The sequence below is a fragment of the Gymnogyps californianus genome, chromosome 2, assembly GCF_018139145.2.
Source record: "Gymnogyps californianus isolate 813 chromosome 2, ASM1813914v2, whole genome shotgun sequence".
Taxonomy (NCBI): domain Eukaryota; kingdom Metazoa; phylum Chordata; class Aves; order Accipitriformes; family Cathartidae; genus Gymnogyps; species Gymnogyps californianus.
In genome coordinates this window covers 103,335,143-103,607,616 of record NC_059472.1, presented here as the reverse complement: position 1 = coordinate 103,607,616, position 272,474 = coordinate 103,335,143, and the positions used below count along the sequence as shown (strand labels likewise).

Below are 272,474 nucleotides of genomic sequence, written 5' to 3'. Positions count from 1 at the left end.
TAAAAAGACATTTATATGGTTTTCTGCGAGGAGCTCTCTTTACGCAGGAGTGTGGGTGCACCCTCATCAGTCTTTCAGTTTAAAAATTCCTGTTTCTAGTTGGACCTGGTCCTGCTCCAAATGAAGTCACCACCTGAAGTCCCAATTATGTCAAAGGGAGTAGGATTAAACGCTTTGCAGGTGTGTTTACCCATTTCTTCCTGATCCATCCCACTAGTGTTGCCATTGCTTCTGTTCCACAGATGGCAGCTACAATGGCAGCGACAGGGCAAACAGAAGCCAGGGCGCACCTCAGTTTAACTTGTTCAATTAGTTTAAATTTTCTTAAATATGTTTAAATTTTTTAAAAAAGTAATAAACTTAAAAGCACTTAAACTTTATATGCTTGGACTGCTCACTGAGAGCTACTTTCATAAAGCAAAAAAAGCAGCTTTAAGTGCAATACTTAAAGGTTTCTTATCTGAAAGCTGAGAAAAGCTGGACTGTTATCCCAGAGCTGTGAAGAGGAAAAGGTTACCTTTTCCTCTAGACTCACAATAGGATGACTCTTAGCATTGCTTTTTTGTTGATTTCTTTGGATTATTTTATCATCTCAGTTGTTACTATTGCCATGATGAATTTGGTTTAGGATTTGTATCATCTAATCCAGAAAGGATTTTACAGGTCAATAAGATGTTTCAGCTGAGTGTCGGAAAGCACTCTTCAAATATATTCAGCTTCTCGGGAGTCTTTTGGGATAAGTAGTATTAGGGATTAGGGTTTATGTATGTATTAGTACATGTATTTTACAGATGGAGAAACTGAGCCACCATCGTTAAATTACTTCACTGGTGGCCAAACAAACAGGACATGGCTGTAGGCAGTAAGAACCTGTACTAAAGCTGTAATTTTGTAGTTTCACCCTGGTGTCCCAGTCAGCCAAGTTGTTTTCACTGCAAACTGGTATAAAAAGTTGTCTCTATCCGTCTGGAAGGGACGGAGTGGTGAATTGGAAGCCTTTGCAGAGGACGTGCCTAGAAACAGTGGCATCAGGCAGAAGCTGAGGTTTATGTGTTATTCCCGTGTAAAAAGGTGAATCACGAAAAGGGAGGGAAGGTGATGGTGACCATGAATTTTGGGTACCTGGGGTGTGTGTAGACTGTGGAGATGGGTACAGAAACTTGCTCCTCAGAATCAGTGGGAGGGATAAAAGGAAGCCCCTGGAAGCCTGACTCCCACTCCTCAGCTCTCATAGCAGACAGAAATCCCAGAGATGGGTAAGTGAATGTGTCTGTGAAGACTGTGTTGAAAACTATTATTGTAATATATTTGATTGATTGTCACAAAGTATTGCTGAGTGTGCTTTTGAAGGGAGAGAGAGGCAGATAGCAAAATTTTGGTACCTGTCATGGAGATAATTATTTTTGTAGCTGTCAGGAGGGAGAAGGATGGGGGAAAAACAAGAAAGGGAAATGAAGCATCACTTGCTTCAGGTGAGAGTGATTTTTTTTTTCAAACAGGGAAATAATTAAGCCGAACTTCTATTTATGTGACTGCAACTGACTCCATTCAGGGCAGCTGATGTGAACAAAGTTCTCAGAGCTAAGAAATTATACTGCAGATAGCAATGCAGTGGGGAAAGATAATATAAATGTATCAGTGACAGCAGTGGAGAAAATACAGTAGTTTTCCCCTCAAGTTATTTGTGAGTAAGGTGGTCATGTGCATGTGCAAAATATTAATGATCTATTATAACACTAGCCATGTGCATATATTGCATAAATATAACATTTTCTGTGTATTTATGTTCTTTTGTGTAAGAAGGAGAGTTTAGAGTTATCTGTGAACTATATATAGAAATTATATAACCTGCTGCAAGCAGGATGTACTTTTTATATGAAAGCAAATTTTTCAAATTATTTCAGGGAAAATTACGCAGGTTGGGAAATCACAAGAGTTAAATAAACAAAGGAAATTAAGAAAGTCACAGAAGACATCATAGAGCTACTGTGGTGATGGCTTATAAACACTCCATATCCTTCTTGTGTGGAAATAATATTGCTGTGAGTTACAGCGCTGGTATTTCCTCTTTTATTAGACATCAGGTTATGTTACTGCAGCTTTGCTGAGAGTCACAGCAATGAATTCGGGTCTCTATAATCTCTTGCATCCAGTTGCAAGAGCACAGTCGTAACAAACAGCATACAAGCCACCTTCTAATCAAAGCTAAACTCAATTTTAAGGTAGTATATGCAAATCTACCCTGAAACAGAAACCTCATTAAGCTTGTTATGTACAAAGGTGTTTATTTTCTTCTCATTGTGTTTATCGCCAGAGTCATGGGGGTGGTGGAGGGGAGAGTAACTCTGCCAAGCAAGAAACTGTTAGCTACTTGGCTCTTCGATTTGAAAATGAGAGCCAGGTATACATATTAACAGTGTTTATCAAAACAGGAACCTTATGAGAACAACATGTACAGTTAGATTTCAGCTACTTTTTCCAGAGCAGATGCAAACGTACACTGTAAACTGTCCCCATGTAGAGATCTGACCAAGCTGCCAAACCCAGGTGGCTGGCAGTGTACCTCCCACCCACGCAGCAATACTGTCCTGATTGTAGACCACACCACATGTTCAGAAATTTCTTGTCTACAAAGGGTTTGGATGTGAGAATCAACATATGTCCGCCTCCGTGTTGGTATAACAAATCCCAGCAGCCGTGCTCAGGCTGAAAAGATATTTTGCTAGTGCTGGGATTTGCCCACTCAAAATACCAAGATAGAAAACATTCTATAAATGGGAAGAAATACAGAGCGTAAACTGCAAGCAATTTGGAAATTAGGTTTCATCTCTCAAACCAAACATAAGCACCCAAGGCTCCAAGATGAAACCATACTTACTGAATAAAGACATGGTCAGGCAGCCAAACAAATCGAAAAAGAATCCAACAGTGTTAAGCTTGATCCTGTCCTGCTTTGGGCAAAATATCAACCTCAAGGGTTAATGCTTCTTAAATACAATTCATTGTGTGAATTCAACATCACACCTAAAAGTATTATATTTGCTGCATTACGGGCTTTGCGGTCTGAAGGGTTCTCCTAAGCCATTTGGCTGAAAATCAAGGACAATGAGAGAAGAATAGTATCAGGATGATCTCTGTGGGGTTTAGCTACACTGTGGTTCTCAGAAAAAAATTAATCCAAATTGATTAGTTTCAGATTTTTAAAATGGATCATTAAACCAAGCTAAGCTCTTGTGTTCACGTTCTTATTCAGAACTAAGGTTTTCACAGTAAATTGTAGTTCATTTTGGAAAAAAAATGAAGTACATACCCTTTAATTCTGAATGTCAATACAGAGAAATTTAAAACAGTTCAACAAAACCACTCTGAAAGTTGATTCAGATTAACATTTAATCATCCAGCATTCCTGTTGTCTGGAGGCTTATGAGTATGGGAAACTTAATGTGCTGTAAAGTAGCTTTTAAATTTTCATTGAAGGAGAATACGCCATTTTCAGGGGAGAGTAAACTACCACTAGGAGTGGTCTACAGAGTTAGTGTACAGTAGGTTTACAGTCCCACTCACTAACTTCACAGTAACTTCCTCTATAGACATGCATCCAGATAGGTAGAATTTATGTATTATTCAGCTTGCTTTGCACACCTTGCAGCACTTTGGGTACAAAATGGATCAGAGCACAGACAGTGAATGATGGCTACGTCTACATTAGGAGCAAAATGGTGCTGAGGGCCCAACATCCGCACTCTGTGTGTTTCAGGAGTTTTTCCTTCAGAGTAGCTGTAGTGTGCTCCCAGGGACTCAATGCCCATTAGTAGCTGAAACACATCTTTCAGTTTAGCTCCTGCAGAAGGACCCCGGGTCAGGCAGTGTGAACCGAAGCACAGTAAGTGGAGAGAATCAAGAAAATATTTTCAAAAGCACAGTCCTAATCTGAACTGCAATGCTAGCGTAGACATAATCCAAGCAGAGCACGGCTTCCACAGAAGGGCTAGTCTGATGCCAGCCTGGGTGCACTGCCAGTCTGGGGTGACCAGTGTCCTGGACACCTACTACAGGATGGCTGGGGGACTCCGTGAGTTAGCAGAAAGGTTGGTATTTTCCATTTTATGGAAAAAAGGATGCAGAAAAGCACTCTTCATCTTGATGCCTGTGGCACTATTCAGACTGTCACAGCACTTGACGCAGAAGTAAGAGAGACTTTGTTCAGAACATGCACAGCACTCCGTTACGAAAACCACATTATAAAGACTGCATTGAGAACTGGCCCTGAAGCTTTTCTTCCCCCAGCCTGTTTGCCATGAGAAACAATAAATTCAATAGCATCGGAAACGCCGGACTCCTATATGTAATGAGCATGCAGCCCATAGAATTCACTAAGCAAGAGGTCAGTGGGCTTAATGAATTTGACTGGGTCTTTTTAAAGATTTCATATTATTAATAACATTTTCAGCTTCTTTGTGTGAGCTGAAGTTACTGCAGAGCTTTTGAAACAAATTTCAGGGTTCGGGAAGGGATGTGCTACTCTTGACTTCAGTGTTGCATTTGTTAGCTATGTATATTGCTGTGAGTATCATCTTCTGGCCTTGAATCCACTTACTACCAAACAGAAAAGAATCAAGTGAATGATTTGCTCATGTTGCGATTAATGTCATGTTGCTGGTATGTGTGGCATCTTTTTCAGAAGAAAACAACAAACAGACCTACTGTTCCAGCAGCTTGCAACATAAATTAGAGAAAACTGTGAGGTTCGGCAAGTGTGCTTTTGCTCTTTACATAGCAATTAAGACTGAGAGCAAAACAGATGGCCACAGGTGGGTCCCAAGTAGCTGTACGCAAACCTCAAATATCCACCTAAGGCACAGTCACCTTTTGGGATTCAGGTGGCTTCTGAACAACCAGTGGGCTGTTTGTAAATTATTCATGTGGATACTAGCCTATTCCTACAGGTGGCAATAGCACGAGAGAGGTGGGAATGGCTGCCGGAAAGGGAAGGTTAGGGCAGCAAGATGCACGTTGTGTCATCTGTGAACCCTGCCAGTTATGGATTTAAAAAAAAAGGGAGAGTTAGAATTTGCAGCTGACGGTGCGGATGCCGACATCCAGAGGAGGGTGGTTTTGAGGAGAGGGAGGGAATGCGGTTACCCCATTAATTGCAGCATGGCTCATATTAGCAGTCTGTTTTTAAAAACAAAATAGGATGCTGCTAAGACTTGTAAAGGAAGGTCTGATGTATGTTACATCAGTTGTTAAGTTGAATGATGTTTAAATTATTTTTTTTGCAAATGCCAGTGGCTGAGCTATAGCACAAAGCAGAACAAAGCCACTGCAGTGAAGAACATGAGTAATTTCAGTAATGGTACCTGCAGAATTATTTAAGCAGATTTGTGTGATAACTGGGGCTTTTCTCACAGTGTTTAGTCTTGATGAGAACAAGACTGATGTCCTATCTACACTGCTTATCACATTTACTGCTTAACAGCAACGGAGCTGCTGGAAAAAAACAAACAAAAAATTGTCAGGAAAGTCAAGTGATTGCATTACCATGTAATGAATGCCCAGAGTCGCCAGCGGTATTTTTGGCAAAAAAAAAAAGGATTTTCAGAATTTGCAGGACTGAGGTGATCGCTCAGAAGCACTGGTGGGGGCTGCGTCAGCGGGAGGTGTCACAAAAGAGCCGTTTGCCTTCGGCTCCTTCTCCCTCGTTGTGGTGAAGGAAACTTCTCCACTTCCACAGTGGGGGAACTGTCACAGAGCGGAAGGACAGACAAGAAGGAGAGGGAGGGAGGCAGTTTGTCAAGGAGCAGCAGCCATCTTGGGCGCCTTCGGCTCATTTTCTGAAGCGCAGCCAGTTTCAGAGGAAGGCAGCTCAGGAAAAAGTAGGTGCTAGGCTGCTTGGGAGCTGGCAGGCTGCCCCTCCTTGACCAGTAATTAACCTGAGCTAGAAGATGAGGCCGCTTCTTTGTGAAATGCTTATTGTCATATAATGGTCATGATGGAGGTGAAACTGCTGGGGAGTGCAAAACTGACTCGCTTATACAAGTTATAACCTGACTGACAGCATTGACAGCAGTCTGATCAAACCGTGCTTCATGCTGGGGCATTCTTGAGCTGAATCACTGCAGGCAAAAGATTTCACTTATTTTCCACTGCCCTCTTCCAGATGCTTTGGAGATGCAGTTTTATTAATTTAAACAGAACCCAACAATCCTTTTCATATTGTTTTTTGAGCCTTTTCTTTAGAAAGACGCATCCCATAAACCTTTTTGTTTGATGGTGCACATTGAGAAGGCTTCTTTGCTGAACTGCTCACAAAGATCTTGCCAGGTGTTTGGGTTTGTGGGTTTGTTTTGTTTTGTTTTAAATGGGGAAGTGGCAGATCGTTTAGAGCTCAAGAGCATGACTGAAACATTCAAATGAGTTCCAACTGAGATAGCTCTGGGTACAGTGTGAAAACAGGGAGTTTGCTTGGCTGAAGAAGGTCATCCTATAGCAGGACATCTTTCCTTCCCCTAGCTATCTGTCTTCATTAAAACCAAGGTGACAGATTAAATGTCACCAACAACTTTTGCACTTTTCCTTTTAATTAATGGCTCTTTGAGTGAATCAGCAGACATAAGACTCATCTTTATTATGAGTAATTTGCTATTAAATCCTATTTCACTATTTTAGTTCAATGGTGCTATTGCTTCCTTACAGCACACATTGCAAAACACCCTTTCAAAGCCCAAACAGAAATTAAAATTGATTAAACACCCAGTACATTGCCAAAAGCTACATGAAAATTGAGCATGAGTAGCTTCAGAAGCTAGAAACGTTATTCTAAAAAATTTTCTTCTGATGACTGGTTCTCTACCCCTAGGAGAGTCCAGAGGAGGATGTCCTTGTTTACAGAGATGCTGACTAGGAACTCTAAGCAGGCTTCACTCCCACATTACACATGAAGCTGGATGGTTAGATCGCTCAGGTCAAAGCCCTAGAGGGAATCAGTGCCTAGCTGGTGGGCTGTAGGCTCCATTGGGGTGGCAGTCCTGTCCCTGGTGATTTTCAGGTAGTCTTGTCCCAATGCAGAGTAGAAAGCCATCTAAAGTACTGGAAACTTTTTCTATGTTGCTAGGGAAGTCAGTACAGCGGGGCAAGGACAGTGTTTTTCTTTCTTCATCCGTCCTCCAAATAGTTGTAATTTCTGTGGCCACTCCCTGGGTGTATTCTTCATTAGCATTTTTGCAAAAAGTATTAATCTAACACTTTCTGGATAACAGTAACATTTCAAAAAAACCCTGAACAATAATTCTGTTCCTTTCTCAAGGCAGTACTAGTCGTCTTATCTTATTCTCCTTGAGGCTCCTAAGCAGTAAGCAAAGCCGGTTGTAGATTGATTAGATCCATCATCTTTTTTCCTCCCCAGTTTTCTTTTTTGCAGGCTTTTTTTTTATAGCAAACAATTGCATTTTAACCTCTTGGTACCCACTAACTTTGAAGCTGAAATACTGAGAAAACAAGGCATTTAAGCTTTACTATGAGAAAAAACTACCCCAATGCAGCACAGAAAAAAAGATGCTCTTTGCTCATCATATGCCCCACAGAGTCCTCGAGCTGCAGGGGAGGTGGAGGTGCTCAGGAAGGTACTACAAAGACCTGAGATTCAGACCTTGTTGCTTGAAAGGGCTGGAAGTAGCTACAATAGCTGGCCTTCAGTTGGCCATCAGGTGACAACCTCAACACAGTTGCCTTCCAGAGCTACAATTTTTTCTCCTACCTGTCTTCCCTAGGCTTATTCCAAGAAGAGCCACAGTTAATTATGATTTCTATTTAAGAGAAATATGTTTACTTTTTTTCATTTATGATATTACCAAAGATGCTGTTCCTCATTTAATTATCTATTTTTGAGAAAAATACCATGCTCTGCTATAATCCCATTGAAGTCAACAGGTTTTTCTGAGCTTACACCAAGGAATTATACCAATTCTGTGTGTGTTTCTCACTGTGCTGCTCCCCTTGCTGCTAAAACCTTCCTATTTCTCTGCACTCTGCATAGCTTTCAAACACTAAATTAATCAATTCCACATGACCAGCTTCCCACTCACCCCACCCCACCCCAAGTTAATTTACAGGTCATTCTGCCTAGGACACTATTGTGGGGGAAAAGACAATCTCCCACAGCTGGGGCTGAGGGTCCCAGTTGTCTGGCTGGGAATTCGTGCCACTGTCAGCCTGTCAGCTATTAATCTGCTCCCTGACCCAAACCTCTAGAGAGAAACCACCTTGGTAAATCAAAGGACCATCACGTACCAGAGCCCCATCACTGGACAGACTTAACCTTGCACTACTACAGCATCTAGCAACTAGCTTGTCAGTGGGAAAAAGAAACCATTCAGCTGGGATATCAATTAAAAAAACCCAGCATTTAAATAAAGCTCATGATTGTTATATGTTCTGCACATATAAGCAACATCCATCCAAATGCTTTTTTCATCCTACTACTTAATTCAATTTATAATAATATAGCAATTGCCCAGGAGCATGAACATGTTCATATGCAGGAAGCAAATTAACTGAGTAAATTACTGACAAAAACAAACAAACCAAATGTTTTTTTCCCAGAATAACATCCTCTCAACCATTATCAAACAAAAGATACCTGTGTGAAAAGCTTATACTTAAGGCACCCTCCCTGGCACTGCACTATCCATGATACAAACCCATGCACTTTATTACAGCATACAAGAAAATTATCTGCAAATATTTTGTAGTAGCTCTTTCTTGCATATGAATTATGGGTCATTAGCTACCAAATAAGAAATATCTCCTCACGTAGGTGGCATGTAGCCACTTAAAAGGGACAGTGGAAGCACGTGCCTAATGAGATCACCCTGGGAAATTCACATAGAGTCAGGCAAGTCTATTAACAAGTTTACAGAAACAAGGACTGCAAGAAGATATTTCTCCATCACTTCTCAGGCTAGGCTGTACAGATGGCACTTACTCCAAACTGTTCCACTTTGTGTTAGAAAGTGTTTAATATGCAAGTTCAACCTATTCTATTCCAGGCTGAACATATTCAAGAACCTGGATCAAACTAGTCTCAGGGAAAGTGTTAGAACAACACTTGCAGCTTAATTTTTCACCACAGACCCTGGAAGTTATCTTCAGACCTGCTCCTTGCAGGAAGAGTTTCAATAAGGGATGAGTTAAGGATTAAAGCTGATGGATTTCATGCCAGGATTTAGACACCTAAACATATAGGTGTCTTATTCTCTTCATCATAAATTATTTCCTTGTGGCGACACAAGATGCTTGTGCTCTAATAGGCGCTGAGTCAAGCTCCAGCGTAGCCTAAACTATATTCAGTCCATTGGATTAGCCATAATAAGACAGTAGCGAGCCACCAACACATTGTTTCAAATGGCTGGATGTGGAAAGAATCAGTGGTCTATGTCCAGAACCTAAAGGCAAGTACGAATATAATAAAAATCACCAAATCAAATGCCATTAAGTGGCCACTTGGCTTGACCCCTCAGCACAATGTAGAAGGAAGCTGGAGAGATGTAGGGGCAACAGTGGCTGGGAGAGCGCAAGAGAAGAGGAGCTTCATCCCGAGGAAAAATACTGTTGGCACATTCAAAGGTGCAGAATGAAACAAAGGAGTTAAGTAAGTGCCAAGCTTTCAGTGGAGTAAGGGAGAATGGGTTATTTCATCTCTGAAAATTGCAAACTTGACCATAAAATAGCGTTCTTCTGCAGAAGACTGAATACCAAGATAGTAGTTGAACAGGAAACTACAGTTACAGACAGAAAAATGAATGGTCTGAAAGAGTTAATCAAAAGAAAGAACAAAATGTGCGAAGAGCTGGATATTACAGAAAATCTTGGACTGCCAGTGAAAAATCAGGAAAATATTTTATTTCTAAAATGGAAGGTACCATCTTCCAAATGGAACCTAAACCACTTGCAGTTTCATTATGCATCACACATTACTCACATATTACTGGTCCATGAGTGGAGAGGACATTAGGTGACCCAGGTAAAGTCTGAAGAAGAGCCACCACAGACCCTTAAACAGTGGTGAACTGAAAAAAAAAAAAAAAAGATAAAATACATCTGCAATTAAATTGTAACTAACTCAGCTATAACCAAGTATGCACAAAGTAAAATGAGCTCTGGCTCAGTTTCTCAGTGAAAATTAGATAGTTCTGCTTTAAAAAAACTAAGTGGGAGAAAAATGTATCCTTTTGCAAATGCATTTTTCTACATTATGCTTTTAACTACCAGCTCTTAAATCGTGTCTGAAGAGGCATGGGAAAACACATTAGCACCTCTCCACATGCGCTGTGTTTGAACATGGTTGGCTTGGGGAGAGGGGAAAGAAAGATTTCCAGACTCAGTATAGACACAGCCCGAAGGCTGTTGGCATAAGCACAAAGCCAGAGCAGTGATTCAAGAAAATGGAAAGAAAATGCCTTTAAAGCAGAATTCACCAAAAAGACATTAAACAGCAAACAGGAGACAGGGCCTTCGAGAGCAGCGTTTAATAATTGGGTCACTGCTCAGTTGCAGAGCTCTTTTGTGGACGACGAAGGTGTTTTACAATAGGAGTCAGAAACCTGCTGAAAGCCCATTTGCCTGCCTGTTTCAGAAACCCTCCTGAATCCCCTGGTTCAGTTTTCACCGTTGTAATTATCGGACTGCCAAGGCAACTGATACAGCAAATTGACTGTTAACTTCCAAAGCTGCTCACTGCTGGTCTTAAAGAGTTAACGGAGGAGCTCTGGGAGGCAGCAGCTGCCGGCATGCCTCCGAGCAGCTCAACAAACAGCGTTTGGGGGAATGACAGGCTGACCAGCAATTTCTGTGTGTAGAGGGACACAGTGCAATGCAAAGTTACTGACTGCATTTAAAAAGTCTCGCTTTCTGTGATCATTACTCTCCTTTCCCTGCCTCCGGGTCAGCAGAGCACTTGCACATGCACTGTATTTTAAAGCACAAGCCAAGGTCCTACATGTGTTTCTGACTTGGCGTTTGTAGATGCTGGCAGCCAGCTCTGTCAGAAAATGCCATCCAAGTGAATATTAGCCAGTAGTTGCACCCTGCATCCAGAAGAGGATTTCACCTTTGAAAGAGAAAAGATGAGGCTGCTGCGTGCTACCAGAGAGCTACTGCAGTACAGGTAAGCAGAGAAATGTCATCTGCTGACGTACAAGACGAAGCATGCCAGCCCCTGGAGTTTTAGTGAATGTTTCCATTTCTTTTCTTTCTTCTAGCTTAAATGTTTTATTATTTTCAAAAAGGAGAGCATGTGAGCAATAAAAAAATTGTGTGTGAAGGAGAACACTTGTGTTCTCAAGGCAGCCTCTAGATGGAGGAGATGGCACCTCAGAGGCAGATGGATACAGATTTCCAATATCAAATCAGTCATTAAGCTGTGTGGAGCTGGGAGTGAAGCTCTGCACAGGTTTAGGCAGGTCTATGTGCAGTGTGGCTGGTTTTCCAGCTAGTGCTTCAACTTACAATGTCATTTTGTTTCCCGAGCAATGTTTCAGCAATCTGGGGGTATGGTGTGCTGGGCCGAGCAGACTTGGGCTGTTCATTGAGCCGCAGGCCGGACCCAGCACAGACAGAGGCCTCGGCGTGCAGGACTGCCCCGTGCCTGCTGCTCTTGGGCTTCGAAGAGGCTCCTGCCACCAGAGCAGGGAGTGGAGACGGGACTGGGGTGAGGATTTGGGGAGCCGCGGCGGGCTTGCAGGAAGGCAAGTGGGAGCTGGGAGCTGAGGGCAAGGTTCATCTGTCAGCCAGAGCAGGCGAGGGCTCAGCCAGGAGTCAGAGCAGCGCTAAGCACTGGAGTGCTTAGCAAAGCATCGACACATCAGGACGACTAGATTTGCAGCCAGAAGCTCAGGCAGCCCTTAAACAAGAGTTGGTCCAGCCAGAGCAGGGGCATGGCAAGGTTGTGGTCAGCTTTGGGTACCCCGAAGGCTGTGTCAGCCTCCTCAGGGGCGTCACCATAGCCCTTGCGATGGACTCAAAGCTCCATGGCTGCGAAGAAGCAGAGCACAGACCAAACTATTTGCAATCCCATCTGTACTACACGCTAACGTGCTTTGGTCAAAGTGACGTACAGGGAGTTGTTTTTTCAGTCCAGTGGGAACAACACTGTTCTCTGATGTTCCTTCTTTAGTGCAATTAAAATTTTGCTTCTGTTTTATGGTGAGGGAAATAGAAGAAAGTGTCAGTAAACCTCAGAAACTTTTCTTAGGAAAATGTATTATAGGTAGAGGTGCTTGTGATTTTATAGTACATATTTTTTTCCAGTTACAATGTGGAAACAATTTTAAGGGTTCTGTGTTATAAAATATAACTTATATAATTTAAAACCAATTTTCAAGGTGAAGATGAAGCTTTCTTTTACATTTTTGCACTAGTGCAGTATAATCATTACATTTAATTGTAGATTTAATTGATGGAGTAGTCTTCAGTTTGTGTTGTTTAGTCTAACCTTCCTGTGTAAGGTCTGCTTCAAACCATCTGAAATTACTGGATGTGGAGCTTACTAAACAACAAAATTCCGTAAACTGTCATTGGTCTCTGTACGATTAATGGAGATTAAGAAAGTGCTGGCGTATGTACTGCCATATGACATCATTGTTCCTAAAAGGAACCGTTACTCATCGGCTCAACATTTGGGATTAATTGGCTTTACTTATTACCAGGGGGAAACAAGCAAAATGTTCAAGTTCCACTAGCAAAATTATGCACTATCATTTAGTAATCTCTCTTCAGCAGGAAATATTCACTCAATTGAGTGAGAACAGTTTGGTGGTTTTTTTTTTTTTTGTCAGACCAATCCATCTAGTCTATGTAATTACAGGCTAAAACAAATGTATGTACACTGACAGCCACTCACTGCCTGTGGACCACTTCAGTTGTATACTGCCAGTCATGTGCGACTATAGTATTTTTTCAGTGTCATTGTTTATTTTAGATTAATTCAAGGCACTTCAGACACTGTGTTTTTGCTGTGAATTTGATTTTGCAGAAACAGATCAGGTCTGCTTTGGAAATATTTCATGCTGGTTTAGGGCCTACAAAGCTACCATTGGTACCACTATCTGTACAGGCAGGGATTACTCAGTTGAGACCTCTACATACTTTAAAGCATCTTTTTTACAGCATTTGTGTGAACAATTCTGCAATGCCATTTACAAATTATGACGGATCTGAAATTAATGATGAATGGAGAATGGCTGAGGTGCTGAATAGCTGCGTATAAAAATCTTCCATCACAAAGAAAAGCGGACAAAGGAAAGGTGTGGTATATGTATGCTGCTTACACAAAATGTAGGTGTGATCTCTAAATAAGCAAACTATGGTAATGTGAGATGTGTGGGCTATTTTAGGCTGTTTCTAAGTGAGTAGGGAGAAAAACATTATTAAAACAAATATTGATAAGGAATTGATTTGCAAAGACCTAGAGATTTTGTAGAAGTCCTTCAGTATTGGGGGAGGAGTATCTTAGGGGTCTGAGAGTGTCCTCCTTCTCCCACTAAACAGCGAGAGTCAATGAAACCCAGCTGGGCTCTAGTAGTATTGGCCAATAAACTCTCTGTATCACTGATGTAAACATTACAAATTTGGCATAGCCCAAGGCTTTCTAGAATGTTAAAGATCGGTAAAAGCCGTACAGGATTTTCAGAAGAAGAGGTCTGATTTCCTGCTCTAGCCAGGTTATGGTATGAACACCAAGAGAGGACAGCCACTCTCCGTGCAAGCATGCAGGTCTTGAAAGCCTTGGAGAGCATTTCTGATAGCGTGAAGGCTGGGATGTCGTAAGCAGGGCGTGCCACAAAAACACAAGGAGAGAAATTAGAGCGAGGTAAGAGTAACTGCTTATCCACCAGTTAGGAAAATACAAAGGTAAATGGGGAAACAGGGATAATTTGTTCCTCTTGAAGCACTTGGATTTAATGACCCTTTTTTGCAGTTCTGGGACAGTATGCTCACAGTGCATTGCAGAATTTTTTTTATTCTTGTACATAAGATTTGAAACAGGGAAAAATATAGAGGGAACCAGTCATTTTCCAAGAAGTTATTGGAAGAACTGAATTATGCTTCAAAAAACAGGACCCTGATTTATGCTGCAACACCCAGGATTTTACCTTTCATGAGGGTGATTTCCATACGCAGTCAGCATTGGGCCAGATTTTTGACTAATTTCACTGGAAACACAAATAATCATGAAAAGGCTTTGCTGAGCTTCTAAAGCCACAAAAAGTAATTTCTAGTTTCCAGTAGTCTGGTGTAGTTTTGTCACAGAAGGAAGACAATCTATTTTTTCCTTTGAAAGGTAATGTCCTTTCAGAGCCACAGAATTTAATTTAAAAAAAAAGAGTCAATAATGCAAAGCTCAGAAATGTCATGTCTTTCTGAGCACCCTTTTTTGTCAAGGTTAATAGATAACAGCAAAATTACAAAACAAACAGCTCTGGGAAAACAACATATGTAATACAGACTCTGCAGACAAAAGAGACTGCAATGGTCATTTCATATGACCTCCTCCTACTGTTACATTTGGAGTTCTTTGTAGAATATTTTATGAGAATGTCCATTGAATCTTCATCTCAGCATCATTTACTACGGTTAAGAGATGATCACATGTCTTTTAAAAATACAATTAAACAATATAAGCAAATGGTTGAAGTAATGACTTATAGGCCAGCAGGGACGCTAGCAGAGACATTTGTTAAATAATGTGCATCTGTTCTTTTATGTTTTACTAATTATCTAAAGTAGAGGATAAAGAACATATTAATGAAAGTCCCAGATATATTAAATTGACGGAAATTACTAACACAAAAAAGACGTGAAAAAAAATAGGAAAGAACTTGCCCAGATAAAAAATACAGGGAGAAAGTGAGAAAATGAGATACCGTTTATGGAATAAAACCCAATCAAAATGAAAAGCTATTCTAATTCACAAGGGGAAAGAACAATCTAAGACATGCACAATCAGATAAACCTGCAAAGAAATGACATGGAAAGAATCTTAGGGGACTGTATTTGCAATGCAGGATAGCAAGGTAAAATAGCCAGAGCAACATATAATGAGGCTGGAATATACAGATATAATCTTTTCACAGTCACACCTGGAATAGGCTGTTCATTTCTTTATCAGATGAAGAAGATCTGATAAATGAGAGAGAATTCAGATCAGCACAGCAAACGGATTCATCAAGGTCCAAAGTCTGATTTACGAGGAAGAATGAAAAGACTTCAAAACATATTAGATCAGTTAGATTAAGAGACAAGTACAGCCTGGGAACAAAGGAACAGTCTTGAAATTCATAAAACCTATAAATAATATAGATAAAGGGACTTAACTAGCAAATTCAAAGCAAACATAAATAAATAGGTGAAACTAAGAAAGGAGGAGTTCAGACTGGATGTCAACAGTCCCTTTCCTAACAGCACATCCTGTTAGCTTGCACAGTGATCTTACAGGAGATGTAATGAAAGAAACTTCACTTGACCCATTCAAAACCTGAGAAAAAACATGCAAGAGAAGACAGCCAGGAGTGGGCAAATTCGGCTGACCAGCTAGAAGTGACTGATGTTCCCCTGCCCTCCCTCAGCCCCTCAGTTCTCACCTGAGGGATGTCACAAGGCAGTACCAAGTCAGTTGGACGCGGAGACCCTGCTCGGTGCTACCCCTACGCTCCTGCCCTGCCCGCGGCTGGTTAACTGCTTCTTACTCTCCGTGAGACTCTTTCAGGTATGAAGTAACCTCCCTCCCACCAGAAGTCAATCTTTGCCTCCCTTGGTTCAAGTGTTTCTTGGTCGCGCAGTGAGTCTGTGCTGGAAGAATGGCACTGTTTGTTTTGCAAATCCAGCTGTGCCAAAGGCAGACTGTCCAGCAGATGCTCACAGGATTTCTCAGCTTGGCAAGTACAAGAGCATCAGTGGGAAAGGGTGTCAGCTGGGAACGAGAAGCCCTAACTGGGCAGCTGCAAGGCTGACCCTCTCTTTGGGAAGAAGTGCAGCTTTGTGTCCTGTTTCACAAAGCAGAGGAAAGCAGCAGGTAAGATTTGAATGACAAATTTAGGGAGGAAAGAGTGATGCTATGGCTCAGCAACCTGGCAGTGCTGAAACTGGAAAAATGCTTGTTAAATTTCTTGGCATTAATGTCCTGCTGAGCAGTTAAGCCGTACAGCATAGAAAGCAAGTTGCTGGGAGGTAATGTCTGCTCTGTCCACCTCTCTGATCCAAAGGGATATTTCCCTTAAACGCAGTTTTCTCTTCAGGCCGGCGTTTCAGCACCAGCCGTGCGATAAAGGAGTATTTGCTTATTAGTGCAGACAACCCTATTTCATGTACAATGTGCCCCAACACACAGTTCCTGTTTCCCTAAAACAACTTTCCTGTAGCTATTGGTAAGGATATCATGTTATTCATTAAACCTTTTATTAGCATGCTGCTGGCTTTCATTGTCTAACAGCACCCACTGTGTTAATGATCATAGAGTGTAATGTTGAATATGTACGGTGGGAAATAACGCACGTAATACAGGCAGGAGGGCAATTGATTGGACAGTTTAATCTACTGGTTTATTCCACTGCTGCTATTAGGAAGTCAATATCATGGAGTGAAAATGCCAAGACATCACCTTGTGAGAAAGCTTGCCTTCGGTGGGATTTATGGAAGTGATGAAAAGTAAAGAGAACATTAAAAGTAAAACAATACTTACATAAAACTCTTCCAGACCCACATTAGTCACACTGTGTTTGCAGGTAGATATTGGTTTCAGACAGTACATCCATACAGTAGCACTGAACAGCTTTCAGCTTCATTTGCTGGATGAAGTAAAATGCAGTGACCTTTCAATGTTTTCTCTAGATAAGCCTGAATCAGAATCCCAAACCCAGACACCCCCAAATGTTGGGGACATTTGGATCTGATAGACAGATTAGCTAGGTAGTTAGGGATAAGTTTAGATATTTGTGGAGGAGGGAAAAGAAATCTTCCAGTGCGTTACAGCCTGCATAATCGTAATATCTGCATGGAAAGAGTGTGCGTGTGAAAAGGGGAGCATGACTAACTGAGACAGAGGAGAATGAAGAGGAATACACAGGAGAGGGATAAAGTTTTCCAGGCACTGGGAAAGGCACTGTGATGGGCACAAGCCACCTGACCTACTGTTAGGTGCCTGCGCCCAGCTGAGGCGATGCCGCAGGAGGAAGCCACCGGGTGAGATGTGGCCCGACTGACTGCAGGGCCTGGATGTCAGCAGGGCCACCTGGGGGGCAGCTGCTGCAGCAGGTCTGCTGCCTAGTGAGATGCTAAAAAGCAACAGCCAAGGTTGGGCTGGGTGCTTGAAACGTCCACTTATTCAGCAAGGGAAAGAGAAGCATCGTCTCACTTAGTGATTTACATCAACCCCTTTCCAGATCTGCCTTGGCAAACGGGTGGCATGAGTGTGGGTGAGCCACGTGAACTGCTTGGAAGAGGAGTTATGGTAGGGGCGCTGCGTGAGCCCAGCAGTATCGCTTCTGGAGTCTGTCTTTCTCTTCTTGGCTTTATGCTACCAGGGGGAAGCTGGAAAGCTGGGAGCAAAACCCCAAAGGCAAGCGATTAAAGGTGATCACAGAGGTGCATCTCCTACCAAAGCCTGAGAGCTGAAGAGCCACAAAAGATTGAAGTGTTTGTGGCTGTGACATTCTTGGCATTTGAGGAGTGCAAGCAGCAAGGTTAGCAAAAGCTGGCAAAGCTGACCCTTCAAAACTACCGTTCAGATATTGGGAGGAAAAGTTTCCTGGACATCAGTTTGCTGGAGGCCACTCCAGCAAAACATTACTCTGAGGAAATGGTTAATGTTGTTATTTTGGAATTTTTCCACTAACTCAACAAACTATTAAGAAATTTTTTACAAGAGAATACTGAGCAGGAGAAGGAGTGGGTAAAAACTATTATGTGCCTTGTAGCAACTATGTTTTTATGAACGTTTCTACAACGATCCTGGCTTTTATGTGCTAAAGGACATGAACTCCACCTGCAACTGCAGATACACAATATGGTATGGAAAAACACCAGGGCAGGCATTTTTCTGTCTTGTGGCATTTGCAGGCAGCAGTGCAGGCAGGCTGCATGCACCCTGAGGCTGACGCCTGCAGCATGAGCTACTGACAGCTGAGGAGCAGCCGACTTTTCAAGGGAATGCCCTGCATTGCTGGGCAATGGAGGGTGACTTGTCTCCATCCCTGCTCTCTGTGATATATTTGGAAATAGGATGCCAGGTTGCTGGCAGGCCCAGAAGTTGGTGACTCTCAGGGGACTGGATTTTAGAGCTTTATGTTGGGCAGCATCACTCCTTTTCACCAAAACAATAGGAAGGACAAGAGCCTGAAGCCCTCAGTACCAACACCGCTTCTAGTGCTGTTGTTTTTTGGCACTAGAGTGGGAAGCAGTAACACAGCTGTATCCCTTTTCCTTTCCTTTCCTGCTTTGAGAGGGAACGATGGGACGCGATCACAGCAGTGCGCTGCCATGCATGAATATGAGAGCCAGGTGCACAGAGGATGTCTGCGTGCGTGGGGAGGTCTGTGAGCGCATGTCCGCCGGTGCAGGTAATCCCACAGCGCTGGCGTGGCTCTGGTGCAGCTCATGCTTGCTACCGCCGGGCTTTCACCACACGAGCAGTGCCCAGAGCTGCAGCGTGGATGCTGCCAGGACGAGGGCCAGGGCCGGGGCTGGGGCTGGGGGAGAAGCTCCTATGGGCAGCCGGGGAGGGTTGAAGCGCTGGCTGGGAAGGAGGGGGTGCTGCACCCGGGAGTCTGCGTTGTGAGCGGCACACGTGGGAGGTTTCCTGCGGCGGGTGCAAAGCTTGTCAGACTGCAGGTGCTGGCATTTAACTCTCCAAAGCCATGGCAGGGACATCCCAGCTTTGCTGAAATTAGTGGGATGGCAGCCTTGGGCTTGGTGGGAATTCAAAAGTCCCATCCACTGTGTGTAAAAGTTGTGACAGGTAATATTTACAAGCCTGAGTGACTCATGCTAGGAACCTACCTAGTACTAGGCAGGTCTGTCTTTGAGGTAACCACTGCCCGAATGTCCCAGACAAGCCCCTTCCCATAGCAGGAAGGGCACATGCTGAGCACCTCTGCAAACCTCTGCAGTCAGCTGAGAGGAGCTGAATGGCACTGGGAGCTCAGAGCTACCCAGGAGGATGGGCTGCAGCCATGCTGCTCGGCTAGTATTTTCATAATTATTCTACTTTATAATTAAAAACCCAAAGCTTTTCGTTCTCTAACAACTGGTGAAGATGCGTGACAAAAATCAAGAGCAGATGTTGTACACAGAAAAAGAAAGCTTTGGGAGTGAGCTGGGAAGCTTGTTTTGGGGATCCCTGGCGAGCACGTGCTGCTTCAGGGACCTGACAAGGCACCCGTGGGGCCCACAGCAGCGTCTGCAGGGCAATCCCTGCTCTGCACCTGTGTCCGGGAGACAGAGGGAATCAAAACCCGGTAAGAAATCATGGCAAAATGCAACGTTTCCTGCCCTGGGTACTGCAGCAACACAGCTAAATGCCTGGAAACGCTGTCGTGATGTTAGAGCCAAGCCTGCCGCAGAGCATCCCTGAAGCAGTCTCCACACAGGGACAACCAGGCAGGGAGCTCCCCGGGCATAGCAGCACCTGCGCCCCATGTCACAGCAGTGACATCGCTGTGCCAGAGAACAAAACCCTTCATGCAGCATGAGGTACCTCAGAGCCCCACAGGCTGCTGCCTTGGGTCAGTTGTCACCTTGGTCCCACCAGCTTGCAAGACACATAAGCACATGGCAGTATTTATCAGCAGACAAAAAAATAACTTGTTTCTTTTCAACTCTCTGGCCTTCCTCCCATCGTCAACACTACTATTTGCAATACTGGCACCACCCACTCCTTGGGGCTTTGTTAGAGCCCTCACTGCCCTGGGGGGAGAACTGATGAGCCTGAGGCAGAAGCAGGCAGCAAAGCCAGTGCTGTGAGGGGCAGTGCTCGGATGGGCACGGTGAGGGTGGTGCTGGAACAGGAGCCTTTGAAATGTTCACGTGAACGGGGCTGCTCCTTCTTGTGCCTGAGAGGTTCCTGCCTAATGGTCTGAGAGCCAGGACTTGCAGTTCTCATCGTAAAAAGGCAATTGCAGTCACACCACAGTCACCCTGGCCCTGGCTCTTCCTTCCTCTGCAGTTTGTTTTCTCCTTTACAAGCAACAATAAACCCAACCCTGCAGTGATGTTTGAGAAGCGAGTGGGTTCATGATTCCTCTGGTACCCAAAGCCCTGCAAGGGGTGGCAGAAGGAAGGGGCGTGAAGCCCAGCGGGGACCCCTCCCCAGAGGTGGGGTGCATGGAGTATGGGTGAAGGCACCCACTTAGCAAGGGGGAGCTTGCACTCATGAGGGCTTTGCCTGCAGAAGACCTGAGCCCATGCCTGGGCTCACAGGCCTTGCCACGTTGTGATTTTTAGTGAAAGAAGTGGCTGGAGAAAACAGAATAAAATTCAAATCAATTATGCTGTTCAAAGTCAGTCTCTAAATTAATCCAATTATGCTGCAGCAATCTTTGCTTAATGCCTAGAAGCTAGGAAATGATTGTTAAAGTAGTGGTTGGGGAAATTAGTTGATAATGATAATAACCAACAATGGAAGATGCTATTCTGAAAGTAAAGTGGCGGTGGGGAGGGGTGGAAAGAGAAAACACTCTATTATTCATCCTTCAAATGAAGTATATTGCTTAGCTATTAAAGGCTAATGCACCAGACCTAACCAAACACAGTGCTGCCTCCAGGTCTTGGTGAGGAAGAAGTTGAAACTTGCTTATCATTCTTTACTAAGGAAACCTCCCAGCACTGTTATTGTGGAAGTACAGCTCTTAATAACCATTGCACAGCCGTCTTTGGAACAGCTTGCCCACACAATGTCTCTGCCTGTGTCAGGCAGGCTGCTAAAAGCCTATTTTTATATTTTCAAAATTTAGGCTTCAAATCAACTTGGTGCAGCAGCTCAGCTTCAGGGCCTTGATGTTTTTCACAGAATCATAGAATAGTTTGGGTTGGAAGGGACCTTTAAAGGTCATCTAGTCCAACACCCCCTGCAATGAGCAGGGACATCTTCAACTAGATCAGGTTGCTCAGAGCCCCGTCCAACCTGACCTGGAATGTTTCCAGGGATGGGGCATCTGCCACCTCTCTGGGCAACCTGTTCCAGTGTTTCACCACCCTCATCATAAAAAATTTCTTCCTTATATCATCTAGTCTGAATCTACCCTCTTTTAGTTTAAAACCATTATTCCTTGTCCTATCACAACAGGCCCTATTAAAAAGTCTGTCCCCGTCTTTCTTACAGGCCCCCTTTAAGTACTGAAAGGCTGTAATAAGGTCTCCCCAGAGCCTTCTCTTCTCTGGGCTGAACAACCCCCAACTCTCTCAGCCTTTCTTCATAGGAGAGATGTTCCATCCCTCTGATCATTTTTGTGGCCCTCCTCTGGACCCGCTCCAACAGGCCCATGTCTTTCCTGTGCTGAGGACCCCAGAGCTGGATGCAGTGCTCCAGGTGGGGTCTCACCAGAGCAGAGTAGAGGGGCAGAATTACTTCCCTGGACCTGCTGGCCACACTTCTTTTGATGAAGCCCAGGATATGGTTGGCTTTCTGGGCTGCGAGCGCACATTGTCGGCTCATGTCCAGCTTTTCATCCACCAGTAGCCCCAAGTCCTTTTCAGCAGGGCTGCTCTCAATCCCTTCATCCCCCAGCCGTACTGATACTGGGGGTTGCCCCAAACCAGGTGCAGGACTTTGTACAATTTTTAACACAATTGGCCACATTGGACTTCCAGTCTGGGGCCTGAAAAGACCGAGGAGGAGCAGGTGCAAACAAGAATATACCGTTGCTTTAATTAGTTGGTTTGTGCGCCCACAGCTAGCCAGCTGAATTTGGACCTCTTGAAAGCACCAATGAAGAATTGCATATTGCCAATTTCAAGACAGGACATTAAAAATATTTTAAAACATTTGACCCAAAATGCCTGAGTAATGGATAGCAAATAGCAAGTGGAAACTCAGCTAATTGCGCTAGACGAATTTCACTGAGAGCCTGCATCTCAGGTAGTCTTTACGGGGCCAAAAACTGTCTGAAACATAAAGGATGCTCAAGAGTTTTGTGAGGGAATCATATTCATGCCAGTGCATTGAAGTCATTGGTATCTGGGGTGGTTTGCATGCCTCTCACCCCAAATATCTTTGAATCTTGGTCTAGCTTTCTTGTTTTGTAGGATACTTCATAGTGAGACTTTATTTTTGAGCTCTAACTCCTCTCTTCGAACTACATCGTTCAGATCCTCTCTGCTAGAAAACAGATGCATCCTCCAGTGCCCCATCTCACATATCAGAACATAAAGAATATATTTATAAGATACTCTGCTCTGAAAATGCTTGGATGTAATTTCTGAGGCAGGATGCTTGCTCGTTAACACTGGAAGAACCTGTTCCCAATATTGCAGCCCACATGCTGCTCAGAAAACGTTTCTTTGAGCTGTGTTGAAATTTCACAAAAGACTTGAAGGAGTCTCATTTCAACCCAGTGGGGAAATCTCACATTGTTTACACCTTTACACCTCATTGCCTCAAGACCACTATTATTATTCATAGCCCCTTACATTCAAAATTGCACATAAACTCTCACAAAGCCGTGAGCTTAGCTTAAAAATCACCAGGTATACTTGTTGGTGCTGTGCTTCTTCACAGTGCAGCCAAGACATGCTTTCAAACTTTGCTTCACAACCTGAAGGAGTATAGAAAAAAATTTACATTTCCTTAAAGTGCAAATTGAAATTCTTGTAGTTAGCAGACTCCAGAAACCACAGTTCTAAATGGAAAGAGGGTTGGTAACAGCCAGCTTTGTAGCAAAAGTGCGTCGCAAGAGTTGTGCAGCTATATTTACAGATAAAAATGTATTAAATTATACTGATTAGCTAAATATCTTCCAAGAAAGCCAAGTGAACATCATGACATGAGAGCTACAAGCACTGAGCCTTCAATATCACATCAGGAAACTCTGAGCAATGAAGGTATATTTTCCTTTGTGCTCTCCAGGTTTCCAAATACCGCATGCTTCCACAATGACCCAGACGAGGATGCTGAATTAGTTCTGGATTCTTACTTCTCATCCAGAAAGTGGTTCGTAACAGCTTCCAGAGATGCCAGAGAGCACCTCCTCAACCAGCGTGAACTCCTCGGAGGGCTTCAGGGTTCACGTCAAGGGAGCCATGGCAGTTTCCACCGGGCAGGAGCTGCCCCTTTGGGAGCCTTGTGGTGTCCTGCAGCCCTTTGCAGCACTAGGGGCGTGCACAATGACAACAAGCAATGGGGGGATCTAAAAAAGCAACACATTTTGTGCCCCTAGTACCAAGACCTGGATTCCAGATGAGGGCGCAGGGTGATGAAGCGTGTAGCTCATGCTGACAGCGAGGGCCTGCTTCACCCAAACCCCGACAGAGACCAGAGCACAGGGGCTGTTTGCACGTCCCTGCTCTGGGGTTGCTCCAGGGTAGTTGCAGCCTGAGGTAACCGAGGTGCAGCTCAGTTGCAATCTGGTCCTCCGCTGCATGGCCAGCATTTTTGGTGTTTGCTCTCTGAAAGCAGCAGTTGTTTCTGCATTGCCGCTTGTGTCACAGTGTGTGCTGCATCACAGCAAAGCGCTGTGGCCAGGGTTTGCTCTTTGAACATCTTAAATTTTCAGCGTGCAGCTGCTGCATCCCAGTTACAGAGCGCTTGGGTTGTCTTCGCGCTAACCCAGCGGCAGCGGACACCGGGGAAAGTTACTTGGTGTGCCTACGCAGAGAGTTGGTTTAGCTGAGAGAGGGACGTGGCACAGAAGCATGTGAAATCTATTAACTCTGAGTAAGCAAAGAGCAACCGAAGGCTGCAGGCAGTACCATAATGAGGTAAATGATATAAGCTGGGGATAAACCGGGAATTACTCATGGACTTATTCCTCAGCACTTCCGCTGCGGCTGTTAGTGCCTTAGCCTCGCAGGTGTTAAATGCAGGCAATTAAAATAAAAGTCATGTAAGGCAGCAGCTGAAATTAACCCCTGCTGTGCAGCAGTTTGTACCTGTTGGCAGGCGGAGGCCACGCAGATGGGCAGAGCCACCCTCCTGTAATGAAGCAAATGAAGCTCCTCTGCTCGATGGCCTGTGCACGGGCTTCGGTTCCAGTTACAAGGACAGTAATACGTGCTGGGCTGAACAGTCTCACTGAGCTGCAAGCAGCCCTGGGCACATGCTGTAGAGGACAATATCTAATCGGATGAACTGCTGTTTTGCCACCCTCCTTCCCCTTATAGACAAGATGACCCTCTCATGTAAGGAAGCAGTGTCCAGCCTTTGTTCACCGCACTAGATTTCTCCTCCTCCTGTCCTTAAAAGCATCCCAGGTCTGTAACACGCAGACATCCATGTTGTGGTGTCTTATAAATGTGGGTGGGTACGGCGTGGAGGAGTGGGGCATGTGTTCTGTATTTCCCCAGAAAAACACAGTTTGGGCAGACAGGCTCTTTCAGATCACAACCTTACAGTATAACACCAGCATTGCAAAATTGCAGTGCTAAATCCAGTGCACATCTTAGGGCCATCAGGAATAGTTGTAGATTGTACCATGAGCTTGAAAAATGCCTGACTGATACCTTTCCTTGCCTGATGGGTATGTTCAGATTAAATGCACGCCAAGCATAGCCTCTGTCACGAGAGATGAGTTCTTCTGGCAATGCACAACTTTTAGACTGTTGAGTTTCTTTTCTTTTCCGTCCCACAGCCCACCTGGGGCCTGCTTTCACCTCCTTAGCTGCCTTCTGAATTTTAAAAAGGAAGAGAGATTTAAACGCAATGCAAAAACAAAATGCCAAAAAGTGGCTTGAATTACTGACAGGAGGAGCCGGCTGCTGGGGAAGATGAGAGTGTTTCACGCAAGCAAGCCGAAATGCCATTTCCACCAGTGAGTGAAAGGCGATGGTCAGTGAAGCAGATGGATGCTGGAAGACACACAGCTGTCGCTCTGAGATGTGCTCAGAGGCGCCACCGCCTCCTCGGGCAGCCCCCGGAGGGAGAGCCACGGAGGATGCCGGCTGATGGCTGCGTCCTGTGGAGTCGGCACAGGGCTGCTGCGCATGTGGGTCCCACAGTGGGGCTCCCCTGTGGTCTCAGAGGCTGGCTGAGAACTTGGATCCAAGGACAGAAAGTAAAAAACAGAGAAATAAAATGGAGCATTCTTCATTTGGTATTCGGTGTCAAGGAAAAGAAAGCTTTTCTGTGGGTTGCAGCTATAAGATTAGGAGAGACAAAGTTGAATTATTAAAACATTTATTCACCCAAGTACATGTTGAGCTCTCCGAGGACCAAACGCATCCACTTAATTAAAACAGAGAACTTCTCAAGGACCATTTATATTGGCACTAAGTGACACATTTAATACTTATGTCCTGAAAGGGTCATACATATCCATAGCGGTAGATCTGAAAAGAGAAAAAGCTTTTCCAACTTCTTGCTGTACTCCCTGCCAAAAAGCACCGGCATTTGGTCTGAAGGCAGCATGATGAGGGGAGGCTGTTGCCTACAGGCTTTGCCACTGACAGTTGATCAATAACAACGGTAGGCTGTGCTTTAGTGAGAACAGCTTGCCTGTTGTGAAAGAGCAACAACATCCAAAATCTGACAGACAAGGCAGGCAAACATTCTTGGGGACTTAGAGACGTTGGTCTCCTGTAGAGAAGGGAAAGGGAGGAGGACGCAGCCCTTCTGAGGGTCCTTGGCCAGGGCTTCTCCTTTGCGGTTCCCGTGAGCAGAGACCCATCACTGTGATTTGCTTTTTCAAGACTTCCTGTGGCAGATGTGGAAGAGGCAGAGGAGAAACATCTGCATCGCTCATGTCCCACAGCAAACTTAGAGAAGGATGGATGTTCTGTCATCAAGTGTTAAACCTACATGGCTTTGCAATACAGTTACTGTGTGCCAGCTCTGGCGAGAGTTTGGCTCAGGAAGAGAGCAGTGGTGACTCAGGAGGAAGGCCTGGCTCCATTCCCCTTCCCAGTCTCCTGGCGAGACACACTGACTCACAGAGGACAGCTCAGTGGAAGAGGGCAGCACACAGCAAGCTGTGGACACAGCTGTCCATCCCACAGGTGTGGCAGCAAAATGCACTTTTCTTACCTCTGGTGTTACAGGTTAGCATCTGCTCGACCTTTAAAGTGCCTCTAAATCTACCCAATGGCTAAATCAGTCTAGCTTCTTCTTGGGACGGAGATATTTAGAAGTGCCATACATGCTTATATCTACCAGATGTGGCTCCATGTCTTGACAGGAAACAGAATTAAGATGGAGGGTGGAAAGAACAAAGAATTCATCACAGGGGAAACATCCTCTGCCAAGGGAGCTCTGTCTCACGTGGGTGGCTTGGCTTCATTAATGTGGCAGCACAGGCTCTGTGGGCACGAGACCTGCAGAGGTGAGAGAACTCCAGGGGGTTTAAAAAGTGCCAGTGCATGTCAGCAATGTAGAGTAATGCGAACACATCAAACCCGTCCTCTGCTCAGTGCACACTCTACAGAATCTGTGTCAAAATCAGCCCCCATCTTGCCAAGTAAATGATCTTAGTGCTCTGGGGTTGGGGTATATGAGCAACCCCATCATGCCCTGGGATCAGACCACAGGTCATCTCTGCTCCTCCAGCAAAACGAGAAAGTGACGAAGAACGAGAAGTGCGGAAGGGATAATTGGCTGTACCAAAAACAGAGGTAGTGCAAAACAGGGCCTTGGCTTTTAGCTCATCTCTGTTTCTCCACAGTTCTAGCAATCCTGCATTCCAAGTGCTTGTCATCCTTCTCAAACCTTATTTCCATATGAAAATCTCAAGTGGCTCAAAGAAACCATCACATATATATTAAAATCCACACTCTCCTTAACATGTGGTAGTGAATTCTCCAGTACAGTGGCTAGTATTGGACTTGGAAGACAACAGGCTTCTGGCAATCACTCATCCAAAAGTTTCAGCTCTTGGAGAAACCCAAGAGTGAGGACCACATCTGCCATATGCCTCCTCTGTCTTAGCCAGCATGGAATAGTTAAGGAGCTTGTATGACATACACAACAGCAATCATGCTCCTTGTGCTCATTCTTTTTCCCCTTGCACATCCTCTCAAAAAAAAAATCTTTTTACTGTGAGGGTGACCGAGCACAGGCTGGGGAGTCTCCATCCTTGGAGACATTCAAAAGCTGACTGCACGTGATCCTGGGCAACCAACTGTAGGTGGCCCTCCCTGCTTGAGTAGGGGGTTGGACCAGATGACCTCCAGAGGTCCCTTCCCACCTCAGCCATTCTGTGATTCTGTGCATTTCTCTGTTTAGATGCATATATTGATGACAATAGACTCAGTCTTTCTTTTTCCTTGGAGGAGAAAGATCACAGGGGTACATGTGGGCCCAGTGGAGATCCAGGAAAGCGGCTGGCTTAGCTCTCAGGGAAAATGACTTTACAGCTGCTGGGAATGATCCAGCTGAGAGATTTGCATGGGAGCCCAGACCAGAAGCAAAGGTGAGTTTCTCCATTTATGGTTATGAGCTGTAAGACACTGAGGAATAAAGTTTTCCTAGATGAAAGATGTTCCCCCCTCCACATGGAAGCACTCACACACAGCCTACAGAAAGGCAGTAGTTTCACTTATCTGTACTATTTGTTACTGCTCTGTTACTATAGTTCATATATATAAAATAAAGCCAGTTGATGACTCTTTATTAAAATAACTGTGGTAGCTACTTTCCCACCTGGAAGAAACTGAGACTTACCTAGATGGGTTTTGTGAAGCCTCCGGCACCTCAGGTAATGACTCTGTGTGCAACAGATCCTTCATCCTCCTCCTGCTTCTGAGCAGGACTACCTTTCAATACTTAAAGGGGGCCTATAAGAAAGATGGGGACAGACTTTTTAGCAGGGCCTGTTGCAATAGGACAAGGGGTAATGGTTTTAAACTAAAAGAGGGTAGATTCAGACTAGATATAAGGAAGAAATTTTTTACAATGAGGGTGGTGAAACACTGGAACAGGTTGCCCAGAGAGGTGGCAGATGCCCCATCCCTGGAAACATTCCAGGTCAGGTTGGAAGGGGCTCTGAGCAACCTGATCTAGTTGAAGATGTCCCTGCTCATTGCAGGGGGGGTTGGACTAGATGACCTTTAAAGGTCCCTTCCAACCTAAACTATTCTATGATTCTATGATTCTATACCTTACCTGTGTGGCCGTGTCTGAGATCTGCCTCTATATCTGCTGGGTTCACGGTTGGGGAACACAAGACTTTTGCTGGGCCAGCAGCTGGGAGAGCAGCAGCATGCGAGGATGAGGAGGATGCTGTTGATGGAGCTGTGCTGGGGGAGGAAACCTCACATCTAGTGCTGGTTTTGGAATTTTTATGGGGAGATCAGACAGGTGATGTGATTGCAAGAAGAGAGGCGCTGCATAAGCTCCATGTTCTTTTGGCATGCTTTAGATGGGGAGGGGGAAGGCTGGTATAATCAGAACAGTATGAAAAAATAACAACTATTAATGATGTGTGAGTAGGAAGGAAGATCTCATTAGAAAGAAAGTGCAGAAAAAACCAGCCAGGTCAACAGGAAGAGCCTAGGGTATGCAGCTGCAGCAAACCACCCTGCTGTAGGTGATGCTGCCTGGGGGATCAGATACTGCTGCCTCCTGTTCCTCAGAGAGGGAGGGGAGAGGAGGCTGTGCGGGGCACTGGGCTCCAAACACTTCTGAAATGACAATAGAAGGTGGTATTGGATAGGAAAAACAAATGCATAAAAAGCTTGTGTGCAGGTAGTGAGAACTGGGACCTACTGGATAAAGACAGTGATGGGAAAATGTTACTTCAGTGACGGAACTGGGCACACGATGGCTAGGGTTCACTGAAGAACACAAGGAAAGGAGACAAGCCAAGACGAGGTGTGGAGTGGCCCACACGGTGTACATAAACTTGAATTGGACAAGGAAAAGAGAGAGGATTTGGAGGCTCTGCTGAGGAGAGAAGCAAAATAAATAATGCACAGCCTTCCTATTTTAACTTTTGTATCATGTAAACACACCTATTTTTTTTGCGGTATCAATTTGACTTCAAGGCTTAGCTACCAGGGAACATATCTACTTTAAAAAAAAAAAATGTTTTTAAGAACTTGTATGTGCACTTTTGTTTTTTAATTAAAAATGATTTACGAATGTTTTCCTTTTGGCTAAGCCTGATTTAATAATTTATGGGAGACTTCTTATGCTGAATTTTCAGCTACATGAAGAGATCCACTTCCTTAACAGGACCACTATATATTCATTCTCTGACTTGTCATCTACTGCAATGTTCACTGTAGCAAAATTAGGCAGAGCTGAGAAATCTTTAGGTACAGCTCCAGGTTTGTGTGTGTGTATTTTCACGCTTGTAAGACAGTTACCTATTCTGCAAGCAGTAGTGCCAAGAAGGAAACTTGAGACTTTCCACCCTCCGCAGAGGATGTTACTATCTAACACTGAGAAGACTTGAGGGCCCACTCCACATATGTACAAAATCCGACAGTGAATGTATTTGCATGCTTGGAGTTTTTCACATCTCAGCGCGAAGCGACACTGTTCCCTCGTCTTCCCCCTCCCCAGCACATGCACAAAGAGAAAAGCTTGGCCACTACCCGATGCTTTTTGCTTTTATCACGGGTCCCACTACATCCCCTACACAGAGCTGTGATGTCTTCCCATTCTCTTAAGAACTGCTGAGGGCAAATCGAGACGGAAGAAGTAAAACCGCTGGTCTTTAAATTGCAATGACTGCTCTTACCTGTTCTTAAACAACCTTCAGACCTTAGGAGCCATCTTTCCTGGACAGCAGCGATAGCACACGCTCAGAAAGCTTAATGAAGCAAGGTGTGCTGTATGCCCCTTCTGTGCTCACTTCCACGCCTGGTACCCCTTCAGGAACCAGCACTGCTCAGTAAGTTCAACAGCCTCAGTGGGAGTCTGGTCTTTGCTTCTGCTCTGAGAGAGCCCTTCCTGGCAGCAGGTCCTTGCTAGCTACCTAACATACAGAAGTAGGTCAAGAAGATAGGATAAAACAATTAGTCAAGAGATGTGGGTCACTTAATAAAGAGTTAAAAGCCATTTCACAAAGCACATTTGTTGCCTTTCCCAGGATGCTCCTGCATCTTGAAAAAAGGATGTTAGTGGGAGTGAGTGACAACTTCATACATCAAGAGACTTCTTGCTGGCAGGTTAGCCAGGGCATTTAACTAATCATGTATTAAATTTCAGTTTCCATTTCTCTCCTGCCCGTGCAGAGAGAGAGGCTGGTGACCAGTTTACTAGATACACCTGCCTGAATGAGCAGGAGTCTACTTCTAGACAGAAAGCAGGCTCAATGCCTTCTGGGTTGCTCTGGCAGTGAGCAATGGGTTGGTGCCTCTCAACCCCCCCCGTACTAGGTCCCCCACCCCAAGGACCTGAGAGCAGGCGTTGTTAGAGCTACCTGAATAATTAATGTCAAAATAAGAATCGTCTGTGTCATAATGGTTGTTAGAGAACTGCTTGGCTTTAATTCTGGCAGCACACTGCCTGCTCCCGGGGCCTCTGTGTGCAGTACCAATTGCAGTTTTTTGCAGCTCCCACAGAGGCAGAGGAGTCTTCACTGGCACCAGACCCCTACATAGATGCAGCTCTCAGTCTGGTGGGGAGCCCTCACTCAGTGTTTACACAGAGGTCCAGATGATATTGGGTCTAGTGGAGTGCTGATCGCTTTTAGGACTCCTGCCCAGACACACATAGCACCAGTTAAACCGAAAGCGTCAGCCATAAAATAAAACTGGGAAGAGGATACAGCCTTTCGCACCAAAAAGCTTCTCAAACTTTACATGTATGGAATCACTCCACGAGCATTATGAGACAGCTGCCGTGCCGGGGACGCAGCATCCAACAAGCAGCTTGAACCAAGGCGGAACATTGCTGAGCTAACAGCAACCTACTCAGTTTTGCTCGCTGGCTGTGTTTACATTCAGAGCTTGAATGCTGCCACAGAGCTGCGTGACTGGCAGAGATCATCAGCCAGAACGAGCCTCTGCTGAAATTTGGGCTGTCAAGTCATTTGCAGCATCGCAGTGACCCGAAAAGTTGGTATTATTTCAAATTATTTCAACTGGGTTTAATTTAAGAAAACACAAAACGTACCCCACAAGCCCATACATTTTAATATTTAATTGCAAGGAGTCATCCTCTGATAGCTGGGGAGGCTGCATTTAAGTTGCTGAAAAAAAAGTATTCGACTTCCCGTTTTACAAGCATTAGTTGTCTTCTGTTATACAATGCAACTCACTTGGAGACATCCTGCTTGTTTTCATGGAGAGCTACAGCAGGCAGGTCACTGTAGACTTCAGCTATGCGGTACCTGTGTAAATGTCCAGGAAGTCTAACATTATCCCACAGAAAACACTATTTTTGTCTTGTGGATGCTGACCATGCATTCTGAAGTGGAAAAGCAGTATTAATCTGAAAAGATTCTCCTATTTTCTCAGTCTTCCTTTTATTGCCATTATGAAGCTTTGAAAACTAGGCTGTTATTTGTAAACCAGCTGAGATTCTATTGTAATACTCTGTTTTACTGCTAAGTGGCAAAATTAAGTATTTCTGCACCAGAAAGTACTTCCTTTTAACCATGACATCTGAATTAATGAGTCTTCTTTTGCAAACATGTTTTAAAAGCATTTGTCTCTCCAGTTGCTAACAATTGAGAATAAACCATGGTTTTAGCCTCAGAAATTCAATACCAGAGCAATAACTCTTACAGTATCTTCAGAGGCCAGTCAAAGAGACCTGAGAAAATGTCAGAATGTAAGAGTTCAAGTACCAAAGAAAGGGAATCTTCTGAGCCAGTGTTTCTCTTCTCTGCCTCAGTTACCTGCCTGAATCTACAAATTTGCACCTGCTTTCAATGATTTTCATTATTTTCATGCAGAGTAAAGGAAAGATAATACAGAAAGGTGCCTTGTATTTGATGGAGGCAAATGAACAGGAAAGGGAAACAAAGCGTACAAAATGAATTTTTATTAAATGAAAGAAAATCTGTTTTGTGGGTCAAATATGAAATAGAATATACAAAAACTTTACATCAGATCTCTTGTCAAAGAAATTAAATCCTATCTAGACTGAAGTAGCACTCGTTCTTTCCAAGACAACACGAATGGGTGAATATGCTTCTTATGGCAGTACAGGATCACACAGTATGCTGTGCTAAATTTCCGGTTACAGAGAAGAAAAGTTAAAAATCTAAACGATGTCCCTAAAGAACCCAGCTATTCCACAAAGTAACTTAAAAACATGAGTTTTGATCATTATGTATTCTCTTAGAAGCAAATGACAGGTGGGTCAAGTGCAGAGTTCACAAAGCTTGCATATCACATTCTCTTGTTTCTATACAAATATAAATCGTTCTTTTTTATTTTAAAAATCCTTTTATATTTGATAGCATTTATTTGTGGAAAAGGATGACCAGTTCATCAGGTTCCTGTTGTACTACCCAGACAACTCCATCTCCTTTATCTCCTCCTTTTTTTTGAAGACCGTTACCCATAAACCACAGACTGCAGTATTTTTAAAAAGTTGCTGTATGTTTAATCACAAATCTTTGTATCACTGTCCTGTATATGAAGGTTCTGCAGAGCTCCTCACATGTCTTTGGCATAGCACACCAAGTCCCATTTAATACTTTTTTTGTTTAAAAAAGTATATTTTCCTTTAGTAAAACACCTTAAAAACATCTATTTCCGATTTTGTAAAATAATGCGTCGCCTCTTGTGTTGCTTTGCAAAATATACACACACATTTTGGAAAAACATTGAGTACTGACATAAGGGACTCATCTGAAGTCCGATCTGTTTATGAGAAGTAAAATATAATTACAAATTCCATCTTCTGCATGAATGTCACATGAAGTCGTTCAATTCAGCTTCAAGCGCTGCTGCCATTTCATCCGCTTCAGAACTGCTTCCTTCCTCATCTTCATTGCTAGATTCTTTACTGGATTCACTGGCAGCATCATCTTCATCCAGTTTGCGCTTGTGACCCCTGGAAGGGTAGACAGAGAATGTCCATGAATTGAGGTATCTCATTGCTTATTAACACAGACCACTATTTAACATGAGAAAAAAATGGGGCTAAAGGACTCAACGTTTTTTCAGGTCTAGACAAAAAGTACAGCACTTGCTTTTAAATGAACGAACAGTAGTTAGTTCACACAATTTATTTTTTAATTGCTGTTATTTACTGTCAGCTGTAGGTGCAAATAACAAAGTACTGTTAATTTTGTTTCTCCCATTCTTCTGAACAAGGAATGAAAACAAAGTATAAGACTGTTTGAAAATAATGAGTTGACTTACTTTCCTCTCGCATCCCAAAAGAAAGAAGAAATCCATCATGTGAACGAGAGATTACCAAAATACATTCTATGTTGTTATATGATTTTGAAATATTAAAGTTTCTGGTTTTTTTATAAAAATAAAACCTTAACTGATTAACCAAATCTCACTGCACCAGCTTCTACACTTTCATGCTTCCAAACGTAGGGGTCTCATTCTTCTCTTTTATGTCTCTTTGGATTAGTACTGCCAGGCTGAACAACACATTTCTTAGCATCTCTGGAGAATTAACCAGTTTAAACAGGAAGCTGATGCGCACCATACCCTGCCAAAAGAATCATGTTCCTGGTTGTGAAAGATCCCCAAGGAAAATCTAACGCTTCAACTGGGACATAGCCATAAGCAAAAGAATTTGGATTTGTGGAATCCTAAAATCTCTTTTCCTTGCCAAAAGGGAATTTATATCAGACATGTACTTCTGAGACAAAAATAAAGTTGAGACTCTGCATTGCATAGAATTCATAACGAGCTGTAGAAACACCTTCAAAATCCTTCCTTGATCATTTGATCAAATTTCAAGCAGAAAAATATATGCAAAGGGAGTACCTCTTAAATAACTGTCCTTTTCATTGCTAGGTGGGGTTTCATTAAGAAAAGAATGCATCCACTTGTGATCATGAAAAATTAATAAAATGATCTTTTATCTTTTAGCAAAAAGCAGTAATTTAACAATGGTCCTTAAATTACTGCTTTTTGCTAAAAAAAAAACACCCAAAAACTAGAGAGAGTACAGAGAAGTGGCATATAGCAAGAAAGACCTTCAATAAATACTGACTTGAACAATGTATACCCAAAAGAAATAAATACAAAGATTAACAGTCAAACTTGTGAGCTTGTAAGCAACACTGAAATACAAAGCAATTTTTATTTATACAGACATTCTTATTGCCTATTTCCCAGAAACATTAATTCTCAAGAGCCCAGACTGCTTGATTCGTAGGCTGGTTGAGTGACACCTGACCTCCCCTGTCTCAGCTTTTCAGGGAGATGGACAAGATGGGGTGTGAAGTCAGGAGGGGAGTCTGAATCAAAATGGGAAGCGAGTAGTACTTTGTTACCCTGTTTTTCCCTTCTGCTGCACCAGTGGGACCAAAAGATACACTGCTGCTGCTTTACTGAGTGCTTCCTCACAGTGATGCTAGGTGGGTTCTTCTGTTCAGCATAGGGTGGCAGGAGTAATACTCCAGGGAGGTAAGGCTGAAGCCCTGGGATTCAGTCTGGGGTCTAAATCTCTAACAAGGAAAAATGGGATGAGGTGAAAGCATTTCCTGAATATTTTGCTATTGAAACTCAAATGTGGCCTGCTGAGGGAGTTACAGGGCACTAAATGCAGCCTCATACACAATAAAAAGCAGTTTCTCAGGCATAACACTGATTTCCATGCAGCCTACATTTGCACGCAGTTCGGATGAGGAAGCACTCAGACTAAAAATGCCCAGTTGGAAGAAATTTTAGCACATTTCCATTAAAAACTATACAAATGTATGGAGCTTGAGTTTCACTTGCTCACTTCATGATGATTTCAGCCATCAGAGATACAGCACTATTTTAGGCACTAATGATACTATTAGCTAGAGAAAAGCTAATTAGGAATTAAAGAAAGCTGAAAAAGTCTTACTCAGCAAAAGAAAAAAAAGTTATGCATATTTAACAAGTAGTGGATAAGAAGTATACACATAGTGCTAACCGAGAAATAAAGATAAATAAAGACATGGAGGGAATCTATAGCACAATGTTCACAGCTGAAAACATTCGTATTCATCTGTTTGTAACACTGCATCTATGGAATCTGATGGTATCTACCAATTGAAAAATAAAATTAACAGTCTGACAGCTATAATTTACACATATGAAACATGTACACACAACCGCAGATGATATATTAAAGAACGTGGCAGGACAAGCAGGGTTTTAGAGCCAGCCCAGATACTGTGAGTTTGCTGGCACCTAAATCAATAGCAAAGATCCTGTAGAAAAAAGGTCTATGAAGAAACAGTATCTCACTGCCAGTTGATTATTTCTCAAAAGTGAGGAACAGTTCATTTACTAAATAATTAAGGCAAAGACTAGCAAAATTACTAATTTATGCAACAAAGCCACATTTTTCTTTAAATCTACTCCATAGCAACTAGATTTTAGTGAGGACAATCAACAAAATACAGGGACCTGAAATACTTGGTGCAACTAGTTAATTAAAGAATGGAGTTCCAGTCTACAAAAAGACTTTCCAGAACACTTTAAAGGACAGTCCTGACATATTTTCATCCCTCATTCGGTTGTATTAAACAGTACCTTTGGAAATGCAAAAGACTGAATATGACCTATTTCGTCAGTTCTTGTTCTTTCAGCAAGGCTAGAATGACAGCTCTATTCAATCTAGATATGAAAACTTCCTCAGTCATGGGGAGGAAAAAAAAATCAAAAACAAAAAAGAAAAAACAGCTAAGTATTAGTCCTCTGCTAGAAGAAACAAAAAATCTCTCGAGAATATGAGTATTGTTCTTATTAAGATATAAACACCTTTCACTATTTGTGTACTGTAAGCTGCAGCTTCATAGCTATTCCAAAAACATTTAAATGAGTATTACGAAATCAAATGCAAAGCTAACTCTGATAGAAGTATGGAGGAAGAACATCAGTAACACAGTGCTGCAGTTTTTATTTGCAAATTCAGAAAAGAGAGATAACGTCCCATTAACAATTTCTGTCTTCAGAGAAAAGCAGTATAACCCCATGGCAGCATATCTATTAACATAACAAACAATTTAAAATTTATATTTTCCTCATTATTTTGTGCTCACTCTTTGTCATTTCCAGTTTCAGAGCCATACTGCATAACACTTGAGTGGAAATGTTAAGCACATACAGGATTCCTTCTTAATATTTAGAGAAAATGATTCAGCAGTATGTTGCAGGCTTCCATTAGCCTGATTTGCATTTTTAAAAGGAATTCTGCTTGACTGCTATTAAAAAACAAACACATGGATAATAACTGAATATCTTTATCCTCATAAATGAACAATTAAACTTTCCAAAAGACTGAATGTAGAACTTTAAATATCTGACAGCTCTGTGAAAAAACTTGTACAATTCATATTTTCTTTGCCTTTGCATTAAGTATTTTTCCTTTGTACCCAGTACTAGGAGGCCCACCAGTTCATGTGATGGAGAAATCTTTTTAAAAGAGAACTACATTTTAAAAAAACATGTATTTAAATGAATTATCAAGATATTTAAACTACAAGTGTAATTCATAATGATATTAAAATAAAAAAACTACTTGTAATTATACATGTATAAAAGTTATTTTTAGGAAAATTTTATCTCCAGAATGCTAATGAGAAATATACTTAGTTGTATTGCAAATGAAGAGACAGGAACAGAAGACATTACAAAGTTGCAATAGAGCATGGTGTATGCATGTGAAAAATAGCATAGGAAAAATTATTGAAAATAAAAATTTATTCAGTTCTTGATCTGTTAAAATGATCACTAAAATATGATTGCAAAGTACAACTATAGGTCAAATGAAAACTTCATTCTTATAATTTCACTTTAAATTTAGTTCTGTCCTGGTTTCAGCTGGGATAGAGTTAATTTTCTTCCTAATAGCTGGTACAGTGCTGTGTTTTGGATTTAGTGTGAGAATGATGTTGATAACACACTGATGTTTTAGTTGTTGCTAAGTAGTGCTTATCCTAAGTTAAGGATTTTTCACTTCCCCATGCCCTGCCAGCAAGCAGCTGTACAAGAAGCTGGGAGGGACCGTAGCCAGGGCAGCTGACCCCAACTAGCCAAAGGGCTATTCCATACCTTAGAATGTCATGCCCAGTATATAAACTGGGGGGAGCTGGCTGGGAGGGGTGGATCGCTGCTTGGGCATCGGTCAGCGGGTGGAGAGCAACTGCGTTGTGCATCACTTGTCTATTCTTGGGTCCGATTTTTATTTTTTTGTTATATTCCTTTTCATTACTATTATTACTATTATTATTATATTTTATTATTATTATATTTTATTTTAGTTATTAAACTGTTCTTATCTCAACCCATGAGTTTTCCTTTTTTTTTCCAATTCTCCTCCCCATCCCACTGGGAGTGGGGAGGACTGAGTGAGCGGCTGCCTGGTGCTCAGTTGCTGGCTGGGGTTAAACCATGACAAGGTCACTGAAAGAGCCATAGGGAACAAAGCAGTGACAAAAAGTCCAGTATTTGTTGCTTCTATCATCTTAAGGCCTTAATTTATAGTTAGCTGAAAACAAATAATGTTGGAAAAACCATTTTTTTCTATTAATTGAAAAGCAGATTGTTTCTGGTCTGTTTTGCATCCCAATGGCACACTTTTAAGAAATACAGTGCTACATTAAAATAGAAACACCTAATAAGCAAAGGAACTCAAAGGGCAACATAACCCTTGTTTTGAACAAAGCAAATCTAAACCTTTTCCAAACCTTGTTTTAACTTGCAAAAGAAAACTACAGCAAGTATTTAAATAAATGTTCACATGTACTTTAAACTCCAAATACCCATAATCCCCATCCCTACTCTGATAAGAAGTAAACTTCTAAATTATTGCAAATTGACCTGATTTTTTTCAATGGCTCCTAAAATTGGTACAGTAACAAAGTAGAGTCTGCAGACTAAATATGTTTAGTCTTTTACAAGCAATCAGCTTATAGCATTGACATCATAAATCAGGACTTAAATTTGGTACCAAATACAGTCAAGTTACTCTCTAATGAGAATACTCAGATGGCAGCCATAAGCAGTTTGGAAGGCAATGGTTTGAAAAGGGCATTTTGAAACAGTTTGCTGCCTTCCAACAGCATTACAACCCTGTAAGAATACCTACGCTGCCCCAGGCACACCTCTGAAGTCTGATGTGGAAGGTCTGTCCCAGTTTCCATACGCACCTAGCCCACAGCTTTCTGTAAACTCCTTCCATAATGGAGAGAAGGCGATGCTGAGTTTAGTAATGCAACAGGAATTTGACTCCCTTCCATAGGAATTTGACTATGAGAACAATTTATTTAGATCAACTAGTTCTGTGGCAATGTCCTTCAGTTATTATGAATTAGAGCTGGTAAACCAGGAAAACTGTTCTTCAACCAATTTTGAAGATGCCAGCCCAGTACTTGGCTAACAAGGTTAAAGGACGTGAGATCTGAGAACACATAGATTGAAAATCAATGTTGTAGGCATTAATACATTACATAGGACAGACAAGATGATTAAATTTTCAGGGAGATGTTCCAAGTTTTGCAGTTATATTTTCTTAACATGGGATACATGGCAACATCTTTTACGTACGCTTGATACAATAGTGAGCAATTGTCCATAGCAGGCCTGTAAAACTCGGGTGTCTACCCTCTGGCAATTTGTCTCATACATCTGTGCAGGAACATTGAATTTTCTGTACTGGTGCTCCTCTCTGGCCCTGGCATTGCATGCTGCCAAGCACACAGCCTTAAAAGCAACAAATAGCACCAGCCCCATATTGGCAAGCTGGAGTGTGTGTTTTTACTTTACACTCGTGCTATGACAAACAGGACAATATTTAGTGTCTCAGGAACAAATGCCAGACACCTCACATATTTCCTCATGAACTCATCCAACGTTGTCTGCGGGATTACAGGATGATCCAGAAATCTAATATGCAGAAAAATGCACAGAGAATGTTTATTGCACAGCCCCGGCGTGCAGAAAGAGATCCTGCAGTTGGATGAACAGCATGCTTTTAACGCTCTTCACAAAAACGTCTTTGCAGAAATCCACCAATTCCAACTGACAGCTCCAAAATGTATTTTAACTAACACAACGGTAAAGTGAGATCTAATTAAATTCTGTACAGCTTCAGTGCCTTTCTGCTTTAAAATTTAGCACACCTGCACACTATTCTAATGGTGAGAAACTATTCTGGAAACTTTTAAAACTACTTTAACAACAGCTTTATAGTTCTCTGAAGTAAACACTCAATGTATATCTAAATTAAAAGGAAGTTTTTAAAGTCAGGAAGTCATAGAAAATTTAAAATAAATTCAGAAATTACTACAATGTGTCAACAAGGATATTTTGTAAATTTTGCTAAAATCATCCATTTGGCGAGGCTGTGTTTTCCTGATACTTAGACCAACAGGAAAGTTTAATAACAAAAAAACCACCGCAACTCATTGAAAATGGTTATTTCTTAACAATTAAACATTTGCTTAGGATATTTCAAAAACAAACAGTGTAGCAATAAAGCTTTAAAATGAAAGACTGTGCACTGAACTAATTTTCTCTGCACTGAACTAATTAGATACAGATAATAATTAAATTGGATAATGCAAAACTGAAAAGTTGAATCTACAATTTTGCTTATATAATTAAATCACAGATAAATAAACTATGCCTCTAAAATATTATTTGTTATTTTATTAACTTCAAGTTGTTTAAAATAATCCACGTAGTTGTTATAAGAAGACATTTACAACATGCAACATTGACTATTTCTTCAAAAGGCAAATGTGACAGTGGCAGTTTTGTATCACATAACAAATACTCTTGTCATTGATTTGTAGAGGAAACAGAAAATTAAGTATCCTTTTCAATATGTGGAATGCCAGACTATTACCTGACACTTTCATAATGGAAAATGCACAGATGCATTCTGGCATATCATCTCTTAATCCTATTGTAAACAAACAGAAACATGATGATCTATTCACCTTGCCTAAACAACCTCACCCCCTTTCTAGATGACTGCATTTGAATAACCTCCCATCAGGGGAACAAGCCAATATTCAGACAAAAAATACATGTCCATCAACATATCAATATTTTTAAAGCTAAACCAGACCTCTGCTGTTTGAATCAAGTTCTCTCTCCAGCTTCTTCTAGTTTACAAATATTACCCATTCTGACAACAAATGTCAGATGGTAGATTTATAGCTCTGTAGAGATTCTCGGTAGCTCTGGGAGGCGGTAACAGGAGATACCAAGGATCAACAGTGAGCAAAGGAAGCTTCAAGCCTTCCTTTACCAGTGCCTAATGGGTACAGTACAGCAACTCTACCTGGATTTGGTTTGAAAAAAGTCCTTTGAAAATGGTGTCACTCAAATTAATTTCTGTTACAGGAAGCATTGCAGGAGATAGTCTCAGATAGCGATGAAGTATAACATTCTCACTAGAGATTTAAATATGAACTATTGTTTTAAAAAATGTAGCATGCAACAAAAAAACTAAGATGAAAAGTGGGCAAAAAATGTAAGACGTATGAGCAATTTAGAAAATTCAAAACCGTACATCAAAATAAGGAGCTGGAAAAGAAACAGCATCTGATTTTTCTCAGAAAAGTCAAACTATCTTCATTTTTCTCACACGAGCATCCTGTGTGTGTGGAGGTACCCCTGTGCCAATGCAGTGGAGTACAACTACAGTTTAAAGACCCAGTGCTGCAAAGTAATGCTTGGAATTCACCTGCCCTGTCATCCTGGTTGGATTTGCCAGCATCACCCAAACGCTGAGAACATTCTTCAAGATGCATCATTGGGCATCTTAACAAATAAAGGTATAATTTAGCTCATAACACACTGACTGTGCTAACCAAGGAGTCTGGAAGTAGGATTTGGTATTCTCTTACTTATGTGGTGGCTGTTTAAATTAGATATTCACAGATCATCTTAATATGTATGTTAATACATATGTTATGGGCTACACTAAGTTATATTGAAAGCTAAGATGACTTTGTCAAAGCTTTTAACTCTGATTTTTACTAACTCTTCTATTACTTTGTCATTGTTTTCAAGAAATGATTGAGATTAAATTGCAAAACCAATATCCTTCTAGGATGTTCACTCACTGAATAATGGCTTTGCTCATGAGAATATTAACTAAGAACATCTCTGTTTCATCATAAAATATCAAAAATAACACAAAACACATCACCGACTCTGTATGGATACTGGTAACACTGCCATCTCCACTGGAGCACAAAAAAGACCTAAAATTCCTTTAAAATGTTGCACTCCAAGGGGGTAAAATACATACCCTGTTTCCACGCAGCTATATTCTTTCATGAAATGTACTAGCTCACTCCTGCCAAAAAGGGGAAGTCCTTCATCCTCCTCACATTCCCAGATGATTTAACTGGATACTCCCTCAGTTTATGGGCTCTGCTGCCTGCCTAACGGTGTGGTAAGCCAGTTAAATCCTCTAGCATAGCAAGTTGTTCACTGTCTTTCTAGTTAGCTTTCAATGAGTATTACCTCATTGTGCAGGTGTTGGGGCATTAGAGCTGTTATCAGGGTGCAGGTGATACTGTGGTACTGCTAGGAATAAGGGAGTGAGATTGCCCCGTCTGGCAATCAGCTGCAAGATTTGCTCCTCTGTATCATACAACGTTTTGCTGGAATATTACGTTCCTCTGCTACTTCTGTTTCTTTATCAGAAAACTTCAGCGCTCCCAATGGCAAGACATGCTATCTTGGCACTCCCCATCCCCCCACCTCCTCCTTCCCCAAATTCCCAACTCTGCCAGCTTAGATTTTTCTTTATTTATTGGTAGAAATTTTATACAATAAGTCTTTTCCCCATGCATTAAAACAGGACTGGGAAGACTTTGTTTTGGAGATACAACAGCAGTGAAATACAAAGCTACGAAAAACCTAGAAAATAGTTTATCAGCATTAAGAAGTTGTATTTTAAGTCAACATTTTGCTTCAGCCATTCCAGTATGCTTCAGGATGTTTTAGAAGAGCCAGTAAGTTACAAAATGAAATGACATCAAGGCAGGAAGTCATCTCTTGGTAGAAGAAATGTTGAACCTAACTTTGTTAGAAATTTGGGCTAGAAATTGCTAGGTTTCCATGAGAAACAGAGGAAAGTGGTGTCAAGGCTTGATTTACAAATAAGAAAAATTTGAATTAAAGTTGTAAGAGTATCTGACAGAGGTACATGACTTTTGCGTCAGTTTTATAAGGTTTGCGTAAACGATATATACAGCATACCAATACATGCAATATGTTCAAAACAGAATGCTATCCATCTTTCTTTGACTGTGTAATACTAACAAACTCCCTAAAAAGTGGGTCTACATTCATTAAATTTGGATCTCTACAATACTGGGTCACTGAGCATCACAAATTCAATCTGGATCAAACTGGCATATGCCAGCCTATCTGCCAAATCAAATCACACCGCAGAGAATTCACCGTACCTGTTGTTTTCACACTAGCTAAGATATGACAAACTACCCAGCGCAGCAGATCGCAGCTCTGCTGCCTAACAGTACTTGATCCCATCTACAGTCTGCTCTACAATTTTTTCTGTCAATATTTCTGGTACAAATTTGAACTAGCACAGGCAGTTTATACTTGATCTTGTACTTTCTGTTGTGCAGTTGCATATTTTTTTGATGGTGCTGTCCAAAACCCAGATTCACTGTATTGTTCAGCTGCAGCCTTTCCTCTAATGAAGGAGAAGATGCTTCATATCTATGATCAATCCAGAGTAACAGGTTGCTACTGAGGCTGGTCTTATCGATGTAGTGGTACCAGCCATAGGCTCATATAAAGTATGATTATCAAGTTACCTGGATATATGGATGCACGCAAGAGGAATGTGTGAAAAGGTGTTTCTCTGGGCCCCAAATGACTACTGAGAGAGTCACAGTACTTCAAACATGTAACAAAAACTAAGACTGCAACAAGTTGTTCTCTTTCTAGTTGCTATCTGAGAACGAGATAGCCACACTGGTGCAGGGACAGGAGCAAGGTCTGACATGCCAGGCAGGGGCCTGATGGGAAGAAAGACCAGACACTTCCCTCTGCACGACTTCAGGAATAAAATCACTTTGCAGGCCCTCTCCCAACTGACTGAGCATGCTCCACAGCTGAACTGTCTGGAGCAAGGACTCACTCAGATATACCCCTGCTCCCTTCCAGCCTGCACAGCCAGGTTACCCTCGGGGGGGTAGTGCACGGGTGCAGCCGTGGCAGAGAGGAGAAGCCTGGCCACATACCAAGATTTTGCAGGCAGTTCTGGCCCCCCAGCGCAGGTGTGGCTTACCCACCCTTGTTAACACCTGGAACACTAAAAACCTTGTTGTCAAGACTTTCAGGTATTACCATTCCAGACACAGTGGTCTGAAGTGAACAGCAATGTCAGCTGAGAGCCGTGTCTTATATTTCTGTTGATTGCGTCTGCAAGCTCTACAGGTCCTCTGCCTAGTAGGAATATATTTTGTATGAGCATTTAACATGATCTGGTTTGTCCGATAGGTTAGTTCACTGTAACTGGCAAAACAAATACTGTCAGGTATTCAATTTAGTTTTCCAGTAAATCTTTCCTGGGATAGCTAAAGGCACACTCAAGCCACACTGGTAGTTTGAGAAATGGCAAAGCAAGGCTCTGAACAGGAGATGTTCCCTTCAGTGAACGGGGACCTCTTCTGTGCAATGTGGTGGCAATATGCTTGAGCCACATGGCAAAGGACACTTCTGCTGCTGTGATATCTATTGTGGGGTGGGTGTGGTGGGTTGACCCTGGCTGGATGCCAGGTGCCCACCAAAGCCGCTCTATCACTCCCCCTCCTTCACTGGACAGGGCAGAGAAAATAAAACGAAAGGCTCGTGCGTCGAGATAAGGACAGGGAGATCACTCACAGATTACCGTCACGGGCAAAACAGACTCGACTTGGGGAAAAATTAGTTTAATTTATTACTAGTCAAATCAGAGCAGGATAATGAGAAATAAAACCAAAGCTTAAGAACACCTTCCCCCCACCCCTCCCTTCTTCCCAGGCTTAACTTCACTCCTGATTCTCTATACCTCCTCCCCCCCAGCAGCACAGAGGGACAGGGAAAGGGGGTTTGGGTCAGTTCATCACACGTTGTTTCTGCTGCTCCTTCCTCCTCAGGGGGAGGACTCACACTCTTCCCCTGATCCAGCATAGGGTCCCTCCCATGGGAGACAGTCCTTCACGAACTTCTCCAACGTGAGTCGTTCCCATGGGCTGCAGTTCTTCACGAACTGCTCCAGCGTGGGTCCCTTCCACAGGGTGCAGTCCTTCAGGAACGGACTGCTCCAGCGTGGGTCCCCCACAGGGTCACTAGTCCTGCCAGCAAACCTGCTTCAGCGTGGGCTCCTCTCTCCACAGGGCCACGGGTCCGCAGGTCCTGCCATGAGCCTGCTCCAGCACGGGCTTCCCACAGGGTCACAGCGTCCTTCGGGCATCCACCTGCTCTGGCATGGGGTCCTCCACGGGCTGCAGGTGGATATCTGCTCCACCTGTGGACCTCCATGGGCTGCAGGGGGACAGCCTGCCTCACCATGGTCTTTACCACAGGCTGCCAGGGGAATCTCTCTGCTCCGGCGCCTGGAGCACCTCCTCCCCCTCCTTCTTCACTGACCTTGGTGTCTGCGGAGTTGTTTCTCTCACATCTTCTCACTCCGCTCTCTCTGGCTGCAACTGCTACTCCCCTGTAACTTCTTTTCCCTTTCTTAAATATGTTATCACAGAGGCGCTACCACTGTTGCTGATGGGCTGGGCCTTGGCCAGCGGCGGGTCCGTCTTGGAACCCGCTGGCATTAACTTTATCGGACACAGGGGAAGCTTCTAGCAACTTCTCACAGAAGCCACCCCTGTAGCCCCCCCGCTACCAAAACCTTGCCACGCAAACCCAATGCATTGGGGAATTAAAACATCCATATTCTGCTTTTCATGTGCTTGGCTGATAACAATGCAGGGACAATTCTCCACAATCAGCTTGATACAACAGACTTCTGAAATAAGTTCAGGTTTTCTACAAAATCTGACTTTGGTTTTCGCAATGGAAGAACCTACTAGGAGTTCAAATGATTAATAAACTACTCGCAAATGGGAAGATCTACCCATTTTAATTCCTGGGTTTTTTTTCACCCCTGCATTAAGAAGCATCACTGCTTCTCTTCTACCAACATTTTTAGCACATGCTTCAAGCAGGCATTTTAATTGTTGATATACACTGCTGTTTAGCAGCCGTTATAGACTTGCAGGGGTCAAGATTAATGCACATTAATTATTATGTAAAATTTAAAGTACTTTTAGAATTCATTAGGGAAACTAGACGGTTGTAATATATCAGCTTTTTTTTCTGATTAGAAAAATGTTGCCTTACAGCATTCCTGCTAATGTCCTAGGTCTCAATAGTGGCATAGAATGAAGGATTAAAAACCTTCGCTAACAGTTGCTAATGTACTTCTTGGTTTCCTTATTCTCAAGAGATATTTAAATATCCATACATCTTACTGAGGAAAAATCTAAATTGTTTAATAGCTTATAAATTGCACTGAAGCATTCAGCCTGACTAAAGGAAAAAATACTGCCTAAATTACCTGAGGGCCAACCCTAGGCTATACTTCAGAGTCTTCATGCCAGCTTTCTCACTGACACATGAACTGAAGCAGTATGTTACTAGTTTTCCTCACCCCGAACTTCTACTTTATGTCTTCCTTACCTCTCTCCATTCCTTCAAAGCCACAGATGCAAAACAACATTAATATCTATGGACTGCTGAAATAAGGTAGTGGTGGTGGTGGTAATAACAAGTCCTTAAATATTCACGCAGTGCTGGGGGAACTGTATCTCTTATGTGAGTGGGACCAGGATACTGGAGCCTGGTATTGTTAATTGCTCCTGTGGAGAAACAGAAATAACTCCAAAACAATCTGATGCTTAGAGTTTCTTATCTGACTTCAGATCCCATCAGAGGAAGGAACTGTCCCCTGCGTGTGGCACAAGTGCTCTGAAGTCGAAGACAGAGTGAAATGTTTTTCCTACTCCTCCCCTTGTGAGTGAACACTAAGAGCTCAGGTTTTTCAAACCCACCCAGGTTTCTAGTTCTCCCCCTCTCGCTCTGGCAATCACAGGAGCCAAGCTGGAGCTGCTGATTCTACAAGGTGGCAGAACAGGTAACAGACCCTTAAGCAGATCAAGTCAAGAACTCCCAACTCGCTTCCCATTATCCTAGTTTCTTGCAGTCTTCATGTCTTCAAACTTAAATTGTACTCTTAGCATTTTTTGGATCTAGGTAATACCTAAATAAAATGTTTCACACAATAGCACCTCTCCGAGCTAGGCTACAGAGCCAGCATCAGATAACTGCTCTTTGTGCATTGTTCTGAAAACTCTCCACTCCTATCTGTGAGATTATTTTGAACATTCCCACAGCCAACAATCTCAAGGGGTAACATTACATATCAAGAGTTCTCCCTATCTTGAAGCTCCTCAGATGGAGTCAACAGCCAGCTCCCATTTCCCTGGGTTGGGGTTAGGCTGGGATCTTGTCAGCCCAGGCTCTCCTCCTCTTTCACCTCATGCACCTCTGCTGTAGGCTCCGACGACTTGTGTTCTGACTCCCAGGTAGCTTATGCATACTCTTTCCTCCACCTCTGACCTCAGCAATGCTGATTTTACAGTTCACTTAACGGTGATATACTAATTAAAGCAAACAGAACACTTGTTCTTGATTCTGAGACAAACTCATCTTTACTGCAGAAGCACAAGAAAAACAGAGCTAGATAAAAGGACAAACATGTTCACCTAATTTCTTCCTCTCACTAGTCTAGATCACTCCTTGGGCTTAAGGTCGGGGTCCTCGAAGGGTGCCAGGATCCTCCCTGCTGCACATAGACTTTTCTCCAAACTGAAGTGTTTTTTTCCAATGCTTTGCGCTTTCTTCCTCATCTGGTCTCACAGCTAAACAAGAATCCTCTGCTAGAAAGCATGTCTCTTTTCTCTGTTCTTTCTCTCTGATTATATGAATGCCTCTCATCACTTTTCAACCCTCATTCTTTCTAAAAGGATAGTTACAAATACTTGCTTTCTATAGTCTGCTTCTACAAAATCCAGCTGTTGTAGACTGGTGCTTCTTGCAGATCTATTATAGAAAATTATTTTCCCTCAGGCTCTAGTCACTCCATTGTCCTGGGATGGAAACTATTAGTTAATGGCTCTGCAGTGATAAAAGGCAATGACTGCAGAAAGAGTTCTGCTTCAAATACATTGACGCATTAGTGAGAAATCAAATTCATTACTTCACCCAGAACTCAGATTCACTAAATCATTACAGACTGTAAGAGTTAGAAAAGAGAAATGTACGAATAACAGCAATTCCTGTATATACTTTAGCATTTATTAGCACATTTAAGGAGACAAGGAGAACAAGGTAAATACTCTTATGCCTGACGGCCTACATTACAGCTGCAAACTTTTGCTCCTGTATAAAATAGAAAAAAGTAGATTCTCAGTTCATTTTGCAGATACCAGCACACTTCTTATGGAAAGTGCAAGTAAAGCCTCCTTAGTGTTAAAGTAAATTGAGAAAATATATTTTAACAGCACTTTCCCAATTCTAGTAACATACAGACTTTTAATTGCCTGTCTATCCTTCCCCTGAAGTCTTAGAACTGTGTGCTGGTTTTGGCTGTGATAGAGTTAATTTTCTTCATAGTAGCTAGTATGGGGCTATGTTTTGGATTTGTGCTGGAAACAGTGTTGATAATACAGGGATGTTTTCATTACTGCTGAGCAGTGCTTACAGAGTCAAGGCCTTTGCTGCCTCTCACACCACCCCACCAGCGAGTAGGCTGGGGGTGCACAAGAAGTTGGGAGGGGACACAGCCGGGACAGCTGACCCCAGCTGACCAAAGGGATGACCATATGACATCATGCTCAGCATATAAAGCTGGGGGAAGGAGGATGAGGTGGGGGGATGTTCGGACTGGCATTTGCCTTCCCAAGTAACCGTTATGCGTGATGGAGCCCTGCTTTCCTGGAGATGGCTGAACACCTGCCTGCCGGTAGGAAGTGGTGAATGAATTCCTTGTGTTGCTTTGCTTGCATGCACGGCTTTTGCTTTACCTATTAAACTGTCTTTATCTCAACCCATGAGTTTTCTCACTTTTACTCTTCTGATTCTCCCCCCCATTCCACCAGGAGGGAGGGAGTGAGCAGCTGTGTGGTGCTTAGTTGCTGGCTGGGGTTAAACCATGACAAACTGTTAGAACTTAAGCGTCACGTAGACATGTACACAGTTAAGCCATATAGTATTGAAGCAGGAAAACCCATTAAGAAAAAATGGTATCGATGACTTTGTGTCTTAGTATATAGAGAATTCATTAAAAATGAACTCTTTCAAATCTGTTACTGAAAACACTTAGTATAAAAGAAGTTTATGCTATTTTTCACTTTTCCAAAGACACTTCTCTTCCTGATCTCAATTGCATAATCACTATGTCCATTAATAGGTATAACCTCAATATCATGTGCAATTCAAGTTATATTAACTGCACACACAGACACACCTGGACTGGATAATATTATATTATTGCATCTAAACAACTTTGAGGTATTTTCACAGCAGACAGTAAAAGAAGCTGAAGGCAGATGGTCACTCTAACCAGACTGTATTTCAAAGCATTTTCAAACTTCCCATCTGACGTGGTCTAACACAAACACAGGTATTATAAACCACCACTTTGTGAGAAAAGCAGTCTTGTGCAGTTTACATGCCTTTTAGCAATTTGCAATGATTTGAATCCTCCATGTTGTGGAGGGGAATGTGAAGATACCACAGAATCATGTTAAAATATCTCACACAAGTTCAAAGTACCACTGTTCAGCTATTTAGTGAACAATGAAAAAAAAATATTTATAGAACTATAACAACTTACATTATTCTTAATGTAAAATTTAATAGATTTAGGTGATAGTTAAAGTGGAGAATACCTCACTTCTATACCACCAAATGCTAAAGAAACTTGGCAAAAAAAGCAACATCATATCCATATGGAGAGACACTTTGGAAAAAATCTCTTAGAAAAAGGAAAGAAGGTTAAAAAAATTCAACTGCTCTTTATATTTGATAGGTTTGATTTGAAAAAACCTCATGTTTTGTGGATATGAATGTTAACTGAGAAACAATTTATTCAAGTTGTTTAGGAACACTGTACAAGAAAAGTAGTTCAGATATTATCTCCAGAAAGAACCATCCCAGGAGAAACCAGCAAAAACCAGTCAGTCCCCTTGAACTTCAGCTATGGCACCTGCCATGTAAGATTTATGAAAAAGCCTATGTATTAGTGATAATACTGATGTTTATAAGGACAAGATCACCATCGCTGACCATAATACAACAGTCAGCAGCATACTTGCACGCACTCCATTCTGCTGCTGCAGTTGTGAGCAGGCCACAAGCAGCCCTCAGAGAGCAAGTAAGCATTGACCCTGCATGCCAGAGAGCAGAGCCAGCTCTCTTAGGACAGGTACTATGGATATAATATGTGTAACTACAACCCTTGTCATTTTAGGACTGTGGAAATGGTCCAGCTACACCTTAAAGAGCTGCCTTGAGGTTAACCCAGGCTCTAGGGCAGTCCACAGTATAATGAAGCTAGTTGCTTTTTGCATTAGTTCTGCGCCAAGGTTTGCTTGGTTGGGCCAGTGAACTTTTAGATTGTACAGTACACTTTCTAAAAGCCTCTAGGAGGATGAGCATCTCCATTTCAGAGGAGAAAAAAAGCAGCTGCAATGGAAACTCAGCAGCTTGACACTTTCAACATACGTGCACAAGCTGTGCACTTGCTCCTTGTAGGAAACACAGAAATATAAGAAGATTTCAGTCTCATGATCTAAATGTGAACCAGCACCTTGGTTAATTTTAGCTCTAGTTAATAGTCTAAAATGTGTGAAAGTTTACACTCTCACTGTTATCTCCTGTGACTTTTTTTTTCTTATCCAGTTAATGATCTGAGGCTTTCCAAAATGCATGTTCCTCTTTAATTAACAGATATTGTATTAGGCCTTTGCAATAACTCATCAGTTAGCAGCTCAAAGTATTTCAGAATCTATAAGCAGCAGCTATGAAGTAAACGATGTCCTTCTGTGATTTCTCCTGAAGCAGACTTTGCATCTATCGCTTGTGCTACGTATATCAATGACATACATATGCCTGGATTCTTAGAACAAGGACTTTCCTCTTCAACAGTTGAATAAGCATACCTTCGTTTGCCTACTGATTTATGCATCTCTGAACATACAACAGACGTAGTTAGACCTGTTTTTTCTCAGTAATCTTTCAGTAATTTTGAGAGTTTTGATTTTGCTGTAAATGGGGATGGAACCAGTTTGAGTATCTCAACATCCTCCTGCACAGTGAAATCCCATTCTCCTTTCTTTGCACATTAGTAATTTCGACACAGGAAAACTATTTTATCAAGGAGAAAGAAAAAATTCAGGATACAACTCTGACAAATAGAAAGAAGAAAGAGACACCTGTAGAATTTAATGCAAGAATACAGCAAAAAGATATATTATATAAATATATATAAAAATAAAAATTATTTCTCCATTTTGACATGAATTCTAAGCCTATCGCAGTAACTAGAGAACCGGAATTTCAGAGAATTATGTAATATTTGAAAAGCTTTACTGAAGAATGTTCCATGTTTTTCTGATACAGAACTCCCATTCAAATGCATCTTTGTTGAACTTGAAGTTTCAAAAACCAAAGTTTGAGGGCCAGGTGTCAAAGATCAGCTCTGGAGTAATCTGTGTTTCCTGCAACCACTTTCATTATGGAGCAGTAACTTATGCCAGAAGAATAGGATGAAGATGTTACTTCCCCTAAATTTCTACCTATAACAACCCATTTGTCAGAATCCTTAGTCTCTTGCAAAACTGACTTTGTTACTGCAAACTCTGGATGGCAAAAGAAGCTGCTTTTCATCTGTTCATCATACTAAAGTACTTTCAAAGCTAGGCTAGTACTTTAAATACTGCGTGTTTTTCATGCCTTTATTCTGGAATTACTATTATACATGTTACCTAACAGCAAGGATAAAAAGTTGTTTTGGTTTTTTTTTTTAATACAAAAGTGGACTTGAGAAAAAAGTTACTATGTCATTCTAAGGTTTGTATTGCTCCGTGAAAACTAGTTTACTCTGTGCTTACATCCTTCCCATCGCAGCATGGACAGTGATACATTAGAGGGCTAATCATGCACACACATCATTTCCATTACTCCACTGGTACTGTACCTTCTGGGTAATAACAAATCTACACTTAAAGAGTTTCCTGCTTTCCACAAGATTAAGAGTGTGCTTTATGTGAAGGAGAAAAGAAATGTACAAATACGAGTAGCATCTAGATCTGCATGAGTTGTAGCTTTGCATCTGCAATGTTGTCTTCCTATTTTCATTTAAAAAACTTTATATTTCTTCCTTGAAAACTAGCTGGAAAAACCTGAGATACCTTAAGGGGAAAAAAATAAAGTAAATTTTGAAATGATGTGTGCTTCCTCATATTGGTTCCTCTCTAGTGACCAGTATTCTTTTTGCTACTTTGCTTTTGAAGATCAGTGAAATCTACACGTTTCTCCCATTTGTCAAATACATGCTAAGTACCTTCATCTGAAACATGATGTAATACTTCAGTAGGCACAAATGTGCAGTAGGAAAAGGTGAAGTAATCTCCCCTAAGTATTCTGTAAGGAATCCATGAAGGATTTCTCATAGTTTTTACTTCCCTTACAGAATCCTACCTTAAATTTATAATACAAGTTATAAAGAAACCTAAGGTTAATGGCTGACCACATTGTTGTTTAATCTCTTAATTTACCACATAAATAAGAAAAATATGTCACCATCAAGAATCATACTAGAAGAAAACTAAAGTAATGCATGCTTCCCAAAGGAACCTGCAAGCACAAAGCTTGCTTAATCATGCAACATACCTTTCTTAAATCCCCTGATTTTCATACTATTCATCAATTTCTTCTTAAGCATTAGATAGACACACAAAGAATATATAAGATTATATTCCAGACAGGCATATGAAATATATTTTAATAAGAATACACAGTCAGTCTCCTACAAAATTCACTGATGAGTCTGCAGGGCAAAACTGCCCAGGTCAAGAGCAGTTTATCCCTCAGAACCGATGCCTGGGTTTTGGGGAGAGTTCCCCAGTTCCTTCCCCTCTTTTTTTTTTTTTTAATAATTGGTTAAGATAAGGAGAAACTATGACTGTATATATTAAAAGCTGATCTCTTTGTATTAATATCTCACAGTTCCACTATAAAAACTATTCCCTTCAAAATGCTTTATTTTCACCACATATACAAGACAGCAATCACCTAAAATTTCTTCTTATAGAGATTGTTATTTAAGTTTTTTTGTGCGTGGAACATAGCTTTATGTTCACGATGCCCAGGAAATCATGGGTTTCAGTTTTCCCCTTCCCATATCTTATGATCCCCAGATGGGAAGGGCAATTGAGACATACATAAATATACACGTATGCAGTAAAGACTGTCATTTTTAAAAGGAAGCCGTTTTCAGGGCATAGAGTTGACAGTCTCCTTTTAAAATCAAAGTAGGGTTTTATCAATTGTCCTTTCAAAAATCTTAAAATTACCTCTCATATAATGGAAACAGCTGACAACTTTCTGAAGCCTAAGGAAATAAGGAAGATGACAGATGATATTGAAGGGAGAAAATAAGTGATCAGGAATACAGGGAGTATAAAAGCCTCAGCCAGCCCATGGTAATTATTCATTCACATTTTTATTTTTAGAAAGATGCTATGGCTTTTTCATCTGGAAGAGTGGCTTCAGATAATAGGAAGTCTGATCAATTACAGAGCTTTAAAATACTACCAGTGGGACTAACTGACAGAGAATATCTAAGACAGGCACTACTGTACTTGAACTCTTAAGACATTAAGAGTATGATTCAGAAACTTCTCTTCCTCCAGCTTGGGAGCCACTGAAAGACATATCTAATAGAAAATGCAATCATCCCATTATCCCTGAAAGGGTTGTACCACTCACAGAAAGGGTGTACCACAGCACGAAGAAACTCCAGCAATGACTCTGCCATGCAATGTATGTGGTGCTTTACAGCCGAAGTACACAATTGATTTACAAGAGCATATTTTCCTCTCCATTGTCTTCCGGATTTGATTTTGCTGTATTCTCTTCCCTATGCCCCCTCCAGAACTATCCAGTTCCCTACGTCAAGCTACCATCCCTGGCACTTCGCATCTTTTCTATTAGTTTCCCTAGAACTTGTACCTTCCTTTCTTCTTGTACCTTCTTTTCTTCTCTAATTCAAATTCTCCCTCATCCTCACAAGAGAAACCCGCCTTTCTGCCAAGACATCCAGCCATGTAAAAGTTGAAAAGTGATGAAACAGAGAAGGGATCCCAAGCTCAGAAAAATACATTTATTTTTCAATTCCTGCAAAGAAAAAGACATTCCTTGATAAGCAATATGGATGTCATAGGCATTATACCCTAATACTCATCTTACAAATTATACTTGTGCCCTCAGCTCCTGGAAACAAAGCATCAGCTTAAAGCTCATATATCTTCCTTTAAGAATAGTGAAGGAGGTTAAATCCATATGAGGAGCTGGAAGGAGAACTTAATGAACACAGGAGATGGTAAGGGTTTGAGGGGTTGTTTTTAGTATTAAAAATTTAGCAATGCTAAAACTCTGCAGAAGGTGACAGCAAATATCAAAGAAATTTTAATTGGTAGAGTGAAGGAAAACTTTAAAGGCTTGCAAGTGTTTGTGTCACTGTTGTCAACCTCTTTTGGAAGATGAGCCTTTCTACTGAGGAGAACATGCCATCTCCCCTCCTTTCTTCCATACTTTGATGCAATATGTCAATAGCATCTAGAGAAAGCTATTTTTAATTGGAACAGCTTTTAATAACTGGCTGCTATTGATCAAATATTTTTACAGAAAACCATCCTTCCAAAGAACATATTTGACTGTAATGCTCCTTAGTTTTACAGCTGTAAAAAACAGAGGCAGCCGGACTCTGTGCGCTGAGGGTCACTTCCCTCCCCTTCCTTCCAGCAAGATATACAAAGATCAGATCAGTATCACAGGATAAACTGGGTTATCCTTGACAGTAGAAAACTCAGATAATACAAGTATTATCAGGTGCAGTGCAAGAGACACCAAGCAAAATTCAGATCCACTGATAGAAGCTGGGGCACTGCAAGACCCCAGATTTCTGTACTGCAACTCCAGAGAATGTTCTCAGATGGGTGAAAAATCAGTGGAATAAAGGAAAAACACCCAAATCAAACCCTTCACAGAGATAGCACACTGGAAACATCCTCCTGAAAACATCTAACTTGTACTGTATGGAGCCACCTCAGTTCTGGTGTGTTTACAAGCTATCCAAAAGCAGCTGCCCTGCTGGAAGCTGTGCTGCTTGCAGGTGTTGGACCTGAATTTGTACTGTACTAGCTCAGCTTCAGCATTTCAGTGTCCATGATTATGTATCTAGCTCTTAGTTACGTTGCTCAAATATTTACCCCATGTTCCCTACTTCTTCATTGCATAGTATGGCCCCAGCCTTCCTTCTAATGTCTACACCAGTACTGCACAGCACTGAACCCAAGCAACAGAGGAGCCAATGAGGAGAGGTGCTCTGCTGGATCTCATATTCACAAATGACGAGAGGCTTGTTGAGAGTGTGAAGGTTGAAGGCAGCCTGGGCTGCAGTGACCACAAGATGCTGATGTCATCAAAGATGACAAGAAGGTCTTGTACCATAAGTGTCAAATGGAAGACTAGGGAAAATATGAGCCTACTGCTGAATGGGGCAGGGGACCCAGTGACACAGGACATGGAAAAGGCTGAGGTACTGGATGCCACCTTTGCCTCAGTCTTTCTTTACTAGCAAGACCTGCCTTCAGGAGTCCCAGGGGGAAAGGCTGGAGCAAGGAAGATGTACCCTTGATAAAAGAGGATCAGGTCAGGGAACATTTAAGCAAACCGGACATACATAAGTCCATGGGCCCTGATGGGATGCACCCACAAGTGCTGAGGGAGCTGGCAGATGACACTGTGAGGCCACTCTCAATCTTTAAGTGATCATGGTGATTGAGCCTGATGACCAGAGGAGTGCAAATTTGGCACCCATCTGAGGGCCAGCAGACTTTGAGGAGACAGTATTTACCTCTAGCGCTCCCTTGCCTGTTCTCCCTGTCCTCCACCCAAACACATTGCAAATCTTTAGGAAAAAACAGCAGCATGCTGGTCTTGCCTCCACCACAACAGCACTAGAGCACAGAGATAGGCAGACAGCTAGATGACTTGCTATAATGATATCTACTTTTCCCATCATTTTCATCCTCCATTGCCTCAAATACCACTCAAACCCATCCATTACATACTTCCCAGATGTGGATATGCCAGTCATAATCAATCATTGCATAGTCTCTAGTGTTTTACAGATAGCTGCATCAGCTCTCACAGAGAAGAAAAAAAAAAAAAAAAGGACCACAGCTAAACAAACCTGGGCTATACATTATAAAGACAAGATATTAACAGATCTATCTTTGCAAACCTACTGAAAATTTGAATCCCTTCTCCCCCAACAACTCATGATACCAGAAGACCATGGAGAAGACAGAAAACAGGAATGGCTTCCTGTGGCTGGAAGAGTTTCCAGAGTCTTATCTGTCCTCATTCTGAATTTGGGAGAGGGGTTCCTTCCAAAGTTCTGGAAAGGAGAAAATTTTCTCAGGGGCTACTCAAGGTTTCTGGAACAAAGTCCTACAGAATCCAAGGAGCTTGCTTCCCAAGTGAAACATTCCCTTTGTCCATCTGGACTTCTCTAGCAAATATCTAGTTTTGTGCCTACATTTCTGTATGTGGATAAAACACAATACCATTGAAAACACTGAGATTATGGTAACTCATGACTAAGACACTATAGAGAACAGAGTGAATAAGTGAATCAGCACACAACCAGCTTTCTGATTTTCTCAATGCAGCAGCAGCTCACATATCTAGAACTGAAGATAGTACAAACTGCCTATTAGGTTCTTCCCTGAGTGTATTAAGAAAATGTGTTTGTACACATTACAGATAATTAAGCTTTGCCCAAAAGTAAACTCCAAAATAAAAGCATAACTATAGAAACATGCCATGTTATAGTAGTCTCTCTTCTCATCTCAAGACACAGCCTGGCTGGTTTCTGATACAGAAGATGTCTGGTAACAGGAAGAGTGCAAGACATTTATTTGAATGAATGAGCAAAATACTGATTCTCTTCTTTGCCATCTCAGACTTAAGTCCGGTTTCATGCCTTACCCAAATTCTAGGAACTTTTACAACTTCAAAGTACAAAAAAATCACTTGTATGGCTACTTTTTGTGACAGATATTCCTCTTCTGGAGCAATGCTGTCATCTGCTTAGAAGCCCATCTATGTACAGACAACGTGAATTGATTTCTAGTTTCTGTTGGGTACATCAAAATTGTGGTTGGCTGCTTGCTTTCCTAGGTAAGCATCCTAAACAGGAACGTAGTTTATGGAGAACTGACTTGTAATTATTGCAGCTTTTCACCTTTAAGTCTTCCTGCAGGCTGCAAATATAATTCATACACATAGCCAAGAGAAGACTTTCTAATATAGATTATAATTTTTCAGTGTAATTGGATGACAGTATATTCTTGCAGACAACATATTATAGGACTAAAGCCAATTGTAAAATTGGAGAAAAAATTTCCCTTAAAAAACCCCAAAACCTGAGGCAAACTGCAACCACTTCTGTCCTCAACTTAGAGAATATTCAGATGCATTTTCTCAAGTATTTTTCTTACAGTTTTCTTGACATCCACATGCACACTGTGTACCAACAAGACTAACAGCAGCTGGAAACACAACTGTAATTTAATCTGCAACTTAACTGAAGTTGTAGTAGGTATATTTTTAGTAACAGCTTGAAAATTTAGGCCATTAAGTTCATTAACAAGCTTGAAGATATGAATGTCTCATCTACTTAACTGAGTGCTTTTATAAAAAACTAAGCCATGCATTCATTTGGTTATATAGCTGATTTTGCCATTCATCAGTGCTGCTTTTATAATTTAAGTAATTTACCACTTGAAATTTTAAAACAAAGCAGTGTAATGCAATGTCCCAACATTTAAATGATCAAGAAGAAATAACACAAAATTGTGGTCACTGTCTAGACGTTAAAGAGACTATCAAAAGTAATAAAAAAGGAATCCAACCCTGAAAGCATACAAAAGTTTAAACAGAATAATATTTCAGGTGACTTACTATTGCCCTGTTAACACTCTATGTACTGAGAAAATACATTTGGCATTCATGCACATGGGCCATATGGCTGATTAAAGACAGAAACAGAGTTTTACTTTGGACGAGCTCTAAGCTCATCCTGTGGATTGAAGGTGCATTAGTGGCTGGAGCACAGGAGGCAAGCTCCTGGAGTTATCCCAGCTTAGATTGACCTAAAGGAAAGGGTGAACTCCAAGACCCCTCTGGGAGGCACACCAAAGCATTGCTTCAAAGGCACACTCCTGACACAGGCTGGAACACTAATGTAGACACAACCTCTAAGTACCAGAGCGCACGCTTACTACCAGCATTTGCTTCTCTGCTGAGAGCTGGGTACCTACTACATACATAGAGACTGCTGCTTCATTTCTCACAACTTCTTTCAAACATTTACCACCATGTGTGCTATAGTTTCTTCTCTGATTTATTTCTGAAGAAATTTGAAAGAAATAATACATCCATTTATTTTATGCTTTTGCTAATTTTCTTCCTGAACAGCTAGACGAGTTCAAACTATGCTTTATGATTTATGAGTTTTTAGACTTGTCCACATGAATTTTTCCATGAGATCATAAAGCTTAATTCCTTTAAAATAGGAATAGAATAAAAAACTTCTTTACCACAGCAGCAGAAGAAAACTAAATGCAAAAGCTAAAAGTTAAGGACACACAGACCAGCTCTGAAGGTTTAAGATATTAACTGAAAGATAACTTCTCTTTAAAAACCAAGCAAATTGCTATAGCTTATATCTCAAAAATCCCCCTGGGGAACAGTTTCCTCAATCAGATAGCATATAATAGCAAATGAAGAGGAAAAATATTTTTCACTGAGATGATAATTTTGAGGTTTTTTACTTGTATCAGAGCACTCCATTCAGTCTTCCTAAAAGGAAGGCACTGAATGTTCAGTGCCAACCGCCCTTTCTAACACTGTTGTCCTCTTTTGTGGCAGATCTCTCAGATACCCTTTCATTTGTGGAAATTATTTTAGTTTTTTTTTTCTCCTTTCTTTTTTAAATAGAATGTAATATTCCTTAAGCAATCAATTTAGTCAGGCATGACTTTTTTTTTTTTAATACTATCAAATAAAATAGCATATCGAAAATAGCTCCACACATTTATGTTCCTTAGACCACATCTACCTACCAATAACTTTCAGCATCTTTCCATCCACCTGTGGGGTTTACAATGGTGTAGAAAACCCAGTCCTCTGCACCTTCACCTGCTACTGGCACACCAATGCCGCAACCCCCCCTAAAACTAACACATACCCATTTTGCAACCCAACATTTCCATATGGTTTAACATATGGTTTAACCCCAGGCATAACATACCATAGCTACACCTCATAGTTTTGGAGAAGGAGGAAAAAAAACCCACTCTAGTGTTACAGGGCACTCATAGCAGATTGAAGACGTAATTTAATTTAATATTGAAAAAAACTTGAAAATCAAATTTTTGGCACAGAAAGGCCTACAGAGGCCTTTCTGTTAGTAAAAACTTTTTAGGAAGATTATACAGAACACAGCAGAGCAAATTGGGTATAATCCTTTCACAGCAATGGAATTTTGAATCCTCTGTGAAAAGCAATCTGTGAAGCATTACAACTCCTCCTGTGCATCCAACAAAGAAAAGACAAGTCAACAAGTTAGCTAAAAGACAATTCAGGCACAGCAAACAAGTAAATATTGTTGCTATTTTGCAAATACTATTATTTCAAATATTGTGTATAAAAAAAGCTACATGATTCAATTTTAAAGTAAAAAAGATTTCTCTAAATCTTAAGAAAAGACAACAAAAGTAAAGTAGCTTTGAAATAGCATGTAGCATTAACACCTTAAACTTTTAACAAAAAACTATTTTCAAACTAAGTACTCTATGCATCTATTTTGGCCAAATTCAGAAAACTTCTGAATCTCTCAGCGTATATATTTTTCAAATAGAAAAATAATGTGAATGTAAAGCCGTAAGATCCTTCAGCTTTTTCATGGAGGGGTGTGTGTGTCTATAAACCAGGCATAGAAATACATATTTAACTCCCTAAGTCACCTGAAATGTAAACCTAAAGAGAGAATCCCTCACTGACTTTTACCAAATCTGTGTGTTCCTTGTATTCCTTTAAAAGAAAGCAATATTTCTGCCCAGATAAGAAAAAACCTCCAGAACAAAAGCAGACTTTAAACAGAAGTGAACAATACTCTAAAAATAGCCAAAGGCTGAATACTGTCTGACAAGGTGGGAGGGACCGCACAGGGACCTAAGGAGTTAGTGGGATCCTTCATGCCGTTAACCTTCTTCACTGGGCCCGACAAACCTTGTTGGAGAGCAAAAAGTTAAGTTCCAGATCAACTCTGTTTGGTAACTTTTTTAGAAGGTAGCTGTCTTCCCAGTGGAAAAACGTCAGAATATTATGCTGAAAAAGAAAATTGATTTCTGCAGTCCCTCCCCGCAGGAAGCACTCCTTTCCCCTCGCCTGACTAAGTGACTTGCCTGTAACAATACTTCTCTTGAACACAAGATAACTGTTAATTTTCTGATATGAGGAGACACTGAAGAACATCGAGCGGTCAGCGTAGTAACTTGTTTTCAAAGCCACGAGTAACAAACAAGTCTCACAGTTCTTCTGGTTGCTGCAGACGCAAAAAGTAGTTTTGCTCTAACAAAATGATCTCGCATGGTGGGGAAAAACACCCCTCTGCCCTGCCCTTCCCCTCTGAGAAAACATGCAGACAGGCACTGCCTGCAGCTGACAGCTTCCTCGGGGCAGAAGTCATGCTGGATCTTCCATTTTGCTCTATTAATCAGAAGGAAAAAAGCAAGCGGTTTCTCTGATAAGACAGCTTAAAAACTATATTCTGTAATAGCTTTAAATTAATTACAGAATAACTCAGTATTTTACAAGAAAAAATGATGATGCTTAACCTCATTAATGAGGAGACAGAACTCCCTGTCTTTCTGGTCACGCTGTTACAGTACTTGTACCATCAGACACAGACTGAAAGACTAGCAGTTATCTAACAGACAAATGACAAGTAAAACCAAGGAAAAGCTTTTAACAATATAAATAGAGTGGAAATTCTTCCTGATTTGTTAAGAAGCCCACAGGTTTGCTTCTACAATGATTCAAGTCTACTGAGCAACATATGGCAAAATTTAAACATGAAATTCTTTCAGGCAGTTAAGATGATTGCTTTTCTCTGTTTTACACAGGTACAGTATAACCTTCCATATCATCAAAATGAAATTTTAGAGGCAATATTTTGGTGAAAATATGCATGCAAACTTACAGACTTATATGACATTCGAATAGGTATTTTGTCTATTGTAGAAGTCTTCAAATAGTCCTTCAAAAGAAAGACTGACTTAGTAAACTGCAATGTTACTTACACTTGCAAATGAAGCACAACCTGTTATATATATTATTTGTGAAGCCATAGCACAAGAATGATTTTTAGAAGTATGTTTACAGTCAAATGATATGATTGGCATCTTTAAAAAGAAAAAAGAAATCTAGTTTAAAGATAATAAGTGGGGCGATAAACAGAAGCATGCTGGCAAGTAGATGCAATTTTAAGAGTAAGATTTCCATCTCTCTTGATTCCTCCTTCTGCATTTTTTAATTCTCCACTGATAATTATAAAATGCTTTCAATATGGTGTTGTAACAGTTGAGTTTGTCAGTGACTTCTCTAGACATTTGCAACTACATTCTAATACTGTTGAACTTTTCTGCTTAAAATCCACTTAATTTTCAAATTTTAGTTAAAGCTCCACAGATCAACAAGTAAAGACACACTTACAATAACTCATCAATATATACTGGAGTTTTATCATAAAGATTGCTATAGGGAAGGAGTCACTTAAGAGCTTGGACAGCATTTCACTTCAATCAAATCTACTTTTCATGAAACAAAGCTACTCAAATGAAACAAAGCATGGGCTATAACTACATTTTTCAAGTATAACTATCCTTTGCAGGTTTGCTCTCAAAAACAAATTTTTAAGATTTAAAACAGAGACAAAGTACCAAAGGGTGAGATTTACCTTACTAGGTGTAGACATTCAGAGTCGGCAAAATAAACTATCTCCCCAAACTAACTATTTTTCTCCGAGGAGAGGCGGGGATAGAATGACTGGTTCAGATATACATAAATTTGGAGAGGTCAATTTTACCAGAATGTGAGAGACACACAAAGATAAAAAGCTGAGAATCAACCTTAACAGTATATTTGAAACAGAAGTATCAACTATCAAAAGAAATAATGTTCTTACTACTGAAAGAATGCAGTTAAATGTTGATGGGATGCACTCCAGTTGCCTAAAGCAACCCCAATGAACCTTTGAAGGTGGTCACTAATCAGATCCTAACCTAATCAGACAAAGATTACAGCTGAAGGACTCCTGTTTTTTAGGATATGTCTTTACCTTTAGAATCCTAAGTATTCTGGATTACAGTACTTTTAGTTTCTCCAGCAGGAAATACTTGGCATAAAATACTTTGCTAATTGCATAAAATGTGAATAAGGATGGGCTAACACATGCCTAACGCTGTTGGGAGAAACACACATACTTGAACTTTGCCATATTTGGACAATTTTCAAGAGGGACTGAAAAAGGCACATCCTTGATGCGTATGGAACCTGTCACCTGAGATCCAGCACTCCAAAATCAAGGGTTACCAAGCTACAGGTTTTTCAATACTGGAAAGCTGGTGGGGTTTTTTGTTTGTTTGTTTGGTTTGTTTGTTTTTGTTTTTTTTTTCCTCCTTTTTTTTTTTAAACTTTCTCCCCCCAGCTTAAATGGCTGAATTTTGTTTACTTAATTTTTCCAAAAGCAACAAAGTGTGAAGCACAGAGCAAGTCTGAGAGTATTTTAGCTCTAGCAGTTTGTCTGGCAAAGTTACAAGCCAGTAAAATGGAGTTATGCAAGAAAGAAGTGTCAGGCAACTTAATGCTACTGATCCCACCTATTAACATGTTTACTTGAAGACCATTTCTGCAAACACAAATGCCTTCCATCATAACAACTTATCACCTGAAAAAGCCTCCATTCTGCCCAGTTTGCTTTTTAGCCTTTTTAAGCTAAGTAAGTCCAAAAGGACTTCAAATGTAACAGGCTCGTAGGCACTACAGCAGCGTGATTTCTAGTTGCTACAAGAGCAAAAAGTTTGGGTTAGGTAAGTATTTAGATATTTGCCCCACATGAAAAAAATCTTTACCAGGCTGCAGTTTAATAATTATGCAGTAACTCTTTGCTGCCTACCTCCTCACACCACTAGAATACATTTTTACAAGACAACTGCGTGCACATCAGCAGTTAAGTTTTATATCCAAAAGTATTTCATTACAACCCTAAAAAAAGGTAATTAGGAATATTCTGAGAATATATTCTGATTCTAACATATTAGTCAAACAGTGTGAATAAGTGGGGTGAAGAGTGGGACAGATACAGTATAGATACTTCAATATCAAGTTTTCTTTATGAGAAAATGTATATAAACAAAAAATATTTCTGTGCTAAGAAAAAACATAGTATCAATAATGAAACACTAGTTTCCTGTGTGTTTTTTATTTTATTGTTTAATTTAAGGATCTATCAATGCCTTCTGCTTTTTTTTTGGTTTCTATTTATTAAACCCTCTGGAACGAGGATCTACAATTTTCTAGCTAGCAAACAGTGAAAATGAGCTGTTGCTTCAACATAGCACAGGGAGTAGAGCATTTGGGACTGGAAACATTAAAAAAAAAAACCCAAGGAAAAAAGAAAAATCACCTTTGGAGGAAACAAATTTAATTAAAATGGCTTCAAAAAGCTGTTATTGCCCCAGTATCGATTTTGTTTTGTGGAAATTTTGGATAACACAAGAGCTTTCAAGTAAAAACATTCCCAAGCGGAAACTTATCTTTCATGTTTACAGTGGACACTCATTCAATAATGATATTTAAATACAGAAGCAAATTATGCTTTGCATGCCGGGAGCCCTCTTCCTTCTTAGAGTCTTCATCAAAATCACTTCCAAACAGAAGTGACATTAAAATTCCACAGAACAGCTGGCTCACGTGAAAACAGCAAAATGTGCTGCCAACATGAGTGCTTGTCTTTAGAAGCTGATCCTAGATTTCAGTCTAGAGTGTTTCACCATTGCTTCTGGAAAAAAACTAACTGAAGCTGCAGTAATTTTTTAATTGCTTATGTGTACTACATACAAAGAGTCTGTTTACTTCCAAACCATTAGAAATGCAAGGGAATTCAGTATTTAAACATACTCTTAGCTTGTGGTAACTACAAGAATTATCGTTATATCAGGAAAAATTTGTACTGCCAGGAAACAACAACAGAAATTTCCACTTTGGAAGTTGAATTCAACCAACACTTTTGGGGAAAAGGAAGTTGGTGGAAGTTTCAGTTCTTAATGCCGCAAAATACCCCTCTTGAATAGCCACTTAAACTCTTCACAAGAGTACTGTACAGACTTGAAACATGCTACCTAGTTCAGGTGTTTTATTACTCATATCAGTTAAGTTTTAAACCCAAGAAAAAAGTACTTGTGGTAACCTTGCAAAATTTTTAATGAGAATTTTCTGTTATATAAAAGAAATATTAATCACATTCTCTTATTACCTGAAGCATGTTTTCTTCTCCCAGATGTTGAATTTAGAATGTTGAATTAGACTGAATTTATAAGAAATTAGACTAACTGCAGTAATAATTACAGAGACAAATCTGTGAAACAAACTCAAACTTTTCCCAACAACTTGAAACTTCAGAAGTGTAACAATCTAGAAAACTGGAGCTATCACATCATCTATATTGAGCTTCCTTTACTTGCTCCACCTTAAGAACTGGAATTTCCAGGGAAGTACCTTCAAGCTGACAAATGCCACCTATCACTACAAACTCTTAAAGCAAATCAGCTTTTCCCACAACTGGGAGAGGAGGTGGTTGCCTGTCAAGAATCCTTAATTTTGTAGTTTCGGTCTGTTTTTTTCCCTACTTAATGATTATTCATTGTCTTCAAAGGCTGAATGGGTTTCCTCCTTTGGTGAGGAGACATACTGGATCTCACTAAAATGGAGTGAGAAGCTCATTAAAATGTAGTATTCAAGTAGGAAAACTACATTTATTACCAAATTACATCAAGGAACAATAATGAACTGCTGCTCCTATCAAACATATTTTTTTTGATTGAGGATTCATTATCTCATTGCCAATATCAATAAATGGGCTGTATTTACTTTCTGAAGTTTTCCAGCAATCTTAATTCCATGCAGAGATCTTAAACCACCCAAGCAAGCTGCAAGATTCAACCTAATTCACCAACGCTTAACTGAAATGCAGCTTCTGCAATACAAAGATAGACGTAATAAGTTTTGAGGGAACACAGTCTTTAAGATGAGACGTTTTCCTCTGTAATGTCACAGCCATTGACACGGCAGGCCCACAGCCAAAACCACAGTGCAGTTTTAGAAATGGTCTGATACTCCTGCTCGGGCCAATTCCAATAATTAACTCCAGTTCTTATAGAGGGAGATCTGAATGGGAAGCTTACAAAAGGACCTCAGTCTCGTGCATGACTAAACTCTACTGCTCCAGAAACTTAAGTTCAGAATAACCACACATCACAGAGATTCAGACTAAACATCTGAAGCTATTACTTGGGAAAAAGATATATCAATGAGAGCAAAATAAAGTTAAATTTTTCTTCAGACAAACAAAATTTTCCAATTACCTACAATGGTAAGTAATTGTTTACTTTAGGATTTGTTCACTCTGGAATTAAGCATAATGTTTTCTTGAACATCCAAGTGTTGACCATATACAGAAATATTGATCCCCTTTTCATTTTGCAGTTAGCCATCACTGAGTGTCCCTTTAAATAAAATCTACTTCAAGGGAAAGGAGCTAATGAAAGATTTAATTCTTAAAATTAACTTCACACAATGTGTTCTGTCTAGGGTGACCTTACAGAGAGGCTCTTTACCAGACAGACTGCTTGATGATTAAGTGAGCTATGCTAATGCAGCAAGTGATCCAGGAGGCAGGAAAGGATGACTTTAAATCACCAATATTTCTAAATTTAGATCTTCAGCTTTTCTATATTGTAAAGATCAAATCAACAGTATACTCGCATCATTTAGAGAGGAATTCTGGAAGACTATACAGTGTAATAACACCAAGACTTTACTCATGAAACAATGCAATGAGTTGCTTGGATAAGAAAACAGAGGACCACCATTCTTTGGCAAAATGCTTGAATTCTACAATTATTTTGTCAGCCATATTTGAGATGTGCTGTTGGCTATTAAGGGTACTTTCAACAAGACTTTGACCATATACCAGTTAGTTCCTTAATACATTTTGAATAGATTGTCACTGAAATTGTTTTTGAAAAAATTTCAGATGACTGAATAACAAATGCAAGGCTGACAGCCTGGGAACCATTGAGCTGTAAAAACTTAGGCCCCAAGATTCTCAAAGCTGAGCGTCTCAAGACTGGGAACTGGAACAAAGTTATAGTGACAGTGAATATACTGGTTCAATTAGGATAAAAGGTGTCATCAGCAAAATTTTGCGCAGGAGTTTGCAGCAGTCTTTTCTGGCAGCAAGAAAGCAAGCAAAACTAGTTTCTGTCTTCTAGCAGAGTGGGCTGTTGAAAGGAAGTGCTATTATATTTGAAAGGAAAACACTTAAAAGAATCGAAATATCACTGTTCCTTTTAAAAGTCTACTAAATGGGTACAGAAAAAAAATTTGAGGGATTTCTGAGACTCTGAGCTCAGTTTTCCTTGATTATGAACTAGCAAGCCCTTTCTATAGATAGCTGAAGTTTTACCTTACATCGTGAATCATGTAACACAGCTGTACTTTAAATAAAACCACTATTCTCATTTGTTAAGACAACAAAGAATAGACAGATTGACAAAACCTGTTTTGGAAGAACTCAAAGGACAGCTTTAATATGCAGACTCTTTCTGATCAGATAGCCAAAAATGGGTACAATAATTTGCTTTAGTTCAACCAGAGTTCAAAGATTTATTCTATGTAGAGTTTCAAAGACTGGAGGCTCCCTGAAAGACTTCAGATCAATACCATTCTGTAGCAAAGTACCTTAAAATGCTTCTTTCTTGAATTTAGTAAGAAATACATATCAGAAACTCACAATGTGAATGTACAAAAGTAGAAGGCATTTCAGATGTTTTGAAAATAAGCTGAAGTCCAAGTGTAAAGTACCATTTCATATATATCTTTTATAATTTACCCATTTGTTCTTAAAATTGTGATTTCTCCATCAGTCAAAAATATAACCTACTCAGGATTGATGCAGAAATTATCAGTAAGAAATTTTGCTAAAGAAAATATTTCACTGAGTTATACTTTTGTAAAGGAAGTTTAAATCCTACAAGCAAAATTTTGTTGCTAATAGATATCACTTCTAGCTATTAGACTTCTTCTCACTAGTTGTTCAGAGGAGAATACTTCCTTCTTAAGCTGAAAAACATGTCTTAACACAAGTACTGAAATTTCCATTCCAAAGTAAAGAAATTCTTAGCAGAGCAACCATTAGCCCTTACATCAGATTCACACAAGCTGAAATTACCAAGACTGGAACTAAACACTGTAAAAGCACTGGCCTTGGCACTGTGAATTGAGAGCATTCAGAAAGAAGTTTATTAAAAAAAAACCACAGCGCACTGGGAACCTGAACAAAACCTATGAAAATCAAATGAAAAATCCATACAGGTCTTCAGTGAATACATAATCAAACCTGTCTGATGTACGTGAAGTCTAAATAAAGTTAACTGCTTAACAATAGATACAGACAGAAGTGTGGTTTGTGAGCATACTTAAAATAACCACCATACTTTTATCTCTAACCTTTCATGACTAAAATAATCCACTCAAATACTTCATTGCATCACTACAATCCATTTCATGTTTGCAACCTTGCTTCTTCATTCCCACTCACCCTCAGGGAAAGCTCTCATGTTGGTGGCCAACCTGTACAAAAACCATAACAAAAAACCAACCCACCTCCCCACACCAGAAAACTGCCCTTTAGCAAATACCAAGCTGCAAAAGCCCATGGACATGCTGTGAACTGTGCTTCAAGAGCAGAGGGAAGCAAAACGAGCAAGCTGCCTCCAACCCCCTGTGCTTCAGGGAGGCCTCACACACAAGACCTGGAAGCTTTCAGTAGTCCCAACACCCAAAGAGTCTTTCCTGCGAAGGAGCAGCTGCCTCTCCTTTACTGCTCCACAACTTCCCACAGTATAACAAGCCCTTAAGCTTATTAGAAACTAGAGATCTCTGAGGAAGACTCTCCATATCATAGTGACTATTAACAGCAAATAGAATACTGCTACAACAGCTCAGTTTCCTACTTGAAAGTTATTAAAAATTACAACATATTCATTCTATGAAAACTACTATTACAGCATAGGTAAATGAACTGCATTATATTTTACTTCAGTGTCACTGCTGGGCTCATTTCCCATTGTTTAAAGTACTGTCTGCTTGAACCGTAATTCCTCAGGCACAAGTGAGACACGTAAAGAGGTACTGGATACCAGGGTGTTTGCAGCACGAGCTATCCTTCAAAAATCTGAATGTTCCCATCATGTCCTTTCCCTCAAGAATTAGAATCTGACTGCAAAGCCTGCACTAGAACATATGAACACAGAAATGGAAGGGTTCATCTGGACTATCAGTTCAGCATCTCACATGAACATAAGTACTCAGAAACTAAATTAGTATTACGTGATTTTTTTTTTCCCCCTACTAACTCCCACTCACCACTAAATACTTCCAATATCTTAAAAGAAATTTTAGGTCTATTATAGAAGACCACACGCCACAGCTATATGCCATGCCACTGGAAGACAGCAATAGAGACAGCACATCTCAAATTCCTGTTTTGTTGCACCAATTCCTTTAACATTTCAATTTATTAAATGAAGTGCACTCAATTTCCTAGCTTCAGTAATACAACTGAAGCATTTCATTAGCTATTTTCAAAGTCTGCTCTGCATCAGAAAATAGGCAAGTCAATAGACACATAGCACACTTATACAGGGCTTCACATCCCCACTAGGAATTTCCAGGATCTACAAACTGAAAGAGGCTAAGCCCCAGCCTTTGACATACTGCTCGGCTAATTTTCTCAACAGCATTATTTGTTTTATGTGCCTGTCCATCCTTCTACCAAATATATTCTTTTGAGACTGTCACAGCCTTTCACCTGATTTTTCCTCTTCCTACAAAGACCAGTATTAAAGCATACTAACATGGAATATATTTGTTCAATACATATTATTATGGCAACTACTTCACAATATGCAAGTTTACGATGATAAGGGGAAATATGAGAACTGCAAATGTGTTCACTGTCACTCAAGTCTCAGTGGAGACAGCAGAGCGAAATCAAAATGCACTTGAAAAATAAAGCAAACCGCACTGACAACTTAAAGCTTGAAATATCTCAACTAATTAGATACCTCTTGTTGCTAGGTATATACTGTGCTATGGAAGCTAAACATTCATTTTTCTCTTACGAACAAATTCTATTTGTACTAGTCTCAAAAGCTTTTTCATATTCTGTACCATTAATTGTTACTAACACTTATTAAAAACACCCATGCACTTTCATCATTTATAACTCCTTATTTATAACTTACAGCAATAAATTTAATGTGTGACATGTTTCAACTACATGAAGTGGAATTTCAGTCTAAGTAGAAAATTCTAGTAGAAATGTGAGGGGGCTCAAGTCCAGCTCCTGCTGAAGTCAGGCTCCTGTTTGCTTCAACAAAAGCTGGATCAGAGCTCTAAACAGTGATTCTTTTATTTTTAAAAATTAGATAAGAAGCATCTCAGAAAAATACTATCTACACAAAGATCAAGACTATTTAAGAATACAAACTTGTTTACTTCCTTTAGATTTTCTAAATAAAAGCAAGCTGCAAATGTATTTTATTGTTATGCAGGTCATAATCACAAGAGGCTGATCAAATGTGAAGAGTATAAACAACTTGGTTTTTTATTTTACTAATTTCTATTTCATCTTTTTTACACAGTATGAAACTCACATTCATTGTTTGGTCTATGCAGTACCCTTTTAACATGACATTTGTGAGATAAAGGCAAGCATTTTATTAAGTTGCATAAGAACCTAGGATTTTAAAACAACTCTAGGCTGTCAAATTGCAACCTAACTGCATGGTACCTACCAAAAGTCATAAAAGTAAACACATGTAGGAAAGATGCTGCATTTCCCCTCCCCTAGTAGCTATCAGATTTCTCAAAGATTATTTTTTTTCCTCCATCCATGAGAATTTTACAAGTGGCACCAATCAGAGGAATGATCAAGGTATTCTGTAGATTTCAAGACTGAAGACTAACATTAAACAGAAGTGCTAGATTTCTATCTTGTAAGTGCTATGGTTCCACTGTCAGTAACTACCGGAAAGGTGTAATGGAGCAATGGAGCATTGCTTACCAGAAACCTACAGTCTCTGCAGGCCTCATCTCTGCTAGGAATGAGCTGAGCCAGAACATGAGATTACTGGATCATATTTGGACTGCCTTTCTCTTGTTCATCTTTTGTTTTCCGGAAACATTAATAACTAAAACATGGACATCAGGGTGATCATAACAAGTTGCGAAATAATGATTTAAACAGCTGGTCCAGGGTGGATTTACATAATGAATAGTTGGGACTGGCCTTTAGAATACAAAGCCTCTGTTTTCTTAATGTGGCAAGAGGTGATGGTGTTCATGGTAACAAATAACTCGTGACTTCAGGCTATATGACAGAGCAGAAATAATTGAAAATTATTAAATACAATTGCAGCCTCATTATGCTCCTAACACCCCAAAGACTCCAATTTTCAGAACAGAAACTTCAGATTTTGTTGGGACGTATGTGCTTGTGTAGCACTTAGCTTTTAGAAATGTGGCCCCCAGAAACTGTTGCTAGTATTTGTGTTGGAGTGGACTAAGCTCCTTGGGATTTTAATCCTGCTGTTTAACAACTGTTCTTACATTACCCCTCTGGTACAGTATCTCTTTAGCACATACAACACTGACTGACCACGAAAACATCAATTTAAAACTTCAAACTTAAAATGGAATTAGGATCACAGGCAGAGGCTCCTTTCTATCAAGCAGAATCTCCCGCCTAGCAGACACTGGGTCAGCATCTGAACCAGCATTTTGTGAGTATGTTTTCCAGCACTCCATTCAGGTTCAATCCTGGACGCAATTTAACAAACTGACAGGGAAACTCTTAAGAGGTAGAAAGGTCAAAAATAGAAAAGTTACTTAAGAAGCCACTCAAAGACTTTATTCTAGCAACACTACTACCTCTACATGGCTTCTGAGTGCAGAAGTATGGCCAAGCTTACTTATGAACTTTCCTATATAGAGCAAAAGTTAATTACAAAGGTACTTGCTCTATCTTCGTAAACCATACATGGGAAATAGTATTTAGCAATAACCTTAAGCAATATTCCTTAATATGATTCTTTTTGCCTTTTGTTTTTCAGAATTTGGTGCATTTTCTACACAACAAAACATCACAGTATTAGGATGAATTACCAGTGACATGCCACCACCATACCTTGCTGCTTCAAATGGTATTCTAAAAGTATTCATCACTGGCTTGCCTTTCCTCTTCCAACTTCATTTAGGAGGGAATTTTTCTTCTAGCTATTTGAGACAGATTAAATTCTCATACCTTTTAGACTGACATTTTTCTGAAGATGCTCAATGATTAGAAATATCCACGATAAACTAAAAGGCCTGCGCAAGCTTCCCATGTAGCTCTTTCTCCAATAAACCCCTGACACACAGCAACCTTGCTACCCCAATCAAAATCTCCTCATGAATATTTATATATTGTATTCTGTGGTGGTTTTTGCAATCTCTCTCATACATTCTTTGTGCGCTAGAACAAAGCTCACAGAAGTTAAAATAATGTAAATAAGTCGCTTAAGTCCTACTACTTATATTATCCTCCATTAAGGAAAAACTATTAGAGATTAAGTTCTTATGACAGAGAACAGAGTCCAGTTATGAAAGCAGAAAGAAACTACAGTGCACATCTGAGTCATGTTTGAGATCTGAGTCATGTTTGCACTTTTAGCACTTTGTGGTACAGGATGATGACCCTAGCAATTCTAAATTAAAACTGCTATAATCTTCATCTTATATTGTTCTCTATATATTGTTAGGCTTAAAAACTATTAAGGGGCTGCAGATTGAGAACCATTACTTAACATATTTAAAATAAGCACTTATTTTATCAAGTTTAGTTTACTAGCAAATTGGTTGATGGTCATTAATCAACAGTCAATGCTGGGACACTAAAATAATTTTTGCAGAAGAGACTAGCAAGTTTAAATTTCTTTCTAAGCAGAAAACCATCTCAACAACCTCATTTTTATGCATGTCCCATATAAAAGTATCTCAAAAATTCAGGATGAAAAAACCATAGCTTTCCAAAACCATACTTTATTTTACTTAAAGTAACACTGCAGAGGACATTGTCCTATATCTGACTTGGGATCAAGACTACTTTAAAATAAGCACAGTTCAGTGGTCTCCAGTTCTTTCAAAACACGTGATATCCTGGTTCTGAACAGACATTTACTATGACTGTTTCCTTAAATCAATCCCAAAACATTGCAGAGGTAAGCATGACAATTTCACAGAGTTACAAAAAAAAAAGTTACCTACATACAGAGGTTAACAATGACATAAAGACTGCATTGTCAAAAAGCGTGCTGAATAGTGCACAAACACAATGAAACATCATTAACGTTTCTTTTTACATTTGAAAAACTCATACCTGGGTACACTGCCTGTTAAACTTCTTTCACTTGAGGATGATGATGACGATGATGACGATCCAGGTCTCTGATCTGTTTTCATTCCTAGAGTCTCTGTTGCACTAATCTGAGGTTTTTCACCTTCTTCTTCTGGCTTTTTTTTTTTCACTATCACTTTCATCACTGCCTTCTCCTAAGATGTCATCCACCTGCCGAAGAGTGGAGAGTCAGTGTATTCTCTAACAGATTATTCTATATCAATCCTTCATAATTATTGGATTGCTCTTAAATAATCATTAAGAATATGCCTCAACTTTCCTTGACCACCTCCTTGCAAATTCAAATTAAACTCCAATGTCTTCAACACAGTTTCTGTAACAGCTCTCGCAACATTCTATTCAAATTATATATATAGCCTATGTTCAACTTAAGAGATATACGTATACTCACATGATAGTCACATTTGAAGGTGTTTGCACTTTATTATAACAACATGAACAGCTGTAAACAAGAAACTGTATTATGAAAAAAGTGCTGTCTTATGAAATTAAAGGGATAGATGTTTTATACTATTGTAACATATAACAACATATACTTTACACTATACATATTTTATACTATTATATCGAATCACTTGGGCAAGGCATATTAAAATCTCTAGCTACTAAGTAGTCTTATATTTACAGGTATTCCTTGATACATATATTACTTTAAAGAAGTGTATTCCTAAATAATACAGTATGAATGGAATGGAACGTACAGAATCCCATTCTAACCAGATCGTCTGCTTATGCTAATTGATAAAGACAAATCTATCAAAACATTTACACATTTCATTAAATAATCGTTTGGCCTTTGCTTCTGAAAAGTTAGCATGGGATTTGATGCTCCTCTAAGAACATGCTAATTTGCTCTGACAGGTCTGGAACTGCTGAAACCATCATTAAAAGCAAATCATACTCATGAGCTACCCTGCTGAGCTTCGAAAGGTTATATTCTCTTTGAGTCGGCATTCAACCTTCAGAAAGAGATGAAAACAGGAGAAAACATAGGTGAAGGTCCCACAGTCTCTCTATTTTTGTGAATGGTAGAGGACATGGAAAGAAGCTATGTGTGAGTATTTCTCTACTGATATTTAAGATTTTTTCCTAAAAGCAGCTTATCTTAGCATAAGTTAAAATATGCTTCACAACTACTCTCTGTTCTCACTAATGCCACACCTGCTTTGTCAAGAAAAACCCTGTGTATGAACATGGACCAAAAGATTTTACACCGCTTATCCACTGCTTTTACACTGGTAATCCCAAAAGCTAGAAGAAAGCTGTAAGAAAGTCACTTATATCTGGTCCTTCATAAACACACCTCTAATTTCTTTGTTTACCTTGATATGCATGGAAGGAAAGTCAAAGCCGCCCTCTGTTTATCAAACTAAATGCAAAAGATCTACACCTTGCCAGTGCTCTACTGGAAATATGGTAGAGGTAAATGAAATACCTTTTCCAGAGAAAGGGAACTCAAGGGAGAGCTTGCAAGCAAGGAGGGAGAGGAAATAGAAAATATAGAAGTTTGGTAACAGTCAAAGACCTATTCCATTTTTTTTTTTTCTGATGTCCTAACAGGGAGAGAAAAGACGTATGACCCAAGATGATGAAGGTACTCCACAGGGCAATTTCACCAAGCACATAGGTGACTCCCATCACACTCCTGTTGACTTCAGAAAGATGGAGTATGTGGCATTTGTCTTCGGTCCTCTGCTAAACAGATGGATTTGGGGGATTTATTAACTTTCTACAAGCCTCACTCAGCTATTCCTGTTTGAGGGTACTAGCAAATCATTTTTCTTCCTTATCTTGTGCTACTTTCCACTGAGGATTCTGCCAATCTATATTGTTGCAAAAGACAAGTGATGTAGAAGGAATAATAATAATAATGGAAAAAAAAAGGTAAGAAGTACTTCAAAACATCCTAAAATAGTGATTTTGAGAAGACTTGCCAGCGTAAGGGAAAGCAAGGACATTTTGTTACAAAATATACATGTGAAAAACAATTTCTTCAAATATGTAATTGTTTCAGAGTTCTACAACTCAAGCTTTAAAACTGGATTTAAAAATCCAGGCTATACTATCCTTGGATGGAATGACTTCTATACAAAATGAAAAGTAACTTGCAAGCTTCTTAGATCTACAATTTAAGCTGTTTTTCCATTGGCCCTTGTCTTGGTACATTTTTACTACCTGAAACATTGCTGTCTAATGCCCAGCTCTTTCACTAGTGAAAGCTGTAAAGAAATTATAATAGAAAAGGAACCATATACCAGCTTAGATGGTATAGGTAGAAACTGTAACAATTGCTGTGTCAAATCAAATTACATTAGTCCAAAAATGCTTCTCCCATGACCAGAAGTTGTCATATGCATGGAAAATAAGAATCATGGAACGCAATCCAGGGTCAGGGAGACTGAAAAGACGGCTAGAGAGAAGCCAACAGTGAGCCTCGCAAAACTGCAGAAAGTACACAGGGTAGGGATTTTTCATTGTGTACAGAATACACAGAAAGTCTCAAGTGTTTAAGTATTAGTTTGGGATGGAATGGCAGGAACACCATGCCTGTATAGCTTTATTAGAAGATATTCACTGTAGCCAACATGGCCAGCAATTGACAGTCAAACGGCAGCACAGATCTACAGCTCTAACAACTCCTTTCCAGCAAGTCTTACATTTAAAATTACATTCCTTCATTCCAAAAGCAATGCTTTTCCAGAAAGTCGTATGTTTAAAACTACGTTCTCACTACAAAATATGTTAAGGTTTTCAAAGGACAAAGTTAGGTTGATAGACATTCAGTGTTACAGATGTCTCTCACAAACTGAACTTTTATAGTCTTTTAAAATCTACTTTGTGTGAACGGTTTTGACAGACTAGCAGCCTAGTTATTGCCATGTCTTTTTTTCTCTCATTCTGCACAAAGATGACATTATTCTTTTGAAGTCTGGAATGCCATTTAATATTAGAATTACTAAGTTAGTTGTACACATATATGCCCTATTTCTGTGGAAGGGCATTTAAAATGCAGGCATAAATCACAGAAAATCATTGCATATGAAAACAATTGATGTGGGATGGTCCTTACCAACCATTTTAACTAGAAAGGCACCCAAAATATGGATTCCTGCATAACTACTGACTAAATTGCAAATTGTGCTGAAAAATATAAAGATTACCATCTTCATCTTCCAGAATTCTCAAAAGAAATGGAAAACAAACTATATTTTCATTGAGGCAGCGAGATTTAACCCCTTCACTTGAACAAATTAATAGGTAAAAAAAGCACATTAACATTTAAGCAGCAACTATCTATCTAGACACATCACTAACTTGAATAAATAAAAAAGTTTAAAGAACAGAGGAAACTTTCAATCTGGTTCAGACCAAGACAGATACTGATGTACCAACTACAACTTCTGCTTATAACATTAGATTTTATATGATTAATACAAATGGAACACATAACACTTCAGAAGAAAATGCCAGCTAATACCAAATCCTACTGATAAGATACAGTGAGGGGATGTTTACTGCTTAAACACTACCATAGCAGCTATCTTGAAAATACTTAAAGACTTTTATAACACAAGAATGATTAACATTGAAAAAGAAAAATGATTCATCCCTTGAAGATGACAAATTGTTCCATTTAGCAAGAGAATGAAAATTCTGACAATTCTTTTAAACACTCGATTATAAAAGCCAGAAGTAGTCCTCAGGTGACAAAGCTATTTTATTTCTCATTTAGGAGGAACACAGCATACACTCATGCAGACAGAGTATAAAGACCAAAGAGCAATGAGATTTTCACTCTCATATTCTCTGATTATGAGCTGTAAAGTATCTAAAGCTTTGTTAAAAAGAAAGCCAAAAACCTTCTGTAGTATTAACAAACCAGGTCAGCTGGAAAATGTTCTCACTCCAGAAGTTGAGTTTACACATTCAAAATTAATCAAGACTCTGAGAAAACACCAAAAAAGAAACTGTCATGAGCAACCTCAATTTGTTAGAAAGATAATATAAATGTAATGTTTTGGGACAGCATTATGGATGTGAAAAAGACCTATAATGATGCTTTACATTTTTGGAAGAAGCAATTACATATGCAGTAATGTAAACTACATACTAAAAAAAAAAGGAGCTGTGAATAAACTTTAATTCTTGTTTTTAAACTAGCAAGTATTTAAAAATTCAAGTTTTAATAGAACTGAGAAACTACCTACCTTAGACAGCAACAGGACAACATGTGTAACTACTTAAATGATCTCTCCTAAAAGCAGTAGAATGCTCTGAATCAATTCTTTACTGGAATTAGAGAAAATTCTACAAAAAGAATAGGTTTGATGGACAGCTGTTCATTTTGTGCTCCAGTTTTGCATGGAAGATACACACATTTCCACCACCACCCCCAAACCCCCCCTCCAATCTTTCCCAAAAGACCAATTATACTTTTGCTCCAACTAATTGCGTTAAGTTAAGGGAAAAACAGAAAAAAACCCCAAGTATTTACAAAGAGTTCTTTAGGTTTGTTTCCACTGCCACAAAAAAGACTGTTCATTGTTAGCAATGGAAACAATTGAACCGGTATTGACAGTAAGGAGATAAAAAACCAACTGCATTTCAGCAGAAAGCCTGTGTCTCCTAAGCATGTATTTGAGATTGTGTTGAATACATTGCATCTTAGGAAGAACTTGCAGATACTAATATAATCTGCCATCTGAATGTGCCAAAAGGTTTCAATATGTACCTTATATTCCCCCCCATGGCATATAAATTCACAAAAATAACTCTGAAATGAAAATAAGATGATCACGTACACCAGTAATTGCAGGTATCTCCATGTAAAACATGGTATTACCTCAACATAGTCTTTACAAATACTTTAAAATGCCATCATGTTTGGTGCCAGGGACCATGATGCCCTCTTAGCAGTTATTAAACATAAAAGCTAGCAGATCACCAACTCTATCCAATTAGTGGGTAAATGGATGTGTTGCAAACAAATACCAGACTAAAAAAGGCAAATAGATGTTTCACATGTCAATTCAAATTTCACTAGCTTTATCTGCACTGCATTTCTTTTAGTGTTCTTTCAATTAGCTGAATAAGTCTGACTCTCAGTGTTTCTGGTCAGGATGATATACCTACATCGTAAATACGCTCAATACCGACTTCTTTTAATACATATCTCAGACTGTATGTGTACAATTACTTGAAACGTAATAGGCTGGTAGTCTTGAGAAAATTAATCATGAAATGCACACCACACCTTTTTTGAATATACTTAAATATGTTGCCGACATCCTGAAATCCCAGTGTGCTCAAAACTGTTCCTAAGAATCAAAACAGTTCAGTGTTTGGGGCTGTTTTTGCTTGACATTTTCTCTTTTTACCAAAACATATTTTGGGACTCATCTCCTACAGGCCTGCATGACTTATATGAAGATTTATTATTTGTTATTAAAAAAGTAAAAATCTAGTGTTTTGGTCTTACAGGTTACTTCTACACTACAGGACACAAACTGCTCAAGGCTGTAAATATACTGCATGTATTTTAAAAATTATCAAGTAAATGTGCATAAACAGGCAGAGAACATGAAAGACAGTGCTTTTTAATTCTGTCCTCAATTACTTCTAAAGTATCTTAAGCCACATCTGCATTAGAAAGCTGTCCCTGAAACATGGGCACCTTCCAAATGCTGCTAACATCCTAATTGCTTTGCAGTGCATCAGCAATACTGCCAGAAGATGCTCTTCCATGTAATTCATTGTTTCTCCAGCAGAACCGGTGGGCATGCTGTTTGTGGAATATGAAAAGTTTCCCTAGAGGACAGAGAGCTTGCTTTTATAAGCTCCCATAATTCTCCATTTGATCGTATAATATTTACCCCTGCCTCCACTTCCAACATTCCCCTTCTGTTTTGTCCCAAACTATTGCTTTTTAGTAGATCAGCGGAGTTTTTACATATATTTTATATTAAATGTTAGAGAAATCAGCAAACTATTTCAGGAACTTTAACAAGCAGTAAAATGAGAAGCCAAAGAAAGAGTAGATGGGAAAAGTGAAATTAAAAACTACAAATTAAAAAGCACTTCTGAGCCTGTGAAATTAACAGTGAACAATGGTATTAGATTGCAAATCAAATCAGAGAGATTGGTGGCTCCATCTTCCTGGAGTTGTGCACTGAACTTTCTAACCTTCCAGCACAGAGGTATGAGAACAAAACTGTTCTGTCAGTGGGAAAATAAATGGAAATCATATTGTAAAAAGTTTAGTAACTCAAGACATTATTAAGTAGTTAGTAGGAATTAACACAGTACTGATAACTCTAAAGAAGGTGCAGTTATCTTCCCACAACCCAGCTTACAAGAGGTCACCCAACAGTGCTCTACCACAGTTCTGCAGCCCTGGAAGATTTGATGCCAGCGAAAAGGTACATGCAATTCGGAAGCAATGCTTCTGAACATGCAAACAAGCCATACACTGTCCCATGGCAGCGTGGGTCACTGAGAATATTTCACTGGCAAAGTATCACAGTCAAAGAAGATAAGAATGAGAACTCTTTTTAAAAGAAATCATGTTCTTCAAAAGGTTCAAGCAAGGCTGCCTAGTTGCCGACACTGACATGGCATACAATTGCCTGAAAAATTATTATTATAGCACATTCACAAATGCTTGTCCTCTCTTTCCTCAAGCTCCTCAAATCATACTAGGCATTTGGTAAAGCAAGGAAAGGTTTATCAAGAGCGGGGCAGGAGACATGAGATTTGTGCAACTGACTTGGAAAGTTTAACCCCTTGACACACAAAAAAAGCACTTTTGTAAAGAAGAGTGAGAGGCCGTGATGATATTGATAAAGCACCTTCATGAGCACAAGGCAGAAAGTCAAGCACAGGGTCATTTAACTTTTGCAGGCAGCCATCTTTAATTTCAAATCCTGCTTGGTTCTATGCTAAACAGTATAATACAGATTTTACCCATATGTAAAGCTTAAGCAAGATCAGGTGTTAAAGCAACTTTATATGTCAGATTAAAGTTTCTACGATGGCTGCCTATTTGAATGTTGTCTTCTACCGAATACAGCATTAATCTAGTTTTCACACTTATTTTAAAAGGCAACTGATTTGTGTTACATTGTATCCGTGATAAACGGGGCTGAATTCAGCAATATGTCTACAAAATCTTTTTAATTTCTAGTGAAGCCAAAGAGCAAGAAAGAAGCAGCATCAACACCGAAGTGTAAAGAAAACGTAGTTGTACTTAAAGACAGAGTTTCACTGAAATTCCAAAAGCAAACAAACCTTTTATAGAAGGAGAAACACCTGAGTCAAGTGAATTTATCTTAATGATTACAGACAACCACAGTTATTCACACTGAAAAAATTCAAGTAGAATCTGTTTTTAAATGGTTTAAAAATGGTTTTATGACAAGCTTTCAGAACATCCAATTAGTTTCAAAATAAGAGAACTTATTTTTCTTCATAATTTTTACCATCTGTATTTAATTATTCTTTTTCTTAGCTCTTATATTAATAAACACACTTTTTTGTTTGTTTCTCTCTACCTTTCAGCAAAAAAGACCCCCACAAAAAAAAAAATAGATATCAGTAGTTTCTTCATTAGCAATTAAGGAATCATTAAAACATTTTACTGTGTTTTTGTAATACAACAGTATTAATGAAATAATCAAATGTCCATTATCCATGGATAGCTTTTTTTACTTTAGGCAGCGAACAGATTTCTGAGTTATATTAGAAGTCAGGCCTTTGGAATGAGAGCAAAACCAAACCTGTAACCTGTGCTTCCTGGCACTTGTGGTCTGGAATTCTGCTCATCTACTGTTACCGAATTGCACACAGAAATATTAGCAGCCTCTGGTAAAGACCTACCAGTTTTAGGATGAAAAGCAATTATGTGAGAAGGAAAAGCTTTAAGCCTTGGCTCTATGCTGAGCACAGCTGCTATGCTCAAATTTGAAAAACAGCAATTTAAAAATACCATGTGGAAGTTACTTACAGGAGCTCCCACTGACAGCCCCTGGAGGCTGCACTGGGACCCTGCTGGGGAATGAACAGTGGCAACAGCAGTCCCAATAACTGTAGTTCACAACACTGCTGCACAGCATTGGCTATAAAGCCTGCCCGTGTTTTAATTGCGGCCCTGGGCAATATAGCGTGCTCCTAAAAGGCAGATACTGCAGGGAAGAAAACCACACAATCCAAACAGGTTGCCTGTATTAATCTGACCACTTAATTTTTGCAAATGAAAAGGTAAGGTAACTGTGACTACAACTGTACAATTCACTACATTTGCGTTTTACTACTGCAGTTAATACTTAGACTAGAAATGAAATAAAGTGTCACTTAGAGATTACATACTGATGTTGTTATTAAAACGCAACACTAATAACAATCCTGTATCCTTGCTTACGAGACTGTTAATCCTTCAAAGAATGCCATTTAGAAGTTCTGAATATCTTTGAATTTCCTGTCTGGAAAGCAATGCCTAGATTTGGGTAGAAACTTCGTAAACATTCTTGAGATCTTTAGGACAAATACTTGAAACTGCTAAAAGAAACATGAGGTCAAGTCTTTCCTTGGTAATGAGGGTGCCTCGAGTGCTGACTTAAGGATTCTAGGCAGTGCCTCTAAAACATTAACATTATTATTAGTATAAGGAAAATTGCTTTCTTCAAATTAGTAACACTTCATGATGTTGGAAAGAGAAAAAAGCCCATTCCTAACCACCAATTTCTGAAATAAAAAATAAATTCACATGGACTAAAAGTTACTAATTGTAAAATTCACAATGATTTTTTAATTCAAAGTCTCTAAAGAGAAAAATGTCTCAAGGGAGATAATATGATGATCTCTCCAAAGCCTTCCCGAGTCAGTGACATCGCTGCAGCCTGGAAGCTATGGCTTTATCCGATTATAAAGCCATTCATACCTCTAATCTTCCTTTCCTTTATTCTGTTTTCAAAAGAAATCCTCTGCCAAAAGTTCATTAAATAGTAATAGGCCTGTAAATCTACATTGTAATTTTTTTTAAATGGTGAAGTCTGAGAATAAAAAAAAATCAAAATTACCACAATACCTATGGCCAGAATACAGCTGTTCACCTATCCAGCAGGATAGACTTGATGGGAATCACTGAAAAACAAGAACAGCATTTCAACTCTGCATAACACTATCAAGCACCAAGCAGAAACATGAGTGAGTACACCTTCAACAAATAGGTAGTAGGTTCAAATTTAACTACAGGGTTTCCTGGTCTTGCAAGATGAGCAGAAGCAAGAAGGAAGGAGGACTGCCACTTTCAACATCCTGCTGCTAGACTGGTCTACGTGCAACAAAACTATCTCACTGCTTGGTAAGCAACATCTCAGTGACAGTAACAGCTTAATTATCTGACTACCTTTTTAAGCTGGGTTATTGCTTAGCTACACCAGTTCCCTGTCCCACTTCATTTTACGTCTACACAAACATCCATGCCATAACAGTACATGACAGCAGCAACAAACCGCTGGGAACAGACTTTGGATAAGCACCTCTATTAAATGTGTAGCCACAACCTGAATAGTGGAAGTCTGCAACAGGAAACAGATTGACGACTTGGAAAAGTTATGTTAAAAGTATCATATGCTCTTTCATGGCCAACATAGAATTTCATAAACTGATGAACTGAACCATCCGCTACTATTGTGGCACTGTGAGCAGATTCTCTCATGCATAGTAAAATCTGTGTCACTGGGCAACCTTTCAAGTTTTTCCACACCTGCAAATCTTAAAAGACAAGACCAAAAAACCTGCAATGGAACAGAAACTTGAGCTGCATGCTCAAGCTTAAGTGCTGCACTTTACTAAGTGTCCTGATTTCACCTTAGGCAAACCTTCATCTTAAAGGAACGAGCTAGTGAGTGAATCCACAGATAATAGTCTGTTCTACTCAAATTCTGTTAGATAAGACTAAGATAGAGAGATACAGCACTATCTAAATATCCAGAAACTGGAAAACGTGGAGAGTCTGTTGATGCTATACAAATAGAATACTAACGTACACAAACTCATAGAGAGAAGGGAAAGGAGCAAGGAGAAAATTCTTATACAAATAGACCTTCAATGATCTTTAATCCATAGAAATTATCTTTCAGGTGTGAAAAATGAACAAAGACTAACATCAATATAATCTTTTCCTAGCCAACAGAAAGGCGTGGTAAAGACTAGAAGTATCCATACCTGTTAAACAAAAAAGGTAACACAGGTGGACACTTCAGGCATTTCAGCCTGCTGCAAACACTTATCAGTAGAGCTCCCACCTTGTAAATCTTTATAGCGGTAGGTTAAAAAGTTGTAACAGTTTACGGTAGTACTGCTCACCCTTGTTTTAGAACAAGACAATATCATGATACTTTTTGTTCTCAAAGCCATCCTTTCTACTTTAAAGAAAGCATATTTTGCTGATATGCAGCAAGAAGCAGCTTTGTTTTGCAATTTTGCAAGTCTCTCCTAAGAACTGTCAGTCTGGCTATTAAATGAGGCACAGTTTTGCCAGAAGTCATCAGAACTTTCTTCTTATTCCTAGAGATTTAGCAAGAGACATGCACAAACAGTCTAGTGATCAAGATTAATTTATGTTCCAAAAAAAAAAAAAAAATCTAATTTGCTAATGAAAGAACACTTGCAAAAGGTGTTTAAATACTATCATAAAATACTACTGACATATTAAGTTAGAAATCTGAACATACTATTAAAAATGACACATGGCAATTTGAGAGGGCACAGTACCTAGGCTCTGAGTGATCTTTTCTGACACATTTCACTACCAAGGGGAGACATCTGTAGCAAGATGCTAATGAAGTGCTGAGGGCAGCATGGTATCAGTACGTTAGTATCAGGGGATTGTACAATTTCTGAGCTCCTAATCTGGTTTTATATTATTTGTGTTATAAAAAATAATAGAAATTTGGGTACAAATCACTTAGCATACAAAAATATTTAGTCTACTTGTATTGCTTCCAATCATTCCCTCAGAGCAAGTTTTCTTTGGACATAAGCTTCATTTTACAACAATTTTTTGATCATCAAAATATGTTCAAGTGCCCTCTTGACAGCATCTGCTCTCATGAAGTTCCACACAAACACAAAACAAAAATGAAAAAATCCATAGACGCTGAACACATCTATTATGGTGTTTACCTTCATGAGCATTTTGTAGAGTATAGTATATTGATTGCCCAAGTCTAAAAACCAATGAACTGGTGGAAGAGGTTTAAAATAATCCTTTTTTTTTTTTTTTTTAATATGAAAAGTGATACAGGTTTTTGCAGCCTGCATTTCTAAACAGAAAATCTCAGCTTTTATGAAAAAAGTACCAGGATACTAATCTACATATTCCCTTTCAAGTCATCCCCAAAGGTATTAGTTAAAGCTGTAGCCAACCTGCAAGTACACTTAGCGCATTATCCTTGAACACTTCTGAGAAGCATTTAGGGCTTAACCCATTTGGTTATTCCATTAAAAAAAGAAATCCAAGAGTGGGAGGGAGCTTGATTTGAACTAATTTCCAATCCCTTCAACCTGAATTACAGATTATTTAGATTACATTTAAGGCTCTAATGTGCTTCAGCTCAGAGACAAACACCAAACTTCTGAAATGCTGCAACCAAAAATGCAGTCTGTTATTGAACAGTGTCATGATCAGAAAACATTGCCTTTGTAGAAGAGTAGTCACAACTATGGACTTTACTCCAATAGATATGAGAACCCAAATAATCCTCACCCTAAAAAGAAGATATATACAAGTATAAACGAAGAGTTTCTGGTATACACAATATGCACACAAAAAACATATTTTTTGCATCTCAACTGTTTCAAAGCTTTCTCACAATGAATTCTTGTTACCTGATGTTTTAACAACTCTATTAGCACAGTGCTAGGTTTTACCATTCCAACGTTAACGGAATGCATATCTTTCACTTAGAGAGACTGAATAAATATTCATTGCTACATACATATTTCAGAGAAAAAAAAGGTTTTTTCCATTTCAAAGGTTGAACTCCTGAACTTCTTGTTCAGCATCATATAAAGCTGTTCAGAAGTCATAGTCTAATAAGCGAATTTGAAAATACTAAGGTGAGAACAAAAGACAGGCAAAAAACTGCTTTCATTTATCTGCAAATGGAGGCTTTCTGCAGTATCATAGCTGCAAAGGAACTTCAACTACCGCTGTGTAGAGCAACTGGGATACAGTAGGGCTTACTAGCTCAAAAACACAGCTATATAAACACAGATATGCTGTGTTCGGTATAGATTTATTCACACATACTATGAACAAGCTAGTAGACCCACCCTGATCCAAGCTAGCTATAAGCAGAGCCAGCTTGGATCTGCCACAACTTACGAATTTTAACTTAAGTTTAGCATTAGCATTGCCAGACATCAGCTGGCTTCATGAAGCATTACTTGGTTGTCAATGAACCTCCCTCTTCAGTAAGCCTGATTAGCTTGGTCTTATTATCACAAGAGCCAAGAGACATTTATCAATGTGCTCAAGCTAACAAAGCCACCTCAAATAACGAGCATTGGAGAAAACTATTTCTGAATTGGCTTTACTAGAAACTTAAAGATGACAGTGAAGATAGGTCAGTTTTGAAATGGTTTCTGCTGAACTGGGCAATGGGACTGCAAACTCTACAATCAAGCATGTAGCTTTTAAGTGAAGTAGTGAAGAAATATGAGCACTGTGTATGTGGAAGTGTCCTGCATAGCTAGCCCACTCAATAGCCAGAATTAGGGACTGAATAAGTTAAGGAGGAAAAAAAAAAAAAAAAAAAAAAAAAAAAAAGAAAAAACCCAATCCAAAACACAGTGAAAGATAAGCCAAGCAGCTGAAGACTGGTCAGTTTCTACAACAAGCTCAATATTAAGGTGATGAATACTATGCAGGTTCTGATATGATCTCTGTGTCATGGTATGCCAGCTATATCCAGTCCTCAATACCTCTGTGATGAAGCAAGTTTGATGTTGGAGCACTAAAATATCCGAGATAGGCAGCTGTCTGTGTTCATCTCAGAGAAAGCAGTATCATCATATTTGCTACGAGAAGCGACAGAGAATATTGTCTACAGCTGACTGTGACCCCTGGCAAAGAGAAAGTGCAAGCTCATATACAAAAACTGTAACAACACAGAGTAACAATGACGTTCTCTCAAACTCTAAAATTAATACCACTACTGTAGACATGAAAACGTTATAGCAGTATGGCCATTCGGGTAATCATTCATTTTGTGACTGCATTGCAGCAGGGAATTTTTTACATCAGTAGGGGGCCCTAGTTCTGCAGCTTTTCAAAATCTCTGTTAAAGTTGTACATGGAATGGAAATATTCTTAGTGATGCTGACACAGGAGCTAGAACACTTGCAGCTGCAGGACTATCACACAGAGGCAGAGCTGAGTGGCTATATTCAGTGCTCTCTGAAGCTCGTGCCTGACAAGAATGAAGACTACCAAAGCAAAGGAAAGATACTTTATCTCAAAGATGTCTTAGAAGTGAGCAATTGCAATTATGCATAATTTAAATTTAAAAATAAGTCACCTTACAATAACTGATCAAGAACAGCTGATTAAAGAGTAATGGCACAAACTGTCATTCAATGCAGCATTTAGAAATAACCTGGCCTTTATGTCACTAAAATGGACTTGCATTTCTATAACCCCAGAATTCCAAACACAAATTAAGTCTGCTAGCAGACTAGCATTATGCAAGTGTCTGTAAAGATTCTCCATAGCACTTAACATATATTATGCTATAGTGCATAGCTATATTTATTGTTATGTTGAAATACAAGTATCAGGGCATCTCGATAAAACAAAAAAAAAAAAAATAGTTATGAAGAAACAGTTCAGACTTGGACCAGGACTTGAACAGACACTTTTAAATATCTCTCACGGAGAATATCAGCTCAAATTTAAATGTAAAAACATGTTAGACTTGTGAGGAGGCTCAATCAGGCCCTATATGCAGCTGCTCAGAATTATGTTAGGGATCAGCTTGCAAATTGTTTAACATGGCTCAGACAACTCATTTTTAACTGTGGCCAATTAGTGTCGACAGCCTAGCTGCATTTGATTCAGCATATGGAGGTAGACATATATGTTAAAGTGAGGTTATTGAACTCTATTTAAAGAAGTTTTGCCCCATTTTCAGTGAGCAAGCAAACAGTTGAAAAAGGCTTACAGCTTCTCTTCACTAAGGCCAAGCAGAGAAGGCTGCAGATACATAATGTACTATCAGCGTTGGTAGAAAAAAGAAACAATGTATGGAAAAGCCTTCTTGCCTATAGAATAACCAACCTTCACTTTTTTAACACCTTGTACATACATTCTAGAGGTGGAAGCTTTATAGACCTACTTTCTGTTTCATATAGAATAACATCAGAATAATGCATTTGCTATATAACCAGGCATTCTTTAAAAGCCAAAGTTGTTCATATCTGCAGAAACAAACACACAGAGCTTAGATTTAATCTTATTTGCATAATAATTTTTACTCTATACTTAGCAGAATGATAGCAACATGTAAAAAGAAGCTACTTTTCTAAAAACCCAAGAGTACTTACAATGTAACAATTTTGAGAACACCTTTGGAAGAATGGCAGAGGACCTGAATTGACTGTTGATTGCATCAGAAAAGTATGAAAATATGTAAGATGGCAGAAGCATCTTTGTTGACAAGTAAATCAAATCAATCTTTGACGGATTGTCAATAGAACAAACAGGGAAATCCAGACAAGACAAAACTCAGGCAGTCAATCTTATTACTATAAAGTTTATCAGATTTCTCAAAAAGAGGTCAGCTCTGAAGTAAGCACGGCTGCTTCTTTAGTTGATGTCCATTTGGTGCAGCTGATTAATAATATCTATTGTAGCACAACCATTTGTACTTATCTGATGATTAAATTACCTGTTAAAATATCTGGGCATAACAAAAGTGAATCAGTCTCAAATCATACATTTTCTTTTATTTTCTCCTAACGATAGCCTGACCAGCCAAGAATTTGACTGATCATGTTCATTTTGCACAAGATTCTATATAATAGCATCACCTTTTAATTAACAACTTGTCATGAGTGCCATCAAACTAATCCTTACATATATAGGTAGTTTCCATTTTTATCTACAAAATGCAGATATTTATACAGTGTGCCATCTGAATGCCAAAAGGTTCCAGTATGTTTCCCATATTCCCTCCTCATGGCATATAAATTCATAAAAATAAATCTAAAATGAAAATAAGATGTCCAAGTACACCAGAAACTGTGCTTAAATAATGTTTTCTAAGCAAGCTGTGTAGAAAAACAGAAGCGGTCCAAAATTGATTGCCTACTTGAGATGATATCAAGTTAGATAAAAATCCTTTTCCTATTTTGGTAATCCTTTGTCTCCTTGTAAAACGTGATATTACACAAAAAGCCTCTTTCCAAACACTTAATAAAGCTGCTAGGGCAAGCTTGGACCATGATGCCCTCCTAATAAACAATAACCAGCTCTATGCAATTAGTGCATAAACAAGTGGTCTGCAGATAAATACCAGACAAAAAAAAGAAAAATATGTTTCAGATGTTGATAATCCATTCCAATCTCACTAGCTTTATCTACACTGCATTTCTCTTAGTGTTCTTTCAATTAGCTGAATAATGGTCAAAGTGTCAATGTCAGGATGATTTACCTACAACTTAAACATGACCAAATTTTTTTTTTTAATATGTTTATATCTTCTGTAATTAAAAATAAATAGAAATGCATTGCTACTTTTTAGAATTGTTTCCATTTTTCAGTGGAAAATGAATTCTTCAAAGTAAAAAAATAAAGGCAGAAGCAAATGACCGATATCCAGCTTCCTTTAAGTGCTCGTCTTTCCTCTCTCCATCCCACTATTCCAGAGTGCTGATTCTCATTGCCAAACTATTAAAAATGGTACTGAACAACTTTACCCAGTTTCCTCTACTAATCAGATGAGATATGGGTGAAATAATTGCTTTAACATTATAATATTTTAATGTTCAATTACTTCTGTGTCATTTAACCATATTAGAGATGGGTGAATGTCAAAGTCTTAAACAGGGGAAAGCAGTAAAAATACTTCCTTGTTTTACAACAGCTTTAAGCTATGTTCATTACAAAACAAAGTAACATTTCTTGGTGCATCAGCCAGCCACCACACCACAGCAAGTGATCCATGAAGATAAATCAGCACCCTGATTCCTAGCACCACAGCCTCACCATTTCTCTCCAGAAAACTAACCTCTGGGTGAAAGAAAGCAAGCGACACATTTAGCCTTGCTGGGTTAAGCCATTCGGTAATAAGCACTCCACACTGAAAACAAAAAGCTGACGGGGCTGGTGAATTGGAGTTTTTCCAGCTTCCACGCTACCTGCTCTTCTGTGTGGGAGAAACCGTCCAGAGCACAGGGGCCAGAGGGGACACGGGAGCCGGTGTGTGAAGGAAGGTGACAAGAGGGCTGTAGGTGAGGAAACAGAGACAGCACCGGGAAGCACCGAGGCCCACAACAGACCTAGGCCAGCCAGTCCGAGTGTCCTCAGGTCTGCTTATGCCACAAGATGTTTCGGCAAGTTCTTTTCATACTGCCTCTTACTGTCTCGTAAGTTTTTGATGAAGAGTAGCGCATTTACCTTTGGTACTTCTCCATATGCATACTTTCACCAATAGTTACCTCACAAAATTTTTTAAACGTTCAGTTCGAGTGGAAGTGGTCTAATAACTGTAAAGCAGACCTCATAACTTCCAAGGGCCAACGTGCCTGGATGATGATCACCGACAACAGCAAGTGTACACACAGGCTCATTCTTTTAACTTCAAAAAAGGCTACAATTTATAAGAAAAGACTGCTAACCAAATTTAGCATGTGTACAATTTATGACATGCTGCATGTTAAGGTGTACAAAATTTCTTGTGTGACAAGAAATGTAGTTGTGGAAATTCAGTGTGCAACGCCATGTCCAAGTGAGCCCCAGGCAGCTATTATTTTGCACTAGAGACCACATCCTCTGCATTAAATTAGTATTTTTAAACTAATCAAGAGGCTAGACATTTACTGAGTTAATAGCTTTCACTAAATTGAAGGAGAAAAAACACTGCCTCTTAATTCACTGCATGGCATAGTCACTAACTTAAAATACAAAACAGAAATTAAGGGATAAGTCTGCTTAGATGAAAGCAAAATGCAGAGTGACAAAATGGCCTTATGTAAGAGCAGAATGTTGTAATTTCAGTCTTTATATATGGCACATAAATTCCAACTTAGTTAAAAGGAAAAGAATGTGCAGAATATGTACCAAATCAACAGAACCATTCTGATGCAAAAGTAGTTCATTAGGCAATTCCCACTCAAGAAAAATCTGTTAAATGCACTGATGCACAGAACATACCTTTGCAATGTGGTCACTTTGCAGCTGCTAAGTACATATCCAGCCAGATGGTAGGAATCTTTGCAGCTCCACTAACTGAAGTGAGAGATGGGAAAGCTGGAGGTCTGACTGGCATCAGATTCACTCCCTCTCTTCCCCTCTCCCAAGTCCCAAACTGAGAGGAATTTAAACCAGCAAAATATTTTACCTTAGGTGGCAGAGATGATGACACTTGACAAGATACAGATGCTGCTCTCAAACACCCTGACAAAACCACGGTAATAAACGCAAAAGCATAAGGATCATACAACTAGTAGACTACGTGTGTACAGCTGTTCCAGGACATTAGTAATCCCAGGCCATTTTGGATGAGAAGGCACTGCAAAACGTAATTAGAAATCTTTCTGCCTTACTGAACTTACTTAAATCTCACTGAAATCTTACTGCCTACTGGAAGTCCCTTTTTGAACTTCCCATCAGTGAAGCCCGTACTGGGTAGCTGCTTAAGACTGGTCCTGCAAAGTGTTGACAGTGACAGATATGAGTACCTATGGCTGTCCATCTTCTACTGTTACTTCCAGTCTACCATGGGTGTGGCAGCAGCTTATACATGAGCAAGAGAGAACAGGATCTTGAGCTCAGCACAGGCTCATAATTCGGGGGTGGGGTGTGAGATACAAGAGGGTAATTTCTTTTTCCTTTGTCACTGGCATTTTATAAGGGAGCATCTTGGAATCTTTCTATGTGTTTCTACAGTTTACATGGACTGGTGAATTAGAAAGCACCTGAAAAATAAAATAAAGGAACTGTACTGCAAGCCACAGCTCTTAAAGGAACAGACAAGACAAATTTGTAACCAAAAGGAAGAGGGGAATGAAAAGTCTTGACCTTGCTTATCTCATGGACAAGTGATTTCTCATACACAAAATGTCAACCTAATTATGAAAGGGACACTGATTACAAAAGGGAAAATCTTTAAGATTATATAAAGCTGATACAATTAAACATTTTTAAAAGAAGTTAGCACAACTCATGGGGCTAAAAAAAAAAAAATCACCTTTTGGGTCTGCAACAGATATCCACAAAGAAAGAGTAAATTTTACAGAGAAGCAAAGTCAAGGTCCACCAGGAAGCAATTAGTATGTAAAAACAAACACAGCTTATTTATAGCACATAGGACACGACGTTTAAGATTAGATCAACTTGACTAGGTAACTGTACATGATACCAGCCCAGTTGCGTAAGGTTCTCTCCAAATATCATTTAGGAATACAAATTCAGAAGAAAACCATCCTTAATAAAAGGAATTAACTACAGCTTAAATGAAATAAAAACACTTTCTAAATCAGCAAGACTAACAATTTATTAAATATTGATCATAGGTCATTTTTGCTGGCCTTTAAACGTATAAGTAATTGTACCAGTGCAGAAAGGAATGAATATGCTAGAAGTTCACAAGAGGCGTTCTCAATGAATTCTGAAGAAATATCCACACAAGATGATCCATGAGTAACCTCTGGGAAGGAGAACTGTATGTCACCCTGTACTGAGATAATCAATTATGAATGGAAAGACACATGTATGTCTTCACATAATTTGTATGCCATTACCTTCCTTTGCGCAACTTGCTTTAGCTAATAAATCTTATTTCTGGAAACGAATAGAGTCATTTGAAGCCTGGATTCCACTTTCTGGTTTTTGTCAGCAAACTACAGCAGATCTGCGCAACATTGTAGTGACTGGTAGGTCAGCAGCTTCCACCTAGCCCAGGGGAAAGATGATGATGCCACACAATCACACCAAAAGCATGCAATGAACAGTCCTGTACCTCTACGGTAGGCAGGTGAGCAAGTGGATCCCTGCTGTAATGGGGGATGGGAAGAGCTGCAGAGAGCCCAGCTCTCTCCCCCTACAGGACAGGCTTCTGCAACAGTTACTTTCCAACAGTCAGTGAAAGGAAAAGTGCATACCTTTCCTGTAAGTGAGATTATTGGTTTTGAGAAAACAAAAGTCATCCTGGAACAGGTATTATGGACAAGAGAGATTTCTAGTTAGTTATTATTGACTGCATTTAATTGTTTGGAAACCTTCTCTTTAAAGACGGTTTTCAATCCTTGCCCGTTGGTGAAACCAGCAACATACCATAAAGATTACAGCATACTAGATACAATCAGATATAAGCAGCATTTTTATGGAGTAGACTTTTGCAGGTTATATATCAGATAACCAGTTATTTAGAAATAAAAATTTATCCAGGCCTTTAAAAAATGACTACAAACAAGCTAATTTAACTGGCAGCATTTAATTCTGCTTCCCTTTACCATTCCACAGCAGAGACAAACAGCAGCAACCAGTTGCAAAGCATCTGTGTCCAGCTAGCACAGAAAAGAAAAGGGGAAAATATTCTCTCAACTGTGAGGCAGCAGCATTAGCAGGCTGTATACTTCCCAAGTAGGGATCCATTCCTTATGCACTTACTGATTTGGCAATTGCCCTTTGAACAACAATCCTGTTACATTGAATACTCTTGTTCTTGCACTTTCCTAAAGTTCAAGTAGTCCCTCATGTCAGAGCGAAAAGAAGCTACCCTTGGATCTGGTCTCCCAGATCTTTGGCACTGAAAAAGATACAAAAGGCTAAGTGACCTTAAACTGCAACCCAATAGCTGAGATGCTATTCATTTCCTTTGACTTATTTGGTATCCATAGCACAACTACAGCTAAAATAATAAGAGAAGATAAAAATCCATGTAACATCAAATTTTAGTAGAGATGCCTATCCATGGCAGTTCTTCCCCATGGAATATTAGAACAGGAAAAGCAACAAACAGATGTTTAAATAGGTTAAGGATGGAAAGGGATTTAATTTGGGAATAAATCATAATTAAATTCTCTTTATTGGCCTCCATCTTGATTCTTCTAACAAAACTCTCCCATGTATAAACTACATGCAAATTCTGTATTGCTTGGGGCTGTGTGGCCTTTTCAGAGATTTTTGCAGAGAAAAGCAAGATTTCCTTTCGATGTTAAGCACAAAGGAGTTATTTATTGCTTATGTCCACAGAAACAGTATATGTGAATACTTGCATTTCCTATCTCATTTCATTGAAAAAAATCCCAGTGCCTAAAGCTAAAAGACTCTTTTTGATCTAGTAAAAATCCTTATCTGCATTTGCCAGGGAATTCAGCAGAAATACTGAGGATGCAGTTTTAATGCTAGAGGGCTGCAGTTCTGCCTTCACTGCTCATTCCCAGCTCTTCACATCTTCTGCCTGCTCCTGGCACTAGCACTCATGCAGCAGCAATAATGAGTTATTTCAGGAAGTTGGTAATGATGAAGATTAACCTGGAAAGTGACCTTTTCTGACCAAACCAGCTCCCTGAACTGGCTTGCTGTATGGTCCCATAATTATCAACAGTGGCTCAGGGGCAGGAACACAGCAGTTGAGAGTTGGGTTGGCTTACACTGCAGCAAAGTCACACTGTAACTTGCTTTCACTCTTCTTGGACCACATACTCCTAATCCCAACAGTCTCAGCACTAGCACTTGTAGTTGTGGAGCAAGACATCACCTTTGTGACTGAAACACATTCCCTCGCTCCACCAAGGTAGTCTGCAATCAGTAGATCTTGTGGCTGGCATAGCCACTAGAACGGATACAAATGAAGCAAAAGCATTTTTGTGGCAGAAAGCAGAGATTTCACACCTCTTAGTGACATGATTGCAGAAAGGTTCTTACCCTTTAACACGTTTTGATTAGGAATGAGATGTGGGCAAACACCTTTCTGTGGAAGTTAAACTAGTCACAGTGTCACCAGAGTGAACTGAGCACCAACCAGCAATGCTTATCAAGCTTATTTTCACTTAATTTGATAATGTTCCTGACAGCAGAATCTCCTGTGTACGCTCCACTAAACTTTTATATTTTATGGACTACGTTACCACACGTCCTCCCCGTTTCATAAGTGTACTCCCACACAATGCCATAAAATCCTGTTTTATTACTTACATTACATTTCTTGTACATGAATACATTATCTTTACCAAGGTGATGCTAGCAGTCCCAAGGCTAGTCTCCCTTGACTGTCTCTATAGTCAGCTCCCAGGAGATGATGACCTGCTGGCACTACCATGTCCAGTTCAACCTCCCCAATATATGTCCTGTGTGCCCCCTTCTCCATGTCTCAATGCTGATGTTTGATCCTTGATCAAACCATGTTGGGGAGCTAAAGTACTAGAAACTCCCACCTCTCTTCCCCACCAAACAAACCCAAAACATACCCCTACACAAAAAACAAGTGAAGAGTTTCTACTCGTTCAGCTCCCTGAGGATCAGAGAAATGTAAATTTAATAAAGACAGGGGTGGGAACAGAGACTGGTGGAAGAGAAATCTTTTGGCAGCAATGATAACCTCAAATCATACTCCTGGAACCAAAGCTAAGTCAACTATGAAAGAAAATCCATTGGAATTTGGGCTTCATTTATTCTGAAGTTCATGTAGTCTAGTTTCCAAACATAATACGCAGCTTAAGTAGAAGCGTAATTTAAAAACAAATCATCGCAATTTAAGATGTTTATATTTGCAGGACAGGTAGAAAAACTTTAATTTCTTTGGTCTAACTGTAGCAGCAAAGAGAGCAATCAATCACAAAATGAACAGTGCCAGAAGATTCAGATTTTTAACAAGGTCCCTAAATAATATCTTTAAAAACAGAACAATAAATACTTAATGCAGTAATTCTGGAAAATATGCACACTTTCTTTTGGCTCAGTACACACATTGCAACAGCAATTCATTAATGTTCTCCAAAAGCCACACAATTAGAAAAATGTTAGTACACAAAAACATAAAAACAACCCATAATAACAATTTGCTTTAAGTACCACTGACAACACAGAAGGAAGAGACAGATGGATTCAGGGACTGGCATCATGACAAGAAGAAACAGTATTTCTTGTGAAAGTCTGAGATCAAATGGGCAAAATACTTTGGAACAAAAAGCAAAAGAAATCAAAAGTCATCAACTCCAAGAGTTACTGGGTAAAGTTAAAAGCTTGCACTCATCTGAATTTCAGATTAGATCATCACAGCGGTTGAAAGTTACTGGACCTTTTCCTAGAATACCAGCCCAAAGTTCCTCCACGACCTCTCTAGCAACAGCACATCTCAAAGTTACACTATTGTGTACACATAAACTCTTTCTTTCCTTGGTGAAATATGCAGTTTCCTTCTCACACTTTTATTATATTTTCTGAAGATAACTTGAGGCCTTTTATGGCTAGAACCTTGTAATCAACTTCCTGCCAGAAGCTAGCATGTTATATGCTCCTGTTCCCACCCCAGTGAATGATCTAAGTACAAAGATGAATTCAAGCTCCAGGGTCACTAGGTTTTATAGTAATGTCACACACAGTGTAACGAATTCATGAAAACATGGTGTGCAATGATAGGTACTTTTTCCTCTATGCATCATTTAATATTATGTAAGATGGTGGCTCATTTGAAAAAAGTGCACACAAGGGTAAGTGAAAGATAAGCAGCTGCTAGAGGTTCACAATGAATTTCAAATAATGTGTTTTTCTATGAAAAAAGTACAGTTCACTCTAACAGAAAGCTCCCTTCACCTGCAGAACCACGATAGCTATGATTTAACAGCACTGCAATTACATGTCTACAGATAATGAGGACCCACGCTCCCCTTTGGCGCTCTGACCTTCTCTACAGCCTGTGCCTTTTACATTCACAGACCTCTCTTCTCCCACCCCACCACTGACTTTGTCCAGATTATTTGAAGATTTACTCTAAAAAAAGAAGTTTAAAGTGACACCTGGCAAAGCTAAACACACAGCAAATGTGACATGTTTCGTGCGACAAAGCTATACTTAAATGAAGTTCTACTTTAAAGGCCTACTTACATACAAGAGTACTCCCATTCCTTAATTCAAGTTTGCTTTGCAGAACATAACTGCATTTTAGCCTGAACTGTACTTCTTGATCTGCTGTGGCTTCTATTTGAAGTTACTGCAGTGGCATACAAGGTCAGTTTACACACATGCATAATTTAACAGAAGTTAAACTGTTATGCATAACTAACAATCATTATGTTAGAAACCTGTCAGAATTAGTCAAGCTCACCTCTTTATCCATACTCTCTAAATCCTCTTTACATAGGGTGTACAGGGGCATTGTCTCAGACATACTTGGCTGGCGTTTCCGCTTAGATGGACCAGGCTGCTCTTCATTTTCACTTGCTGGTAGGTCATCTTCTTCGAACATCTGCTGCTGATGTGGCTGAACAACTCTGAAAAATTTCAGGGGTCCCACATAAGAAAGATTTACTTGATTTACAGCTTGTCTAGAAATAAAATCCTATGAACAATTTATGACTGTTGAATATCTACAACTTTGCTTAATAGGGCTCTCTGTTCATCAACAGAAGAAAGATCAAGTCTCCCAATAATTGCTTTTATTTTCAGTCTGACAGCTTAAGTTCTTATCCTACCTTTGACAAGGTACTCACTCTCCCGCCTTCCCACTGTTCTTATAAGTAACAATCAAACCTTTCTTGAAGCCAAGAGCTTCAGTAGCTGCAGATGTGTTGCCCTTAAAATACTTTAAGGTTTGTGCTCAAGTGGAGTTTGTCCATCACTTGACACATTTATCATTCAGGAAATAATTCTTACATTCTAATATATTTTTCCTGATCCATGTTATGCTTGTATTCTTGAGTCTCAAAGTATACCTTTCTATTTCTCAACTTTACAGACAAGAGGTTTGCAAGTAGAAAGCTCTTTTCTGCAGCCTCAATCTTCAGACACTTCCCAGACGCTAAACCTGGATGAGATCCACAACAGACCATATTTCTTTTTGGCTACTGTATTCAAATATGGTAGCATTTTCTCTTAGTCTGTATTTTATTACCTCGTTAGTTACTGTATTTAATCAGAACATGCAGGTACAAAAAGGAATGTCAAAATGTTCATAAAAATGGATAAAATTATCATAACTTCATGGGAATTGCTTTGTGGTAGTAATAAAAAGATAGACTACATCTAGAACAACAGCAGGAGACTTCTAGCTTTCTCGGGTAACTTTCTTCTGTGAATATTACTTAACTACTAAAGACTTGTAGAAGCTAAAACTGCTACACAATACAGTTTAACTACAAATATTGGACTGTCACACTAACCTCCTGGAACACATTACAGCAGCTCAGCACCACCTAGACTCCTATTCAAAGATCTCAGGTCATAAAGCTCATGGGTCACAAACGATTTATGTTAGCCATAAGATTGTGCGTGGGGAATGATTACCACAAGCAAGTATAAAAGTGACTGTATTTGGAATCACAAGCTGTTTCAAGTTGTGACTACCAGGTGAGACACCATCAAGCTGTTTCTGTGGGTGGTGGTGATTCAGAAAGGGTACAGTGTGGTCTCTGCTGACAAGAGCTTCAGTGCAGGATGGCTGCTTCTCGTCAAGCCTGGATTTTCAAGAAACAGCTTTAGATCAGCAGCCTCACCCAAAAAAGCCATTATTAAATTATGTAAATCCAGTCATAGGTAAGGTTCTACAAAATTGTTTCTCCTCTCATGAACCTGACAGCTTCTTAAGAAGGTTATCTAAATATCAACATTTTTTTCTACATCAGTACTTCAATCTCAGAATGTTTCCTAAGTACATATATTTAGGCTCATATTTCCTAAATACACATCTCTCCTCTCAGATCCCATGGATAGGTGCAGGAGATGTGAATTCATTTTTTGAATTGGGGGTGGTGGGGGAAGAGAGCCAAGCCATTGCTGTGCTACCCAGAACCATGCTATCTGCTGCAGAAGACCCCATCAGCTCAGTACTACTCAGCAACACAGCAGAAATGTGCCCCTTCGCAGTCTGTCATTTCTGTACAGTGGAATTTCCTGAAGCCAAAATATCGATTTGCATGTTGTGGAAATGAACCAACCAAACTGTTTTTCTGTTAGAGTTTTTATCACAGCTTAACAGTTTTTCGTTTTTTTTTTTCCCCTCTACTAAATGTTTTCTATTTTACAAGACCACACAGTTTTCTTTTGCTAGTAAACTGCTCTCAGACAATAATATTCATAGGTAAAAGAGGAAAAAAATACAGTATTCCACTATATTTTCCAAAAGGATCTTTTAAAATATGATTTCCATGCCTTTTTAATAGGTACCCTAGCCAAGAAAAAGTGGTGATGCTATTCACATTCTTAGTAAAACAGAGTGACAAAAAAAGGTACAAGCATCTTACACAACCGTATTAAAAACACAACAAGCTTGACCATGCCAAAAATTATACACAAATTATATGTAGCAGGCAGCCAAGCAGATTTTCTTAGACTAGAAATAAATCTAGTATATTTTTTTAAGAACACATTATCATACTGATGACAGCGAGAACTCCTCCTTTTGCAGAATAAAATGTGAGATCATCCTTGACCACATTATTATACAGTTATTTTACAGTTAATATTTGTGTATTAATAGCTTCTAAAGGCTTCTGTCAGATTTTTTTCCAGTATTTTCCAACTGCTACTAGATAAGAAACACTGGGACTTCTCAATAAAGCATTCCAAAAAGCAATATAAAACAAAGACTTCTTTAAGGTTTGTAAGAAACATTTTTATTTTATCAAAGACATTTTTCAGGCTTTACATTTTCAGCTGCTTGTTACGTTGATTAAAATTTAAAGACATACAAATGCAGGAATTTACACTTATTTCTAATCAGATGAGATTCATGAGTACCTTTTCAAAAGTAACACCATATTCAACCCTGCACAGGTTGGTTGGCACTTGCCAGTCTTATATGCACACGGACATGCACGTGCAGGGTGGGTTCAACACTTGTGGAAGTAACAAGCACCTTAACACTTTCATTGATACAGCATCAGGGCAAAAGCTAAAATAGCATTATCATCATGAAAATGTTAAAAATATTTAAATTCCATTCATTATTTCAATTTGGTACTTCATATTTTTGCTGTCATAACAAGACTGATAACATTAGATAGAAAAAATTGTAACAATGAGCATGTAACTTAAGACACAAAAGTTTTATGAGTGAAATTAATTTTATGAATCTTAAAGAATTGTTTCAGCCACCAACATCTGCTTGACACACCTTTTCAAACCAAACATTTGGCACATCTTAGCATTATTTAAAACCAGAGAGCCACTTTTAACTTCTCACATGTAAATTATATCCATATTTTAAGCCTTGCCTCATCTGTTAGTGTATTATTAGCATTTACTAGAATTTAACTCGTAATATTATTTTTTCTTTATTCTAGTCCAAGATGCCATTAGCATTTGCATTTTTTCGGACAACGTTACATTACACATCTCATGACCTGTTACAACTTTAGTGTTTACTGTAATGTTTGTACAATACTGTTTCCACATGAAAATGCAAATTGCTGAGATAAATACGGAGTGTCAAAGCTCTGACATGCAGGTTATTTTTAAAGAGGAATCCTTCCTGTTCTCAGACAGAGAAGAGCTCCTGCTGGCTGCCAGCAGCCACTGAGCAGCACTGCATTCCCTTCCCTTCCCCTCCCTTCTAGTATGGCCGCAAACTCTTTGCCACCTTTCCGCTCAGGCTGCAACAGCCATGACAAAAAGCAGGTGTTCAAGTCTCACAGAGCCGAGCACAATAGCAAGATCTATGCCTGTCACACAAAACGCTGACCAAATTAACTGAACCACCTGTAATTCACTGGTGACAGTTTCACCGTAAATTGCATGTAGATATTTAAACTAATCATATCCTATTTTAAATTATGTTTCAAGTTGAGTCCCAGAAAGAAACTAAACATGTTGAACCCAAAATAAAAAAGTGAGAACTGAAACAGTTCTTATGAAATGGTACTCAGATAACTTGAAGCCCTTTTTAGTAACCAGCCTTGCAAGAGGTTATCTTCTAAGCACAACAAGGTCTACTCTTACAGTAAGAGACCTAGTACCATTGCTATGCCACGTGCAGCTGCCATCTCCCCAAGGGTTTCCTCTCGCAGCAGTGCAGTTTTGTTGCCCACTGTCTGAAATTCAGAATCAGATGAATTTTTCAGAAACTATCAAAGGAGAACATTGGAGGTTTTGACTACATCCACCCACAACAGGAGCAGTTGTGAGTGTTAACAGCTTTATCTAACTTGCTTAAATTCAATAGCTTAGTTACAAATACTCTCATCTTTCTGTAGGAGGTGAAGATACCAGCACATGAAGTCTGTCAGGACACAAAATACATTGCCCTCTACCAAGAAATCACTGCACTAAGGTAATTTTCTCTAAAGTCAAGTGTCACATCAATTTTTAAATGGAATGTGAAGCTTTTTTTAAAAGCTATCATTGATGCATGCATTAAGACAAAGCAAGGCGACAATAACAGTACTTCTGCCTCAGCTCTTGCTCAGTCAAAACACAGCAAAGCTGTTCCTGTTTGGCTTTTTGTTACTTCTTTACAGCCTTTGTGCTCTGCCTGCACTGTACTTCCTATCCATTAAAAGTACTTAAAGTGGTATTTGATCACTGCACTACTTTTCTCTTAGTCTTTACCAAGACACTTCTCACCATCTTAATTGAAGCTAGCAGAACTGCTCTGAGGAACATAGACGTGCCCCAATTAAGATAGCAGTGTTTACAGGTCACTAATTTTACCACTAGAATCAAATCAACAGTAAATGATGATGAAAATACTATTTCCCAGTATATATCTCATGCTAATCTCTTTTCTTACAGCTGCTTAGTTATGGGGTGAAGTTGCAGCACTGAGTAGTTGCTTTACTCTAAGAAGGTGAATCCATCTCAACCCTGAGCATTGACAGTCAAAAAAATGCTTAAGGGAAATAAAATAAAGAAGTAGAACGGAGATACAGTCTTGCTCCACCCCCAAAACCTGTCTGGGGCTCTGAGAAACTCAACTAAGAGGACAGCTGAAGTGTATTTCTCTCCTTTTCCTCTGCATTAAAGAAAAATAGGCTTAGATGTGGACAAAACTCTTCATAAGTTGTTGACAAAGGTAGAACAAACATCAAAACCTATTCTTTTTAAAGCATTGAATGATGCATTAATATAAACATAAACCATCATATTGAAGCATCTTAGAAGTGTCATGACAATTATATACACGTACCACCTTCCCAGCTTTATTTCTAGACAAATTCCTTCCCACAATAACTAACAGAACCAAAAGCTTTTCAGCTCCTCTCTGGATACATGCTGTGTCTTGATTATTTAAAGTTTTCCCTGTTCATTTAACACGTCATAATAAAGTAAAATACAGACTTTAAAGACTGTGTTAAAAAGGAACTGAAAACAAGATGTCTTCACAAACAGACTCAAAAAACCTGTGTTGACAGAAACAAGGAAGCTGAAATAAGAAAAAGCCTATAAAAAGATGACAACTGAAAAAAACATAGGTTGAAATAATTTAGCAACAGGAAGATAGAGTGGAAACATAACAAGCTACACCAATATACAAAACCTTTACAAGTGATACACTGCAAAAGTGGCGGGGGAGGGAGAAGAAAGGTAGAAAACTGTGTGCATTTATAATTATGCTTTGTATTTTTGTAGGTGTTTGGAAAACTGAATTGCTTTATAACAACTGCTATACTCCGATCACGTTGTACAAAGGAATTTTGATCACATTTTACAAAGAGAAAAGCTCCACCTTCAACTGAATACTACTTTACCACTGGACTCAACAAGCCTTGCTAAACTTGTCAGCATTCCAGAAAGTTAGATCTTTTATGTAGATACTAAGGGATGAATTTTAGATATTTTATGCATCCTTAAGAGACAAGTGTTGTCGTAGCTAAACCAAATCCACAAATTTTGACAAAGTCCAGATGCTAGCCTTTGTACTTCAAAAAGCAGGCCACCTCCTCCTCCTGCTTTAGTGTCTTGATTTAGTGATCTAAGGATTATTAACTAGCACTCAGTCATATGGCCTTATTTAACAATACTCAGTTAGCTACACCCCTCTTCCACCACTTCTGATATTCCTCAAAACAAAACACAAAGCTAATGTCCCATCTGAAGGAACTAGGTGAAGAGGAAAATTTTATAAACAAAAGCCAAATGCTATCAGACATATTTTATAGACAAAAAACCAACCCACTATTCTAAGACTCGTTAAAAAACATTAGGCTGCCTCACTTCAGAGATGAGTTATTCTAACACTCTTTAGAGTGCACAAACTACACGCTGCATTTATTTGTTTTGAGGTTTGTAGTTGCACTTCAGTGAGGCGCAAAAAACATCTGGAATTCTAGCATCCTGATTTCACTTCAGCTGACTATTCACTTTCACTCATTTCCTTGGCTTTTTAGAAAGCAAACAAAGTAACTAAAGCCACGATGACAATTTGATCAAATGCAAAGATAGCAAGAATTAAATTTCCTACAGCATCTGAAAATATAGTTGAAGTGACTCTTAGCTATGCTTTAGGTACCTGAAGGACGAGTGTTCGCCGTGGACTGGTAAGGCGATGGGAGGAGCTGGAGACTGGATGTACATTGACTGGCCAGAGGTCTGAGCGCCTTTCCTGATTAGCTTTCCAGTGTTAGGATCATAAAGTCGAACTTCAGGACCAGGTTGAGACTTTGGATGGATGGGTGTTGGGTGAAACAGAGCTGTCTGAAATGTGCTGTGTGTATCAGGAAACGTGGCAGGGCTATTCTCTCTGTTGGAACAAGTTCAGAAAAAATTGCTTTAGAAATTTAAATGAGCTATCTAACCAGAACGTAAAAAATGACCATTCCTTTTTTCTAAAGGAGAAAGTGTGTGTGTGGGGGAATGGTTTGGAAGATTTCTGAAGAAACATTTCTTTTCCTCCACCCCCATTAAAGTCTCACTGAATTTAAAACAGAAAAATGCAAAGACACAGATAATGTCATATTTACCTTATTAAAAAATTATTAAATGTGCCTTAAAAATTGTCTTAACACATAAAGTTACTGAAATTGCTTCGAGGTAGTAACAACTGCACAACTACAGTAGCATGATAATCTGCATATATGCAACAAAGAGAAAAGCATGCTATTTTATCAGATCTTAGTATTTGCTCTCCAAATTGGCTCCGAGAGAAAATAAACACACAGTATGAATTTGCAAGTCATCCAAATTCATTTGTTAAAATACTAAGCTGCCTATGATCACCCTGCCGCATTTTAAAACATAATTTTAGAAGTGTCAGCAGAAACATTCAGAGATCAGTCTGCAGGAATCACCATTATGGCATACTATCCAATTATGATGAAGTGCCACAAAAAAAAGGAAGCAAATTGAATCATTAAAAAAAAAAACCAAATAAAACAGCATGTTATGCACCATGAAACCGATGCTACAGAAAAAAAACAATTAAACTATATTGTAACAAGTATTAGAAGTGCCACAAAACTAGACTTTTTACTATATGCTTTCATGGACGTTTCTGAAGTAGTCTTGTACCATCAATACTTAAGGTCAACCAATTCCAAGTTTACTTATTCTTTTTTGCTATTCTTAAGCTCATTTTATATGCAAATATTTTCTCAGAGCTCATCCCTCCCCTAGCTCATAAGTGCTTTGGACCAGTAATCACTATTTCAAGCAGCTTCATTAAGGAGAAAATCTTTTCCAAAGAAGTTGCACATGTTGGGTTAATACTGACTTAATACTGACAAGTCTTACTGACTGAAGTTTGGGGGAGGGGTGAGGGAAAGTATGAAGTTAAGGTATATTGTATTTGAAACACAGAAGTAGGAAAAATTATCATCATGTTTCAATAAAATGGAAGAGTAAATTAAGATAGGTAGAAAGACTAACATTCATCTAGACATCAAAAAATGATGCTTACTGTCCAGATTTCTACTGAGAACTTGGCAGTGTCAGGCCTCTGAGACAAATTAAACATCCCATTCAAATATTCCAAAGTTTGATTAAAAAAAATTGATAGCACTTTTTAAAAACAGAGTATTCTAGTCAAGCCATAAGTAGGCTACATCTCTTCCCTAAGTTTTAGGGATCCTGGGTCTCCACCTAGTCTCCCATTTGATAAGTGACCTCACTTCCAGATGTTTCTACTTTTGGTTTCTTTGGAGTGTATGAGGACTTAGACTGCACATTCTGCCGTCAAAGGGCTAGCATCTTCTAAGCAGAAAGCAAATCTCTAGCCTACTCAGTCAATCACACCATTATCAGTTTAATACAGAAAACCCAATATGCTATGCCCCTTCCTGTCTAAACACAGGAGGGAAGGTCCTCCGTTAGGCTTGCAAGATGCTATTAACGTGAGTCTATCCAAACAGATAACAAGTCAAGAAGCAGAAGCTGGCTCTGCAGTATCTTGTCATGAGTTATTTTAGCCATGGCACTTTCCTAAAGGGGACTGTTCTTAATAGCCCTCTGACTTCCTCTGTGTTAATGAAGTTTTTGGCTGTCCCTTCTATTTGCTGTCACCCTAATGCACTGATTATTTTTAACCCTTTCTCTTTCAACACTTTTTCTTATCATCCCAAAACCTCCTCTCACTACTTCCTTTCTTCCAGTTTTTGCTTCTATCTTCATGCCTTCTAACCCCCTCTTAGATTTTTCTCTTGTCTTTTTCTGTTTCTCCCTTCCTCCTCACTACTGAGTCTCAGAAAAAAAGTACCATACGTTACTCATTTTTCATGATGTGGGAGTGTGTACATTTTTTTCTTTATTTGGCAGCATGAATGATCCTGCGCCTTGGTGGCATTCCCTGCATTAGTCTGTGGATGAATTGACAAGGTCAACTGCTCTAGCTGAAAATGGCTAACAATGACAACTGCCAAAGAAACTATTAGTACCACAGGTTTCTCCCAATTCTGCTAGTTGTTGAACTGCCTCCCGATTCCTTAACAGTCTTCAGTTTAAGCAGCATAGAAATGGACAAAAATGGAGGGTTCTTTCATTAAATCTGTAAGCATTGCACACCATTCTGAATTTGTCAGAAACCGATTTTATAGCTGCATTAACAAATCAGCATCATTGTATGAATAACCTATTTTCATGGCCCCTACCCCCCCAAGTTCCCACTTACCTGTGTGTTTTGATGTAGTCATCCTTCAAGGGAAAGAGCTGTTCCTCAACCTTGTCCCAGCGCTCCAGGCAGCTCCATAGCCAATCGGGGTTTACAACATGGAGGTCTTTGCAGTCCTGAGCTTGCCGTACTTTTTCTGTGCCTATTGTGAAGTCAAACATAACATTACAGTGTTCCCAGAAACACAGAAGATAGTTTTGAGTACACACTGGTTTAAGAAGAACATTTTGTGATCAATCTTACAGAAAAACCAAAACACCCCTCCCCAATCCAACAACAACAACAACAACAAAAAATCGCAAATTGATAAAAGTGAGACTCTAAATAAGATGCGATAACCTCAGTCTCAAGCTGAAGGTATTTGTAACTTCCCGAACCGCTGGCACCATAGAAGTAGTCCACTAAACTACTTTCAGTATGGAATCCATATGGAAAACCTCTACATCTCCACGTTAACTAAACAAACAATACAAATGGACTTTCGTATTTCATCTCCTTCATTTCTATTTGTCAGAGTCTAAGCAGCAGCAACTCTTCAATGCTGTTAAAGACTAACATTAACTTACCATACTAACTTTCTTATGCACAGTACCCTGTACACACAGCCAGCCACCCACTCAACCTCCGTTTGCCAGAAACGAAGGGAAAGCAAACAAATGGATTATTTCATGCCAAAGCGGAACAACCAATCTGAAGTTAAATGTGGCAGGCTAGCACAAAGTCCACATGAAACCATCAACAATGCGGCGTGCAAGTAACAGGCGATCTCAAATTCCACCCTCTGGAGAAGCCAGAACAAGAGAGAAACTCAGTAAAGTTGCTATAAATCTTTGCCAAGAAGCATCAAAACCAGTAAGCAAGAAGCAGCGAATAAAATAAAGGCTGAAATTAACCTTGAAGTGTAGTCTGTTCCCAGAAACAGCTGACTGTCCAAATGTTTCAAGAATGTATTTCTTCTATTCGATTGGAAAAATCAATTTTACCAATCGTGGTACTTGTTTCAGCATTTATCAGAGAGATCTATGGAGGGACTGAACACTTGGAGACAACACAAAATTGCATAATCTGCCAATAAATCATTAAATATATATGCAATAGAGAAAAACCTCAAGGATTCTGACCTGATATATCTATGCTTGACACTTAACATATGATATTTTTACACTGCACAAATACTGGTGTAGCTGGAACGTAATAAAGGAACTCTCATCAATCTGACTGTCTGTCTCATAGCTGAAAGCCATCACTCTTCCCTTTTGTTACATCCCTATAAATTATAGCATTTCATCTTATTTACACATTATTTAAAATGCTTATCAAACCCAATCATTTGTCGACATTCTGTCTTGGTGCAAAGACATTTAAATACACTTAATATCGCACTACATTTTTTGTTTAGAAATGTGAAACAAAAGGAGACCATCAAGAACTAAAGCCAGGAGTTCAATTAACAACTTAGCCCTCTCCTCTAGGTTAAGAGCAGAGCTCTTAGAACTGAAGGTGAAGAATACATCACTTCAAACACTACCCACTCCTGTTGAAGCCTGTCAATTGCACAAAGACCCTGGGGTTTCTTCCTGCAGATGCTTATATAAAAACAGAATACTCCAGTCTAGTTTACCTTATTAACAAAAAAAAAAATTTCTAAGTGAAGTTCTTAATTTTTTAAAAATTTATTTAAAGTTAGAATATATGAGCCCTTGTCTATGTTCACACATGTGCCTTCAGGAATGAAGCTTCCAGAAAAAAAAAAAAAATTAAATTTCAGAACAATTCTGATAAGGAAGCAAGAACAGTAAATTAATTTGATGGTTTCTACATAGTTCCCTGGAGTTTTATCTGCATGACTGTCATTTAACAACATGACTTTACTTGTTTCAATTAAGGTGAAAGTCTTGAAGTACCCATACTTCTCCACATCATTTGAAGATGAGAGGAAACAGTTAATAGCAAATACCTAAAGGCCTGTGTACAACCTGAACTAGAATCTACTGGGGTAGACACATCAACTGAAATGCACTTGAGGATTGACCTAACTAGTTAGACAGTTCAGTTTCTAGACTTCTGTAAATTGAAAAGACTAAATAAACAGAAAGCGCAGGAGATCACTGTCCTTTACCAAAGTGCCGGAAGCTTCTGTTTCCCTACTTTTCTTCCCCCAAACCCAACAGAATACAGGAGTAGGGCTACCTTTTCCTATATCTTTAGATACAAATACATTTTTTCTTGGATTTAGATTAAGAAAAATATGTTCTGTGCACAAATACATTTCTTCTATTTTCAGCAGCAAATGCAAACAATTCCACAGTTCAGGATTTAAGAGCTGTACAGTAAATGTAAAGCTTTTCTCCACACTAGTATCTTTGCAATAAAAAAGCGTTAATTTAAGAATCCAAGATAAACACAAACACAAAAATCAGTATTTAAAAGATAAAGCCCTTGCCAAACCACAAATGATTTAGAAATGCCATATTTTAAATTTTGCCATGAAATAAAATAAAACCACTGTCCAACAAAGACTCAATGAAAACAATTTTAGAACTCCAACCATGTTAATCCCAGCACACCTTTGCAGTTGAAGAGGTTTTAACTGGCTAAAAAGCAAAACTTTTTAAGAAGGGAGGTCAGTGCACTCAGATCATTCATCCCCTGATACAAGAAATCTGTTTTCCAATTAATCATCAGTTACAAAAGTAATCAGCAACCCAGAGCACCTTCATGCAACAGTTGCTGGAAATGAGCCAGTTTACAGTGTCAGAGGGAGCTTCCACAGGAGGTATTATTATTATTATTTATATAACCTCAGTAGGAATTGTAGAAATACCTGCAGTTAGAAACAGGTAAGTATAAAGCTGTACTTAATTTATACACATAGCATGTTTCAGAGGAAAGAAAGCAGAGGTTCTGAAGAAGAATCAGATTAAGAGATCTGGAGGGAAAAGGATTAAAAAAGTGGAAGACTTGGCTTGGAAAATGCTTTCCTTTGAGAATAAAGGAGAAAAGCAACGACAACATAATAAGAACAAAGAGGTAAGAAACAGCTATTATAAAGAAGATGCTGAAATCAGGTTCATAAGCATAGGAGTTTCAGGGAAAAAAGCAACAAGAGCAAGAGGTTCAGTGGAAGTTTAGGTACTTGTGCCTGGTATTAGATACTGAATCAAATATCAGACATGACTAGCAATACCGTCCTGCACATAACAACTCTGGAGCTGATTGAATACAACATACAATAGCATGTGATTTCACCAGTAAGCATACAGAACAGTTAACCAGAGTTGGTGGTGCTATTGGATAGACGGACTGTGCTTATAATACCCTGAAGAAAAGCTTATCTGATACTGTAAGTACATCCATTCGCCCAACTAAAGATATTGCTGCTCCTTTTGGACTTCATCAGGGGGAACCTGAACAAAATCATAAAACTGCACCTTCACCTCATGTTAAGTCTGTGAAGTCATGTGAGAAGATGGCTTCCTCCAACTATTTTTAAAACCGATGTTTCTGCATTGCTGATTTGTCAGGTGCTTCATCTTGCTGCCCGTTCCACACACATACACATTCTGCGTTCACGCATATCTGATCATTTCATACCAGATGTATGCTGAGGAGCTAAGTAAATTCTTCTTCTCGTCAACAGGATTGCAATGGAAGCCTTAAACATGAAAGCCAAAACGGCACTATTTTCTATTAAACTGTTATGGTTCTGAAACAATAGCTCCGAAAGGTATAAGCCATTAACACAAAATTAAAGTTGGTGACATGAAGACCAAACCCACCTCCTGAGGGTCAAAAGCCTTACCTTTCTCACCTCTGCAACACCAAGGCTTTCTGTTTGCTCCCTGTTTCTAAAGCGCATCTGCCTATTGCACGCTCCAGCATACTGAAAATCACATGAGGTAATACAACTGTGTCATCTCAGAGGGTGCCTTCTATTTCTAGCTGACATCTTCACAAATCAAGATTTCACACGTATGATGTTCTTAGAGCAAGATTTGGTGGAACACCAAGTTTAACTGGGTAGGAGAAACAGCACTGCAATACTTGATATCCTTGCCTTCTCCTCTCCCTTTCCCCAGTGTAACTTCCCTTTTTGGTAGTATGCTTATTAAGAAGAAACAGCAGAAAGGATTTTAACCCATCTAAGCAACAGTACTTCTGATGCAGTTATGAACATCTGAGTCATCCAGCTGGGCTAAAAATCACTTAGAGAAAAACTGTTTTTCTGGACTACTTTTTTTTGCATTACTCTCCTCTAACCACCTTTCCCTACTTCAAATTCTAGTCTAAAATTGTTCCAAACAGTTAAAAAGGCACACAAACCTTTCCACATGAAGCATCTAGGGTCCAAATTCATCACATCTACTCTCTAATGGATACAGCCTGAAGCACATAATATTGGGAAAAGGCTATTTTCAAACCTGGGGAAGGGACTCACCAATTCTACTTTTGAACTTGCGAACAAAGGTTGAAAACACAAAGAAGTCTCCTATTAATCTTGACAATTCTTTACTGAAAAAGTGAGCAAAATCAATAATGCAACAATAAACTCCTACAGCTGTTCTCCAGGACATATAGTTTCACTACAGCAGTTTGTCTTATCCAAAGTATGGAGCACACTAGGCACTTAAGTAACATATGTAAATGAGACCTAAGCTGTATGTTTATGAAGACTAAGAAGGAAAGTTATACTGCGTATTTGGCTATGTTCACATTACCAAGTAGTGCAGCCCAACAGGGAGATCTACAGGGCAAAAGGGTGCTGGAGGAGCGATGCCCACCCCATATGCATTTCAGGGAGTTTTGCTTTGGATTAACTCTGCCTGGTCCTGTAGGCCAAATGCCCGTGAGCACTCAGCTGACTGCGCCCTCCCCAGGCATTCAGTCTCACCCATGAGGAACTCAGCGTGCGTGCTCAAAGCTGTGCCAGGACAAACCGAAGTACATGATGGGGAGCGACCACCAGAGCCACTCTCAAAACACTCTCCTGATTCCAACACGCCAAAGTCAACATATCCTTACAGCAGTTTGTAACCAGCTTGCCAGACATTGCTTATTTAATGATATTAAGCAAAACTTGACATAGGCTAAGTCACCAAAAGTAAGGAAATTATTCCCATATAGCTTTCAAAGTATAGGAAAAGAAACAAAATTAAATATATTTTGAAAAAGAAAAGAAAAATTCAGGGCCTAAACTGACATATTTCTGCTCCTACCCCACTAGAATAATTTTTAAGTGACCTGAACAGCTTTATCTGCTCCACCAGCAAAAATTCAATACAAAAATCAACTACAGTAACTTTCATCTGTTCAGGAAGGAACATAACAAGGTTTATGAAATAGTGTGGTAACTGCTTAACCAAGTGTGTACACAGCTATAACAACTCATCATCCAGTGCAGTTTACTGTTGCTTAAAGCAAACAGCAGATGTTTCAAAAACTGAAGATTTATGAAGCCCATAGGTAAGTGGAAAGGACTGTAGGGTACCTTTTCTCAGTCACTCAGATTTATGAAAGCTGATTAGATGATACAAAGATCCTTGTGTTTTACAGTAATTCAGATAGATAGTATTTTCCTCCTTATATAATGAAAAAAATCCTAATTTTCTCCAAGAACAAGGTTTTATTTATTTTCAGAATTCAGAGTATCTGTGCCTGCAGAGAAACAAACTGCCTATCTGCAGAGAAAGAGACAAATGTATACAAAGAATAAAAGAAATTTAAATTGTTTACTGCAATAGGCTGGCAAGTATGCTGTAAATACAATCTAAAATGGTATTCACTAGCTTGATGTATGGAAATAACAGCTATGATGTGGTCACTTTGCAGGGGGAAAACCCATCACTCCAAGACCTAGGGAGTACTCTGTTTCACACTGACTTCTTCCCTTTTTACTTCCTCTGACAAATTCTTCCTCTGTCTTCAAAACTCAGAAGCTAACAGTATTTACCCCCACCGCTACTGCAGATAAAGTATATGCCATTTACTACAGCTCAGCTAAGGCAAAGTAAACACTTAAGTCAACTTGCTTGTCTGAGTCCTAAGTCTGCCGTTGTTAGTAGGCTCATCCAGAAACACTGAACTGACAGGTACGTTTTAAAATCACCTTTTCACAAACACATTAAAAAAAAGAGGAAAAAGAAAAAAGAAGCAGAAAAACATTGTCTGGTCTCAGGTCATTGACTTCTGAATAAAACTCAAGAAAGGACATCCTTTTGTTTCCCCCTTTCACCAGCAATTAGACATCAAGCAGTGCTTCAGATGTTTGCCACAGGAGCCAGAGATGCAATATCCGTATGGCTTATCAGCAGTAATAGAGACTTGTAGAATTTGCTTTCTAACCACATGAGAATCAGTATGAAAATCATGTTGACAGCTGAACTGTCATAAATCCAGCTGTGACAGGACACAATTTACATCCTTAAAATCTCTGATTAAACTTCAGAGTTTCCCTCATGAAATTAGGATGATGCAGCATAACTACTCCCATCTAACCAGAGGTGAGAAAATAGTCTTCAGTTGAAAAAACAAAAACCCATCACAAAACCAGAACCACAAGCAATCCATGAGAATCTTACAAAAAAGGGTTATTGGAGAATATAGTTCTTTCACTCTAAATCCCCGTATTTCACTGCCGGTGTTACAGAAATAGTTACTAAGTGATGATGAAAGATGATAATAGTCTTGCTCATTAGGCAGAAAAGACTGCCAAGTTACCTCTTTTCAATTAGTGCAATTCTTTTCTTCCTAAAAGCAGGGGTCAGCTTCTACATACTGACAATAAAGGTTTCTCACCCCAGCAATTCAGGAATAGTATTCTTCTTGTGATTTCTTGTTCTGATTAGCAGGCAATATTGGAATATATTTTAAGTATCAAGTGCAACACCAACATTACATGACTATTTTGAAGGATAGTCTAGGTCTTGACAAAAAGTCTGAAAAATATGAACCACCCTGAAATTTATTTATTTTTCAAAAGAACACTGAAAATTAATTTAAAATGTGTTAATAAAACTAAATTCAAATAGTGTAAAAGCACATTAAGGTAATCAAAATCTAAAGTTAAAATAGTTTTTTGTATTAAGATCTACATTAGTGGATCATTCACTAAGAGTGTGCAGGTAGTGAAGAATTTGCTTATAAAAGTAGAACACAAGGATGTGTATATGTATCTATATAAACATACAACCCCACTCAAACTGTACATTCCAAAAAAAAGCCTCAACTGCCTCTCATTATCACATGCTGTGTACCTTAACATATGTTATTCAACATTTTTTCCTCTAGAGAAATGCATATGTTTGGGTCTCATTTACATTTATCCTATCAATTTTACCACATCACGCAATAGTCGCATCCGATGTACAACGACATTCAGAAGCCATCTAGTGCAAGTTAGACAAAGCAACTTTGACATGAAGCATTTTAAGATTTGAAATTGGAAAAAAATGAAAGTTATAGACAGCTATTATGTCTCCAATGAAGTATGAGAAACTTGTGTAATTCTTTGCTGATAAGAGTATTGCTATTCCTGCAGTTTTAAAAGAGCTGTTCAGCAACTGTAGTAAAACTATGGAGTCCCAAACTGATGCATCCTCCGATTTTAACACTTCCCATTCACCATTTCAACTATCACACCTTCGCAAATCAGAATCCCAGCTAATCTCAACGAAACTAATTCCAGCCTTTTCTGGTTTTTAGGTTGTTTTTACTACTTAAATGCATATCTACATCAGGACAATTAATACAAACTTGCTACTTCACTGCAGGTCCATTGGTACAGTTTTCATTCTGATGCTATTTGACTAGGTCAGTACTGCAGCCCTTCTTGCTACAGTTGGCCTTACCATCTTCTTAATAAAAGCCACCTGTGCTTTTTGTCACTAGAACTGTACATTGAGATAACTGGAAAGTGAGGTAAGTTTACACTAGCCTAGCAAATATACAGCCTTATTGTTATTTAGGCTAATAAATAAAAAAAAATTAGCTGATTAGCATATCACAATATACTGATAAATTGGCTGGTTTTAATCCATAGATTTTTAGCACTACTCATATTTAAAGGAGCAGAAATTAAGGAACGGCAACATTCTCCTTTTAGTCACTAAACATTGGAGGTTTTTTTATCACTGCGTCCTCAACAGGAAGAAATGATTCCTGGTCAGCTGTATAAGAAATATCTTGTTCCATTTCTTAAGTCCCACACACTTTCAGAATAGTATGCACATCTATATTACAGCCAGTGAAAATATACTCCATTCTTTTATAATACAACCGATGAAACAAAGCTGCTTCTGATGTAACAGCTGCTTCTGATGTACTGAAAGCTTACATAAACAGCAGTCAAGAGAAAAATAATCCAATAGGTGGCAGATGTGCATTTCTTTGCTTATAACATCTAAAGATGTCCTAAAACTACCCAGAAGTTTTAGATGATCTAAACCATACAGTCTTACTTTTGGATTTCATGGTTTTGATTATCAGATATTTAGATTCCATGCAACTTCAAAAGGCCAACAATGAGGGAACCAAGGGTCAGAGTGCACACAAAAAATTTGTACTAGAAGCTAGTGGTGGCCTGTTAGCTCCTCTATGGCAGCTACCCAATGGTACATTCCTATCCATTATAGCTATGTAAAAAACAGGTAGCTTTGTGAAAGACATATCAAAAGTTAGGCTAAGCTCTCTTACATCTCCCATGACAAAGATACACAAGCTATGCACAGAGCAGTGACAGAGTATCATCAGATTCCAGTCTCTTAAGATAATTCATTTGCATCCCATACAAAGTGAAACTGAACCATGAGAGGTGAAATCTGAGAAACCGAGAAAGCATTGCTATAACTTTATAGCAAGATCACTATAAACTTTTCTCTGACACAAATGTTAAAGTTTCTATTCAACATCTATAACAGTCAAAGACTCAGTATCACCAACTCTTAACCAAGAAGTGAGACATGACACATTACATCAGAGGTTATTTAGTGGGTCCTCCTTTTAACAATTAAAAGCCACACTTGATCAAAAAGCAGCAAAAAAGCCTTTAAAAGAGGCTTCTAAATTGTTTTAGGAAGAATCTTCCCTTTAATTTCAATTCTAATCTCAGTTACATTAAAGCCTGTAGGTTATACAAAAAACAGCTCAAGGCATGAATGAACTGTAACAGGAAAAAAACTGATGGAAAACTCGAGTCTCATATACCTACCTGTCCTTGCTGCAATGAGATGCGTTGCTTTGTCAGGATCATCAGCACTCAGTACTAGATTCTTCACAATTTTAGCTCCAAGCGCTGTAGCATGATAGTGTTCCCGTGTTTTCTCAATGGGGAAGTTTGTTGGGTAGAGTCCGCTAAATATTATGGTTACATCTGCCAACACTTTACTTTTCAGTTCTGGTACTATTTTTCTGATGTCTGGAATTTCCTCAATCTCTTTTTTCAGGTATTTGTCATACTTTGTGTAATAATCAGTGTGAACCCGCACAAGGATCTCTTCAAGGTATATTAAATGGTCGTCGTCATCTGTATCATCCTCCTCCTCTTCTTCCTCCATACTCTGGTCTAAGGACTCACCCATTGTAATTCCAGACTGTTCACTATTCTGAGACTCTGTTTCAGCTTCTTTCTTGTCTGCACACCCATTTCCTAAATCACAAAGGCTTTCCTGTTCACTTTCTTCTTGTGCTTCAAGATCAGTTTTGTCATGAATATTTTCACTAGGTAGAGATTGCGTGTCCCCAGAATGGTTCACCAGACCATCCTTTTTCTCACTCACATCAGTGCAACTCCCCTTCTGTAAATTTTCATCCTGCAGAGGTTGCTTGGATTTCTTCTTCCAGCTTCTCTTTTCCTCATTCTCACTATCTGATACAGAAGTGGATGACTTTCTGGTATCCAATCCACCGTCACTTTCACTGTCACTAGACAGTTCAAAGTCCAAGTCATTTGTTGTCTTGTCTTGGGTTTGCTGCTTCTCTATCACTGTTCTATCAACTTGTTCTGAAAAAATCTGAGATTCTTTTGTATTTGTCAAATCATTAGCAACCTCACTGTCCACTTTGTGATCAGTGCTATCATTTAAGGAGTCCTGGGCATTAACTTTATCGCGCGAGTTCATATCCCAGTCAGGTGTTTCACTGCTTACAGAAGTACTTCCATTTGCAGTGCAAGTGTCCTTTGTAGCTTTCTTGAGACCATTGCTTTGTTCTTCTACACACGTAACATTCTTTATTTCTTCAGCATCTTTTGCTGATGTCGCTGCTGAATCCAGTGCCTCTGGTTTTGTAGAGTGGTTTCCTAAGACACAGGAAAGAGAAATAAAACATATACATATTTTCTCAGGTTTTTTTTTTTAAAGCTTAATCAAAATTCAATTTTCTTTTTCCTGAAACACACAGTTTACATATGCGGTTAGACTTCTAAATATAGTGAAGTGTCAACTAGACTTTTCAAAGTTGGTAAGATACTTCAGGTGTCAATGATTACTAGAAAGAACTGGCAAACCTAACAAACTTTACTTTTGTAAAGAAGCTGTGCAAGCAGCTTTTTTTTTTTATTTTAAATCACACAGGTCATAAGTAATTATTTGTTAACTATGCAAACATTAAAGGATTTATCTTGTAGCATGAGTTTTACAATTACACCTCGGGGCAATGAAACTACTGCAGAGAAGAAAAAAAAAAAAATAGGGCAGAATTCACTTCAGAAGATCCCAATCCAGAACTACAAGAACCTCCTTTATAAACTTCCATGGCTTTCATATATTTCCTATTTTTCACAACCAAAATAACTGTATGTTAATAGTTGAAAAGATATACACGTTTTGGCAATACAAAGACGCTGTTTGAGGTTCATTTGAGACTCTGCTGGAATGCAAGTAAAAGGGTAATAGACTCAAAGGCAGAAAAATAGTTTTAGGATATGTCTTCAGATATCTGCAGAAAGAGAGACAATCAAAGAAACTGTAGACATCCAGAAATTTGCACACAGACATTCATCAGGAACACTGGATGAAGTCACCCTACTTTGTCTCTCTTTTGTGTGCATGTCCCTGCCCTGCAAGTAACAATATCAGTCAAGCGTAGAGGTCCTGCATCATAGTGGCCTGATTCAGTTTGAGTACATTATTATTGTTTCCATATTGGACATCTCTAGTTCCACAAGGGAAAAACATTGATGTCACATATATTAAATTAAAAAAAACAAACAAAAAACATGGCTAAACTGGAAAAGGCCCTGCAATTCTTTCTTAGACATTGTCTTTCAAATACATTTTGCCCCCAAATTAATACTAACATAGTGATGTATACCTTCTAAATCCACTATTTGTATTATGCTGCTGAGCCTGTTGAACATAAGGTTCTAGTGTCAAATGCCAGAACACCACATTCAGTAGATGCTAAAAATCCCACACTAATTTTATTAGCGTGATTTAGGCAGGGAGGTAAGCAGAGATCAAAACATTCATTTTCAGCAGTATACTGAGACCAGAGTTTATTAACTATTGCTCCAAAGTGGGGTAGGGAAGGGGACTGAAAAGGAGAAACCTACAGAGAAGAAAAAACTGCCTTGTTTTACATGGAGCGGGGAGGAGAGAAACTGTCCTCCTCTACATGTTCTTGAACAATTTGGTGCACTGTCAAATCAGCTCTCCAGCCATAACAGCCAAAATACTATTACTAGTACTCCACTTCTGCTGTGGTTGCCCACCAAAAGGAAAGCTATCAACATGAATAGTACAGTTTTACTAAGCTGCTTGCATTTGTGCTGCAGGAGCACTCTGTCAACTACAATAGTCTAGGATTGCTCATCTGAGTGCAACAGCAATACTAGTAGACCACCACAATGACTCACATCAATCACATTTGAAAAGTGGAAAAAAGCTGTAAAAGCAGTTTAAAAACTATGTAATTACCTTTCTTCTTCATTTGAATTTCTCTTGATCCAGGAGGTGCATTAATATCTCCTATCCCCTGAAAGTATACATATTTCTTCACAGTTATCAAATTGGGTGCAAACTTCCAAACATCCTCTCTATCATCAATGATGCAAACCATGGAATCCCCACATGGGAAGAGATCTCTAAGAGACAAAACAGTTGACAGCATTAATTTCTAAAACTAGATTAATTTTATCAATGAAAGTAGTTTCTGTTGATGTTCTGGTTTATTAAGAGCATGTCTACAGGACATGCTTATATATGAACTTACAAAAAAACCCCAACCCAGCAATATTAAAATTACAGAATTCAAAATACAATATTCAAACTAATTAAAGTTACTAAAAAAAGAAAACACCTATTTTTAAATCTCTATCCCAAAGGCTAGAAGCAGGAACCAACAAACCTCTGCAAGAACAAAACATTACAACACTTCAGTCTAGTTTTCACAGTTTATGTCGACAAACAGCCCAAAGCCAACTATCACATGGTCAATACACTATCTATATATAAATAGGAAAAAGACTTAAGAACAGTTTTTAAAGAGTAGACTCATTCAATCCAAGACAAAGGAAGCAAAAAGTACTAATACTTATATCACCTAGGAGGAGGAGGTAGACTACTTAAGATATACACATGCATATGAAAACAGAGCAAGAGAAGAAAAAAGCTTCTCATTTGCTATGGTCAGATGGGGAGGGGGCAATCATTTTTAATCTAGCTTTATGAAATACTAAACATATCTGTCTTTTAGAAAAAATCTTGGCTTTATACTCTGAAAAAGATCAGTATCTGAATTTAGACTAGAATATGAATTCAAGGCTCTAGATGACCTAATTTCAAGAAACACTAAAGAACAGAAGCTGCTAGATGTACAGCACATTTGAAAGCCAGAATACTAGATATTCAAATATGAATTAACCTCAAACTGAGAATTTTGGTTTAATTAAAAAAACACAACATACAAGTCATTATACAAGATCACAAGCCATAAAGTGGAAATATGGTAAAGTTATTACAAGAATAAAAAGTATAAGTGAAAACATGACGCCATTGCTTTACATTCTTACTGTTCTAGTATCACAGAACACATTAAGTAGATGAAATGCTGCAATGCCTAACATCTCAGTTTTATTGAGATGGTGTTGATATTTAAGAGGCAGATAAAGAAGGACTATAAACATGTTAAGTACAGAGGGAGTAATTTTTATTACATTTAGCATATTCTGTCTCTCTGTTGTCCTGTTTTGTTTAATGCACAAGACCCATATACATACCTAAGATTCCCAGTTTTAGAAAATGGATCGATACATTCATCCCTTGACAATATCCGATGGGAAAAAAGCTTCTTTTCAGGGTCCAAAAATCCTTTTGAAAGAAGAAATTAAAAAGTTAATGTTCAAGATGTTTGTTCCTTGTTTACGTTCTATAAAATTCAGCTATTTTAATCTGTGCAACAGCAGTTTAACTAACAGACAATTTCACGGTAAGAGATATTATATGGGGGAAAGGGTAAGCACAGTGGATCAAGTATTTGTAACTAATGCAGTGAGATTAATTTTTAAAATACCATCTCATTTTCTTTCAACATAGCAACAAAATTGAAATTAAAATAACTAAATTTGTGACAGCCAAATAAATCAGGCTGAAAGAGATACAGCAAGTGATAGATACACATGATTTTGCAACTTACATTTATCTCTCTACAGGTGGTTCTTTAAAGCTAAATGCTCTCCTTAGCTCATTATGCCTAGGGACTGCAGAGAAGTCTCACAAGAGTCGGCAATGTGCTGCAATGCTTAAGCACAATGGGCAAGTTAAGGGACAGTTTCAGCCGGAGCTCTTGCATTTGTAGGTTTTAAGTTGTACCTCTAACAACTACTTTAATACATTTACATATAATCAATATATCCAGGGACTCCTAGAAATATTTAGGCCCAGCTGCAGTAACTTTTCTGACTGCACTCTTTAAAAAAAAGACAAACCAAAAACAAAATAGGAGAAGCTGTGCTAGCTGATCTTAAAGCAAGATAAAATGCCATTATTTAGGGAAATGGTGACTTGGGTGTACAAACACACATGCACATGCTTCTGAACCTAGCCTCCAATAATGAAGTTCATCTTCATGAGCAGATCACAGTCACGTAATCGCTTAGAAAGAAACTGGCATTTTACACGCTAATCTGAATTTTTCATTTTACTGAATTTGCGTTGAAGTTAGCATCAACTTCTCATTATTCTTATGAATAATACAAGGCAGTCAATACTTATCTGGGAACAATTTTTTAAAGTTTTACTTTATTTTAAATAGTGGCCATCTTATAGCCAGAACCAGAGTTCAAAATGACTACAGACTCTGAGGACCAACTTTACTTTTCTTTCAAGGAGCTATGAGATTTGCATAGAACACATGTTCAGCTCCTTTTAGAAGTCCAGTTCCCAGGAGTACGTTAAGTTGGGTTTTCAAAAACAGAGGGTATAAATAAAAAAATAAAACAAAATAAAAAAAAAAATCAGTCATCACTTCTGAAAAGTTGATCCTGTATGTATTTAATATTAATGTGTAATTGGAATAACTTAAAACCCATAAAAGCAAGAAAATTCCGAGTTAAGGACAGAGGTTCAACCTTAACTCACCCGACTATGCTTAAGAATTGCTGCAAACTCGTAGAATCATCCCCTGTAGTGAGACCCTTGCAGTACCTAGGCATAATGAATTGAGAGAATTAGCTACAAAGATTTATTGCCGTACACATAGATATTTCGACAAACTACATAAGCTGTCATACAAGTTGCTGTTCTCCCCAAGAAATTATCTTCTTCTAATTATCTGAATACACAGGGACTCTCTACACTAAATTGGACAGGAGTGCACTGATTAAATGGTAAAACCACAATGAGGCATTGTCCTGGTTTCGGCTGGGACAGAGTTAACTTTCTTTTTAGTAGCTGGTACAGTGCTGTGTTTTGGATTTAGTGTGAGAATAATGTTGATAACACTCTGATGTTTTAGTTGTTGCTAAGTAGCGCTTATCTTAGGCCAAGGACTTTTCAGTTTCCCATGCTCTGCCAGCAAGCAGGTGTGCAAGGAGCTGGGAAGGAGCAGAGCCAGGGCAGCTGACCTGAACTAGCCAAAGGGGTATTCCATACCATGGAACGTCATGCCCAGTATATAAACAGGGGGGAGCTGGCCGGGAGGCGCGGATCGCGGTTCGGGAACTAACTGAGCATCAGTCAGCGGGTGGTGAGCAATTGCATTGTGCATCACTGGTTTTTTTTTCCTTCCCCCCCCTTCTTTTTTGTTGCATCCCTTTTCATTACTATTATTATTATATTTCATTATTACTATTGTTAGTATTATATTTTACTTTAGTTATTACACTGTTCTTATCTCAACCCACGAGTTTTACTTTTTTTTTTTCCTTTGCTTTCCTCCTCCTCACCCCACTGGGAGGGGGAGGGGGAAACGGCTGCGTGGTGCTGAGTTGCTGACTGGGGTTAAACCACGACAGGCATTCACTTGCAGTGCTGTCTAGTTAAAACTGTAAGAAAAGGGAAGTTGAACTAAGAAAGCCCAAACACAGAAACTCTGGCTGCCAGGGATTAGAGATGAGGTAGTGTTCTGGAACTTTTCAATAATGCCTTGGTAAAGACTTATTAATTTTAATACTTTCTTCCCCTTGATAATTCACTAAAAATACACTGAGGATACCGCTCACCAGAGATGCACCTGCAAAGATAAAAGCCCATCTTAAGAGAGTTGGGTCTTTCAAAGCTAAGCTACTTGAACAGCAATACGGGAAACAGTACTGGTCTTTAAAAGAAGTTCTTTACATGTCTTAAACTGGTTTCTTTTGGATGTTGCCTAGCCAATTGAATCAATATAACAGACATAATCCTGATGTTATCTGCCATTTCCCTGTGAAAATATTTCATTCATCATACATCATTTGTTTTCTTCAATAGTATGTTAATATCGTCTTTAAATCTTTGAAAAGGCTATATTGGCTATTCACCAACCTATTTCGTGATTCTACTCCATGCAAGAGCAAACAAGACAACTAGCCGCTAGATCACATACTGTTAGCTAAAACATTAACTTTCAATTGGTTTATGATTGCAAATAGAACATAAATCTGAAGAAGTAAAAACTTTACATTAAAAATAAGTAGATGCAGATACACCCTCCAAGACAAAACTAAGTAAAGGCTAAGATTTAATTTCTTTATTAAAAAAATAAAATCATTATTATACTGCTTTCAGTAACAAAAAGAACTGGGAAACCCTCATCACGAAAAACTCTACCACCTTCAAAATAAAAATCTTTTCACAACCTACATATTGAAAGATTTAGAATTTTATGATAGTACACTGTTTGGATATTAACTTTTAATAATGAAGCTGCAGGTTTCAAATTGGTGATACCTTCCAAAGTATTGGTGGCTTTTTCTTTAAGAAAAGTCAATACAGACCACCAAAAAAGCATCTGTTTAGACGATGTCACTTTTCTGTGGGGGCATTTTGTTGCAAGTTTTGTGACTTCACAGCAATGAAAAGGTCTATGTATAAACTCATTGAGTATACAGAAACAGTGAAAGTGTTCCTGAGATGTACTGTTAACTTTGTTTCATTTATTTATCTATGTATTCCTATCCATTTCCCACCACCATCTCCTGAAAAATGATTATGGTCACAGTTTGCTGCCTTAGTGTTGATAATGAATGTTTTTCTTAACAGATTTTTTTTTTATTGGAGAAGTATCAGTTTGCACAAATCACTCCAGCAGAAGGGTAGATGTTGATGAATTTCTCATTTTGTAAGCATGTTTAAAAAAATTAAAGCCTTTTGTAGAAGTCAAAATGATTGAAGACAAAGACTTGCTGTTTCAAATCAAAACTGACCTCCCATTTATTCTCATAAATTAGACAATGTGCTAAGTATGCCTCTAAGTAGTGTCTTGAACAAACTGAAGACACGATCATTATCCTTTGACTGCCATATTAAAAGGGACTATTCAGTAGACTTACCTAGCAGAGACTATTCCCCCCAGTTGTTTGTTTTCCAGTATGTCAGTCTGGGTCTTTGCATATACAGTCTTATCAAGCTGTGTTACCTGATCTTACATAGACTCTCATAGAAAAGGAAACTTGTAAATAAGACTTGTAAAGTTAAGCTAAAAAACCATCACAAGATGCAACGTTCAAAAGTAACTAACTCATATTAGGGAAGTCTCAAATCTTAGAGACAGATTGAGTTAAATAGCAATTCCTAGTAGAAGTGATATAACAGTAGGATCCAACATGAATTTGAAGAATTCCTTTTAAAAATAAATCTAAAATGGAATTTCTGAAAAATCAGGTCACCTCCAGTTCTACTTCACGTCCTACTTTAGAACCTGGAAAGAGCTGTTGACCCAACCTTTCAATAGCATTGGAGACCTTCAGACACTGGTGATTACATATACACACATATTCTGTCAAGTATTTATTGAAATACACACTGTAATATATTTACTGTAACAAATCATACATATGAATGCCCTCAACTTAGTACTACTTTCTAAATTCCACGATAAATCTTAGAGTGATTTCACATTGCATTATTGTTGCCTAGTGGCCTCTGAACTCAAAATTCACATTGGCATTGACTTTTACAACCAGCATTTAAGCTGACTTCAGTATTAAATACACTGAACTTCTCTTATGCAGAGCAGGAAAAAAAATTAACTAACAATTGGTCAAAATCATTATGTGGAAGAGAAATCCTATAGGAAGGTCTAGATTATAAAATCCAAAACTCATCTTCATAAACGTACTACAAGATACCACTTTGTAAATGTGTCAAACTAAGAAAGGGTTTAGGATAAATGACTTCAGCAGACGTAAATGGTGTTTACAAATATCAGCTAATCTCACTTCACAGCTGATAGGAGTCAGATGGGATGAGAGAAAAGGACTCACAAGATGTCATCTGTTTGCAAAATGAGGAAAAAGCCTTCCAGGACATGGAAGGAGCAGCTCAGAGTTCAGATTTCACAAAGACATATAGGATGTATATGGAGAACCTAAGAAAACAACCTTTTTCTTATGAAAAACATTCCCGGCGTTTTATTACAAGTCCTTCCTTTATGTAAAATAGGGATAATGGTAAAACATCAAACTGACAGCTCTCTGTGAGGAATCATTTAACCAATACTGCCATCAAGTGTTCTCTGTATGTATTAGCTATATATTTCTCTGTTACTGCATCTTGGTTACACAGGTGAGTATGTGGACCAAAGGCTAATCAACTGTTTCTCCATACCAACATATTTCAGCTGAAACTATCATCATCACTGTACAAGTAATCCACTTGTAGTTTGAATGCTTTTGATGAGGTTAGACAGCTTCAGGCAAAAATCCAGAAGTCTGGGGATGTCAGGAAGCAGCAATACCCTAATTTGCTCATTTGGTGGCTATTTCCTCTATGGAACAGATGGAGCCGCTCAAGTATGATGCCCACAAACAGGCTTGTCACATTATAAGTATCAGTCTGTGCCAGCATGGGGACTGCAGGGTAATCCAAATTTTAGCTCAGAGACTAAAATGATCAAACACAGGACCAAATCACACATTGAGAGATCAATCACTGGGAAAGCACTTACACATCATGAGTTAACTACCTCTGTAACTCATTCTTCTCCCTGGCTCTGAAGCGTATTTGCTATATGTCTTCCGACCTTATTTGCTATACGTCTTCTGACCTTAGGCCACAGGCAGATTTTGGCATATAGATCCAAGTCAGGAAGATTGCCTACTCACTTTCTTACTAGCAGGTATTTAGACCTAGTGTATAAGAAAACCATTCCCCTTTTGCTACACAAAAAATAACCACACTCTAAGAAGGACAGCAGGGTACAAAAGTGTTAATGCATTAGCAGTACACAACGTATAATCCAACAGTGAGACTGACAAAGCTTTAGGAAGATTCTTCAAACAACTCAACCAATAAATATTGACTAAAGTAGAAACATTCACTTGGACGGGCAGGACAGGACATGCCTCTCCTGAACTTTCTTTCAAGGAGAATTAGTTGGAGACCACAAATAAGTATCACTTTCTGATTACAGAAGTCTCTTATATTTGTCATTACAAGCATCTTCTGTGGCTTATTTAACATGCATAATAAATTCTCTAATTACACAATCCTTTTCTAAACTGTTCTAGAGCTAACTAGGATAGTTAGCTCTCTAACTATTTTGGAATCTTCCTTTCTTGCCAAGAAGTGGGATCACTGGGATAGCGTTGCTCAAGGCACTCATGGCGCCATGACACAAAAAAAGCCAACGTTAAAGACAACTTAAAAAAAGTTAGGAGACATGGAACAGCAGCAAGGACAGTTTGACATGCAGAGTCACAACGTAAAACATTGTTAATTATACTGTCTTAGCCTGACAGACTTAGTAAGGGAAAGTCTGAGGTAAAAATGCTATTCTGTCAAGGAAGACTCAAGATGGGGTGAAAGCCAATTTTACAGTTTAAAACTCATGGTCACACTCCTAACATCAATTTGACCCATATGCTTACATAACAGGGTAGGTTTCTTTTATGCTTGTTGGGAAAAAGAAAACATTTTGGCCAGTGATCGACACCACAGAATACTATTGCTATAATTTAAATGCAAGTTTTCAGTTACTAGGAAAAAGTATTTCTAAGTTCTTGAGAAGAATATGTGAAAATACTGCTACATCTGTGCTTTTCCTCAAATAAGCACATCTCAGCTGCAGGACATGAAGAGAACTGCTGTAAATTGATTTATAGCAGCCAAACTTCCTTTGGTGAAAGGAAACAGCGGCAGGGGGGAAGGCGGTGTTCCCCACAGGGGGAGATAATTTCATGTTGTTGATTTTTATGGAACTGTTCCTTTAGATTTCTAAGACAAGTGATGTTGCAGATCATTTTTAGAGCCCATCAGCATAATTTCTTACTTAATTCAGTAGGAAGGTACTAGTTGTCATGCCACAATCTGATTCTCTAACCATCAGGAAAGCAAAAAAAGCATGTCTGATGGGAAAAAAAGGATTATTTCTAAAATTACAGGCCATACAGGCACTGCCTTGTAAACGAGCCAAGAATTCTGCTTACAGGACTATTTAGGAAGTGGTTTTGCACAAAACAAAGAACAAATACTTGAAAACAACCACAGAAAGAAAACTAGTTATATGAGTATGAAGGCTGATTACATAAATGTTGTTAAATGTAACATACTACTCACCTGCAATTGTATGTGCATACAATCTGCTGCCAAAAGTAAAAACATGTAATTCGTACAGCTTGGCAATTTTTTCCAGGAATTCCTTACAATGAGGACGCAAACGAGTATGCAACATAGGCTCACCTCGACCTAACTGGAAATGAAATATTCCCTGGAAGAAAGAGCATGTTTCATTAATATGAAAATACCAAACAAAAACGCCAGCATTCCAGAAGTGCCCTCTTCCATCACTGCCACTACTTTTATTCGGTCTGACTAGGCTAAGGCAAGTTTCAGCCACAAAGGTTATGTGGATGAATAAAATCCAAAGCACATTTTTGCTCTGTGCCAGGCAGTCCAACACTAAGTTTTTCAAATGCAGGAAGCTGCACTGTTGAAAAGTTTATGATCAAGGTAACTTTCATTCAAATCTTTACTTATGGCAAACCAATCTGAAAAAAGCAACTTGAGAAATTTCTCAGAAAGTTCAGGATCTCACTCCAATCAGTACTACTCAGTGAACTTCACTCAGATTAGTTTCAGTACATATTGAGCTCAGAGCAAGACTTTTTTAGATGAAAAAATATTATGTCTACGGAAACATACTATCAGATAGCAAACCAGGAAGGAAGTTTGCAGATAAAGATCCCAGTTAAAAATCTCAAAATCTTTTAAAAAATGTTTTTCTTCAAACCATGTATTTATACAGATGAAGACATAGCCTTTCAAATACACAAGTTTTTTTAATCTTTAAGCTGAATATTCACTGTTCCCTTTCCTCTCAATTGCAAAGTACATTCACAGCTTGTTTTTTGCTAGCAGGTGTGAACACATGCTGAACCTACTGGACATGCGAGAATGCAAATTCAAACTCCAGTGTCATGCCATGCTCCTGTACAAGACACTGTAGACACATTCCAATGTGTTTTTTGTTTTAAAGTTTCCAAATTGGAAGTGTTACAAGCCAATAGACCCTATCAGTTCAATGACAAGTGTTTCATGAAGAAATTAAACAGCAACACCCAAACTCCCCCCAAAACAATGAAACTGAAGAAGGAAAAAAACTCACTAGACATATTCATGGAATGACAGATGTAGTAACACACAGGATTACCCAAAAAGGGACTTCGAACAGTAATTCACTATATCCACCTCAGACTTGGAGGGAAAAAAGTCTCATTACTGAGTACTCAGCTTGTGAATTGTAGAGGAAGGAAAGCATTGATTAAAAATCGCTACCTGAAACTTCCTGCTTAAGTGACTGGAATGAAAAAGTGCAGGAAAGCATAAATGGAAGAAAGAAAACCATCAATTTAAACGTAGAGAAAAAAGGAACATATTTCAGAAGACTTGTTTCTCATTTTCTGTTATTCTTCAACTACAATCTTACCTAACCTCAAAATGTTTTCTTAAAGAACCATCATTTAAATATTGTTAGAAATATTCCTGTTGTTACTTTGTCTTGAAAGTTAACACCAAATACTTACCTTATTAGACATTTGTTGGCAGTGCTGTTCTGTAGTATGGATCAATGTCTGGTCCAAATCTACCATGAGCACCAGTTTTCGATTTCGATGTAGTCGCTGTTGATCTTCTCTTCCTAGCTGCTCAGCTTGCTGTAACAAAATATTCACAACTAAGCTTAGCTTAGAAGAAATAAAATTAGGTTTATTGCCTTTTGTGTATTGTAAACTTGAGAAGAAGTTCAGCTACAAACTATCTGCATAAGTAATGATGCTTCAACATAACTGTAGTGACAGCAGCTTTGTGAGCAATTTTTGTACAGAAAAAAAAATATTCCTAAAGTCTACTCTCAATCTTTGTGACACTAGTAACTCTTAAAATTGATAAACTCAACACAACAACTTCCACATTTAATAAATAAGTAACCACCAAATTAATCTAAGGCCAAGAGTCTTTAGAGGAAATAGCAGTAGCTTTGGGGTACACAAAGGACAAGTTCATCAGCAGGTCTGAAAACTTTGGCTGCTACGTTCAGCACTTTTTATCGATGAGGTATAATACGGCTGATAACACTAGCCTGAGTACAAAACTGAAGCTGCTAATGACAGAAATGATTATAACTGTCAACCTAAGATTAAAGAATATATGCCTTCAGACATAAATAGTTCGATTATGTAGTTCTATGTGGGCACTGATATCAAAGACCTTATACTCCAGTAAATCTGAGTTGAAGTTTACTCCTCTTGTGCATATTTACAAACTTTCAAAGCACCATATTAAGCTCTGTGTTCACTTTAACCACTTCTGATCGCAAGCTGCAGTGTTACCCACAAGACACCTAAACTTAAAAGCAAAGTTAAGTGGAGCATTATGAAGAAGCAGGAGTCAAGTGCAAACTGCCCTTTGAAACACTCCTCTATGACGGGGACACTTCTAGCTGCTTACATCTTCACATTTCTTCTCACTGGTGTTCTTTGAGGAGTCACCAAAAAAAAAAAAAAAAAAAAAAAAGCGAGCAGCAACATAAAAAGGTAAAAAAAGATCAGGTTGGTAAGGAAGATAAACAGAATGTTTATCTTCAAAATAAACATGCTTTTTCCTCTAAAGAAACTGAGGGATGAACAAGCATATTTTGATAACTCAGCTGAGTGGAATATTTGAAAAATAATGAAAAAAATTTAACATACAGGTATGTTGCAAACAAACTAGCTTTACTATATCTAGTGGGACCAATTTCAAGGTGAAGGGTGAAGCTAGGTTTCAAAGACATTGAAAGCTTTGAACACATTTCAGCTAGTGGAAACTGAACTTTCCATAAACTGCTCATTCTTAGAGACAAAAACATTAAAGCAGCAAGTTTTCAGGCTGCTGTCACAGAAGTGCCATCTTTTCAGTGCACAGCTCTAAAATAACACTATAAAAGCTGATAACAATCAATCCACATTAGGGTAAACACATAAAAACCCTGGGCTACTGATGCTCAACATCAAATTCCTCTTCAAAGGGAAGCCAAACTTTCTGTATGAAGTATATACAACATTGAAGAAACTCCTATAATTAAGCTTCTCAACTGTGGAGCTACAGTGAAATGTATGAATAAAGAAAGCATGATGGTACTTACCTCAGAGCTAACTTTCAGTTCTGGGACACTGTGAACCATAGACACAGTTGCTGTGGATAATGGCACATTCTGCTTTCCATTCTTACTTCGTATCCTAACCATGCAGGGAAAACAAGCATCAAGAGAGAGAATAATAGTTTAGTGAAAAGTTGAACACACTAAAATCTGTAGTATCAAACTAGTCACCACCAAAAATTTATGATTAAAAAGAGCTATTTTGACTAATACACTCTTTCAAATTCTTGTTAATGCAAGTTACTGAACAAAATGGATAAAGAGATCAAAACAGCTCACCATAAAAACCTTGCAAAAAGTCACTGTAATTAGTTACGCTCCCATATAACTATTCCGTGAAAAATGACAGAGATGAAACAGACATCTATGTATTGATTGGCATTAGAAAACAGTTTAGTATAACTACTAAACCATTCAAATTTAAAACTATTCCTTTCCTTTTTTTACAGTCACTCAGCATGCAATTATCTACTTTTCTCCAAGCCAGACTATGAAATAAATTTAAGCAAAGAATAGGCAAAGTTACTCTTTACGCATAGCAGAGTGACTTACATGTGACTGCTGCTTCAAGAAAAGCATCCAAAAAACCCCCATACGTGCTTTTCCCTTCAGAAACAGAATGAGGTACTACTCAAATGTGTACCTGTATTTATTTTATTTATGTGTATATTATACACACATACAGTCTTACTCGTATACATATCCATGATATATAGATGCATGTTACAGACAAATATTAATACATACAGAATACATATCATCCTCATGTGTGTATATATATATATATATATGAGAGAGTGTGTGTGTACACACACAAGTATGAAATTCCTTGAAAACTGACCAAGTAACCCTACATCGCGTCAGTATCACTAGCTCCCAGCTTACACAGATCAATTTGTTGGGAACTCTGACATCTAATTTTAAAGACATTGTTTATGGTTCATCAATATTAAAAATACTACTGTACAAATTTTGTCCTATATGATACATGCACATCTTTTAATTCTCCCAAGTACCTGTCGTACCAAGGACAAAATTTGTTACCAGATCTACAGCCAGAGCTAAACTTCACCCAGTTTCCACTTCATGACAAGTAAGCTCCTGAGGACAAAAATGTTACTGAGCTGTGTTGAGCCAGATACAATCACAGAGAGATACTCTTTTACTGTACCATAGTGTTTGGAAGCACTAATACCCAGAAATGAGAGACAGATACTTCATTTGGTCCAAAGTTTACATGCACATTTTAGCATCTTACATCCTTTTCTTCAGAGTTCAGAACACCTTTTTTATATATAAGACTGAATGGTATTTTAAATGAGCCTTTAAAAAAGATGAACTGTTTTTGGACCATTTGTGGAACGAGCATAAGAATTGCTTAACAGAAAGGATGCAGCACTGACTAACACCCAACAAGCTGGCAGCGAACTGGCTGCACTCGCTTTTCTTCAAGCAAGAAAAGCATTGATGCTTTTGAATTGCCTTCTGATGTAGGGTCAGCAGACCTAACACATTCTTCCAGATGTATAAGCCATTTTGTATAAAATGAAGACATCTGAAGCAGAGGAGTATTAATTGAGAAAACTGAATTCACTGCATACCCTGAATTTATGCAGATTTTTAATGAAATAATAGCAGTATAGCAATATTTAGATGTATTTAGATGTGACTGTATTCAAACCTCAAATCAAGTATTCATTCAGGGCAGGCAAAGCCCTATTCGCTATTATCCTAACTTTTGTTAGGTTTATTGTTCTGCCAAATAATACTTGTTTACAAAATATTAACAGTGAACTTTTAATGAAAAGTTATATCCAACCATTAACTGGGCTACATATTGCGTAACATTTGCAATATTCAGTCCACTTGTGCTGATTTATGGGATAATGTTCACAAAGTAATTCTTAATAATGAGTATGAATTAAAATGAAACCGAAGTATTTCCTTCCAAATCAAATCAGCATGCAACATTCATTTCTAAAATCCAGGCTACTATACAGTCCATTTTGGAAAACAGCTGTTGAATTAGTAATTTGATACACATAAGAAACATTCTCTTTACCAACTGTATTAGCAATGAGACACAGCAAAAGAGAAATACAATCATCTTTTGAATTTACTTTCTTTTTGGCCTAAGGCTTAAATTCCTTTAGTTCCATGGCAGAATATTTCACAAAAAGATTGAAAACAGTTCTGAAGCCTTAAATTGAAAGCACTGCAGACAAACTAGCTCCCATTCAGACACAGTGCAAATGAAGCAAGGTCACATAAATAAGACTTAATTTACCTCACAGCTATTTACACCTGCACAGATAAAACTCAGGTTTATCAAGTCACTGTTGACATACGTTACAACTCAACCTCAGTTATGAGTACACAAAAAGCACAGTAGGATACCCTGTGATGAGAATTTATGTCTGTATACATGCTCTTTACATTTTCTACCTAAGGTAGTAAGTTACCCTACATTTATCTCCACAGAAAGAGAGCGTGCACAGTTATTAAGTCATAAATTTGTAACGTGAACTGTAACAAGTACCCACATGGCATCTTATTCACCCATATTCCTAGTTATGAATCCCTGTAATGGCTAAAAGGAAACAGTTCTAAATAATGTATCTGTGACTACAGTGACATATAAGGAGAAAGAGGGCACATATTTGAAAATTTCAGGGTGACAGAACAAGTGCCTTGTGTAAATAGCAAAAGTCAATTAAGACACTTTGCAACAGTGGCACAGATCTTGCCTACCTCCTCTTCATGTGTTGGTTTTATCCACAAGGAACACAGATTCCTGCCTACAATCAGCAATTCTTCAGTAAAGAACTATACTTTATTAAATGATTACACTATTAATAATGTGATCAAGAATTAATATATTCAGACCACTCAACTTTAAGCAACAATTTCATGGGCCAACCTCAATAGATACATTTTTTTTTTTTTTAAAAAGCAAATGTGAAAGAGTGCTTTATGCTGAAATTTAACTTTTAGAGGAAACTTCCTCTCAACTTTCCTTATAGGAGCACTCTGAGTAGACCTACTTCAGTTAGGCAGTATGAATACTGTTCTCCCTCCCTACTAGTATCTACAACTTCACAGTTACCCTTATAGGTATGATTCACAACTACCAAGACTCAGAACGGAGAAGCAAAGACGTAAAAGAGAGAAGGAAGAGCTTGGATCCCTAATCACAAGCAAGGAGAAGTTGGAAGAAAGAGTGAGAATACTTACTGAGTCAAGTCCTGGCCACATTCTGCACACAAGCCTTTCATAACAACAGGATGGCTGCATCCTTCCAGTCTCACCAAGATACCCCTGAAAAAGATATATGCATCCCATTTATTGCAGGCTGATTTGAGACGCTTAGATTAATGACTGCAGATTCAAAGAGTTCAAAGAATAATTTCTGGTTATGATTTGAGTGCCAGCCCCCTAAGATTTATGCTTTTGCCCCAACGTGGCAAAAAAGACACCAAGTATTCAAATTATTCAATTTCACACCTTTAAAAGTCACCAAAACATATACTGATGTTAGTTTCTAACCTTAGTTTACCAAAGTTCAGTGTCTTAACAAAATAAGCATTGTTTGTCCAGAAACAGTTTACATTCAATTAGATACAACTCTCCATTAATATGCTACTGAGCTACACAGTAATGAAAATCAAATATGGAAACTTCAGAATCATAGAATCGTTTAGGTTTGAAAAGACCTTTAAGATCATCAAGTCCAACCACAAACCTAACACTGCCAAGTCCACCACTAAACCATGTCCCTAAGTGCCACATCTACGCGTCTTAAATACCTCCAGGGATGGTGAATCAACCACTTCCCTGGGCAGCCTGTTCCAACGCTTGCCAACCCTTTCGGTGAAGAAATTTTTCCTAATATCCAATCTAAACCTCCCCTGGTGCAACTTGAGGCCGTTTCCTCTCATCCTATCACTTGTTACTTGGGAAAATGAGATTGACACCCACCTCACTACAACCTCCTTTCAGGTAGTTGTAGAGAGCGATAAGGTCTCTCTTGAGCCTCCTTTTCTCCAGACTAAACAACCCCAGTCGCCTCAGCCGCTCCTCATAAGCCTTGTTCTCTAGACCCTTCACCAGCTTCGTTGCCCTTCTTTGGACATGCTCCAGCACCTCAATGTCTTTCTTGTAGTGAGGGGCCCAAAACTGAACACAATATCTGAGGTGCGGCCTCACCAGTGCCAAGTACAGGGGGACGAGTTCTATACTGATTTCATCTTATTTTATTATTTTCTTGTGTCATGGCAGAAACATATATCACTTTAGTCTTCTCACAAAAATATTTAAAGCTTTGATCCTTAAGCCTTGGATTGCCACATTTTAAAATAAAGACATGCAAAAGGATATTTTATTCTTTCTTCCAAACAATGGCTAAAACAAACCAGAAATTAGAGCTTGAAATGCAGAGAAGTGCAACATTTACTATTCCAAACTGCTTAGAAGACACAAAGTCTGCTTTTCGGTTGAATGATCCAACTAAAGTACTCCTTTGTTCAAATTCAGTTCTCAAAATTCAGGGTCTTGAAAATATAATAATTTATTTTCTCTCACTTACTTCAACAGTCATTACAAGAGACTTCTCCCATTTTTTTTCAATACAGTTGAAGGAGTTGATCTTTCAGACTAAGATATAGTTCAACTACTACAAAATTTCCCCAACTCTGTGACCATGAGCTGCAGCATCTCTCTAATATTTTAGAAAAATAAAAAAGTCAAGCAGCTAAAAAAAACCAAAATCCAAGCTCTTTCATAAGCTGGTTGTAGTGTTTTCTCTTTGGCTTCAAATCTGCATTGCAATAAGCAGGCAGCACCAGGAGGAAAACTGTTTCGCATGCTCAAATCTCTCATTCATATATTTGACTATTACGCATTTGGGAATTCCAAAAGGAAATCCACTTTCCAAATGACACCTGCAACTGCTTACTTCCAGTGTGTCACTTGTTTCTTAGTGACCAGAAGACTGATGACTCTACTAACAAAACTGCAGTTGATGCCCATGCTGAAGGATTTTCTTCCTCTTTGAGAGTAAAAACTAGATTCAGGTCAGGTTTATTTAAGTCTTCACAAGCCATCATACTACCAGTATTCCCATTTATAAATAAGTGCAGATCTATTCCCTTCTCACTGGCAGTCATCATCTGCTTGGAAATTATACCTCCTCTTCCAGTGTAAGCATTTTAGATCTCCTTTTTTAAACATGGTATGCATTTCACGGAAAACAAATAATAGTTAGTCACTCTGGTTTTGCACAAGAACTGCACAAGAGACAAGCTATTTTTGTGGCCCTTCACTATTGGCAATTCATTGTTTGATCATTTAGTTCTCCTCTCATCCTTCTACGTTTGCATTACTTCATTTGACTCTTCTTCTCCCCTCCTTGACAGTATGTCTGTCTTGCTGTCTTTTCCCTTGATTCATCACTAAGCTCCTCCTTTTTAGGCTACCAATTCACACTAAGGACTGTCAGAATTGCTCATCTTCCACCTGTGCTCAGTGTATGAACCTGACATTACACAGACACCTAAAAGGCCAAAAAAACCCCACAGTATGAGCTACAGAAACGTACATAAGAGTTTACCATGACTAAGTTTTTACCACAATTTAACTGGTTTTCAATAGTTCAGGAAAAAAGTCTTCTGATGCCAGCTTAGAAGCCAAAATATCTTCAGGCATTCTCTACTTTGCATCTGAGGTAATGTCACACTCCAGGAATGCGACAGGAGGAGCTGGTATACTCCTGCGCTGAGGTATGATTCAAATTAGGACATGCAAGAGTTGCCACTCATGTATAGATACACATCATCTCATCCTTTTGATTTCAGCAGAGCAGAGATTCTTACAAGAAAATTAGAGTTCTAAATTATTCATCGATATTGTTCCTAAACAGCATCTCTATACCCTATCACATACCAAACAGTACTGCTAAATATCAGTTCTGCCCCTGCACATTTAAATAGGACCAGAACAAATAATTTTATGATGCTTGCTAAAGATAAAAAGGACATGATACCAAGGCCTCTGTCATACTGTTCTCTTCAATGATGTTTAACCCAAAGGACAGAGGAAGAACTCCAGAGCACCGGCGAACTTCTGAGCACTATACAACCAAGCTGGTCAAGTTTCAAGTACAACTGTCAGAATCTTAAGCAGACTTCTTCCAGGGGAAGATGCAGACAACCCACATACTACTTAATGCTGCAGAAAGAAGGCCTGAACTCTACTAAAGCTTAAGCATACTTAAATATTTTACTCACTTAAATTTTAGCACATATGCTTTAATTACAAAAAAGGAATATACCGTGAAAGAACAAGCATGGAACTCAAGTAAAATTACTTTTGTGAATTTCAGAACTGGAAACACTCCTTTTACTGAGAAGTGAGGAATTTTCAAAATATAATGGCCAAGATCCAAGACAATTATCAGACAAGAGCAAGCTGAATCAAAGTGTGCATGTCTATTTTTAAATGGCTGCATATACCAAACAGGGGTTCAGGTTTCTGCTTGTTCTCTTCTCTGGGTCATGAGTGAAACCTGCTTAAAAGAACAGAGCCACTCCCTACTCCATTTCTGGAGAGAAGAAACAGATTTCCCACCCACCCCCAATGTGAAGAATTACAATACATGCTACTGCTGGCAGCATTAACAGCATCTTCCTCTTCCTCCCCAAACTTCTCCAGGACCCACTTGGTGATAAGCAGAGCTCATCGGCTACTTCAACAATAACGTTCCAAGGAAAACTGCCACAAAAGATGCAAATCTTTTTCCAGTTTTACAAGCTGTCACAACTGTGCAGGTGAGCCAGGCACTGGGGAAGAGCCGTTGGGCTGTGAAAGGCACACATTTTTTTGGGGGGTGGCCGTGGACGGGATAGATCATTCCAATACCCACCCTGATAGTCAAAGGACTGCAACAGGACAGCAAACTGCCCACACAGTTACTTTTAAGTAACAAAATACAACGGGATTTAAGTGAAACTTGAACAAGTAAATAAGGAAACCCACTCTAGGATCTTACTCGCATTCTTTCCAGATGTGCTTGTAAACAAGAAACAGAGTTACTAGGTGTGCCATTATAGCAAAATTTTATTTTTGTTGCAGTTTTCATGGATAGGGACAGACATTTACTAACAGCCTCAGGATGCAGACGACCATAAGCCTGTCACTGTTCTCCCAGCACTTCCACACTTCCACATTTTGACTGTTTCTAAAACAAGTCTTTTAACAATATCTGCTTTCAATCAGCAGCATGGGAAAGAAAAAAAAAAAAAGGAAAGCTTTCATGAAATCCAATATGAACATTTTGCTTTTATTAACAGAGAAAGTCAATGCCTTTGCTAATTCTAAGGCCTGGTCATTAGTGCTGACTCCAAATGTAAGAACTTTGTATCAAGCACAACCATGGCTGTGGTTCCCAGTAGGTTAATTACAGTGGGAAACCAGCACATAAAGTTCTCACATCTATGCTACAACTTGCCACTCCTCAGTTGTAGCAACCAGTGAAATGGATCACTGGAGTGAACCCACTACAAACAAAAAGCAAGAACCCTTAAAGGTTTTATTATTTTTTAAATCTGCTTTTTCAGCATGATCTAACACTTCCAGCAGCGAAGAATGATGGCAGCAAGTGCAGGAGTTACAGCAGGACAGGAGCAAGAACTTCTTGAGCTAGCTTATCATGGAGGAGAACGCCTACCTGCAGCCAGTGGGGGGGGGGGGGGGTGTCAGCCAGCTGCAGCACACAAGTACAATGGCCACGAGATAGCTTTACTGAAGAAAACTCAAGAGTTGTACCTTAAGGGTACCCAGCATAACACGGTAACAGATAGGTTATCTTAGTTATTCAGAACTAGTCCAACTTGAGTGTACATTAGCCATGGCCTTCTATTACAGCTTGGCTCCACTTCCAGAGGCAACTGCTCCAATGGCTTGCTGCCAAAGAAAGGCAACGGCTTACTTTCTTTTTTCCCCACCCTCATGTTTCCTTGCAAAGCCCACCCCCTCCTTTGGCACTTCCAGAAAGGACTATTTCAGTACCTTGGAAGGTGGAACTGACCAGCCCCATCCAGGTTTGCAGCCGGGTTTACAGAGTCAAAGCAGCTGATAGAGGAGACCAGCACGGGTGACTGATGGGAAGAGATCAATGGTGCAAATGTTTTTACAAACAGGGCTAAGACTGGGGGAGGACAGAGGCAGCTTCAACAACTCACATTTTCTCCCCACAGTAACCAGGCCACTTCATTAGCATTTATCTTACCTATCTGTTCAAGACTAGCTTGAACACGTCTCCATGGCATGGAGACATAAGTTTTATTTATTATCTTAACAAAGTCTCTTTCAAGGAACCATGCACTGGCATAGAAAATATAGTGCAATTTTCCAAATGTATGAATGGGAAAATAGACAAAAGTTACAAGATGAAGCTACTGCCCTGCACTTGCTTGTATCTCACAGCTATCTGTCAAAAGCCAAGAGATTGCTGGGTTTCCTCAGATCAGTTTGGGATAAAGGAAGACATCAAATACCACAAGAGTCACATACCCCAAGTTGTCACTGTGATCACTTAAAGCAGCTGTCCTCACGCTGATGCCATATGCCCTTGCAATTAGTGTTAGAAGATGTAAAACCATATTAATGCAGCAAAAAGATTCTGGTGTACAGGTAAACAAAAGCCCCCACCCAGGTTCTGCAGCACGCTCAAGGGGGTGTTATTGGCAAATCGTCAAGGGGTAAAAATACCAAATGAACACATCTCAGATCAATGACTGTTAATACCAACCATTATTGAATCAATCAACTGATCTAGAACAAATACGAGTACACAACCTTTTAGCTATTGTAAGACTAGAATGGCAGACAGATGAAGTCTGATTCAACTTAAAGCCTGATTCTACAGTTTAATTTACTCAAATTTGTGAAACACTGACGTTTTTGTTAGCTTATACCAGAACAACATTTTGTGGTATGTGGCTGCAGCATTTAGAACCACTACAAAGAGCCCTCAAGCCCAATTTACATCAAACCACAGCCTCTGTTACATAGGACTCCAGTTTCATAGCAAGGATTTTTCAAAGCCTTAATCACCTTGAAATCAACATGTAAGTAATTCCTTAGATATTTAACCATTGGATTTATTTATTTAACCCTCATCAATATCTGTGAAGCAGAGCGAGTCCTTGAATAATTGATTAAAAATACCAAGGATGACAAGTACACATGGCCCTTGCTGCTACACGCAACCCATGGCCTACAGCCTCTTCCAGATGTTGCAAGAAACTTGTCTCATCAGTTGTCTACAGAAGCCAAGTGACTTACACTCAAGAACAAGCAAGCAGAGAAGGCTGTATTTCAAATATGTGTGAGTCCCAAAGGCCTCACCCAATCAAGTCAGCCATTTTGATAAAACCCAAAAAACCCATGCCCTATCCTAGCATGATGCAGACATCAGGGTAAAGACACATTTGTAATTACAACAACTATATAATAACAACTGCTGCGAGCAGTAGCCCATAGAAAGCATAGATCACACTTCAAGGCATCATCTCAACTCTCCATAGCTAATGGGGCCTTGAGATTTTTTTTTTTCCCCTGTTAAGCACAAACTATTCACAACTATGAGTTAAAATGTGTGTGAACTTCAAAACGCTTTAGAACAGAAAAGCTGAAGTCATTTTTCTTCTACTTTTCAGGCAAGACACCTGCTCAGGTTTAGACGTAGGTCATCAATGCCAAGAGAAACTTAGGCCCAGAGTTTCTGGATTTTATTTATAATTTATAATTTATTTTATTTATAATTTATTTATAATCCAAAAGATGCCTATTTCCATGATTTGCAAGCCTTTAAGAAGCATTTCCATTTATTTCTGGAGAAGAGTTTGGCATTACAAGGAAGGAGGTAACCCTCTCTCACCTTCCACGCACACATCTATGGGCAGCTTCTTACATGTTTCAAAAAGCCACTGTTAAAAGTTAACAATGTACAATAAAAACGTACAAAAAAAAGCAAATGAGTTTGCATTGCCCTTTACATAAAATCTAGTAAATCTTTCAAAGATGATTTAGAATGTTCTTTTATTTTATTTACAACATTTTTAACTAAAATCTTATTATTTGGGAGTATTCAAAACTACTTTTTTTTTTAAAGGTAAGAATATAGTTCTCCATATTTTTACATAAAACTGCCTCAAAACAATGAAGTTCGTACAGAACAAATTCAAAAGTACACAGTTAAGAGCGCACGTCTTTCTAACGTGTTTCTTTAGTATTAAGTGGTACTTCTAACAATAACAGAAGAAAATAGGCTGTCACGTCTCAGTAATTCACTAAAGCAGCAAACGGTTCTTGAGTCCATCCATCCCCAATCATTACTGTCAACTACTGACATTACTGTTTTATGCATTTGCGTTTCTATTGCCACCTCTCTCCGACTGCAGCATTAGCAGTCACGCAGCACCCCCCAAATACTTGCAGCACAACTCCAGTTGAGAGTTGAGGAACTGCATCTAACAGCGCAGGGCCAGAAAGATTGGAAAATTACTTGTGTGTTCACACAGAGGTTACATTTTCTTAACCGATGAGATGACTATCACTTGAGGTAGTAACAGTGAAATCAAAAATGAACACACGTTCTTTGACTCCTTGACTACATTTAACATCAGAACTTTATACCAACTATAGAAACATTATTGGAAAAGCCCCACGGGACTTCAAACAGTTGACAGCATCTCTAAGAGGTGTTTGCAAAATCTACACACAAACATCACGGCAATAGTCTAATTAATGCCAGTTAGAGCTGGAAACATAACACATATCACAGCCAACTTCTTTCTACCACATAACACATCTTAGAAAAGTAAGAATTATGCAGGGTATAAAAGATGTTCTGAAATAGTTAAAACATAGTAGCTTTAAGAACATGTCCAAATTTAAAAACAGTGAACCGTACCTGTGGTTTTAATATGAATACCCAGGATTTTCATTGTTACACTAAAGAAGGTGTTTAGTTTTTTATGATTTCCCCTCTCTTAGCATTTCATGAATCCACTGCCATCAGCACCTGCTTGTGTAAGAATCACAGGGCAAAAGGAATAAGTGATATGGGTTTAAAAAAAAGGAAACTACTTCACTCAGAGAGAAAAAAAGCTGGCAAGGCAAGAATGAAGCATGGTACAGCTCCTAAGAAAATCTACTTGCAGCTTTCAGAGGAAACATTTTTACAAAGCTTATATTATCCCAGGATCCATTTTCTAAACCACTAAGTGTAGCTTTTTAGCACATGCACTTCAAGACAAGTTCATCGGTTCAGTAACATCCATCTGACAGCAGGATCAAAAAAAATCTAAGTCATCCAAATCTATACATGGCATATATATACACATATATACGATGAACACTGCCAACCTAATCGGCATTTATCCAAAAAGTTGAAGTGGCAGAGTGGTGACTGTATATCTTTCTAATTGACAGAGCAATAATTAACCTAAAACTGCAGTTTTCTCAAACCACACTTCAACTTTCACATCAGTTACTAAAGAATGGTCATCACAGCCGAACTGCTGCAAAGCCAAGTGACAGTAGTCTTGGACTAATCCCATCTCTGACTCCTTTTTGTTCTTTTCAGGTGTATACCTTCTCAAATCCCCCACCTCTCCTTCAGGTAAAGGCACATAATTTCCCCTTATCTCAGATCAGCTTACCACTGCATTCCTCCTACCCCCAGCCAAGATCTGTGGGGGTAACCTGTGATTACCTGAACAAATTTGGTTTGCCTTCTGCACCTGCAGGCCCACATCTAGAGAAACAGCTACAGATGAACACCAAAACAGCCTGGACACCAAAGCAGAGAAAGATGACTGAGAAAGAGACAGTTTGACAAGCACACAGCTGGCAAAGCTAGCTACGTGTTTTTTGCTTCTTCTTGTGCTTAAGAAATCTGGGAGGATCCTGTGATCTCTCCCTCTCTGCCTTAGAAAGCCGCATCTATTAACAGAGAACATTACACTTTCTCCAAACATTTCATCACCTTCTCCATTAGAACAAGACACTTAAGCAATCATGGTCCCTTTGTCTGCTACTTTCAAACAATAAATAAAATGGGAAGAGGCTTACCACAGGATGCAGAATCCTCAAGTCTAACAGCTTCCTCCCCTCCTTTCCCTTTTTGGATACCGTGGCAAACTTATCTTGACACTACCTTCTGCATATGGTTTCCTCTGGGACTTGCTGTTAAGCCAAATGAACGCACTTATATAGGAAAATTTAATAACTCTTAACACCCTTAAAAGCAATTATGAACAACACCATCGTAAGTTACGCAGCAGCATTCAAACTAAGGAGCAGCAGCTCCACATTTGGCAACAGCAACATGACATCACATGCTGTCAGGACACCCAACAGTGTCAAATGAGCTCAGAATCCCGACGCACACTCTGAAAGCAGAGTGCAACAGTTTAGAAGGCTGCTCAGCATATGAAGGGGCAGTATTAAAAATAGCTGTAAAGTTACCTGGAAAGTTAATTAAGTTCCCTTCTTGTTTAGCGATGCCTTCCTTGGCTAGAACCGCTCACCCACCCTCTCTCCTGTGAACGGGGATTCACACAGTTCACTCCACTAAGCTTGGACTGAGACCTGTTGCCTTATGCACCAGCTGAATGCTGCAAAGTTTTAGATGTAATTTTTAAACTAGGAAGCATTACGATGCAAACAAATGGGCATTATTCAGTTCTACTCTAAATGTCTACATCACTGCCTTATTCTACAGTTTTTCTCAAAACATTTGTAGAAAAGCAATTTTTTTTTTTTTTTTTTTAATTAGTGACATAGTGGTCTGGCAATATCCCATCCTTTCCTTAAAAAAGGACATATTATAAAAAATTGATGTGTTTGTAAGAAGTAATCTACATGGCATACTCCCACATTTTACACAGTAATGCACAAAGTAAAAAAGTCCTTCGGATCTAGATGGTTCCGATGAATGGTATCTTGTACAAATCATCCAGCATCAGCCCAGTTACCCTGAACCTAAATCATTTGAGTCCCATCAGATGACTAACCAAAAATTCCCTTCCCATTGCATTGGAAAGAGCACAAAACGTTTGCTCTTTGTTTCAAAAATAGGTTTTTATATTGACTTTTCTTTCTTTCTTTTTTCCCCCAATAGGACCAGTGTTTCAGAAAGCATCAGAAAAGATACAGTGTGGTCTCACAAATGGCATATGTATTTCACTCTGGCTAATTTCTTCTCAGCAACAGGCTAGTCTGAGGCCAACAGAAGTAGTTTCTACTGACTGGAAACAATGGTTCATCCTTTCGGACAAGCAGCAGTTCATTAGAAGTAGGGATATAGATTCTGAAGGAAAACACACGGTTGTTGAACACTATTGTAACATCCTACAAAATATGGCAAGAAATTCTCCCCGAGTTTCACAGTAAATGTCACATACGGCAGCCCTTTCTTGTCCACACCAAAAAAGGGGGAATCTTTCCATCTTCCAAAGTCTTTTGAAGACTGGCAAGTCTCTCCTGTTAGTGACAGTATCTGTCATTCCCCTACAGTCCAAGGGTGAGATTTCCAATTCCATAGGTCTAGGTTCAGCAAAACAAAATCTAGACAAAATGTATAATCAAGATCCTTGAACTGTAACATGTATTGCAATACTACCTGCTTTCCAGGAAGTCATTTCGTGCTCCCCTATATACTTTAAAAGGTGACTGCTGCAAATTCAACTATCCACATGTGCTAGAAGACCTCAGATTAACCTTTAATTAACACTTTTAACTACATAAAACAGATATTCATAAGAATATTTTGTGACAACTTGTAATGAACTGTCTATTATCATTCTCAAAAAGAGACCTCAAAATGAAAGGCTGGTAGCTCTTTACTGAACCTTCAGGCTAGAAAGTCCCAACTAGAAATATTTTTATATACTTTTGGTAATGTTTAAGAATTTGCAATACCATCACCCCATATTAATTTTTATTTAGTGAGTTCAAATGTTGGGTTATCAAATTACCTAAGGGGAGTCTTCCACTGGGTAAGACTGACTTTTAAAATCTGAACAGCTGCAATCCCTACAAGGGTCAGCCCTTAAGTTAACACCAAACACACAGTCATCAAATCAGAAAGGTCCAGGCAGGCATGCAAGTTGTACTACTAAGATTTCTCAAAGGAAAAAAACCCTCTTAAGTCAAGATAGAAACTTTTAAGACAATTCAAAGCAAAAGCCTTGTCTCTCTCTTCCTTCCTTAAGCTTTTCCAATCCCTTCCAGTTCAAAGGGCAAGGTATTGTGCAGCACAAAAATTAAAGGTCTCATTCCAGTCCTCCAGTCAGGATTTTTATCCATACATTTTCTCTTCAGAAGACTATTTGTTTTACAATTAACAAAACCCATGCAGCAGTTTCAGAGAAGAAATAACATGCACATTTGCCTTTGAAAAAGACCATGGTTTTCTGAACAACTCTAGTATTGAAGTAAAGCTCAAAAATACAGTAAAGAAACTAGACAGCAATTAAATAAAAATCCATTACAATTTGTATAAAAGCAAAATCGATTTCCAGCACAGACATCTACAAACATACACATTTTTTAGAGAGAGCTATAACCAGCTTGTAGTTCTACAATGGGATGCATAAAACAGTCCCATGAGCTATCTCACTCTGTCTGCTGGCCCATGGGATTCTGCATACGCTCACATACAGTGGCAAAGTCCTTGAGCTCAAGTAAAATTAGCAACTTATAGTAAGAACTCTGAGAGCAGAAAATCCCCTGGTTTAAGAGAAACCTTGTAAGGATAAAAGTAATGTGTTACTAAAGACTATCATACAAAATGCCATATGGGACATATACAACCTCAATAATGTTATTTCCTGGTGTCAACATGTCAGTTATCCCCCTACTGACTCTACTGGCATTTACACAACCACTTTGATCTGACCTAAATACAGGCTACTGCTGAAAGGATAAATCACCCTACAGTACACTCCTGTTGCAGCAACTGAGCAAAATGAGGGAATTGATCAGTATGGACCATTTCACAGGAGACTGAGTGGGAAGGATTGGGGGGGGGGGGGGGGAGAAGAGAGAGACCAAGCCATCTTTAGCTACATGATTTCCAACACCCAACTCAATGCAAGATGGAGGCACACAGAAGTGTCAGCATCCCTTCCAGCCAACTCTCGTATTAGCCTGAAGCAATCATGAAACCATGGCCTAAGGAAGCCGCACCAAGAAGAACTGCAGACAGAAGGCTGCCATAACCACACTACTGGTAACTTCTGAGCCTGATGCCTGTTTCCAACCAAACCTGACTGAGCAGCTTGATTCTCTTAGATAAGGAAGTTCCTACAGGTTTTGTGAAAACAGATAGTCACATAAAGAAAAGAGACTTTGTACTCTACCATTCAGCACTACTAGCTATAGTGTGAACTCCCAACCTGTTAGGTGCCAGAGAACTAGGAAGAGGAGAAAAAGAAGGCAATGAAGGATGGAAATCCCTCATTTAGAACTTGGATCTTTTTCAATATCAAATTCAACCAAACACAAGACAGATGCATTAAAAAGCAGGCTTCCTTAGTATTGTGATACTAAGGAATGGGGGGGGGAAGATACACAGGAAACAGGTTGGAAAGATGCATACCAAAACTTACTATAAAAAAAAAAATAATGGAATGAATCCAAGGGTAAAAAGGAATTAGGTGAGAGATGTAGTAAGCTGGGATTGTTAAGTGTTATTCAACAATCCTCAGTGTTTGGCAATGAGGTTTTTTTGTAGACTCTAATAAGCTCATTAAATATTTGACAGGATATTATAAAAACATTTGTGTCTAACTGAAACAGCAAGTTGTTTTTCCTCTAATTTATTATAGGTATCATCACTTCAAAATAAACTGTAATTCATCAGCATTTTATTCCCCTTGAAGACTGTAAGATGAAAGATATTGGGGTCCAGGGTTAAGTGTCCTCATCTTGGGTGGTAAACTAGGCCCTGAGGCTCTGTGACATTAGATAACCAAAGGTAGATATATTTTTAAAATATATAATCAATACAAAAAAATGCCAAGTAACAACACATAAAAACCTACAGTTTTAGAGAACAAATTCCCACTTCTTTCCTACTATCTTCTCCAAAAAGAGAAAAAACAAGTTTTGCTTCACTAGAATCCAGATAGGTTTAAACAAGATTTTTATTACACCACTCACATACTTTATATTCTGTAGAAGAATGCAAGTTTTAGCTATTAAAGCTATGTAGTAAGACACAAAGATACCCAGTTTAAACGTACAGGTAATAAATATTTTGGAAGACTCTACTAATGTGAGCCAAACAAAAGACTTTCAGTAGTCTATCCCATCACTAGGGCCTGAAAGGGGACAATCGTTTCATATCAGAAACGCTTATGTAAATATTCACATAAAACAAAATACTGACCCAACCCAGAATCCTGACATATCTGTAGCAGCTTCAGAACGATTAACCTTGATGGGTAACTGGCATTAATAATACACAGAGCAGTGCAGCAGTTTTTGACACTTTATTTGTTGCTCCTGCCACCCATAGAAATTATGGTTCATTAACATCAAAGACCTTTCATTAACTGCTTACTGCCATCCCTGCTATTTACAGTCCTAACAGGTCAAACACCTTCCTCTCGAGTCCTAGGTTGACATTTGATGCAAGCCTACCTCTGCTAGTATAAGCAAAAGCCACCTCCCGCCTGCCTCGGGCTGTCACCCCCACCCCATACCATCCTCTCCCCTGTGGACAGTTTACACCACTGTCAATGCCAAAAAGTGGGTAATCAAGCTACAAGAAAATTAAGTGGTATATATGTGGAAAATTACTTTCATATATCGAAAGATTTCATCTCATGCCTGCTATAAAAGAAAAATAACCAAAAATTAGAAATGTATCTTCTTAAGAGGGAGACACTTTTGCTAAAAGATGTCATTATTTTCAGAAATAATGATGACCAAATTGACACAGAAAAAACTTAGCCAGTCACATTATTTATCCTCAAATAAAAAGGTTTAATCAACTTATGTTCTCCTGTTCTAATGAAAAGGAAAAATATTTGGAATAGAAACAGTATTTCTACAGTGTTTAAGTGCCTGACAAATATTTGCACATATCTTCGGTTTATAGAGAATTTGGGGCTAAACTGACCAAAACCACTTTTTTGAAGACAGCAAATGGCACCTACCACCCTGGATGGTTTGGATTAAAAAAAAAGTGTATCTTCTGGAGATGCTGAATAAATTTCAGCTATGTTACCTACCTTAATCACATCTGTATTTTAATACTGCACAACCTTAACATATATTTAAATATTGCTGATAGGTAGTGAAGTGTTATTATTTCCTTTCCACAAAATGGGAAGCCACAGGCAAGAGATTAAAAGCTCACCAAAAAAAAAACTTTTAAGTGACCAAAGAAATGCTGTTATGTCTCCAGCTGCTGACCAGCTCTACTACCCTTAGGTCATACTTCTACCTCTTCGCTTGAACTTTTCTTTCACATTCACCTAGTAAATACCATTACAGCATGCAACAGAGAATGCACGCTGAAAAGTCAGAATTCCAGAAGTGTAACGTCTAGCAATGGTCAAGAACTAACTTTTAGCGGTATAAGACACAAATATTTTAGAAGCCAAGAACAACAGTAATAAAGAACAGTATTTATTTTCTAATTGTCTCAAAGCAAGGACTTGCTAATTATAATCAAGACTAGACAAATCCAATAAAAGCATTGTATAAAAATTGGTGCATTCAAGTCCTAAAGTTTACACTGAGCAAAGCTAAACCTAAAATGCTGCTAAATCAGACCCAGCATATTTTAAGTTGCTTACATTTACCATTTAAAATCTTTTTTGTTTTGGTTTTCCTCCCAAGTGCTTACCTAACATAATGAAAAGACAACAAGATAAAGTTATCTCCCCTTCTACTCAGCACTATCAAGATGAATTTCATCACGCATATGGTGTTTTAAAATTTTAGTCTGTATTTTTAAGATGTTTTTAGTCTGACCTAGCATTTATGGTACCTTTCTTCTAAATCAGAAATTAAAAGATTGTCCATGTTGTACCAGATGCAACAGCAGAACACTGATGTGGCACGAAAGGAAAGCCACAGTCTTATCTCAGAAAGAATAATACTTTTTGTAGCAAGAAAAACACAGCTTATCTCCTCTGTAGCACCTTATATCACTGACTGATAAAAAAAAAGAATCAAATTGTTTTTTTCCTGAACCTTTGAGAGCACCCCCCATACACAGATGTTTTGCATATACTGGTGATTTTCAATCAAGAAGGTTTAGGCCTGCCTGCACCCACCCAAAAATCAAGAGAACTGCAATAAAAGAAAATAACTTGCTGTCATAAAACAGAGGAAGTAGAGTGTTTCAATGGTTTCCTGTTGAGAAAAAAAATCTGCTTGAAGTACAGAGTAGCAAGCTATTAGCCCAATTTAACCTAGAAATCTGAGAGGCCTAATCTAACTATTAACCATTTAAGAATTTAAAAGTTGACCAACATCTAGTCTTATCAAGACGAAGCCATTGTTAAACTATGGAAAATCTCTCTCATTTAATCCCTTGCTCTTCTGAAAGTTCAAATTACACCATCTCGTTTATATTTGTGAAGCCTTATACGTTAAAACATCTACAGTATTAAAAGCATTTAGGCTGCCAATATTATATGTATGGTATCTAGTAATTCAAAAATGTCTTGCCGCAGCGCTGATTCCCATTAAAATTCCTCCTATCAGGCAGGAAATGATCCCTTCGCTACCCGAGTTTTGCACCAACCTGACAGTGAACTGCCAAACTGAAAAAAGTATTTCCAAGTAGCTTTACCAGTAAGAGCAGTTTTTGGAGAACCCAGAAACACGTGAAGGGGATGCTCAGCTCTGAGGCAGAGCTCATAGCTAAAGACTCAGCTCTGAAACAAGGGACTAGAGCATGATCTCTTGCACCTCCCCGGCCTCCTCCTCCTCGCACGGCTGCTTCCCGCACGTTACCCAGCGCAGAGCTGCGGAGGAAGGGCCCTTCCCTGCCGGCAGTGACATGGCTGAGACACTGACCGGAGCAACGCACGGCTTTACGACCCACACTCACCGCCGTGAAGGGGAAGCGGAGCTTAAGGACGGGACAAGGCTCCTGTTACACACCGCCTCGCTAGCGCCTGCGATCACTGGGAGCTGAGGAGAAAGCAGTGCCGCCTTCCCACCACCCCGCGCCGGCATGGAGGGGATGGGGAACGCCGGTCGCCCAGGCGGCACGGCCCCAGCGGGTACCCGCTCCCCGCGGCGCCCCGGGGCCGGGCCGGGCGCAAGCCGCCGTCCTTCCGGACGCCCCGCAGGGCGGGCAGGGGACCAGGGCCCGGCCCCCACAGAAGCAGCGCGAAACCCGTGTCCCGGACCAGGCTCCCCGGGCTGATCGCCGCCGCCGCCCCCCGCCGCCGGCCCCGCACTCACCCGGGCGCGATGACCTGTCCGGGCCGCGCACACAGCTCCCGCACCACGCCGGGCCGCTCCGCTTTCAGCTTGCGCTCGGGGCCCGCCCGCTGCGGCCGGGTGCTGGCGCCGCTGGCGGCGGGCGGCGGGGCGGCGGGGCCGGCGGCGGGGCGCGGGGCGGGCGGCAGGGGGGCGCACAGCGCCAGCACCGACCCGATCTGCACCGCCGCCCCCACCGACACCTTCCACTCCAGCAGCCGCAGCGGCCGCGGGCCCGGCGCCCGGATCTCCGTGATCACCCCCGCCGAGCCCTCGGCGCCGGGCCCGCCGCCCCTCTCCGCCGGCCCCTCCATCGTCCCAGCGGGGGGGGGGGGGGGGGTGGGGGGGTGGGTGTCGCTATGGCAACGCCCGCTGCCGCTGGCCCGGCAGTGGGCCCGGAGCCTGGCGCTGCCGCCAGAGGGGGGGGGGGGGCTGCGGGCGCCCCAATAGTCACCGGCGGCGCCGACAGGCAGCGAGGTCACGGCCTCTCTGCGCAGGCGCCGGGCGCCGGGCGTCCGGCCGGGCTTAAAGGCACAGGCGCACCCAGCTCGCCCCGCGGAGGTGGCGCGGGAGGGGGGGGGGCGGCGGGGGCGGGCGGGGGAGGGGCGGGGCTGAGGGGAGGGCGGTGAAGGGGGTGGGGGAGGGGGAGGCGGCCCCCGCCCGCGCCGTCCCGCTCCGGCGGGGGCAAGGCGCCGCGCCCCTCCCCCACTCCAAACGCGCTTCCGGATCCGCGCGCGCCCTCCCCTGCCCCGGCGCGTGGGGCGAGCTGCAGGGGCGCGCGCGCGAGGACTACGGCTCCCGGCAGGCGGCGCGCGGGGCGCCCGCGGGGCGGCCTACCAGCCCCAGCGTGCCCGCGCGCCCCGAGGCGCGGGGGAGTGGTCGCTCGGGGGCGGGGCGCGCGGGGCACGCTGGGCGCTGTAGTTCTCCCCCTCCGGCCGGGGAGCGGGAAACGTGGCGGCGCGGGCGGGGGTGGGGGCGGTGCGGCTCCCGCCGCCGAGCTGCTCCCTGAGGCCCGGCCCCTGCGGAGCCCACGGCAGCTCCGCGCTGCTCTCCGCGCTGCTCTCCGCTCTTCCCCCGGGTCGGAGGGGGAGGCGGAGAGGGGGCGCGCCCCTGCCGGCCGTAGCGGTCGCCTCCCCCGGGCGGAGGCCGCGGCCTCTGGCTTGCGGCCGGGTCCCGTACCGCGGTGCGTTGGGCGGGCAGGGAGGAGGAGCGGGGGGCGGCCGGCAGACCTGAGCTCAGAGGCAGGCGCGTCGGAGCACGTGCTGCCTGCCCCTACGCAGGCAAACCCTAACAGGGACGTCCCCGCTGTTCTCCACGGGGCCAACAGGGCTGACCAGAGCTGAAGTGTGAGGTGTTCCTAAGGGTGTGCATGCATCTCCATCAAAAGAGGCGGTGGGCATGCTTCCCACCCGCCGCAGCCCCAGTACACAGTACAGTTACCTCTTCAGCCACGTGCCGAGGAGGGAGGCCTTGTGCAATGTGCCAAGGCTCGTGCAGTGTGCCAAGGAGGGATGAGATGCTATAAGCATCCCTGGGAATGCACGACTACCTCAGCATCTCTAGTACCTGTGTAGCAAGTGCACCACACCTTTGTTCCTCATTGGCACTCCTGGAGTTAACATGTCTGGCCGTAGGAGCTCAGAGCAGCAGGCACAAGGGGCTTCACAAGAGGTCCTTTCCAGAGAGTGTTTGACTTGCTAACAGCTAGGATTTTGACAGGGAGAAGCCTGACAGCACACAGTCTACAGGCAGTGTCTAAACAGCAGGTTCTCCTGAGGTTTTTCCTCCTAATGTGTCAGTAGAGATACCTTAAAACAAGACAGTGTGGACTGGTTGAGAGTTTGGCCTGCAAGACATGGCTGTGAACTTCATGACAAGATTGGGTTGTGAGGCAGCCACCATCTTGAATGAAAGTGGCCATGCATCTTTTATCAGCTCCTTGTACACAGGCGTAATGACACATTGCATGATCACATATGTTTTCTAGATCCCTTTCTCATACAATGAACTGAAGGGAGCTGCTTTTTGGGAAGCCTCAAGGTTACATAATAAAGGAGGCTGTTGACTGTATAGTCTTCCACTCATTTGCTACAGAAGTTGGAAGGTATGTTATGGATGAGACTAAGGAACTGCGAGAGGAATAGTTCAGTTTCATGGTGAAGGCATCTGGACACTGCTTAGGAGAATGGTATTTACTCTTTCTGCTCCAGAGTTCTTGTCCAGGGCAAGTGCCTTCAGCCACAGTTTTAAGAAAGTGTTTGTGTACATACTCTGTCCTGGAGAGTGTGAGAAGGGGGTAATACCACCTCGCCCTTATTGGAGGGATTTACTTATAAGAAATTTTGTTATTGTATCAATTAACAGGGTTTGAAGAGTGGGAAATAAGTAGAGGATAAGGCCATACACTGAACACTGGATTTAAAACTGAATACTGAATGTTAGCTACATGAGCCCCAGGCTGTTCTTTGTATTTTGACTAACAGCCTTAATTCTTAGGTTCCCTAGTGTGTATTATTCTTAATATTATTTTAATGTTGTTGTGTGCATGCAGTAAAGCAACATCATAAAAAGTGAGTAGTTTCCTTTTTGCATACTATTCCTTCCTTTACAAGGCTGCAGTTCTCACTGGGGAGACTGGTAGTATCTTTCTAGTACATATGTTGCTCTATTTGCTCTTTCTTAAGCTGAAATAAAAATAATCACCACTGAAGAAACATGTCTATGTCCTTTTGCACATGAAAACTGAAGTTTACACCACCAGTGACCACTGACGAGGCCACCGTGGAGCTCCACCAGGAAGTGCTGACTTGCAGCATTTCTCCTCAACTCTCATCTGGCCGGTGTTTTTAGCTCGCACCTAGACTTCTTTCTTTTGCAGGGTGGATTGATAATGTTCTGCTCAGGGGCAGCAGGCTGAGGCCTGCCTCAAGAGTGCAAAGGAAAAGAGAGAGCCTCAAAGAGCAGGAGAATTCATCAGGAATTTCCCTATTGTTAAAACTTCGGTAGACTTCCAAGTCTAGCAAAACCCTGTTCCATCAAGAACGATAGTCATGATAGTCAAGGAAAGGCTGAAACAATAGCTGAGGAGGGAAGGGACCTCTGGAGATCATCTAGTCCCAACCCCCAGCTCAAAGCAGGGCAACTAACAGGTTGCTCAGGGCTGTGTCCAGTTGGGTTTTGAGTATCTTCGAGGATGGAGACTACAGCCTCTCTGAGCAACCTGTGCCAGTGTTCAACCAACCTTACAGTGAAAAAAGCTTTTTCTTGTGTTTTCAGTGGAATTTTCTGTGTTTCAGTTTGTGCCCGTTGCCTCTTGTCCTTTCACAGGGCACCACTGACAAGAGTCTGGCTCTGCCTTCTTTATCAACCCTCCCCCACCTCCATCAGATGTTTATACACATTGGTAAAATCCCCCTGGAGCCTTCTTTTCTCCAGGCTGAACAGCCCCAGCTCTCTCAGCCTCTCCTCATATGACAGATGCTCCGAGCCCTTTAATAACGTCTGTGGCCCTTTGCTGCACTGGCTCCAGCATGTCCATGCCTCTCTTGTACTGGACCCAGCACACCCCGTGTGGTGTCACTAGTGCTGAGTACAGGGGAAGGAGCACCTCCCTCAAACCTATTGGCTGCGCTCTTCCTAATGCAGCACGGGATGCTGTTGCCTTCTTTGCTGCAAAGGTTACATTTGCTGGTTCATGGTGAGCCTGGTGTCCACCAGGGTCCCCAGGGCCTTTACTGCAGAGCTCCTTTCCAGACACTTGGCCCCCGGCCTGTCCTGGTGCCTGGGGTTGTTCCTCCCCAGGGGGAGGACTTCGCATTTCCTTTTCTTGAACTTCATGAGGTTCCTCTCTGCCCATTTCTCCAAGCTGTCAAAAGTCCCTCTGCGTGGCAGCACAACCATTTAGCCTGTCACCCACTCCTCCCAGCTTTGTATCACCTGCAGACTTGCTGAACATGCACTCTGCCCCATCATCAAGGTCGTTAATGAAGATGTTAAACAGTATTGGCCCCGGTATTGACCCCTGGGCAAACCACTAGTGAGTGGGTAACTGGTGACGGGACGCTCCTAGCATAACATGAAGCACCAGGGACCAGCTTCATATTCATGCAATATCTTTTCTTTCCATTTCTGCCATAGGGAATAACCTCTTTAAGGAAACCAGAAAAGACTGCAAATTTTCTCTGGATTCCCTGAGTGTAATCTTGCCCTGTGTTTGAAGATTAGCTCAGTTAAGCAAACTGTATTTGTTGGTACTGAATGTCCCCTTATTGTATGTGGAGATGATAGTCTTGGCAGCAAAGCATGTCATAAAAATGATGTGGCTGTGTTTGCTCTACAAATATCTCAAACCAGTGGTTACTCTGTTTTCCTTTTGCCTGCTAATCCCCCTCACCCAAAGATGTACATTTAAGGTCATGCAGCTTTCTGAACACCTGCCATTTTCTTGAAAGCTGGCCTACCACACAGCTTTTATATGTTTCAGCATCGTATCTGTCCTACCAGACCTCCTTGGATGGATAAGGGTAGACAATATTTGATCCCTCACTGGCAGGTTTGATGCATGTAAGAAATGAGTGACTGAAGTCTGACACTGCACAGCCACACAGGGCTAGAATTGGTGATGTTACAAGTAAGGGATGAAGTAAGAAGAGCCTTAGCAACCCTGGTACATTAACTCTTATCTCTGGAACAAACCAAGGGCGTGCAGCAGTTTCTACAGTACTGCTGATCTCAGAAAGCCTCTGCAGCCCCTCCTTCCACAGAAACTATTTTGTGATTTTCTCTGCACCTGTAATCGTGCAGATGAAAAGCTCAGCCAGGAGAATAACAACAGAAATCTACATAATAATTATTATTGTTTCTGGTTACTTTGATTGCACTGAGGCAAAGCTTTACAAAATAATTGCACTGATCAATCCTAGGTAGGCGCAAGGGAAAATCCCTGAGATGGTGTGTGATGAGAACATTAGGGGAAGAATCTGTGATTCTCTCAAGTAAGTATAATTCTAAGGAACACACTGTGTTAAAATGCTTGACTTCATGTCTGGTTATACCAGATGGCTTCCATCAAGAGGCAGATGTTTTCCCCAGTCTTCCCTTCAAAAAGGACATCAGAACTTAACCACGCCTTTGTATTTGAATACGTAGCATGAACAAAAGCATATGCTGTAGATACCAGCTTCATATAACTGTCGAGTGAAAGCACTGGGGTGGTAGATATAGCCTTGTGGGGAAGCATTTCTTGAAAGTGATAGATTTTTAAAAATACATGAATTCAGTACGGCTGACTTCCAAGAAGATAAAGGACATAATCTGCAGTTTATTTACTTAAGGTTGAAACATGCTTAGCTAAAACTTCTTTTAAAATAAAATACACATTACCCTGCTTTGGGTGTTCTAGCTTTAATGAAAATTTAAAATGCATTATATAATGCCTCTTAAAGGTGACTTGGTTGAGTATTTCCTATTCAGACTGATGACTTTGACGCTCTAAGCCTGTCACAGCATACTTAATCCACACTAATACCTGTTCCATAGTAATTTTCAGGAGGCTGTACAGCACAAGGTGGCCAGCCTCCCAAAATCTACAAGCAGCCTACAGAAATCTGCAAATGGACAAGAGCCACAAAGCACACACTATATACCTCAGTGCTCCCAGGAGAGCTGTGGGGTGGTTTGCAGACAGGACGTGACAGCAGCTCACCAGCGATCCACGGACCCTGCTCTAGCCCGAAGCCTGGGCGCTCAGCTGCGGTGCCAGGTGGCTGGGCAAAGTCACTCTCGGCTTTCCCCTGTGGCTGAGGATTTGAATGAACCAGCCATCCTGGTGCTAGACAGCCCCGTTGCCAATTACATGATGTAATGTTATTATGAGAGCCGTATCTGAACTACTCAGAAGTGATGCAAAAGTTGTTCAAGAGTCACAGATTGGGCAGTCCCTATGGCAGGGAGTTTATAGCTATTTATATATAATTCCTCAGTGCAAGAAGTCTGCAAGGTGGTATCACATTTAAATATTATAACAAAATATGGAGACATTCAAAAGCTCTCACAGCTCTTCCATGCCCAGACACCTCATTGGATCCACTGTGATAACCAGTGACAGATTTCACTCGGGGAAGTGAAATAACCTCATCCTGTTTTTTGAGCATTTCCAGTAGGAAGGAAAGCTTTACCCTCCTCAAAAGCCGGCAGGACTTACCATCAGAAACTAGAGCAGCTTTTGCTGTACGTGAGCGCTCCGTGTAAAAGAGGTTTGGGTAGTTTCCATTGTGGCAATCCTTTCCTGTTTCTAGACTCTTGACTTCTCAGCCAAGGACCTTCTGCCAGGGTTTCTGCTGGCTTTTACAGAAGCAACTCAGGGAATGACTTTAACACACGGAATACAATAAAATGCATATCTGGGGCTTGATCCCACTTGCACTGAACTATCACAAATGTTGTCAATTGCCTTCAAAAGGAGACGATGCAAATTCTTAGCATCACAATAATCAATCAGCAAGCAGTTTAAATTGCGCTGTCATCAACTTTTACATCACCTGGCTCTTTGTGTTTGAAAATGCGATCTTCATGCTCTGTTAGCAGAGGATCTTTTTTTTCCAGCAAATATCTTTGGCAAAGCTCTGTGGTCCTCAGTGGAAATATAGCAGAGACTAATTTAGCTTCTCATTTTTTGTTTTTCTTGGGCAACCTGAAAGAAAAGGATATAAAAAAGAAATCACTTGTGAAAGTTACATTTTCCCCACAGATCCTTCTCTACAAGTGGCGTTAGTTTTGCACTGATGGATCTGCACAGGTGTATTTTCAGCAGTGCAAATACTTTTGCATGGACATTTTTCTGCATAGCAGTATACAAACTGGCTCATGCCAGATCAACTGCACAAGAGATTACCACATGCACCCCTTCATGAGTGTGGCTGGCTACCCATACATACCCCAGCATAGACGCATCCTTTTGGTCCTGCCCTTGAAAATCCTACAGGTAGTTGTCCTCACTCATAAAGTAAACCATTATGTACTTTGTTGGGGCTACTCCCACAGTGCCTTCACAGTCATGCTTCACATCTTGAAGCCCACATAGTTTTGAAATGCATGACTCGGAAGCATGAATCAAGACTTCTCCCTTTCCTTAGCAGGGATGCGTACAACTTACTTAACATCCCTTCCCTCCTCTGCAGAAGGAGAACATGTCTAAACATTTTCATTTCAGAAGAGAAGCTGGTGACAGAGATTCCTGTGCCATCGCATCAGAAGTTTGTTCAAGCTCTAGAACGGGCCATTGGCCAGACAGGACGGGCAATTTTTATAACTGAAGCTATTTGTGACTGCAAAATTTCAGAGCGGTGATTTCCAGCCTGTGCTCCGCAGGCTCTTGGGGCTGGCGAGCCCATGGATGGTGATTAAGAAAGACACTTTGCTGTCTAGTAATCTACAGATGGGAAACTTTTTTCCCCTCACCTCCCCTGGAAAATGTATAGAGATGAAAACCAGCAAACAGCCGAAAAGCCCTGCCATAATGAAACACATGCTTTTCTTGCTGTACTTGTGTGAAAAGTTTATTCAGACCAAAACTTTTTACCCTGCCCTTCCCTTTATGGAAGACCAAAACTTGTGGATTTTTTTTTTTTAAAGTTTTTATCAGAGCAAAACTTTTTACCCTTCCCTTCCCTTTTACCCTTCCCCTTCCCACTGCCATGAGTCTCCAGCCCAAGGGAAAAATGGGGGTGTCAGACCCCGCTTTGGTGACAAGCTGGCCGGGTGGTGCTGCGCGCTGTCCCGGCCAGCCGGCAGAGCCAGACTGCTCCCCCAGCCTGGGAGGACTCGCGTTTCTCTCGAGTCTCCTGCAAGCAGAGTGGTCCATAAGGAGAAATAATGTTGAAAATACTGAGTATGACAACTCTTATTTAAATGGGGAAAAAAAAATCTATTTAGAGCAACGGGGGAAAACCCACTCAACTGGGAAATGAAAAGTGCGTTGTTTCATCTGCACAGGCACAGGCAAAATGTAACAGGTAATATTCAAAGTTCAGAAGAGGATTTAAGGTAATACTTTCCTGCTTATGGTGGATCAGGTAAAGTTCAGAAAACTACGCAGGAATGTAGGGGGGAAAGGAAGAAGCTGTCAGCAGTGATTTTTAATCAAAGAGAAAAATCATAGCACTGCGAAGAAGATAAGCAGAATCAAAAGTGATCAAGAATGGAGCTGCTAATAGAAGTGACAACAAAAAAATCATTTGGTCTGGTGCCTTGCTGAGGAAAGATGTGCTTGCAGACAGAAGTCATTAGCAGGTGAGAACAGGGTGAGGCAAGCACCATTTTTTTTTCAAAGCAAGGATGAAAACAAGTACATCTGAAGCAGAAGGGGGAAGACGGTACAACCACATAAATGATCAAAGAAGACATACCATATACTGTGTTAGCATAAGAGACAAGCATGGTAGCTTCATAAGCTGATCTTACAAACCATAAATTATGGCAGTAGCGTTAGTCGTGAGCGTCTGAACTGGTGAAAGTGGAGTTCCATACACATTACTAAGAAACCCATAATCATACATTGAGACATGCAGAAACAATGTGGGTGTCTGCACAAACTGAGAGCTAAATCCTTTTTCCCCTTTTACTTTGTCTGAAAACTTGCTGTATGGATGGTGCTGAGATTTTTCTTTTCCATTATTTCAGGAATATTTTGGTGGAGAGACATTTTTATATTCTGTTCTCATGAACGCAAAATTTGAACTCACCCTGATCCTGCTGATGGGCAGTTTTAAAGCAAAGGAGAGAAGCTCTTAACCATGATCCATGAAGGAGCCTCAGTCAGCATCCTCTCTGCTCCAGGTGCCACCTTCTTATAGCTTTTGATGCATCACACAGGTGGAGAGGCCAGCTCTCAATTAGCACAGTCCTAGCATATGGAATCCTTTACAAGAATAGTCCCCCCAAGGAGACATAGTAAGAACTAAGAAGCCACAGTATACTGGGGTACTCCATCACTGGGTTTTGGATAAATGTATGTATTGTATGCATCTCAGTTTGAAAAAAATGTTTCTGTCTTAGAAATGCAAGTGAATAGGTTATGTGTCCGGGGGTCGATGTTCAGTATACTACATGCACATTTTTATAGTAGCAAAATCATAGTCTAGTAGGAAAACAAGCTTCAGGTGTGATAGCACAAGTCAGGACCATCCTCACGCAGAATTCAATTACGATCAACACTTTCTGGTAAACATTTTACTTTTCAGCTGCATATTTTGCATACTGTTTGCATGACATCTCCTTTTCTCTTTCCCTTGTTGGCTGACTTTGTGCCCTTTTGGCTTGTCCCTTTTTTTCTTTTTTAAGCCTAGTGGTGATTCACTGGAAAAAAATCCATTTAGCCAGTGAGCAGGAATTTATGACCTATTTACAAGTGAACTTCACTATACTTTTCATAGGCCAAAGTCAACCCACAAAGTACCCCCAGACTGCCTTTAGAAACCGTGTCAAGTTCCCAGTGATTCCCGAGGACTTCCCTCCAGCCCGTCTGTGCTTACCTCACCTGGCCTGCCGTTTTGTAGATGCTGTTCACTATTTGCTTACCCAGAATATTTTCTCTTAAAAGAACCTGTGTTCTTGGGGATGGACCGCGTGTCTTCTGAAAGGTCTCTAGAAGATACTGCATTGCAGGAGGAATAATGAGAAATAATGGCATTTGAGGTTCTGCTCCCTGCTTCCTGGGGTAACACCCGGCGTAACTCTTGGTCCTTGAGCTGTTGCTAATTCTGCTGCAAAGCCTCCACATTTCAGAGAGGATAACCCCGTATCTATGAGCCGGACAACCTAATGTTTTCCTAAATTCACCACAGGATGGCAGTGCAAGATTTTAATTTTCAGCCTCTGTTTCTATTGTATGTGTACGTGCCTTGTGCGTGTGACAGTGTAGTTAGACAGAAAATTAAAACCAGTAGTGCTTTCTTCCATTTTGAAAACAAAGATATACTAGTTTCCTTTCAAATAGAGCTGGATTATGAAAACACAGAACCAATAAGAAAACAATGCTGCTGCTGCATGTGAGGTGTTGCCATAAATGCCACATTTCAGAAATGCACCTCAGCTTTGTTCCTATGCTGACTATGTATTTAATTAATTTACACTTCCCCCCCCCCCCAGCATACAACTTACATGGCAAAGATCATTTAGATGATGTATTCTAAATGGCTTTTGAATTCAGGGAGCTAGTGTCCTAAAATTGTGTCTTTGGCCTGTGTGCTAAGGCACACTCCCTCCCAGCGTGGTCCCAAAGCACGTTCTGCCGACAGAGCTGCAAGCAGTTGCCAGAAGGTTAGTTCAGCCTTCCTCCTCTGTCTCCAGCTTCACATTCCCATTTTCTTTTTGCGAGGCAAATCGGGGAATTTGGTTTGTCTGAAAATGTACCCGACAAAACCAAACCGTTAATTTTTAATCTGATTGATTCCCCCGTCTGGCTTGCAGCTTGGGTGCCAGCACCGGCAAGAGGAGGCAGCAGGGAGCCTGGGATCATCCTTCCAGCTGCACCTCATGCCCAAGCTGGTTAATGTGATGGCAGAGCTGAAGAAAGCTTTCAAGCCTGGGCTCCGCTGGTTGTTGATTCAACTGGCTTGCCATCGCAGGTGCTATTTTCTGGTTTGGCGTTCACAGTGAAATGCTGATGGCGTAGCTTGCTCCGTGACATTTTTGTCAGAACGCAATACAGTAAAGTATCATCAGGGCTATATTAATGCCAAGGGCAATGCAGGATTTAAACAACGCGTCCTGCTTTGAACTGCTGCTGAAACACACCCATACACTCAACTTCTTACTGATAGATGTGTTCATGCTAGTGAATTGCACTGACTGCACAGGTAAATCTCTACAAAAAGACTATGCAGGTGAGCTCCAGAAGACTGAATACCATATTGACAACTGTCATAATTTCACAGCTACTATGATTATGAGAACCTTGTTTGTCACTAAAAAACTTCGCAGTTCAGAAGAAGAGTTGAAAATATGAACTCTCAGGCTCAAAAATGTAAAGGCACATTTAATTTGTAAATCCATCATCTTTAGGGTAATGCTTTGAATGCTGGGGACCTGCTTTATGATTTTTAATCCTTGGGACTGGCAGCCCTGTTGTTTTTTCCCTGCCACATCATCCCAGTGGCTGCGTGAGGAGGGGTGTGAGGGTCTTGGTTTGAATGCAGAGACGTGAATGCTGGGCCCTCTCAGCTCTGAACTCTGCCGCTCCTGGTCTCATCAAGCAAAAGCTCCGAGAGGTGCAACCGGGACATGGGTAATGTTCACCTGTTTGCTCAGACTGCTGCTGGAGACAGATAGTTTGATAGTTTGATAAACAAAAGCTAAAGAATTCTTCAAGTGGCAGCTATCTGTCAGTGTTGCTACTTTTTTAAAGCTTATGTACATGTGTTTAGTAGTCCCAGTAGTCCACTGGCAGATAAACAAAACATACAGTTCAGCAGTGCTGGTCGAGGTGTAATAAAGGCTCCACATAAACGCAGCAGAGCAGCACTTACTTCTGCTTTCTCCCCTTCCCAATAAAGGGCAGTTTTATGTTCCAGAAGGTTTCTGGGATGACTGATATGATCTGATACAGAACCAGCCTGTATGTAGCGGGACTCTACACTGAAAGCCTTAATGGAGGAAAAATGCATTTTCCATAGCTAGTAGCACCAGCAGTCTTAGCTATATCTGAGTGAAGTGCTACTCTTACGTTGAGTGTCAGTCTGAGACTTCAGCCCATATCAGTAACATTTCTGAAATCTGGTATTTTTCTTTACAGGGTAACTTCAGGTAAATCTCCTTTTTGTCTAAAAAGAAGAATATTTTCCTTTTTTTTCAGGACATCTCTTTCTCTCCATCTCTTGTAATGGTGTAGTGATAACTGAAAAGTGGACAGAAATGCCTGTTTAGTATGAGATGTGGCTACATTCTACATTGTCTAAATAGAACTGAGAAAAAACATCTACCTGTTCACTCTAAACTATACAAAAGCTTTTCCCTTCTTTTCCAGATGTGATATAATTTGGGTTTTCTTCTTTCATACATAGAAAACAGTAACACGTAGTCATAAAGAGTACATGCGCGTGTGCAACTGCAGTAACCCTTCAAAAACAAACCTTCAGTGCTACAGCTAATGTTCTTATATATTTCAAGATGCAGTATCCCAAAACAGAGACACTTCAGATTCACAACTGCACAGACCCTGAGCATGTCACACAGCCTGTAAGGAATTAAGCTTCACAAAAACCCCGTGGCACCGGGAAGTATTTTGATTCCCAATGGTGATGATACATATTTCCATAGCAGCCAGCGGCAGGGCTGGCTGCAGCCGCAGTACGAGCAGGGAAGCAGGGAGCCATTCTGCAGCGTGTGACCCACAGCGTGAACACCCACCACTGTGGGCTAGTGTGGGGTGCTGCGCGGGGGACTAGGGGCGGAAGGGGAATGGGACAGCTTCCTTGTAAATCGCTGTTAGGATGGGGGTCCCACTAGGCTTGTGTTCCTACAAGCCCATATAGAAGTAGTTATTCTTCTTCTGGAGAGTTTGCAATATGAAAAAGACCAGACCAGAAGCGGGGTGGGGCGGTGGGGGGTGGGCTGCAGCGTAGTTATCAGGAGCACAGATGAGCCAATGTCACTGGGCCCCCCAGGTCAGAACGGTGCAGACACTGAGCAGTGGTGATGGAGGCAGACCACAATCATGGGCAAACACTACCTGTGGCCTCTAATGCCTTTAACGACTTGAGCCGGAGCCCAGCTGTCTCCCCTTGGAAGGTACCGCTTTGCATGCATGTTCATCCACGTGCGTGCACTTCACAGTGCCTCTCTCCAAACACTTTCCTTTGGCAGGGGCTGGAGAGGGGAGGGGGAGAGATGGTCAAAACCAGAACTGAAAATGTGCGAAGGGAAGAGGAATATGGGAAGGAGGAAGAAAGAGAAGGGAGGAGGGCAGGAAACGCAGAGGGCACGGAGACTTGAGATACCGGCTGAGGACCTACAGTGGTGGGAGAGAGGTCTCGAAGAGCAACTATAATCAAAGTGCAACAGACCAAGTGGTATTGCCTGTACACAAGCACATGCTCACACACATGTCAGAATTGACAGAAAATGGGTATTAGGAGGAGGGAGGCTATCTCACATAGAGAGAGGCAGGGTTAAGCCACCTGTGGCTGTCCTGGTTACAAGAAGGCCACAAATGCCTCCTGCTCTGCACCCAGTTGAGCTGCTGTGGGAACCCTGAGGCTCTGGAGGTGCCCCCAGCCGCTCTCCCAGAGCATCCTTCAGCTGCAGCAGCGACACTGAGCAGCAGGGCGGGCGGCCGTCGGCGAGGCTCCCATGGCTGCTGGCGAGCAGGCAGGTCGAGCCGTGCATCTGCGGGAGCCAGGCAGAGCTGAGAATAAAACCCAGATTTCCTGCGCCTCAGCTCTATCCACGAGGCCATCGCTTCCCCACGCACTAATCTGACATTACAGAACGTATGGCGACGCAAAGCCACAAAGAAACTAAATTAAGAGAGTAGTGGGCGTATGACTTGCATGCAATGTTTCCCTTTCACTGCAAATTTCTCATTTACTGTTATTTTTGCATAGGCCCATGTGACTGAATTCCCATAAAGTGGTCTCCCACACCTCAGGCAGTTATTAGAGCAAGAGGCAGTCACTGGGCCGATCTGTGCCTGGAAATTAGAGAGAGACAGACACAGACCAGGCATCTGAGAAAGACACTGCAGCGCGGGAAGGGATATATGAACCACTCTGGCACAATTCAGTTGTTAGGCAAATGATTAAAGCTAAAAAGGAGGAAAAATGAACTGCTTCCCCGGTTGTATATATAAGCTGGACATTTGTGGAGAGTGAGCAAGTGGAGTGGTTATCAACAATAAAGGAGTAATAAAAAGATAAGATCTTTGCATTCCAATTAAAAGAAAAATCATTGCAACAGGATCAGATGTTTTCCCTGGCAAAAAGGCAAAGAATTTCTCTCCAGGCAAGAGACAAATACCTACATCTTCCCTTTTGTCAAGTATTAACCCATAGGCCTCTGATAGTAAAAGGCAAAGAACCAGCATAGGAATGTCTATTGCAGATGGGAAAACACTTTTTTTTTTCCTTTGTTCAAATCTGAAGAAAGATTGGACCAATGAATCAATAGGGTGGAGGGAAACCAAGCTATTAGGAGATTAACATCAGGGGAAACTTCAGAGCAAGATGGCTTTTCTGATGGAACTGTGTAAGAAATTAAAGAAACAAATATCAGCTTTGCTTCCCCTTCCTGCCACCCCCACATTAGCCACATCTTTGCAAAACATACCATGCAGCATGTACTGATTCAATGGCAAGGCTTACTTCTGTGATAAAGATTTTTCTCACTGAGACTTTCAAAGCTCCCAACAACGAAAAACAAGTATCAGATTATGTATCCAATGACAAATCTGCAATATTCAATGTTGAGGTGACATATGTACAAATACTTGAATCAATGGAACAAAAGTAGGTTTGCCTTTTCTGTACTGTTTTTCAAGATTGTTCCAAAGTAACTAGAGTGATGCCTAAGGGTTAAGCACACGATTTACTGAAGACTTTCAGAGGCCACATTCTGGCTTGTCTTCTCTCTGTCAGTGCCAGGCAGGTAAAAAGATAATCAGAGAGAAAGTCGGTTTCACTGACTAACCTTAAGGATCCATCGTGGAGATTGCTGCTTTTTACAAAGTCAAGAAATGTCATTGATTCAACTCCTCAGGAAGCCTGCTAACTGCTTAACCAAAATTTCAGAAATTTATTGAAAAATAGAAGTGCTTCATAATTTACTATCAAGTATAGTTTTTAAATCTGATTGTTGCTTGAAAATTTTCAAATCTGTTTTCAGTGGAAGATTGAGTTTTTTATTTTGTGCATGTGCAGTGTAGACCTGAGAAGAGTATCTGCTTACCATGGAAAATGTTGACTGTAACTGAAAAAGAGAATGCCTGAAAGTATAAGGAAATATGCCTGAAAATATAAGGAAATGCAACATTTCAGCCAGCATATTCAAGCCAAAATGATTTCATTTGAGTGTGGCACAGTGGTACCTCTTAGAAAATGTAATGCAATGACTTGGTTTCCCCATTCTCTTCTATGAACAAGTTTCCCATCCTGGCTTCAGCTCCCATCATGCTGGGGGAGCCATGCTCATGCCGGGGACAGCCGTACTGTGCCATGGGAGGTGTGGGCTGGTGGGGAGACTTGCTCAGGCAGGTGGGACTTCTGGCCTATAATGAGATACTGCAGTCGCATTTATAGATCACCGTTCTGAAGTTGTCACTCCTCTGCTGAAAGATGTCAGTTTTCCAGTGGGAAATCCATTCTCCACATTTTCTGACCAGGACTTATGTTTATCAGTCTCCTAATTCCAAAACCTCTTCTCCAGCGCTTCCTTTCCTTTGACAATCCACTAATAGCTTCATTCCCTTCCCTATCATTGGCTCATCTTTCTTCTTATGTGCAAGCACAGATCAGCTGAAACATGTATATCTCTTGTCTCCTTCCAATAGCAATCTGATTCTTTACATTAACCTTAAATTTCAAACATATTGAGGAGAAGGGTAAGAGGGTTTTGTACCTGTCATTTGTTTCAGTACTGGGATCTAAACAGAAATTCATTATATTACCCACTTCTACATTTTACATACACTATAAAAAATGTTTTAACAGCATTTGGCAGAACACAACTAGCCAGTGAACAGATCTTCCTGATAAATATTCACAGGTTCAAATCTGCAAGCAGTAGGCTGAATTATTGTCTACACCTATTGCATGTGTTAAGTACAATGTCTTGGAAGTACTTCAGCAAGTTTCTAATTCTTAGTGGATGTTTATTCTGTAATCACTGGGAAAAAAAAATACACACACACACACATATATATATATATAAATCCAGCTGTTGTTCGAGACAAAGATTCCTCATGTAGGTACCCAAGTGGTGTCTTACACTCATTCCTTGTGGTCAATGAGTATGATGAATACATCCTTAGTAGCAAGATGACAGTTACTTCCTCATGCCAGGGGAATACCCAGAACAGCATTAATAGATGTCAGTTGCAGGAAGATTGTCTGACCCATCGAACCTTTATTTTTTGCAGAGTAGATAGTAGCTATTTATTTAAAATTTTTAAATGTTGCATATAGTTCATGAGGGATGTGTTTTAAAAAGTGGGTTTCCAGTACTGCGTGAAGTATTTGTCTAAGTAACCTTTTCTTAGTTATTAAGAGTTCAGGAAAACACCAAGACCCATCTTAAAAGAGGCCAACAGCTGAGCTCCTCAAGGGTACCTGCTAACCTAGGTATTCCTAATTTAGCCCTAACTTAGAGCCCTTAGAGCCTAACTTAGCCTCCTAGCTTAGGTACCTGAATGTAAACCCTCCCTCCCACACTGTTTCATATCTTTGGTCTCAAACAGGGAGTTGAACTTGGTCTCTTGTATTCTAGGTGACTGCCTGAGTTACTAGGCTACTGGCTAATATGGGATAAATCTCTCTCATCCTCTCCTGTGAGGGGTGCTCCACTTAATATCAATAATTAAGCACTTATTTGAGAAGGTATTTGAACTCTGAACTCTGCTGTATTTCCCAACTAATGGGCTAGAGTCAAGGTGTCTTCTCTCTCCCTGCTCTCTTCCCTCTACTTCAATTTCTAGACAGTAGTAGTTGATAATTTATATGAAAGGGAACATTTCCAACAGTAAAGAAAGAAACCAACCCGTTGGTACCTGTATCACCCCCAAGTTATGCCACTAAAGAGAGATTTGGGAGAAAGTGTTCGGATGCAAGAACTATCTTTAGACAGACAAGAGTTTGGATCCAACAAAAATTTTTCATTGAGTTGAACTTAATAATTTATGGGTCTAATCTTTATCTGCCAGTGCCCTTATACTACCCTGACTCTTCCCCATATGGTGATTTTTGGGGAAAATGAGAGAGACTGAGCCATAAGAAAACCTATGAAAAAACGTTACCACAAAAATGCAATACTGAGATACATACTGCAACTCTGTTGACTTTACACTGTCTTTGAAAGATATTACTAAATCCACTTCCTTTAGTTCATTTTAAATGTTATATTCCCCTGGTTATTTTTGTTAACTGTGTTTCCCTAACATTGCTTTTAAAATATTGCTTTTAAATATTAAAAGGTTAAGGTTTCCTTTTTCTGCTTCCCTCCCCCCACCTTTTCTGGTCTAGCATAAATGCCAGCAGGAGAAAATGCACTCTCAGACTTAACTCATCCACTAGCTCTAAATATTCTGTACTCAGTTAAGTACAGAAACAGATACCTGGTACTCGGGAAATATGGCTTTAACCAACAGAATTGTGATAGCTCAGGAAACTGTGCACTGAAATCAGCAAGAGCTCTATCCTGATGAGTAACGGGGGAGATTTGTCATTGTCTTCTCCCACTGAAGTATTTACAGATGAACTCTACTTTCAGAACCAATTAGACATCACACACTTTTGCACACAGGCGCATTTTCCTCAACAATATGGGAAGGACAAACTTTTGAATTAAAAAAAAAAGAGAAGTTCAGATCAATCACGCTTATTTTCATCTTGCTTTAAGCGTGCTGTTTCCTTTTTTTCTTTAAATAGTTTTCTGTGTGGTTGCTGAAATGTCTTTGTAAGAGAAGCTACAATACTCAGACAAGGAAAGTCCCTGGTGGTTTTTAAACACCATTTTTATTGAGATTTTTTAATTAAAAAAAGAAAGACCTAATAAGCACATCAGTCATAGAAACCCCTTATCATCATGACTACTGTTTAAGTTTTATGAAGAGTAACCAAAATGACATCTATGTCACGGGTTAGTCTGTGGAGGTGTCTAAAGTGGTTTGGGAAGGTACATTCTAAAGGAAACATTTTTATATGCAGAAAAGTTAGGTCTGAAAGTGTAGTCATCAGACAAGGAGATTAGCCATGCAGATGATTATTTAGATGTGTAATTTTACATTGTTTAATGTGCACAATAATCACAGGATATACACATAAGCCAGCAAATTAATTATCTGCAAGAAACATAGGCCTTTCTTCCAAATGTTTTCCCCTAGTACATTAGTTTTCTCTAAACAATGTTCTAATGACTAAAGCTGACAGCTCTGAAGACTGACTTTTTGTCTATGCCCAGTACAGGTAGGTGCAACATGGGTAACACTGTTTGATGATCTCTCTATATCACTATCTAATTTTCTCAAGAATTTCTGACAGACCCTTGAAAAGAACTTTGGAAGAACCAGAAAATAGATTTTTTCCTAGGAAATGCATTCACAGTATTGCACCAAAACCTCCATAATATTGGAAAGGACCTCAAGATATTGGTCACGGTAGGCAAATGTTCTGACAGTGCAGACGCACACATTAGAGATCAGTTACGCACCTTTACAAAGTCTCCAATGTTCAGAGAGCATTTTGGAAATTTAAATACAGATTTCAGTGGGTGGATGAATTCTGTCAAACCATGTTTCCTTCAGATAGAACAGAAGATCAGATTATCTAAACTATGCCAGTTGTCACTTTTTACTGTACAAATCATGACCAGATTCACAGGAGGTAACTATGGATTAATTTTGCAATCAGGAAGCAGAAGGTAAATAATTCCAGAAGTGTCTGGACAAAAGACAGTGTGTCTTGTGGGCTTCTTTGTTTTCAGGCCACAGTCTAGCACAGAAAAGCTAATGACTGGGATAACTTTGAGACCCAACTTTCAATAAAGGTAATACCATATCTATTAGGTAGCTTTTGATGACTAGGAGGTATTGATGACCTGACTGCATCAATTAGCCAGGCTGGACGGGATCAATTCCTCTCTGTAGCGTTCTGCCACCTGCCTGAGACCTGGCAGTGGAGGTCAAGCAGTTGAAGTCAACCAGATGAATCTGAGGAATGGCTTAAGGAGGAGCATGTCTAAAGGCTGTCACTTGTATGATGGCATACCTCCTGTTGCAACTGGTTTGATGCACAGGGGTTTCCAAGGTTCAAAACAGTTGTCTTTTTGTCTTGTTTGCCCTATCTACCAAATGAATATGGGAACAAATTTCAGGTATGGTCAGAAGCTACTTCTTTCCACTTGAAAATGTTGGAAGATATGGCCTTCACATCTCATCACAGGAGTTCACATCTAGTATTATTGTAAAGTGGACTGCTGTAACGCACTGCGCCTGGGGCTGCCGTTGCAGACCGCGGGTGGTGCAGAGCGTGGCTGGATGACGGCGTGCAGCACACTGGCCATGAATCAGCAATGCCGGCACTGCTTGGAAAGCTGTGCTAAGTAGTTGCCGCTTATAGTGTTGCCAGCAAACACAGTTCAGAACCATTTTAGCATGCAAAACTGAAAATAATATCGGGCAAATCTGTGGTGTTGCCTGTTGACCTACCTCTTACTGTGGTGATTAAGATCAGCTGAGTTGAAAGACGAGCCAGTGCTGGCACGGTGTCACCCTGAGAAGACAGGAGTCCGAAGCCATGCGGTTGACTTCCAGTGATTTTTAACTGTGCTTTTTCCACATACATGTACAAGCAGCCCAGATTCCTTTCTCTTTCCTTATGAACTGCTTGGAGCTAGAAACCAAGGGTATTTAAGTGTATTGTAGAGTTACTAGGTGTTTATTTTAAGCATATTCAGATACTCTGGAAAGGTTTTATCTACCTAGATGGACAGGATAAATTTATGATCATTCTGCTTACTGGACCAGGCTGTTTTTTTCCTTTAAACTCTTGTTTTTAATTATATTTGAGCTAAGCACTCAGAGGCCTTAAGGCATGAATCCCTTCTTTACTAGCAGTCATAATTAGCCCTGATTGTTCCTTTTTGTGTCTGTTACGAGCAGGAAGCACAGAAGCTCAGAACATGTATTGCTACGTGATGATTATGCAGCATCTTTCCAATGCCAGGGAAAAAGCATAGACTTCTCATAGGACAGCTGATTCAAATATACAGTGTTACGCTACCAGAAGAAGTACTCTTATTTATTATTAAAAGGCAGCAACGAGGCTGTCTAGGTATTAATTTCATATTCCCCATAATTACCGAGTGCTCGCCTCTGCTCGCAAACAAGGTAGTGAGTCACCTTTCAAACCTTCCTCTTCCTGTCACTCAGGCCCTGTGCTACATCGCCCTCGGTTCAACAAGAAACAATTCACCAGGGAAAGCTGACTTTCAGCAGTGACTTCTTAGGCTTTTTTTACAATGAGACTGTGAAATGAAATCATAGCATTTTGTTTTCTCGAGTTTCCCTCAGTCCATTCTCAGTGGCCTCCTTCGGTGTGCAAATTAAGTCTGGCTCTTGTGGTTCAGCCTCTTTTCAGTGTGGCTGCAGTTAGCAGTTGGCTGAACACCCAGCACTGTCACTTTGTTTCATAGCTTTGCCATCAGCAAATGCCAATTATAAAGCAGTTTCTTTAGCTTGTTCCCCAGGTGCCTGCCTGAGACTGGAAACCCAGTGTTTGAATCAGTAAGATATTTTTTTCTGAATTAGCATCCCTAAAAAAACCCAAACAACAAAACCACCACCACAAAACACATAATTTCTGAGCCTGGCTGTCCCAGCTTGCATGCTCTGGTAAAGGAGAGTGCTCCGTTAGGACCCAGGCGATTCAATAGATTGAGCTAAGCAATCAACATACGGCAGCAACAGGAGGTGTGTGTTACTTCATGTGCATTAGACAGAGTCTTCATGACAAATCAATCTCCTAAAGCATTTCTAGGGACTGAAAAATTTTACAGTTAATAGATTTTTGATGGGTAAATGGAACAAGTATCATCATCTCACGTGGCCTGTAAGCCATGTATTTCACCTATGCTATCACTGAAGCTGAACTTGAGTATTCATTTAGACTGCTAGGACTTCGTCTGTAGTGCATAGAGATCTCCAAGCATCAGCAGAGGAACAGGTTGTGCTCCACAGCTACCTCTGCCAGCTGTCCCCACCTCAGCATTAAAGCACAGTTCCAGACCTAAACTTCTTCCATGTATAAGTAGTCTTTGGACTGGGATAGCGATTTCAATTGGGTGTATGCTAACCATATGCTAACCTAGCTTCACATGGCAAAGACCCCTTTTTTCATGCAGTGTAAGTGTATGTGCCTCACCAACTAAGCTGGTGCAGTTTAAGTTAATCTCTCCTCCCTGCTTCACTGGTTTGTTACTGCTCCTTATCTGAGTATCATCATTGTCAATATGAGGACTCTGTGTCTGCTTCAGTGCAAAAGAAAAAAACCAGCAAGGCTGAACAAGATCATACCATTAATAATTTCCAGACAGCGCTTTCCAGTGATGAAATATACACAACTCGTCTGCTGGACCATCAAAGTTACCTGAAGAGGTTAGATTAAAAGAACAAAATAAAAACATAAGCAACGCAGCATCAGCATTAGGGGATTTGTTAAATTATGATTACTGAATTAATGAAAGCATTAATTCCCTGAACTGATGAAAGAAGGGACACACAACAGACTGGCTCTCTCTTCTACTCTACGTAATCTCTTCTGCACAAGGTCTTCTTCCTCTGACTATCTGTGATATCTGTGGGGGTTAGGAAGGGGAAATGTTCAACTTGCTCATCCTTTAAGCCCTAGTAGAGGTAGATATAAGATGTAAAGAAAAAAAAAATAATGCAAAGCCCACAGCACATTTAAGCATTCCAACAATACTAGGAAATTGAGATGCCTTTTCTAGAGCATTAACATCTCGTATTTTCTCCCCCCAGCTTCCACACAAAGCACGGGCACACACCGTGCTCCTGTTGGAGCTCCTACTGCCTTGTTTTTCCTGCAGAGGCCCTGTCCTCCTCTGACGCAGGGCAACACAAGGGCTGTTCTCCTGGGCCTGTCTGTACAGACTGACCTGCTGCCTTGCTCCTCTTCTATTTCTCTCATCTTCAGCAGACAAATTGCCCTTTCCTCTTCTTCTTCCTTCTGGTGTTTTTCCAATATTCTTAGTTTTGCTGTTCCAGACAACACTTAATACTGTGAAATCTCAGAGTGGATGAGGATAGCAGTTCTTTAATATGTCTTTCTGAGTGTCCTTGCACTGAAAAAGTGAATCTCATTTGTGAGTGTTGGTGTAAGAAACATGAATGCAATTTCCTGAAGTTTTGCATGAGACGTGTGGGAGCAACAACGTACCTTTCATACCCTGCCAACTTGATTTCATAAGGTCTTGGAGAATGTCGACCCTAGGGACAGTTGATAGCCAACTTGTTATTTTGTATAGCTAATATTTGTTATGTGACCTTTACATGAGCAGATCTTACTGTATATTGGGATATGTATGTGCCTGTCCCTCTGCCCATGGCCTACGTGTTAGATCCTTCATAAAGGCAAACTCACTATACCAGATCCTTGCTTTGGAGACAGTCAGTTTTGTACCAGTTGTTCAGCAGAGTAAAAAGGCTAATTCTTAAATGAATTACTTCTCATTTAGAGGGCCTAATAAGTTTAACTAGGGCTTTTTTCTTTCACCCAGTATCAGAAAACAAAAATTACCTTGTGCTAGGCAGGAAATACTGCTGTTAGCATACTTACACGCAACGCCAAAGTTAGATGAAAAGTAATAAGTTCTATTTAATGTGTGTCCCATCCCCCTGTCCACAAATCCTCAATGCTTTACCATTAATAGAGTATAAATTCTCACTGCATCCTTGTTACGCAGGTGGGTAGACAAACATTATTATCCTTATATTACAAATGTGAGGCAGAATGGTCTCTGAGGCTATGTCTATACTAATCATCCTATTAGTGTAGACATAGAATAACTAGTATACAATAATTCTATATTGATAGAAAATGATAATAAAATGGGCCATTACCCATTTCCTCACACCAAAATGACTGGCACAACATATTTTGTGTCCATACAGATGGTGAAAGACTTCAGCCAAAACAGGGTGGCTGCTTTCAAATTACCTATTGGGAATGATTCCTAGTCTGTGTTTATACCCAAAAACATGCCTACAAATTGTCTAGGAGAGTGTTAGTTGGCCTAGGTCAAAATGCACCACAGATAATTTCACAGTATGCCTTGGCCCATAGTTCGAGAGTACAGACATAACCAAAGGATCTTACCTAATGCCATGCAACAGCTATATTGCTGTACTTAATTTTGGCATCATCTTTTGCTTTTATGAAAACTGAGTTTTGCTTCTTCTGCCTCTGTTCCTCTCCTTCTCTGCCAGCCTGACTAGGGTGTGTTGCCACTGGGGGGCAGGTCTCTAGAGCAAACAAACATGTTTCTTTCCTGGGGCTCGCTTCTAACAAGGCAAAGGGCCTTGGCAACAATTTGGCATTTTGGAGATTTTTCTACAAACATTTAAGTTGTGATTAACTGGAGTTCCTGTTTAAGGACTAGATTTTGTCACCTATACAGTCTTGAAGCGACACCTGTGTGTAATTCTCTGTTGAAAGCAATAAGGCAAGATACTGCTCATCATTAGAAAAGATAGAAGATTCTGGCCATAAAGTGTTATGTTATAGAGGAAAATAAAACCATAGACAAAATTCAGTACAAAGCAAAAGTGACACACCATACCTCTGCCACCATCTCTGCAAAAGGCTGAATTTTGAGCAACTGGAAATTGGTGCAGCTCTGGAAACTGGTGCAGCCCTGTATTGAATGTGTAGGAATCCTACAACACTGTATTATAAGGAAGCTTAATATCATTCGTTACACAAAGTATGTGTAATGTGGGCCAAATTAATCTCTGGCTCAGTTCTATCCAATGCATTAAAATCCCTTGGTTTATTAATTAGTCCCAGAGCTAAATATTTTTCCACCATTCTGTCTACCACTGTTGAAGCAGCAAGATTTTCATTAATTTTCATGCAACACAGCAAATTGCTTCCTAGAATTTAAATCCCCATTTATCTTGTAAAAGTCAGGGGCCTTTGATGAATATGGGAGTTGAGCCAACATTAGTGGGACATTATATTCCAAAAAAGCTGCGTGTAGCATAAGATGCACATTTCTATACACAACTCATCTACTGCTGTGGGCAACACACAAGTCTATTAGAGTGGACTTAATATATTATTTTCTGAGTGTCTATTCTAACTGGCTGGAACAATAGCAGCAATCTGGTATCAAGACCCAAACACAATCTCTGTGCATCCGTCTTGCAGACAGGAAAGATGAAACAGAACGTTCACTAGCTGTTCGGGGCCGGGGGGGGGGGGGCGCGGCGTGGAATCAGAATCCCTTTGACAGTGAGTCAAAAAGGAAGGGGAAGAAACTGTAGGTATGTACAGGCAGCCAGAGCAAACTCATAACAGTTGCAGAAAAATGAAATGCTACTCGTTTCATCCCCAGAATGTCTAACATCAAACCACTTCAATGTACTTAACAGCCATCACTCACACGTGCTGCAGTTCAAAAGGTGCGTACACATTTTAATTTCCATCCCACAATTTGTGAACCACCTGGAATAAAAAAAAATCCTTCTAAATGGAACTTGCTATGCTTCTTCACAGTCTTGTCACCTCAAGATTAGCCTCCTGTAATATGCTTTGCTTTAGGCTATCACTTGAGATCATTCAGAGTCTGAAGCAAGTCAGGAATGCAGCAGCCACATATTAATCAGATCTTAAGTTGGCAGCACGTAACACCAGCGCTCTCTGAGCTGTGTTGGCTGCCAGCAGGATTCAAGGTATTGGTGCTGACCTTTAAAACTCTGGATGCAGGCTCTCTCCTCAAAGCATGCTACCAGACGGCCATCAGCGGAGGCATTTTGGTGGGAGCTCAGCTGATAGCAAAGACTGCCAGTGGGGCATGGTTTGCCAAAGCCACCTTGGTTCAGCAATTCACTGCGCTAAACTGCCAGACGTGCTGCTTGAGCTCGTATTTTTTTCTTCGGAATTTGGAGAAAGATGATCTGAGGGATGAACTGGCTTTTCTCTTTTATGAACTGATTCCAAAGCTTAGTATAGGTGTACTTGGTTTCACCACACTTTATAAATAAACCTGCAATATCTGAAATAACGCTTGCAGTTAGCACCTGAGATGTAGGCTTACTGTACTTGCAGTCTTGACATATCCTTCTGAGCGGAACCTCTGTTTTACCTTACAAAGTACTAAAGAGCAAATCTAATTACTGTGCTTCAATGAGAAATGTCTGTATCAAGTCAACTGGACACAAGAGACAAGCACTGAGTGCTTGTTCCAAACCTGGCCTGTGGAAAAACAGGACCTAAGCTAGTTAACGTAAAGTCCAGTTATAACGCGGTGTTTTCTCTTGGGTGCTAGAAATGGCTGAACGTTCAAGCATCTGTATGTTGGCACTAAAAGAATTGTGTGAGTGACCCCGGCTATAATACTAGATTTTACCATCCACAATGCTAATAGAAAATGCACTGATGCATATTACTGAAGCAGAGTCCTGAATATGAAGTAGCCATAGAGTTAAAAACAATTCTCAGGTCACTGTACAAGGCAGGAACTGATAGCAATAATGGAGATTTCTACTCCCTAAAAGGGGCTTCTCTTCAGTGACAAGCGAAGTGCAGTGGCAGTTGCATGCTGAAGCATGCACAGGAACCTGGTTATGATGATGCAGCTGTAACAAAATCCCATTTGTAATGAAGCAGAATTGAAGTGTGAAATTATTTCGTAAGATCTTTGGATGGTTTGGAGGAGATGGTTCCCATCATCTCAGGCTGTACGTTGAGAAGGCTCAAGAAGTATGCAGCCCTTGTTGTGCCCTAAGCGACCATCATGTCTGTGAAAAACTAATCATGGATTCTCTAAAGGGGAACCACTGCTGTTCTTTGCAGTGCTCTGAGGCTTCATGAAGGTGCTATAATTTGATAACTTTTGTGCTTCTTACACATTCACAGAAGCGTACATTGCTATGTTAAAGACACATTTTAAAACACTAGAATGTGTTAATAATTTTTTAAATTCCTGCTTAACAAATAGTTATGTATTCACATGTGAGCATGCATTCATAAAGCTATATTTTTTAGAGAGAGTAGATAAGTATGATCTTTGAAAATAAAGCCACACACAGGTAGTTTTACCAACGACTACCTACTATTAGAAGTTATGTCATTCAAAACAAACTGATGGCAGTGATACTGGTGCCCAGCAGATCTCCTTCTACTCTACTATATTGATCTACTTAGTATTTTTCCACACTATACATACCCAGCCTTAAAGACTGCTTAGCTTGTAAATAGTCTCTGTGTTACAGAAAATAATAAGCAAGTATCGCTGACTGCCTCTCCCGGTCCTTAGTGTTTGTCTGAATGGCTTTCCTACTCACAGTTATCGCTATGTCAAAAGTAAAAGATGCATTACCACAGCTTTTACTCTGTTATCTGGTTGCCCTATGGGATTATTCAGGCAGGTAAGGAATGCAGAAGCAAGTCCAAAATCTAGCTCTTTCTGATACAAAACAAAAGAATAAAAAAGTGAAAAAATGCAAAAAATTAGGTTCTGTGTGACCTCTCCTCCTCCTAACACCACTGGGAACTGAGAGCACTCTGCACCTTGCAGGATTAGGTCCTGTGATAAAGCGTGCTTCTGCAGTAATTCATGTGAAAACTGCCCACCTACACATCTCAAATCTGATCAAGAGGAAAATGCGTCTTGCAAACAGTACAGTGTTTTACTGCAAACAGAACAAGGTTCTCTATTTGCAGATCGAATCACTGCTTAACTATGGGCAAAATTGTGAAATTTCTCAGTTTTAGACTGCAGTCTAATTTTTTACAGAGATGTTTCCCTATTTTTGTAGCTATGGAAACAGCCTTTTGTTTCTTTAGAAATAAGCCAAGAATTAGGGGCCAGGCCACAAAATATTTTGTTTTATTACAAAACCACCGAAACGTGATTTCTCACCAGTTTAACTGGCAGTGAGAATATTTCACACAGCAGTACCATGTACTGATGCTCTCCTGGGGAAGCTCAGCAACAGTAACTTTGGCTGAGAGTTAGGACTATTTTTGGAAGCTTCAAAAGTATCTAGGGAAAGTACTTTTCACTTTTATTCATATAAACAGTATCTCTATTTATTAAAAAAAGTGAGAAATGGCTTCTCTTCAACTTCAAATGGCTTTGACAATAAAATTCTGCTTATATCAAGGTCTTGGGAGACACATGAAGCCTTCTGACAAATGGGGTGTTTGGATGATGAAGAGATGACTTGAAGACTCAGGAAGAGATGCTTCAGACTCCCTCCCCTGGAGCACAGTGAAGTAAAGGTGAGTTCACTTAGATCCTAGCTCTGTGTCACCTACCCATTTAATCTCTCACATGCCTGCATGGAGATGGACTATGATGAACTATACAGTCTTTTCCATCTTAAATTACTAAAAGGCTAAGTAAGTCATTCCTCCTGTGAAAAGAAGGAAAAAACCTATCTAAATGTTTAGGTTCCTAAGTACAGGCTTAAATCTTATTGAAGTCCATAGAATTTACAGTACACGCTTAAATGTTTTGCTGAATAGGGATACGTTGCTGAATCATGGCCAAGACTTCTTAAGTTCATGTACTGTTACCCATGAAATTAGTAATATGCTCAATATCAATCCGGTACTGAAATGCATTGTTAAGGGGGAATAGACTTTTTCAGGGCTTCTGGTTCATTTTCTACATGAGCATCTGGCTGGATCAGGGACTCAGAATAATGAGTAAAAATGTTAGAAAATACAAAGCCTAACCAGAGCAGGAAATTGTGGGACGAGCCAGGGCAAGACTTTTCTAGAAAACTAAGCTGCTATTGACAACTTTAAGGTTCAGTACACTCTGCTGTGGGGTTACCCCTCATTCTGAAATTTACTTGCCAGTGAACAGAAAACAAGATTGGGAATTTTACTGGAAATGTATCATCTTCATTAGTATAAACTGTCTGATTTCCATCCCTTTGTGTCCATCGCCTAAGGATATGCCCAAATGTTTACATCGGCAGCAGGCTAAAACTGATGGTATGAACAGGAAACAAAGTAGTTTAACACTGTCTGTCACTGCATAATAATTTCCAGTACCCTTTTCTAACTTTCTTTTTCTGTCTTCCACCACTTCTGCAATAAACTCTCTGATCCACCAGTGTGTCAAACCTGCAATGTACTCTGATGCTTTTGCTGCAAACTGTGGATCAGTGTATCTGTTTGCAGTTGAGAATATGTATGCTGACAGGCTTTACTGGTTATGACTGGAGTGATCAGCAGTGATGAGATTAAACCAAAATTTTTGAACAAACCATCAATGAGGCTTTAGACATCAAAGATGGTCTTAAATCAACTGCGTCTAAACTTCAAGGAAGATCAGGTTTGGGTTCAAACATTGCATCCTGTGGCTGTTCAAAAGCTGTTCAAATGAAAATCCACCAGGAGGTTTTGTGTCTGTCATTCCTTATCAGAAACACCAGTCTCAACGGTGTAGCAGTATGTTTTCCCATTCTGTTGAGCGCTGCATTATCCTTTGCCCTCAGTTTCTCTCCTTTTTGGTGTTGACGACTTTCTGGAGGTCAGACCTCATGAAAAAATTGTGAGGAGTTGATTTCTGAATCCGAGCCATTCTTACGCACGCCAGTAGGTAGAGAACAAACCCACGTGTTAAAGCATTAACTAAATAACATGCATAAGGAGTGCTGGGAGGTGTTGCCACTGCCGGCCGCCCCGCTCCCGCTGAGCGCCGCTGCGGCTGCCGCCAGGGCCCCGCTCGCCCCACGGCCTGGAGCGGCCGCCGCATCCGTGCCTGGCTCCTTGCCGAGATGTGCTTTTGAACAAGAGCAACGGGGAAAAATGCCGCACTTCAAATGACTGCGAGCCATCGTCCGCTGAATGTAAACAAGAGGCTCCGTCCAATCCCTCTTTTCATTGTGCGCTTCTCTGTGCTAGAGCACTTTTTGTTGCTCTTTCAGTAGCTTTGCTTTGCCAACAAATAACAGGCGTTAAGGATAGAAAAACAATAAAATTACATGAGGAGAGAACAACAATCAGTAGACAAAGATAAACATCAGCAATAAACACTTTCAGCTGCCAGCCCTACAACATATATAAATGACAGAGGGGTGTGGGTGAGGGAAGGGAACAGAAGCCGTGAGTACACATCCAGGAAGGGATGGTGTAAAGGCTCTGGCAGGAGCTTGGGAAAGCCCACGCGGTCCAAGAATGCTGGAGCCACAAATAGCTTATGCAGGAGAGCCCACTACGCCCAAATGCCACATCACTGTGTGTCCCTTTGGCTTCCCGGAGTTGAAAATCGAGCTGTAGGGTTAATGTGGTGTGTCAAACATCCAGGAAGCAAAGGTGGCACACATGCCATAAAACTGACCCTCTGAGAGTAAAAAAATCTTTTTTCTCTCTATGATATTGAAGTCTAGTCTACAAATAGAGTAAAATGCTTTATGTTTATGGGGAAAGAGGAGCTTTGCTAGGTACTTGCTAGAGATATTTTTCACCGTCTAGTATTCATTTCTAGATGGCAGGTCTTAGCTTTGTCATTCTCCTCCCAATTTCAATGCTGCCCAGCCCAATTATCAAGTCGCTATTATTTTGAGAAGGAAAATTTTGAATCTGGTTAAAAGATCAACACTTCTTGCAACAGACTGATTGGAGGAAAGAAGAGCTTGCTGTTTGGTGCTGTTTTGAGGTCTGGGATGTTAGAGGTGGTCCAGCAGAAGAGGAACGTGATGGGCTGAGTGCAGGTGAAGTGGTGAGGAGCACATGCTGAATTCAGTTTGCCCAAGCTGCTCTGTGGCTGGCAGCTCAGATGGCCCCTGCAGCCAGAAGCGGAGTCTCTGGGCCAGTTCTCCGTTCTCTGTTTTCCATTTTTTTTTTTTTTTCCTTTTACCTGCTGACACTAGCACACAGTTTCACAACTGTGGACCATTTCAGCTTAACTTTATAGACGTAGGAAATGGTGGCTGGCAACAGATATTCTCTGGGGTACAAAACCCTTACAACAACTGCTCTCTGAAGTAAAAGTTTTAAAACACTGGTGTTTTAACTGCTTCCTGGCTATTAAAACTGATGGGCACTCAGTTCTTAATACCACTCTCCCCTCCTTTGCTCCAAAGTTACAGCCCAGGCACCACACTACCATTCTGCAACTGCCAAAGACCATTTTGGACTGATGAATTTATTAAAAGGATTAAGAGATGTAGCTACTACAATGAGAAGCGATTTGACTTGGTGTCCAAGGAGCTCCTTTCCGTGCAGATACAGGCCTGATGTCAATGGAGAGGCACTGTTGCTGCACAGGTCAGGTGTGTTCAACCCTGAGGATCACTGCAGATGGTGTGGGGCAGACATGGAGATCCTGTTGCCCTCAAACATGCCAAATAGGTATTTTCCCAGCATCTGTGAAACTCAGAGGAAAAACTGAACCATCGTCCATATGACAGGGGATTTGTCATGTGCAGACTGTGACTTTAGGTACAACTTTCATGGAACAACAGGAGGGTTTCATCTGATTCAAGGAATCACGTGCTATGGAAAAGCATTATAGGTTGCCCAAGTCAGAGCAGTCCTTCCCCAGCTCAGACTGTTGCTTTGATAAAGAGGGATGGATACAAACCATGGAACAAACAAAACCTACCATTTACTTTAAAAGAATACTAGTACGAAATGGAAAAAATAAATCCTGATTAAATTAAAGGACTTTCATAATGAGAAAACATTTTCACCTTTGATCAAATAGAAATGGTGCTTTTCAGTGCTTGAGACAGACACCACTGAGCTTGCACAGCAGCAAACTGGATAGCAGTTTTAAAATACTTTAAAGAAATGATCATTGTTGTCTATTGAGTTCCTTTAAATGTGTTTCTGTATGTCTGAAGTGAGGCTTTTATCAATTCTTTTTTCAAGCAGATAGCTCAGAGAAGTGACTTGTTTAGGGTCACACAATAGATTAGTGGCAGAGGTGTAGAAAAACCATCCCGGTCCACTGATCTCCAGGCCTAAACCACCTTTCCTGTTCACTCTTTTGTGGTATTACAGCCTCCTAGCTAGTGCATTTTGCCCTTTTTCTCCAACATTATACTAACATTATACTAAGCACTGAGGGACAAAACCAGAAGTTACTTCACATATTGATTTGTCTTTTTAAACTGGAAATTGTTTTAGTCAACTCTTCAGAGTGTCTATTGTTTCTTTCTTAGCCTATTGACAAGATTTTTCATTTAATCCAGTGTCCCAGTTTTAGCAGAAGCCAGTGGCAAAAGCAATACTGATGTTAAATGGATTGTTATAGACTGCAGGATGCAGTTGTATTCCTGCATGAAAAACTGCCAGTTACTTAACCTCTCTGTGGATGTCTGGTGTAGCACAGCAACACCTGAGCTAGCTTTAAATTAGCTAGGTGTGACAGCATTAGCACTTGAACTGCAGCAGCACGGGGCTCAGCACTGGCTGGCAAGCTTATGTTCGGTATTTAATGGAGCCCTCAATACTTGTGGTGAAAGAAATATAAAAGTAGTATCTCTGTGTTATAAAACACTGTCCTTAAAATCTCATTATACTAGACAAAACTGCTGGAAGCGTATGTCACATGCATTTCCTTTTTGAATCTGGAAATGGAGAAGTTAGTACAGTGAAAAACTGGCCATGAAACTGATAGTCTAATGCTTCAGAAAGCCAGCTTACACCACCTTACCCTTTCTTTCAGGTCATAATTAGTACAAGACTCTAGGACAAGCCATTGCTGAGTAATGCACACATGAGGATGCTGGAAATATTCAGCTCTGCCTCATCCTCTGCTATGCACCCGTGTTGAGCGTCACTCAGCTTAAGCATACAGAGCCCAGCCTGGAGTGCTTTATTGGAAGGCATTAAGAATGACCCACGCACAAGGAATCTCATTAAACTTTTCAAACATCAGATTAACATTCAGTTTGATGCTCCCTTGGCTGCATTTTGCAGTTTGTTCTCTTCTTCAGAGAGAGGCAAGATGTCCATAAGCAGGCATAGTCCACCATCAAGAATCATGAGAAACCAACACAAGGTTTATCAACCACCTCAAGAAGAAAGACCAACAGTAGCCCATGTTTGATAGTCTCCTTGCACACTCTAGTATGTCATCTATGGCATATTAGGATGATTCATGAAATTTAAGCATGGCCAGCTGTCAATAGACCATTTGTAAACAAGTTACAATAGTTTCAATTTGCCCAAGTGAACTTTTTAATAAATTATTTCTCCTCCCAGTGAAATAAGTAAATAAACAAACAGAGCTGACAATAGATGTCTTTTTGAAACACAGAAAGGAAAAGAGGATTACTTTTTTGTCAGATACACTCTTTGCCACTGGGAGAAAAAGCAGAATCTCCCTCTTTCTCTCTCTCTCTGCCAAAATGCCCTGTTTAAATGCTGCTGAGATGCATGATTTAGCAAAGTTGTTTTATCCCCATCAGGGAAAACTCTTATCTGTACTGGAGGTCATAACAACTCCTTGAAAAGAAAATAGACATGATGTTTTCAAGCTGTGAGAAAGCACATCTAATAATTTTTTACTGGCTCATCAAGATAGTTTAATACTGAAGTGATAATGAAATGACCTCATAACTCTTTGCTCTTGGCTTATGACAGGCCGGTCTAGTAAATTAAATAGTTCTACTATCACATGGGAAACAATTCCTGCTTTATACTAACTGGAAAGAAACACTATTATTAGTGTTCAAAATAGCTGCAGTTCTACAGCAAGCAGCATATCTCCAGCCATAATGCTTTCCAGCAGAAGACGCAGCCTTGGTGAGTCCCTCCCTCTGGCCTTCTAGGTGGTCTTTCCTACAGATCTAATGATAGGTCTGTCAGAGTGATTTATGGCGTTTGTCCGTGCCTCTGTGTTTTTTGCTCCTCAGCTTTGGGTCAGCTCTGGTCTCCAGCACTCTGTGGTTGTTCTTAACACATATTCAGTAATCGCACAGACCAAGACTTTGTTTTTCTACATTTGTGTTTTCTTTCATTCTGCCTGTCTTAGAGTTTTCAATAACACTCATCGCCACAGGATTCTACTTCTATATTTCATCTGTCAGTAAAGCTTGAGCTAATCTGCTGGCTCGTATTTAAATGCATGCACACAACACAAACTAAAAATGTATGATCACATTACTGCTAATTCTGGATCCTTGTGCCTCCCATGCTTGATCCACATCCCATTAAAATCAGTAGGAAGTTTACCATAAATGTTAACAGGAATTTTAATAAGCCCACTTTATCTAATGTGGGGATGGACTGAATTGTCCTATATGGTGCACAGAAGGAAATAATATAGCACAGAAAGCCCACTTCCATGCTTCTCCTTGCATGCAGTCGCACTAACATGAAGTGCTGGTTACCAATTTTTGAGGGAAAAACACTCTGAGCAGGGCTGTGGCAGGAAGAAACTCTCTGCTTCACATTCCTGGGGCACTTTGGTCACCTCGTCATAGTGCAAGCAAAATGCCTCTAGGACTTGAGGTTGCACACCCCTCCAGAACGTGGGAGCAGCAGCAAGTAAAATGTGTGACAGAGCCCATAGCCTGAGAATCCTTGGGACGATGATCTTCTCTTGTACTTGTCTCACTAATAATAAAACACATATCACTTGCTGAATAGATGCCAAACAGGGCACCACCCATTCTTTTTTATTTAGCAACTGTTTCTATACAGTGCTGCTTTAACTGATCATAGTTCTAACAACCAAAAGATCTCTGAGATAGATACTTTTTATATGATCAGTAAAATATTGGAGGTCTACCTAGGGTGGTCTAAAGTATTTCCATTGAAAAATATATAAAAATCTGAATTCCAGTGAAGGAACAGGCAGAGAAAAGGAACTCAAACCAGTGTGTTAGTTTTAATTAAATGGGAGGAAGAGAGGGCTATTGTACGTGGTTTACACACAGAATAAAACCCTACAGTTTTTCTGTAGGTAAAAATTAATCTCAGGCCAATGTGAGTTTTGCCCTAATTGCAGCATCAAGCCCATATTTACATTTCTTTGCACGCCTGAGCCTGTATTTCATGATTAAATAAAGTTCCACTGAATAGGAAGAATGGGAGCTCTGTCCAAGTAAGAAGCTTCCAGTCCTCAATGGTTACCCAAATTGCCATTTCTCCCCATCATTTTAGAAAAATAATAATTTTGGAAAGCAGCAGCCATGAAAACAAGCAAACAAAAAAAAAATTAAAATAGATGAGAATGCAACTTTCATGGTATTTTATCCAAGATGTTTCACCACCACCTGAGAGTCATGGTCTACAAGAAATGACATTGAAGTAGTCAGTAGTGAACAAAGTGGAGCTCAGAGCAAATTATGAACTAGAATTTCCAGGAAGCATCTGTGATTTGTTTCATATTTTAACTTGGGTTGTAGAAGAGACAGCAGGAAGTTTAGTTAATTTGCAACAGGAAAAAAATACTTTTATCAGTAGAAAACCTAGAAGATACTGTATTTTCTAAAATTTCTGAGATGTCATAAGAGACAAGGAACAAACCGAGGTAAGCCACTTCATGCAGTGGAAGCATGATAGGGGTAAATGTGGCTGGCTGAGGTAGCCTGATATGAAATGTTGATTTGGGACCACAAAGCTGACAGGATTTTTCTCTTAGTGTGCACCGGACTGACAATGGACACCAAACCTTTTCACTGAGTGATCCCACCTCAGTTTGTGCCTTTTCCTTATTTAGTCCCATTCTTGCCCTAGAGATGGGAAATGTCAATCCTTTCCTCCTACGAGCTCTAGCTGTCTCTGTGGCCCTGGATAGTCTTCCTACAGATGTGAAAAAGAGACCCTCCCTCATCCCAACACTTTCCACGTCTCATAATAAACATCTCCTGGCTGGACCCAGGAACGAAGATGACCAGAGAAGTAGGGGGTTCCTCTGCGCAGGACTAGCCAAGTCTGAGCCTGATTGCTGACAGCTGGAGGAACATTATGAGGGGCACTAAGTTTTTTGGTAGACCCACACAGGTGCCATATTAAGCCCTAAGGCCGAACTCCAGTTTTCTTCCATTAGGGCTAAATTAGGGAGTGCAATTGCTCTCAGGTAGGGGTAGCAGGCTGAAAAATCAAGGACATTTATCTCAGAATTTCCGTATAGTTTTCTCTTCAGGAGAGGCAACAGGTTTGGATGCTCCAAAGGGGTGACCTCGCTGAAATAATGTGCTTGGGCATTTCTGTGAACCTGTATTTACTAGCCTTTGCTAGCATTTTGGAGCTGAGACTGTCTCTTGGCACTGGTGGAATGAAAGACTTCTATGGGATGGTGGGAAGAAGCGCAACAAGGAGGTAGCATCCTCTCCCTAGCAGGGATCGCCAGGAACAGCATCATCTTGGTTTACAGAAGTCTTCTGGAATATACGGGGTGTTTTTGTAGCTGACGATGCCAGTCATCCAGCTCAGATGCTAATCTTGAACATCAGGAGTGACAGATCACTGCCCTGTGATCGGGGCTTTGGCTCAGCTCCTTCTAAAAACAGCCCCAGAGAGACACAAGCTGAATAACCCTACTGGACTGAGTAGTACTTACTGTGCTACCTAGAAGCCCTAAACTCTAAACAGTGATGGACTGCAGAGTAACATTACTTGACTTTAGACTTTATGTCCCTGCCTTTTGGAAATCTATTTCACTTAAATAATAATATGTTGGTTGGGGGAGCTCATGCAATTTAAAAAACTACATAAATACAAGTGACATCAAGCTGTCACAGAAAGTGACGGAGTACAGTGGCAGAGTACAGGATTTCCTCTAGCAAAATATTAAAATGGCTGAAACACCTGAGTGACATCTATTCTGCTGCCAGTGAATTGGTGTGGGAAGTATTTGGTGGTCTCACAACCTTAGCAATGCATATAGCCAAACCTGCCAGCTGGGAGGGACCAAAAGGGGCATCACTGAAGAGACGGCAAGCAAGCTGTGCTGGTCTCTTCCAGCAGTCACCACAGTGGAAACAACTGTCTCCAAGCAGGGTTTGGGAAGGTTAAAATAACAGGTGAGAACAGGAATGAAGAGCAGCCTACAAGAAAGGCCAAGAGGCTTGGAGGGTGCAAGAGAACAGAGGATGGTTTGGGAGAGGATAGACTGAAAATGTGTATGGATGGTCCAGCTGTATTTGTCCACAGAGAGGAATTCAATCACATATCCCTAGTGACAGTACTAAAACTGTGTGTTCTTTTCTGCACACCTCATTTTCAGACAATGCAGTCCAGGCAGGCACTTGGTGCAGCTTATTTCCTTTTAGCTGGCTGCTGTTTTGAGGATCTATGCCACATCAGTGAGACCCACACTACTGGGCTTGGGGCTCTGTGCCTCGCTAGTGTTCGCATGTGTGACATTACAACAGCATCAGAGGTATTCCATCCCTGCAGGCTGGACCCAGACAGAGCATTATTCAGGTGACGTACCACTTCCAAACCTCAGTAATGTTGCTGGGCAGACTGAAAGCAGCAGAATGTGGTTTGCAAATATGGGACCTTCTCACTTTCCCTGTACATCAACGGCAAAACTGCCATTAACTTTTGTATTTGTAGTATCTGAACCTTAACAACCTGCTGAACTCTGCATAATCAGCTCATGGCAATGAAAGTCTTGCTCAGCACATCTGGAAAACACTTCACTGGAACAATTTGGTAGCACTCCATAATCTCACTGAGCCCTGTTCCCTGCATTTGCTTCTGTGGTCAGTTGGAAAACATCGAATGTGGGGAAAAAGGTACTTTTTTCTTTTCTTCCGTCTAATACACCATTGCATTAAACTTATCACCTTAGTTTAAGGAGAACTGTGCTCCACATGAGATGGTTGACTCTTGGGACTGTAAGTGCCCACTTAGTGGCTAAGGAGCTTCTTATAACTACCATGGAGGCTAAATTACCTGCTTTTCTCAGAGAAGCAGGTGCCTGCAAGCACTCCTCTATGCACAAGAGGGAGAGGTTACTGAGAGGACAACTAATAATAATGGAGCTACTTGTGGACTGCATCTGGCATGTGTAGTCATATGAGGTTTTTTGTTCTACGCCTTTCTGATTTCAAGGCAGCACTAGCATTTTCTCCTCTCCAAGCAAGTAATAGTAAAAAAAAATATAATTAAAAGTTTTCAGTACAACAGAGATGTTATTCTTCTGCTTTTACAACAGACAGAGCTCTGAAGGTGCAGACTGTAGCAGGTCATGAGTAAACAAGCTGCATGAGCGCACAGAAGTGCTGTCTATCATGGCCTGAGAGAAAGCTGCCAAGTGTTTATCTTCCTTCAAGTGACACTGCTCTCCAAGACAAGACTAAAAAACATACAACACTTAGAGTGGAATGAGGGAAGAAAATGCATTTGCTATTTGAAGAAAGTGGTTTAGACTGGCTGTGAAAGGTGTCCAAATGAAAGGGAGCTTCCATAGCTTGCAATGAGTTATCAGATTTCCATTGAACTCATATGCTCTGAAAAAATGTTTGAGGATGCACAGAGCTATGGCTATGCAAGACATCCACTTTGGAAGAATTTTAATCCTTCTGGAATACCAAAATCTCATTGGGAACTAGAAGTCCCAGCGTCTAAGTTCCTTGCTGTGGTGTCTGCTTTGAGCTGGGTAGTAGAGGATAATTTACAGTCCATTCCAAAACTGCTGAGTCTAGACCATGACTTAAGGAGACTTTGCGTGGAAACACTAGTCAGCCCTGGCTGTGTTCCTATTCAGGATGGAAGAAAGGAAAGCTGCACGAATCCAAGAGACTGAATAAAGGTTTCCCTCTAATGTGCATTTTTGCAGCGTGTCAGGGGTCTAAGAAGTGACTCATACCATTCAGCATTTGCCATACCAGCAGATAAACTGGGCTGTTCTCACCAAGACTTTAAACATGAACTGCAGGGGTCCTAAACACTGTCTGTGTGTCTTGCATGAGCATTTCAATAGGTCAGAAAATATTGAACTTAGCCTGATCGCGTGGAATACTGAATTGCTGCAACTGTAGACATGAGCAAGTCTATCCATTCACTGAAGTTTCCTGGAATAAGTGGTGGTTGAGAAAGCAACTGTACTTTTAGAATTACTTTAGAAATAAATCTTCTCTGTTATGCATTGCTTTTTGTGACTTTGTTAATGGTCAGATGAACAATTAAATAAGATCAGAAATGTAAGGTTAAGTGAGGATGTGAAAAGAAGGAGGCTCCAACTGAGGGGGGAAGTATTGATTTTTGTGGCTTGTCACAACGTGAGGATGGGTCACAATGAGTCACCTTGTTGTCTGTGGACAATAATGAGTCCAATAGGAAAACAACCCTGGGACAATACCCCGAGAGGCAGTAAGAAAAAAGAGGAGACATTAAGATCAAAGGCAAGGATGATATCGAAGTAGAGATGGATGGAATGGATGTGGAAACATTAGAAGTAAAGAAGAAAGGGGAAAAATGAAGTGCAGAAGCAGTAAATTAAGGACAGGATTTTCAAAAGTTCCTCACTGTCCTAAAAAGTTGTAATTACTTTCCCATTGATGCTGGCAACAAAAATAAGGAGAGGTGGCAGAGTCAGGCTAGCAATGAGCACTTAAAAAAAAAATCTCACCTTAGAATTACATTGCTTTCTTAAAAGTTCTGCTACAACAATGACGTCAAGCAATACTCATGGCTACTAAATTACAGCCAGTGTCCACTTAGATGTCCTGGAAAACCTCAGATGTCTGTGGCATTAAGACACCCAGTGGCAATTACAACACAGGAACTTTTTGAGGCCCTCAGAGGCTGGTTAGAAAACTCACTTGTTTTAAATAATGTAAAAATATACATTATTTTGGAGCTTAGAAAAATCTGTTTCTCAGAATAATTAAGATGAAATCACTAAAAGTCAAATTGCATTTACAAACAGCTTAGGCTTCTATGAGCTCTTTCATTATTCTGGTTTCCTAAGTAAGTGCAGCACTCGGGAAAAGTGCCAAGTTTATGTCTCCGCGGACTGGGCTTCTCCCTGTTTATCAGAGGCCGATCAGAGAGGAGGGAGCGGCATCGTGCGCTTCCCGGTGCTGCCCTGCCAGCGAGCCCCAGCCCTGACCTGGAGGGACCATTGCTGGGCGTGAGAAGGCAGCTCAGGCTCCACACCTTTGAAACCTTTGGCATCTTTGCTGAGCCTAATAAGAAAGAAGCCGGTACGGCCGTTGATGTTTGTGATGTGTCCTTTTATCCACAGGAGACTATCGCTGTTCATTTCATTTTAACATTTTGCATAGGCGATTGAATAACTTGCTAACGGTGACTGTTTTGGTCACTACTACCTCGAACTGGGTTCATCCCAGTGGTTTAGTATCTCACTTTTAATCCCTGAACTCAAATGTGCAGCAAGGGGTTTAGGGTCCTAAGACATAATTCATTTGCATTTCCACACGGATCAAATTTTAAGTCTAACAAAGGAAATATTTACCACTTGGACGTGTTGGAAAGCTCAGATCCTTATGTTTATTAGTTCAGAGTGCAATAATTATTAGCTAGAGAGAAGAACAACTGCAATCAAAAAGAAAACTAAATAAAACCCACCTACACAGATTTCTCACACTGGGCTCTGGGCATGACTCACTGGTTATGTATTAGGCGTTGTGGGTGGGTACTCTAATTTGTATGTGTTCCATTGTTTAGATGTGTTTTGTACGCGCTACTTCTGACTTTCTGTTTTGGCAAAATCTTACCAAAAAAAAACCCCCACCACCCTTTTGGGTCACAGTCATGAAACGCAGCTGCATTACCTCACCTGCCTATCTTGGGATCAGGGTGGGCTCCGCAGGGGAAAGGGATCAGCGCTTGCTCGGGCTGCCGGGAGGAAGCACGCTGCCAGCAGTCACAGATGCTACCTGGCCACGGACGAGCTTTTGCAACGTCTTACCCACTGCGCAGAGAATCATTTTGCATGCTTTTCAGGCCAGATTTTCAAGACCAGAAAAATATTTGTTGTGCTTTAAAACATTCACAGGAGAAGTAACTCGGCCTGTAGTTTGAATTCATTTCTGAGCTCAGTCTAACACACCAGCAGACAAGAATATATTAAATGTTATTAAGACTGAAGAAAAAGGGCATCCTTCCAAAATATTGTAATGCCATTGCATGCCTAAGCACAAAAAGAAAATGATTAGAAAAAGTCACGAGAAAATGATTAGAACTGAAAGTGTTTTCTTGACATTGGACTGTCAATAACCATCTTCATTTGTGGAGCATAAATTATAAATAGGAATTCAAATGCTAATTGTATAAATTATATAATATTTGCATTATAAATATATAAATATGTTTTTTCTATTAATAGTAAGATCGTTTACATGGCACTTGTCAACATGAAGTGAGAGAGGCAAATAGGAGAGTATGAAGAATGAAGTGTGATGACGACTAGAAAAATATTGTGATATATCTGGGAAGCTGACTAGAACTGCCAACCATTTTGGTCACTTGGGAAAAATGTAAGGCGCTCTCCCACTTTCACCTTAATACGTGTCTCCGTGATAGTGTAATGCATGTCTCCAAATGCATTCTCAGGAAAGCTCTCCTGGCTATGCTGTGAAGTTTGGCCGGCACCATCAGCTGTGTAAACTACCGCGACTGTCACTGTCGAGGAGTAAGCCTACAGAGGGTAAAACAGACACCGTGTCACTGTGGTAGCTATCACACCATCACTGGATGACAGAGGAGGAGGTCTGCTTTCTTCCAAGAGTTCATGCACTTTCTACAGACGGACGGCCTATCAAAACATAAGCAAAGAGACCAGAGGAGTCAAAAATCTCCTGCAGAACAGAAAGAGCTGGCAAAAAAACCAGGTGCGAAGCGACGCCCTCCCAGAACATCTGAAGCCCCGAATGACCCCAACCCACGCGCACTGTGGCTGCATCTCCGAGCTTCCCATGCCTCTGTAACCTGGCATCCCCCTGGATGCCTCAAACTTTCTGGAGACACCACAGCTGCAGCTGACCTCGCGGGCATCCCTGACAATACTGGTGCCCAACTTTGCAGGAGACAGAGGCTAAATCAAAATCTTAAGCCTTAATCTTCCACAGCTAATATAAGGAGGTACTCAACACACCAACATTTCTTGCTTCCCTTGTTTACTTCACTCACAAAGTATGCAACTTTCTTGACCTTAAGTACACTCCTTAGGAGTGTTCAGGCTGAAAGGGGCTCCACATCAGCCAAAAATAAGCATGGCTGACCTTAATAACTACTTTCCTTCAATCACAAGGGAAACACCAATGCTACACCATTGTGTGCATCACTTTTCCTTAACGCCTACATTTGCAGTGAAAGAACTGTGCAAGTTAACCCTTCCGCTGCTGTTACCAATGCAAAAGCTTACAGATTTGAACAGGGTCCTTAACAGCCTTTCAGGTTTGTTTTCAAGGGGATACTTGTGGGATAATGCAAGTCATTCAAATTTTCCACTACATCGCAAAATGACACTCATGCCTGTTCCCACTATTTGTTTAAATATAAAACAGCGCTCAACTTTCCAGCAGCAGTTTCCTGTTTAACAAGTATTTAAATGAATGGCTCAGTAGGTTTTACCAAGCACACTTGGCAGCACTAGAGGTGCGCAGCTCAGAGACGAAACAGCAAACAGCGCTTGCGGGTGCTGATGAGGCAAACAGCAGGTAGACGGGGCAGGGTGATGCTGCCGTCCCATGCATGCTGCAGACAGGGCTTGCTGGCAGGTTATCTGCAAGAAAACAGAGGAAAGTGCAGAAGCATAAAGCCAAGGAGACTATATGGCCCGAAATGAATGTAGGAGAGGAACAGCAGACTTCCTCCTCACTCTTTTTGAAACACACAGCTGAAGAAAGAAGCTGCCTCATTGCTCAGAGACCCCGAAGTAGCTGAGTGGGAATAAAATGCTGCCCTTTATCTTGCTGCTCCCTATTATTAACTGGGGGCATCGGCTTCCGAACTGGCCCCTGAACTGCACTAAATAGGCAGGGGGAGGTGGACCTTAGGCCAAAAAGGACAATAAATTTTGCTTGTCAGGGTGAGAGTTTTCCATGTTTCTCACTTTTATATCCAGTGTGATTTCTGTGAAGTCTATGAAATTATGCCAGATTTAAAGAGGTGCAACTCACAGCAGAATTTCATCTTTAATACTGATTCTTCTTAATTAATTCATTATGCCAGGACCGAAAGCATGCTAGGTGCCTATAACATTCTCATTTACTTCTCTGTTTCTTATAATTTTATTTCATACTGCAAAAACATTTCCTGTAATTGGACCTCTGGATACCTATTGACTTTCCATAAAACTGGCTGAAAACTACCACTCTGTTCTTCTTATATTTTCACTGATATTTATTCAACTGTAGGTTCCTTAATGTTTTAATTGGTTGCAGCAGCTCATATATATGAATGGCTCTCAGGCAGAAAACATTCTTCCAATGATATTTCATATCAAGGAGGTTACTGCACTGGGATGAGATCAGCAGCCTTGTTAGAGGTATATGGAATTCAATTAAATGCAAAATATATAGCACTGTACTAATTGTCTGTATTGCAGGGAGAAAGCACAGCATCCACTTGATGTAAATAATAAGAGTAGTAAAGTGGCAAAAAAAGACCAGTCCAAATTAAGATAAAGTGTCAGAATTTCTGGAACCGAAATGAGATGCAGCACAATACTAAACTAACATAATAATAACACTAAATGGGTATGGTCAATTATTGCATTTGTCACTGTAGAGTCTACACAACTCACCACCTAAACAACATGCCATTCAACATCCCAGAAGGCAGAGCAAGATTTTTATTCCATATCACTAGGACGAACTTAAGCTGCTGAGGAATAAAGGGCTATATTTGGGAAAGCAGCCATTGATGCTGGTTGTCTCTGGTTTGGTTTGATGCGTTTTTTGTCAGATATTAGCAGTTTTGGGTGCTAAGAATTCCTCTTTAAGTTGCTGGAAGCAAACCACGTGAGATACTAAAAACCAAATGAGACTCCAGAACTCTTGACCACATGGTTTGAACTTGCAGGGTAGCAGAAACTATGAGTGGACTTGTCTTCAGCTCATTTTGCAGTCAGAGGGGACTGAGGACTGTTTAAAATCAAGGTGCAGTAAGTTCATTACCACTGGTTGCACAGACCTAGAAATAAAATTCTGATTGCCTACAGCCTTACCATGCCATTCAAAATTTCGTTGGGCTAAAGTGTCTGTGTAGCTGTCTGATTAAAATACATTAGAACCTTTGTGCAAAGGGAAAAAACCCCAATCTTTAAAGGTGTATTTTTAAAATCACTCTTGCCTTCTGTTTTAAGTTTCCATGGGCTGAGGCGTTGTTGCTCCTGGCCTGGCTTATCATGGGAGGCTTCCCATGACAACTTGTAGCCTTGAGGGTTCAGAAGATGGAAACTCTATGTAACAGGGTACCAGAATTCACATTTCACAGAGGATTTCGCTGGGAGATTGATTGACATATATGACTTCACTGTCTCATGCCTCTCAATCAAGAGTGACTTGCTTCCAACCCGTAAAACAGAAATAAAGTGCTTGGTTGCCAATGAAATTGTTTCATTGATTCATACATGACAGGTAACTTGGATTAGATTGCTCATTATGATTTGAAGGATGTATTGTGGTAATACCTTTAGGCTCACCAAATGGTTGATAAACTTTGAGGTTAAGAAGTTCACTATTATCTCATGCGCTACAAGGGGGGAGAAGGTGCACTGGTGGAGACCTGCTGGCCTCATCACGGTGCCGTGGGGTGAGCCTGCCTTCCCTGGGGTGCTGTTGAAGCTCGCTGGCCTGTGTTTGCCTCACGCGGAGGTTGCAGCACGGCCATGATCCCCTGTGTCATGCTTGCTGCCGCTGGGGACATGGAGGCCTGGCTCAGTGTTAGGCTACAAGCTACTTCAGCTGTCCCGCTGCAGAAGGGATGCAGGGGAGAGGAGAGTGGGGGTCAGGCTGCTGTGGAAAGTGCTCTGAAAGATTTCCTGTCTATGGTTAAAAAAATAGCAGTAATGTTTGCTTTTGGAGCTCTGGCAATGAGTGCTGAGTTATACTCTCTTTTAGGTATTAAGTCTTAACCAATAAATGATGACAGATACCTAAAAGAGAGAGATGGAAACCACACATGACAATTTTGATAATGAACCCTTCTCTCTCTTGCTCTCAGATCAGCTCTTTTGGAAACTGTGTTACGGAGTTTTTGGCTACCCGTTCAAACCCACCATTTTTAACAAAACCATTTCCTCGCACGAGGCACCAGCAGCTCATACCAGAAGCTGTTCGGCTAGTAACTTGAGGCTATGATTAAGAGAGCCTTGGTCACAGCTCCTGGGCTAACTGCAGCTTTTATCCTTCCTGCCTTCCAGCTGCATCTGCTCAGACCTTAACCTACATCTGCTCCCTTGAGGTGGCATCAGGCAGGCACGGCTTGTACCCCTTTCTCATTACGTGTGACTGCCTCAGTAGCCTGACTTACCTTCAGTGTCTGTGGTTTTGGGTGCCGTGACAGTGGCAGTCAGGAAATGAAACTGACTTTCTAAACCAAAGTTATTCAAAAACAAAAACATGAGAGAAAAAAGTGATATGTAACAACACATCAGTACGTCTGCATGCACGTCTGCCTTTTCCTGGAGCTTTATCATTCCATAGAGAGGGCCCCAAATCTCTCTGCAAGATGTCCCTCTAAAACTCCTCAGCAGTTGTCTCTACCTCCATCTCATAAAAGAGGTTTTCTAAGTATTCAGCAATCTTTCAAAATCTAGGTTTTCAACTAAGCAATACACGTCATGCTTTTTTACTAGAGTAAAAAAACCCATGATGTAGCTCTCCAGCTTTGCTTACTACCCTTTCAAGCATAAACCAGTGTTTGTGTCTTTGGAGATGACATGCTGGATCTCCAACCGCTCTTCCAGCAGCCTCCGTTGCATTCAATGGCACATAGGCATAAAACAAGTGCCCTGATAACCTCTGTGATATACCAAATCCAGTTCATGGATAAATTACATAAATTATTATAGTCCATAATGTTGATTATTACAAATCAGCTTCGCATCTGCTGAAACATCCCTTTGGACAATAGATATAGGAGACCCTAAAAAGATGCTAAGATTGTCAACTAAGGCATTAAAGACCACGTGGCATTACAGAGAGTAAAAGAAAAATCAAACAGGCAAAAATATGTGGATTTAGAGAAGGAAAAAGTGAAGACAGAGAACCAGTATAACTAGGAAAGTTACTTACAGAGGGAATTTGAAGTTTAACTCCATCACTTGCAATGATGCTACCAGTGAAAATGTATTGGCTTGCATATATAGAGACAGCAATTTTTCTATTGGTACATCAGACCAATAAAATATTAGATTGTTTCATTTTTTTCGCAAATAAATCAGAAGCTTGTGATTCACTACCAGCAAACTTAAGCTATTTGTTTTTGCCTGCCGTATGAAAGAGATCATCTGTCTTAATGAACTAAAAGCAATCTGTATAGAATCTTGAAAACACCAGCGGCAATAGCAGCAGTGTGTCCTTGCACGGTGTTAAATGAATGAAGAAATCATCTACTTGAGCAGAGAGATTGCAAATAAGCACGTTTGATAGCTTTACATACAAGCCTATCCGTGCACACTGTTGCTCTGGCAGACTCTGGGGGCTTCAACGTGGGGCCCCGCTAGATGACCCCCGGCTATTTAGAGATCCTGCCTAACAGAAAGGGAACATGAGAAGCGGTTTCTGAAATGACACCTATGCCAAGTGCCTCTGGCCTTTCCCGTTTCTCTGTGTAGTCTACAGATTCACAGTATCACAGCTTTTTAGATGCTTTTCTCTCCTTCGCTGCATCAGATATAAAAGCAACAGGGAGAACTGGGAGACCTGGCTGCAGAAAAAGGGCTGAGAAGGAAAGGAAGCCGAAGGAAAATACACAAGCCTTTCCCTGTATCATTCAGTTTGGTAACACCAGCATCACAAGTAAAGCATACTCAGAAAGTAATGCCATTTGTGAGCTGACCGCTTCCCTTTACATTTTTCACCTGCAATATTTCTAGTCTCAGTCAGAAGGCTTTTGTGAAATGTTTCTGTTTTTACAAAGGCTATTGTGTTTTGCTCACTGGGCATGTACAGTACCTTCTGGCTTGCCTCGCTCCTGGTAAACCCACACGTTTCCTTTGTGCATGACAAAGGTAGGAAGGAGCCTGCCCAGGGACCAGGCTGTCCCGCTGACCTGCCGGTGCCACCAGCAACACAAACGCTTTTCCCTGTGAGCTGGCTTCCAGAGATCAGCTCTCTGCCAAGCCATTTGCTACGGCCACACGCTGCCACTGGAGTTTAATTATACCCTTCATCACACAAAAGCAGCTAATTCAGGCTATAAATCATATCCCGACATGCAAACTTCTGGTGTCTCATTTTGTTCGCGTGAAATTATTTAATGCAACTGACTTTGAGGTGAGGAACTCTTTTATGTTGTTGATGTTTAGAGAAAGATTAATAGATTATTTGTTACTGGTTTAATAAATGCACTCCACAAACTGCAATCAGCTGTCTCCTATGCGTTTCACAGCCCCTAATTGGCTCAAGGTACAGGTTCTATTTCCAGTCTGAAGCGCCAAGCTTATGTTTATTAAAACATAATTACCCTAATGTAATTGTTATGAATTATTACATCTCCATTAAGTAGGACATAGTTAAAACAAATAAAAACATTCCTTGATCAGAGCTGATTTTCTAACCGATTATGGAAAAGACCACAGGAAAAAAAACCCAAACCCCACACTTCAAATTAGGTTGCTTTCCTCATGTGAATTAGTCACAGTCTTTGTACCCACATTAGGGCTGTACTTAAAAATGATTTTTTCACCTATAGTTTCTGCATCACTCCACAAACTTCAAAAATACACAAAATTTGCTATTTTAGGGGCAGGAGTTCAGGGTCTGCCTATTGTTCACAAGACTTTAGTAGCAAAGACTGAACGAAGTGAAGGTCTCATATTTTTGTGTCACCAAACTCCAGGCTCAGACCGACATCAGAAACCCCAAATTTGGGAAGAGCATTCAGCAAGGAGAGTTTAAGTATTTCAGTACATCAGGGTTTCCAAAAGCCAAAACTGGTTCCAAATGTGTGTTTTGCAGTTTTCTTCTATCTTTAATAATGTACTTGCAGAGGCCAAATCTTTAATGGATTGGCAGGAAGGGGGAAGAAGAGAAGATGATCAACTAGGCTAGAGTTTGAACTGTTTAAAAATTGGCTTGCAATGGCACAGTTTGAACTCATTTCTGATTTCCAGGAAACTTGTCTGACCAAATTCAGTTGCTTTACATAAATTCCACCTTCCAATTAGGCTGTATTTGAAGGCCTGGATGAATTTTCACTTGCACAAAACCTCAGGAGTAAGATTCACAAGCCAGCCTGTCTTACTCCCGTGATGGATCCAGATCACTGAGACTTCCATTGCTCTTGGTTTCTCTGGGTAGAGATGTCCATCCAAAGAGAGGGGGGACCTTCACTTTAAAACATTATGTTTTTACTGTCATTTTACTACAACCCTTGCTCTTCTCCACCAGCTACAGAAGCAAATTAATTTTACTCTTCTTATACCCCTTTTAGAACAAGCTCTCCCACAATCGCACCAGTGTTCATGGCATTTTAGGTATTAGATGGGTTCTTCACATTGCAGAGATGATAAGTATTGGGCCAGAAAAATAGACTTGTCAGAAAGAAATCTTTGAACAGCATTGCACGTTCAGGGGATCTGGGAATAGTGTGATGTGGCTTGCACTCTTCAATAGGGACACCAAACAAAGGTCCCAATTCCAGCCTAGCTTTCTTTTCCCAGGTCCTCTGCTCACGTTGAAGATGGCACTAGGTAGCACTGCTGTTAAGCCGGGGGGTGTGAAGCAATATGTAAATTGTTGTGATTGCAAGGCTGCCAGTGCTCCTGATTTAACTACTAATCTCTCAGTATTCAATTTTTTAATTAAAAATCCAGGTCCTGGATTTACATCTGCTTGCAGCCCTCATGGGTATGGAGAAGAGCTTTGAATACTGATCTGAGAGCCACCTAAAAGTATAAAAGTGAAACAATTTTTAAAGGCAAATAAAAAGAGACCCATGTTTGTTTCTATTAAATCTCATGATCATTAAGTGAGTCCCATGATTTTTCAAGACCCGATTCACGTGTTTTGAACATAAGGGTGTACCCAAAGAACAACTGTGAATTAGGTCTCCCAGGTTGTGCAGTCCACCGAGCTGTGTAACAAACTCAGCTGCGCAGCCCCTGTGCACATCTGGGAAGTCGAGGGCTGACTCAGTGTAACTTAAGACTGAGCCGTAAGATTTATCTAGAGACCAGAAAAGGAAGGTCAGCAAAGGAGGGGTCAGTGCTCAAACCAAGTTGCAAGGGCAGTCTCTTTGTAAGGGTTACAGCAGCAGGGTGCTCCCTGGACGGAGTGCTGTGAGCATGGCACAGTCTTGGAAGGAAGTTCTTTGTGAAGTGAGTTTGCAAAACTGAAAGGGTAAAGGGTAGTGCTCTGTGCTCATTACTGCAGCAGCAGCAGCAGCAGCAGGGGATTTCCAGGGTGCCTCCTTGCCATCCCCACAGGCATCCCAGAGACAGCATGTTCAGGAACTGCAGCTGCCCCACCAGACCCATAGCTCTTGCAATGCAAGAGCCAATTTCTACATTTGTGCACCTCTCTAAGTTGTTACCATCAAGAAAGCAGAAAGATTAAATCCTGTTCTGGTTTGTGAATGACACTTTTGTTTTTCTAATCAACTGTTTTTTGTTTCTCCATTCTCTAATCCTTGCCTATTTGTTTGTCTGTTTGGTCTCCTGTTTTACCTTCTCAGTTGCTGATGGTTTAAGCTTTGTAGCTAAGGAATGATCTTGCTTACTCAGCGTGTGTAAGAGCACATCCCTTGAGTGAGGCCACTCAGCACTACCATAATACCAACAAATTGTAGTATTCTCTGTTCTGTAAACTGCAGTGCAATTTTGCAGCTGCAAGAATCAAAGTCTTATTTAAGATGGGGGATTTATCCCATTGCTGTCACTTCACAGGAAAAGTAGCTCTAGCCTTAGATACCCAAGGGCACACCATGCACCAGTGATGTCCACATGTCCTCTTGTGGCAAGAGATGTCGCCCCTTATGGCTACAGCCTGGAGCCCTTTTCTGCACTGAATAAGCACGGGTCAGAAGGAACACTGGTATAATCAGTCACATCACAGCAGAGGGGCTACGGTACCCTGGCAAAGGTGGCAGCTGGCAGTGAATGACTTCCAAAACACTTTGTTAAGCCTCTTCCCGCTCTAATTTTGAGTGGCTGTGGGGAAAGAGGTTGGCTGAGAGAAAGACGTGGGCTCAACGACCTGTCCTGGGTGATCTATGGCGGTTTGCTGGCCTGAGGTTTGACATCCCCGCCACACGTTTTAGCGCTCGTATTTTCAGGAAGCTCTTCAAGGCTTTTAAGGAAGATTTAATGCACTGCCAGAAGGGAGTTTCTAATGCCGCTATCTGTCTACTCATTCACACCCTCTTATTTTCCCTTTCTCCTTTGCCCACGGAGGCGGGGGAGGCTGGCAGACACAGAGAGCAGTACACGGCAGGCTGGAAGGAGCCCCGCGGCCAGCGGGCAGTGGAGTTGCCCCTCGAGGGGAGAGGTGTACATCAAGGAGGGGTTGACAGGTTCAGGAGAGACCTGCCGGCTTCCTGCCGGCTGCAGCGCGAGGGCTGTGGGAGGGCAGCGGAGGGAAGCGGGAGGCGACGCGGGGGTGAAAGTGGCACTGGGACTGGGTGAGCCTGCCAAACACAGGTGGCTTTGACAATGTGGCCAGCGAGCGCTAAGCAAAAATCTGTGGAAAAGGCTTTTATCACCTGGATAAAAACTCCGCCGTGTTATACTCTTATCAGGTACCCATTCCACCTAGATGGGCGTAAAAGAGCCAGTTACTAAATGGGCTGTGAAGCCCTGGGCTCAGCTGGAGCTTTCTGTGCAGTCACCAGTGATATCTGGAGCAACAACAAACTTGTACATGTGCTTTGTGAGATACATGATAGCTGCACTTCTAAGGGTTTAAATATTTCAACTGCAGGACCCTTAATACTTGCTGGGAAAGTGCTTAGCTCTCACTGACTCTACCTGACCAAACCAATCAACTGAACATTTTGCAGAAAGCAAAAACTTTGGTCACTTTAGCTTCAGACCCCGTGGCATCTGAGTGACCTGCTGCCAGTGGGGTGAGGACCACTTTGGAGAGCTGCGGCTGCTAAACAACAAAACTAGCAAAATCTGGTGTAAATTCTGCTTAGAATAAAGAGGACAAAAATTGTGACCCCAGACAAATTCCTCTGTTAGCTGCAAGGCTGGGTGACTCTCAGAGGGGAATACATGGAGACGCTGGCAGAAGAGAGGCTTGAAATGGTGCTTCCTTCTCTTTGTAGCAAGGCGATCAGCAACAAAACCCAGGGACCTGAAAGAGCAGACTTTTTTATGTCAACCTAAGTAAAACGTAACACAATGAAATGCAGAGAATCTTCTAGAGGATTTAAATGAAAAATAAAAGTTTCAGCCTTGTGGAGATATGACAACAGATCAGCAGGCCCCAGTGCAGCAATAAGAAGTCCCCTCTAAACGAGGGCAAAACAGTTACAGTTAGCTACCAGTTTCAGCACCTTTTGATTAAAAAAATCAGAAAGTAGCTCTAAATCAAAGGATGAAAGTGTTCAAAGGAACAGGAATGGTCCGTATCCTCACATGTGCTGCCCAGAAACTCCATAGTGAGACAAGAAACACCATTTGGGCTATCCAAAGAATCTGTGCATTTGCTCACTTGCAGAAAACAGAAGAAAGAAGAAAAACATGGGATATGCCAGCTAATCATCATGAAATTTTGTTTTAACTTGAACAGCTTTAATTCAGTTTTCTGTAAATAAAAATAAAATTTCAGAAGAGGAGTAACTGAGGTTGAAATTTGCTTAGAGGCTGAAATTTGCTTAGAGGTTTACATTGCCATTTGGTTATGTTACAGGCAACCATTTCAGTAGCAGAGGTGGGGTACTTGACATTGGTTTTATTTATTCGTTCAGAGAGAGGGAGCTTTGAGAGTTTTGGTTGCACAGCTGCTGAGTGAGTGATTTCCAACTGTTTGGGACTGAGCACTCAGCTAATGCTCCTCTGTACAACCATGGCTCTACCCACCAGCTCCTAAACGACCGATGGTCCACAGATGCGGTGCAGGGAGACAGGAGATGAGAGGAAGTGCTGAAGGGCAGGCTGAGGCTTTGCAGCCCTGCTGGTGGGGCAGCGGCCAACCCCTCTGACATGGAACCCCATCTTAATTAGGGGAAATCTATCCAGATTAGGCTACTCCGCCAGTTAAAGAAACGGCTTATTCTCTGTGTGCACCTCGCAGACAGCCTTCCAAATTATTTCTTCTATCTATCTGTCCTAAATGCAGCAACAATGACTATTTTTCCAAAGAAGCTGTAAAATCATACACTTCATAAAGACCCATATCACTCTTGAACGGTGACGGTAAAACCTTCGCCAAGGTATATACAAATAGCCTAACACCTTTTCTGACATCCGTTATCCACACTGACCAGTCAGGGTAACCCCTCCAGAGGCAGGCCAACAATAACATAAGGAGGTTATTAAATATTATTCATTACCTTCAGTGGAACAAAATAGAAGCCTAATTCGCAGTCTTGGTTCCAAGAAAACATTTGATAGGATCCCGAGGGATTTTTTTGTTCTTTACTTTAGAAGTTTTTAATTTTGGCTCTGAGTTTAGATCATGGATAAAAATGTTTTTGCAGCAAACTATGCCTTGGTGATAACAACTTGAAATCCCTCCCACCTTACCTCTTGATTTAAGAGGAATGAGGCAAGAATGCCTCCTCTCCTTCTGCTATGTGTGCCATCCTAGCCACGCTCACCAGGTCGTAAGTAAATAACTGGGAGGCAGCAATACCAGAACTCATTCTTTCGGATTGTCTTGGAAGACTAACTCAGCTCTTCCCAAAGCATTTCCCACTTACCTGTGTCACAGCTAGGACTCAAAACCAATCATCTACCATAAATCAGTGGCCATTTCTATTGGCCCATTTTATTAAAAGGATATATAACAGTGAATTCTTAGGTGAAATCGGTTTGAAATATACTTTAGTGTAAAAAGTCTAGCAGAACTACCTCCTATTTTTCAAGAAAATATACCAACTCTGTTAAAAAAAAATCACTGAATGCAGACATCTGGCAAAAACTTTCTAACAACATTTGGCCTTATATCCTTCTCAAACCCAAGCACTTTTTTTAACCCTTGCTCCTTCACTCATTCAAAACCACAGATAAAACCATGAAACAAAGCAGAGAATTTCTGTGGAAAGGCAACCATCAAGATAAAGTATACTCAAAGGAAGAACCTTTTCTACTTTCTCATTAAGTTTAAAAAAAAAACAAACCAGAAAGAAGAAGAAGAAGAAATGAGCCAAGGCCATTTCGGGTGGTAAAACCCTGCCCTCCAAGTAATTTTTTTTCACTTTCCATTACCAGTATTTTCCTCTTCTAAAATAAAATGCCCCTGCTCACTTGTGAAAACCCGAGAGAAATGACTGGGAGACTGATGAAGAGCTTGATCCTGCAAATGCAAATTAACAGCAGCAGCTCACACGAATGAAGCTCCTTAGAGCTAGGACGTGTGCCGGCACAGCCCTCACTCACTGCACCTTTTGCCTGGAAGCCACAGCTCCAGCTGCATGCTAAAATGATCCTTGGCTTATACATTCCTTTTAAACAACAGCAAAACAAAAAATGTTAAGGCATAAGTGCTAATGGAGCCCATCAGCTACGATCAAAAGAAAACAGAGGCTTTTCTCAGCTGGCATTGTTCACCTCAGTAATATTTTTAAGAACAATAGGGGAATGAACGTCCTCAAGACATGTTGCCTGATGTCTTGAGGACCTTTGCAGCATTGTTTTTGGAGTCCAAGTGCCCCACAAGTGCTGCAATGGAGGCCTGGAGCTCTCAGACTCTCCACCCCCCTGCAAACCAGCAGAGTTACAGGAAAGGATTGAAGACAGAAAGCTGTCTTGCAGACTCTGCACTAACTGTAAGGCTAGCTCCATCCCAGCTGGCCATATGTTTCCATTACTGGAAACAGGTACTAAATTGGCACTTGAAGAAACTAGAGCCATCTCATGCTGCTTCTTAATCAATTTGTATCAGTTATGCAAACTCCAAATATGGGTGAGGTGAATGATCCAGTGCATGGCTTCAGGCCTGAGTGCTCGTGATTGAGGCAACATTTCATTACCTATTAACTTGATTTTGATGATCCTGGAAAGTATTTATATATGAAATTATTGATATAATCGATTCTTTCTAAGGTTCACTAGTTAACATATGTTGACATATTCCAACAGTGACAGAATAAATATGTACTTGGAGAGATTACAGAGGATGAAGAGAGAGCTGCACTACCTTCTTAGCTCTTGGCTTGGTAACACTTCCAACACAACAACATGGTTTAGTCTCCTAAGCCTGTTAAACAAGAAATGTTCGAAATTGGTGCAGAATTCAGATAATTAATTTATTTTAACTGACTAAATATTAGGCACCATTATTTTAATACCTCAGTTTAGGCTGTGTCCTTTTCCAATTACAGAAACATTCTTATAGAGGATAAGCTGCCCAGTTTGATTCACTTCAGCATCGTAAAGTGGGCTCCTGAACTGGGGAGCCTGGAATGACCTCAGTGCCTGAGCTGGGGGGGACCCCTGTCCTCTGTGGTCTGCAAGCCTCTGCGGTCTGCAAGGCCATCCCTGGAGTCAGCGCCGTGCCCAGCTGACTTTGATCTGTCTAGTCTGGAGTCCAGCAGCAGGGAATCGATGGCAGCAGGTAGCTTCCCATTGTCTGACTGACAAAGTGTGCGTGGCTGACAGCCCACATCCTTACAGCTACTGGGATATCCACTGCTCCAAAGACAGCTTGTCCATGGACTTGCTCCTTTCTCTGCACTGTAGTTATCTGTGATTATCCATTACATAGCCCATTTACCTTCTGGATCCCAGTCTATGACTTGGGTGGTGTGATGACTAGGAAAGATATACCAGGATCTTGTTGAGCCTAATTAAGCATGGGAATGACTAACTGTTAAGTAGAAACCTTAATTTGCAAGAGTTCAGATATAAAAGCAGGCAAACTTCTGCTCTACTGAAAGCAATAGTTAACTGCTCAGGTTTTTTTAAATTACTGAAAGTAACATAACTCTAAAAGGGGATATCCTGTCAAATTCTAAGAGACAAATTACCTTGATTTGTAACAGCTAAATCCAGCAAACCTGAAGTGCTCTCTATAATTCCACTGATGGAACCACTTTATGGAGAGAAAACTGTATAAAACTATGTTTCTACTGCACTGAGGTTATTTGCAGAAGCAACCTTTGAGCACACTACAGATAGCTCAACTCTATGGAAGTGTATCAGCAGAAGCAGCAGTCCAGATGACCTACATCTTAGCAGGACATTAATAGGCAGCAGATACTAAATCTGTATATGTGTCGAGGGACAGATGTATTATTGGCTTGAACAAAATTTCAAAGACCAAAGTTTCACCTCACCAATCAGATGAAGGGAATGGGCAATTTCCCTTTGGAAACCTTCTGTGAAGTGATCTGTTTAGTGACTCGGTGTAGACAGCAGGCAGACCCATTCAAAAGAGTGTTAGAGAGGAGAATGGAAAAAGGCAAAGTCGAGAAGGGGGAGAAAAACAGTAAGCATCTTTATTAAAGAACAGAATGTAAAAAAGTTGGGGAGGGGGTGGGTTGGAGGGTAGCCCGTGCATCATAGTAACTTGGTCAGATGTCTCATTCCAGTGCATGCGTTAGCAGGAGATAATTAGGAGCTGAAGTCTCCTCCAGCCAATCAGCCTGCAATTTATGGTATATTTAGCCATTCCTCAGTGATGAGGAGTCCTGGGCAGGCATTCTCAGAGAGTTACTGCCTTCTCTGCAGCCCTTACATCACCATCCCAACTCTGCAGTCATCATCTAGAAATTTATACCTCACAGCTAACTACTGTTTCAGTAGAGCAAACGCTACACTGGTTCTTACCAAGAAGACAGCCTGTGATGATATGCAGCTTTTAAAAGTCTTGTGAGATCCTGCATATGTGATAATGCACTGTTGGCAGCTTGTCAAGGAGAGAACTGCAAAAGCAATCGCGTTGTTTTGAGGAAGAGACAATGATTAAAGTTTGGTTTCTGTGGCTTGATGAAGAACTGACAGGCAAAGAAGAGAAAAATTATGAGGCCGAGTACATAGTTGATATTAAATTACCAACACTTCATTTACTTATCCTCCAAACAACCACTCGAGATCTCTTACTTACTGAAACAGTTAAAAATAAAACCTCTAAGAACATTTAAGGCTGGCCACAGGCATTCCACGGAAGTTGGTGTTTCCCAGCTCCCCGTAAGCCATTAGGGCTTCCCTCCTACACCTTGACATGCTTCAGTTAGAAACAGCTGAAGGCACTAAGCTTTTAAACAAGAGTCTATTTACATGAAGCTTTTTTTGGTCTACAACTTTTCCACTGGCTGTAGCAATGATGGGAGTCAGGAGAGGCAGGGGCCCAGGCAATTTAAGCATCTGTCCCCGCTGAGAGCACATCTGCATGGGACGGTGCTTGAAAGGCCAGCAGCTCGGGAAGCACCATCTGCCTCCCCATCCGTCCCATGGTGGCCACTTCTGCAGGCAGAGGGGCAGGCTGGGGGGAAAACAAGCCTCAGGGCTCAAGGCATCAGTCCTGGGGAGCAGGTGAATCCTCTGGTCATATTGGCTCTGCCTGCAAAACAGGCACACTTTGAGGTGTTTATGAGTGCTCTTTCCAATGCTGGTATAATCACTCTTTTGTACAGCAGTCACAAGATACTGTGCCGTACGCACCCTTCTGCATGGACTGACAACTAGGCATGAAGGCAGGCAATTGTACAAATTTTGTTCGTATTACCTTTGAATCAGACTGGGCAATTAAAAACACAAGTGTCCTCTCTGTGATTAGTATTTTTCATTAAATAATATTTTTGTGGTACTGACTGGGCAGTATCTCTAAGTACACAGAAGACCATCACCAAAGCGGTATTTAAACACAGGCAATTTTTTATCAGTTTATCATCTGCTTCACTGTATTAAATAACATTGCTGACCTTGTTGTTGTTCTAGTTTAGCCACAGAAGTGACCTGATTTGAGGGTTGTTGCAAATATTTAATGGGTTACCCCTGCCCTAGCTCATGCCCAAAACATTTTTCTAAACCTCTAAGGAAAGTGGAGGTAAGCTCCAGCTGTGGCAAACAGGGTGAAAAGGCACGGGCACTCTAGTTTCTGGATAGCTGTATCACCTCTTCATCCCTTATGACTACAGAGCACCTCTCCAGCAGATGTGGCAGCTGTGCCTTCTTCCATATGCTCGTACTAAGCAGCACATAGGTGAAAAACGGCTGAGAAACTGCTGAATGCAGATGCTTTGCTTGGCCTGACCAACTGCTGCTCATGCACTTGCTCTGAAACTCCCCAAACCTCCTGACACGATTGATCTGTTTCTGGCTGAGGAGACTGGGACAAACCAGATGACAGAAAAGGAGGAATGTGGGAAAGAGACACAGAAGAAGAAGGATGGAGGTCATGAACAGAAACAAAGTGTGGGAGAGGGAAAAAGGCAGAGGGAAATAGGAAGAAAAAGTATTAATACAGTACAATGTACAACAAGAAGGAAAATTACGTGGAGGGAAAACAGACATTGGAAAAGACCCAAGAAAGGAGAAGAGAAGGAGGTGAGGACTTGGCAATGGAGATAAGCAACATCAACAAAAGCAGTAGATTTCTTATTTTATCTTCTAGAAAACTGCTGCCAAAATAAGATAATACTTAACTATAGTTACTGTTATTAATGCATGTATGTGGACAATGTGAAGGTAAAGAGGAGATTACCAAAGAACATAGCTCTGGCAGGATGCCAGGCACCAGGGAAACTCACAGGAGAATGATCCAGCAGTTTTCCTGAAGGATATGGAAACTCTCTAGGGCAACCTGGGTGGAAACTTTGGAGCAGAGGCAAAGCCCTTTGCCTCTCCTCACCTGTGGAGGAGGAAGGGCTGAGCAGGTCATCAAAAGAGCCTGCTGCCTTTTCCGGTCTCACAGCAGGTTTGAGCGAGGATGTCATGGTCAGATGGAACAGACCGTTCTCACGGTATATTTTGGGTCAGAGAAACCCAATTTCTTTTGTAGTTTGCATGCCAGTATTGGTGGTAATTCAACAATGCTTTTGCATGGATTTCAGCTGAATCAGCATTCGTAGTTAATACAATCTAGTGGATGCAGCACTGCAGCAGCAGGATATTGGTGCTATTCCTAGCTGCTATACTGGGCAGCCTTGAGCATGTGAAATTCCCTGTCTGTTTCTCAGTTTCCCCATCCGTAAATCAGGTAGTGGTACTCACTGATTCGCTAAGGTACTTTGAGATCCACAAGAGAAAAGCACTAAATACGAGCTGGGTGTGACTAAAATTACCTTTTCCCCCTGTGTACACAGAGTTAATTTTCTTCTTCATTTTCAAGCCTTTCACATGTTCTACAACGCTTTTCTGTTCTGCTTAGTACCTAGATCACATCAATAGATTTACCTTCTTGCGTGCTTTTCTAGTTCATAAAAATGCTGACATTTCATAGCCTAGTTTTAAAGTAAGAATGAAGAATGTGGAGTCCTATAGCACAGTGATAGTAACATCATACAAGTCCCCAGAAAAATAAAAAACTCCTTCCTCTTAATCTAGGCATAATCTGCTAATTCCCTTTACCCCACTTTAGAAATATATACTGCGCTGCACTGTTCATTAGGGAGTATGGAGAGATCAGAGGTCATCCACAATACACAGTGCATAGCCCACATCCAGCTATGTTTATGAATAGCGGAAAACATCATGAGCTGTGTGTAACTTGCTTAAATTTTAAATTTAATGATATATTTTGCTACAGATTATATTGTCCTAGCATTTTGCAGATATTAGCTTGCCAGGAAGCCTATTTTTAAAAACTACTTTAAAATATCCTCCCCACTATGCACAAGCACTGAAACCTCCTTTCCCTGCACCCTGAGACCTCTACATACTATCACAGAGCTAAAATATCCCACCTACTTGCCCCTTATATTTGTAAGCATTAGTGAAACCTGTCCCCTCAATTTATCCTTTACAAGTAATAGACAACCTTCCAGTTATATTCACCTATAAAAATAGGAATGTAGTTCAGCCCAATAGCTGCTACGTTTAGTAGGATTTTCCCTAGCGGTGGCTAGCCGTCCCTAGGAGGACAATCAGTCTCCTCTTACACTGTAGGGGAAGAAACAATAAATGTCTATCAACCAAATGAAGATCAGTCCTGAAAGGGAGAGATGGGACTAAGCAAGTCAAACAATAAAATTTGATAATATGTTTGTAATTAAAAAGTTACAAGTGACTTCCAGATATCAAAGAAGGAAAAAAAAGGTAATTATTTATATTTGGCATGATTTTCAAAGTTGTCATTGTACTCACAGGTTCTCATTGAAGTCACTGTAAACTGTGGGTACGCAGCACCTTTGAAAACCTTGCCAAAATTGCCTTTAGACTGTAAGCTCCTTAGGGCAGAGACCTGTTACTCATTTGGCAAATTGTATTGCAACGCTCCTTTGCCTAAACAGGGCTGTTTGCGTAATAATAATAATAATAGATAACAGATTTGTGCTGGAATTCAGAAATATCTGATGTGGTTCTATAGCCTTCTTATTAACACAGTATTTCAAAACATTAAATAAAAGCTCATTTTATAGGCAAATCACCCAGGAAGTATGACCAAAGGAAGCTGGCTGAAAACAATTTGGAACCAGAGAGGTGTTTGCTTGGTCAAACCTGGAACTTCCCTTCCACTGCGTGTTTTAGTTTCACATTATTTGACTCATAGGCTGTCAGCTGGGAGCCTTGGTGAACAGGTAGGCCACAAAATATGCATCTGCCTGCGGTTATTTTAGAGCGTAGAATCTGATACATGTAAGTACATACATCAGCGCACACACCCTCAGCCCTGGGGGTGTTGCTATACTCCCCAAATTCATGTGCAATCCCTCTGCCTGTGCCAGAGACAACTACGAATGCATGTTGACTCACTTTGCCTGGGAAGTGCCGGAGCATTAGGTTTCAAATTCAAAGAGTATCAGCACAGCAGCTATTATTCTCTGCTCTTACTGCAGAAATCTTGCTCAGTTCAGCAACTCAGTCTACCCCAGCTATAACTCAGTACAGTATTTTGCAGCTTAATTTACAAAGTAAACTAATTACACACTTTCTCAACACACGTATGAAAAGCCAGTGGTGACAGAAACAGCACTCTCACCCCAAGAGTGTCAGGGAAGCTGCAAATAGTCCACACCTTCTCAAAACTGTCTGCTTATTTCTCTAAGCCCTGCTTTCCTCCAGCTGTTCCTCATCTGCGGAGTGGGGATAATGATACCCACTTTTCTGAAGGGCTTGGAGGCGGGTGAGGAAGAGCACTGCCCAAGGAAGGTGCATGATATTCTCAGAGGAACGTCTGCTGCACCGCTGAATTAGCACCACCGTGGCTCCAGGTGCTGGCTATGTCAGCAGACAGCAATGCAAAACCCCTTTCACAGTACTATTTATCCAGAAGATAATTACGAGGAAAAGGAAAGAAAACTGACCAGTCCTAATAAATACCAGCCCTTTCAGGAATGAATTTGAAAGCCAGTTTTCTAGGTATCAGATGATAGGAATCATAAAGTTAAAGCATGCGCTTACTTTAATGAACCTGGTCAAAAGCGCTGTCTGGAGTGTTTATTTATTCATTAATTTTTACTTGAGTAGACAAAGTAAATCTGCCCTTGGTTTTCATAAAATCTTTCTTGCTACATTCTGTTTAGTTTAAATTGGCATCTATTTGATTCAACCTGGAAAGCCCAGCCAAATCCAATTAATGTCATTGAAACTCCTGGAGTTCACTTTTTCTTTCCCCCCCCTCCCCAGTTTAAGAGCCGAGAAGAAGAATGCCAGAGATCTAAATTTGAAATTGTTCCCACTTTTTACTTGCACAAGGGATGGGATGGAAAGGAGTAAATAACAATAATGTCACAGAAGTAAAAAACCTGGCTATGGAACCCGTTTTTGCCTGGCTGGCTGGTTTTCCTCTCTCGCTACAATACTTTGCTTTTTTGCATTTGTTTTTGTTAAAACTTCTAAGCAGCCCAGCTCAAATCCTGGTGGACTCGTTTGCAGGTGGCAAGCCATGGCGCTGCTTCTTTTATTCACAGACCTCAGCGTGCTGCTTGCAAGCAGAGAACTGGAGGTAGTATCTGTTTCTTCTGGGTACCCCTATCCCTCTGCTGCTGGAAAGGTCAGCGTGGAGCCTGGGCTGGTGAAGGGCGATGGAGCGTGGTCTGGCAGCCATAGGGAAGCGTGCGGTCCCTGTCTTTCGGCTTCTTCACCGACAGCAGGTCCACAGGCCTCCCCGGGTCGCCGGCTGCCCCCGTGGGCATGGCCTCTGCCTTCGTGAGGAAGCCGGCGGTGCTGCCGCTCCGGCAGCCTGGCAGCCGCCTGGCCGAGGTGGCTCCCCTTCGCTTCCTAAAAGGGCGTAGCTGGGCAGCCGCCGGGCTGCGGGTGGTAGAGAAACAAGTTAATTTTGCTCACTAAAGCTTCGGTAGCTCATTACAGAAAAGGAGCCTTCAAAAATATTGCTAAAATATGAATGTTTTGCGGGGGTTGCCACAGAAACATGTAGAGCATATAATCCAAAATAGGATGTCTAGACAAACTCCTACTGTCTGACCTTTTATGTATTTCCTAATCCAGCCAATCTTGCCAAGCAAATTGGTGACTAAGCAGCAATTCACTTTACACGGTGTCGTAAAGGTCTGACAAGGCCCAGGTCACGGTTATAAATTTCAGTCTGGCTACTTCAGCAACTCTCAGCTTCCTTTACCAGCACGGCTCCCGTGTGGTTTCTGGGCTGTGATGTGTGCTCTGGATCATCGTGAAGTAATTTTGGTGCTGTAAAATCCAAAAGCCACAGCTCTGCTGTGAAACAGAGAGCACTTTCATCCGGCAGGACCCCAGAGTTTACATAAAGCCGTAAAAAGGCAGGCTGGAGAGAGTCTCGGGCGAAAGCAAAATGAAAGACAGCGGCGCTGGGGCCTGCAGCAGCTGCCTCCTTCTGGGGGCTGGGGGCTGGCGTCCCTCCTTCCCCCAGCGTACGGGGTGCTGACTGCCCGGAGCTAGTGGCACCGGCACGTGCTAGTCACGGCGAGTCATGGAGGTCTTTCTGCTTCGGGTTCCCCTTTCCTCCTCTCCGCAGAAGCCCCTTTGTTTTCCTTTATTTTCCAGAAGTAGCCCTGCACAAAAAAGTAGCCAGCTCCCATCCTCCTGTCACCGCAGAAAATTCGCCAAATGCCCTTCAGTGATGTGTCATTTATCAGCGTGGTCAGGTTCCTAATGAATCTGGAAAATGGCTTTAAAAACAGGGAAGGAGGAAGGGGGCATTGACTCAGTACTCAGTAACCTTTAAAGAGCTATGTGTATCTAGGTGTATGCATCTATGTATAGGTGTATGCATCTATGTGTATATATATGCATATACACATGTACGCATACATGCATTTGTATACATACAGACGTAGAGATGCACAAGCTCATAAAGGTGAATAGATTTTACAGCAAAAAAACCCAAAGCAGTAACTTTTTTTTTTATACTTTGTTCCACATTGCCCCATTCCTCTCTCCCCCACAGAGCGAGATTTGGGGTTGTGCTTAGGCTGAAGGTAGGAGGGCTGCCCTGGGCAGGGGTCTGAGGCAGAAAACCAGTATCGGTACTTTTGAGTTAAGTTGGTCCCGGGTACATGTTCTGGTAAGCTCAAGGAAATCTTGTACACACTGCAGGGACAGGGCTGCGTAACACATACGTTACTGCACAGAAAGCAAGTGAGAGAGAGAGAAGACAGCTATTGTCAGAAGGAAATGGGAGGGAGGACCCAGAATAGGTAAGGGAAAAAAAGTGAAATAAATTACAATTTGATCAACACATTAAAAGAATCGTGTGCTGTACAGTATTATGTAGTGGTAATTATACACTGTGTATTAAACAGTGGTAAGAATTAATGACTTAATATCTGGCCACTCCATATAGCTTGTTATAGAGAGGTGTTGGATTTTATATATATTTTCTGTGAAGTTTAATTTTCCATGTGGTGTTTGGTCAGGAAATGAAGAGCCCCTCAGGTGGAGTGCCAGGAGAAACCCTTCCGAGGAGGATGTGTGCTGCGATGTGCGGGGGGAAGATCCCAGGGGCGAACATTTCATCTTCTGAGCCACTCACTTTGTTTTATGCACAAGACATCGTTTCTACCACAGAGGTTTCATTCTTAAGAAAGATTCCAAAAAAAAGATGAAGAAAACGATGCATGGACATCAATCCATGCAAGCACAAAAGAAATTAACAGTTGGTGATTAATTAGAGGTTAATAGGAGGCACGTGAGGAAAAGCACTGCACTGCGTCCACGTCCTGTGTCGCTGGTAAACAGCTGCTCCTTTCATCTGGAGGTTCAGAAGTTTCTTCTTCAAAGGGCCGTTACCGTCGCCCTGCAGCATGGCCCGCCGCGTAGAGCCCTGGCATCAGGAGAGCCGGCTCTTAATCTTCGCACTGCCCCGGGGGTGGTGTGCCTGTGGGACGATTGCTTTACCGCTCTGTGTCATTTCTTCCTGTGCCTGGCCTTTCTCTGCCCGATTTCCTCGGCTCTTTGGGATGGGCCGCTCCTCTTACTCCGCGTTTGTACAGTGCCTCGCATTGGGAGGCCCTAATGCAGAGGCCCTTAGGTGCTACCACAAACAAATGACTAAGCCACAACAGCAGTTAAAATCTAACAAATTTCCCAGATCCTGAAAAATTTGTCTCCTGATGGGAAGAATTAGGCACCACATGCTTCATAAGTAGAGCAGGCAGCTCTTCTTCAGATATAAACGTACAAGAACAAAACAGCACTCATGCAGCCTGGGCTGTGTGGTCTGTGTTAAAAATAGAGGGGACAATAATGGGGATGACAAGGAGGTCATGGAGGTCTAAAAAAGTGACAAATAAATTAGTGTTTAAAGAATTCCAGTAGTGCAAAAATATATAAGATAATGAATTAGGAGTGCAGAAACTTTAGCAGTCCTACGTGAAAGCAAATCTAGAAGTCTCTAACCCTAACCCTAACCTTAACAATCATGACCATAACCCTAACCCCAACACTAACCATAAACATAATACTAACCTCAATAATATAACACTAAACTTAACCCTAACTCCTAACCCTAACCCTGATAACCGTAAACCTAAGCCTAATAACCATAACCCTAACCCAAACCGTAATGACTATAACCCTAACACTAAAACCTAACCCCTAACTCTAACCCTAATAACCCTAAATCTAACCCCAACCCTAACCCCTAAACCTAACTCTAACCCTAACATTAGACTATAACCCTAAGCCTAAGCCTAGCCCCTAACCCTATCTCCTAACCCTAACCATAATGACTATAACCCTAAGCCTAACCCTAAACACTAACCCTAACTCCTAAACCTAACCCTAATATGCCTAACTCTAACCCTAACCCTAATCCTAACCCTAACCCTAACCATAAGCCTAACACTAAGCCCTAACCCTAACCCTAAACCCTAACCCTAATCCTAAACCCTAACACTAACCCTAAACCCTAACCCTAGCCGGTGTAAGACTGGATCAAACTTCTCACATTAGAAATCATACTTTTCAGCTTTTTTCATAGCAATTCCCTGAGGCCATTTTGCTGGCCAGATTGTGTTATGGCTCCTCCTTTTTGCTTGAATGAAAAAGATGAGCGTGTGCTGTGGTCCTCTGCTTCAGAGGCACTCTAGCTTGGGGGAACAGAGAGTTGTGCTCTTTGTGCTACATAAACCGGGTGGGTTAGTCCCTGCTGTTGGTGTAGCCGGCAGTCCCTGTGATGTACTCAGTGAAGTCATTTTAGCTATTGGCTGCAAAGAGCTGCCTGCCTGGGGCACAGTGCTGCTGGCTTTGCTCGGGAGGTCCTGCCTCATCCCTCCTTCCCACTCTCTGCTCTCCTTAGAACCAGGACCTACATTTTTTTCAGAAAGAAATACTCCTGTTCGCTGCAAATGTAAGCAAAATTATATTCTGATGTATGGTTAGATTTCACTGAGAAAATGGCGGTCTGATCGCTCTCTCCATCTCGGCCCCCCTCACAGACACACAAAATTATATGTACTTGTGTATATGTTCTGTCATTTTCTGTCATGTAACTGTCGGCTGCACCACTATCCCACTCTTGAAAAATGGATTATTTAGTCTGATGTTTGCTTTAAAGTCTGAGCAGGGGTGTTGTGTGTTGCTGTACTACCGGTTCTGGCAGGCTTTCGTCCAAGCACAGCATTCACCACTGTTTTCTCCGTTCTCTATTAATGGTCACAAGATGGTCCAGTCAAGAGATAGCACTCCTCTGGAAAATATTTATAAGGGAAAGGCAAAGCAACATGCTAGACATTTGTTAACTACAAAATTAGCAGGCTCATAGTGCTCAAGGATTTATGACTTCTACTCCATTTTCTCAGGTTCATTTTCTTATAACTAAACAGAAAATGCAATTGTGCAAAATACCATGGTATGCTTTGTTAAAGAAAGCGTAAAATGTACCCTGATGTATAAAAGGAATGCACCTTCATCTTTTCAACATAACAGTGAAGCAGGTGGCCAGCAGGAACTACTGACACCATCAATGTTTTTCCTTTTTTTATATCTTAGAGAAACAAACCTAACACGTACTGCAAAGTTACAAATTTTACACACGGTCTATATAGCTCTGTTTCCTGTCACTGCTAGCCTCATCATTTCTCTTCCATTCCCTCTACTCATTTATCACACTGACTTGTTGCATCATGTAATAATTTTGATTTTCAGCTCCAGAGGAGATAGCTGTCGCTTGGTATATATTCATAGGATAGTGCCTTGTTATAATGAGAATGCCAGATGAACAAGTATTAGAGAACAGCAAAAGACAGCACGAACACCAAGCAGACCCAAACAGAAACATCCTGATGACTTTTTTATTTTTATAGAGCAAGTAACATTTTTGTCTTGTTTGAAAAATTAATTTTCCCGATACAGGCAAAGGCAGCACATACCTCAGATTTTGTGGGTTACACAACAGTCAGCAGAGCGATAGGACTAAGTAATATTAATGTTGCTTTGGACTAACATTTAATTTGACAATGAAATTGTCCAACCAACCAATGCTGACTCCATCCCGAAAATAAACGCAAACTCCAGGCTGACTGGAACTTCGAAATCTTATGAAGACACTAACATTAACTGCTCCCCCGGAACGCCTCAACGCTGTCTGCACACTCAGCTGGTCTCACTTTACATGTTCCCCCTGTCTGAGCAACAGCTAGCTGAAGGCAATCGAGTCAGCAAAAGGGAAGCAAGCGCTGAAGTGAATGCACACAGACACAGCCCAGCACTTGCCGTTAGTTAGTTTAATGGTTATAGTCAACTGCCATCTTCACAACATCATTAGAGGTTAAGTTTCTTTCGCCTGAAAGTAGCTCTTATCCTGCAAGGCGGAGGAGAGCCTCATTTAGATTATATGTCACCCAGCTGAATTATTCCACTGCTTTCTGACACAGGCCAGTAGCAAGTATTCATTTCACACACCTTTCACCCCATTATCATGAGAAGGACTAAACCCGGGGGCCACAGTAACAAGGCAACAACCTTCTCGTCTTTGAAAGATCCAACATCTTACATGTGTCTTTCAAAATCTTGCAATCCAGTCCACGTCATCATCGTCTGCAATCCGTAACTCCTGTGTTACCATACAAACAACAGGATCATTGTGTTTTACAGGCGAATTCCCTGGTGAGGAAATCTATTTGATCTTTGACCTTTTTCTGTGTACAATTTCAGGATGTTTATCATCACTTCACAAGGTAAGGCAATGACACTATTTCTTAAGCAAATATCGCTGTCCATAAACATGGCTGATGTTGCCAAGGGTTTGCTAGCTGAATCTTTTAAATGAAAACAAGAAAACGAAAGTTAAAAACTGGCACACTGTAGGCTCCGAGATTTTGAGAACAGCTTTGATCTGAAAAAAGAAAATGGAAACAACAACTCTTCTATTCATTTATGAACAGATTAGTCATTTTGATCTTTGATACCAATACGTAACTCATCGAAAGGGTGATTGGCATCGTTTTTCTTATGCTGCAACTGACTACTGTTAGCACTGTTTCTTGCAGAGCAGCATCTGGACGTCTCAAGCTGGCACCCCACTACATGAAGTACTGTCCAGATGTAAGCAAGGGTTGACCAAGCTGGCCTGGCTGTTGTGAATTTTTTTTTCAAAGCATCTTATCATTAAAACACATTTACTATCAAACCCCTTTTTTAACAATTAACTTTTAGAAACCCAAGCAAATGAGAAAGCATTACTTCAAATACATTCAAGTCTTTGCCATACGGTTTTTGCTATACTGTTTTCCAAGGAATGAAGAAAGTTTAATGAAAGGAATTTAGATGTCCTCCATACCAAAGTAGGGACTTGTAAGAAAAGCTTATGAATAATAGCTTGCTGCATTAGTCAAGAACAGAAAACTATTTCATACAGCAAAAATAGGAAGAGCAATGATGCTAACAAACACATAAAAAAAGAATATCCATTGGGACTCACAACCTTGCTTTCGGTCAAAATGTCCCAGTCCTTATCCAAGCGGGTTTCCTCTGGCACATGTTCAGTGCAGAAAATGGCTGCGGGGCTGCTTGCCAAGCTCTGTCTGAAGGTAAAGAGCCAGGAGTAAGGGTAAATAAAGAAGTGGCATGTTGTAGGAAACACCTCAGCAGGCAGTACTGCAAAGAGTCCAGACGCCATTGTTAGCTGGAAGACTGCCCCCATTTGCAGAGGGTATCCAAGTGCTTGCCTATGCGACAAAAAGAAGGTGTGATTGCAGCGTGGATAGACACATCTGTGATGATAGCTTTAGTCTGGCAGTTGTACATAACAGCAGCAGTTAAGACATGCTGGCAAAGGCATCAGCACCTTCCTACGACACAACACCTTCGTTAGGACCACGAAGCCCACAGACCTTGATTTTTTGTTTGCTGGGTTGTGGGATAGTCTTCATCGCTCTTACTGCCCAGCCTAACTAGATTCGGTCTCGGACAGATGTCAGGCCTTCTGCACCCTGTGCAGCCAGGCCAGGGATTTCTCCTGTCCCCAGGCAATCAGAAAGCACAAAACTAGAAGAAGCTCCCATAGCCACATATGTCTAATTCCGGGTTTTCATTTTAATCTAGGAGAGAGAATCTAGAAAGAGCTGCTTGCATTTAAACGGTAAGCTCCAAAAATCAGTGCCTGCCTTTGTATTTTGGGTAGTACTGAGCACAGTGCCAGTGCCACGCAAAAGACTTTGTGAGATGTGAACATGTGTGAGAACCATACAGGTCTCATTCTGATCCTACCACTTTTATGCTATGATTACACTGAATTTCTCAGGGTAACTGAGAGCAAAGTCAGGCACTGCACTCAAATCACGGTATTGTGCTGAGCAAAGCAAAGTCATTAATTTTTCCCTTTCCACTTCCTTATTTCTAATTTTGAATAAGGAAGCTGTTCTGGAGCATCTTCATCCCCTATTTCTTAGTGTCATAATGCATGTTCCTCTTCGATGTATGAGTAGTTTTCTCAGACTGATGATTTTCTGGTATCTCCCCAAAATGTTATTTCAGAGCTGTCAAAAAAAGCCACTTCCAACAAACTAGAACAATGTGGAACTTGCTTAATTTCAGGATGCTACAAATTCAACATGCAGATCCTAACCATTTAAAGATTTTATGAGTTCAAGTTTATTCAAATCTAGAACTCAAGTCTATGTGAAGGAATGCAGAAAGAGAGGGGAGGCCAATCATACAGAGACACCCCCGCTCCCATATTTGCATGAATCGCTTTATGCTAAAATAATAGAGTTCTGTGTAGACCCAGCTTTTTCTTCTATTAAGTTGTCTAAAAAAATACATCTTTATAAAATGCAATTTTGCCTAAAATTGTGGCTCTATTCCACTATAAAAGTTCATTACCTTATTTACTAACCTGTAAAAACAAGCCTTTCAATTTATCCTTTTTCTCTCTGATCTGCCTGAATCCAGCCTACAGGACGGTTCCACCAGACCATAGCATCCATAGGGGAGGAAAGTGCAGGACTGGAGGCATGCCAGGGGCTTAGAGACAAGGAGCTGCCATTACTTCTTCCCAGCCCAAGAAGAGATACCAAACTGGTTTTGGATGTGCCTTGCTAATGCAGCTGAAATAGCCTGATCTGCTTGAAACAGTCAGTATTTTTCCTCAGTTAGTCCCATCTACTTTTTCACCTCCTTTCAGCGTCGCTAAGGCTGAAATGGTTGTTTCTGTCCCCCTCTATGTGAACATCACCTGAACACAAATCTACCAGCTCCAGCAGCCCTCCCTGCCAGAACCCCAAAGCAGACTATGGAGCACAGGGTATGACCTATACAAAGTATAGGCAAGAGGGGATCTAGACCCGAGGCAGCAAAGTGCTTAAAAGACTCCAGAAACACTGCATGCATTTTGCAAGCCAGGTGAGAGAAGGCATAAAGCAGCAGGGTGATCGCGTAAGATAAGCTAGAGTTCAAGAGGGGTTGGCTAGTCTTTGCTGGGGCAAGGTGCCACTGCCGGCTGTTTGCTGGTACTTTTACAGCACTTCCCCTGCACTTCTTTGTTCTGTCCTTTCTGTTTGCAGCAAGACATCAAAAAAATTTCCCCTAAATAACCACTGTATTATTTTATAGATTTAACCTTGTAACTCTTTCCTCTTATTTCCCTCTAAGTCACACGTTATCTCTTTCACTGCTAAGTATTTCCTGTCTGTTCATTCATCGGCTTATTTTAGCTTCTTCCTTCCTCTTTGTTGGCTGCCTGCCCTCTATATGTCTACCCTACATGTTTATACTCTTACCCATTGTTGCCTGTTTTCTTGGCCAGTATATTGGTTCCCATTCTTTGCCATTGTGAAACTCCCAAAGAATAACCGACTTACTTACTTCACATTCTCTTTGTGTGAATCATGACTCTTGCGGTCTCCATCACAGCAGCCGTCTTGACCTGTGGCAGCTCCTTGGAGACCAGTTCCGTAGCGGCAGTAGGCTCAAGTCTGGTCAGTAGCCCTTGATACCTCACTTGCATTTAATGGGTAGCTTCAAGTCTCACCTAGGTTTTCTTTAAATTCTCTAATTTCCTTTCTCTCTTGAAAACAAACAGAAACTAACCTTCCCTCCTTTTATAAAATTCATACTGGGTCCCCAAGGGGACAAAGCTAACTTAAACTTTGGAAAGCTTTATTCCTGCTAGTTCCTAGCAACCCATTGAAAGGAAGCAACAATTCCCAGATACCCTCAACCACTCTCCTTGTATCCATTGTAGACCCAAATAAATAGATAATGTGTAAGGTTTTTTTATCCCCATGGAGTTCTGTGCAATAGCATACAACATTATGACACTAAGAGCCTATTCTCTTGATTCATGCTGATCTAAGAGGCATAAGGATCACATCCCAAACTAGAATTCTTCAGAAAAAGGCATTTTCTTTTTCTATGCCTGTTCCACTGCGATGTTCTCTCCCAGCACTTACCCCCTGCTGTTACTTAGGTGCTCCCTTGTTGTTTACATTAGGGGTGCTAGAAAGAAAAAGCAGCAAAAGAGTGAGTGGGAGCTCTTATGACTCAGATTTGTTTGATTAGCAAAAAGCACCCACTGAGCTTCTGAGAGCACAACTCAGGAATGGGTGGGATAATCCAGGATTAGATTTCTTTACTATTTTTTGCCTTTCTAATTTTTTTTTTTTTAAATGAAGATTGTTGCTGTGAGTCAAAAGTTCATTACAATATTGAAACTGGAAAGAAAAAATGTGTCGAATATGGCTGAAACACAGATCGCTAAGAGGGAGGTCCATCTTGCAGCCTTGCATATATAGCCCGCACTGTTAGAGACAAGGAGCGCGCACCAGATGACCTGGTGCTGTGCAACTGCAGGGGCCACAGCATTCAACCCCATTAGAAAGTAATTCTGATTGTGAGTGCAGACTTTGCTGGATTTTACTGTGCAATAACAATTAAAAATGGCAACCCAAAGTGCTGTGTATATTTACTTTAAAAAAAATCAGTCTGATAGATTTTTATTAGTATTTTGTCTTGTATCAGCTTTGTATTAAAGCTGCAGACTGGCTTTGTATTTATCTGAGTACAAAATACTTACAAAAAGGGGAGGAAAACATCCTTCTTACTCCATAGCACCCTGATGCAGACTGTTAAAATAAGTAACTGTAGGGGACAATCATCCTTAGAATCTTAGATGCATACACAATTTCTGTCAATTTTTAAAAGTTGCATTTCTCCCTTTTTTTCCAGGTATACTCCCCAGAAGAAAAATTGATATTTGATAGTTTCCAAGGCAGACCTTCCATATACAAAAAGACTTGTTGCCAAGGTATGTACACACATATACACACATCTATATGTTCATATATATACCTTGTGAAATAAGTGTGTAAGTACTGCTGGTTTTGGAGAGCTTCCTATTTCCTTCTCTTTCTCTGTCTCAGCATGGCTTCAGCATTTACTTGTGACTTTTCTCCCAGTCACTGGATTTTGGTGGTGAAGTGACACATGTTTTTCAGTTTCTCACACGTATGCTGTTCTCCATTCAGATCACCAGAGCCATGTACTGCATGATTAGGTAGTGAATCTAAAATTTCAGGTTCACTAACCACTTCATGAGAGATCATGAGAAGCCAACACAAGGCTGTATATCTGTGGTAAGTACCTGCCCATCTCAAAAAATACATTCAGTGGGAATCTCAGCTATAAAACAGCTTGTCATACGGTGTACACACACTGGAAAGCTTGCAGCTTTAGCATTTGCAAACTGGAGAGAAAGTTCCTCCTCAAAAGAGATGCTATCACAACTCAGCAGCAGTCTCTCCTTCCATGCTGATCAGTTTTCATTACAGGAGTGCTTTATATCACTCTGTAAGTAAATAGTTATTAATAGGTAAAATGCCAGGAGAGAGACACCAGCAATTGGTCTCTATCCTAGACAGCTCCTCGATTTTGCAGGATTAATAAAACACATTATTGTGCACTGCAATCGGCTTTCCTCTGGCTACCCTTTGTATCAGCTCTTGGGCTCTCATAGTAGCCCATACCTGCTGAATTCCCATGTTCTTGCAGGCAGGTGCTTATGGCACCAGTAGGGCAGACCTCAGCTCCAGCTCATGGCAATTCTCCACCACACCACACCACCCACCAGTGTGGTTTCTTGCATTAGTCCCTGCATGCAGCTCAGCAATCTCCTAAGTGCAGAGAGGAAGGGTTAGCTCAGCATCGTCAGCATTCAAACTGATTTTAAACAAGTTGTGTTCCAAGTATTGTGGGTTTCCCTATGCATTACCTCTACTTTGATTATTGTGGCCTTCCCTGATTACTTAGATAAAGGCCTCCTGAAGTTAATGGGGAACATTGCAACTCGCAAAATGGGAACGCACCTCATATTGACTCTGATACAGCTCTCAAAGGGAAGCTAATTCACTATACTGATAGCATGGACTCTCCTGCTCAGGATAAGCTCGTAACTCATCATCTTTCACCACTAGCCCATAGTGAAAGCCAGGTTCAGTTACTGGAGGATGGCTGGTCCAAGAGGCCTGCCTTCACCTAAGAGGTACCGCCAGCTATTGGTACTATTATCTGTACAAGTCTATTTCTATGACTCCAGTACTAGCCTAGGCCTATTTCTTCCACAACACTCCAGCTTATAACATCACTGATTTCTATTTTACTGTGACTTCCTGGCACAACCGGGTTATCTGCCCTAGCTATCCACTTCAGAGATGGGGATGCCACATTCAGATGCCTATTGCCCTCTCTTCAACGTTTCGTGCTGAGAAGTTAGACAACAACCTGGCTGACCTTCAGAATCATAGCCTTTAAACATATTTCATGCAGTTGCCCTCTGATGGACAGAAACAGTGCAGAGAGAGTAATCAAACTGCCAGAGACTCCCCAGAGCAGGAAACCAACTTGAAGTCTTCTAGGTGTTGGGATAGCACTCAAATGTAATGCTCATACTCCTTCTAACCACATCAATATGCGGATGGGTTGGTATATAAAGATGGTCATACCTCCCAATGAAAGCAATATTGGACACCTTTCACAGGAAAAAGCCACAGAAAACCTCTCAGAGACTGAAAGTTTGATTCAGACTCTGCTTACTGATCCTCACGCTCTAAATACTCATACGGTCTCCCTAACCATATCTCTTGTACACTCCAGCCATGATGAACAGACCCATTCAGCACAATGTTTACCACTTTCATTAAAAACAAACATGTTCTGAGGAAGAAAACACACCCCTTCAAAAATGCTACATATTTAATGTCTATGAAACGTGGATAGCATATTAAAGAAATGGAAAGATGAGCAGCTATTACCAATTACAGGCAAGATGCTGTGCTATACAGTCATACATAGAGTCACACATTCAGACTACTACTCATACCATTTCCTCCAGACATCTAATTTGAGTGCCATGCAGAACCACAGTTAAAAGCCCAGGTTTATTGTAAATGGAGAAAGACGTTTTCAGGCAGCAGTTCAGAGCATAGATGCATGCTTAAAAGGACACTTGGTCTACAGTCAAACTGCAGTATTCATCTCAGCTTGGATCTCTCTTGATTTTCACAATCTATGTACGGGATCTGATAATTTACAACTCCGGTGAATCAGTTCAACCCAGTCCTCAAAACAGGCAGTTAGGCAGAGAGCTGCCTTGAATCCAAGCTGCTTCTTGTACAAAATATGCAAGTCTCCCATGATTGAGAAAGTTAATCTATCCAGGTTTCTGAGTGTGCCAAGACTAACTTGGTATTTGACTTTTAAAAATTCATAACACAATTCTTGTCTGTTTGCAAAAACATATGAGTAACAACAATCCAACACACTTAATGTTGCCTTTGCAAAGGCTGAGCACAGGTACAAGAGCTAAAGCACATCTTCCAATGGCACCTACAGTGCCAAAAATACTGCTTTGTAGGGTAAAAAAAGACATCCCTTTGCTCTGGAGCTTTGTTCTCCCATGCTCACTGGGAAAAAAAAATCCTGAAATCGATGCTGAACTAATTGCTGTCCCCAAAGGCTTAAACACACACCTCCTTTTCTCCAAAGGCAACGAACCAACAACCCCGCTAGGTAGCCATCATGAAGGATCACAAGACCCTCCTCAGGTACTTAGACTGACAAATCTCTGTTGTCAGTGACTTCTATATCCAATGGTCTCACCCAGCTGGCAATCACCTGGATAGTGAAAACTATAAAATGTTCTTCAGTCATCATGTCAGCACTTTTCCATCTGACCCCTGGTTTCAAAACACTCGCAGCTCTGACCATGTGGAGCAACTCCTGTAACTGAGAACTATTCAACCCTGGAAGCTTAAAAATACCCAACCAGCTATAATTGCTTGAACTCATGGAGAGAAAAATTAGAATCAGCTGTTTAGCATAGGCTAAGAGTCTTCATGTTATGGGAGGTTGAAACTACTGCACCTAAACTGAGAGAAATAAATGTGGGGGTTCTGCAAGCCAAGAAGGAATATATTTTGTCTCTGCAAGCCAAGAAGGAATATATTTTGTCATGGCTCTTCACAACAGCAGTGGTAAAAATCACTTTGCATTCATGACTTACAGTGCTTTAAAAGAACCTCTCTTGCTGTCTAGGTATTGTGCAGGTGGAAATGGGCGTGATTCGGGAAAACAGATTGTCCATTCATTTTCTAAGTTATGTTTTCCTATCTGAACTGGACATTTCCATGGGCTGTTGCCACCTCTTACTAAAAGCCCCGTTTCTGAAATACCTATTGCAGAAACACTGAATAGCTACTTTTCTGCCAAGTGACTTTTAGAAAACAAGTTGCACAGGGCAAGTATAACTTAAGAGCGGACGATGTGTCCTGCACGACTCTTACCAACCCCTCCCTGCTATTCTGGTAGGCCGGGATGTGAACTGGCTTCGCAGCCAAGCAGCTTTCCCTCCTCAGACTCTGTTTGTGGCACTTATCACTGGGGTGAAATCAATGTTTGTTTACTTCCTCTGAGTAAACTAGGGGCGTGGAAAGAGGAGGAGTCCCAAACCTCAAAAACCAAAATGAAAAATTCCAGGAAATTTGAAAATTGTACCAGCCCATTTACCACAGATGAGAGAAGAGAGGAATTTTAACTTGGAGAGGAGGTGGGGTGACTCTCCTATCACTGCTTCCACCTTTGCCCTTGGCTTCTGCAGCACTGTTCCCAGCTGCCAGCGTGGAGGAGAGCAGTCTGCTCCTTTGTGCACACTTAGAATAGTAAGTGCTGTGTCCTGGGATCGCTTAAATCCTCTGCATTCTTAAAAAAAGGTCTTTTCAATCTTTGACATTTTAAGTCAGAAATAAAAGCGGCCAAGCACATTATTAAATTCGGCCTCAGTTTCAAGAAAGGGATGGGTGTGGGTGTGTCTGACCATGACTACACTGAGGAGATAACTGTTTCTAGGAGAAAAGTGTCAACTTTTATTTTTGGGACAGCAGAGTTGGCAGATGCTCTTGGCTTCCACCACACAATTCATGTGAAATAAAAAAAAGAAGAAAAAAAAAAAGAAAAAGAAATTTAACTGGGGCTGCCCAAGAAAACCAGACAGACACACATGAAAAAGGAATGATGTACCATATAAAGCATTAAATACACACACACGCACACGCAGGCAGTACTCTGCTTTATAGGATTTGAACCATATGCGCATATACACATACACACGCACTAACTCACACCCGTAAATCATTTAGCCAGACTATCTGTCTGGTGTGTGGAACAGAAACACACTTATGAAATCTATTTTCTTATTTTAGCAGCAGGCTAATAATTGATAAAGAGCCAGACTGGGGGCTCTGAGTTTTATGTGACAGATATACAAGGCTGCACTTCTCCTCGTGTGCGCTTTGCCCGTTCTCTCGACTGCAGCAACTCCAGCCCGAGAGCAAGCAAAGCCCCTCGCTGGCTGGCACGGACCAGGCTCCTCAGCAGCTGCCAAGTAGCCCTGCGAGGGCAGGGCAGATCGCCTGATTTAGCTAAAGCAACAAGAAAGAAGTAGCCAGTGTGGTGACTCAACAGGCGCAGGAGCCAGCTGTGCATACGGCCCCGCTCGGGCAGCTGCGGCTGCCGGCCCAGCGCTTCGGGTAAGGTCTGGACACAGGGATGCGCTTGCAGCACGGTCCCGAGCCTCCCTCAGCAGCACCCCAGCAGACGGCAGCGGCGTGGGGGTGGCAGCGCGGTCTCGCTGTAATGAGAGCGTGGGCAAAGCAGCAGAAGCAAAAATGCCCTCGTGGCCCTTCTGAAGGCACCCCCGCCGGCTCCGGCCATGCCTGGAGGCGGGGAAGCACGGGCAGTACCAGTGAAAATAACGGGCTACTCCGAGGGCCAGGGCTTTCCTCCCTCCTCTGCATGTCGCCTGAATTACAGTGCCAGCCCCAGACAGTGTATCAATGAGATATTGTCTCCAGTTTATTTTTCTAGGTTTTTTTTGCCTCTGTCTCTTTTCTGCATGGCTGTTTCCCACCCTTCCAAACAAACTCTAAGGCAAAGTTTAGCGTATCTCAGTGATAACCCGTTTCTGGGTGCAGCAGCGCTGGGGTGACTCCTCCAGTCTGTTGGCTTTGGGCAGCTGCTGGCAAAGGGGCAGATTGGGTAGAGGAGAGCCAGGCGGATCTGGGCTAGGCAGAGGAGGGATGCCGCACTGTGCGACCACCCGTCCCAGCCTGGGCACTGCCCCTGGAATAACTTCCATGGCTGCCCCAGTCTCTGCAACGCTCTGTGCAGGGATGTGCTCACAGCAGAATGGCCTAACGATGTGAAGACAGGACAAAGAGCCGGCAGCTGCCAGGTATGGCCCCTGCGTTTCCACTGGGATAGACCATCTCAAGCAAGTCACCTGGGTTTTAAGTGTCTCTGTTTACTCACACATTAAAAGGGCAAACAAAGAGGCAGCAATAAGTAGAAGGTAAAATGGTATGTGCGTGGTGCTCACATTTACCACCAGCTGGGTTTAGTATAGAGACGAACTGGTTATCATAACCCAGCCAAGGATGTTGCTGGCTGCACAAGCCCTCGGTCCTCTTACTTCTGCTAGAAGGAAGAGCACTGATAGGAGCTTCCACCGCCACCTCGGCTGGGTCCTCCTCAGAGGGCATGGCCATGAGTGAGGTGAGAGGGAGCACAGCTCACCGCTGGCTGGTCTCGGTGTGGGGGAACAACTCCCCTTCCCTTGCACTACTTGAAAACTGGTAGGCTAAACTAAAGCCAGGGTAGGGCTTTAGGGTAGGTCCCCATGCCCAATGGCATGCTGGTGGGTTGATCTTGTACACCATGGGTTATTCCCCAGGAAGCAGCTTCGTGACAGGTAGCCTGCCTCTGCTCTGGGCTCAGGGTAGCCCAGAAGACAGTGTAAGCTCCATCTCAGGGCTGACCCTGGTGGGAGCCGGAGGTTGGGCTAGAGACCTCCTGAGGTCCCTTCCAGCCTGAATGATCCTGTGATCCCTCTGGGTACCACTGAGCAGCCAGCTCAGACTTGCTGCTTCTCCCAGGCTTTTTGCATCCTGTCTTCTGCTCTCCACTCTCCCTCTTTACACGGTACTGACTCTCCGTTCTTTTAATGTACAGTAAGATTGTGAAAAAAATTGAATGTAAAGCAAAACCCAGACTTAAAATATAGTGAGATTATGAAAAAAAAAAGTGAAACACAACCCACTGAAATTATTTCCATATTGCTTGGCATAACTAAGGGGCAACTCTTTTTCAGGCAGTTCCATTTTTTTGGCCACTTCATTCCCTCACATTAAAGGGCCACAACCGGCTCCTCAGACTCTCTTGAGAGGCATGACAGGGATAAGCCCCACTTTGGTGAATCTTGCAAAACAGAGAGCGCATTTGCTTCAGTGCCTGGAGCCTGCCAAGTAAGCCTGCCAACAGGAGGTGTTGCTGGCACAGAAAGAGCATTTACCAGGCTTCCCACTAACAGGAATACCTGGTGCTTGTAGTGATCTTCCTTCTGTTAGGCTGTAAGGAGTCCAAGGCTCAGGGGAGGCTGCTTTGTTTGTGCTGAGCCCTGCACGAACACAGCCGGAAAGAAGCCACACGGCAGTTTCTGATTTTCACTAATTGCATCTGCCTTGGTTTTCTCCCCCGCATCATTCCTGTGTAAAACGACTGGAGCTGCCTCAAGGATATGCCTCCTTTTTTGACTCTATGACAGCTGGAGCGCAGTGTTCAACTTCAGGAACAGACATGCCATGCACACCCTGTTGAGTAAAGGAAAACAAGGTCTATGAGTGTCATCAGAAAACTGGCTTCTCCCCTTCCTTCTGAGGCACAAAACCCACCAGTGAAGCAACAAGAAATGAAACATCACCTTTGGGATCTACAAGCTATTTTAGCTATCCCATTCTCAGAGAAACCATCAGGATTTAAAATTTAAAACACATTTAAGATAACAATCACTTCAGATGCTGCTTCCGTTACAATGGCGTTGAAGTGCTTGCTCCGATCCTGATAGCATTTGTATAGGTGTCCCTGAGAGCAAGTCTGAATCGCACTTGCTCTGGTGGACTTTGCTTCTAGGGACAGCACCACACAACCAAACTCCCTGCTGATTTACACGTGCAGCTACCAATTCTGCTAGGTCCACTCAGAGAGTTTTGTTTCAGGTTAGCTTAGCTTTTAAACCACATCACTGGTGAAAAGATGACTATGCAGCACGCTTGCACCAAACAGGGCTCTCCAGTATACCAGAAAACGGTTTAGTTTGTAATCGCAGCGTGTTTGCACTCATTTGCTATGAGAGGCCTATAGCACGCCGGGGCTGTGGGAAGATGCCAGCTGTGTATAGCTACCACACACTGGGACTGGGGAGAAACAGAATTCCTTGCACTTTGGTGCTGACATTTTAATATTAAATCATTGCAAATTACGATGATTGCTATTCTGCAGAGTACAGACCTCGGCATCTGCTTATAGCCAGAGAGGAAAGGATGGAGGAGCAAGGCTCTGTCTTTAACTGGTGTCCTCTGGGCTGGAGTTTTTCTACTCAGTTCTTGACTGCCATCAGCAGAGACGTTGCGCTGAATTCCCATAGTTGGTGCAATGCATACCACTTTCGGCTGACTTCAAATCAAGTAACCTTGTTTACATCTTCAAACAGTTTGATCCAGGAATTTCATGGGAGCTTTACCTTCTAACTCCAAGCTACATTTGGTTGAGTTTGGCCCTGCATGTGGGAAAAACCCTTTGGAGAAGCACAGTAGTTACTGTACAGACACAGCTGCTGTTTTTCCAAATGAAACACAGTATTTCATCTGTTTCAATGCTGTTTTAAGTCAAATCAATTTGGCCCATGACTCGCTCTGTATTTCTTTTGCCAGATTTGGTTTTTGTGTTTGGAGTTTGGGCTGGTAAGTAATAATGACAACAATGTGTCTGAAACAAGAAGATATTAACTCTATTTATACCAGTGCAAGCAGAATTATGAAAGGCTCTCGGTTCCAAATTTCAAGCAGGTTTTGGTATGCATGGAATACATTCAGGAGATGAGAGTTTGGCAATGGAGAAATACCAAGGAGCTGGGAGGAAGGTTGGTTGGAAAGAGGAGCCAGGTTCTTGCTGTGGTGGGGAGATTCAATGAAACAAGCCATCTTATAAGGAGAGGACCAGATCTGGTCTAGGTGCCTGGACCAGTGATGAACGTGTGCTTAGTGCAAACACTGCTGTGTAGCACACTTTCTGTGACACACGGGCTAGACTGCAACTACTCACTCCAAAAATGAAATGGTTAAGACAACTGCGGAACTGCCATGTACAGATCAGTGAAGTATGTGACATCTCACCAGCTGAAATATTTGAGGCCAAACATTAAGTCGTTACTCATTGGGAGCTCTGCCATTAAGCTCCCTCTCCCCTGATATTTATGATTAACACTTTAAAACATCTGCATTGCCTTTTTGACTCAGAAGAATTCCAGTTAAAGGGAACCGATTTTCTGTAGCAAAGTTTCTGACTGTTACAGAAGAAGAGACTTCTAGTCCAGCTATCTCTGTCCTTTACTCTTCCCAAAGCAGTAAATCGCCTTTGGTGCCCCAGATCATGGCTCCCTCCCCAGAGAGCTCCCTCCAGGCACACAAGCTGCAGCGGCCATGAGCCCCTCTGGACCTCGCCAAGCGCTAAGGAGCACCGGCCCCTCTCGAGCTCCCAGGCTACTGGAGACACATGTGAGGGAGCATTAGCCCTACGGGTATGGCCCTCCCCGGGCCCTTTGTAGCACTAGCATTAGTATGCCTGGCCAGGCTGATGGGCTTTCCCTTAGACAAGCTAGGATGGAGGCACTTCCCGAACCGAGGTTTTGGTCACAGCCCTCAAGAAAGGGAAAGCAAAGTTTGTATGAAGATGAAATAGAGATGCACGAGTGTCTCTCACATCATCTCTCACATAGAGATGCAAGAGTGCCTCTTACCTGTCACATTAGAAGACGTGCTGGAGCTGAGAAAGGCAGCTTGGTCTGCTCCCCATATAACAACCACTGCAACTAAAAAAAGGTGATGGGTGATAGTAGTAGGTGACTCTCTTCTGAGAGGTATAGAGGCACCCATCTGCTGACCTGACACACTCTCTAGAGTGCTGCTTACCGGGGGCTCTTATCGGGGGTGTCACCAAGAGACTGCCAAGCCTCATACAGTCCACTGACTATTATCCACTGCTGTTGTTTCATGTGTTTTCAGTGATACAGTCAGGAGCAGTCTGAGGAGTATCAAGAAGGATTACAGAACCCTGGGAGCCGCGGTAAGGGACTCTGGAGTGCAAGTAGTTTTTTCCTCAATCCTCTTGGTCAAAGGGAAGGGGTCTGAAAGGGCCAGTTGAATCTGGCGAATCAATCAGGTTATGGGGCTGGTGGCACAGCCAGGGGTTTGGCTACTTAGACCATGGCTCTCGCTTTGAGAAAGCTGGTCTTCTGGGGGCTGACAGGGTCCATCTGTCAGAGAAGGGGATGAGCACCTTCGGTCATAGGCTTGCCAAGCTGGTGAAGAGGGCTTTAAACTAAAGTTGCCAGGGGAGGGGAACCTCAATCCATCCCACTCCTACCAGTTTGTTGCCAGTGCCAGCAATAGGTGCCCAGAGCCTGGGGAGGGATCACAGGTCAGCAGGAGAGCACCTGTAGAGCAGCACAAAGGAATTCCAGCCAGTAAGTCGGCTTCATCGGGGGCCCAACTTAAATGCCTCTATGCAAATGCACATAGCAAGGGGAATAAACAAGAGGAGTCAGAGGCATGCGCACGCTTGCAGGGCTATGATCTTATTGGCATCACGGAGACATGGTGGGATGGCTCCTGTGACTGGAGTGTTGGAATGGAAGGATACAGGCTCTTTAGGAAGGACAGGCAGGGGAGACGAGGAGGGGTGTTGCCCTTTATGTCAATGACCAGCTGGAGTGCATGGAGCTCCGCCTGCGAATGGATGAGGAGCCGACTGAGAGCCTATGGGTCAGGATTAAAGGGAGGGCAGGGACAGGTGACATTATAGTGAGGGTCTGCTACAGGCCACCTGACCAGGAAGACCGAGGGGACGAGGCCCTCTATAGACAGATAGGAGCAGCCTCACATTCACAAGCCCTGGTCCTCATGGGGGACTTCAACCACCCCGATATCTGTTGGAGGGACAACACAGCAGGGCATAAGCAATCCAGGAGGTTCTTGGAATGCATTGATGACAACTTCCTATCCAAGTGATAACGGAGCCAATGAGGAGAGGTGCTATGCTGGACCTTGTTCTCACCAAGAAGGAGGGGCTGGTGGGGAATGTGAAGCTCAAGGGCAGCCTTGGCTGCAGTGACCATGAAATGGTGGAGTTCAAGATCCTTAGGGCAGTGAGGAGGGTGCACAGCAAGCGCGCTACCCTGGCCTCTTCAGGGATCTGCTTGGTAGAGTGCCATGGGATACAGCCCTGGACGGAAGAGGGGCCCAAGAAAGCTGGTTAATATGCAAGGATCACCTCCTCCAAGCTCAGGAGTGATGCATCCCAACAAAGAGGAAGTCAGGCAAAAACGCCAGGAGGCCTGCATGGATGAACAAGGAGCTCCTGGACAAACTCAAACACAAAAAGGAAGCCTACAGAGGGTGGAAGCAAGGACAGGTAGTCTGGGAGGAATACAGAGAAGTTGTCTGAGCAGCCAGGAATCAGGTTAGGAAAGCTAAAGCCCTGATGATAGAATTAAATCTGGCCAGGGACGTCAAGGGCAACAAGAAAAGCTTCTATAGGTACATCCGTGATCAAAGGCAGACCAGGGAAAATGTGGGCCCTCTCCAGAAGGAAACAGAAGACCTGGTTACCCGGGTCATGGAGAAGGCTGAGGTACTCAATGACTTTTTTGCCTCAGTCTTCACCAGCAAGTGCTCCCGCCACACTGCCAGAGTCACAGAAGGCAAAGGCAGGGACTGGGAGAATGAAGAACCGCCCACTGCAGGAGAAGATCAGGTTTGAGACCATCTAAGGAACCTGAAGGTGCACAAGTCCATGGGACCTGATGAGATGAGTCCACGGGTCCTAAGGGAACTGGCAGATGAAGTGGCTAAGCCACTATCCGTCATATTTGAGAAGTCATGGCAGTCCAGGGAAGTTCCCACTGACTGGAAAAGGGGAAACATAACCCCCATTTTTAAAAAGGGAAAAAAGAAAGACGTGGGGCCAGTCAGTCTCACCTCTGTGCCCGGCAAGATCATGGAGCAGATCCTCCTGGAAACTATGCTAGGGCACATGGAAAATAAGGAGGTGATTGGTGACAGCCAACATGGCTTCACCAAGGGCAAAGCATGCCTGACAAATTTGGTGACCTTCTATGATGGGGTTACAGCATTGGTGGATAAGGGAAGAGCAATGGACACCATCTACCTGGACTTGTGCAAAGCATTTGACACTGTTCCGCACAACATCCTTGTCTCTAAATGGGAGAGACATGGATTTGATGGATGGACCACTCAGTGGATAAGGAATTGGCTGGATGGTTGCACTCAAAGAGTTGCAGGCAACGGCTCAATGTCTGAGTGGAGACCAGTGACAAGTGGCGTTCCTCAGGGGTTGGTGTTGGGACCGGCGCTTTTTAGCATTTTTGACGGTGACATGGACAGTGGGATGGAGTGCACTCTCAGCAAGTTTGCCGATGACCCCAAGCTGTGTGGTGCGGTCGACACGCTGGAGAGAAAGGATGCCATCCAGAGGGACCTTGACAGGCTTGAGAAGTGGGCCTGTGCGAACCTCATTAAGTTCAACAAGGCCAAGTGCAAGGTCCTGCACATGGGTCAGGGCAATCCCAAACACAAATACAGGCTGGGCGATGAGTGAATTGAGAGCAGCCCTGTGGAGAAGGACTTGCAGGTATTAGTGGATGAAAAACTGAATATGACCCAGCAATGTGTGCTCACAGCTCAGAAAGCCAATCACTTCCTGGGCTGCATCAAACAAAGCGTGGCCAGCAGGTCAAGGGAGGTGATTCTTCCCCTCTACTCTGCTCTCATGAGACCCCACCTGGAGTACTGTGCTCAGCTCTGGGGCCCCCAGAGTAAGAAAGACATGGACCTGTTGGAGCAGGTCCAGAAGAGGGCCATGAAGATAATCAGGGGGATGGAGCACCTCCCCTATGAGGACAGGCTGAGAGATTTGAGGTTGTTTAGCCTGGAGAAGAGAAGGCTCCGGGGAGACATTATAGCAGCCTTCCAGTACTTAAAGGGGGCCTACAGGAAAGGTGGGGAGGGACTACGTATCAGGGAGTGTAGTGATAGGACGAGGGGTAATGGTTTTAAACTGAAAGAGGGTAGATTTAGATTAGATATTAGGAAGAAATTCTTTACAGTGAGGGTGGTGAGACACTGGAACAGGTTGCCCAGAGAGGTTGTGGATGCCCCCTCCCTGGAAGTGTTCAAGGCCAGGTTGGATGGGGCTTTGAGCAACCTGACCTAGTGGAAGGTGCCCCTGCTCATGGCAGGGGGGTTGGAACTAGATGACCTTTAAGGTCCCTTCCAACCCTAACCATTCTATGATTCTATGATTCTATGAGTGCAGAAGCACATTAAACGTAAAGAGTGAATGTTTTTCCTTTCTACAAACTCTTCCCAATTAAAAGAGGGAGAAAGCAGAAAGTACTTGAAAATAGGTCCTACGGTTGCAGAACCGCATTTCTGAAATACAGATCTCTCAAGTAGCAAACTACACTGCAGAATGACTAATTGTGGGGTGACTAATCCCTGTCTCCCCTCCAAAACTATTACTTCACAGTGGCCAGGAAAACATACCATAAAGATGTTGTTATTGCATCACTCACATTTACTTGCGTTGAGAAAGACTGAGCCTTTTATGGTACTTGTCTGATTACCAAGAGATATGCTTCTTCCATGTAAGAAAAGAAAGGACCACTTAGTCTTCATAGTTCATCCTGGACAGTTGTGAAGGTGTTTGGTTAAATGCCTCGGGACTGGGGAGCTGGCTTTCAAGCAAAGAAAAAAAAATCATTTTGGAGGGGAGGGGGCAGGGAGATGGCAGAAGCAGATGGATATTCAGGTTGACAGAAAATGAAAACCTGCCTTCGTCTTGCTTTCATTAGTCTTCATTATATGACCACGACAGCTTTAATTGCTGCCCTGAATACATAAGTAATAAAAATGTAAAATGTTTAAATGAACTGTGGCTCCCAAAAGCCATTATAAAAGATTAATGATGAGTACTCTTTGCTAACTTAAACGTCTTCAGGAAACACATCTGAGCAGCCCTTGTGGTTAAGATGATATTAGAACAATATTTGCCGGACCACTTGTCTCAAACCATTATGCACCAAGCTTTGATGGTTTTGATTATTCTGTCTTTAGCTAGTCTGAATTCTAGACATATTTGATTCCAATTTAGTCATTCCTGACAAGTTATCCCACTCCTGCAATCCAAAGAAAGAGTCTTCAGGTACTCATAGTTATATTCTGTCTTCAAGAATTGCTGATGCTTGCTTCGATGGTTTTTACTGCGAAAGTCATTGAACGTATAGTTTATTAGTAGCACTCCAGAAGTCGTGCTAATTAATACAATATCCAGCTGAAGGGGAAAACACACAGTCTTTTCTATTTAAATTGGAAGCAGTACCAAGACCCATCTTTGAACTGCCACTTTCCCTAGAGGGGCACAGATTTGGCTCTGTTTGAATTCAGATGTGAGAGTGGAGTTTTATTTCTAGAAGGGCATCAAAGCAAAGCCAAGCTTTGGCATAGCTTTGGCCACCCAGCTCTCATTTAACTTAGAAAACCATCTTTAAGGTAAAGCAAATGCTTAAGCAGAGGCAAAGGTACCAACTCTTCCCTTCTCACTGCTACCACTCAGTCTTTCTTTTGTGTTTTACCAACATATTTACCACTGCGTCTGCCTGGCACAATGGAGTGCCATGCAAAGAACTGTAAGTTAGCACCAGCCCGTTAGCTCATGCATCCATGCTCTGCACACACAGCAGCACACGTTTCAAAAGCAGCATAGCCCTGGTGCACTATGCCCACTGGAATAAGTTAAACCTCTTGGCAAAACTCAGCTTTGGGATGAGCCTAGCTAGCAGCTTTTCACTAGCTCCCATGGAGCAAAGGGTCAGACCATGCCTGAACCTTGCACACATGACCAACAGAGCAGGGGCAGGATGACAGAGCTAAGGCGACCTTCTGTTCTTCTCTACCTGTTGCCTACAGGTAACAACCAAACTTCTTAAATGGGTACTAACAGCTTGTCCGTGGATAAGCACCTCCCTTGCGAAGTCAGCTAGATCCTCTTGACAGCTACACATCTATGGGAATGAAGAGATCTGCACAGGCAAGCCGAAGTTTTTCTGTGTGGTGTACTCTGATGTTTGGCTTTCAATCCAATTTTCAGTTAATACTAACAGATTTGGGAAGACTTATAAAACTTGATACTCTGCGGCATAAACCACTTTCTTGCTATTTAGGATTGAACTAGGATTTTCACAAATTGCAAGAATTTGCTGGCTGCAGAGCTTCTGTATGCCATCCTTTCCAGTGTCACTTGTGGAGGCCAAAAACTAGACTAGGGGACCACCAAATGATATATTTCTATGTTCCTTTCTGCTTTAGTGCTCACCTCGCTATATTCCACTCAATGTTGACTGTCATAATACAGTTTCCTCTGCCAGGAGTGGATTATATTGGCTACTTAAGGTCTTCCAGGCCTTCACCAGATCTCCTGCACAATGATGTCCAAATTTTCCCATTTTCCGTTCCACTCCCATTAGCTCTCTGGGCTCATTTCTGTACACATGGTCCCATTTCTATTTCCTGACCACCGTTTGGAAGCTGCCTCCCTAATAAGTCTGGCTCCTGGGCTCTCGTCTCTTCCTGCACAGTCTTCTCGGCTGGTCCCATTCCAACCTGTAGACCAGAAACTTTTCCAAGACAACTATCCCCTCTTCAGTGCTGCAAAAAAACCCCCTAACAACCACCAAAACCATTCTCTGTTCAGCATTGCAGAATAGACTGATACAATTAGGACCACAGGGTTAATTATATTAGGGGAGAGCAGGGTGAGATTGCTGTTCCCAAGGAGAAGAGCAAGGTGCTGGAGAAAGAGAAGCATGGCTTAGTGTTGCTATTTCACAGCTGGCTGAGTGAGAACTTGGCTCTACTCTTCCCAGCCTAAGAAGTAGGGGCAGGAGCCCCAGGGCACAGGGTCTGGCTTGCCAGGTCTTTTAAATCAGTGACAGGAGGAGCAGGAGGAGCTCCTTCCCCTCTCTGCCTCCTTCTCCTGTCGGGGAAACTCCTCGAGGTGGTGCTCGGTCTCCCGCAACTCTTCTCCTGCTGCTGCAGCTGCCCTGGAAGCCCCCAGACATTCCCAGCAGAGTCTGGACGGCTGCTTTGGTGACAACCTGGGCTCAATTTAATGAGAACGTTCACGTTCACTTGCTATGCTGGCGGCCCGCCAGCATATTTTCTTGAGGCACATAAGAGAGAGAAGGGAAATGGTGATTTTTAACAGTTTTTTTTTTTTTCATCCAGCCAAACCTGACTGGAATTTCATGGATGAAAAGAAAAGGCACTTCTCTAGCCCAGGGGCTTTGTCCCTGCCAAATTATAAGGGCCTGCTGCAAACAATGGAGGTGTTAGAGCTTCTAAAAAAATAAAAATGTTGAAAGCATCTTTTATAACGGAAAATATTAGGCAACCTAAATCTCGGGCCAGCTGGTAGCGGGCAGTATAATATAAGCTCTTTGGAGGAGAGCTGTGCAAATAATGGATTTTCAGAATTTCTCTTCTCCCGCTCCCCCATCCAAGTTTGAACTATTTTAGCTATTTTCTCCAGCTGAAATTATTTGCCAAATTCAGCCAGTTGCTAAATTCTCCTCAAATTTTTCTTTTCTCCGTCGACAGGTTTCTTGTAAAAACAAACCCATTCTCCCACCTCTGGCTTGGAATTACGGCATTCACCAGTGACACAGCTAGGAAGAAATCTGCCTGTGGTCAGCTCTTTCTTTTTTTGCTGTGTTCTTGTAGGAGCTCACACGTTACAGTAACCAAGCTGGCCTGATAGCTGCGCCTGGCAGCGTGCAGGGGAGGTTTTCTATTAGTCTCCACCATCCCTGGATCAGCCCGCACTGGGCTGAGAGCCTTCGCACAGTGTGGGGCTGGAGGTTCATTAGGTTGCGGTTTTCAGGCTGAGTCTTCACTGGACCAGTTCATAATGATGATGTTTCTGGTGTCAACTGCAGACCAGATGTTGCACCTCGGTGCCGTGCCGCCGGAGGGGAGAGCTTTGAGGCGACACAGGAGACGGGAGGCTCTGAATGCTCAAAGTCATTGATCCCACAGCGTTTCTTGTATCCGTGCAGGTGTTAGCCATGGTGTCCTGGCCAAATCCCATTCTGGCACATCACCAGCTCTGGCAGGTTACCTACTTAAAATCACCTCTGTGCTTCTAATTGCAGTTGTTCCTCCTCACTTCCCTTCTTTAGCAACAGATTTGTGCATTAACGGCTGGCGGATGCCTGCTGCATCCCTACCCTGCTGCTCCAGGGGATCCTTGCGCGTGCAGTCTCCGACATCCCTTGGGATAAGCAGCAGCCCCATGCACAGGGCTGGAAGGGAGCTGCCCCGCAGCACCAGACAGAAATGACAGACACCCAAGGTGAGGCTGCAGCAGGCCTGCCCATGGCGGTGGGGCACTATAAACGTATTTAAACAAGCTGCCTGAGCCCTAAAATGTGGTTCTAAAGTAATGAAATGCGGTTGTTTGGCAGTGGCAGACACTGCCTTGCTTTCAGAGGCTGCTTTATGACTGTTAGCGTAACATAGCCCTTCCAAAACCTCCCCCGCTTCTTTCTTTTCTTTTTTAATTATTAAATCTGTCCTCAGAGAGTCTGAGCCAAATTTTCAAACAAAATATTCAGGTCTTCTGTTTAGGGCTCTAAGTGAACAGTGAAGCACGAGTGCATATTTTTATAGAGTCCATAAACTGCAGGACCAGACAGATAATGTAGGTACCCACGTTTGAAAACAGAATACTGAAAATTTTGCCAGGAAAGAACTATTAAAACAAATGAATCTCTGGTGGTGATTTAAAGTGAAGCAAAACTCCTAGAGTGAATGTAATCTCTTTTTGTTGGTGGTGGTGTTGCATCTTGGTTGGAGCCTGTTGCTCCGCAGCGAGCCGCAGTCAGCGAGGCCTTTGTTCAAGTCCAGTGCAGCATAAACTGAGCTGGGCAAACTCTGGCTTGGGTTACGGCCCCGCAGCCGCAGGGTTTTCCATCAGGGTAGGCTTGGATCCACCGTGCTTAATTGCATCGGCAGAGCAAGGAGGACTCGAGACCACCGGGAATGAAGGCGCTGCTTGAAGCTTCAGTAATGTCTGTAAAGTGCAGCCACACGGGAGCAAAGGAGGGTTAAATCAAAACCTCAGATTCAGCAATTTGGCAGTAAACATTGTACACAACCAAGGCTGAAATACTAGTTTTTCCATTGTCCTCTCTACATAGCCACTTGAAACATTGCCCCCATTTTCTTTTAAATCTGGGAATCAGGGTGCATTCCCTGTCTGAAGCTCTGGACAAAAAACTCCTTCTGAAGCTTCCTTTTGCCATTTGAAATCATGATGGAAACAATACAGAGGAAGGATTGTGCTGTAGCTACGGGCCTTCTAAAATAATTGCTTCATGCACAAATATTGATAGTCAGCACTAACTTCCATTTTTACACAGCATAACTGAAAAAATATACATATAAAACTTAAGAAAAAATATGTTCCTAAAATAAGGAACAAAACCAACCTCAAGTATAAACAGCAAAAAGACAAGAAAAAAAACCCAAATAAAACAAGAATTATTTTGGGGCATGTTCCTCTCTATTTTTTCAATCTTTTATCATTATTCTCTCTGTGAGTAAAGCCTCAACAAGGATTACTTTGGAAATCTTTGAGACTGTGTAAATATGTATTGTTGCTAGGTTGTGAAGCATCCCAGCTCCATGCGACACAAGCCGCACACGTTAGCAGAGTAGGAATAAAGCTGGCGAAGACCACGGGATCAGACTGAGTGGAGGCTGGCTCTCCATTGCAGCGATCTTGATAGCTGGAGAAGGCACTAGCTGGTAATGGCCTGATTCCTCCTGGTAGGAGATGCACCCTCCAAGGAGGTGCACCCATTTGTGTGCAGGAGCAAGTGACAGGAACACCTGCTTTGGGCAGTATCTGGTCTAGGAGCTTGCAGTGCTGTAAGACTAGAGACAGAAGCATTTATACTAAATACCTTTGCTCAAATCTTTCCAAACGTGATCATTGCCCCTGCACTGAGATTTCCTCTTCACCCTGTTCAGTCTCCTCTAGGCTGCAGTCTGGGATATTGCAATGATAGAAGGACAGGATTTGGCCTCACCAGTTTGGTCCATTTGGGCAGCAGAGAGCCTTCTTGAGCCTAGTGAGCTTCACTGGCTGGAGAGTCTCCAACAGCCTGGTGACAGTCTGTACAGTAAGGTCTCCCTGCCTCAGTGTCCACTGAGTGACTCACTGGTCACTCATCTATTGCCTACATGGCAGTGTGTGTTAAAGCCTTTCACTGGCTGCTTCTGGTTTCTCCACTTGCATGCATCCCTCAGTGCTTTGCACCATCCGAAACGAGACACCCTCCGAGCGCTGGTGTTTCTCTCTCCAGATTTGTCTCTCCAGGATTCAAACCAGCAGAAGCCAGAAGCAGGAAATTACGGGATTGCCACCGCTGTGCTCTCTGTGGCATGCAGGTAAGTCACTGACCTGATGAAGGAAGAGGAACAGATTGGGAGGCCAGCGGGAGCAGGCATGACCTCAGACCCACAAGTTCAGCCAAACGTCCCAGGTCAGGATGGGTGGCTGAAGGGCCTTGCAATGCTGATAATTGGCATCTATGGGCCCAAGTATGCGGCCAGACGGAGCCTGGAAATCAGCTGGGATGAGAGCGATGCAACTTCACCTTCTCTAAAGAGCCAGGATGGGGCTGGGGTGTATGAGCTTTTTTCTTCTGCAAGGCAGCCAAACTGCAGTGCATGTAGCACAGCTACTGCACTAACCCTTTTTTTGACTGCAATAAGCCGGTTGTCCTCTATTCCCTTTGCCCCCTCAGTGTTTCTTGCACATTATAACTTTGATCATAAAGCTCTGGAGAAGCAGGATTTTGAGCCCAATTCTGACCTCACTTATTCTGGCATAATTCAGGATTAACTACAGTTATAATGTAGAAGATCAAAATCAGTCCAGTTCCTTTTAACTGGGCAAAATTGTGGTCTGCAGAAAGAAGAAAATAATCAAAGATGTGAACAATAGAGCCAGTTGAAGAAGGAGGTTCTTTTTTCTCCTCCAAAGTTCAGTATTTTTTTGGCTAGCTCTTTAACTAATTGAAAAAATCATTTTGTGGGGAAAAAAAATCCCACAGTACCTAAACATTTGGCATTATGATGCAAAATTTTATAGAAGAAAACAAAAATTGGAAAATTCCCATCAGCTGAAAATAGTACTGATACTGTCTCCAGTGGCAACTCGTATTATAAGACAGAATATGGCAATGCTGGGATGTGTGGTTTCACTTATTAAAGAGCACTGACTGAACTCCACTAAGTAATGTCAAGTGGATACTCAGAAAAAAGAGCTGAAAAACACTGCTCTTTTCCCGTCCTGATGTGGAAGGTCAGTGCTGAGGAACGGCATCCAGCAGGCAAGATTTCTGTACGCAGGCCTGGACCTTTAATGCTACCATGCTCAGTAAGCTACAAAGCAACTGGGAGCTCAAAAAGCCCTCCAAGGGTCAGCGTCATGCTGTGACTGCCATCCCTGCAGGTCCGATTTCAATGCCCACAGCACCTAGGACCCCCTGAGGTATGAACCCTCCTCTGCTCTTCGTGGCTGCCTGAGGGTGGCTGGACCCTCAGCAGCTCGCCGGGATGCATGCAAAGCACGCGGCGTGCTGACAGCACAGCCAGTGAACTGGGGAAGCTGTTGACGTGGTGCCTTGCCAAAGTATGTCTGTGTGCCAAGCTACAGGCAGCCGCGGCGGGAGAAGACGGGAGGAGAGAGGAACCCCAGGCACTGACTGGGTTTATCTTCCAGCTGAGTATCGGTCCAGATTAACTGCATGTGTGACCACAGAGGCTTAAACTCCTTCCTCATCATGGTTATGAAGCATGGCTGTGAAGCATGAAAAATCCTAGAAACAAAGATATTTAGAGCCTTCACATAGTACAGTCCAGCGCTGTGTTGCACGACTCACTGGGTTTAGTAAATGAGAGGCTTTATGTGCAGTCAGCCCTTCCAAGCAGATTAAAGAAAGGCCCAAAGAGACTAAAATCTTGATTTCTTGGATCAAAAAATCCCAAGGGGTTTTGACCAAGTACCATGCCAGCTGTCGGGACCGTGCTGGTTCTGCGGCAGCTCAGCAGCACTCAGCAGTGTGTCCGTGGGAGCCAGCGGCAGGAGAGGTCCCCTGCACTGGGAGGCAAACACGGGTACACTTCTGCTCTTCTGAGAAGTGCCCTTAAACTGGGGACGCCCGACCGAGGTAGCCACAAGAGTCCGGATAAAGCGCTAGTGTGTAAAACCACAAACCCCAGGGCCAGGCTGCCTCAGTGTCTTTCCTTTCAACCCAAGCGGTTCAGACACATTAAGCTGATAAAGATCTGCCTAGAAAGAAAAGGCCTTTCTGTGTTTTCCATCACGCAGCAGAGCCGTCGGGAGCGATACTCTGCAAGACCATGCTGTAATCTGCATCAGGACTGAAGTGCGTCAGCAGACGGCGTATGGTGTGTTTGTTATCCTACACTTCACAACCCTGGCTGTGGGGAAAGGAAATGTTGGGGTTTTAGGTCAACTGCTGGGCCAGTAGGTAGCAGTGATAAGTGATGTGCCGTCACTGCGCTTGACCACTGCTTTAGAGCTCAGATAGTGTACTTGAGTCACCAGAAATGTGCGTACTTCAGCCACAAAAATGTTTTAGGGACACATTGTGTAATATAAGAAGTTATTTAACATTATTAGTCAATCAAACACTCTGTTTAACTCTTTAGGCCTATAAAGCTCATACAGGCCATGTACATGTGAACCACAAATGTAACAATCATTTTCCATTATCATTTTTAGCAACAAGTTTTACTTCTCTACTTATCTTTTGGTACACCCACGTATTTTAGAAGGGGTTGGGTAGACCAAAATTTTTTTACTGGATCTATGCTTTTATTATGCTCTTTACTACGTGGTGACCTGCTTCACCGGTACATCCTGCTAACACAGGGGTTCCTGGCCCTCTTGGGTGCTGGCAGCAATACCAAGGGGTTAATCTGCTAAAGGCAGCATCCCTCCCTGCCAGCTGGGATGACTGCTAGACATGCCCTGGCACTCTGTGCCTCTGAGCATTGGCAGAGGTCTCCGGTGCCTGCTACCTTACATAGAAGCAAGACAATCATTGCTATTGAATGATCACGTGGATGTTCAAGTGATCATCTGCAATGAAGGTGGCCCTGGGTATGGCCCAGGTACTTCACCACTGTGGTTTGGCGGGCACGTAGCACTGTGAGGAGAACAGCACCCGGCTCCCGTCCCGTCCCTCTGGTGCACACCTGCGTGCTTGCACTCTATGGGTTAAACCCTGAAACTACTGACTTTCTAAATTGTGAGCAAGAGTTTTCTGATCTTGTTCGCCACTCTTGAAATTGACTTTCTAATGCGTCGATGGCAACGTGCACTGCAGGGAAAACCGAACCAGAAACTCCTACGCCAGCCTGCGTCTTCATGTAGATGCTTGGGTTGTCATTTGCATGGCTGAGGTCAGCGGGAGTCATGTGAGTGGCTGCACCAGAGCACCCCGAAAACACCCAGTGCCTCCTGCTCCCAGGGGCACTTCCCTGCTGAAAGGGCGAATTTGCTCCCAAAGACAAGGAGGGACAGTGAAACGGTGCCGGGGTTCCCTCCCACAGCTTCTCTGCCCAGACCACGCTGTTCAGTTGGAAAGTTAAAGAGAAAAGAAGATGAGTTTTCATACACCCACCTGCGCAGACTCATCCTGGGAGTCAGGCAGGGTTCGCTCCCTCCCACGCACCGCCGCTGCTGTGCAGCCTTGGCCCTGGAGCCCCTTCACCCCTGTCCCCCCCCCATGCTGCTGGACGGAGAAGCTACCATAAATCCACTTGAATCGCTCTGACCAGCACCTGCCAGAAGGAGGGTAATGGGCGGTGTCCCTGGGGCACGTCCCAGGGGCACACTGGCACAGGGTTTGTTTCCACAGGTGTGCTGAAGTGTGGCTGTTCTCAGCCCACACCCGGCCAGGCCCACACTCGCCCCCAGCTGGGGTAGCGTGGCCAGGGCCCCATGGGCTGTGCTGTGGTGGGTCTCCCCTCCCTGCCCGGCCCACGATGTCACTGGGAGGGAAAGACCCATGGCTCCTGCTGCCTTGCTGGCAACCAGGTTAGTGCCATGTGGTGCTTCTCCTCCTCCCTCTGCCTCTCCTGCTCTTCACCCCCCAACACACATTTTTGCAACACCATTACCACCACTAAATTATGGGGTTGCCAGGGATTTGTCACAAGGCGTGGCGGGGGATTGAGCCTTGTCGAGAGCAGGGCAGGGTGGTTGCTGTGGGTCAGAGCAAGAGGCTCGGCGCCCCTTCCCCAGCACTGCCTGTCCAGCAGTGGGAGCAGGGAGTGCTTGGCTGACAAGGTCCTTCACAAGGTCCCTTGAGCTAAAGCCCCTGTATAACCAGCAATGAACTCTGTCCCCTCTGTGTGTGCAGCCGGCATCTCAGCCTCTTGCTGCAGGGTACTTCACAAGGAGCTCGCCGCTGGACAGGAGCCATCCCGGTGTGCCGGTGGGGCAGACGGGGTTAAAAACCAGAGGAGTGGCTGCCTGTGCATGGGGTGGGCGGAAAGCAGGTGAGTAACTCATTCAATACACCAAAAGGTGCGTGCTCAATTTAGTGTCATCATCCAACTAGGGCCAATCTGTTTTATAGGATAAAATATAGAAGAAGCTTACAGTAAAAAAAATAATAAAAAGAAGAGATTGCCAGGAGGATGAGAGCAGTGGGCTGGATCAGCTCGGCCCAGGCAGGAGCCCTGGAAGGGGGCCAGGGAGGCAGGAAAGATCCATGAGGAGTTTCCTGCAAAGAAACCATTCAAGAAATTGGGCAGAGGCAGTATGCATGTGATGCCTGTGCGGCTCTGCTTGGGTGGAGGGGGAGCCATCGTCTGGGAAAGCAGCCCAGCCTGGAGATTTGGAGGGGGCGAGGAGGAAAGAAGGTGCAGTTTGGATCAACCTGACCCAAAATAATATGTGGTTTGTATTTTCTAAGCAGAAAATTAAAAAAAACCCAAAAAAGTAAGTAGAGCAAAAGATTTCATGTTGGAGGAAATGTCATTTTTCCTATTAAAAACCAAAACAAACCAGACCAGAAAAACTCCAAACCTTGCAGTTAAAAAATTCCTGCCAAGCACTGCAATATTTTCTGGTGAGGCCCAGAGGTCTCTGCTCTCCCCCAGTACCATGAAACTGGTGTCACTGGAATGTCCTCGGGCTGGATGGGAACAGCACCGCATTGAATTTTGGGACCCCTCCACCATGGGTGTTCTTGGAGATTTCGCACCCCAGAATCGGGTTTGTAAATGTCACCGGTGCAGGGCCTAAAAACACATCTGAAAATGCAGAGTCTGGTCTCCTGGGACCTCTTGGTGTGGCAGACAAACAACCTCTCAGCTACCGAGTCCCTGCACCCCCATCCCGACCAGCCTGATGGCTGGCGGGCGAGTCATGGTCCTGGAGCTGGCAGAAAGCCCCATGGGGAAGCCAAGAGAGTGACGCCGGCGGAGGCAAACCCATGCTAATTCGGGCGCCCAGGGCTTGCTTACAAACACCTTCAGCATCATGGGCACATGGTGGCCCCAGCAGCACGTGTAGGGCACCCCCCAGCCAGGCAGGGGGAGGGATGGCGGAGGGAGATGACTAAAACAGCTGTGTGCAGTACATGACCGCCCGGCTGGGTGGCTGCTCCCACTGGAGCAGCTAAGAACCAGTGAAGTCAAGTCAGTGGACTGGCCATTGGGCCGAGAGTAAGCCCTGGGCTAGGACAACTTGCCACCAATAACCACTGTCAGTGTTTGCTCTATGTTATTTTCAACCCAAAAGCCCTCCGTCAGCAGTGCTGGACACAGGCTGGGTACCCGAGCTGTGGGTGTGAAACTAATTCAGAAGAGGTGTTGGAAACTGATGCTGATGGCATTTTTGGAAAGTCTTTCCCCAAGCTGAAAAAAAAAGGGATTTCCTAAAACAACTGAAAATGAATTTGCCACATCTGCAAAGAGTGGCTTGTGGGTTGCCTGTCCCTGAAAGTAGCTAAGGAAGTGCTACAGTCAGCAACTTTTCAGTTTAAATGACAAAAGCTAATGTGCCCATGGGCAACAGCAAGTGCCAGGTATACTACCAGTCACCTTAAATCCTGAAAACGCAACCATTTAAATTGTTAAAGCTCCATGAGTTTGCACAGTCCAAAAATACAGTCTCTTTGGCCAAAAAAATGCTGGTTTTGGAATCAAGAATGGCTTGTAATTAAAGCCAACAGTATGAGAATCTGTAACTGATCTGCTCTGAACAAATTATTTGGCTACCTGAAAAGAAGAGAATCAAAACCTTTTTATTTTTTTGGAAAGAGGCTCAAAGAAGAAAAACATTAACTTGCTGAGAAAGAGGAAACAATACGGGCAAATTAAAACAGGCAAACGCTTGACCTCCATATTGGGCAAGCGTGTGCAAAGGTGGAGAAGATGGGACTCGCTTTAGTTTGATAAACAGTCCAATCACTGCTTATGACATAAAATTAGACCATTTGTTTAAAAAAGAGCTACAGAAACCAAGAAGATCTTATGCCACTGACCTTAACACTCCTCTGTAATATACTTGATGAGAGGGATTTTGTTTTATTTTTACTGACACAAATTCAATAGATTTACAGTGATGACTGCAATAAAATTACACACATGGTGAAGGAAAGCTTAGCTTCAAGGCAGTACAGCCCTGTCCAGGAAACTTAACTCCTTGAAATTTGCCATTTTCAGCTGGAAAGGAAAAATCTCAAAGGCATGACTCCAGCAAGGCTATTTAGTCAAACAGTACCAGATGGACGTGTGGGATTCACCTTCGGCTTTGGTTGTGAATGAAAGTAGTCAGCTAGGAGTTTGCTAAAGGCTGTTTTTGCCTGAAGACGTCTGGTCAAGATGTGGTTAATGTAGCCGTGCTTGGGTCTGCTGTGCTTTGAGGAGGGGATGTGTGGAAATGAGAGAGAAAGGAAGCTCAGAGGAAGCCAAGTAGCACAATGACCGAAGTATGTTGCTTGAATGAATTCACTTTGTGACCAGACATTTTGCTTTGGTACAAAATGATGCCACGGTCTCCAGGAGACATAGGGAATTTGTGACTGAGTTTTCAGTATTTTCCTTTTTCCAGGAACCTCACCAACAATACAGCTCACGCTGTCCACATGAGGAGTAAATATCACTATTTCCACCCTCCAGACAGGGAAGCAGAGAAAGAGCATTTTGACTGACCTCTAAAGAGCTGGGCCCTATCTGGGTTTTAATGGGCTTGGAGCATCTGCCTCTCCTTAAATTGCGATGGATTTGGTAGCAGCCCCAGGGAAGCCAGGTGTGACAGAGTGAGCAGGGTGTGTCACCCTGTACTCAGAGGAAGACAAACCCAAGGCAGAGAAAAGTCTTCATTCAACAAAGGCTTAAACGTGTATTTGTGTCTCCTTGAGGAATTTCTGAAACGTGTTTGAATGCTTACCTAAATCCAACCACTGTGGTAGGCATGCTGTTGTGCTTATATACTTCATAACTTGCCTTTGGTCTGGAAAAATTGAAGCAGCTCAGGTTTTCCCAGCATTTCTGTATGATTTGGCGCATCAGGTGTCACATGTTGGTACACACAAATGCACCACCTGATGAGGTGACTAGAAACCCACACCCGTGTTCAGCCCAGCTTTGACTAAGCTGACACCCTCCTGTTGCCCCCTCTCCTTCGGGGGAGAGCAGGGGGCGGATTCAGGGAGCAGGACCCATCATACAGATCAGATCCACCATACAGATCCATCACGTATATGCAGCTCGTGGCAAGCCATGCCCTTCTGCCAGTCTGTAGGCAGCCCTCCCCTCGCAGGGCTATGAAAGCCTCCAGCCTAACAAAACTGTCTCTTGTATCTACCACACTGAAGACCACAGATCCAAAGCCTACCCTTAGCAACCCACGTGTTTCAGAAATAGTTCCAGGGAGAGCAAAAGAAACTGTTGTCCAAGCAATATATACAGATGCAAGTACTTTGTTGCATGATTAATAAGGTAGGTTGTTTCACCACTTAAAATTCATCCGGAGGGCTCTTTTTAGTAGTCAGAATCATCCCTGGCAAAAATCTTTTTGAACATACCTATAAGGACTATGCTCTAAGTTCAGAGCATTGTGGCTTTTTGGTTTTGCTTTGTTTTCAAAAAGGGTTGATGAAAACCATTTTCATAAACTCACAGCAACAACCATAACACACGTACAAAAACAAGATAGCAGTCTCATACGGGAAATATTTCTGCTTTTGTTTTTATTTTATGAATACATATACAAGAGATGCATAATCTTCCATTATCCAGGCTTAAAAGTAACAGGTTGGGTTTTTTTTTTTTTTCCAAAATAGCTTAAAGAGGAAAATAAGGATGAAGGAGGTGCAACATATCCAAACCATACAGCTGAAAACCTTGCTAAAATTACTGCTGAAATGTGAACATGTGGAGGGTGTGTCTGTGTGTGTGTGTGTATCGTCCTGTATCATAAAAGCCTCACCCAAGGTATTTATGTATATGAATAAAAAAATGCTTTGGCATAACCAGAGATTCCTCCATGCACACTTTGTTGACATTTCTGAAATACTGAGAGAATAAAGTCTGAGAATTATATCATATATCATTTTCTCTCCTTGGCAGCAAAGTCTTTAAATGCAGGGGGGAAATGAAGAAGAGTCTGTTGACAAGAGACTTTACTTCCATACTAAGATGGTTGTATTAGCAAGATGCAGCAGGATGCAAACAGCTTCAAACAGAAGAGATGGAGATATATATTTATATATATGTATATAATGTAAAAATGCTTATTTTATATGAGAAAGGAAGATTTGTCAAGATAACATAAAATGAACCACTCTAAGACTAGCTTCCAGCAAAACATTTTGCTTTATTGGATCTATTTTCTAGCTACAAGTCAAGCTGACATCTGTCAAGCTTTTTAACTTTTCATATGGCAGTCTATAAGAAATGTTTCATGCAATGTCTACAATGCTAAATACAGGGTAAATAACTGGGATTAAACAGGTGAGGAATAACAGACTATTATAAGGACCAATAACAGCATATTATGTACATATAGCCATATTATATTCTCATGTCTTCACAGTAATGTGCAAATGTGACAAATATGGCTTTCATTTTTTTCTAAAGAAAGTAAGACATAATTATACAGAATAATGTTTTAAAACGCTTAGGAGGATTTCACCTTTTCGTGAAATCTGTTCAATCTTCATTGCATTAGGGTTAAGGAGCCACCCCAGCACGGAGGTGTAGTTCAGGTGTATTTCCAGAAGGGGGCACAGATTCCTAAGGCACAATATTAATGTTAAACATTTTTAATTTAAGTCATGCTATTTTATTTTAGTTTTTATTTTTTTGGTTATATGAAATAATAGGTTGTTGCTAGTTATATAATAAGCGGTTGATTGTAAAAAATACAATGTTAAAGGCTACACTACATGCCTACCTGTAGCTCCAGAAACATTAGCTAATCTGAAAACACACTATACAGCGCTGCATATTAAACCTTTGTGGTTTTTTGGTAATATCCTTTTTCATACATGTAGCAGAGAGTTATAAGGCTTCTGCGGAATAATAACATTATAACTGAACAAATATTTTACACTCTTCCATAATGGTATTTACAGTTACTATAACTCATATTTTGTCATTTGGTAAATAACATGTGTCTTGTATGCATCCTTCTTGCCTATCTAAAGTGCTTGCTTAACTGCATGAGGAAAGAAAATGCATACCTGCTTTAGGTGCAACAAACCCTCAAAAGAAGTAGCTGAAATATTTCTTGTGGATCTGAAATGCATTCTCAGAAATTGAAATTATTGCTAAATTCAGTGCCATCACTAGGCAATCATCTATATTATTTGTCATATATAAATATATGCATATATACTAGTATGTATGTACACGCATACACATTCATCTATCATGTAAAAGATAGATTTCATTTTTTTGTCCATCAACCTTTTTTATTTTGTGCTATTCAACTCACTTGTGCTATGACTGAAGCCGGATTAAAATCAAAACCTTAACATGCTGCTACTAACAACCCTATGATTCATTAGCACATAATAAGGACAATATGCAAAAGAAAGCTGAGATGATGACAAATCAGGAGGCTTTTGAAATGCACTGAGAATAAGGCAATAGGCTGTACATTACAGCAAAGGAAAAGCTGAAGAAATTCTGGAATTCATAAATGCATCTTACTGGAGTAGGGATTGCTCTCCCTACTTTGCTGCAGAGTCCTATGCTTTTTTCCAATATCACTCTCCAGAATGCAAGCTCTATAGTTTCTGCACCTACCAACACTTTTAATGGTAGCAAATTCAAAGCTTATTAAAAATGCCCTGATGCCACAACCTGGTAAAATAAGGCACTTCCAGGGCTGTGTTCCAGCGGTGCCATGCCAAAAAGATCAGCACTGGGAAGAAGCACTCAGGTTTTGCTGAGTTTCCTAGTTTTGTCCCATGAAATGCGCGGTCTCGGAGCGTGCTTCCTTCTCTTTCTTTTGAGATGATTTTCTTTAAAGAAGCTGTTTCATCAGTTGAAGTTGAGGAGCTACTTCTTTGTAAGCAAGAGGTAAATCTTCAGTTCCTGACATTCAGTAAGGTGGAAGATCAGAGTGGTACCAGGCAATGTCTTCAGTTTATTCGGTATCTCTCTACTCGAGCTGACACGCCAGCTAAGTCAAAAGTGTGTGTGGATTTCATATTAGGCCCATATTGAAAGCTATGAATGGACATTGGTACTGGAAAGGTCATTCCTTATAATTTCATTTACTGCAAAGAAAGAAGACAAGAAAAAAGGAATCGATTAGCATCTCACTGCTGCAGGTGGGTCTCTTCAGTACACAGCCCTCCCAAACTTGCATCCGTTCCTTGACGGCTTCAGTACAGCTCTGAACAGTAAGCGCAACATCATGAGATAGCTTGTACAGGCTGATCACAAAACAGCAGGATTAACCAAGGTTATTAACATGCTAAATACCGTGTAAAACCAGGCATCACAAGAACAGCAGCATCCTGGATCCTTGATTGCATCAAACATATTTAACATTTCAAATCAGTTACAGATAAAACATTTCATTTGCTCTAGAACTGGCTCAGAAATGTAAAGCAAAGAGAACCACAGGAAATCTTAGAATAATCTACTCCTTCCATGAAAAGAGCCGTTTGGAAAGTATGTTAGCCATGGTAGGTACTGAAGGCAGAAAGCTGCCAGCCACTGAAGCTGGGTATGTGCAGCTGCAACGCCCAGATAGAATATAACTTCACATGCTGATTTTTTCCACTGTGGGACGATATTAGGAAAAAAAGAAGAAGACGACAAGAAACTGCTGCGTGCTTGTCCATTCCCTGGAGCTGGTAACACATGTAAATATACACCCTCCTTTTGTGGTGACCAACACATGTGGACATGCAGTCTTCGCTCCTATCCGCACAAACGGATGGGAGGGACGAGCAAGTTAAAACCCTTGCAAGTTAAAATTCCTCAGAGGAAAGAATAAACAAGGCCCACTATCTCAGCATCAGCCAGTCAGACTGCATCTCCACTGATAAAGTGTTGTTTTCTTTATTCACGAGTCTTCTTTCATTCTTTTTCCCCTCCTCTGCAGATCATCAAGCAATACAGTTTCCCACACTCCAATTATGTCCATTTATCAGCTTGTGATTTTTGGCAGATGGACAGGAAATGACTGAACCTGGCAAAGGCCATCAACAGTGGACTACACAACATCCCTTTTATTTCCACCCCACCTCCCTGCAGCAACTGCCACCACATGATTTACATGAAGATAGACAAAATGCCATCCGTAGGGCTATCACCGCTGCTGAGTTTCCCTAACATTGCTGGGAGTGGGAAACACATGCCCACGTCATGGAAGCACCACAGTAAAGCCCGTGTTTTCCTTTCCTTGTGGGCTGCTGTTCACAGCCATCCAGATAACTTCACGTGTTTACTGGAAAAGACCAAGCCTGTCTAAAACCAACTTCCTGAAGCAATTAGTTGAGGTTTTTTTGTTTTGTTTTGTTTTGGGTTTTTTTTTTTTTTCCCCTTGCAGACCTGTTGCCTATTTAGTAATTGCAGCACATGAATCAGTCAGGATTTGTGTCACAGGTCCTGGCCACCGAAACCACTTCTACCAATGGATACGCACACCATACTTCAGAAAGGAAGTATCGGTTGTATTTGTAACTACCTATTTATGGCAGCAAACTAAGAGCGGTATGGAAATGAGATGTGAAGACAAAGCAGTTCTTTCTCTTGAGAGTGCCGGGGAGTTCATCTTTAATATTACCAAACAGCGGAAACAAATTCAAGCAGCAAGCCCTGCACTGTGGCAAAGACTGCCCTGCACGCATCCAAACACAGCAAGAAGTGCTACCCCATTTACATGCTGCAAGACTCCGGACAGCTTTCAGGACCGAGTCTCTGCCTCGAATGCAAACAGCGCACTTCTTCTGTGGGATGATTTTTCCATGATGCTTTTGTAAAGATAGTTTCTTTGATAAACTTCTCAAAGCAACATTAGGCATGCAGCAAAAACACACAGTGATGTCTTGGTGTTGAGCATGACAATGAAAACAAATCCTCATATGGGTCAGACAGTGTCATGGTTTTTCTAACTTTCCCTCAAGTTTCTGTTACATCAAATAAAATTAAGATACTACTCAAGGCAATCCTTGGTCTTTGTACAGTTAGTTAGTGCTCAGAAACATTAAATAATGAATCTTCACAGTGCTTCTGTAAAATGTGAACAGAAGTATCACTGGTATTTCAGAGATGGGGACAGGGAGGCGGAAGAGCGAAGGAGCTCCCCATCTCAGTCAGGATTAGCACTCAGGTATCTCGAATCTCAGACTAATGCTATAGCACGTGCTGAGGTACTCTTGCTTGATTAATTCAGTAAAACTTTCAAAAGTAACATCCCCCAGCCCGCCAGCCCATGCTTTCTCTTATTAAAGCATTTAGTAAAAGTATTTTGGAAGCAACTTGATGACATGAGGGTCCAAGAGCCAAAGGTCCATCTCCAAAATCGGCTTAGGCACTCAGAGGCTGCCCTTTCCAGCCACGCTAGGTACCCTCAGCTGAATCCTCTGTCACTCAAGCGCTGTAGGACACATGGCTTACCCTAGAGATGACGTGACTCTTCCTTTCAGCTAGGAGCCCACCTGCCTTGGCTCAGCCCATGAGACCACCATGGTCCTTTGGTCACACTCTCTCCAGCTCTCAGCAGCCAAACCAATCTGTCCCCAGCTGAAATCGCTCGTAATTTTGTTATCGAGCCCAACAGGATACAGATTAGACCTTGGCTTTATTGCTCATTTTTAATATATGTTACTTTCTTAACAGAGGTGGACTTCCACTACCTTAATGAGTAGCAGTCAAGTCTGGTGTCCTTGTGTAACAACATCTGACAGCTGTTCAACAACAGTCACTAGACAATGTCAGCATGGACTCGGGAGACAACTGAACCTCTACCAAAGTGCACCCATTGCCACCGGATCTCACAATCAAACAGGGCCAAAAACGCCAAGAGGACATTCAACATCTCTCTCATCCATGGTGGCCAGTGGTGGCCAGTGCGGCTCAGACACAGGTCTCTCTATTTCACTGTCGCTTGTTCCCCTTTACCCACCGCAGCGTTGAAAATGCAAAAATTCCCAATAACGCAGTGGAAAAAACCTACAGAGAGGGACAAGGGTGCATGCAGAAGGCCCAGCTGGGGCAATACGTGATCTGGCAAGGCAGCCGATCTTGAAGAGGCAGACGGCTAGCAGAGAGCACTAAACACAAGAGCTGAAAGGGGAAGTGGGCTGAGAGCGGGCTTTCCCGCGCTGCCCGCGGAGGCACCTGAGGCTGGAAGGAAAACCCTCTGGCGGGTAGGAGTGGGGGGAAACCAGGCGGCAAGAACATGTGAAGTGTGCTGGGTGATGCTTGCTGGGTTTGGCTAAAAGGATGCTACCTGCCACCTCCAGCTGCATGGTCTAGCACTCCCATGAAGACACACCTTTCTCCCTCCAGGTCTGAGAAACAGATGTTGAGTGAAAACTTATTGGGGGAAAAATGCAGTTTTGGGTCAGTCAAAATGACATGAAAATGTGGATTACATTTCTCAAATAGTTTCAAAAGTCTTTAGCATCAACATTATTTATTTCAAATTTCTGGAAAATTTGCTTCTTTTAATACTTCAAAACATATTAAGGTTTTTTTGGATGTTAGGAAATGTTTTATTTTGGATCACATGGAATGTTTTGGAATGTTTTGTTTGACCCAAGACTGATTTTTTTTCCCTTTTGGCAAGAAAATGTTAAATATTCTTGTTGTAGGTTGACCCAAGATTGTCCTTCCCAACAGCAAATCAAAAATTCTGTTACTGAAGTACGGCTCAGCTGAAGCGTCCTCTATGTCCATCCGTACCAGTGTTGCATCTACCACAACGGCCAGCAGCCAATTCTTTGGGAAAGAGGATAGGAACCAGGCACAGCTCCAGTGATGCTTTCTCTAGTATGCCTTTACTCTGCTGCTCGTGAGCAAGCGGAGGTCTGCATCCTTGTTTCTAGTGAACTTTGATGAACTATCTTCCATGAAGTTTTCTAATAACCTTCTGAACCCGTTTTGGCCTTCATGGTTTCCTGCAGCAACGGGTTCCACAGTTTAAGGATGTGCTGGTGGGAAAAGTACTTTTTGTTTGTTTTACATTTGTTTCTTGATAACTTCATTCATGTGTCGTGTGAACGAGCTGATTGTTCCCTGTTCACCATCTCCTTTGCCATCCATCACACTCCTTCCCCTTGGTATCCTCAGGGCTCCACTCGGTTGTGTAGGACCACTGCAGAACTCCCCAGGGAGGTAAGCTATACTGCTCGTGCAAAGAAAATAATAGGTATTTTTCTTTAAGTTCTCACCTTTCTAACAAAATATTTATTATAGACTTGAGGAGAATCAGCTGGTTGCTGTCTTGAAGGCTCAAGTTTTGGCTTACAAACCTGTTACTACAAGAGGATTGTGTGTGCTCCACGGAACAGCAGTATTCAGTGCAAGCAGTATTTTGGCCTGGGTTTGAGTTTCATTCCTAAAGCAAATGCTGGTCTTTGATTCCGCTGCTGCCTGGATACGCGTCCATTCACGTCTGTAGTACCATTCCAGGAGTAGTTGTGTTTTGAATGAGTGCAACATTTTTCCAAGAAAGGTTGCAAAGGCTTTACACTCATTTTTAAAACAACATAATCTGAGTACTAAAAAAGACCCATTTTTATAGACAGGACAGATGAGACCCAAAGAATTACGTGGCTTGCTGGAGGGCCCTACATACAGCTTAGCAGCAGATCTGGAATAGCATGCAAGATGTTTAATTTTCAATGCCTAGATTAGCACAACACTTCCCTTAAAGCAACAGGTTGATCCCTATCAGATCAGACAGCTGAGTACAATGATTTACAGCACCTTTGTCATCAGATTTTTTTCACTGTTTTTCTGCTGGCTTTTGGGGAGGGGGGCCACTGTCGCTTTTATAGCTAACACCTACAGTTTCCCACAATGCCTTCCCTCAACTGGTATTTTCCATTGTCATGTTCAGCTTTTCCACTGACAGAAAGTCAAAAAAATAATAGTGCTGAGAAATGCAGGTAACACGTGACCTCTCTACCTGTCAAGGCGTCTGAAAGAGGAACCTTTCCTTTGCTAAACAGCAGATGCCACGGTAGCAGGATGTGGTGAGCTGTTACACCACATTTTAGTTTAATAAGGAGTTTTTTCTTCTTGTATTTAATTTTGCTTTAAAATGCCCTTGCAATGGAAATTTTTGCTTTACTAATTAGCAAAATCAGTGTCTTACCGATGCAACAGTTTGGGTTCCTGCACGGAACAGGACAACCAGATATATCTGAACAAATGTGTGTTCCATATATAGATGTGAACTTCATAGGGAATGGAATATTTTTAACATTTGGTGGCTGTACATGGATTCCATCAACGGGCAAAACTTTAAATTTCTGCAGATTTCTGCTTTCCTTGTATCTGGCTGCTAATATGGATAACACTGTGGCCTTTTGTTTTAATAAAATACCGGTTCTTCTGAGACAAAGTTCTGACTTCCAGCTCAGATATTGATCCCACTCAGACCAAAGAAGTCACAAGGTCAGTGGTGCAGGAAGTGGGGAGAAGGCACGTGCAGGGGGTTTCCACAACCGGGGAGCTCTTTGGGGCTACAAATACGAAAGCTTGGAAGACTTCATACTCCTAAAGGCGAATGTTCCCAAGAGTCTGAAAAAATGGAAGGTGAGCTGAGAGCCATGGTCAAGCCCACAATTATGAAGAGCTGAGTGTACAGTTTTGGGAGGGAACGATGGCACTTTGAAAACATATCCCACCTCTGTTCACTTTGTTAGCAGTAACATTAAGGCTCTAGTTTCTGGCCAGGTTAAGTCGCTGTCTCTTCACACATCGCACACCTGAGGCTGTGGAAGTCAACGACCGTCTTTCCATTGACTTCAATCCACTTCAGCAGCATCCCAGAAAGGCTTGTACAAGGAGACTGAGTAGCTGAGCTGTGGGTTGTATTTGCTGTTGCACCCCTTTCCGACTGCACGCTGCTCTTTTGCAAGTGAGCTTCGCGGCTCTCCACTCCACTCTTTTTTAAAGGGTGTATTAGAGTTGAAGCAAAAGGGCACTGACAGTTTTTGCGCAGAGCTGACACCTTGTGATTCATGGGACGTGTATATGTCCCTGATCCTGCGTAAACAGCGATGGCATCAGCTCGGTTCCTTCAGGATGGTTTTTGGTTTCCTTATCAATAGGAAGAGCCACACGGCATGTCCCAAGACATCTAGACCTTCAGGGTCACATCAAGCTTTTTTCCACAGCTGACTAACCAACCTTTGCTTGTTACTTCATGTCCACCTGTGACCGCTGGGGGCCATCGTCTCTACCATGGAGCAGAACCGAAGCAGAGGTTCAGATGCCGTAATGCTCTCTCATTGAAAAGGAACAAAAGCAACCTGCTCTGACTGGTGCATGTGTCATGGAAAATACAAGTAATACCAGCTGCATCTTTCAAGCTACATGTGTGAAAAGCCTGTGTGAAATTACACCCGGATTCTGCCGTGTCCGGACAATAATGCTTCATCTTTCAGATGGGTGTAACTGCCCATGCAATGCGGTGCCATGTTTGGATACCATGTTTGGTCCACGTTTGACACTGGTCAAACCGCACAGCTAGGTGTCACGTTTGAACAATCTCCAGAAACGAGTAGCAGTCCTGAAAGCAAAACTGCCTCAGTCTGGCTCATCGTTTTTGCCTTCCAGCAGAATTCACTAGCTCAGGTCAAGCCTTACATTGGTACAACTACAGCGACACCCAGGTCAGGGATCTCTCCACATACCTCATTACACAGCGCAGACGTACCCCTAAGTGCTCTGAATTTCCACTGCCGGCAACAGCTCACTGCTCACGAGCATTGTGGAGCAGGGACTGTGTTTTCCTCTCCACTGGGTACAGCTCTGACCACGATGTCGCTATTCAGCATATAAACAGGGACAGGGAAACATAACTCTGGAGTGAGTCTACGAGTTTGACGCTTGACACCACGCTACCTGTAGTAATGCTTCGTAGTATGACGTTCACTTTGCTGTCTATAATTACTGCCCTTGGATTTTTCCACCAGCAATGCCACATCTTGCTCCATTAGGCTCCTGTGCTCACGTATGCTCTTCATTTCAGATGAAATGCCACATATTAGCATCACTGAAGAGGAATTCAAAGTCGCAAATGAATGCAGAGGAAGCAGAAATACAGGAGGAAAAAATGTTTTCCCTTATGTCCAGGTACAGATTTTATCTAAAGAGAAAAATGGCTAAATACAGACACATATACAGTGAGTAAAGAAATGAAGCTCCTGGTATAAACTCCATCACGTGAGTAAAATCCTACAGTTTTTATCAGGGTACCTACTTCCTCACTACTAATAAGCAGCACTCCTTTCTGACATATGAAAGCTGCAACAACCAACATAGAATTATTACTTAAATCACTGAAAAAAATAGGGCTGTCTTAGAGAAATTCTTTTTTCAAAGCTAGTAAGTATTGTCCTGTGAATAAGGAAAAAAATCAGAAAATAGCGATACAAATTCTTGAGGTGCCAGTCTCTAATGTGAAACTATAGATCACATTAAAGCATACTGAATTAAAAACCAAACAAAACAACTCTTGTGAAGCAATGGAAAATATAACTTCACACGTTCCATAAAGAAGTCAGATCTTGTATTACCTCAGGTGTCCTGGATGTGTTTAAACCTTAAACTTATTTTTATCTGTTTAATCATAATAAGCCACCACCACAGGGCATGCTATTTTTGGAGACAGCGAATAGGACAGTGGAGCAAGTGAGTGACAACAAGTAGCAGGTTTTAATAAAACATGATCCTCCCATATGAACATCGGCTTGGCAAGACGGATGGTATTGTTGTGCATGACAGCCATTAACATGGAGTCATTTTCCTACCTGCTCTACCCTCTGCCTTATTTAGCTCAACAACTCCAAATAACACAAAATCTCCCACAGCGGCTGCACTGCGGAGGGCTAATGGGAAGGGTTCCTCGCTGTAGTGCGATGACAGCACCGTGTGGCAGTAATTTAACTGGGGCTCTTGACTAGGTGCCCAGACTAAATGAGTCCCATCCTATCGCTGGGATTGGATGCTGGGACTCCTGGGTTTGGATTTTTTTCATCCTTCCCATATGCAACCCTGGGAACGCTCTGCGTCTCTTGCTCTGCAAACACTTAGGGATGAATTCCCCGGCTGCTGGGAATTAATGCAGGAATCAGCAGAGCCGCAGTGATTCCCAGCACACTGGGGTGTAAACTTCAGCTTGTTTTCACTCTCTAGCTGAGGGTGGCTGCACTCAACCTGGTTTAGCTTTTATACCAAAGAATCAGAGAGCCAACAGGTATTTTCAGTAGCCCTCACTGAGGCCAACCTTGCCTGGAGCAGCTGGGGTTTGGGCTGTGCAGAGGCTGCAGGATCTGCCCCGGTATGATGCAAGCCACGTTTGACACACACATACACACATGCGTGAGGGTAGGGCTGGGCAACAGACAAATAAACCACATTTTAACCAAAATTATGTGTTTACGTTCCTAAGAGCATCTGTAAGGGAAACAAAACAGACATATTTTACGTTTTACACAAAATTTCCACATGACAGAAGAACTACGCAAATGCTACCTAAGGCAGCCAAAACCCGAGGCTGGTACTGCTGGAAGCTTTGTGGGTACCACTCGGGAAAAAATAAGGAAAAGCATGCACTGCTTTGCTAGAGACAACAGAAATTTGCCCCCGCCATAAGAAATACAGTAATACAAACTGACCCTGGTGATCAGTTTTACTTTCCAGTTTAGTGCCCAGTAAAATAGTGCTGACAGACCCTGGCATTCAAAACTCATGAATCATGCCCTGAAGCATGACGAGAGTAGATTCAAAATCGAAATAAATTCAAAGCAATTCTCCATTTGCCTGTTTTTTAGCCTCCAGACGTCTCTGGCAGTATTTATTAAACCCTGAATGTAACAGAAATGAAACTTCCTTTTTACTCTCATATTTCTGATGCCATCCCACGAGGTTTGCTGTACCTCACAACTAGCAGTCAACCGCAGCGTGGGCAACACTTGAGACACGAGGCTCTCAAAGCATCCCACGGCTAGAAGAGCAAGGTTAAAGCCCACCTGATGGCTCCAAGGGCTGGCAGCTCCCAAAGCTTACAGGCAGTGAATGGGAGAGGGGGAGTGGGTCTGGACCATGCTGCAAAGCTCTGAGCCCAGCGCTGGAGGCTGCTGCTTGGGGACCTCCTGCCCTGCCAAAGGAGCATCCCATGCGCACGCATCCAGCCCAGCACCCGCGATTTCTGCCGCAGCTGGCACCAGCCTTTTGGACCTCACATGGCAATCCGTATCAGGCCAGACCTTTCCACATAACACAAGAAGGGGTTTCTCCACATGCTGGAAAAGTGACAGATTAGCTTGAGAAAAAGAAAATTTCTGGGGGTACAGGAAGAAAAAGGGGAGCAAGAGAGGATCCATAATCTCTATGACTTACTGATTTCAGAGTTTAAAAAAAGCTAAATAAGACTGAATTTCTCTATCGATTATACAATTATTAATCTTTTTAAAAGCTTTTCCAACGTTGCACATAATGAGCAATTCATCAAAGCATATTAGGTGCCACAGAAGTTGCATTCAATATAAAGGGGTCATTAAGTTTCTTGTAATTGCACATTACTGAAGCTTTTGTTAGTTCTAAATCAAATCAATGGGATGTGCACGTATGCTCTTTAATTGATTTTATGTAATAATAGTGTGGGCCCTAGTGATCATCTGGAATCCTCCAAAATGAGCCACCTTGTGCTGCTGTTCATAAAAAATGAGCTCATGTGCAGCTGGGCATATCAAATAAAGCAAAGAAATAATGAATGGAACAAAGAAAGAAGCACCTTGGGTCACACAGGAGTATTTGCTGGGTGCCCTTTTCTTTCCATGGCAGAGAACGCCCAAGAGACTCAGCTCTTCTTCCACTCAACCAGCCTCAAAGTCTGATGGACTTCAGTAGGAGTAACATTGGGCCTCAACACTAAAAGTGTCCTGGAGATAGGTTAAAACAGAGACTATCTGATCTTTTTCTGAGCAAGAAGGGTTTTGTTTTTTTTTTTAAATGGACCCTACTTGCCCTATTATCATCACCACCATCAACACCTCTTTCCTTTATAGCCCCTTTCATCAGCAAACCTCAAAGTGCGTGCTAAACAGAAAAGATCAATGCTATTATTCACATCATCTAGCAAGGAGGGCACCGAGGCAGGGATAACACTAGGATGCTGCTGCATATACAATACATAATGTGCCTTCGTGCTGCTTTGGGGGGCGACCACTGTTGGGCCACATTCCCACCTAGGCTGTGGTGAAGGCTGAGCTTTGTTTGCTAATCCCTAATTCACAGGAGTTTTGCTCAGGCAGATAAAATGATGGCCATGAGATGACTCAGTGAGTGGCCACACGCTGCTTGATGGAAGAAAAAGGCTGGGTGGGGCTAATAAAATTTTTAATGCGTTTGATAAGGGAAAAGAAATCCACCTATAAGCCTGCTGAGGGCTAGGCTGGGAAAGGTCACGCTAGCCGGGGGAAATCCTTACGTGATGGAACATAGCTGCTAATCTTCAGCAGTGGGCACAGAAGCGGGGCTAGGTCTGGGAATCTGCACTGGTGGCTGCAAACAGCCTGCAAAAAAAATGATGCAGGCAAATCGTCATGAGATAAATTTGCCTGTGGCATGATGACCTGGCCACCACCATAATGCGAGCTATACGTAATGCCACAGGATTTTATTTTACCCACGGCAGCATCTGTTGCTGAAGAACGCTGTAGTTCAAAGAGGAATGCACGTCCTCTCTGCCGTGGCTCCTTGGAGAAGAGCACTGGCAGTGGTTAATGATACTCTTGCGTTGGTTTTGCACCACACTAACTACACTAGGTAAAGACCTTTTCATGACAAAACTCCCATCCAGTTTGGCTGGGAAGGTTTGATCCAAAGGCCAATTTAGTGGAGCCACACTGGAGGCATATCAATGCAAGCTGGGCCATGGTGGGGAACCCACAAGCTGGGTGTTACCAGGTGCTCTCCCCAGCACAGAAGCTGTAGCTGTGAAAACCACCATGTCCAGACAGTTGCTGGACTCCAGTACTCCTCGGATGCTAAAACTGCCTATAGCAAGTGTCTCAAATTAGAGTAGCTGGAAGAATACTCTTATTTGTACATGGTCCCAGTGTGACAGAGCTGCAAAATGTCTTTTCCTCTTTTCCCCTCTCCCACATGCTGTCTTAAGCTGCAGAATGGCTCCTTAGGCTGGACTGACAGAGCAATGTCAACAGAAAAAACACCAGATACGGCTCCAAAAATTCAGGAAGAATCACAGCCGGGCTCCCAGGGAAGAAGAAACCTTCCCCCTTGCAGCTCAGTGCTTGACACAGGAACCGTGCTGAAGCTCAGCGCTCTCCACTAGAGAGGAAACTTATTCTGCCCCAAGAATGAAGCACGGCAAACCTGCGGCCAGCACTAGAGAACTAGGAAAAAGGCACTTGAGAAACACAGGCGTACAACACTCATCTCTCAAGCACACTTAAGGACCTGAAATTTTATTCAAAATGTTTGCCTTACACTTTCCAAACAACCACTTGCAATGTGCGACAGACTTCTTTTCTGCCTCTTTTTGAGTACTTGGACTCCAAACCCCTCGCTTCTCGATAGCTGAGAAATGACAGGGTGCTTCCATGGCCCAGGCTGTGATCTGGCAGCACATCCAAACTCCAGTAGGAATTTGGCTTGCACTTTGAGAGGTGCTCCAGGCAACAAAATGAGTGGAAGAACTTTAACAGTAATTCAAGAGTAGCTTTAAAAAATTTATTAATGCTACAATGAAGAAAACCGGCTGCTTACGTGAGATTCAGTCAGGTCAAGTCAGCCAATTCGGATCAGGAGGTGAACGCACGGAGCCTAACACAGCAGCTTTGGAAAATCCACACAACTACAACATTGGTCAGAGGGACAGGCGGCTCCCCGCTCCCCGGGGAGTTCAGCCAAACACGCAGACCCTGGGACCTAGCTGTGGGTATGCAGATGTGCAACAACTGGCTCAATCTTCAGAAGCATCCTTGTGACAGGAGCAACCCAGCAAGGGTCAGCTCTTGCTGAAGACCCTGGGAATGCAACGCTTTTCAGGCTGGGGCCTTAGGGACATAACGGACATTTCACTGATGCGATGAAAGGAAAAGAGTTAAGTGCAACAAAGGTTTTGGTGAAAAGGCTGCGCGAGCTGATTGTTGTTTGCTCCACACAACAGCCTTTCTTGTGCACCACACCTTTTGTAAAACACAGTTACATGAAACAAATTATTATCTCCAGTAGTTTCCGTCTACACACATTTCTGAAATACTTTCATTCCAAACTGTTTTGAGAGGAAACATTATAAAGAATGGAAACCTGGCAATTAATCGGATGGAAACCTCTGTTTCCATTTTACAGAACAGGAAAAAAAAAAAAAGAGAATTATAAAAAGAATACCCAACATTAACTGCTAAGTAGGGAGATGAAAGATAAGCAGAGGCCAGCGACTGGGAGCACTCGTGTGCTGCATGCATTTACCTGCATTTGGACGTGGTTCTGAAGGGTGGGTCGGACCCGTATTTGCCATTCTCATTCAAAACCACATAAACACGTAGTTAGGAACTGGGTTTTGACAGACGAAAATTCTATTTTCTTAAAAACTCACAAAATAAATACCTTGAAATTTTTTTTCAAAGTACGGACGAAAGTCTCTTCTGGTCAAGACACAGAGCAAATATTTACAGGTGCTGGGGAGACACCATTTCCTCCCTTTAGGCTTCAACCTAGTGTCTGCCACATAATTTTATCCATTCAATGAATTTTTTTTTCCAGACATCTGCCAAGAGGAAATAACTTTGCTGTATTGGGAGTCTGGGAATCCTAGAAAACAATCTTAAATCCATAAAATAATTGAAGTGCAGTTTTACTGAGCTGTTCAGTTCGATTCTGATTTTTATTACAATGTCAACAAGAGTTTAATTTGTTTTAAAGTTTAGGTTCTTAAATCTGAGTGATATACGGTAGTTTACAGCTTGCTGGCAACAGCTACTGTGGAAAAAAAAATGGAAAGTGCATATAAAGGCGGTTCTAAGTTTGACATTGTGAAAGCAGGGAGCAGTGCCAAGAGCAGCAAACAGCATGGCTTTCCCAATCCTGGCTGGCTTTAGGGACTGCTTGCTATTGACATCAGTCGCTATGGGATACATTTCCCTGCTCTAACAAATCTCATCTGGAGCCTGTAATTAAAAAAGAAATGTCTCAAAGTGTAATTTCTTTCCCTAAAACATTTACAGATGTTAACTAGATTGCTAATGGTGTGAGATGTCTGTGGGCGGACATCTTCCTCCTTATCTGCTGTGTCAAAGAGGAAGATTTCTTTATTAAAACCAGTTCTAAAGGTAGTATCTTTTCCGTGTATGTCTTTGTGTATGGGGGTGGTGGTGTCTTTTTTTCTAAACCGCTTGCCGAACTGAAAGGTTTGGAGGTGTTTTTCTTTATCGTTTCTTCTTTTTTTCTTTTCTTTTAGAAGTCATCTCCAGAGTCAACCTGATTTAAAAGGTATTCAAAGTGGCTAAAAAAGTCTTTGCTTAGCAGATTAAGAAGTATCCTGTCTGAGCTGTAAAATTATAATAATAATAATAGGGGTAGTAATAATAATAATAGTAGTAGTGATGTAAGTTTCTTGCTCTAGTGACTTTCCACCAGTGCCTTTGGCTGGCTCCCTTCGCTAAGTGCTGCTAAAAGCATTTATGGGAGCCTGCCGGACGACCGGGTAAGATGATCTGCTTTAGGCGCACACGGGACACGAGAGGGGAGAGCATAAAAAAGGGATGAGCTTTTAGAAACGCATGTCCCTGGGGAGGCGAGAGGGCATTTTCTCGGCTGGCGAGGGAGGGTGCCGGCGGCAGCGCCTGCCGGCGCAGGGCTGCCCACGTGCCGGCCCCAGCTCTGCCGCGCTGGCGGCGTGGAACGCCACTCCCAGCCAAGCGCTCCTCCGCTCGCACGGCCTTGTCGAGCATCTCCCCGGTACCCTGCAGGAGGTGATCGCTGAAACTCTCCTTCCTGACACACGCAGCCCAGACACAGTTGTCTGCTTGGGCCTTTCCCCCTGCCAACACCCCTCCTCTCCCTTTTCTGTTTTTTGGTTGTTGTTTTTTTTTTTTTTTTTTTTGCAACCGGCTTTGATTGGAGCCAGAGCCTGGGGTAAATCAGAGGAATTTCTAGATTTTTCTGAGCGCTGCGAGCTCTCGCTGTTTTCCGGTACCTACTTCCTGCCATATCTAAAATAACAGCAGCTGCAGGGTCCTGATAGAGAAGAGCTCCAGGGGACAAATTCTCACAAATGGGGTGGGAAAGAAAAAAAAAAAAAAAAAAAAAAGGGCAGTTATTAGGGAGCCGATAACACACAGAGCCAGCATCAGATTAATTGTTGGAGTCGATATCACCGTAGGCTGTGGATGTTGTTGTCAGAAGAAAACAAATCCTGTAAAATGGCCATGGGAATGATAAGTCTCCACGTTTGCTGGGATAACAGAGGTAGCTTTACAGCACTTGTCCTATTGTATGGAGTATCGTGCCTCGATTAGCTAATGTCTCTGAGGGCCAGATAAGCGAGGATGAATGTTCTGCCCTAGAAGCTTTCATGCTTTCTCTTTGTCATGGCTATCTATGGAAAGCTGCAACAGAAAGCTTTGCACACATAAGAAGGCCCCCTGCTTCAGACAAAAACATTACAGAAAATGGAAAATTATTGAAATTATCCCGTTTTCCATGGAGAACGCATGGTGCAGTGTTGTCATTGTCTTGTTACAGACCACACGAAAGAGTACAGCAACTCAAGAGACCTCCAAAATGGCACAAAGGGACCTTACATACCTGTACAACAAGTGCTCCAGGACAGAAATTTCTCTTTCCTACTGACATAAAGGGGGAGAGAAACAGGCATGGTGCAGTCACCCAAAATATACTTATCCACTATTCAATGTGCAAGAAGGTAGGGCTCCTTGAGATCCCTTTGGCCTAGGCCTTGTAACCAACATAAACATTGCTTTAAATATCAGCACACCCAAACAACCAAAGTGAGGGTTCTTAAAATCCTGCAAGTCAGTCACACTATATGTACAATACAGACAGTATTTCAGATTACTGTATGTGCCGTTAACCTTTACATATTAATGTAATAATGTTTTACAGTTACTTTGGGAACTATAACTTGTGTCTGCATCAACTTTTGGGCCCTTAAATTTTCACCCGGTATTAAAGATTTTCATGCCTTTTTTTTTTTTTTGACATAGGACTTTTTTTAACAGCATGAAGTGATAGGTTTTCGTGACTGTAAATTGGAACCTGATCCAAAGAGCACAGAAGACAACAGAAGAACTCCTATTCACTTCAATGGGCTTTGCATCAAGTTCTTTTTAAACACAGGCAGATATGTAAAGGCAGTCTACAAATGCACAAGGTACAGGTCTGATGGCTTGGCAGGAAAGAATCAGTCACTGCATTGTAAACACCCTATTTTGCTCATTATTCCCTAAAGATTATTTGAAATGTTTTAATGTTGATATGCAAAAAAGGCAAGTAGATTTGTTCTCTTATTTTGCCTGAATTTTGAAGCATACACAACTTCTCTGATGTCAGCAGACTTACTTCTGATTCCTACCACTCAAAGAGGACAACCACATTTCTGTGTTTACTTCAGTGCGTTGGCTTTAATGCATATGTGTGCGGGTACAGTTTGATCCTAGCGCCCTACCCGCTTTCTAGGGAATAGTGGAAAACCATACACAGGGTTTTAGTAGCATGTGGTTTTTCTTTTCTAGATTCTAAACCATTTCTCTAGGCCTAAAAATCCTTGCTTTGCTTGAGTACACAGCTCAGCTGCCAATTTTTAATTGTTAAAACAAGATGATGTTAAGCTACTTGGTTCTTCCCATCCCCAAAAGAGGCTCCTTAAAACACGAATCATCTTTGGTTCATGTTCAGGTAATAACAACTAGAATTACACAAAGTGGCCAAGTTTAGACAGCCTAGACAACATTCTAGCCTAAACTCATAAAACTTAAACTAGTTAAAATAATTTTTTTACAAAAAAATCACCCTTGACAGTATAAAGAAAGTGAATTTGTATTTTTGCAAAAGTAGAAGTAGTTAGAAAATCTGAGGTATCGCCTAATCCTGTTTTAAGCACTGTTATGGCTGTGCTATATTACATATGCTTATAGAGTAGTACATTTATGGTAAACTGGTTAAGGAATTTGGGAGTAGGATTAATGAACTTTCCTTTCACACTAGACTAGATCAGATCACAGAAGGAGATCAATCTGTCACAGTTCTCAGCTTTTGTTCAAGAAAGGTGAGCATAGCGAAGGTCAGAGACAGACTAAAGAGCAGCACTGCAATTATTCAATGACATGAGACTGGAAAGAATATCACACAGCTACATTAAGCACAACTTGGACTTTAGACACATAGGAAAGAATGGTTCATTTTATGCCACTAATCATAGCCAAGGATTAAGATATTTTGGAAAAGCCCTATTATTTCTCATTCTGCAAACCGGGATTTCATTACTGGTAAATCATTAAATTTATGAAGTCCATTCATACAAATTAATTTCCTTTCCTGATTTCCATTGGCATGTGAGATACAGATACATAATATAAATAAAAGTCTGTAAAGGAAAAGAAAAAGATACACAGAAATGTCTGTTTGTACTTAAAAGTGGGGTAATCTCAAGTAAGGATGTAGCCAGAAGAATCGTCCCTGCAGCTAGCACATTCATTCTTAAATAATCGGGTTTAGGGTCTGAACAGGTAGAAATCAGTGCAGCTGCACTACATCTAGATGGATCTATGCTGACTTACTCTAGTTGTCTCTATCAAGAACAACCAAAGGTAAGTTCTCCCACTCTTAAGATTTTCATTTTGCAGTAGCAATGTAAAATCTAGATGTCTTTTCCATGTTATGAAAAATATTCCTACTTAGACATCTTAAAGAAGAGTTCTTGCAATCATTTTAGTGTGTCAAGGTGTGGGGTTTTCCCCCTGCAGTGGTGCTTCCCCTCAATGAAAGTTTTTCATATGAAATTTAAATCTGTCTTCAGACAACTTTCTGAACACCAACATTTTTCAGAAAATAGGCACAGGGAGGCGGTGGCCCGCATTGCTCAGGGGACCATGCACAACAGAAAGCATGATACAGCCTCGTTTGGCGTCACAAGCATCTGCCAGCTCCTCCCTGAAACAAGGTCTTAACTGACAGCACAGAAATTACCTTGGTCGTTGCAGATATCTAGATTTCATCATGAGAGAAACCATAAATATAGCCACTGAAACATCAGGTATACGGCTGGCTGATCTCTAGCTGGCTGACCAAACATTTTTAGGGTCACAACTCACACGATCAGACATAGGCAGTCCTGTCTCCTACTACCTTCCTGACTAAAATAAAAAAAGACAGTAAGTTTGCTTCAAATTTCAAAGGCAGATTTTTTTTTCTGAATATTCACATAACAACCAAAGAAATGGCCCATCCATTTGTAGATTTCTTGGAAGGAAATCTGGCATCTCTACCAAAAGTCTGCTCACTTTTCATACTCTCCTCTGTGCTGAGTGCTTGAATCCAAAATAGTCTTTATAATAATAAAGTCTACCCCACTGTTACCTAATTGTACTGTTATACAAGGGCAAGGCCCTGTTCCAGCAGGTTCATTGGGGCAGAAGGTGCAGCTTGTGTGCAGCAGCCAGCAGGGCAGAGACTCTCATACTAGACCTTAACAATCAACAAAAAACTGGATCATACAGTAACATTTGCATTTTGTCGCTTCTCTGGCTTAAGATTGTGATATTTCCCATAACAAAATTCAGCAGTAGGGAAGGGTTTAGAGAGGAGTTTTCTCTTTTAGTTGAGCAGATGATTTTTTTTTTTTAAAGTATCCAAGTGATTTTGGTCTGGAAACACTTACAGATTTTTGATGAGACACCATTCAGCCCAGGTGCTTTTCCCAAGTTAATATTAAATATAGCTTTGGAAACTTCAGCAGATGTTCTGATTTTTTCTAGTTCAAATTTTTTTCGCTACTACTCTGCCTTTATTTAAATAGCTGACTCTAATTGATTCTTTAATACAGTGATTCATAATGTGTTGTGAATCTTCTGTTAATTTACTTGCGACTCTGTTATTATTTCCCCTGATTTAACACATCCTGTTTTAGAACATCCATTGAAGTTGATGGAAAAATTTTTCATGGCATTTGGATCATATCCTAAATGTAATTTGAATGCCATCTTTCTGAAGTTGCAAAGTAAGGGGATTTCCTGTTTTATTCTTCAATCGTATAACCTTGAAAACGAGCTTTTACAAACCCTCCTCTGCCTTGTCAAAGGCTGATCACTTCTGCTCCTTCTAGCAGTATCTTTTCTGGGTAATTTCTAATTGGGGAAGAGCCAATGGATAATATTTTCTGATTCTTCTCATTTTTTATTGAACACCCTGTCACACTGCAAGAGAAGTCTTAAAACTGATATGAAAATTTCTCACCAAGTTGAGGTCACGTGACTGTATTTACTCAAAGAGCACTTCCCACCCTCTTCTTTTCTACCATATTTCTGAGGGTTTTTTGGGCTCCCTACAGGAGCCCTCTCCACCCAGTGGTAGCACTGAAGCCCTTTCCTCGCTCCCTAGAAAACTTGGCAATAGAGCATGGAAATAACTCCCAGGGTTATTTGAGGGTCCTGCCCCAGTGGAGCCGGGCCACCAAAACCTCCTACCTCCGCGCAGTGCAGCCATCTCATTGCAGATCAATACAGACAAACAGACAGGCTCCTCTGACTTGAGCTTACTGCTCAGATACACTCTCTCCTCAGATATATGTAAGTTTAATGAGCACATTGCTCATTTCATCATCTCCTCTCATTTTTCTCTACACTTAAACTTATTTTGGGGCAAAGTGAGGTATTCTTTAGATACACTTTTCCATGGCAGTCAAATCCTGGGCTATTACTACTAATTTGTACCATTTCAGTTTTAGACAAACTCCTCTCTCTCACACCCACACTCACCCTTTCCCCTCTTCTTCCAAAATTCATCTTTGCTCATCTTTTTTTTATGGGGATGTTATATTTAACCTTCCTCTCATTTCTCTTTTTCTCAAGCCTTCTTTCACTCTAATTATACCACCAGGTAGTTTCACAGCCATACTCTAAGTCTGAAACTTTAAAATGCTTGCTAACCATGCTACAGCATCATGAGAAAGCCTCTATTTTTTTAGTATGTTTCCCAAATAGAATGAATGTATATACACACATGCACTTGCTTGCACTTGTCACAAAGGGCCCTGATCCCCCAACTGTTCTGAATCCTTGCCAGGGAGCACCCCATGCAGAGCCCCTGCTTCGACTGGGGGTCCTGGAGTCCTGTCACACAGATCTGACTCTGCCAGCAAGTATGCACCAACTCAGCTGAGGGTTGTAGCTACCTCTGGACTTGTAAACTAGCTACTAAAATAGCACAAGAAGATGATTACCACGTCCTTCCAGCAAACCTTTCCTTGACTTCAGCACTGCTGGTTCCTCTTTAGGACTTTAGTTTACCATTGAAATAGTGTGAAATGTCTGGGATATGGGATTGCAAAAAGGTAAGTCTAAGCCCTCTGCAAAGGAGATGGTCACCTTTAGCTCTACAATTCTGGCTGTATGCCAAACAGGGCAGAAACCAGCAGTTTGTCTGGAGGTTTGCAGGTTCCTACCAAGTGGTGATCTGACGCAGTATGTCCAACTAGTTTAAACAGACTGTAGTGGTGCTTGTCTGGCCTGTAAAGGTCCAGCCTGGGTTTCTGGAAACAGTGGGAGAATTCCTGGAAAGTTCTCTGAAGCAGCCATTGCTGCTGTGTTTGTCCGCTGATGCAAAAAGCGTAGTCTCCCTGTGGTTGATGGCACTTTCTGCCCTGGAATCAGTTTTGCTTCTTTTCATTTTGCAGTGAGGTCTTTCCTCATCCTAACATACTCTCTGTGTGGAAGAAAAAATAAGCAAAAATCTCTGAGAACATTTTCAAAGTTACCTAGGAACTCAGGGACTGGAGTAGAGCAGCCATCTCCATTGTTGGCAGCCCTTCCAGGGCCCCCTTTCAAAGGGAGCTTGTGCAGTGCCTGGGTGAGGTACATCTAGCCAGAGCCTGGACTCATTATATCTTTCTGCAAAACTTGAATTTGCGTTGCATCATTCTAGCAACTTCAGGAAGTTCTAGCCTTTGACTGCTAGGGCCCAAGGGACAGCTCTGTATCGTCTGCGCAACGGTTAACAGTTAAGGAGTTGGGGAAATTTCTCAGAAGAAAGAAAACAAACACAAGTGTGCACGATTGAAAAGAATCAGGACCAGTTTCTCTGCTAACCTCTTTCTATATGACAATTTCACACATAGTCATTTTAGATTGAGAAGAACATTTGAACCTCACAGTACTACTGACCTAGAGACATATTACTATAAGGAGAAGATGCCTGGAGAAGTTGTTGATGGCTCATGCAGATGCTCCGAGGTGAAAGCCCTCAAGTGAATAGCTGAGTCCAAGTGCAGCCTGGAGCACGGTGGAACCCAGAGTTACCACAGGGAAAAAAAAGCCAACTAATAGGGAAGAGATCATTGTTACCAGTTGCTTCAGTCTTCCAAAAGAATAGCTGGATAGCAAAAGCTCAGATGCCTGAGAAACATTCAGCAGCAGTGACAACTGCAGCTCAGAGGCATTCAGCAGCATGGAGCCAGATTTCAGAGCTGCAACAGGCATTTCATAACTGTGCACAACAGAAGGTCCACAGGATGGGCTTCTCCACCTGACCTCGTGTTTCTGAAAGGTTTTACTCAACAGGCACCTGCAGGATTTTCAGAGAAGTCAGTCATGGGTAGAAGAGACTTACATCACTCTTGCCCACCACAACTTCAAAGAAGCAAAAGAATTAGTATACCAAGTCTTATAGCTCATTACATATATGTCTGTGCATGTGCGCACACATATATATGCACACACATACTTTATGTGTGTATGGATTTGCATATATAGCATAGAAATACAAGTTAAAATAAATATTCTTCAGTTTGTATTTTTGGAGGCTTCTCTTGTGACCCAAAATAGCATTTTTTCTACTTCTTAAGTAAGCAGAAGATTTTGCTTATGAGGTGGCAATGAAACACATATTTTCCCTGAAGCACCAGAAAAAGAACTGACTGCTGCTCGCAGGGTATCAAAATTGATTCGTAATATCTACTGCAATACCTATTCTGCAACCCCAAAGATATCACAAGAGTTATGAAATGGAACAAATCTTCAGCCCTAGCTCCCTCAGAAATCTAACATCAAAAGCAATCTGGACAGCACAGACATGAAGAGTCAAATCTTGTCTTCTGCACTCTCATATGGCTGCAGAAGGGCCAAAATTAAGTAGAAAAATCATGCTTTAGTTGTGCAAAGGCAAGGCAAGTGAGGAATGTGCATACATGATGCTTGGATAACATGAGCTATAACTACGTAAGGACCAAAGAATTTAATCCACTAATTATGGACTTGTAGCATTGCTTTTCAAGACTGTTCAAGTGCTCATACTGCAATTCATGTGCTCACGGACAACACAGTTTGGGAATTTTGACACACTTGCAGCACCATCTCACTTCGCTTTCTGATACTCGTCTTGCAGTAAGCTTCAAAGTGTGCAAAATGTAGAAGACCTACCAACAAAGAGAAGCCTGTAAAGCAGGCAGAGGGCTGGTCCAGCTCCCTGGTTTGCAGACAAACCCAGCCAGGCTGGCCAAAGAGGAACAGGACCATGGTTTTCCTACTGCATTTCTTACTCACCGATTGTTTCCAGGTATTTTCAACGTCCAGACTTTGCAGGCTTCCTCAGTGACAGAGGAGGGGAACATTCTGAGGGTCTGCTTTTTTTCATGAGCTTCCTCCCAGCCCAGAGATAAGTCTGTTGTGGAAAGCCTCTGCCTCCTTTGGTTGCAATCAGCATTAGCTCCTCAGAGAGGAGGAAAGACCAGGAGCCAGGTTATCAAGCAGCCGACTCTTGACAGTGATGGTCAAGCTGCTATCAGGCCCATGACTGAGGCCCTCAGTTGTCCGGCAGACGCAGATGAAACAATCAACTGAGCCGCGCAGAAATCTGCTAGAAAAGACTCCCTCTCTGCCTGTCTATCAGTGACCAGATTTCAATGAATGCAGCCATTATGCTTTTTAACTACCAGCCATACGCTTGGTCCCGTTCCCAATGAACCCGAAGGGAACGGTGTTATTGACTTAAGTGGGAGCAGAGGCAGGCCCTTCGCTGCTCTGCGATCTAGCAACACTACAGCTTGCTAGCGCTTAGCCAAGAGCGCCGTACGTGAAGTCAGGGAGTTTATTCATGAGGGCGCTTCCTCTGACACGTATGTGTTTGCTGGGCTGAGCCGGCAGCTTGCTTCAGCCCAGCTCTGCCAAGATGCAGCAGGGGTCCATGTGATACTCTGCTCCCTGGAGAAGAGGGGTTTTCTACAACAACTTCCCCAGAAATGTTTTGCCAGGATGGGTTCAGGACATGAGAACACGAAGGCCGTACACGAGCCACGAGGCCACACCTGACCAGCTAACACTGCACAGCTCAGCAGAAATGTTTCAAACAAACAACATATTCCTAAAATGAATCGCATCGGAACAAAGCTTTCTCATGAAGCTTGTGCTTCTGCAAGCCACATATTTTCCTTGGCACTCCTCCAGGCTTAAAAGCAGATGTAAATGTTACCAAGGCTCAGATACAGCAACTTCTTCTCCCCCAATTGCCAAGGAAAACTTACAGAAAATAACCCACAAAACCTTTACCATTTGAAAATGGCTATGCCAACAGCCATTACTATGGAAATAGGAGAATGAATCAGGCATGGGAGTGAGAAGCGACTTCTTCCCCAGCTAATTGCACAGCCACTAGCAGGGCTGCAGCGTGAAGCTGGCTCTTAGCTGAAAAGAGGGGGTGCAATGCGGCTTCAGCTGAACACTTAATGACTCAAAATGTTTAACGCGAAGGTGCGCGTGCAGATGCACATCAAGCAAATGCTGGCTTTTCAACACTAAAAATACTCTCGAGTACCAAAACATTGCAAAGCACTGCCTGCTGATTTCTGTAGCTTCCCCATCGCTTGGCCAGCCTCCTGCTCCCTCTGCCAGTGTCTGCCATCACTGAATGAGGGTGGAAGCACTCAGGACTTCTCTGAAGGGACCGGACACTTCCTTGAAAGCCTGAGACTCACGGACCTCCCTGGAAATCTAAGTGCTGATGTTAGAAGAAAGCAAAGTTCGCTACTAGATTTCACAGCGTACTGCAGCTAAGAGGCAGGCAGGTCTGCTCTGTGGACAACCGCACACCTGGGACTGGAGAAAACCAGGAGTGACACCTAGTCAGCTCAGCTGCTCTTCTGAGGGCTTTCTTCTGGTGGGCCTCCAGGGAGATCCAATTCAGCAAACCCGCTACAAACAGCAAAACCTGATCCCGTGGGTGTGCGGTTTCGTGTAACAGCATACCCCTCAAACCCAGACATGCAAGTCCACCGAAGGTCTGACTCGAACACATTACTTCAGTCCTCCCTTACTCATCGCGTACAACCCAAGCCCCAAATGTTAACGACTCAGCATGTTTTATCACAGTAGCATGTACACTTTCAATCATCATTAGAGACGAGGAGGGTCTAGGCTCAGGCACCATGCCAGATTAAGTAAAACTTTCCATGAGGAAAGCTGTTTGTTTTCTGCCAGAGCTGCGAGGCTTGGCCAAGAGGGAGGGAGGTAAAAGCTCGCCCAAGCCAGACCGAAGTGTAGACAGTGTTACTGGACTTTGCAGACTACCTGCGTGTTGTTCTAATGACATCTGGACTACTGGAAATCACTGAGTGCACTCAGGAGTTTTCAAAGGCATAATTGTGGCAGCAGCAGACTAAACTTAATGCCTCGAGAGCCAATCACTTTAATCATGAAGCTGAGCTGTATGAAAAAGGATACATTTCAGCAAAAGAATAATTCTGTCTGCTATGGTTCCTGTTCAAATAAACTATATCACCAAACCACGTGCATTTGAAGAATATAGAGGAGTGAAAAAAAGAACATATGGTTTAGAGGCAAAAAACTTTCATATATACTGTATAGGAGATATATGGACTTGTCAGACATCTAACAGTTCAACACTGTAAGCAATTCATGGGAATGACATTAGCAATAGCTCATATTACATCCAGGAGTTACAGCTTTTACTGCAAAAGTTATTTTTAAAAGAGCCATGTTTAAAATGAAATGGCTGGCAGGGCTGCAGCTTTCAGTAACACTTTACCTGTGGTTTTGCCACTTTTACATACTTATTGGGGGCTTAATGCTCCCAATTTACCTTTTCAGAGTAAAATAAAAGTCGCAATGAGTGCATTCATTGGCACGGTGCTGTAAAACTCACAGCTGTGCAAAGACAATCACAAGAACAAAAGCCTCCTTGTTTTAAAAAAGATGATGATGTGGTTCTGATACTTTCTGCTAGCCACATATGTAAACATCAGATACCTTCATTTATGGCCTATGTATTTTCATCTTACTACACAAAGATTTATAGATCCGATCAAGTCAAGATCAGGATAGAGACCTTTATGAAAGTGTCCATGTGGAGAGGAGGAGGCTGAATTAATATACAAAACTTCAGACAAGAGATCTGTCTTTCAGATATTGTTATTTCAGTTCTGGCTCCTACGCAGGACTTGGGGCGTTCTGGAAAAGAGTTTTTTCAACGGCGGGTGGAACCCTGGCCCCACTGCCGGCAATGGGTGCATGCTGCCGATTTCAACGTGGCTGGGACTGCACCTCAAAAGTTGAGATTAGAACCCAGGCAAACCTCGAAGAAGCCAAGATCTTCTTCAGCTTCAGTACTCAAGCATACCTTGATTAAAGAATCCTGCAGGATGCTGCTTTGCTTTCAGTTAAAAACTGCTTTTGTAAAGGTCTGTGCATTAATAAAATGCAA

At 41.4% G+C, this 272,474-nt stretch overlaps 2 protein-coding genes across 2 annotated transcripts in view; both read right to left on the bottom strand.

Annotated features, from left to right (window-relative positions):
• Positions 1 to 32,116: 32,116 nt before the first annotated feature.
• CTDP1 (CTD phosphatase subunit 1) lies at positions 32,117 to 147,844 on the bottom strand. Its single transcript, XM_050890840.1, is given in 14 exon segments — positions 32,117 to 33,151; positions 72,476 to 72,618; positions 72,620 to 72,664; positions 96,067 to 96,232; positions 102,406 to 102,636; positions 104,998 to 105,139; positions 114,203 to 115,291; positions 116,910 to 117,076; positions 118,211 to 118,301; positions 125,187 to 125,337; positions 126,653 to 126,781; positions 128,251 to 128,344; positions 131,500 to 131,583; positions 147,766 to 147,844. Coding segments are annotated over 13 exon segments (2,631 nt in total). The 5' UTR covers positions 131,541 to 131,583; positions 147,766 to 147,844; the 3' UTR covers positions 32,117 to 33,009.
• Positions 147,845 to 247,171: 99,327 nt separating this feature from the next.
• The window catches only part of NFATC1 (nuclear factor of activated T cells 1), a 114,480-nt gene continuing 89,177 nt past the window's right edge, over positions 247,172 to 272,474 (bottom strand). The window contains exon 10 of the mRNA XM_050892091.1: positions 247,172 to 247,585. Coding sequence (XP_050748048.1) covers positions 247,536 to 247,585 — 50 coding nt within the window. The 3' untranslated portion in view covers positions 247,172 to 247,535. The remainder of the gene's footprint in view (positions 247,586 to 272,474) is intronic.